General features: G+C 38.4%; 1 protein-coding gene across 3 annotated transcripts; it reads left to right on the top strand.

The window, feature by feature from the left end:
- The first annotated feature begins 56785 nt into the window (after nt 1-56785).
- Shroom4 (shroom family member 4) lies at nt 56786-277775 on the top strand. 3 transcript variants are annotated; one of them, XM_060375749.1, is made up of 9 exons: nt 56786-57045; nt 165756-165907; nt 226545-226679; nt 228890-231401; nt 236428-236489; nt 261954-262760; nt 267400-267580; nt 272508-272777; nt 273712-277775. In XM_060375749.1, exons 1-9 carry the CDS (start codon nt 56929-56931, stop codon nt 273979-273981), a joined length of 4506 nt encoding a protein of 1501 aa, XP_060231732.1. In that variant the 5' UTR covers nt 56786-56928; the 3' UTR covers nt 273982-277775. The 3 variants fall into 3 exon arrangements, with proteins under 3 accessions (XP_060231732.1, XP_060231733.1, XP_060231734.1); XM_060375750.1 differs by lacking the exon at nt 56786-57045 and adding an exon at nt 110629-111081; XM_060375751.1 differs by lacking the exons at nt 56786-57045; nt 165756-165907 and adding an exon at nt 221387-221738.
- The last annotated feature ends 10583 nt before the right edge of the window (nt 277776-288358 follow it).

Genomic DNA, 288358 nt, shown 5'->3' with positions numbered 1-288358 from the left:
TCTGAAAGACTCTATGCAGCAAGATAACAAAATGTATGCTGAGATGCATAGCCAAACATTTTGCAGAGTGCAGGGAATCTTATGAAAGAAGTGGGAGAGAGAAAGACCTGGAGAGGTCAGGAGCTCCACAACGACAGCAACAGATCCAAAGTCTGGGCACAGGGGTCTTTTCTGAGACTGATACTCCAAACAAGGACCATGCATGGAGATAACTTAGAACCCCTGCACAGAAGTAGCCCATGGCAGCTCAATGTCCAAGAGGATTCCCCAATAATAGGAACAGGGAACGTCTCTGACATGAACTCATGGGCTGGCCTTTTGATCACCTACACCTGAGGAGGAAGCAACCTTGCCAGTCCACAGAGGAAGACAAAGAAGCCAGTCCTGATGAGACCTGATAGAATAGGATCAGATGGAAGGGGAGAAAGACCCCACCTATGGTTGGACTAGGGAAGGGGCATAGGAGAAGAAGAAGAAGAGAGACTGAGATTGGGATGGGGGAGGGGGCTACAGCTGGCATACAAAGTGAGTAAACGGTAATTTATAAAAATAAAATTAAAAAAGAAAAACATAAGCTAGAGAATCTCTAAGGACTGGGTAGAAAGGAATGGATTAAAGTATTTTTCAAAGTACTGCCATGTGGCTGAAAGAGTTCCAAATATTTTCTGTTCTAATTCCCAAGGTTCAAATTTCTAAGAGAGGACACGTTTGGCATAGGCTATATTACATGTACAATTATACCCTGCCTAGAGTTAAGCAAAACATCATCATTGAAATACCACCGTGACCGTATCCAATAGGAGATGGACACTTCCCTGGAAAGAAAAAAATCAATATAAGAATCAGACTATTTAGGAATGGATACTAGTTTAACAAAAGCAAACTACATTTAGAAGACTGTGTCCTCCTTTAAATGGCATTTCTCGCTATACGAGTATCCTCTAAGTTCTAGTATTTGCTAAAAAGACTTCCTTTCATTCTTGTGGCTTCTGCCTGGCAGCCTTCACAATGAACTTTGCACCTGCCCTTGAGTAGCTCTTCCTCCTCCCTGACTTTCTCCTGCCCTAGAGGTAATCAGAAGGTTTTTAATCTTGCCTCACTTTCTTCCATTTAGTCTTTCAGCTCTTGACTGCTCTCTCTAACTTCTGTAGCTCCTGCTTATCTTTCTTTGGGTAAAAACCAGAAGATAACAACACAGAAGCACCCTGAAAATGGGGTAATTCCATTTACAAACCTGGACTTTAATCTTTGAATCACTGGTGCTGAGCAAGATTGGAAGTGGCTGAAAAATCACAGCAGTGAATCAAGGGCAAAAAAAGTAGCTCTACACTATAACCAGGCAGTCATTAAGTTGTTTTGTTCTAAAGCTCCATGGGGGGTAGTTTTAAAATGAATTTTCCATGGACTTAGTTACTTATTACAGATGTTTTCTTGTGACCTTGTTGCTTTTTTGAACCAAATGCTTTGCTGTTGTTGTTTTAGGGTAGAATCATGTTATGTTTCAGCTCACAGCATGTGTGGGGGGTATGGTATGTGGATTCTCAAAGAACCACGTGAGTGCAGGGTGAATGCACATGCCTTCAAGCCTCGTGACTCCAGTTTAGACTTCATTTTTGATGTTTATGCAGGTGAACAGTGTCTCAACAGTGAAGTTGGAGATTTTTGCTGACTCATAGAGCCTGTCCCTTACTCTCTCAAGTCCATTTATGGTGATGAGTAGTCATTTTGGCTAAGAGAATTTTTGGGCCAGTGAGATCAGAGATACCTTGTTAGTATTAGTTTAGAAATAGGTACCAAAATCCACCATAAAAACATAGCCACTGAAGCCAGGCATGGTGGTGCACACCTTTAATCCCAGCAATCAAGGAGTCAGAGGCAGGTGGATCTTTGTGAGTTCCATGCCAGCCTGGTCTACAAAGCAAGTCCAGAACAGCCAAGGCTACACAGAGAAACTCTGTCTCAAAAAAAAAAAATAAAATAAAATAAATAAAGCAAGACAAACAACATGGAACAAACAAAAAACAAAAACAAAAATAGCTCACAAATATAGCAACTACATTAGTAATATATCTGCCATACAATTGGGATGTATTGGGAAATACCTAGTTTGACCTCCTCTTGCCCGATTACAGACAGAACAATTCTCTAAAGCTTCTTAGAAGGTTCTATGCCCATAAACATCATTTTATTTTTCAGCACTGGAATTTCATCAGTCTTTGAGTTTTTGGCCTATGGTCTTTTACATGGTTATTAAGGCAAGCAATCTGCCTAAATGTAATGGGATCAAGACAACATTTGTCTCTAGCCATAACTGATATGGTTTTACTCAGACTATGTAAAAGTAAAAGTCCACTAGAAGTACTATGGAACCAATGTTGGGTGACCATGACTATCTTTTCCATCTGGGCACAATAGAGAAAAAAGGGAGGTCAACTAAGATCCTACTTTTTCTCAAATAATGTCTGGTTTTCTCAAATAATCCACACACAAATATTCAGATAATGTCCTAAAGGCTTCAGCTGTACAGTAGGAAAATTATTCACATTTTGTAAAATTCATAATAGATGTAAAGCAGCAGTTTTCTGTTACAACTTTCCCTAGAATTACCCAGTATGTGCTTTTGGAAGATGTGTCCTCCTACAGAAATATTGAAAAGCAAGTAAAAACTGTTAGAAACAACCTTGTTAGAACTTGGGGCAACAGTTGGGAGTTTCATCAACCAAGTAAATGCTTAATTAAGAAAAACACAACTATGTGATGCTAGTAGAGCTTTGTGACATTTCCCTTTTATAACAGTTTGTTGTTGTTGTTGTTGTTGTTTGTTTTGTTTTGTTTTGTTTTTGTCTGCATTCCTAGCATGAAATCATGGTCCCTAATCCCAGAAAGAGAAGAGGAGTTTTTCTTTATAAACTATTGATGAGAGAGTGAAAGACAGAGACAGAGAGACAGAGAGACAGAGACAGACAGACTGACTGACTGAGATGGATATCTTTTAACCTGTTTGGGGAGGGGGGCTACAGTGAAGGCTAGACTGAGGGATACATCTCTTTTTCTCTTAGAACTCCAGCTAGGAAAAAAATGCTGTTATTTGCAAATAGCTGTTAGCCGGTTTGACTACCCACAGATTCCTGGTGTAAAGGACTGTTTTCAAACTTTAAAGCAGATGTATAAGACTAGGAACAAACACAGGAAAGAGGTTCTTTGTAAAATTAAGACAGTCAAAAGAACCATGAACATAAAGGAATTTAGCAGATTACAAGCATACCTGAAACAAATACATAGTCTTACCTCAAGCTCAACCTTAGGCAATCTGAAATAACATCATTGTTTTAAGATGGACAGTCAAAAAATAACAACAACTCTGCTAAAAGGCTAGCTTAATACAAGCTAAGAAATATACTTTTTATTGAATATGCAGCACACCAAATGTGTAGGATGTAGCAAAAGTAGTGCTCAGAGGGAAATTCATAACTGCTGATGGAAAATCTCAAATAAATAATCCAATCCTTTAGAGGAAATAGAACATTGAAGAAAAAGTAAGACAAAAGCTAACAGAAGGAATAAAGAATAGAAAATATAGAGGATAGATTATACAAAAAGAGGGAATCAATGGATCAAAAAGTCAGTTGTTTGAAAGAAATCACCGAAAGTAATACATTTTTAGCTATTCTGTCAGAAAGGATAAAGAGAGAAGACAAATAACTTTTAAAAGTGAATCCAGGAAATTACTGCCAGTTCTAATAAGGGATTATAAAAGACTGTTATGAGCTGAGTATGATAGTTCGTGTGTATAATCCTAGCAGTCTGGTATCTAAGGCAGGAACACTGTGAGTTCTCAGCCATCATGAGCTACAGCAAGACCTGATTTCAAGAAAAGAAAGAAAGAAAGAAAAAAAAGAAAGAAAGGAAAAAAGAAAGAGAAGGAAGGAAGAAACAAAGAGAGATAGAAAGAGTGAGAGAGAAAAAAGAAAGAGGAAAGAGAGAAAGAAAGAAAGAAAAAGAAAAAGAGAAAGAAAGAAAGAAAAAGAAAGTGAGAAAGAGAGAAAAAGAGGAAGAAAGAAAAAGAAAGAAGAAAGAGAAAGAGAGAGAGAAAGAAAGAAAGAGAGAAAGAAAGAAAGAGAATGGAAGAAAGAAAGAAAGAAAGAACAGATACAAAATCATAATGAAATACAAACACTATGAACACAACAGCGATATGTTAGCTCAGAAAAATAAATATTACTCAAATCAACCTAAATTCAGAGAGAAATTGAAAAAATCTCAATACATCTACAAAATCTGAAACCATTGAAATAACTCCCAGAAAATAACAATACAGAACTCATAGCTTAAAAAAATTCTGTCAAAGTCATAGATAATTGAATATCAATCTATCTCAAACTCTTCCACCAAATAAAAGAGATCATTTTACAAACTTATTCTATGAAGTCAACACTATCCTGATATTATAGCTGCACAAGACAATAAAAGAAAATAGACATCTTATGCTCATGGATAGGAAGAATTAATATTGCCTTATTAGAGAGATTCAATGAAAAATCACAATGAAATACCTTTTTATACCTACTTGCATGTTTATAGATAAGAAACAGCATAAAGCACATTGAGATGATGGAGAAAAATTAAAAACCGTCATTCATTGCTGGTGGAAATGCAAACTTACTCAATATTTGTAGAAAATATACTGATGATTTTCCTAAAATCTAAATTCAGAATTACCACATGACCTAGTAATTCTATTATTAAGCACATATCCAAAAGAAATAAAAACACATTTCAAACAGATATTCTATACTAATGTATAGAATGTATAGAATGTAGCATTATTTTTCATAGTCAAAAGGTAGGAGAAATCCTATTGTCAATCAATAGGTGGATGAACAAAATGTATAACGTATAAACAATAGAATAGCATCTAGCTATGATAAAGGGATATATTCTGGTATATGCTATAATACACATGCACATGGAAAACACATGTAAAGTAAATCAGACACAAACAACAAATGGTTTTATATTATTTATATGCAATTGTTGAAAGAGGCAAACTCACAAGGTCAGAACTTATATTAGTAGTCATCCGTGTCTGAGGAAATGAGGTGATGCAGAATTATTGCTTCATGCTACATAGTTTCTGTTTCGTTGATAAGAATGTTTTGGAGATACACAGTGGTAATCATTGCACAACTTCATGACTGTAACAATGATACTGAACTGTATACTTAAAATGGTATTTGGTTTTATTTTATTTATTTATTTATGTATTTATTTATTTATTTATTTTTATCAATACAGGATTTCTCTGTGTAGCCCTGGCTGTCCTGGACTTGCTTTGTAGCCCAGGCTGGTCTCCAACTCACAGATATCCACCTGAGTCTGCCTTCCTCAGTTTTGGGATTAAAGGCATATGCTACCACGCCTGGTTAAAATGGCAAATTTTAAGACAGACAGACAGACACACACACACAGACACACACACACACACAGTCACAATTAAAACAAGGAGAAAAGTGGTGATTTAATTGGATAAGAAAAATAAGATAATGAAAGTTACTTCCCAGTTCCAAAACAAGACCCCAAAGTTGAGAATGCAAGCTTGTCTATTGTGTAGCAGGTCAATGATTGCATTAGGAGGGAGAGATTAAAATGGGACATGTAAATTTTTGGGAGTTGGTATAAGCAGTATAATAATTATAGTCATGCACTCATATATATGTGACTTAAAGATGCATTTTAATATGCACATCTTCTTTTATGCCACTTATATATCAACAAGGTCTTTTTTAATGAAAACTCATTAAAAACCAGTTTAGTTAAAGATTGTGTCAAGATAGGCAATAGCTCTAGTCACTGCTGAGTCATGCATAAATATACACCTACAATTTTAGCACTCAAGGATGGAAGCAAACAGTTTATGAGTCTGAGGCCAAACTGGGCTTTGTAGCTAGCCTATATACTGAGACCATTTCTCAAAAACTAATCTAGTATCTGTCACTGAGCTTATAAACTATTATGTGAGAGACTTTAAATCAAATCAGAGCATAATTATGAGATATATTTTAGCCAGAAAAAATGTAATTTCTTTGAAATATTAATATATTGATGTTGAACCTTTGCTAATATGGGAATAATTAACCCTTTCCTAAGCAAATGACCTTTAGTGATAAATAAATTGACTTGAATTATATATTGGTTAATAAATATGGACAGATAGGAAGGAAGCAGATTCAATACAAAGAACAGTTTATACAAAGGTCCTTTGATATTTTTAAAAAAGCTTAGCATGCGTGAAGTAAGGCTAAGACATAGTCATTGGCAAAGCAGTAATATAAATTTTTAAAAAGATGGGCAGAGTCAGATCATGTACCATTTTACACTCCATTTTATGATTTCAGTCTTTGTCTTTTTGAAAATTTTTATATTTGTTTACTTTACATCCTGAGGGTGCCTCCTCCCTCCCCTTCTCCCAGTACCTCTCCACTTCCTTTCTTTCCTCTTCCCTTTCCCTTTCTCCCCAGAAAAGGGACACTCCCTTCACATTAATCTTCCCCAGCACATCAAGTTACATCAGGATTGAGCATATCTTCATACCCTAAGGCCAAGGAAGGTAGTGCTGACAGGGGGAAGTGATTCAAAAGCAGGCAATAGGGTCTATGTTAGAAACAGTGACACCCCCCCCACACACACTCATCAGGCTCCCTATATGAAGACTAGGTCTCCCATTGCCACATATGTGCAGGGGGCATATGTCCAGATCATCCATGCTCATTAGTTGATGTCTCAGTTTCTTCAAGCCCCCATGGGATTGAGTTAGTTGTCTCTGTTGGTCTTCTTGTGAGGTTTCTGTCCCCTTCATGTCCTTCCATCTTCCACAGAGTGCCTCCCCATGCTTGGCTGCAAGTCCAAGCATCTGTCTCAATCTGCTGCTGACTGGAGCCTCCTAGACGACAGACTTGTTAGGCTCCTGTCTGTAAGCATAGCAGAGTATCATTATTAGTGTCAGAGCTAGCTCTCTACCGTGTGGTGGGTCTCAGGTTGGGCCAATTATTGGTTGGACTTATCCTCAATCTCTGTTCCCTCATTATTCTTACACTTCTTGTAGGCAGGGTAATTTCTGGATAAATGGTTTTGTGGGTGGGTTGTTGTTCTCCTCCTTCCACTAGTTGTGCCTGGGTAGGAGATAGTTACTTCAGTCTTCATGTACCCCCCTGTTAGGAGTCTCAGCTAGAGTCACACCCATATCCTCCCAGGAGCCTACATTGTCACAGGCCTCCAGTTTGAGAAAGACATGCTTCCCCCCCCCCCAGTTTCTCTTCTTTTTTTTTAATTACACTTTATTCATTTTGTATCCCCCATAAGACCCTCCCTCCTCCCCTGCCTATCCCACCATCCCTCCCCTTTCTGCATGCATGCCCCTCCCCAAGTCCACTGATAGGGGAGGTTCTCCTCTCCTTTCTGATCTTAGTCTATCAGTTCTCATCAAAAGTGGCTTCTTTGTCCTCTTCTGTGGCCTGGTAAGGTTGCTCCCCCCTCAGGGGGAGGTGATCAAAGAGCAGGCCAATCAGATTCTGTCAGAGGCAGTCCCTCTTCCCATTACTATGTAACCCACTTGGACAATGAACTTCCATGGGCTACATCTGTGCAGGGGTTCTAGGTTATCTCCATGAATAGTCCTTGGGTGGAGTATGAGTCTCTGGAAGTTCCCTGTGTTCAAATTTTCTTGTTCTGTTGCTCTCCTTGTGGAGACCCTGTCCTTTCCAGCTCTTACTATTTCCCATATCTTACATAAAATTCCATTCACTCTGCCCAACGGTTGGCCATCAGGCTCATCATCTGCTTTGATAGTCTGCAGGGCAGAGGCTTTCAGAGGCCCTCTGTGGTAGGTTCCTAGTTTGTTTCCTGTTTTCTTCTTCTGGCTTTCAGAAGCCCTCTGTAGAAGGTTCCTAGGTTGTTTCCTGTTTTCTTCTTCATCTGGTGTCGATCCTCTTTGTCTTTCAGGATGGGGATTGACCGTATTAGTTAGGGTCCTCTCTCTTACTTAGTTTCTTTAGATGCACAGATTTTAGTGGGTTTGTCCTATGTTGTATGTATATATGAGTGAGTATATATCGTGTGTGTCTTTTTGCTTCTGGGACAACTCACTCAGGATGATCCTTTCCAGGTCCCACCGTTTACCTGCAAATTTCATGATTTCCTTATTTTTCATTGCTGAGTAATATTCCAATGTATAGATGTACCACAATTTCTGCATCCATTCTTCAGTTGAGGGGCATCTGGATTGTTTCCAGCTTCTGGCTATTACAAATAAAGCTGCTACAAACATGGTTGAGCAAATGTCCTTTTTGTGTACTTGAGCTTCTTTTGGATATATGCCTAGGAGTGGCATGGCTGGATCTTGGGGAAGCGCTACTCCTAGTTGTCTGAGAAAGCGCCAGATTGATTTCCAGAGTGGTTGTACAAGTTTACATTCCCACCAGCAGTGGAGGAGGGTTCCCCTTTCTCCACAACCTCTCCAGCATGTGTTGTCACTTGAGTTTTTGATCTTGGCCATTCTAATGGGTGTAAGGTGAAATCTCAGGGTTGTTTTGATTTGCATTTCCCTAATGTCTAATGAGGTTGAGCATTTCTTTAAGTACTTCTCTGCCATTCGATATTCCTCTACAGAGAATTCTCTGTTTAGCTCTTTTCCCCATTTTTGAATTGGATTACTTGGTTTGCTGCTTTTCAGCTTCTTTAGTTCTTTATATATACTGGATATGAGTCCTCTGTCAGATAAAGGGTTGGTGAAGATTCTTTCCCAATCTGTAGGTAGTCGCTTTGTTTTGATGACAGTGTCCTTTGCTTTCCAGGAGCTTTTCAGTTTCATGAGGTCCCATTTATTGATTGTTGCTCTTAGAACCTGTGCTGTTGGTGTTCTGTTCAGGAAGTTTTCTCCTGTACCAATGAGTTCTAGGGTATTCCCCACTTTTTTTCTGGCCGATTTAATGTGTCTGGTTTTATGTTGAAGTCTTTGATCCACTTGGACTTCAGTTTTGTGCAGGGTGATAAGTATGGATCTATTTTTATTTTTCTACATGTAGACATCCAGTTGGACCAGCACCATTTGTTGAAGATGCTATCTTTTTTCCGTTGTATGGTTTTGGCATCTTTGTCAAAGATCAGGTGTCCATAAGTGTGTGGGTTTATTTCTGGGTCCTCTGTTCGGTTCCATTGATCCATCATTCTGTTTCTATGCCAATACCATGCAGTTTTTAAAACTGTTTCTCTATAGTACAACTTAAAATCAGGGATGGAGATACCTCAAGAAGATCTTTTATTGTAGAGGATTGTTTTAGCAATTCTGGGTTTCTTGTTATTCCATATGAAGTTGAGAATTTTTCTTTCCAGGTCTGTAAAGAATTGTGTTGGTAATTTGATGGGAATTGCATTGAATCTGTAGATTGCTTTTGGTAAGATGGCCATTTTTACTATGTTAATCCTGCCAAGCCATGAGCATGGGAGATCTTTTCATCTTCTGATATCTTCTTCTAATTCTTTCTTCAGAGACTTGAAATTTTTTTCATACAGGTCTTTGACTTCTTTGGTTAGGATTACTCCTAACCAAATGTCATTTGTGACTATTGTGAAGGGTGGTGTTTCCCTAATTTCCTTCTCAGGCCTTTTTTCTTTTGTATACAGGAGGGCTACTGCTTTTTTTTTTTTAGTTAATTTTGTATCCGGCCACTTTGCTGAAGGTGTTTATCAGCTGTAGGAGTTCCCTGGTAGAGTTTTGGGGGTCACTCATGTACACTATCATATCATCTGCAAATAGTGATAATTTGACTTTTTCCTTTCCAATCTGTATCCCCTTGATCTCCTTCAACTGTCTTATTGCTCTAGCAAGGACTTCCAGAACTATGTTGAAGAGATATGGAGAGAGTGGGCAGCCTTGTCTTGTCCCTGATTTTAGTGGGATTGCTTTAAGTTTCTCTCTGTTTAGTTTGATGTTGGCTACAGGCTTGCTGTATATTGCCTTTACTATATTTAGATACGTGCCTTGTATCCCTGATCTCTCCAATACTTTAAACATGAATGGATGTTGGATTTTGTCAAATGCTTTTTCAGCATCTAGGGAGATTATCATGTGGTTTTTTTTTTCTTTCAGTTTGTTAATATGGTGGATCACATTGATGGATTTCCTTATATTAAACCACCCCTGCATACCTGGGATGAAGCCTACTTGGTCATGGTGGATGATATCTTTGATGTGTTCTTGTATTCAGTTTGCGAGTATTTTGTTGAGTATTTTTGCATCAAAGTTCATAAGGGAGATTGGCCTGAAATTCTCTTTCTTTGTTGAGTCTTTGTGAGGTTTAGGTATCAAGGTGACTGTGGCTTCATAGAATGAGTTTGGTAATGTTCCTTCTGTTTCTATTTTGTGGAATAGTTTGAAGAGAACTGGAGTTAGCTCTTCTTTGAAGGTCTGGTAGAATTCTGTGCTGAAGCCATCTGGTCCTGGGCTCTTTTTGGTTGGGAGACTTTTGATAACCACTTGTATTTCTTTGGGGGATATAGGACTATTTAATTGATTTACCTGGTCCTGGTTCAGCTTTGTTAAGTGGAATCGATCAAGAAAATTATCCATTTCATTTAGATTTTCAAATTTTGTGGCATATAGAATTTTGAAGTAAGTCCTAATGATTGTTTGGATTTCCTCATTGTCTGTAGTTATGTCCCCCTTTTCATTTCTGATTTTGTTGATTTGGGTGGTGTCTCTCTGCCTTTTAGTTAGCTTGGCTAAGGGTTTGTCGATCTTGTTGATTTTCACAAAGAACCAGTTCTTGGTTTCATTCATTCTTTGAATTGTTTTATTTGTTTCTAATTGATTGATTTCAGCCCTGAGTTCGATTATTTCCAGCCATCTACTCCTTTTTGGTGTGTCTGCTTCTTCTTTTTCTAGGGTTTTTAAGTGAGCCATTAAGTTGCTTGAATGCACTGTCTCAAATTTCTTCTTGAAGGCACTTAGTGCTATGAACTTTCCTCTTAGCACTGCCTTCATTGTGTCCCACAAGTTTGGGTATGTTGTGTCTTCATTTTCATTGAGTTCTAGGAAGATTTTAATTTCTTTCTTTATTTCCTTCCTGACCCAGCTGTCTTTTAGTAGCAAGTTGTTCAGTTTCCATGTATGTGTAGGCTTTTTGCTATTTCTGTTGTTATTGAGGTCCAGCTTCATTCCATGGTGATCAGACAGGATACAAGAGATTATTTCAATCTTCTTGTATTTGTTGAGGCTTGCTTTGTGACCAACTATGTGGTCTATTTTGGAAAAGGTTCCATGAGGTTCTGAGAAGAAGATAAATTCTTCTGTGTTTGGGTGTATGGTTCTGTAAATGTTTGTTAGGTCCATTTGATTCATGACCTCTGTTAGAGATATTGTTTCTTTGTTTAATTTCTGTTTAGTTGACCTGTCCTTTGTTGAGAGTGGGGTGTTGAAGTCTCCCACTATTAGTGTGCGGGGATCTATGTGTGGTTTAATTTTTATGAATGTTTCTTTCAGAAATGTGGGTGCCCTTGTATTTGGGCCATAGATGTTCAGGATTGTGATGTCTTCCTGGTGGAATTTTCCCTTGATGAGTATGAAGTGTCCTTCCCCATCTCTTTTGATTAATTTTGGTTGAAAGTCTATTTTATCAGATATTAGAATGGCTAGTCCTGCATGCTTCTTGGGTCCATTTGCTTGGACAAACCGTCTTGCAGTCCTTTACTCTCAGGTAATGTCTATCTTTGTGACTTAGGTGTGTTTATTGTATGAAACACATTGTTGGGTCTTGTTTACACATCCATTCTGTTAGTCTGTGTCTTTTTATTGGAGAATTAAGTCCATTGATGTTGAGAGAGATTAATGAACAGTGTCTGTTAGATCCTTTGATTTTTAAGATGTTGGCTGTAGTCATAAGGTTGTGTGCTTGGTTGCTTTTTGTTTTACTTTAGTGAGGTTAATTATTTTCTGTGTTTTCTTGAATGTAGCTAGTTTTCTTGGGTTGTATTTTCCCTTCCAGTGTCTTCTGTAATGCTGGATTTGTGTGTAGGTATTGTTGAAATTTGTTTTTGTCATTGAATATCTTGTTTTCTCTGTCTATGAGGACTGAGTGTTTTGCTGGGTATTGTAGCCTGGGCTGACATCTGTGTTCTCTTAGGGTCTGAATGATATCTGCCCAGGCCCTTCTGGCTTTCATAGTCTCTGTTGAAAAGTCAGGTGTGATTCTAATGGGTTTGCCATTATATGTTACTTGGCCTTTTTCTCTTGCAGCTTTTAGTATTTTTTCTTTGTTTTGTATACTTACTGTTTTGCTTATTATGTGGCCGGAGGATTTTCTTTTCTTGTCTAATTTATTGGGTGTTCTATAGGCCTTTTGTATTCTTATTGGCCTTTCCTTTAAGTTGGGGAAATTTTCTTCTATGATTTTGTTGAAAATATTTTCTGGGCCTTGGAGAAGGAAGTCTTCTTTTTCCTCTATTCCTATTATTCTTAGGTTTTGTCTTTTTATGTTGTCTTGGATTTCTTGGATGGTCTGTTTCAGGAATTTTTTGGATTTAACATTTTCTTTTAGAGATACATCGATTTCTTCCATTTCTTCCACACCTGAGATTCTTTCTTCCATTTCTTGTAGCCTATTGGTTATGCTAACCTCTGTAGTTCCTGCTTTCTTCCCTAAGTTCTTTCTCTCCACCATTTCTTCCATTTGTGTTGTTTGTTTTTTTTTTTTTTTTTTTTTTTTTAATTTTTCCAATTCTATCGTCAGGTCTTGAGCTATTTTGTTGGTTTCCTTCCCCTGTCTGACTGTATTTTCATGTTTTTCCGTCAATTCCTTCAGCTGTTTGCTTGAACAATCCACTGTTTCTTTTATTTCATTCAGTGATTTAAGCATTTCCTCTCTAAAGGCCACAGACTGTTTGGCTGCAGCTTCCTCTATTTCTTTTCGTATTTTATTTGTTTCCTTTGTTATCTTCTTCATGAGCATAGATGTTAGGTCATCTCCTTGAATTTCAATTATGCTGGGGTGTCTAGGGCTATTTGCTTCTGGATAACTGGGTTCTGGAGATGCCATGTTACTTTGGCATTTGTTGGTTGAACTTTTACGCTGTCCTCTACCCATTGGGCTATCTTAGTTGTTTGAAGTTAGTTTCTGGTTGTTCCTGGACTCTTGTAGTGGAGGGAATCCCTTTGGCAGGAAGATGTTTTTTCCTGAAGGAAGCCTTCTCAGCTTTTTGGGTATAGTCACTGGATGTCCGGTGTTTTTCAGGAGTTGCTACAGCTCACCTCAGGCATAGAGACCTGGGTGGTAACTGTGGTCCTGATTAGTCAAGAGGGCTCTCCTCTCACCAGGAGAAGTCCTGGAGACAGCTGCCCTCCTTCTGGGTTTCTTGCTGTAAATTTAGTGATCAGCTGCTGTAACCTGTGTGTCCCGTGGTTTGGTCGGTTTTGTTAGGGATAATTGGTTGCCCCTTGGAGCAGTATTTGGGGGTTGATCTCAGGGTTCCCAGTCTCTTTTGCACTGGGGCGCACAGCTCATCTGTACCGGTGAGCTGGGTGTGCGGGAGCTCAGTTCTGATGGCGGCGGGTGCCCACGGTTCGTGAGACCTTCCAGGGAAAGACTGGGTGACCCGTGATCAGACTGGCAACTTTGCTTCCCCGTGGGGTTTTTTTGCAACTGGGACTCCCATTCTCAGGCACCCTTGTGCCCACTGATCAGCCTGGGAAAGTGATCGGGACACGCAGGCTTGGGGCTCCAGCCGGGAGACCCAAAGCCTGCGTTACCCGGGATTTCTTCCGGGTTCTGGCTGTGCGGCCCGAGAGTGGACCCCACTGATTCCCACGCTGTGGGAGCCTCCCCTCACCTGGGAAACATGATTGCTGTAGTTGTAGGGCCCACAGTTCAGTCTCCTGGTCGCTGCACAGAGAGTGCTGTCCCGCTTCTCAGACACAATGCTCTCCGGGCGCCACCATCTTGGCTCCCCCTCCAGTTTCTCTTCTTGTTCCCAGCTCTCTCACCTCCCAACCCTGTTCTCCTCACATCTGATCCCCACTCTTGATTTCTTCCCCACTCCAACTCCTTCCCAGTTCCCTCTCTTCAACTACTTCTGCTGCCTATTCTATTTCCTCTTCTTAGTGACATTTAGGCATCCTCCATTGGGCCCTCCTTGTTACATAGCTTCTTTAGGTCTGTGAGTTGTAGTATGGTCATCTTGTACTAATATCCATTTGTAAGTGAGTACATACCATGTGCGTCTTTGAGTGTCTGGGTTATCTCACTTAGGATGATCTTTTCTAGTTCCATCCATATGCCTGCAAATTTCATGATGTCCTTGTTTTTAATAACTGAGTAATGTTTTATTGAGTAAATGTACCACAATTTCTGTATCCATTCTTCAGTTGAAGGACATCTAGGCTGTTTCCAGTTTCTGACTATTCAAATAAAGCCACTATGGACATAGTTGAGCAAATGTCCTTGTTGTATGGTTGAGCATCTTTTAGATATATGTCCAGAGTGGTATAGCTGGATCTTGAGATAGCACTATTCCTAATTTTCTCAGAAAGTGCCAGATTGATTTCTGCAGTTTGTATACATTTGCACTTTGTCTTAAGACAAGTGCAAAGCCAGTAAAAGTTTTAAAACTGAAGGATAATGTCAAAGGATGTGAACTATAAAAGAATATAGTGGATGCAATATGATGAATGCACTGGAGAATAAGAAGGAATCAAAGGTGCCAATCAGGAGGATCTTACATGACCCACATAAGATAATAGTGGCTTTTTCCACAGAAGAGGCAAAAGAGCTGGCAAGAAACAGCGGGCCTCTTAAAGACTCTACCTAGCAGTGTATCAAAGCAGATACTAAGACTCATAACCAAACCTTCTGCAGAGTGCATGGAATCATAAGAAAGAAAGGGGAATTAATATGAGCTAGAGAGGACAGGAGTTCCACAAGGACCAAATATATCTGGGTACAGGGGTGTTTTATGAGACTGTTTCTCCAACCAAGGACCATGTATGGATATAACCTAGGACCTCTACTCGGATGTAGTCCATACTACATAGCTCAGTATCCAAGTGGGTTTCTCTAGTAAGGAGAACAGGGACTATTTCTGACATGAACTCAGTGGTGAGCTCTTTGATCCCCCTCAAGGGAGGAGCAGGCCTGCTAGCCCACAGAAGAGGACTTTGCCCCTAGTCCTGAAGATACCTGATAAACCAGGGTCAGATGAAAGGGGAGGACGTCCTTCCCATCAGTGAACTTAGAAAGGGGCAGGGAGGAGATGAGGGAGGGAGGGTGGGATTGGGAGAGAATGAGGGAGTGAGATACAGCTGGCATATAAAATTAATTAACTGTAACTAATATTCAAAATAAATAAATAAATAAATAAATAATTGGATTAATTAGACACCCTTTAATGAATTGTATAACAAGATGGATTTAAGTACAAGTTACATTCTTATGAAGCTACAGCTTTCAGACTAAATTGCCCCAATGTCTATGTTGGTTTTATTAGAACATAGCCACTCTAGTTGTTTATGTATTTCTATGGTGTGTGTGTGTGTGTGTGTGTGCAGTTGAAACTGACACATTATATAATCCAGAAAGTCAAACATATTTACTGTCTTCTCAAAGAGAAGTTTGCTGATCCTTGATGTAGTGTTGTATGTTAGATACAAGGCTTGCAAGTCTGAATAGAAGGGTGATCAATGGAAGTAGCAGGAAAAGAAGGCAGAGATGTCACAGAATATAGGAGAAGTAGTAGCCTGGGGAAAGAAGGGTGGTAATATAAAGAGAATAAAAGAAGTGGTCCTACAAAAGTGAAACAGGGCTGCTACAACAGTCAGTTGAAGGTGCCAGACTCAGAGTAAAATCTAGTAGAAATGAAAAGAGATATTCCCTTTTGTGTTTACAGCATTTCCCTGAGTAGCTTACTCAAAGATATTAACATTGTGAATCAAAAAGGGTTATGACTCAACTGGTATCAGAAGTCAAACTATATGTGTATTGAGTTCTTGACAGGTGCTAAGGACTTTGTTTTTCTCAGTTTAGTTTCATGTCAGCTATAGGATTGCTGTATATTGCCTTTACTATGTTCAGATATGTGCATTATATCCCTGATCTGTCCAAGACCTTAAAAATAAACGGATATTGGATTTTGTCAAATAATTTTTCAGCATCTAAGGAGATGATCATGTGGTATTTTTTTCTTTCAGTTTGTTTATATGGTTGATAATATTGATGGATTTCCATATATTGATCAAACCTTGCATATCTGGGATGAAGGCTACTTGGTCATACTGGATGATATCTTTGATGTGTTCTTGCATTTGGTTTGCAAGTATTTTGTTGAATATTTTTGCATCAATGTTCATAATGGAGATTAGCCTGAAATTCTCTTTCTTTGTGGGGACATTGGGAAGTTTAAGTACCAAGGGACTGTAGCTTCATAGAATGAGATTGGTAATGTTTCTTCTGTTTCTATTTTGTGGAATAGTTTGAAGAGTATTCGTGTTAGCTCTACTTTGAAGGTCTGGTAGAATTCTGTGCTGAAACCATCTGGCTCTGAGTTTCTTTGTAGGGGAGACTTTGATGACCACTTCTAAAGCAATCCCACTGAAATCAGGGACAAGGCAAGGCTGTCCACTCTTTCCATATCTATTCAACATAGTTCTTGAAGTCCTAGCTAGAGCAATAAGACAATTAAAAGATATCAAGGGGATTCAAATTGGAAAGGAAGAAGTCAAAGTATCACTATTTGCAGAAGATGTGATAGTATACCTAAGTGATCCCAAAAATTCTACCTGAGAGCTCCTACACTGATAAACACCTTCAGCAAAGTGGCTGGATACAAAATTAACTCAAAAAAAAATCAGTAGTCCTCCTGTATACAAAAGAAAAAAGGCTGAGAAAGAAATTAGGGAAACAACACCCTTCACAATAGCCACAAGGGAAATAAAGTACCTTGGTGTGACCCTAACTGAGAAAGTCAAAGACTTGTATGAAAAATTTTTCCAGTCTCTGAAGAAAGAATTAGCAGACGATATCAGAAGATGGAAAGATCTCCCATGCTCATGGCTTGGCAGGATTAATATAATAAAAACGGCCATCTTACCAAAAGCAATCTACAGATTCAATGCAATTCCCATCAAATTACCAACAGAATTCTTTACAGACCTTGAAAGAAAAATTCTCAACTTCTAATGGAATAATAAGAAATCCAGAATTGTTAAAAACAATCCTCGATAATAAAAGATCTTATGGAGGTATCACCATCCCAGATCTCAAGCTGTACTATAGAGCAAGAATACTAAAATCTGCATGGTACTGACACAGAAACTGACTGGTGGATCTATGGAATCGAATAGAAGACCCAGAAATAAACCCACATACCTTCAGATACTTGATTTTTGACAAAGAAGCCAAGCATACAGTGAAAAAAAGATAGCATCTTCAACAAATGGTGCTGGCCTAACTGGATGTCTGCATGCAGAAAAATGCAAATAGATCCATATTTATCACCCTGCACAAAACTAAAGTCTAAGTGGACCAAAGATCTCAATAAAAAACCAGACATGCTAAATCTGTTAGAAGAAAAACTGGGAAGAGCCTTGAACTCATTGATACAAGAGACAACTTCCTGAAGAGAACACCAACAGCACAGGCTCTAAGAGCAACAATCAATAAATGGGACCTCATGAAACTGAAAAGCTTATGTAAACCAAAGGACACTGTCATCAGAACAAAAAGACTGCCTACAGATTGGGAAAGGATCTTCACCAACTCTCTATCTGACAGAGGGCTAATATCTAGTATATATAAAGAACTAAAGAAGCTGAAAAGCAGCAAACCAAGTAATCCAATTCAAAAATGGGGAACAGAGCTAAACAGAGAATTCTCTGTAGAGGAATATCCAATGGCAGAGAAACACTTAAAGAAATGCTCAACGTCATTAGTCATCAAGGAAAAGCAAATCAAAACCTGAGATTTCACCTAAAGCTTGTTTAAAGCACTTGCTGTGTGTGGTGCTCTTTTACAATAATGCTGAGAGGCAGATACTCCCTTTATAACCCTTGCGTAGTTGAGGAAAATGAGACAGAGAAAGGCTAACCAACTTATTAAGAGGGATAGTGGGAAGTAGTATAGAATTTGAACATAGACAGATAATCTGATTCCATTCATTAATCTGAACATAGATTAAATCAAAGAGATTTTCATCTTGAGTGAGAGGGTGTAATCTGCAGGAAATGAGCCAAATTATCTTTGGATGTTTGATTTAGGAACCACAGGTCCACCTTGTTTAACACCCTAGGGTTTGTCATGGCCAGTATTCATTGCATAGTTTTTAATGGAGATTTTGGGATTAGGATCAATATCAGTGAACATTAGATTTAATATATATATATAATATTGTAATTTAATAATATATATAAGAGATCCCTAGATACCTAGATATCCCTAGATATACCAGCTACTTAGTTCAAGGAATTCCTTGTCTTCCTCACTAAACAAGCTGTTGACATTGGAACACAGCCACCCCACCTATCTGCCCTCAGCCTAGACTGAGGTAAACCCAGCCTAATAGTCATTGCCCCTGACACACCCCTCAGTTTGCAGAACCTCTGAGAGGCTGGCCAGCCAAACAGCAAAAGAAAGGAAAAGAAACTCGAAAACAAAACAAAAACAAGCAAGCAAGCAAGCAAACATACAGACATCTACATGAGACTTGAAATCCCAGCCAGGCATAGTGCACACCTTTATTCTTGGCACTTGGGAGGCAGAGGCAGGCAGATTTCTGTGGGCTCAAGGCCAGCCTGGTCTATAGAGTGAGGACAACCAGTGCTACACAGAGAAACCTTGTCTCAAAAAAAAAAAAAAAAATCCTTGCTGGTCTGTATCCCAGAAGGAAAGATTGAGCCCCTATTCCACCCTGGTTTTAGGATCATTTACCTAGTCACCTTTATGTCATTTTCAGTTAGGCTTCTTCTGTTAGGTTTCCTGAAATTGCTCTGCTTTGCCTCAGGCTCAGTCTGCCTGTATTGCTAAATCTTCCTTCCTGTCCACCTAATGATGATTCCAATCACCAGGATTGCAAATAGTTTGGCTTTGTCCTACATTTGCTTAGGTTGGAGGTTTGGCCTTTTTTAGTAGTCTTTCTGTCACCCTCTCTCTTCCTTTCAGGTCATTTGCTCTTCACATTGACCATGAACAAGAGCAAGGCTACAGAGATTCCTGTTCATTTGAGAGAAGCAAAAAACTGTGCAGTTGGGATCATTGTCATTCCCAGACCTACCTGTTTGCCTTTTTGGAAGCCTTGAAGGGTCTAAGGTTGTCTATTTCAAAGCACAGAGCCTAATTCAATCAGTATAAATTACATATGTAAATTTAAGATTCAGAATATAGGTTCAAATCTCAACCTAGTAAAGTATAACAACAGCCAGAATTTAAAAAATAAAAATTGAGGGATTTAATATTAGGACCCATTGTAGTATGGTATGGCTACCATGAGAATGTAGTATAGGGTGGCCACAGCAAGAAAGATGATCAGCATACTACATGTCCAGCTAGCACATGGGTATCATTACATTGGGCATTGCATTTTGAAATATTTTTCACTGACTGATAAACAGTAGCTTCCCAGTGTCCATTGTCTTCTAAGTGCTTCCTCTATTACTGTAATGATTCCCTGAACCCCAGACCTCTCTACAATTCAGAAAGTAGTGAATTAGTCCCAGGCCCAATTCAGAGTCTGTAGGAACTGCTTCAGTGTTCAGCTTTAATGCCTATTTCTTAAGCATTATTAAATATTATATGTATTGGATAACATTTAAATTATCATTCTGTTTGCTCCTCTATTTCATTCCAGTGGGAACACACTAGATAATTTGATAGCAATAATCAGGAAAATCAATTTGAAAAATCAGCAATAAAATCACACTTCCTGCTCAGTATTTCACAGGAATTAATTCATTTGAGTGTCATTATAACCCTATGAGGTAGAAACATTGCTTCTCTTTATTGTTCAGAAAATGAATTTCAGGGAGTTAAGACTCTCAGTTTCATAGAGAATATAGATTAAATTCATGCTATTCAAATCCGTTTATATGATGTTTGCTGCTTAGAAAATTTAATTTAGACTTGCCACTAATAACTGATTGCCTATGAATCAGGCATTGGAGATGAATGATTTATAAAAATGTCTAATATTTCTTTTGGGGATTATGAAAAATTTCTGAAATTGATTGTGGTTGTGGTTGTCTAACTGTGAATAAACTTACAGCACTGACTTTGTAATATATTGTTTATATTGTTTTTTATTATTAAAAAACTTTAGAGAAGTAGTCAAATCATCTGTTTGTAATGCTGTTCTATTAGCTACATATCTAATTACAGCTGGCAGAAAGATTTCAAGGAATTCAAGAATTCTCTATAGCAGTATTGAGGATGGTTGCTATCTGGTTGGATAAGAATTTTTTCTCAGGACAGAATTGATGTGCATTGTGTTGAAAAATATGGAGTATAAATATTAATATAATTTTAGCTATAGAGATGGTTTAGTGTTTAAGATACTTGAGTACTTGCAGCTCTTCCATGACCTGAGTTCTGTTCCCAGCACTTATTTCATGTGGTTCACAGCCACTTGTAACTCCAGCTCCAGGGATCTGACTTCTTCTTCTAGTTTCCATGGATCTCCACACATGCGACAGATGTTCATACAAACACACAGTCACAAGAGGAAAAACAAAGATATATTAATATACTTTTGTATATATTTGTAAATAGCCCTTCAACTACTCCCTCAACCTGGCTACTCCAGTCTCCTTCAGCAGACCCCTCCAATTCATTCTCATTACCTGGAAACTACAGAGTAATGGCTGATACACATGGTCTCAGTAGGTGATTAAAGTGTTTCCATTTTCTTCCCTGATTAGATATAAGATAATTGTTTGGGAAAGAGAACACATAGCTTGGGTAAGCACTTCACTGCTAAGAAGTTTAATTCAGAAATGCTCGTCTATATCATATATAAATAAATATAGACAGAGTGCTTTGAATGAAAATGACCTCCTTGGGCTCATACAATTGAGTCACCAGTTACTTGGAAAACTAGTTGGAAAGGATTATAGGGTGTGGCCTTGTTGGAGGAAGTATGGCACTGGGAATGGGCTTTGAGGTTTCACAAACCTAGCTCAGCCCCAGTCTCTGTCTCTCTGCCTGCTACCTGTGGATCAAGATGTAAAGCTCTCAGCTACTACTTCAGCACCACGCCTTCTTGTGGGCAGCTATGTTCTCTGGCATGGTGATAATGGTTTAACCACTGAAACTTAAGCAAGCCCAATTAAAAAAATTCAGTGAACAGTTTGGGTTCTAGTTCCTAATATCATGGTTTGGGTGAGACACTTGAATTCTTTGTAACAAGGTGGATTTAGCATTAAAAAGTTTAAATAATATGCTCTAACAGTTTCTGAAAAAGGACCAGAAAGGATTTGCTTAAATTTAACTTGAGGTTTTAAAATTGTTATTGTTTATTTGCTAATTCGAAGTAGATAGCACCTATTATTTGAAATATCAATCACATGTAATGGTAATACATACATTTATAATCACCTAGATAAACTTATACACATAGTCTAATTTAACTGAAGAACAAACATATATTATAACTATTTGTGAGTAAAATACTTGAAACCCAGGGGTTATTTTCAACCTTTGTACATCATCCAGCTATTAACAGTAAGAGGCCAGCTGTGTTATGACCTGAGCTACTCAGTCCTCAGAATCCACATGTGTAATCACATGATAACTAATTTAGTTTATCAGGGCCTACTACTTACTAGTTTTTAAGGAAGGGTGTTCTATATGTACTTGCTATATATCAGGACACATTCACACATATATACACACGCATCTTCATTTAATGTGCCAATCTCTCCCATCTAAATTTTTATATTATACATATTTATTTTATTTTTGAGATTATAATTATAACATTTATGCCTTCCATTTCCTCCCTCAAAACCTTCCTGCTTTCTTTCAAACCTGTCTGCTTTCTTTCAAATTCTTAACCTTTTTTTCATTGACTATTGTTTTATGCATTAATTATTATTAATCAGCAAATATAGTAGGTTTCACTATGGAACTTTCAAATTAGAATTTGATTCTGATCCTCTTCCTTTCTTTCTGTCATCCTTCTCTTCCCTGATCTCCTCCTTACTTTTCCCAATAGCTTTCTTTTAATTTTAATTTGTCACATGTGTCCATTGGCCTCCCCCCTCCCTCAACAACTCTTTGCCATCTCTTGTGGTTTTTTATACTTTAAGAAACTATACCCACGTCTATACACACACACAAATTATATATATATCTTGAAAGATAGGATCTGCCTATGAGAACATGTGGTATTTGTCTTTCTGAGTCTTCATCACATTGATTAGTATAATAATTTTTATTTTGAAGAATTTTCCTACAAATTTCATAACTTTTCTTTGCAACTGAATAAAATTCAATTTTATATATGGACCACAAAAAATTGAAGTTGAAATATAAGCTGCATACTCAAGGTATTATATGACTCTATGATTCCCTAAGTTGGACATAAAAACACATGTGTGGTACTCCATCATAGAATACATGCCTATATCTAATCTCAAGGATACACCAACTGTGCACAATGAAGAACAGAATATAATTTTTAAAAGTTGTGGGATGAGTAAATCATATTCTTCAAGGAATTCCATTATCATAAAAAAACAGAAGTGCTGTAGATGTTATAGATCAAAGGAAAGTAAAGATGAGTGACATCAGAAATCAATACCTGATCCTAAATGTTTTTTTTTTCTGGCAGAAATAAACAGAAAATGCTACAAGTAACAGTTAATGGATATGAGTAGAATATGAAACATTCTAGATCTAAAGGGTCAATTATAAAAATATCAGTATTTACTGGCACTGATAACTATACTGGAGTTGTAAAATAAAATGTGATGTATTAAAAAATAAGAGGTTCAGAGACATGTAAGATACATAATGTTCTCAAATTTCTCACTAAAAATCAATGACTACATATGTGTATATAAATAATAAATTAATAGATTGAGAGATATAGTGAGCAAACAATAAAGCAACTGGAAAAAAACATTAGCAATAGTTAAATGTTAGTAAATTCCGTGTAAGTAATCTTTATACAATTCATATTTTGTAATGTTTTAGTATGTCTGAAATTGTATCCATATAAAAGATTAAAACTACCACAATTTCTGCATCCATTCTTCAGTTGAGGGACATCTGGGTTGTTTTCAGCTTCTGGCTATTGCAAATAAGGCTGCTACAAACATGGTTGAGCCAATGTCCTTGTTGTGTACTTGAGCATCTTTTGGATATATGCCTAGGAGTGGTATAGCTGGGTCTTGAGGAACCAAGGACCATGAATGGTTATAACCTAGAACCTCTGCTCGGATGTAGCACATGGTAGCTCAGTATCCAAGTGGGTACTAGTAAGGGGAACAGGGACTATTTCTGACATGAACTCAATGGCAGGCTCTTTGACCTCCCTCCACCCCGAGGGAGGAGCAGCCCTACTAAGCCACAGAGGAGGACTTTGCATCCAGTCCTAAAGATACCTGATAAACCAGGGTCAGATGGAAGGGAAGGAGTTCTTCCCCTATCAGTGGACTTGGAAAGGGGCAGGGAGGAGATGAAGAAAGGAGGGTGGGATTGGGAGGGAATGAGGGAGCAGGATACAACTGGGATACAAAGTTAATAAGCTATAACTAATATTAAAAAATAAAAATAATTAAAGACATTTAAAAAATGACAAAAAAGAAACAACCACATTAACACTTAAGAGTTTCCAAAATGAAATAAACTTGTCCAGAGATTAAAAAAAAAGATATGGTATAAAAAAAGGATTAAAACTAGAGCTCTTGATGTATCCTCTCCTGCTTATAAGCCCCCTGCTCAGTTTTGTGGTAGCTGCCAGGGTGTCTGAATAGTGAAGAATATCACTTGTGGATTTATATGTATTAGTAAATAAATATTCATGAGAGTTCTTCAAGAACTGATCAGTGAGCATTTACTATATGCCATGCACTGGACTATGTACATGCTGAAATCCAAGCATAAAGCTTCATGATCTCAGAAAATCAGAAGTTGTGCACCAAGTGGAAATTTTACAGATTTCAGGAGACATCAGAGAAGAGATATCTTATTCAGCTACAGGTGAGGATTAGATGAAGCAAAGGAATGTGGAGAGGGCAGAGAACATTTGCCAGTGAAGAACCTTAACATACACCTATGGGATTTAGTCTGGTAAACAATGGTTATATTCCTGACAGAAAAAAATTAAAAGGTAGAGAATTGTTAAGAATACATTCTCACATATAGGTGTGTGTGTATGTGTTTGTGTGTGTGTGTGTGTAACAACAATTAATTGAAAAAGAGGCTATAAATTTGACAGCAATCAAGGAGGGCTATAGGAGAGAGTTTGGAAGGAGGAAAAGGAGGAGGTAATGGTGCAATTATATTATAATTATAATATCATAAAATAACAGATTTTTTTTAAAGAAAGAATCCCTTCTGAACAAGACTTGAGCCTCAAATTGCCCACTTATTAACTCTCTGTCTCTGTTTCTTCCCCTGTCATATGGGGCTGAAAACAATTTCCGTACAAGACATTGTTGATTACTCAGTTACAAATGATGATATGCTTAGGCTAAAATTTAGCATCACTTAGGTGCCCAATAAGCATTATCTTGATCACATCCTTTTGGAGAGACTAAAAGTTTAAATGAGGATTGTTCAGGGCATACGGCTGAGGATACAGACAGTATGGAAGATGATACTAAGTTAATTTGTACTTTATCCCAATAGCATCGCATAGTTTTCATGACATGTTCTTATTTGTGCTTTTTAAAGGCCCCTCTCTGGCCTGGAGATGAAGCAGGATAAGAACTGGAGCCAGGAAGATAGTGAAGAGGTTGTTTATCGGATGCTTTCAGACTGATGAGAGCCTGACACAGGGTAGTAGGGTAGAGTGGTGACTAAGGAGAGAACATTTAAAACATGTAATGGAAGCAAATGTCAAAGGAAAATTCCAGGTGTCTGACTAGAACATCAGCATGGATAAGGGCTATATCCTCAAAGATAGGAACGGATTTGGGAGGTGGCACATAGAGACAGTGAGTTGAGTTTTGGCTATGGTACTTGTCAAGAGCCTGTGGAATATCTCAACAGCGGTGTCTAATAACAGGCAAGATATACAAGTTTGAGATTTGCTCTTACCTAGATTCACAAAGCATATTTTACTATTTTCTACCTTTGAGACCTTCAACCATATGCCCTTTGCTTGATTTCCTCCATTATAGAACAATGGCGATGATTAAAATATTCTATATAATTGAAAAAGAAGCACTCAATAATATACAGTATATAATACAGGTGCCAAATAGTTCTCTTTTTAGAAGAATTGACGCTGATGAGCATTCTTGGGACATTTTCAAAGAGATATCTCTCCTCTAGAGGCATGAAAGAGGTCCAGAATCCATGCACTCAGCTATTTCTGTCCTAACACTATGTTTTTTATGTTTTCCTACCCTTCCAACTCATCTAAACTAAATATAATTGGACAAAAGGCTAAAAAAGACGTGTAAGTGATCTGGAAGAAGTCAGAGATTAAATGAGAGATTATAGAAGCCCATCACAGAGGTAGAATTAAATGGTTCTAAGTGGGGGATTATGTCATCTTCAATGAGATTCAACTAAACTAGAGACAATGGTTAGATGTTGGACTGTTTAGAGGCAACTTTGAACATCATTTTGCAAAGCAATTGGTTCTCATCTACCTTTATGGAGGTAACAACTAAAAGAGCCCACTCAGCAGGCACTTGACTCCTAAGGAGAATAAACTAATTTTTCTCTGTAATTGATTCTACCAGCAGGTTGTGAGATATATGGGAAAGGACTACACAGGCTTTTCAATTTGTTCAGCTTGATAGACATTTAGCCAAGTCTTGCTCTGGCCTGTGTTCTCTACTTACAGATCAATACCCAATAGCAAATGGTTGATGTATGCTCCCACGACTATGGAGCCACCTACTGCCATACTTCCCCTTCCACATGGACTATATCCCCTCAAACCATGAGCCCAAATAATTCCTTCCTCCCTTGTTTCTGTCAAGTGTTTGCAGTTATAAAGGTAGTAGGAATATATACTCTGTGCTGTGGTATTGAACTATATAACTTATATAATTTTATAAAGGCTTACAGTTAAGAGATCATCTCATGTCTTTAAAAAGACTGGAACACTGGTCTTTTGAACAAGGACTTAATCCATTAAGACTCAAGGACTGAATGCATTTTCCATTATTAAATAGCCCTGAGCCTTTAGGAGTCAGAGGTAAAATATTACGATTTAGAGCACAGGTGTTCAACCACTTGGTCTCCAGCTCGTAGTGTTGTTTTGAGAGGTTGTGGATCATTTTGGAGGCTGGAAATTCCTGGAGAAAGAGGAACTTGTGAGGTGGCATTAAGATTTATAGCCTTACTTCACTTACTATCCTCAGTCTACTTCTTGATCTGTGAATATGTGAGCAAGTGAGTGCCACAATCACCAGCCTTATGGAGATGCTAAATGGGGAATATACATATATTCACAAAACAAAATTGTAAAGGAAATCCTTTCTCTTAGTTGTTTTGTTTTGGTTTTTTTTTTTTTTTTTTTTTTTTTTTTTGGTAAATTCTGTAGTCACATCAACAAGAGAAGTAACTGATACAATACAAACAAATAATTTTCTGTGGAAGCAATGAAGACCTCACATTCCTTAGTTTTGAAATAGAAACTTAAATATTCCCAGTATTTACCTACAAGGTTGTTATAGGGATTATATGATATTATATATTAAAAGCACATACCTACAACATTTGTTTTAAATTTTTTTTTACTCTACTTAGGTATAGGTTAGTTGGAAAGTGATTGCTTAAGCATGGTCAAAGCCCTTGGTTCCATCTGCAGGACTACAAAAGTTATTCTGTGCACTGAGGATATAAGAAGAAGTACATAGAAACACTCCTAGTTATAAGGAGTCAACACCGTAATGGGGTAATGTGACAAACAAAAATAAAAATGGATAATATGACTGGCAGGCAGACAGTGCTACAGCAACAAATTAGAGAGAGAGATGGCAAATAGTGATTGTCATAAGGTACAGACATTTCTTTGAAAAAGGAAGTACAAAAAGGATCTTGCTGGCTTATAGTTTTAGATTACAAGGAAGTAAAAACCAGAGGGAGACTCTAGACAGGACACTATGAGAATAGGTCTGTGTGAGGAAAGGTGAGGATTTGGATGACAGGAAATAAAGAGGAAAACATTGGTTGGCCTCTCAGTATATGCTTTTGGGAGCTTCTCTATGAATTTCTACAGTCTATTTGACTCACCCTACTTATTTTTCTGATCTTTTTTTCCCCATGATTTTTGGAAAGTATTTTGTGGGCTGGAGAGATGGCTTAGCAATTATAACACCTGTTGTTCTTGAAGAGGGCCTGAGTTTGATTCCTGTTACTCCAGCTTCCAGGGGAATTGACACCCTCTTTGGATCTCTGTAGGCACCAACACACACACACCACAAAACATTTAAAAATATTTTAAGACAGTGTGTTCTTTTTCTGTACATATTTTCCCTGCCAAGTCACCATCCTTTGCTCCCCTTGACCTTAGTATGACTGTGGTTCTCCTTTACTTATTTAGTGAAACACTTCTTGTGCGTTTCTCAGGCACCAGGTAAGTATCACTCACATTGGCATGAAATGTCTGTATTATCATCAGGTATTTTTTTTTTTCTTTTTGACAAGAAGTCTCAGTGTGTTGGCCCTGATGGCCTCAAAATCCTGGGCTTGAGTGCTCCTGTCTCACCTTCTATAGTAGGTGGCCACCATGCCCAGTAATTTAATAATAATAAAAAACTGCCCAGTGCCACAATTTTGATGTTACAACTATTTTATATTTACCATATTTTTGTACAAGGGCTTGGTATTTATCCTCTCATTTCTTCCTTAGAAGCTGTCTGAGGTAAATGCTAATATTATCCCTATTATGTAGGCAGAAACTAACATGTATGGAATATGTATGTTCTGCACTTAAATACACATTGACTTATAAAGAAAATTCACCCCATATCGCATATTGTGTTAAGCATGTTATATGAATTAACTTATTTAACTTTTCACAGCAACCACAATGTAAATACAATTGTTTTCCCCATTATTCAAATGAAGGAAGTAAGTCTTTGCTTAGACAAATCACATTAGGTCACAGAGTCCTTAGTGACAAAATGAAAGGCAGAAGTACAAGATTATTTTGTCCCTGTGTCATACCATAACTAGACAGGAAAAAGAAGTCCTGATGACAGAGAATTGGGTGACTATGCTTATCTGACGGGATGAGCATGTCTGCCTATTGTGTACCTTTTTAAAATTTAATTTTATTTATGTATTTATTTATTAGAATTTATTCACTCTGTATCCTCACTGCAGCCTCCTACCCCAATTCCTCCCAGTCCCTCCCATCCTCCCTCTTCTCCTCCTATGCCTCTTCCCTAGACCCTGATACAGGAGGACCTCCCCCTCTTCTGACCCTAGCTTATCAGGTCTCATCAAGGCTGGCTGTATTATCTTCTTCTGTGGCCTGGCAAGGCAATGCTGCAGCCCCTGCCCTGGGGGAGGTGATCAGAGAGCCTACCACTGAATTCATGTCAGAGACAGCTCCTTACTAGGGTACTCACTTGGAAACTGAACAGCCAATGGGCTTCCTATGAACAGGGTGTCTAGGTCCTCTCCATGCATGGTCTTGATTGGAGTATCAGTCTCTGCAGGCCCCTATTGTGTGCCTTTTTAACTAACAATAAAATTCTCTCAGTTGTTTAGGGGCTTACTTGCAAGGTGATGAACAAGAAAGTGTTAAGGGGGCTGAAATTTGAAATACCCTCTCCAAATATTTCTCAGTCCTTATAACCCAGCCAAACACATGATACATGTCCTAATTCTGTAAATTATCATTTGACCCACTGTCTTAACACAGGATTCTTTTTAAAAATATTTTTAGAGTCCTTTCCAGGTTGTATCACTCAAGACAACTTTATAATATTTAAAACACCATAACTATCATGCAATTTGTTTTATTCATTTAATATTATAAAGTGAACCCCTTATTGTGTATATTTCATTTTTTATTGGCCATATGTCAAGTTTTTTTAACATTTTAATATTTTCAGTTTTTCATTATTAAAGGTAATAATGTCTTTGTGCTAATAGATTTTTATAGTCCTTCTACTAAAATACTTCTTAGAAATAGAATCCCCAGAAAAAAATTGCATTGTCAAAGGACAAGAATAAAACTGATGGAAGTTATTATAATGATTTCATAGGAATTGGAGCTTTTTGAGTTGCGGTTGTGTTGGTGAACACTAATCATAGGTAAAATTTTTAGTTGCCATTCTTTGTGTTTTAGTTTAGTCTTGATCTTTTTCATTTCTATTAAGTATAAACTCAAAATATCCAGAAGGACTCATATTAAAAAAAAAAAAAACTACCAGTGAAGAATGGGTTACAAAACTGCTTTCTGATATATTTATGTCTTGAGTTTCTGAGCAGGCTGAGATTCAGTCCTTTTCAGGTCCACTTTTCTATAATGGGATGACAGGTGGAAATGTGCTCCATGAAGTCTGAGCTATGATGTGAATGTTAGGTGGTGATTCAGGGAGCATCAGTCAGCACTGAGGACCCAGTGGCATGTGTTTCTAGAAAACAGAAGGTAGAATCTCAATTCATGGATGGACAAAAAGATAAAAAAGATCCTCAACAGCAAGGTATCCACCTTTATAAATAACCTACTATCTTTCTCCCTGTCTTAACTTGTTTTTCTATTGCTGTGAAGAAATGCCATGACAAAAACAACTTATAAAAGGGAGCTTGTAATTGGGGGATTGCTTACAGTTTCACAGGGCCGTTCCATAACCATGATGCGGACACGAAAGGGGGGCATGACAGCAAAAAGGGAGGCATAGTGTTGGAGCAGTAGCTGAGTAAATACATCTGATCCACAAGACTGAGGTAGATAGAGGAGAGCAACTGAGCCTGCTGTGAGCTTTTGAAACCTCAAACTCCATCCCTAGTGACATACCTCCTCCAACAAGACCAACTTGTGGGTAATAACCACTTTGGAGGTCAAAGTACCCTTTCATGGGGTCACATATCAATTATCCTGAATATCAGATATTTACATTATGATTCATAACAGTAAAAAAATTACAGTTATGACATAGCAACAAAAATAATTTTATGGTTGGAGTCACCACAACATGAGGAACTGTATTAAAAGGGAACAGCATTAGGATGGTTGAGAATCAGCCTTAGAGGCTAGTTACTATTGGTCTTAGAGGCTAGTTACTATTGTAGTTTGAATTTCTTTTCTCTGGTACCATTCATAGCATCTTCCAGCACAATGAATGCTCGTCAGTGGGAGTGATGAGAAGTCATTTACTTTGAGAAGTCATTGTAACTTTGAATGTTCATGTTTCTCTTCTCAAATGTAAGCACTCTAGAGATGTCACTGAATGCAGGGATTCTGTTAAATAAATGTGGATGTCTAGAATAATTTGCATCAAAATCAGAATACAGCCCAGCAAATAAGCCATTTAGAAAAGGAGCAACAATTTCATTCAACTAATAAGGATTCATAATTGAAATACACCTTGCGAGAGCTGGAGAGATAGCTTAGAGGGTAAGAGCACTGGCTGTCCTTCCAGAGGTCCTGAATTCAATTCCCAGCAACCACATGGTGCCTCATAACCATCTATAATGAGATCTGGTGCCCTCTTCTAGCTTGCAGTCAGAATACTGTATACATAATAAATAAATAAATAAATAAATAAATAAATAAATAAACAAACAGATAAATAAATAAATCTTGGGGTGTTTAAGAAAAAAAAAAAAAAGAAATACACCTTGCCCAGATAAGAATTCTCCCCCATCTCTACTCTTCTTTTCCTTTTATTGAGAATAGATTTTTTTCTTACATAATATATTCTGATTAGTTTTCCTTCCCTCTACTCCTCTCAGTTCCTCCACACCTCCTCTTTTATCCTGATCCACCTCCTTCCTGTCAACTCATTAGAAAGAAAAAGTAAATAAAAAAAAAAAACAGGCTTCTAAGGGATAACAATAAAATGAACTACAATAAGATAAAGGAAAAACTAACACAGGCTGGAGGTGGCTCAGTTGTTAAGAGCACTGACTGCTCTTCCAGAGTACCAGGGTTCAAATCCTAGCACCCACATCGCAGCTCACAACTGAAACTCCAAGATCTAACACTCTTACATAGACATACATGCAGGAAAAACACCAATGCAAATAAAATAAAGGCAAATAAGAACTTTAAAAAAAAGAAAAAAGAAACTAACATATTGGAATTGGATTAAATAAACAGAAGTAAAAGAGCCCAAGAGAAGACACAAGAAACATACCCACTTTTTCACAAACTTAGGAATTCCATAAAAACAATAAACTGGAAGCCATAATTCATACATAAGGAAATCACAGGATAAAAAGAGAGAACAATTTTTTAAATGTATCTTAAAGGACATAAAATAAAAAGTTAAATATTATAATGTGACAGATAACCTAATGATTGTATCTACATTCAAATGACAAATATGATGTTGCTCTTTGTCAAATAAAAAAATAAAGAAAAACTATTTATTAAAAGAAAATATACTAAGATGAAATTTTTGAAAAAGGAAGAACTCAGACACAACTTTATGAGACAAGGAATCTCCAATGATGGCACTGAGTTCATTTTCTGTTGGCTATCCACTGTTGATCATGTAGCCTACCTTAAAGAATAGTTTGTTTCCCCAGTGAGACTCCCTTGGAGAAAACAAAATTTTCTTTTACAAGTGGTTATCAATTGGAAGTAGCTTCTGGGTTAGGAATGGGGCCCACCTATTCTTTCAGCTCTAGGACCCCAACTGATGCAGACCCATACAGAGCCTGCTCATGCTGCCTCAGTCTCTGTGAATTCATATGAGCTTTGATCATGTTGACTTAGAGAGACTTGTTTTTTCTGGTGTCCTCCATTCACTCTGGCTCTTACACTCTTTATGCCTCCACTTCAGTTCAGAGTTCTCTGAACCTTGAGGGGAGGGATTTGATGGATACACACTGTTTAAGGCTGAGTGCTCCAAAGTCTCTCTCTGTATAATCTCTGGCTGTGTGTCTCTGCATTTGCTCCCATGTGCTACAGAAGGAAACTTCTTTGTTGATGGCCGAGCATGGCACAGATCAATAAGTAGAGTGGAATACCATTAGGAGTCATTTTATTTAGATAGCAGTATTTTTTTTTATCCTATGTCCCTGGGCTATCAATTCTCAGGTTCTTGATCACTGAAGCAATGTTGGGTATGGGTTCTATCTCCTAGAGTAGGGCTCAAGTCAAATCAGATACTGGTTGGTTAATCCCACAAGCTTTGTGCCACTACTGTACTAGCATATATTCCTGGTGGGACACCACTGTAGATAGAGTTTATAGCAGGGTTGGTGTTTACATTTTTCCTTTGATAGCCTGCAAATAATCTTTCTGTACCAAAGATGCTAGTAGGTAGAAATGAAGACTCTATGTAGGCAACAGATCAATTTTTTTCCATGTCCAGTGTGTTGTGTAGGTGTTGTCTTCAGCAATGAGACCCTGCTGTTAACCTATAGTCTTGGCAACAGTATGGATTGCTTTGAGGTTCCCATGGAACCCCTTTAGCTAACAACTTAATTAGATGTAACCCAATTCCAGGACTACAAGCTTCATTTGGTGACAAGAGATGGCCACGTGGGGCCCTGTCTCCTCCATTATTAGGCAATTACATTTAGATCAACTTCATATCTGTATATATTTGAGGAAGATTCTGCTTTACTAGATTTTCATACTACCCATCACATGGTCCTTAATTTTAGCTGTCTCTCCCAGTATCCTCTCCAGAATCCTATTCTTGCCCTCCCCCTTCACTAGATCCTTTACTTGATTGCAGTCCTTCCCTGCCCTCATTCGTCCATTAACTATCTATTGTATTTCTCTTTCTGAAGGAGATCTATCTTTCCCCACCTAGTTCTTTACTCTATAGATAATCTCTTTGGTGCTATGAATTGTAGCTCGGTTATAACTGACTTAAAAGGTAAGATCAACATGATCCACATAAAAGTGAATACATGTATTTCTCTTTCTGGGTCTGGGTTACCCCACCAATGATGACTTTTTTCTACTTCCATCCATTTACCTATGAATTGTATGATTTAACTTTTTTAAATGGCTAGGTAATACTCTATTGTGTAAATGTATCACACGTTCTGTATCCATTCTTTGGTTGAGGGACATTTAGGCAGTTTCTAATTTCTGGCTATTATGAATAAACCAGCAATGAACATGGTTGAGCAAGTGTTTCTGAGGTAGGATGAGGCAATCTTTGGGTATATGCCCATGAGTGTATGGATCTTGAGGTAGATTGATTCTTATCTTCTTGAGGAACTGCCACACTAATTTACATAGTGGCTGTACAAGTTTGCAACTCCAACCAGCATTGGATGAGTTTTTCCCTTACTACACATCCTAGCCAGCCTGCACTGTTACTTATTTTTTGGTCTTGGCAATTCTGATGAGTATAAGATAAAATCGCAAAATAGTTTTGGTTTGCATTTCCTTGATGGCTAAAGATGTTGAACATTTTTCTCAGCCATTTGAAATTCCTCTGGTGATATCAGTACCCCCTTTTTAATTGGGTTATTTGTTTTCTTAATATTTAGTTTTGTATTCTTTCTATATTTTATATATTAGCACTACATAAAATGTGTAATTGGTAAAAATATTTTTTTTCCATTTTGAAGGATGCCACTTTGTCTGAATGATGATGTCATTTGTTGTGTAGAAGCTTCTCAGTTTCATAAGGACCGTTTAGTAATTGTTAATCTTAGTGCCTGTACTGTGTTCTATTCAGAAAGTCTTTTCATGTGCCAATGAGTTCAAGGCTATTCCCTTCTTTCTCTTCTATCATGCTCAGTGTATCTAGATTTATGCTGAGTCTTTGTTATATTTGGAGTTGAGTTTTGTTCAGGGTTTCAGGGTATGGTTCTATTTGAACTCTTCTACAGGTAGCCATCCAGTTTGAGCACTAACATTTGTTGAAGATGATGTCTTTTCTGAGTATCTATTTCAGGCTTCTTTATAAACACACACAACACAGGTAACCATAAGTGTGCAGATTAATGTCTGGATCTTCAATTTGATTTTCCTTATTGAGGGAGTCTGTTTTGTGCCAATACCATGCTGTTTTATTAATGTAGATCTGTAGTACAGTTTGACTTTTGGGACAGTTATCTAGCTTCTTTGCTCAATGTGTTTATCAACTATAGAGGTTTACCGATAGAATTTTTGGTCCCTTACATATACTCATACAATCTGAAAATAAAGGTACTTTTATTTCCTTTCCAATTTGTATCCCCTTGATGTCCTTCATTTGACTTATTGCTCTAGCTAAAACTTCAAGCACTATATTGTATAGGTACAGAGAAAGTAGATAGCCTTGTCTTGTTCTTGATTTTAGTGGAAGTGCTTTGAGCTTCTCTCCATTTAATTTATGGATTGCTATAAATTTCCTTTATTATACTTAGGTATGTCCATTGTATCCCTAATCTCTCCACAGCTTTTATCATGATGGGGTGTTGGGTGTCAAAGGCCTTAATGGGTCTAATAAAACAATCATGCAGTTTTGCCTTTTGTTTATAGGGTGGATTACATTTATTGATTTACATATGTTGAACTATCCTTGCATCTCTGGGATGAATCCTTAATTGATCATGGTCGATGATGGTTTTGATGTGTTCTTGGATTTGGTGTGCAAATATTTTATTGAGAATGTTTGCATCTATGTTCATAAGGTAAATTGGTCTGTAAATCTCCTTTGTTGAGTCTCTATGTGGTTTGGATATCAGGGTAACTGGGACTTCATAAATTGAATTGGGCAATATTCCTTCTGTTTCTGTTTTGTGGAATAATATGAAAAATATCAGCTCTTCATTTTGAGCTAATGCTCTCTGGCCCTGGCGTTTTTTGGTTGGGAAACTTTTAATTAATTAGTGCTCTATTTGACTTGACTAGGGGTTACATATCTGTTTAATTTGCTTATCTGGTCTTGCTTTACCCTAAGTTTGGTAAGTGGTATGTATCAAGACAATTATCCATTTCTTTTTTTTTTCATAATTTTATTTTTCTCATTAGTTACATTTTGTTAATTCTGTATCCCAGCTATATCCCTCATTCCCTCCCCAATCCCACCCTCCCTCCCTCATCTCCTCCCTGCCCCTTTCCAAGTCCACTAATAGGGGAGGACCTCCTCCCCTTTCATATGACTCGCTTTTGTCAAGTATTTTCCGGACTGGCTGCAAAGTCCTCCTCTGTGGCCTAACAGTACTGCTCCTCCCTTGGGAGGTGGAGAGGTCAAAGAGCCAGTCATTGAGTTCATGTTAGAAATAGTCCTTGTTCCCCTTATAATGGGAAACCAATTGATTACTGAGCTATCATGGGTCACATCCAAGCAGAGGTTCTAGGTTTTATCCTCTCATGGACTTTGGTTGAGTGTCCATCTCAGAAAAGACCCTGTGCCCAGATACGTTTGGTTCTTGTGGAGCTCCTATCCTTTCCACTTCAAACTCCCCTTCTTTCATATGATTCCCTGCACTCTGCCGAAGGTTTGGTTGTGAGTCTTAGTATCTATTTTGGAGCACTGCTAGGTAGAGTCTTTCAGATGCTTTCTGCGGTAGACTCCTGTCATACGTTCAATGCATATCCCATTTGTCTTTCTAAATGAGGATAGATCATCATATCCCATGTCTGCTTTCTTGATTATCTTCTTTAGGTGTATAGATTTCATTTTGTTTATCCTATCTTTTAGGTCTATATAAGCGAGTATATTCCATGTTTGTCTTTCTCCTTCTGGGATACTTCACTCAGAATGATCTTTTCTAGATCCCACCATTTGCCTGCAAATTTCATGATTTCCTCCTTTTTGATTGCTGAGTAGTATTCCATTGTGTAGAAGTACCACAATTTCTGTACCCATTCCTCCGTTGATGGACATCTGGGTTGTTTCCAGGTTCTGGCTATTACAAATAAAGCTGCTACAAACATGGTTGAGCAAATGTCCTTATTGTGTACTTGAGCAAATTTTGGGTATATGCCTAACAGTGGTATAGCTGGGTCTTGAGGAAGTGCTATTCCTAATTGTCTGAGAAAGCGCCAGATTGACTTCCAAAGTGGTTGTACCAGATTATATTCCCACCAGCAATGGAGGAGGGTTCCTCTTTCTCCACAACCTCTCCAACATGTGTTGTCATTTGTGTTTTTCATCTTGGCCATTCTGATGGGTGTAAGGTGATCCATTTCTTTTAGATTTCCAATTTTGTGTAGTACATGTTTTTAAAGTATGTCTTTGTGATTCTCTGTATTTCCTCAGTATTTATTATTATGCCCCACCCTCTTTTCAGTTTCTAATGTTAATTTACATATTATATCTCTACCTTTTAGTGATTATATTTAACTGTGTGTCAAACTTACTGATTTTCTCCAAGAACAAACTCTTTGTTTCATTTATTACTTGCATTGGTTTGTTTCTCCTGCATTGATTTCAGTTCAGTGTTTGGTTTCTTGTCCTGTACACCTTGTGTGATTTCCTTTTTTTCTCTAGAACTTTCAGGTGTGCTGTTAAATTAATAGTATGAGTTCTCTTCAATTTTTTAATGTAGGCATATAATACTATGAATTTACCTCTTAGAACTATCTTCATTGTGTCCCATAAGTTTGGATATGTTGTGTGTTCATTTTAATGATAAAAGTCTTCAATTTTTTTTCTTGATCCAGTTTTCACTCAGTAGAGAACTGTTCATTGTCCATGAGTTTGTAAGTTTCCTGTTGTTGATAACTAGTTTTAATTTGGGATGATCAGATAGCATACTAAGCATTATTTCAATTTTTGTATCCTTTGAGACTTGCTTTGTGTCTGAACAAGTGGTCATTTTTGGAAAATGTTCCATGAGGTCCATGAGGTGTGTTGAGTAGAAAAAAAAAAGAATATGAGTGTGTGTGTGTGTGTGTGTGTGTGTGTGTGTGTGTGTGTGTGTGTTTGGTTGAAATGTTCTGTGAATATCTGTTAGGTCCATTTCGTTTATAACACTAATTAGCTTCAGCATTTTTCTGCTTAGTTTTTGTCTGAATGATCTGTGTATTGATGATAGAGGGTTATCGAAGTCTCCCTATCAGTGTGTGAGGGTCAATATGTGATTTAAACTGTAGTAGTGTTTCTTTTGTGAAACTTATTGCCTTTATTTTTGGTGTATAGCTATAATGAATTGCAGTGTCTTCTTGATGGAATTTTCAATTGATGGATGTGTAGTGTCCTTTCTTATCTCCTCTGATTAGTTTTGTTAAAGTCTGTTTTGTCAGATATTAAAATGGCTACACTATCTTGCTTTTTCCATTCTTTTACCTTGAGATGATGTCTTTCCTTGCTGTTGTATGATTCTTGGATGCAGCAGAAGAAAAGCAGTTTCACATCTGTTCTGTTAGTCAGTGTTTTTATTGCGGAACTGAGATTATTAATGTTGAGGGACATCTATAGGCAGTGTTTGTTGATTACTGTTATTTGTTGTTGTTGGTGGTGGTGATGTTGTGCGTGCGTGTGTGTGAGTGTGTGTGTGTGTGTATGTGTGTGTGTGTTTTCCTCTCTTTTGATTTGTTGGTTTGGGAGTTTTTTGTTCCCTGTGGGTTTTTTGAAGGTGGGAGTGGGGGGTTAACTCTGTAGTAAAAACTCTTTAAGTTAGAATTTTTCCTTCTAGTTTCTTTTGTAGGGATGGATTTGTAGATGGATATTGCTTAAGTTTGGTTTTTATCATGAAATGTCTTATTTTCTCCATCTATTATGATTTAAAGGTTTGCTGTGTTCAGTAGTCTGGGTTGGCATCTGTGGTCTCTTAAGAGTTTGTAGAACATATGTCAAGGTACTTCTGGCTCTTGTAATATCTACTGATAAGACAGATATTATTCTAATAGATCTGTCTTTATATGTTCTTTGGTCTTTTCACCTTACATTTTTTTAGTATTCTTTCTTTATTCTGTATATGTAATATTTTGATTATTATGTGTTGAGGTGACTTTCTTTTCTGGTTCAGTCTATCTGATGTTCTGTATGCTTCTTAAACCGTGATAGGCATCTCCTTATTTAGATTAGGAAAATTTTCTTCAGTGATTTTGTTAAAAATATTTCCTGTGCCTTTGATTTATATGGTTTCAGCTTCTCATTCTTCTTCCTCCTCTTCATTCTCCTCCTTTTCTTCCTCCTCCTCAACGTCCTCCTCCTCCTTTTCTATTTCTATTATTCTTAGATTTGGCATTTTAATAATGACCCAGATTTCCTGGATGTTTTAATGTCAGGATTTTTTAAAGTATATTTTAGCATTTTCTTTGGCTGATGTACTAATTTCTTCTATATCTTCGATGACTGAGATTCTGTCTTGCCTCTTTCTTTCTTTTGTATTATGTTGGTGAGACTTGCCTCTTGAGGTTCTTGTTGGAATTCCTAAGTTTTCCATTTCTATATTTCTTCAGTTTGGGTTTTCTTTATTGATTCTATTTCCACTTTCCAGCCTTGAACTGTTTTATTAACTTTCTTCCACTGTTTGTGTTTTCATAGATTTCTGTTATGGATTTATTTATTTCCTATGTAAGGCCTTCAATCGTATTCATAAATAACATTTTAAAGTCCTTGTCTTATGCTTTCGCTATGTGGCAATACTCAGGGCCTACTGTGATAGGGTTGCTGGGCTCTAGTGGAGCCAATTGTCCTGGTTATTATTGTATTTTCCTGGTAGTGTCTTGGCATCTGGGATTGGGAAATTGTAATTCTAGGTGCTGATATCTGGGCATTTTTCGTTGTGTGGGTGTTATTTTTTTCTCTTGGTTTCTGGTGTCTTCTCTGGTTCTTAGGAGAGTATGGTTGCTGTGAGTTGCTTGGTAGGAAATTATTTGGGGATCATAATTAAGTGGGGATTCCTGGTAAAAATTTTTTCCTGGGCATTAGGAGCTATTTAGGAATGAGGAATGGCTAGAATGGTAGGCTGGGGGGTTACATAGGAGGGAGGAAAGCAAGATTTCCACCAGGGTATGCTTAGACCCCTGCGTGGGTAGAAAATGAAATGCAGTCTCTGTAGGTCTTCTACTACAGAGCTGGGGATGACATTAGGGGATTGGTTATGGGAAAGAAGTGGGAGAGGGAGGATTTGAAGCTTTTCTACTTGCTTCTTTGGTAGGATTGGCTGGAGAGTTTCTAGAGAATGCCAGTTAGAGTTGGAGCCTGGAATAACAGGATGAGTGGAGAGGAAGGTTGGAAGAGAAGATCTGTGTGATCCACTGGAGTTAGAGGCAGAGAGGAAGGGCAAGCTGTAGCAGGTTGGGGAGAAATGAAGATCTGTAGTTATCCTCCCAGCTTCTCTGGAAAGAGTGCCCTATGGTTTCCTGGGGAATGCCTCCTTGATTTGGGGGTTGAAATAAAGAAATGAATGGGGAGGAAGTTTGGAGGATGCATTGGATATGGAGGCAAGGGAAATGGAGGATGCAACAGGTGGTCTGCCACAGATTAGAGGAAAGACTGGAGGATTGGGTTTAAAGCAAAGCGGGGAGAAGTGAAGATATAGAGTTAGCCTACCTTCTTTCCTGGCTGGAGAACCCCTGCTGCTTATCTTGAATCTGTACAACAGCTTTACAAGTTGGGTATAATTAAGTCAATTTTACAGATGAAGATATGAAATCCAATGCTGGTAGACAAGTGGAGTTATAATTAATAATGTGATCATTAGCATGAGTGGGAGCCTGGTTGGGAAACTGGGTTTCCTCAGTTAATGGTTATGTGACCTTTGGCAAGTATTTTCACTTCTCTGCCCTTCAGTCTCTTCCACTGGCAAAAGAAAATGATAGGAAAAACTTAGGTTGCCTCATGAATTAAAGGAAGCAACACACTCAATGTTCCTTGAGTAGTGACTGGTACACAGAAAGTATGTAAGAGGAAAGCTTGGATCTCAGTACCAGTCTGCTGGCCTCTAAATAACACCTCCCTCCATTACCTCAAATGGCCCTCTTCATACTAGCATATGATGTTACCACACCCTGTGTAGCCACACAAAGTATTTGCTTGTTCTGTTTCTCATATTGAGACTTGAGTACTGGCAATGGCAAGGTTTAAGAAAATTATCCCTTAACCAGCTCTTGGCTGTGGGAAGAGCACTTTTTGTATTTCTGTATTCATAATTCTTCATCACTGGTTCACTGACAGTATTAGCAATGAAACCCAGGTCCTTTACAATGTTATGAATATACTACATCACAGAGCTATAGGGCATGATCATTTACCAATAAACAAGGTAATATCCTAAGTTCTATATGAAATTATAACCTTCCAGAGCTGTGGTAAGCTCCCCCACCCCACCCTTTTTTTTTTTTCTTCTCATTTTCTCAAAGGCCAGAAATGTTAAGTTTCTTGATTTTGGTCAAGCATAATGGGAAAAGTAACATTTAGGCAGGAAGATGCTAGTATTTAATAATTACAAGAGTTAACATTTATGAATCACTAAGTATTCCAGGCATTAATCTCAGTGTTTTATATCCACCCTTGTTTCAGTCCTTATAACCTCCTCTGAGTTAGGTACTGTTTCCATTTGTTAGAAGAGGAGTGTAGGTACAGTGGTTAAGTAACTAGCTGATAGACATCAATACAGTGACTGCAAGATGCTAGGATTTCATTCCAGGGCCCTAAAGCCTACACATACAATAATGCTATAATATCTCCATTAATAGGAATTGTGTAATTAATAGCTAGAGGCTAATGCTGGTATCCAGCAAAGCCCTGACACATAGAAAGCATTTATTACATGATTGTGGAATGTTGGATGAACTGTTCACCATGTCTATTTACCATGCAACCCAGAAACAATTATATATATAACCAAGTAAATTGATGTCTTATTATTAATTTGTCTAAATATAAAATTAAACTATTTCCCTGGACTTGGCCTTCACTGTGGCACCATATAATTTATTCATCTGTTAAAAATTTACAACAGAGCCATTCATTCATCCTTTATTGATTGAGAACATTTTCTAGAGGCCATATCACCATAGTATTTCTAGCAATAAACAGACATAAGAACTAACAGTGTAGTGGAGAAGACTTTAAACACACACACATATACACACACTATGATGTAGTCTGAGCAGGGAGATCGGCAGGGGTTGGAACATGAGAGGTGATAAAAATATAAATCTGTAGATAGAACTTTTTCTTCCCACCATGTCTTGTTCTGGTAAAACTGTCTTATTCTATCTAAATGGGTATGTTACCTAGTTATGGTGAGTCAAAGAATTCTGTTTCTCTGGCCATTGTATTTGGTTTCGGTGATAACTCATTTTTGGTAATTTCACTGGAACTATTTGAAAAGATAGGTCTATGTTTCCACTGGTGTTGCTAAGTGGTAACATACAAATCGAAAGTTCTTGGTTCTTAGTATCTTTGCAATCAACTTGAGAGAGCTTGTCTGAGAACTGAATTAAACATGAAATTAGAGCTAAGACATGAAAAACTGTTTGTTAATGACAACATTTAGGCACTAAATGATCTAGCTATGCTGAAGGTAGCCCTGCACATTACTATTAGTATCAACAACCCTTTTCTTTTGATATAAACTTGTTTGTGTTATATTTTTGTCCCTTGTAAGCAAAAGAACCCTAATTCATGTAAACAGTTCTCTAGATTTCTGTGTGTGTGTGTGTGCACATGTTTGTTGTTAATTGGAGAAGAACTCCTGGAAATACTGAGGCCTAAGGTAACTATTAAAAATTTGAGCCATCATTACATCTCAGCAGTTAAGAGGTACAACCACTTTGGAAATCAATCTAGCACTTTCTCAGAAAATTAAGAATAGTATTACCTCAAGATCCAACTATACCACTCCTAGGCATATATCCAAAATATGCTCAAGTATACAACAAGGACATTGGCTCAACCCTGTTCACAGCAGCTTTACTCGTAATAGCCAGAATCTGGAAATAATCCAGTTGTCCCTCAACTGAGGAATGGATACAGAAATTGTAGTACATTTGCACAATTGAATACTACTCAGCAATTAAAAACAAGGAAATCATGAAATTTTCTGGCAAATAGTGGGAACTAGAAAAGATCATCTTGAGTGAGGGATCCCAGAACCAGAAAGACATACATGGTATATACTCAGTTATAAGTAGATATTATACATTAAATATAGGATAAACATACTAAAATCTGCACACCTAAAGAAGCTAAGCAAGAAGGAGGACCCTGGGTACGATGCTCAGTCCTCATTCAGAAAGGAAATGGGGCAGATATCAGAAGAGGGAGAAAACAGAGAACAGGACAGGAGTCTGGCACAGAGAGCCTCTGAAAGACTCTACCCAGCAGTGTATCAAAGCAGATGCTGATACTCATAGCCAAACTTTGGGCAGAGTGCAGGGAATCTTATGAAAGAAGGTGGAGATAGAAAGACCTGGAGGGTATTGGAGCTCCACAAGGAGAGCAACAGAACCAAAATATCTGGGTCCAGGGGTGTTTTTCTGACTGATACTCCAACCAAGGACCATTCATGGAGATAACCTAGAACCCCTGGAGGGATGTGGCCCATGGAAGCTCAGTCACCAAATGGGTTTCCTAGTAAGAGGAACAGGGGCTGTCTCTGACATGTAGCTGGCTCTTTGATCACCTCACTCTGAGGGGGTGGGGGCAGCCTTACTAGGCCACAGAGGAAGACAATGCAGCCAGTCCTGATGAGACTTGATAGGCTAGGGTCAGATGGAAGGGGAGGAGGACCTCCCCTATCAGTGGACTGGGGAAGGGGCATGGGAGGAAAAGAGGGAGGGAAGGTAGGATTGCAGGGGATGAGGGAGGGGGTACACCTAGATACAAAGTGAATAAATTGTAATAATTAAAAAAATTTAAAAGTTTCAATTAAAAATACTTATTAGGTTCAATGTGTGGCACCACACATCCACACAAGAATTCAGCTCCAAAGAATTAAACTTCAGACCTTGTTTTTAAATATTATAGCAACTTTTCCTTACATACACTGTCTATAACCCAGCCAAATGTTTACATTTTCCCCTAGTTATTAGTTCGACAGCACTGTGGATCGGTAAATCAGGGCCAATTGAGACATTTCTTTTTTTCTTTTTTTAATTAAATTTTTATGTTTTTCATTAGTTATATTTTATTCACTTCGTATCCCAGCTGTATACCCCTCCTTCATTCCTTCCCAATCCCGCCCTCCCTCCCTCATCTCCTCCCATGTCCCTCTCTAAGTCCACTGATAGGGGAAGTCCTCCTCCCCTACCATCTTATCAGGACTCATCAGGACTGGCTGCAATGTGCTCCTCTGTAGCCTAGCAAGGCTACTACTCCCTCGGGGGGGGGGGTGATCAAAGAGCCAGCCACTGAGTTCATGTCAGAGACAGTCCCTGTTCCCCTTGCTAGGGAAACCCACTTGGATGATGAGCTGTCATGGGCTACATCTGAGCAGGGGTTCTAGGTTATATCCATGAATGGATCTTGGTTGGAGTATCAGTTTCAGAAAAGACCTCTGTGCCCAGATATGTTGGGTCTGTTGCTCTCCTTGTGGAGCTCCTGTCCTCTCCAGATTTTACTAACTCACCCTTCTTTCATATGATTCCCTACACTCTGAGACATTTCTATAAGCAGAAATTTGGTCTGTTTCAATATGTCAGGATCCCTTTCACATTCTGGGTAACTATAAGGGCTCCTTTGAGGTGTCCTCTTTTCTGCCAACTCTGAGTGAGGCAATCTTCATCTATTTCATGATTAAAAAAAAATATCAACATACTATCTAAAAATTTTCTTCTCATACAAATAAAATTGTGTTTGGTCTTCAGGACCAGTGGCATGTATTCATTGATGATGGAGTAGAAATATGTGAAAATCCTATGTTAGATACTGGGTAGCTTAGCTTTTACCCTCAGGGAACATGTAGCCCAGGAGAGGGAACACATACAATAAAAAATGAGCAGGGCCTCAATGAATTAGATATGTAACAATGGAAAATTCAAGTTGATAGTTGCTTCTAGATACCGACAATTTCTTTTCTCACTCTGATTTTGTTCTGACTTGTAGTTCTACCTCCAGCATCACTAATAAAAAAAGGCTTAGAGGTACATGAAAACAGGTTGGTTTTAGGGGGACTGCCCAAGTGCTCACAATTTGGTGTTTCTGTAGTGCCAAGTGTGGTAATGGGAGATTGGCAAAGAATTGGGTATGTCATGGAGAATAAATGTTAGCTATGCAGGAAGGATCCATATAAATAAAAGACTTAGCACTTATTCAATAAATAGAAGGGGACCTTTAGAGCAAGCTCATAGGAAGTGGCATACATTTTGTGCTTGGTTGTAACTTTTTGTTGTTTGTGTGTTTATTTGTTTTCCTGAGACAAGGTTTCTCTATGACTCTCTTTGTAGACCAGGCTGGTCTTGAACTCACAGAGACCACCAGCCTCTGCTGCCCCAAGTGCTGGATTAAAGGCCTGCAAGACCATGCACTTAGTTGTGCTTTATAAATAGGAGCAACTCTGCTATAAAGTAGACAATGGATTCAGAAGCAATGAGGAAGCACTGCAGATGTCAAATAGTACTGTGAACAATGTGCTGAAATGATAGTGGGTGTGGAGAGGAGTGGATGGATTTGAGAATCAATTTCAGACTAGAAATGATTGTGTGATGAGTAGATTGATGTTGTTTAGTTTTCTGAAGTTTATTCTATGTCAGTGAAAAGAAACTGACTAGAAGTGTCCTATATTCTTGAACATCAAGAAACTGTTCTGAGATTCCTAACAATCATTTGAGGATTAAAGGACCTTTTTCTTTAGTAACCTGAGCTGTTAGGTCCTCAGAAGAATGACTATGTATCCTTGGACTTTAAAATAAATCTCATGTATAGGCTTGTTCATGCATCTTTATGGGCTGTATAATATATATGAACACACCTAGGCATGTGATTACATCCTCCAAAGGAAATGTTTGAAAAAATAAAAAAAAAAAAAGAATCCTTTCCAGAAGCCAACCTAATTATTCCTAGACAAAGCAACTGCTTATTTTTTCCTTCTTTGGCTGGGTCATTATGAATTTGAGTTAAGAGAATAATTATTTTGCCAGGCAGTGGTGGCACATGCCTTTAATTCTCAGCATTCAGGAGACAGAGACAAACAGACCTTTCAATGTAAAGCTAGCCTGGTCTACATAATGAATTCTAGGATAGCCAGTGTCACACAGAGAAACCCTGTCTCAAAAAGCCAAAAAAGGATAATTATTTCTTTTCAAGTCAATATTTCATAATAGATTCATTTTTACTTAGAGAAATATAAATAAACCAGGAAGAAAAGCGTATTTCTATGTCTATTTGGATTCCCATTCTTTCCCCACATATGCGCCTACAATTCACATTACCAATATCTATTTTCCCACTTCTTTATTATGATTATAATTTATATATTTACCTGTTTTGAGGCAGGATCTCATTATGTTGTCCTGTCTGGCCTCAAACTCATGGGTCCACATGATCCTTTGCTTCCAAATAGCCAAGCCTGAAGTCATTTATCATCTTACTAATTGTTAGTGTGGATATGCATGCATATGTGGTGTGTATGTGTGTGTATGTGTATGTGTGTGTGTGTGTGCATGTGCGTGTGTGCACAGGAGCACTGTAGCAGCAAATGCCTGTACCCATCAAGGAATCTTTCAGACCTCATAGATACTTCTTTTGGCTGGCAGCTATATACTTTTCCAAAGCTTCACCAAAAACACACTGGGTGCTTAATTTGGTTTAAGTGCTTAATGACTTGTTCTATCTTCTCTACCCCTACCCTATAAGAGGGCAATATGATGGAAATATTTTGAAAAGAAAAGTGCTGCTGTTTTGGTATATGAGTGATTTTTTTTCTTTCTACATCTGAAGGAGTCAACAGAAAAAGTTTAATGTGCACTCAAGTTTTATTTTATGACTGTGCAATGACTCCTTAAAAACAAGATTTGGAAAACAGAACGGATTGGTGAACACAGAACATCAAGCAAGAGGTGGTCTCTGAGCTGAGTACCATGAAGAGCTCACCTTAGAGCCTACATATCAGATCTGAACAGTTCATAGAATTTTCACATCCTTGGTATGAGGAAGGAGTCAGGCACTGGCTAAAACTGCTTTAGAGCAAAGGTGACCATTCATCACAGATCAGCTGAACCAGGACCAAGCGCCTGAATTCCCCAAGTTTTAAACTGAGATGATACTAGTATGCTTAGAACACATACACTCACACAAGAGAGAAAGAGAGACAGAGACAGAGACAGACAGAGAAAGACAGAGACAGACAGATACACACACACAGAGAGAGATAGATAGAGAGAGAGAGAGAGAGAGAGAGAGAGAGAGAGAACAGAAAGACAGAGACTGGATTGCCAGCACAAGAAGACGTGGCTCTGAATCTATACTTTTAAACTCAGTATCAAGCAATTGTTCATGAGATTTTCTTTAATTTTAAATTTTATTCACAATTTACTCATTTTATATCCTGATTGAAGCCTCTCCCTCAACTGTCTCTAGTCCCACCTTCCCTGTTCCTCTATCTCCTTCCCCTAGTCCACTGAAAGGGGGAGTTCTCCACCATTGCCATCTGCCCATAGCTTGTTAAGTCTCATTAGGATTTTCTGTATCCTCTTCCTTGGTGGCCCGGCAAGCCACATCACCAGGCATGAGTGATCAAAGAACAGGCAACCATGTTCATGACAGAAATAGTCCCTGATCTCCTTACTTGGGAATCTACATAAAGACTAAGCTGCCAATCTCCTACATCTGAGCAAGGGGTCAAGGTCCTCTCCATACATGGCCCTCTATTGGTGTATAAGTATTTGCAGAACCCCCTGGGCTCAGATCTTTTAGTTTTGTTGGTCTCCTTGTGGAGCTCCTGTCCCCTCCATGTCCCTCTATCCATATACCCCTGTTCTTCCATAAGACTCCCTGTGCTCTGCCCAAAGATTAGCCATGAGTCTCAGCAACTGCTTTGATCCCCTGTTGGGTGGATCCTTTCAGAGGACCCTCCATAGCAGGCTTCCATGCTGTTTCCCCTGTTCCACTTCTTCTAGAGTTTATCCTGTTTGCCATTCTGAATGAGATTTAAGCATCTTCCCTAGGTTCCTCCTTAGTGTTTACCTTACCTTCTTTGGGTCTATAGATGGCTGTCTTATATTATACAGCTAATATCCGCTTATAAGTGAGTGTATACCATGCCTGTATTTCTGTTTATTGTTTACCTCACTCAGATGATCTTTTCTTGTTCTATCCATTTGCCTGAAAATTTTCTGATTTCCTTGTTTTTAATAGCTGAGTAATATTTCATTGTATAGATGTGGCACAATTTCTGTATCCATTTCTCCATTGAGGGACATCCAGGTTGTTTCCAGATTATGGCTATTACAAGTAACATTGCTATGAACATAGTTGAACAAATGTCCTTATTGAAAGATAGGACATCTTTTGGATATATGCCCAGGAGTGGTATAGCTGGATCTTGAGGTAGCAGTATTCCCAATTTTCTGAGAAAGTGCCATATATATTTCCAAAGTGGTTGTACAAGTTTGTTCTCCCATCAACAATGGAGGAGGGTTCCCCTTTCTTCACATCCTCTCCAGCGTGTGTTGTCACTAGAGTTTAGCCATTCTGATCTGTGTAAGATAGAATCTGTGAGTTGTTTTGATTTGTATTTCCCTGATGACTAAGGATGTTCAGCCTTTCTTTAAGTGTTTCTCTGCCATTTGATATTCCTCTGCTGAGAATTCCCTTCTTACCACTGTACCCCATTTTAAAATTTTATTCACTTTGTATCCCACCTGTAACCTCCTCCCTCATTCCCTGCCAATCTTGCCCTTCCTCCCTCTTATCCTCCCACGGCCCTCCTCCAGTCCACTGATAGGGGAGGTCCTCTTCCACTTCCATCGGACCCTAGCTTATCAGGTCTCATCAGGACTAGCTGCATTGCTTTCCTCTGTGGCCTGGTAAGGCTGCTGCACCTCCCCCCCACCCATCTGCTCAGGGGGAGGTGATCAAAGAGCCAAAACTCAGTTGTCCGTAGGTGTGTGGGTTTGTTTTTGGGTCTTCTATTTGATTCCATTCATCCACCAGTCTGTTTCTATGCAAGTGCCATGCAGCTTTTATTACTGTTGCTTTATAGTACAGCTTGAGAACAGGGTTGGAGATACATCCAAAAGATCTTTTATGGTAGAGTATTGTTTTAGCTATTCTGGGTTTCTTGCTATTCCATATGAAGTTGAGAATTTTTCTTTCAAGGTCTGTAAAAATTGTGTTAGTAATTTGATATGAATTTCATTGAATCTGTAGATTGCTTTTCTTAAGATGGCCATTTTTCACAATGTTAATCCTGCTGAGGCATGAGCATGGGAGATCTTTCCATCTTCTGATATCTTCAGTTTCTTTCTTCAGAGACTCAAAGTTTTTTTTTTTTTTTCATACAAGTCTTTTACTTGCTTTTGTTAGAGTTACACCAAAGTAATTTATTTCTTTTTTGGCTATTGTGAAGGGTGTTGTTTCCCTAATTTCTCTCTCAGACCATTTGTATTTTATATACAGGAGGGCTACTAATTTTTTTGAAGTAATTCTGTATCCAGCCACTTTGCTGAATGTATTTATCAGCTGTAGGGTTTCCCTGGTAGAATTTTTGGGGTCACTCATGCATACTATGATATCATCTGCAGATAGTGATACTTTCACTTCTTTCTTTATGATTTGAATCCCCTTGATCTCCTTTAATTGTCTTATTGTGCTCTAGCAAGGACTTCAAGAGCTATGTTGAAAAGCTATGGAGAGTGGATAGCCTTGACTTGTCCCTAATTTCAGTACGATTGATTTAAGTTTTTCTTCGTTTAGTTTGGTGTTGGCTATAGGCTTGCTGTATATTGCCTTTACTAGGTTTAGGCAAGTGCCTTCAATCCCTGATATTTCTAGTACTTTAAACATGAATGCATGTTGAATTTTCTCAAATGCTTTTTCAGCATCAAAGGAAAAATCCACCAAGAAGACATCACAATTCTTAACATCTATGACCAAATATAAGGGCATCCACCTTTGTAAAAGAAACATTAATAAAATTTAAACCACAAATAGATCCCCACACATTAATAGTGGGAGACTTTACCACTCACTCTCTACAAAGGACTGGTCAATAAAACAGAAATTTAATCAAGAAAAAAAATGGCTTTAACAGAGGTCATTAATAAAATGGACCTAACAGACATCTACAGAAACTTTCACACAAACACAAAAGAATTTAGCTTCTTTTCCACACCTCATGGAACCTTCTCCAAAATAGACTGTACAGTTGATCACAAAACAAGCCTCAGGAGATACAACAACATCAAAGTAATACTCTGTATCCTACCTGACAAACATGGACTAAAGCTGGACCACCACAACAACAGAAATAACAAAAAGCCTATACATACATGTAAACTGAACAACTCATTACTCAATGACAGCTGGGTCAGGGAAGAAATAAAGAAATAAATTAAAGACTTCCTAGAATTCAATGAAAATGAAGGCACAACATATCCAAACTTATGGGATACGATGAAAACAAACAGGGCTAAGAGGAAAGTTCATAGCACTGAGTGCCTTCATAAAGAAATTAAAAACAGCTCATACGTGCAACTCAATGGCTCATCTGAAATCCCTAGGTTAGAGGGGGGAGAAGCAGATACAACGAAGAAGAGTAGAGGATTGGACATATTCAAACTCAGGGCTGAAATCAATAAATTTGAAACAAATAAAACAATTCAAAGAATCAATGAAACAAAGAGCTAGTTCTTCGAGAAAATCAACAAGATAGACAAACCCTTAGTCAAACTAATTAAAAGGCAGAGAGACACTATCCAAATCAGCAAAATTAGAAATGAAAAGGGGGACATAACAACAGACAATGAGAAAATCCAAGCAATCATTAGGTCTTATTTCAAAAGTCTATACACCACAAAATTTCAAAATCTAAATGAAATGGACAATTTTCTTTATCATTTCCACTTACCAAAGCTGAATCAAAACCAGGTAAATAATTTAAATAGTTCTCTATCTCCCAAGGAAATAGAAGCTGTCATCAAAGTCTTTCATCCAAAAAAAAATACAGGGCCAGATGGTTTCAGGGCAGAATTCTACCAGACCTTCTAAGAAGAGATAACACCAATATTCTTCAAACTATTACACAAAATAGAAACAGAAGTACTATTACCAAACTCATTCTATGAAGGCATAGTCATCTTGGTACCTAAACCTCACAAAGACCCAACAAAGAAAGAGAATTTCAGGCCAATCTCCCTTATGAACATTGAGCAAAAATACTTAACAAAATACTCCCAAAGCAAATCTAAGAACATATCAAAGATATAATCCACTATGACCAAGTACGCTTCTTCGCAGTTATGCTGGAGTGGTTCAGTATATGGAAATCCATCAATGTAATCCACCATGTAAACAAACTGAAAGAAAAAAGCATTTGATCATTTCCTTAGATATACCCCATTTTTTGATTGGATTATTTGGTTTATTGGTGGCTCCTGAGATTTTTTATGTATGAAAGAATGGATTGATCTAAAAGGCATATATAAGCAAGAGAAGTACTCTTTATAAAGTTATTCAAAGAAACATAAAGTCCATATTTCTTTAGTAGTTATGTTTTTACAAGGATTTAATTAATTAAAATGGTTTATGGGCTGTAGCATTTTATACAGTAATGTTAAATTAGCTTTAATTAAGAAGTTACAAATCTCAGCCATAAATGGTTCTCTAGCCCTAGGCAAAATTTCCTAGGAATTAGATAAACATTCTTTAGTAGGATAGTAGGATAGTCAACTTAGAGTTGTCCTTTGCTATGCTTCTCCACCCCCAACTGCCTTATACTTTGAGCTAATAAATAATTGAAAAGGAGGAGCTTGCTGTTTTCATAACTTGTATATGAATAATACCTGCAATGTCAGAATATTTTTCTTCCTTCCATAGACAATTATCATTGCCCTAGATCTTTCTACCTGAGAAACTTTCAGAAGAGGCAGAATGAGGTAAACAAAGAAAGATATAAAAGGCACTAAAATCCACATACAATAAATAGTCAAATAGATCTTACCAGTTAGGCTGAAGATGAACATCTTGTGGGCTGGGGTTTTAGTGCTGTGGTAGAATGCTTTGTACAAATAAGTCCTGCCCAAAGGAAACAGTATGAGAGTGAAATGGAGGACATTGATTCTCCTTTCCTCTGAAGAAGAGAAAAATTGCAAAATACAGATAATTAAGGAAATTATTGCAGGAAGCTTCTCCAATCTTTTTGTCTGTCTTTCTTCTTCCTCCTGCCCCCTTTGACTTTACCCAGTGGAGACCAGTCTGTGCTCACATGTTGCCTAGTGCTCTCTCATTGAGGTTCACCTCCAGCTCTATATGTAGGTTTGAGGTAGAAACTATATAGGTCACTGTAGATTCTCAAAAGGTCCTTAGTACAGAAGGAATCTAGAGACTGGTGCTAGGAAGTTTTAAGTAGCTGACAGGACTGCTATCTTAGTCTTCTTCATTCCTCCAAATAAAACTGATGAATAAAGTTTTAATGAAGAAAAGGAGATTTAAATAAATACATATGTAAATGATTTTATAATTTCCTATATGCATACAGCATACAATGCATTTTAAGCCTTTCATTCCCACATCCCCCTAACCCCCTGGGAATCCATTCCCTACTCAGTTTTGTATCTTCTTCAACAACCCATTAAGTCCAAGTTGTGCTGTCCATGTACTCATGGGTGGAGCATAGTCAGCCTGCCAGGGGCCTAAAGAAAACTGACTCTTTCTGCTCCAGCATCCATTACTAATAGCTTCTCAGTTAAGGGAAGAGGTTTGATCTCCTCCCACCCTCCATGCTGGAATCCTGTCAGTCTCAATCTTGAACAGGTCTTGTACAGGTAAAAGGAGATGGAAACATCTAGCCTGGTCTCTTCTAATTGTTCCATTTTAGATACTTTGTTATCCTCCTTGATTTTTAAATATTAGCATAATACTTTAAATATTTTATTGTTTGAAGAGTGGGTGTGGGTGTGCGCGCGCACGCGCGCGCCTGCACTAGTGCACCTGTGAGTGAAGATGCCTATGATGGCTAATGGTATGAGATCTTCCTGGAGGTAGAGTTACAGGTGCTTAGAGTTATAGAGCTGACAGACATGGATAGTGAGAACCAAATTTGGATCCTCTGAAAGACAGGTAAGTATTCTTAGCACTGAGCTTTGTCTCCAACCCCCAGCATAATATTTCTTAGTTATTAGCATAATATAGAATTCTATATAAATACCCAGTTACTTCTTATTTTAATTACTCTGGGTGAGATTATCTATTCTAAGTAGCTTATTTACAAGCTAAATGTGTTATTGCTAGTCACCATTCTTCTGTTGATATATACTTTTCTATTTCTACCCACATATTAGAGTTTCCACTTTTTTTGTACACAGGCAATCTAAAACAGAGTGAATTCATCATCTATGTCATGGTTCTAGTATGTATGCAAGAATACATGATGACTGTTTTCTATTGTTGTATTCTCACCTGATTTATCTCCATCTTCAAGGCTTTGTTTGCATATGTGTGTGTATGTGTGTACATATATACATATATGTGTGTGTATGTGTATATGTATATGTTTAGACTCTGGCCATGGAGTAATCACAGAGTTTATAAATTACAGAGGAATTCAAGAAATCAAGTAGCTCAACCCTTACAATTTTACAGAAGAGAAAGGTGACTTGGTTAATAACCAGCTTAGAATTCAGTTTTTTCATGTCAGGCATGGTGGTACATACTTGTTTTTCTAGTACTAGAGAACTGTGAATTCAAAGCCAGCCTTCCCCTATACAGTGAGACTCTATTAAAAAAAAAAAAAAGTAAAAAGGAAAGAGCAATGTTTTTTTTTCAGCAAAGCAGAAATATGATAGCTCCATTATATGTACAAGATGCCTATTTCTGTATTATTTATTCAAAAAATGAAGTAATTCATCTTTTCCTTTAATGTTGAAATGAGAAGATAAAAAATCAACAGCACTGTGGAGTATGGCTTGGAACAAAAAGATTTTGGTTCAAGGCTAGCTCAGTGCCTTGTTTCATATTAAGGTCAAGAGGACTTTTTTTTTTCCTTTCCAAAGTGTTTTCATATGTATTATTTCATCTTAGACTCTCAATAGGTCTCAGGCAGGAAAGTCAGAGCTTGTTAGCAAAAGTTTATAGACCAAGAAAATAGGACTGCAAAGACTTAGCTCAGTGATTTGTTCAAGGCCACCTCTATAATTAGGGACAAGGCCAGGGCTTAGAAGTATGTCTCCTGCTTACAAATACCTTCAAGTCTTAGACACAAAATCCTGGTAGTCCTTGAGTTAGTGATTATATATCCTGCAAACTGAACTTTACAAATTTCAATATGCTACCTGCTGAGTTTCATTAAGTTACAATCTGAAATGTTACTCCTGAAAATAAAAGAATGCTCATTTTCAAAGGGGGATACAACAAATACATTATAGCTTCAGTTGATATACCATTTTAAAAACCAACAAGTTGAGGCTTGGTATTTTTTCTACTTTTTAAATTTGTTTTTATATTAATTACAGTTTATTTACTTTGTATCTCAGCTGTAGCCCCCTCTCTTATTCCCCCCAATCCCATCCTCCATCCCTCATCTCCTCCCATGCCCCTCTCCAAGCCCACTGATAGGGGAGGTCCTTCCCTCTGATCCTAGCCTATCAGGTCTCATCAGGACTGGCTGCATTGTCCTCCTCTGTGGTCTGGTAAGGCTGTCCCCACCCTCTCAGGGGGAGATGATCAAAGAGCCAGCCACTGAGTTCAAGTCAGAGACAGTCCCTGTTCCCATTAGGAACCCACTTGGATACTGGGCTGCCCTACATTGTGCAGGGGTTCTAGGTTATATCCACGAATGATCCTTGGTTGAAGTATTAGTCTCAGAAAAGACCCCTGGGCCCAGATTTTTTGGTACTGTTGCTCTCCTTGTGGAGCTCCTGTCCTCTTCATGCCTTACTATCTCCCCCTTCTTTCATAGGGTTCCCTGCACTCTGCCCAAAGTTTGGTTATGAGTCTCAGCATCTGCTTTGATACACTGCTGGGTAGAGTCTTTCAGAGACCCTCCATGATAGGCTCCTGTCCTGTTTCCTGTTTTCTCCTTCTTCCAATGTCCATCCTGTTTGTCTTTCTGAGTGAGGATTTATCGTCTTACCCAGGGTCCTCCTTCTTGCTTGGTTTCTTTGAGTGTACAGATTTGTGTAGGTTTATCCTATATTATATGTCTAGTATCCACTTATAAGTGAGTATAAACCATGTGTGTCTCTCTGCTTCTGGGATACCTCACTCAGGATCATCTTTTCTACAACCCACCATTTGCCTGTAAATTTCATTGTTTCCTTGTTTTTAATTGCTGAGTAGTATTCCATTGTGTAAATGTACCACAATTTCTGTATCTATTCCTCAGTTGAGGGACATCTGGGTTGATCCAGGTTCTGGCTATTATGAATAAAGCTGCTATGAACATGGTTGAGCAAATGTCCTTGTTGTGTACTTGAGCATCTTTTGGATATATGCTTTGGGGTGGTATAACTGGATCTTAAGGAAGCACTATTCCTAATTGTCAGAGAAAGCACCAGATTGATTTCCAAAGTGGTTGTACAAGTTTACATTCCCACTATCAATGGAAGAGGGTTCCCCTATCTCCACATCCTCTCCAGCATGTGTTGTCACTTGAATTTTTGCTCTTGAGGTTGGGGGTTTAATTCAGGGATAAGAGTGATTATCTAGCATTCTTAACAAGTCTTAAGTTCAGTACCCAGCACTGTGCTTATGCACGCGCGCGCGCACACACAGACACAGACACAGACACACACACACACACACACACACATACACACACACACACACTTTGTTTTAGCCTGTAGTTAAAAAAAAGAACATTAATCTCAAAAGGGTGGGTGAGGTGATATATCACAATATAGAACATTTGCTTGTCATGAACAAGGTCCTAGGTTCCATCCTTAGTGCCAACATTTTAAAAAAGGAATCAGCAAATTGAGATGGCATTTTCTGATCTCTAGGAACATGATCAAGATGTTTTTCTCAGGTCTGCCTGAATGTTTGACCATGGCTCCTTATGAGGATCATCTGTAAGGATATAAGGCATTACAAACAACCAAATGACCATTGTGAGAAATTTCTTTGGCATGCTGGGGCATAGGGCAGGAAGTAGGATGTTTAAGAAACAGTGAGAAAGTGGGAGCAGGGGGCACACACCTGAACTGTAGAAAGCTTTCCATGGAAGGAAGGGACCAGATAGCGTTTGCCAGTTATAAGGAAGAAATTGCATAGCAATGGGATAGGACACTCAAAAGCAAGAGAAAGTAAGAATGTCTTGTTGAATCAGCATTGACTTGTCAACACTTTCCTTGCTAATGTGAAGCCCTCTAAAAAGTCACTTCCCACTTGGGACTGCAGAAAGAACACCCCCCTGAGAGGGGAGATGAACTGCTTAGTTCAAGGCTGAGAGAACAGCATTAGCTGAAGTAACATTCATCTCCCAGGACTGTTACTGTAGCTGTTCTGCCTATTCTAAAAGCTGGAGAAACAGGCTCAACCAAGAGCAGATGACTGGATATATTTTAGGCCCCGGTGGATAAGCTGACTCTGCCAAAAGGCACATTATTAATCAGCCAGCTTATCAATGGATACTCATTCTTATATGTTTGTTTTTGGCTAGTTATAACTTTATAGATTCCTGGGTCGGTCATCTCCGTGGGGCAAGTACAAGGCAGTGCCAGGAGTCCCAGATGACTGGAACATACATAATCACAGTACTCCCATAGACACCAGCAGGGAGCTAGCTTGTAGCCAAGTCTGGGCAGGGGACATCTTCAGTGTTCCTTTATTTAAACTATGCTTCTAGGCAATGTTCCATAATGACTCCACACAACTCTTGTGTACATGAAGCAGTCTACATGCACAACCACTCTGTGTTTGCTGGTCCAGACTGTATTTTACTTTCCACCCCTTTAGGCAAGGTCCACAGATTAGCAGCCTTGTATCCGCCCACTCCTTCACCCCTTACCACCTCCTTTTGCCTCAGGACCTGTGTCTCAGGACCTTCAGAAGAAAAAGACAGTCTGGGAGACACGAAGGTACTAATCAGAAAGTGCACAGGAGGGCCATGCACACTGACTTTCACCTCGGTTTGCTTGGGCTGAAGGAGGGGTGGCTAGCTCCTCAGTAAAGAGGAGGACCAAAGAGGGGGCCTACTTGAATGAAACAATGTAACAATTGATGTGAGGCCTCCGCCTTGCTCCCACTCCTCGGCGATCCTATAGGCGAAGTCCCAGTGACTACCCCTCCCCATTGCTCTGTTTTCTTGTCCATTAAGCACCATCCCTCCGCCTCTCTTTCCTTCTTTTCTTTTTCCCCCCTTTCTCCTCCCCCCCACCCCCCTCTCTCCCCCTCTCTCCAGCTCTGTGTCATTTCCTCCTAGAGCTCTCTAGCTGCCTGAGCGTCTCCAGCCGGGAGAGTAGGCGGAGCGGGACGGCGCGGCGCTGGAGGACGGAGGTGGCTGAGCTGCTGGGGGCGGAGGCTCCGTAGCCCCCGCGGAAAAGGAGCCCAGCGGCGCCTGCCCAGCCCAGCCGAGGATGGAGAGCCGGCTGGGGTCCTTCCAGTATGTCCCGGTGCAGCTGCAAGGGGGGGCACCCTGGGGCTTCACCCTGAAGGGGGGCTTGGAGCACTGCGAGCCGCTCACGGTGTCGAAGGTAAGGAGCGGTGGCTCGCTCCTCACGGGGTCCAACTTTGAATGGGCTAGCGGGTGCGCTGACTGCGTGGGTGCGGGCCTCAGCTCCACTTTGCAACTTTGGCCGGGCAGAGCCAGAGGGGCTGCAGACACTCGGAGAGGGTCCTGCCTCAGGAGTAGACTGCAGTTAAGTGTGGCTGGAGGATGGGACCCGAGCCACCTGGCTCTGCTGGAGCTTTGCGCGCAGTAACACTCACAGGGCTCTGGGGCAGCCCCGCTCCCCCCACAGCAACGGCGAGGAGGCCACTTACCTCGATGTGGGCTGCAGGAAATGGCGGCTGCTGGGGGTTCTGCTTGCCTTGGAGGCCCCTGGGCCCGACAGGACAGTGAGGGGCTGAGGGCACGAGCGCGCGCCTGGGGAGGGGGGGGTGTGGGTGGGCTCGGCGCTAGCTCTCCAGGCTCTCCTTCAGGCTGTCCTGCCTGAGGCAGGTTCCTGGGCTCGAGTCTGGCGCGGAGCTGGGGGATGAGGCATTGGTGGCTTTTCTCAGCCTCTCTTCCTACAGCAGGGCGCACACACACCCCATTCAGTGCTGGGGCGTTGCTGCAGCCAGTTCCCCTCAGCCTTTCCCTCCCTCCCGAGTTCAGTGTGGAGGGAACTTTTGTGCCATGAAACACAGCTGTGCCGAAGCGGCCACTAGGGTTGGTTTGATTTAAGAGCCTGTGATCAGCTGGAACCAAGTTGCAGCCAGAGGCCAGGGCCTCCAAACCCAGGCATCTCAGAGAGTGAGGGTGGAGGATGGGGACAATTGGAGCTGTTACTGGGAAGAGTGACTTGTAAGACAGCTCACCTTGAAGCACAAGATTGCCAGGTGGAGGGGACTGCATGAACTTTGGCCCTTTGGGGGTTGTTTCTCTTAGAATCTCAGCTAAGGAGCTAGAGCCACTCCAATGCTTGGAGAAAGCAGTTGAGATTGTTGATGACAGTCCTGGCAGGGGTTAGAAAGATGTAGCTTGTTAAGTTAACAAATGTGGCTATAGGGATTCTTTTTTGTTTTTTCCATTATGTTGTTAACGTGGCATCTGGGCTCTGGAAATTACTGCCCCTCTTCCTAATAACCTATGTTGCTTTCTCAATGCATTGGAATGTCTTACTAGCCAACTTGTGCAGGTGTCCTTTAGGTGTTGGGGCAACATGTTGGTCATGTGTGAACCAGTCAACTCCCTGTCTGAGGTGTATTGAGGCAACATTTTGAGGGTATTTGCAGGGACTTGGAGAGAATTTTCAGTCTCTCCAAACCAGGATTTCTAACCAGATTAAGATAGAAGCCTTTTGTGATCTACCCTCACATCTGTCCCACTAACACTCGTCCTTTGGTGTTCTCTGGAGCAAACCACTTTTTATAAAATGAACAATCACCTGGAGGGGACAGGAACTCCACAAGGAGAGCAACAGAAGCAAAATATCTGGGCCCAGGGGTAATTTGTGAGACTGATACTCCAACCAAGGGCCATGCATGGAGATAACCTAGAACTCCTAAAACCCCTGCACAGATGTAGCTCATGGCAGCACAGTCTCCAAGTGGTACCCTAGTAAGGGGAACAGGGACTATCTCTTATATAAACTCAGTGGCTGGCCCTTTGATCACCTCCCCCTGATGGGGAGCAGTCTTCCTAGGCCACAGAGGAAGACAATGCAGCCAGTTCTGATGAGACTTGATAGGCTAGGGTCAGATGAAGGGGAGGAGGAGCTCCCCTATTAGTGGACTGAGGGGGGGGGCATGGGAGGAGAAGAGGGAAAGAGGATGGGATTGGGAGGGGATGAGGGATGGAGCTACAGCTGGTATTCAAAGTGAATAAATTGTAATAAAAATAAATTAAAAGCAAACAAACAAAGAAACCTATCAAACAATCCCTTTGGTAAGGGACTCCTAGCCTTGAAGGATTTCTTCTAATCAAACTCTTCCTCTTTTCCTCTCTTATCTACCAAGGCCACTTTTTGACCGGCAGCACTCAGGAGCAGATCCTTCCTTTCTTTTCCTCCTCAGGCCACCCACAGAATTTCCAGTCTGCCTAGACAACCTGCCCTGGAGAGGTCATTTTTTCAGTTTTGTTCAGGCTGACCCAACCTGCCAGGCACCTCTCAGCTCCTTGCTGTGGTCCTGAATTATTTTGTGAGCCCATAGGAGCGTGGCAGGGGGTGTTACTAAGTATGGGGCAGCCAGCAATTTGTGGTCTGGCTGGGGCATTATTTGAGGATAGATGAAGGTTTTCTTGGCCACACTGTTAAGGAAGTGCCTCCTGTGGAGAGGCAGGGTGCCTTTTAATGATTCCCTTTCTGCTGAATGTACACTTGGCCCCTATTATATGAAGGTTTCTTATTACATGCATGGATATGCAAGAGGCAAAATCAGTTTACTCATTCTTCCCAAACAGCCTGACTCCATAGAGTAAAAGCCAGGTGTAACATCCAGGGTTAGTTGGGACATTACATAAAGGGGACATTTTGTTTTCAGTGTAATGTTTGCCTGTTTCTTCTTCTTTTTTCTTAGCAAAATAATATTTGGAATATTTCTTTAATCCCTTTTCATTTTTCTATTGTAATAGGTTTCATTATATGCTTCAGAACAATACAGCTTTCTCCCCACAAGTTGCTTTTTTGGTCTGTATCCATTGGTGGGGATGGACTAGAAATAGAATTGATTTGGTTAAATAAGAAAAAAAAATCTTTGGATTCTAACCCTTGCTTTGTCATTCTTTGTTCTGGAATCTTGGGAGTATCCCTTCCCTTTCTTGGGCCTGGGAATTCCTCGTTCTAAAATGAATTTGAAGTGGGCAGTCTGAAAAGGACACTGTGATGGCTTGGTAGTGAATCCATCGTCAGAGCCCTGGCATTCTTTTCACCAGAGCTGCCATGTAATGAGTAAGGAAGATAGCTGTTTCATTTGCATTCAGTGTTACTACTGTGCATAGTGTGCTTCCCATCCCTTACTTCATTGTCTTATCACAGCCACACTGAGAGGCAATCAGGGAAGGTTATAGAGAAGCTGATGCGAAAACTGACTCTGTGGTGCATCCAGTCTATCATTCAGTGGATTTAGGTGGGCTCTCAGCCTATTTATTTTCTGTAGTCTAGAGAATAACTTGATTCTTCTGATGGTACAAGTTGTGAGGGAGCACTGACTAATAACTTTCAGGGATATATCTAGTCTTCTTAGCCTCTTACTCCAGTAATGCTTTCAATGCCATGAAAGTCTTCCATGATAATTGTGTTTTAGGTATACCCTAATGAAATCTAGGCTCAAGGAGGTGGAGGAGCTGTTTTAGTAACTGAAGAACTTAGGCTTATGAAAGGCAAAAGAGCCAAGAACCACAGTGCAAAATGGCAGCAAACCTCCTTTTGTGCTGGGGAAATTCAAAAGTAGTTTGGGTTTAGGATGGCATGCTTACCCTCCTTGGGAAAGGTAGAGAGAAAGGAGATGGAGTAATTTGAGTCGTCAATAGAAGAAGGCATGGGATATGCAGGCTTACTTTTCATTTGTCATAGACAAACTTTTAGAGCAGGAAATGACTAGGTTGGGAAATTTTTCAGTGTAACTAGCTATCATGCTTTCCTGGATGTGTACAATTCAGCTGCCTGATTCATGGAGACTTGTATGGTTATGTGTTGATCATCAGGTGGCAAAAATTACAACATATTAAAGCATGTTTTATTGATTATCAAAAGTTTTAGGGGGTAGTTTATGACTTTTCAGTATGTTATGGCAGTACTACGTAAGTCATAATAAATGAAAGAAGATGAACATGAGGAAGTGGGCCCATGATCTTAAAGTTATTAATTTCTTTCACTAGCTTCTCATGCTAGACTAGGGCAGGGGTTGTCTGAATGAAATAGGAATTCTCTTCAAATCAGACGTGTCTGTTTTACTATGTAATGTCCTTGTCTACAGTATAGACAGTCATCATGGAATTGACTCCTTTGCATAAAATGACTCTTTGGAGCCATCAGTGAGCTTTGCAGAGTTCTGCCACTAATGAATCTGTGTCATATAGGACTTCTTAGAGGTCTCAGAGACTCAAGCAGTATCCTTCTTGTGTGTGGGTATGAGGGTATGGAAGAGACAGGATAGAAAAACTGAACTACAGCCTAAGATTCCTCTGTTAATTTCCAGTTCTTGAAAATGTGCACAGAAGTTAAATAAGCACATGGAAAAGAAAGGATGCAAGGAGAGGAGGAGGAAAATTAAGGTGAAAAAGACAGGCCAGAAGATTGTGCTCATCTTACATATTTGCTCTTTTCCTGGCCTGTTTTAGGTAGGTGTCTCAGTTTGGCACAGTGAGGCAAGTGGGAGCTAGTCACTGTTTTCTAACAAAGTAGGGTGGAGTAGAAAAGTAGTGTGCAGGCAAAAGCCTATGGAATGTACACAGATATCCCTCTGTCATTTTACTCCTGTTAGATCTAAGTTACTATTTACAGAGTGACAGTAGGCATACCTGCCTCATCTTCATTATCACAGAGGATGTGAGAGTGAATTTGGTAAACTATTTGCTATTCTTGAAAGTGTAGAAAGGCAGGGCATGCTTTTTAAGTTATTTGTAAGCTCCAGTGCCCTCCCATTCTGAGCTTACTTCTAGATGCATAAAGATGAAGCAGTTGACCCAGAGGATCAGATTGAAATTTTCTTATGACTAGAGGTAAATTTGGCCGTGACTTTCAGTTTTTGTTTGTTGCAGACATTCTATTAGCAATGATATGCCTTTCAAATCTTTTCAGCTTGGTTACAGTTCAGACCTAGTCCCAGCTCCATCCCCATCCCCATCCCAAGGGCCTGGCAGTCAAGCTATCACAGGGTATGGTTTATAGGGGATGAATACAGCCTGATCACTTACATGAAGCCCTTCCTGATCTTTCCCATTAGAATCTAGAAAGACACCTACTGCTTCAGTTCCATGGCTTTTGCCTTCTTTCAGAAAGAACACAGCATATGGGGGCGTGGAATAGGAATCTATGTAAGGATATAAGAGGGAGGTAGAGCAAAAAGATTGTATGGTATGTCTCATAAAGCTTGGCTAACCCTTTGCATACATAAGATTTTAAGATCTGTCATATGTAATTTGCATATATGGGGGTTTAGATCTGTCATATATACTTAGTAGCCTGCTGATAACCACATGCTTGTTCCCTGAAGGAAAAGGGTCCATGCCTGTTGTAAGCTTTTCTCTCTCCAAAACCTCAAACCCAATGCTTTAACTCCAGCTGGAAGACACTTGAGCATTGTTCTTTAAACAGTTAAAATATTTCGCACTTGCTTCTCCCAGAGCACTGCCCAGGAATTTCTTTAAAGAGAGAAAAAAAAAAGGAGACAGTTTCGGACACAGACTACTAGTTATGGGGCAATTATGAGAGAACATGAATGTGTTTATGGTTAGGTTTCTTCCAAAGCGGAGGAAAATGTGCTGAGCCATCTGTGAGAAGTTAATGAAGAACAGCAGAGATAACAGGAAGGTGTGCTCTCAGTACTCACTGCCCACCCCCCATCCCCCCACTCCTGTGCCAAAGGGCATTTTTAACTCAGGGCTGCTGTACTGCTGCTGCTCCTGCTGGAGACCTAGAAACAGAGTCTCAAAGTCCTTGGAAGTCACCTAGTTTAAGATTATTAAGGAACCTGCTGTCTCTGATCATGTTCTCCACTGGTCATAGGGGAGCATGTGTGTCTTTAAGACTGCCTATTTCACTGTTGTCAGAGTTTATTGGTGGGCAGTTTTTACTCTATGTTGAGTTGCAAATGTTCTTCTTTACCTGTCACCCATGGGGCTAAGTTTTGCAATCTCGACCCACACACAACAACGGTGCTTCATCTGTTTTAGAAAAACCTTTCACAGCTGAAAAGAAAACAAAAACAACAACAAAACAAACGAAACGGATGTACTTCCTCAACTTTTTCTTATGGGTTCTGAGATTCAGCCTCCCCCTCTGTACTTTCAAAAATAAAATTTATGTACTTTCTCAACTCTGATGGGTTCTGGAGTTACTCTTCCCACTCTGGATTTACTCCATCTTGTTCATTGTGTGTCTCCTCCCCCTACACACACACACACACACACACACACACACTTTAAATTTCTGGTGCTCAAGTTCAAACCTAGGACATTGTGCATGGTAAACAAGTGCTTTACCACTGAGCTACACCCCTATTCCTTGAGGCTTTCTTAAATTATGGAGCCCACAACAGAATTTAGCCATCTCCTGAAGAGAGTTATCAAAATTAAGCAAGACTTTTTGTGCCAAGAATTGCATCAAAGCCTTTCCCATGGTAAACATGCATTATACCACTAAGGTACATTTACAGACCATTTTTTTAAAAAACATACAGCTTGCAGGGGGAGGGGGACAGGGGGAGGATGGCTTAGCAGTTAAGAGGGCTTTCTGCTCTTGCAGGCAACCTTGGTTTGATTCCCATTATCCACATGACAGCTCAAAAGTATAACAGTTCCAGGGGATCTGTTCCCTTCTTCTGACTTCCGTAGGCTCATATGTGTGCTTTCACACACTCATAACATAAAACAAGTATTTTTAAAAGAAGATCTAGCTGAATATGACAAGGTTTTTCTGGTGGCAATGTTATAAGAAGCCTGTGCATCCCTGTCTATTTGTTGAAGGGAGTACTGTGCTGGTGGTAATCTATACTTGTCCAAGGTCTTTACATAAGCATGGAGGAAAGGTGTATGATGAAATGTGGGTGATGTATGTGTGTACAAGTATGTGTGTTTGTGTATGTGTGGAGGTCAGAGGCAGATGTTGGATGTCTTCCTCTGTTGCTTTCCACTATATATTTTTTTGAGACAGGTTCTCTGAATCCACAATTTTTTCATTGCCTGGATTGCTTGGCCTTTGAGGCTCTGGGACTACCTATCTCTGACCCCACCCCAGTGCTGGTGTTATAGGTATGCACCACCACACCTGGCTTCTATGTGGGTGTTAGGGATCTGAATTTGGCTCCTCATGATTACACAACAAACACTTTACTGAGCCATCTCCCTAGCCATATATAATAAACTTTTGAGTGAAAACGTGGAATTCCCCTGCTCCTAGTCCAGAGCAGCCATGAGAAAGACACTTCAAGGAAGATGAGAGAGAAGGCATAAGGTGTGAACGTTAAATTCTAAACAAAGACATTATTAAGTTAACAGAGGAGGAAGTGCATTTAGTGAATGCTGTCAAAATCAAAACTCTATTTTTTTTTACCTCTCTGAACTTCATTTCTAAAAATAGTAATCACCCCCCAAATTGAAAATACCAATCATATGTAACATATAAGCAGACTCTAACATACATATATACATATATATTTATGTATAGGTAAAGGTTTCTTGCAGTGGTTCCTCCAACTCCGGTTTCTGCGGTCTTGTGTAAAGATTTGGATTAGCCACAGAAGTCACTCCTGCTGGAGGTCTTGCATTCACAGGCTTTTAAAAATCTATCTCCCCACATTTCCCCACTTATCACCTGATCTTGGAAATGCTTTTCTTTACTCCTAAAGTATAGACCAGGGAGAAGATTGAAGCAGGGCTGAATTTTCATTATTGGAGTATAAGGGATCTAAGTTAAAGAGAATTGAAGTCTAGAGAACATGTCCGACAATTAATTCTAGTTAGGGTCATTCAGAACAATTCTAGAGAGGCCTATTTAATCCATACTTTATGATCATGTGGTGTAACATTTGCCTTTAAGAAAAGGTATGGAGAGCTCCAAGATGTTTACATAAAGAAGGTATTTTTAGAAGACAATTCATCTATAAGTTATGGAAAAACACTCTAGATTGTTCTATTACACAGATCTGAGGGACTTTGGAATTTCTGTTGCCATCAGTGCTTAATGTACTCATACCCTCAGTACTTGGACCAGATGTGTGCTATGTTTTCCTAGAAGCTGAATTTAGGTTTACCCAAGAGTTATCTTGCAACTCTGGGCAAGTTGATAATAAGATCACTTTCACTTAGCATCTATAAAGCTGAATATTTTGTTTTCTGCTGCTTCCTAAAGTATTTATTTTTGGCAGACTTTAATTAAGTCATTGGTGAGTAAATTGAAATACAGTTTCTCCTAGCTAACTATTGTGTTCCAAAGGCTGGGATGTGGTAAAATTTGTGTCCTCAAATCCCTTAGCCACCTTCAGTATAAATAGGCGAGTAGAAAGATGGTCATGTGTATTAGCTTTGCAAGAGATGATGTGTTTCTTCCTCACACAACACTGGCATGTTTATTTGGGCAGAGCTGTCCAGCTGGGGCACTGAAGTGGCAATGATCAAGATGACTTGAGCTCTAATTTCTAACCCCTCCCCTTTCACTTTACCTCCACACCCTCCTCTTTCAATGTGAGTCTGTGCCTATGTTCTGGGACAGAGTGAGTGCTTCTTCAGAGAAAGGGACCCGTTTTTCATTCATCTAGGCTGTCTTTATTTTATGCTCAGTCCTTGGTTCTCAGCCTGCACCCACAAGCACTGGTTGTTTAAGGCCTACATTTTGGGTTCTCTCATTCAGGTGCCATTGACTCTTTGTTCATTTGTTCACTGATTGCCCTGCCGTCTATCCAAACTCCTTTTTTCCCCCTTTGGTTACAGTGAGCTCTTCCACTTTGCTATACCAGCTTTGTCTGTCTTGGTGCAGGCATGCTTCTGGTAGGAGATGAGAGAGGCTAATTGAGGCTGATAAGTTTGCAACCATTTCAGTAAATTATAGTAGAAACAGAGGGAAGATTCCTCATACTCCATCTTTCTCTGTCTTACCTGAGTTAAGGACAAGTTTTTTGTCACCTTTTATTACTTATAGGTGCTTAGCAATTTCCTGAGTAATCTTGGCATGTTCTTCCACCTCTTTGTGCCATTCTTTTTATTTATTTATTTTTGAAGGCTTGTTAAAGGGTTTGAGAGTTCTTATTCTGGCTCTGGAAATATGAAGGATGACTGACAACAGGCAGCTCTTATAGAACATTGCTTTTCTCCATACTGCTGCTGCCTATCTTTGCAGAAGTGGCTATTTCCTGGTGTGTTCTCAAAGATGGCATGGTCTGTTAACTTTCCCTCAAGTCTTTTAATGTTACATCTCTAAAGAATGTGGGAGGTAGGATTCATTTGACAAGATCAAGGGTTAATCCCACTGAAGAACAGATTCTTTGAGGTATCTTCTGGCCCTCATTCTATTGCTACCAAACAGATTCCTAGCTGTTTTGTTTTTCTCTTCCTATAAGCCTCTGGCAGGAGAGTTTTGAATGGTTCTCCTATATTTATTGTCTTTCACGGTCTATCAGAAACTCATTTTTCCTTTGAGAAGAGGGGGTTGAAAGTGAGATGAAGTAGAGCTGGAGGTAAAGCTGGTTTGACTAGTTATTCAGGAAAAGGGTTAGATACTCGTGGCTACAGCCTCATCTTTGCTCATGATACTATGACAAGCTAAAGCCTTGTCTTTGTCGGACTGTCTTGCTGTTTTCCATTTTGTTTTCTTTGTAAAAGTCTCCCCCAAAACTTCCACAGGCAAGTAGCTCTTAATGGCATTTCTCTCTAACTGAGAGTATGAGTGATGATGTTTTGACTACTCGGGGGTGAGTGTGTGTCAGACCTGACTCATGTTTTTTGGAGGAACTGATGGTGACTTTGTGGCTTTCTTAAATTAAGTTGTTAATCAAGAAAGGTCAAGACCATCGGCTGAAATATAGATCACGCAAGGATGTGGGTGCTCCAAGATATTTGTAGAGTGTAGGACCTGTAGTTTGGGCTGGATTTCAGCAATCTGTTGAATACAAAGGGTGATTAAAGCCTACACATTGGAGGGATCATAAACACAGAGAACCTGTTGTGTGGCAAATATGCCTTTTTTTTTCTAGGTATTTTGCATGTATTCGCATTTAATATTTATAGTATTCCTTTGAAGTGGATAATGATGACTCAGTTATGCAAATGAAGGTATTGAGACCCAGGAGAAGTTAAGTGACAGACTCTAACTTCTTTGCTAAGTGGGGGAGCTGGCACTGAAACTTAATTTGGGAGGTAAAGGCATAGCTTAGCAGTAAAGAGTTTCACTCCACAGTGCCACCACAGTATTATTTTTATTTTAATTATTTATTTTAATTTTTATTTATTTTTTGCTGTACTAGGGATAGAGATCAGGCCTTTGTATATGCTAGGAAAAGCTCTACCACTGAGCTAAACCTCCAGCATTCAGACTACTGTCTGATTCCAAATCTCAGTTTCTTTTTACAATGCCATGCTTATACATATTAAGGAAAAAGCAAAAATAGAGAGTACTGGGTGGGAGAAAGAAGAGGAATGAGAAATGAAACTTAATGAAGAAACTATTAATGTTGTCAATAATTGCTCCTCAGGGGTTAGGGTCAAAGGAAAATTTGTTTTAAATCTCAAGTCAGAGTAAAGAGATTGTGCTAGTTTCAAAGGACCTGAACATTTTGTGGGTTGGTTTTTTTTTTTCTTTCTTTCTTTTTTATCGTGTGTGTGTGTGTGTGTGTGTGTGTGTGTGTGTGTGTGTCCTGGCAGTGCTAAGGATAGAACCCAGGCTTTCGGCATGCTATGGGATCAGTCTGTCGATCTATAAATGGAGCCATGTTCCAGGCCTGGATTTTTCAAAAATGTTTCACTTCTGAGCTACAACTATGTCTGCAGCCTTCAGAATATCTGAATATGAGTCTTACCTCTGCCCCTCATTTATGAACCTTGAGCAAGTCATTGTGGCTAGGTCTCATAATTCTCAAATGAAAATTATCAAATTTGCATGGTCAATAAAAAGTAGTGAGAAAAGAAGCTAGGGATTTGAAGGAGAGCAGGGAGTGGTATATGGTAAAGTTTAAAAGGAGGAATGTAATTAAATTATAACCTTGAAAGCAAAATAAAATAAACTAGCATGGTTGTTCCAATAGAGATGATTTCCTTTATCCTTTATTTCATATAAGTACCAGGGATATATGTGGTTGAAGAAGGAAATAGAATGTTCCTTAGGTATCTTTATTATGCTAAAATCCATTTCAAAGAATTGTGAACTTAAAAAATAAAATGTTTGAGGTTACCAAAATGTGTGTGAAATGGCAGAGCAGTTTAGTGTGTTGTCTGAAGCTGCCAGAGGTAGAAAGACAAGACATGGTCTCTGTCTCATGTCTAAATAGCTGGAACTTTAAAAGGCTGTGTTAAATTTTGCTTGATTGTCCTAAGAACTCCCAATTAAGACTTCAGTCAATCAATCAATAGATCAGTCGATCAATCAATCAATCAATCTACCAATCTATCCATCAACACAGATTTGTTGAGCATTTTGCAATGGGCCTACCCCTAAACTACAGAATTCAAGAGATGACCACCGTAGGAGACCTGATCTTTGGATTCTCAAAGAGAATCCAAGTTTATTGATGTTTGTTTATGTATTGTTCCCGGGACTTATCTTTTTACTGCATGTCTAAGGGAACAAAAAGCTTTAGATGCCAAGACCAGGGGATACAATCTAATAACATTTGTCCAAGAGTCAATGTTGGGAACCTTGTGGGAAAAGTAGTAATTGAAGCTGGGCTTGTATAATCTTGGGAGGTAGAAGAGTTTGTTCTACTTGGACAACCAATGAATGTCCTAAAGATGCAAGCACAATTAACAGATTTAAAGCAAACAGTCAGTAGAGTACCAGTCACATAACTGCTTACATGTGGGCATTTTAGGGCAGGCCTAAAATGAATAGATAGGAAGAGACCATTTGGAACAGTGTGGTATGTGCTGACTTGCTAGATGTTGTTGGGTGACCAGGAGTTAATGATATTATACACCACTGAAAGAATGTAGCTGAATTTAATGGAAATGGGAGGTGATGCCTCCATTTCAAATGTAAAAGATGGGGATAGGAAAGGAAGCAGTTTGTCTTTTATTTTTGGATCTTATGGTACTGTTTACGCGACAGTCAAGTTAAGTAGCCTAGTAGGCAGGTTCAGACAAAGGGAGAGGGATTTGTTTATATTTGTTTATTTAGGGATCTAGTCAATTAAAATGACAAGTCATTGGTTTAGGAATACTATGGTCAACACACAATTTTCTAATCTATTGATTGTTGTGTAAATTAGTTAATTGCCAGACTATCTTATGCCCTGAAGACATAGGAAACTGGCCTGCTTTGTGATTTAATGAAATCCCTTGCCTTGCCTTGTTAGCTTCTTCAGTTTGCAGGATGCCTCATCAGTGTAAGTGTTGCTAGGTCTTGTAGTTCTTTTTGTACAAATGGAACATTCAAGTGGTGAGAAAATGGGGGAAATTTTCAAAAAAAAAATAGAAGAAACAGTGAAAAGCAAACCTCAGATGGACATGATAAAGTGGATTGAGGTTGGTAAAAACCATCAGTTGACGTTGCCAGTTTTCTGTATATGTAAAACAAAATGTGGTGGCTTTGGTGAGGCAAACCTCAAACCACAGGTGTTTCAAGTTTCTGTTCCATTTTTTATTGTTAGAAGTATTATCTCCTCTGCCTGGCATGGTATTATTAATCTGTGAATATCATTGTTTATGTTTCCAAATGGTAAGTGTTCTTCAATTCGACCTTTAAAAATATTCTTCAGGTTGGAGAGATGGCTCAGAAGTTAAGAACTTTGGCTCCTTTTCCAGAGGACCTGAGTTCAATTCCCAGAAACCACATGCTGGCTCACAACCATCTATGACAAGAAGGTGTCCTCTTCTGGTGTGCAGTCATACATACAGGCAGAATACTTTATAAACAAAGAAACAAACAAATAAATAAATACTAAATTCAGACCTTTTAAAGATGCTAATACTATGGAAATTGGTCTAAATCCACTCCCCGCTTCTTTGTAGATGAAATGACACTGTTTGCTATAAAGTTAATGGGTATGTAGGTTCTTTAAAGTGCTTCTTCTCTCTGACCAGGTAAAATGACTTGTAATTTATATTTGAAATCCATTCTAATATCTAGCTTCTAGGGAGACTCTTTTATGGAAAAGATTGCTTGAGTGCATGGATTTTATAAGAGTTAGTTTGCTGATTGCTCTGCTGTTTGAGCTGGGCAGGAAGGTAACTCTCCTCCCCTGGATGGAAGGCCTTACTATGTACTTTTCGCATTTTCTCCATGCCCTTGGCTTGAGAAATGTGCAGTGTTCTGAAACCTGCTCAGGCCCTGTACATACTGGATCTGCTTAAGGAAGATTTTGGCTCTTAGCCCTTTTCAGCTGCAATAGGGTTTGAGTTACAGACTTTTCCTTTCTAGCCCCTAATAAAAGCCAAAGGCATAAAGGAACAAGGAGAGTTAATTTCCACTGCTAAGGCTCAGTGAGGTGCTTCTATCTTCTTTCCCCTAGGCTGGAGCCCAAATTTAAGGCTGAGCTTGGGTTTAAGCCTGTAAGTGATGGTGATCTGAAACAGTTCCTTGGCAATCAAATTTTGCCCTATGTTGGCTCTTTTCCCCATTCTTTTGCCTTTCTCTCTCTCTTAATTCCATCTTTTTCCTCATGTTCTGTTGGCATCATATAGGAGTCAACTGTTGCTATGATAGAAAAGGAAATGGTACAACATTCTTCCATCTAAACTGTGAGTTTTACAGAAGCTTCTCCCACCGGGCCCTGCCAATTCACTGACCCAACCTCAGTACAAAATTATGAATAGTCTTAATCTGAGTGAAGCATTATTGGTATCACTCCCAACAGAAGAGATGCATGGTAGTGAGATCTGGGATGGTAAGCTCAGATGGGAAAAGGCAGCCTTGAAAGAGGATCTTTAAAACAAAACAAAACAAAACAAAACAAAACAAAACTGTATTTCTTTTAAGATCCTTTTCCGGACTCCCTTTTCCTATCTGAGCTCACCATCCCAGAGTGAGAAGTTTATTCCTGATTTGACTTGATGTGCCAGGGTGGGTTGTTGGTGGTCGGGGGTTCCCCTTTTCGGAGGACAGGGGAAGAGGATAGGGGAAAAGAGTGGAAGGGAGAGACTAGGAGGAAAAGAAGGAGGGGGCTATGATTGGGATGTAAAGTAAATATATAAATTTAAACAAACAAACAAACAAACCAAAAAACAAAACAAAAACTAAAGTGGTCAGAATAGGGCCTCCTTGAGAAACAAGAACAATAGAGTATTTGCCTCCTAAAATGGATTTCCACCCTTTGATCATTCTCATCCCCTTGAAATTATGTGATAGTTTCTTGCTGCTAGTAGAATAGAGGCCCAGGTACCTTTACTGGGTATTACAGACCATTTTCCCTCCAACTCTAGTCTTACTTTATTTCGAGTTTTCCCACTAGATTCCAGGGTTTCAGGCAGAATGGTAGGGATCATCTCTGTTCTTAAGCTCCTCACTGAGAAATTCTGCCCTTTGTCATCCCCATCCTGACATCTCTCCCTGTGGCGGGCTTTACACTGCAATCCTCTTACTTCCTTACTTCTCTGCCTTCATCTATAATGTCTAACCACTCCAAGTAGCAGCTCTCCAGGGCTTCATCCCAGAAGGCTCCTGGTGGAAATGACCACCCTTAGAAACTGTGGTGAACCTCAGATGTACATGTTAGCTACAAATAGAAGAAACATGTGAAAATAATGGTGGTAAGGGAAGTTAGAAAGAACCCCTCTAGTGCAGCCTGAGATGTGAAGAGTGATGGCAGTAATGGAGGATGGGGATGTTTCCAGGCCCCCTGGCTTGCATATGTAAGCTGAGTTCCCTAGACTGGCTTTGGGGAGTGATGATTTTAGCATTCATCAAACTGTTGAGAAGTGTTAATTGGAGGCTTGTAACAGCAGCCATTTGACTTCTTACTCTGTTCAGAGTAGGTATAGATACTTTTGTGCTTGATACAAGTACGTCATTCCTTCAGCTGAAATTTTAACACTTTAAGTGTGTGCGTAGGTGTGTGCATGTGTGCATGTGGCTGTGTGTGTGCGTGTGTGTGTGTGTGTGTGTGTTTTGTCACTTTTGCTTAAACAGGCCCTAACGAGTTCTATTTCACTGGCCTTGGTTGTGAGTCACTGTCTGGTATTTATACATAATGCTTTAAGTGTCTTCGTTATTTGACCATGACATTCCTTTTCTCACTGTTTCACTCAAAGCTGAGAATGCCAAGAAAGGAAAGAAACAGACTTCCTCCTCCTCCTAATGAGGTTTTATGTCATTGGTGCTTGTCTGCATGACAGTCAGGTTATCTTGGGGCACTAAGGGGACAGGTTAAGAGTCAGTGTATAAAATCCACAGGGACAGCACGGTAACACCCTAGAGCACTGTTCGCTACGGACCAGTCAGTCTACTGCTCCAGAGTGTGTTTTACTTACAAGAACTTTCAAAGCTGGACTGTCAAGGGACCCCTGAACGTACATATCCTTATCAGAATCTCTTGTAAGTATGAACGAAGTGTGAATAATTAGAGGAATTTTTAACTAGGAAATGACTTGGTATTTGCATACCTTGGTGGGAGAACTGGATAATATTACCATGTTCCTTACTTTTAAATTTTCTTGGAAGCTTATTTCTAAGGGTGTGAAGATGGTAAACCTCATCTGGGGGCACCTTACTTTTCAAAGGGACAAAGTCTCAGATAGGAAGGACATAAGGACATTGCTGTTAGCATGGTCATTTAGAAGCCAGACAGCCAGTAAATCATTTAAGAAGGAATTAAAGGTTCAAAGGGCAGGAGAGAATTCTTTGGGTGACCTCATAGGTGCTTGAAAAATCAAAGGGCTTTTATGTATTGAAGGCTGGTTTGAAAGGGCAAGGGAATGAAAATGCACAATAGGAAATTGGCATTGCAGTTTTTATATGCTTGGGAGCCTTAACTCTTGGCTGGAGATGATCAAAGTTACTATTAAGTATCTTTTGTATTCTTGAAATTATGCATGCATATTCATTATAATGTCATCACTGCCATAAATTAAGTCATTCTGGTCCAGAGAGGCAAAGTATTGTTCTTCCGATAAAGCAGAGTAGAACTAGAATCTGAACCCACCTTTAACTGACTCCAAATCACATGCTTGTCTTATTGTACCTTAGCATTTTGTTTCAGAGATCCCATTTTTATACTTCATATTATTTTTCTAATCCCACGATTCACTATGCTGTGACTGTGTTGTTTGCATTGTAACACTGGACAAAGTTCATCTCACAGACCAGTTATTTCAAAGCTTTCCTGGGAAGCTCATTTATGACAAAAATTAGACACTCAGGGAAAAAATACAATGTATGAGAGATACCTAGCAATGTCCCTATTCTAATATACAGACATGGAAGCAGAAAGGTTTAATTAACTTGCCAAAATTCATTGAATTAGTAACTGGCTCAGTATTCAAATTTTGTTATTTCTGGTTTTGAGAATTCCTGTTCTTCCCAATGCTCCTGTTCTCCATCCTGTTCTCCCCACCCCCTCCATCTGAGACAGGGTTTCTCTGTGTAGCCCTGGCTGTCCTAGAATTGCTTTGTAGAACAGGCTTGCCTGGAACTCCCAGTGAACCGCCTGCCTCTGCCTCCCTGAGTGCTGGGATTAAAGGCATGCATTACCACGCCCAGCTTCCTGTTGTTTTTCTAAGTGGGAAGGGAGTAGACAAACACTGGGTTTGACACTTTTGTTTCGTACAGATAAATCTATTCTTTGCCGACAAATTAGAAATGAAAGATAGCCTCCTTCCTCCTTCCACTTCCTTCCTAGTCTTCCTACTGGGACAGTTTATGTGTTTAAATTGTTATCTTAGAAGAGTAATAAATGTTCATGATAAAAAATTAAAAATATATAAACAGAAGCATCTTCCTTCATGCCCCTCCCTAAACCGCCTAAATTTTCTTCCCAGAGGCAAATGCTGATGTCAGTTCCTTATGTACTTTGTGTGGGCTCATACACATATGTGTTCTGTGGTTCTATTTTCTTCTTGCCAGTGTCTTCCTTATTCATCTCCAGTGTGACTAACTGATGTCTACTTGAGGGCCATATTTACTGCCATTTCCCCATCTTCATTCTTGTTTTCCCTGCAAATTGCTTGAAGGCTGCTTACTATGAAAAGGCAGATAAAGAAAATTTCTTGCAAGTTTTAATCTCTATAGTTTTATTTCCCCCAGCTGAATTTATTCTTATTGTGACTTTTTACAATATCTCTATATATACCCAGGCAAATGTGAATATATATATATATATAATTTTGGTTCTTACACAAAAGATAGCATATCGAAATAGACTTCTGTGGACCCCCCCCCCCCTTTTTTTTTGCACTTGCATAGCCTGAAGGTCTTTCATTATCAGTATATAGAAAGCTACCTTCATTTAAAAAGCTATTATCTGTAATTGTTTAACCAACCCTTAATTTCTTTTACCATTGGTATTGTTTCCATTATACTATTTTGACTTGATTGTCCCCAAATTCTGCTCCCAGCATGGTTTGTTTCTGTGACACTGAATGGCTTTCTTTCTCCACCCTCTCACTGTTTTCACATTACTCTGTATGAATCAAGAATCAGAGTTTAGCCCTTATATGCCTGTCTCCATCTCTCTGTCATCATGTCCCCACCACCACCACCCCTGCCATGTCCATCCTAAAGTTACCATCAATTAAAATTTGAACTTTTAAAAATCACTCATTTTTTTTATTCAAGAAAGAACAGTGAAGAAATGTCATAACTCCCTAGTCCCTATCTGGTTGGCAACGTTTACTTGAATATTTTTTTTCTTGTAAGCCTTAAAATGTCTAAAACGGATCTTGTTATTGTCTTCTTGCAAAAACTGCCTTAGTCCTTGGCCTCTTCACCTCCCACTCAGTTAGATTGAAATCTTGGAGTCACCACTTACTCATCCCTATATCAGGTTAATTATCACATCCTGTCAGGTCTTTCTTCCTTCAAAATAGCCCTTTCAATTCTTGTTCCTCCCATCCTCCCTCAAGCCCTTGTTACTTTATGTCTGGATTTTTGGACTGCAGGCTGGCTTCCCTGATTCTAGACTCACCCCTTTTAAATGTACCCTGTAAGTCACTTCCTGTATTTGAGAAATTTCATGACCCTTGTCTGTACAACAAGGAAGCTGAATTCAGTGATTGATCTTTGAAGTTCTGTCCTCTAACATTTCCTTCAGAAATCGTTGAAATAGTGTATCTTGGCCTCCTGCTGCTGCCACTCCCAGTGTTGTCCCTTTTTTCTTCAGTGTTTGCTGTGATTTAGATGTTCCTAACAATGCCTCACACACAACCTTTCTCCACATTCTTTGTAGATCAGCTCACATAGAAAAGTCTTAGAGGAAGGCCATCCACATGAAGTAGCACTGTCCCCTGCCCAAGTACCATTTCTAGCACTCTGAAATTGCTTGGCTTTGTTCTTCTTGCATACTCCTACTAATGAGAAGCACTCTATAACAAGCCAGAGCTTTGTACTGTCATGTACCTGTAGTTTTACACATCTTCTACCACAAACTGACACTGATTGATCTGCCTTTACAACACTTGATTATTTTCCACAGTCATTGCTATGTACTGTTAGCCCCAAATTTGACAGCTCATAATTTCCTGAACATGCTGAGTGCTTTGCTCATCATGGGTTCTCACATACGTTTCTTTCTTTTTTGTTGTTGATGTTTTTTAATTAAAGTTTTTATTTTTTTATATTAGTTGGAGTTTATTCACTTTGTATCCCAGCTGTAGCCCTCTCCCTTATTCCCTCCCAATCCCACCCTCCCTCCCACAAGTCCTCCCTACCCCTCTCTAAGTCCACTGATAAGGAAGGTGCTCCTTCCCTTCCATCTGACCTTAGCTTATCAGGTCTCTTCAGGACTGGCTACAATGTCTTCCTCTGTGGCCTAGCAAAGCTGCTCCTCCCTCTGGGAGGAAGGGGGAGGTCAAAGAGCCAACATTGAGTTCATGTAAGAAACAGTCCCTGTTCCCCTTACTAGGGAACCCACTTGGATACTGAGCTGCCATCACATACATTTCTAATCGCACCTGCCTGACTGAATTCAACCTAAGTTGAGGACCATCCTAAACAACACTTCTTGTATTATGTGTACCACCATTTGATTCTTCCTCCTCCTAACTCCTGCAAGCTTTCTCTACTTTTCCTCAGATGCCCACCATCAATTTTTATTCTATTTATTAAAGGATATATATATATATTTATGATGGCAGGGGCAGAACCCAGGGCCTATATACCCAGAGCTAAATGAAGAACAACATAAAATTGAAATGTTTTATTACATTGTTTATCTGCAATCTGATCTTTTCTCTCCCTTGCTATTAACATTTATTACTACACTTTATTGAAAGTGATAAAAATTTTGTTATTTTAAAAGTATAGATGTTTCTTTATTCAATCTACAGACTAGATTTTTTTGTGTGTCTTGGGAAGGGTAGAGACAGACAGAGAGACAGAGATGGGCAGGCAAACAAATATAGAGATGTGTGGAGTAGTGAGGTGGTATCTTTTGGAGAAGTAAAATTTTTGTCTTTTATGTCAAATAAAAAACCCTTTAAAATTCTGTATCCTTCAGCTCTTCTTCCTCTCCTGCTTTTTTATCCCTTGTCTTCCTCATTTCCATGTTTTTCTTCCACACATGAATAATTTCACAGTGACTGTAGCTTCTTGTGTGTATTTTGTAAATGGCTTCTATCTGAAGTTAGCCAGTCTCTTAGGTTGAATGAGATATGTTTATCTAGTATATTAGACAAAAATATGATTTACTACCCAGACAGACAGGCCAATTCAATGGGTAACATATCATTCTCTGAAAGACCATGATACTACTGTTAATTCTCTGTATTTAACAATTTAATTGCATTTCAGAAGTCAAGAAATATTTAAGTAGTTCCAGCTGTAGCATTTCAGTTTACTAAGTATTAACTATAAATCACTAGTGGGCACTTAAAAATGTCTGATGGATTGGCTGGTATTTTATATGAATATGAGTAGTGTACCTAAGGGTTTCTAGTTTGACCCTGCAAAGGAAAATTGTATTCCTGATTTCTCTCCCTGGACCCATGTTTTTGTCAACCCCACCCCACCCTACCCTGTGCAATTTTCACAGGGCCCTGTTTTCTTCTCCCTTTATATATTTCATCAGACTCTTCAAGGGACTGGTTGTGATTATTACTGAACCATATGGGAACCACACAGTTTTGTTTTTCCTCTACTGTCTGGAGTGAAAAAGCTCCAAGATTAATCTTTAACTATTGAAAAGGCTTAGGATCAGATAGCGCTGTCTTAATTTCATCATCCAAGAACACCAAAGCTAGTGACCCTCTTCTTTATTTTCATTCAGCTGACATCTGAATCCATTTCTCCAACAGGTGAGACTAGTTACTGAGGTATAGATTACTATGCGGCTTTTATGACCCAGTATGTTTTTAACTAACAATATTCTGTATTAGAAGGGTCTGGGAGTCCTTTTATGTAGCTGCGTCTTCAAGACTGGATTGTACCTTCTGGGTAAAGTTTGAACACAAAATAAGGACACTGACATTTTTTGGTTTTTACTTTTTAATCTTTAAATTCAGAAAGTATATATATATATATATATATATATATATATATATATATATAGTAATCAGCTTTCATAGGAAATATATGAGAAAATCAAGTTACAGAGAGCAAATATTTATTTTGGTCACAGTTTTAGGAGTTTAATCCATGATTCTTTGGTCTTATTACTTTAGCCCAATGGCAGTACACTATGGAAGTAGCTCTTGGTAGACCAGGCCCATTCATCTGTGTGGAGTCTGAATGCATAAGAAAGAAAAAGATAGGTGAGGGGGAAAGAATGAAGGAGGGAAATAAAAGAGACCAGGGTCCCTCAATCACCTTTTGGCATCCCTTCAATGATAAAAGGAACTCCCACCAGACCCTGCCTCTTAAAGTTTTCACCACCTTCTAATAGCATCAAACCAGGGATTAATTCTTTAGCACATAGGCCTTTGGGGGACATTTAAGATCCAAACCATGGCAATATTCATATGTATTATTAAAATTTTACATTCATCTAACTTTTTATTGCAGTGAGAACACTTAAGATCTATACTATGAGTAAATTTAAATGGAAAATATATAAACAACAGGCATCATGTATAATGGATGTACAGAAAGTTATTCATTTTATATTGCCATGATATTATACTCATGGAACTGAAGCTTTTCATCCTCTCCCTGGCATCCACCAATATAAGCTATTTCTATAACTTTGGATATTTTTAAAAAGATTTATTTATTTATTATGTATATAGTGTTCTGTGTGCATGTGAGCCAGCAGGCCAGAAGAGGGCACCAGATCTCATATAGATGGTTGTATGCTACCATGTAGTTTCTGGGAATTGAACTCAGGACATTTGGAAGAGCAGCCAGTGCTTTTAACCTCTGTGCCATCCCTCCAGCCCCTAACTTTGGCTATTTTAGATACCTTGTGTAAATGCAGTCACATAATATTTTTTCCTCTGTGACTGGATTATTATTTTATTTAGCTTAATGTTTCTTTTATTTACCAGTATCAATTTCTTTCAGAATAATATTCAATTGTGTAGTATATAAAGTTTTTCTTATCTATATATCTATTGATGAACATTTTCATTGTTTTCCACGTTTTGTTTATTGTGAAAAGTGGGAAAGCAAATATCTCTTTCAAAATTTTGGTTTCAGTTCTTCTAAATTAATGCCTGAAAGTTGGATATTTAATCATGGTCTATGATGTACCACCATGCTGTGTTCCATTTTGTATTTTACCTACAATGTACAAGTGTTCTGCCTTTTATACTTTTCATCAATGCTTATTTTCTATTTTTTTAAAACTATGATTAGTTTACATTTTCATATATTTTTATATCTTGTTTAGAGAAATGTCTACTCATATTCTTAGCCCATGCTTTTTTTGTTTGTTTGTTTGTTTGTTTGCTGTTTGTGGCTTTTTTGAGACAGGTTTCTTTGTGTAGCCTTGGCTGTCCTGGATTTGCTTTGTAAACCAAGCTGGCCTCAAACTCACAGAAATCTGCTTGCTTCTGCTTCACCAAGGGCAGGGATTAAAATAATGCACCACCATGCCTGGTTTAGCCATTTTTTTTTTTTATGAGAAAAGATCTTGCTAATTTCTCAGGCTGGCCTGAAACTTTACTATGTCTCCCAGTTTGAGTCATTTCAAATCAAGCTATTTGCTGATAAGGCCCTTATGTATTTTGGATATTACCCTGTAACAGAAAAATTGTTTGCACATATTCTTCCCCATTATGCTCACTGCCCTTTCATACTGTTTCTTTCATACTGTTTCTTTTGTTATGCAGAAGATTTATAGTTTTTCATGCTTCAGTTGACAGCAGAGATTTTCACTTCTCCAATGTGTCTTCTTGCTACCACTGTCAAAAGTAACCTGGTATGTTTCTGGGCTTCTACATTGGTTCATCGCTGTGCACATCTGCTTTTATGAAGCTACCAAAGTATTTTAACTACTGTTGTTTTGTAACATAACTTGAAGCCAAGACACATGATGTTTCTAGCTTCGTTTTCCTTTTTTCATTTATTATTAGCATGTATTCATTATACACAATGATTGTTTCATAGTAACATTTTTATTTAGGCATATCATGTTTTACTTAACCTAACTCCATTGTCATCATTTTCCTATAGATTATATGATTTTGTTTTTATTTATGGCTGAACAAAATTATATTGTATATATGAACCTCATTTTTCAATCCATTTATCAGTTACTAGCCACCTAGCATGATTCTTTAATTTGACTATTATGAATAGTACCATAATGTGTGTGAGGTTTTTTTTTCTCAAGATGATGAAGATGATGATGACAGTGATGATGATGATGATGATGATGATGATGATGATGATGATTTGGTATTCAGGTCCCTAGACTAGCCATTATGAATTTTACATATTTTTTTATTTCTGTAAAATACACTATTAAAAATTTCACAAAAATTGCAATCCCTTGCTTTGTTGATGTGTTGGTTAGTTTTCTTTTTCAACTTGACACAACTTGGGGTCATCTGAGAAGAGAGAACCTTACTTAAGAAAATGGCTCCCTCAGATTGTCCTGTGGGGGCATTTTCTTTATTGAATATTGATGTAAGAGGGCCCAACTCACTTGGGTCATTGTCACTCCTAAGCGGATGGTCCTGGGTTCTATAACAAAGCAGGCTGGCCAAGCCATGAGGAGCAAGCCAGTAAACAGTGTTCCTCCATGGCCTCTGCTTTAGTTCCTGTCTCCAGATTTCTGCCCAGAGTTCCATTGATCATGGATTGTTACTGAGGCTACAGAATGTAAGCTGAAATAAAAGAAACCCTTTCATCCCTAAGTTACTTTTGGTTGTGGTAGTTATCAGTTATAGAAAGCAAACTAGAGTAGGTAGTATAGACATTTCGACAGTATTAAGTCTTTTACACATTAGCATGGAATTCTTTAAGACAGAATGCTTTTATTGTTTACTTATATCTTCTTTTATACACATTTTATAGTCTTTAGGATCTAAATCTCACTTTTATTTATTTTTATTTTGGTTTTTCTTCCTTTTTTAAAAAATTATTTTATTTTATTACACTTTATTCACTTTGTATCCCAGCTGTAGCCCCCTCCCTCATCCCTTCCCAAGCCTACCCTTCTTCCCTTTTCTTCTCCTATGCCCCTCCTCCAGTCCAATGATATGGGAGTTCCTCCTCCCCTTCCATCTGACCCTAGTCTATCAGGTCTCATCAGGACTGGCTTCATTGTCTTCTGTGGGCTGGTAAGGCTGCTTCCCCCTCAGGTGGACATGATCAAAGAGCCATCCCATGAGTTCATGTCAGAGACAGTCCCTGTTCCTATTACTGGGGAACCCTCTTGGATACTGAGCTGCCATGGGCTACATATGTTCAGGGGTTCTAGGTTATCTCCATGTTTGGTTCTTGTTTGGAGTATGAATCTTGGAAAAGACCCCGTGTCCAGATATTTTGGTTCTGTTACTCTCCTTGTGGAACTCCTGTTCCCTCGAGGTCTTTCTGTCTCCCCCTTCTTTCATAAGATTCCCTGCACTCTGCCCAAAGTTTGGCTATGAGTCTCAGCATATGTTTTGATACCCTGCTGTGTTGAGTCTTTCAAAGGCCCTCTGTGATAGGCTCCTATTCTGTTCCCTGTTATCTCTCTCTTTCAATGTCCTCCTTCAGGAAAAATAATTTTCTTTCCTTTTATCTTTCCCTTTTTTATTTTTATTTATTTTAACTTATTTTTATTTTTTGACACAGGGTTTCTCTGTATAGCCTTGAATGTTTTGGACTCACTTTGTAGTCTAGGCTGGCCTTGAACTCACAGAGATCTGCCTGCCTCTGCCTCCAGAGTGCTGGGATTAAAAAAGTGTGCCTCCACTGCCTAGTATAATCTCATTTTCTTATATAGATTTTGTCTTTATATTTTTCTTGACATCAACACAAATTAGATTGACTTACTTTCCTTTTTCTGCATTTCATTGTTAGTATATAGAAAAAGCACTCATTTTGCATGCTGACTTTTATGTATTTGATATTTTTATGAGACAAGGTCTCACTGTGTATTCCAGGCTGGCACTCATTGTATATATCAGGTTGGCCACAAACTGTCCTTCTGTCTCTGCCTCCCAAGCCCTCAGATTATAGGCATGCACCTCCATGTCTAGTCATACATTAGAGTTTCTAACTTTTGTAAATTTACAGATTTCATTTTTTTCTATTTCTCTGTACATTTGTTTAAGTAGTAATCAGAGTTTTCTAAATACAAGATCTCATTTTATCTGCAAGGGGATGATTTTATTTGCTTCATTTAAATTTTCTTTTTGTTGCCTGGTAATGCAATACATGATATCTATTGCTACAGTGACTAGTAGTGGTCGGAACAGACAGCATTGCCTCAGAAGAAAAAATTTCAGTGTTTTCAGCATTGACAATGATGTTAGTTGTGGGCTTACAAGAATTCTATTTTGTCAAAGTAATATCCTTCTAGTACTAGTTTGTTGAAAGATTTACCCAAGAATGTCTATTAAATATTCGATTTCACAGGTATTAATATAATGTAATTTTTATACCTCATTCTATTATTGTGCATCATACTGATTTGTATATTTATGTCATTCTAGTATCTTAGGGATAAATTCCATTTGGTAATGGTGTATCATTTTGTAATGTACTATTGATGATTTTGTTGTGGCTATTTTTGTTGAGAATTTTTACATATGTATTAACTGGGGATATTGCTTCTTGGTTTTTTTTTGTTATTATTTTATATTATCTTTGATTCTGACCTCATGAACTGAATTTGTAATTGTTCCCCCCTCTTCAGTTTTTGGGAAGAGTTTCATGAAGGATTGACATTAATTCTTCTTTAAAAGCATGGTAGAATTTACCAGTAGATCCATTTGGCCCTGGGCTTTTTTGTGCTTTAAGTGTCTGATTATTTCTAAATATTATTATTCTTTCTTCTTCGAGGGCCTAAAGATAAATGGGTAAGAGCACTTGTTGCTTTTCCAGAGGACCTGGCTTTGGATCTCAGTACCTACTTGGCAGCTAACAACCTTTTGTAACTCCAATTTCAGATGGTCTTTTGTCCTCTTCTGGCCTTTATGGTGAATGTACACATATAAAAGCAAACTACCTATGTGCATAACAAAGAAATAATTCTTAAAATAATTTATTCTTTGACGCATTTGTTCAAAGTGTCCTTATTTTCCACATTTATAAAATTTACAGTTATGGTTCTGCTCTTTTTTTTTTCTATTACTCTCCATTAGAATTAAAAGCAACAGGTAGGAAAATGATGAATCTTATAATTTAGATGGTACAAAAGTGCTGTTCAGAGAGTTATTGATTCACATGATATTGCCATGCCTATTTTTTAACATAACATTTTTTAAGTTTTATGTAGCTATGCTAATTTATATTTTTATTGTTTTAATTTTCTTTTTAATTAAATTTTTATGTTAATTACAGTTTATTTGATTTGTATCCCAGCTGTAGCTCCCTCCTTTATTCCCTCCCAATCCCACCCTCATTCCATCATCTCCTCCCATGCCCCTCTGCAAGTCCACTGATAGCAGAGATCCTCCTCCCCTTCCATCTGACCCTAGCCTATCAGGTCTTTTCAGCACTGGCTGCATTTTCCTCCTCTGTGGCCTGGTAAGACTACTCCCCCCTCTGGGGGAAGGGATCAAAGAACCAGCCTTTGAGTCCCTGTCTCTAACATGGTAACCCACATGGAAACTGAGCTGCCATGGGCTACATATTTTCAGGGGTGCTAGGTTGTCTCAATGAATGGTTCTTGTTTAGAGTATCAATCTCAGAAAAGACCCCTGTGCCCAGAATTTTTGGTTCTGTTGCTCTCCTTGTGGAGTTCCTGTCCTCTCCAGGTCTTACTATCTCCCCCTTCTTTTGTAAGATTCCCTGAACTTTGCTCAAAGCTGGCTATGAGTCTCAACATCTGCTTTGATACACTGCTGGATAGAGTCTTTCAGAGGCCCTCTCTGATAGGCTCCTCTCCTGTTTCCTGTTTTCTCCATTTTTCATTGTCCTTCCCATTTGTCTTCTGAGTGAGGATTGATCATCTTACCCAGGGCCATCCTTTTTGCTTAGCTTCTTTAGGTGTACAGGTTTTAGAATGTTTAACCTATATTATATGTCTAATATCCACTTTTAAGTGAGTACATACCATTTGTGTCCTTCTGCTTCTGGGATACCTCACTCAGGATGATCTTTTCTAGACCCTGCCATTTGACAGCAAATTCCATGATTTCCTTGTTTTTAATTGCTGAGTAGTATTCCATTGTGTAAAAGTACCACAATTTCTGTATCCATCCCTCTGTTGAGGGACATCTGGCTTGTTTCCAAGTTCTGGCTTTTATGAATAAAGCTGCTACGACCATTTTTAAGCAAATGTCCTTGTGTACTTGAGCATATTTTAGATATATGCCTAAGAGTGGTATAGCTGGATCTTGAGGAAGTGCTATTTCTAATTGTTTGAGAAAGCACCAGATTGATTTCCAAAGTGGTAGTACAAATTTTCTTTCCCACCAGCAATGGAGGAGTGTTCCCCTATCTCCACATTCTCTCCAGCATGTATTATCACTTGAGTTTTTTAACTTAGCCATTCTGATTGGTATAAGGTGAAATCTCAGTCTCATTTTGATTTGCATTTCCCTGATGACTAAGGATATTGAGCATGTCTTTAAATGTTTCTCTGCAGTTCTGTATTCCTCTATAGAGGATTCTCTGTTTACCTCTGTAACCCATTTTAATTGGGTCACTTGATTTGTTGCTTTTTAAGTTCTTGAGTTCTTTATGTATTCTGGATATGAGCCCTCTGTCAGATATAGGGTTGGTGAAGATCCTTTCCCAGTCTGTAGGCTGTCATTTTGTTCTAATGTCACTGTCCTTTGCTTTACAGAAGCATTTCAGTTTCATAAGGTCCCATTTATTGATTGTTGATCTTAGAGCCTGTGCTGTTGGTGTTCTATTCAGGAAGTTGTCTCCTGTGCCATTGAGTTCTAGGTTCTTTCTCTGTTTTTCTTCCAACTGACTTAGTGTGTCTGGTTTTGTGTTGAAGTCTTTGATCCAATTGGACTTGAGTTTTGTGCAGGGTGATAAATATGGATCTATTTGCATTTTTCTGCATGTAGACATCCAATTAGACCAGCACAATTTGTTGAAGATGCTGTCTTTTTCCATTGCATGGTTTTAGCTTCTTTGTCAAAAGTCAGGTATCTGTATGTGGGTGGGTTTATCTTCTATTCGATTCCATTGATCCACCATTTTGTTTTTCTGTCAGTACCATGCAGGTTTCATTACTATTGCTCTGTAGTACAGCTTGAGATCAGGGATGGAGATACCTCCAGATGATCTATAGTTGTATGGGATCGTTTTTTTCAATTCTGAGCTTTCTGCTTTTCCATATGAAGTTGAGACATTTTCTTTCAAGGTCTATAAAGAATTGTGTTGGCTTCCATGTATGTGGACCTATCTGCATTGCCCACATGGCACACCTGGGTTGGCTACCCAGAGGCTATCTAAGCTGTGGGCTGGCTTTCCCCAGGGTCCGAGGATTGTTCAAGGTTCCTGAATAAACTGCATTGAAAAAAAAAATAAAAATAAATAAATAAAACAGGAAAGAAACACAGAAGAATTGTGAAACAAAAAAAAAAAAAGAATTGTGTTGGTATTTTAATGGAAATTGCATTGAATCTGTAGATTATTTTTGGCAGGATGGCCATTTTCTCTACGTTAATCCCACTGATCCATGAGCACGGGAGATCTTTCCATCTTCTGATATCTTCTTCAATTTCTTTCTTCAGAGACTTAAAGTTTTATTCAAACAGGCCTTTCACTTGCTTGGTTAGAGTTACACCCAAGTACTTTATGTTATTAGTAGTTATTATGAAGGGTGTTGTTTCCCTAATTTCTTTCTCAGCCCTTTTGTCTTTGGTGGACATGAGGGATTCTGATTCTTTTTGAGTTTATTTTGTATCCAGCCACTTTGCTGAGGGTTTTTATCAGCTGAAGGAGTTCTCTGGTTGAATTTTTGGGCTTGCTCATGTATACTATCATGTCATCTGCGAATAGAGATACATTGACTTCTTTCATTCTGATTTGTATCCCCTTGATCTCCTTTAGTTTTCTTATTGCTCTAACTAAGACTTCAAGTACTATGTTGAAGAGATACAGAGAGAGTGGGTAGCTTTGCCTTGTCCCTGATTTCAGTGAGATTGATTTAAGTTTGTGTCCATTTAGTTTGATGTTGGCTATTGGCTTGCTGTATATTGTCTTTACTATGTTTAGGTATGTGCCTCATATCCCTGATTTCTCCAAGACTTTAATCATGGATGGGTGTTAGATTTTTTTCAAATGCTTTTTCAGCATCTAAGGAGATGGTCATGTGGTTTATGGTTCTGCTTTTAATTTTAAATTTTAATACATTATGCTTGAAAACATAATTAGTATGATTTAAACCTTATTTAATTAATAATCACTCTGTATCCTGGAATGTTGTCTATTCTGGGGAGTGTTTTAATGGGCACTTGAGAAGAATATGTCATGTGATGATTTGAGTGGAATGGCTTTACGTCCATTAAGTTTATTTAGTTTGTAGTGTTCAAGCCTACTATTTCTATCTCGAGCATCTATGTGAACATGCTATCCATTACTGAGAATGCATTAGTGAAGCCTCATGCTTCTGCAGTATTGCTATCTGTTTCTCCATTTGTGGTGTTTTTATGCATATATATTTATTAACAGTAAATCACCCCAGTTAATTGACACCCCCCCACCTTGACACCTTCTGACAGTTTGGGGCCTAAAGTCTGTTTTGCTTGGTGTAAGTATAACCATATCAGATCATTTTTTTCGGTCTCATCATTTTTAGCATATATATTTTCTTAAATCCATACAAAATCATTTGTAGATGGCATATATTGGTAGCTGTCCACATATGGGTTTGATGCTCACAGATTCAACCAAGTACATCTTGAAAATATTTACAAAATTTAATCTGTAATAAATATATTTTTTTGGTTTCATTTTGTTATTATTCCTAATCATTAACATTTAAAAAATTCCATGTGCATAACATATCTTTCCAGATTATAAGTAATCTAGAGATGATTTATAGTGAGACTGTACATAGGTTATATGTTAATACAGTGTTTTTCTATTACATTCGTGGGCATTTACAGTTTTGGTGTATATATATATATATGTACATATATGTATATTCATATATATACGTATATATATATGTATATGTAGAGGAGGGGAATGTATTAGAATAAAGTCTCTCTAGACACCAAGGGATTACTATAGGTGAATCTTGCTTTCTTATCTTTTCAGCCATTCTGCATGTTTTGATTGGGAAATAAATGTTTCATATTTAGAGTAATTAATTTAGTAGGATATGATGCAGTATTGCTAATCTTGTTTATTATATTTAGTCCATCTTATAGATTTACTGTTGTATGTGGTTATTAATATTTACTATTGGTCTATCTTCTAGTAAAGCTTGTGCTAATTTTAAACAGCTGTTTAACCAAATCACCACACAGAGACTGGGTTTTTAGTTAACCTAGAACACAATGCTGGGCAATATTTACTCCCTCCTAAACCTCCAAGCCCTCAGTTTCCTAACATTTAGATTTCCCACATTATACTTGCTTTTTGTGAAATCTTAGGTCTGGTTCGTGCTCCACATCCTCCAAGCTCTGTCCTCCAGCTCTGCTCTCCTAACTCTCCTTCTGCCCCCTCTCCTCCCACTCATTTCCTGCCTTCTGGCTCCTCCCCTCTTTCCTGTCCTCTGGCTCCTCCCTGCTCAACATTGTGTCTAGTTGCTTTATTTTGTCCTGATTACACAAGAGTTGAGACAGGATGCAATATCCTGATTGAAACCAGAGAGTTGGGGGTGATGGGGAGAAATCAACATTTGAATGAACAAGGGTAAGGTGTATACATTAAAAAAAAAAAAAAAACTATTATACCAACATTTCCCCTTTAAGTCAAATAAAAAGCTCCTTTTCTTTCACTATAATAATCATTCTGAAATTATGAAAACTATTAGGTAAAATCTACATGTGCAATTTCCAGTCCATGTGTATTTAGCACATGGAGAGGGTATATTAGGAGGAAGTATCTGATTATCCTATCTATCTTGACAAGATTAAAGTTCTATACCTAAATTAACTTTTATCCTTATTGGTATTACCTATATGAAAAGATTTCTTAACTTCTAAACAACTTAAGCTTAAATGTGGTCCTGTAACTACTTGGTCTTCAACTCTATCAGACTTGAGAAGGAATAAAATTAGTTATGAGAGTAAGTAGGAAGTGCATGTTAGCAGCTTCAAAAAAATAAAAAATTGACAGAGACAGTTTGCTGCTGAACAGTCACCCATAACTCTCTATGATGTTGGAGCATCATCTTCAGCCTCCTGGCTCAGAATATTTTGATCGACATACATGAAGCAGGAAATATTTAGGACTTGCTTACCCTGTCTTGGCAGAGTTCGGCAGTCAATTTGTCCTGCATTTAAACTTGCCCATTTTAGGCAGAATTTGTCTGTTGTGAAGTGAGGGTATTTCTGTTACCCGATTGGCTTGTTTGCCACATTTGAAGCCATCTCCATATGGAGGTTCTTCGATGCTCATTATCTTCTTTCAGGTAGGTGGGGTGCTGCCAGGAAATCACTTGTCTCATTGTCAAAGAATCTTTAAAATAGTAAGAACATTTTAAATGCCATATTCTGTAGGTCTCTGAAGTTTTTGAAGACTGCCTATCTTTATGTAATCGATTTGTATACAAAATCATATCTATCTGTTAAACCTAGGATGTATACTCCTGTGATAAATTAGACTAGTGTCTGACATGACTATGAGTTGAATAACTAACAATTAACTTGCATATCTAATATCCTAACCACCTTTTAATAGTAGTTTAAAAGTATTGGAAGTAACCTTGACTTTCTATCAATATACTAAAGCTTATACCAATGTATTAAAAATACTTATTTTTGCATCAATATGCAAAATCCTATACCAGAGTTAAAATTAACTTTATTTGGGAATAACAAATAAAACCTTAAGTTGAGTAGATTCAATAATCTACCTTTTTTTCTATTTCTAGAAAATATCCCTGTATATTCCTTGTATCACTTTGAATAAGACCATTAATAATAAACACCTCCCAATGACAGTAAAATTTTGTAGCCGTAGCAAATAACCAAAAAAATACCCAACCCCCTTTAAGGAAAATTGGAGGCCATTCTCATAGATTTCTTCTAGCTGACATTTTGGACATGTAGAAATCCTGTAGGGGGCCCAAATAAAAAAAAAATGGTTGATTAAGCAAGCAATAACATTTGTGGTCCAATAACATTTGAATATTGAGAAATTTTAGGCTTAATAAAAGCCCTTTTTGGAACAGTCTAAAATGCTGGATCAGTTAAAATTAGTAGCTTTCTTCAAAGTTCTTTTGGGAGCAGTCTTTAATGAGAAACGGCAATTGAATCAGTTGAGGCAGTAACAGCAGGATGCAGGAACATGCAAGATGCTGGAACAGATGTGTCAATGTCTCAGCATGCTGAAGAATGATTCTGTTAGGTTTGATCCAGCATCTCTGTTGTCTAGTTCTTTTGTTCTGCAAACATATAACTTCTCATAAGCATTATACAGTTCTAAAATTATAAATGTATGAGATGTGCAGGATAAAACTAAACTGTAAGCCAATTTTATCTATGCAATTAAAAGATTAGCATAATACATTTTGAGGATATTATATCCAAGAGTTTATTGGCCAAGTATTGATGCAGTTCTGGCTGGAGACATTTTTTTTTATGTCTGTCAGTTTCAGAGGTATTTCCAGGTAAAGGGATTGTCAACTTATGTTACTTGTTCTGTTTGATCTTGATTTCTCTCTTCTTTTGAGGTCTTCTAGTGGTCTTCCACTGTCATTTCAGATTTTTATTAGTTTTGAAGGAACCCATAATTTTTCTTCTCCTGCATGAATATAAGCAAAACCTCTTCCCCAGCGTAACACATTCCCCACTCTCCATTGTGAAGTTAGGGTATCTTTGAAATATATAGGCTGAAATAACTCAGCAGTTTTTTTTCTATAACCCAGTGTCTCTCTGCATCTGTTGTTTGTTGTTCATTAACATTTAAGAAATTTAAGGTCAATAAAGCATTATGTAATCTATCTCTGGGGGTTTTTAATACCCCTCTCTGTTTGTTAAGCATCTCCCTTAAAGTACAATTGGATCTTTCAATGACTGCTTGACCAGTAGGATTGTGAGGTATACCTCTTACATGCTTTATCTTGTAATATGTAAAAAATCCTTCCATTTTATTAGAGACATACACTGTAGCATTATCAATCTTAATTTGTTTAGGTATGCCCATAATTGCCATCACTTCTAATAAATGGGTAATAACTGAATCAGCCTTGTCAGAGCTTAAGGCTGTTGTCCATTGAAACCCTGAATATGTGTCTATAGTATGGTGCACATATTTCAGTTTACCAAACTCTGTAAAATAAATCACGTCCATTTGCCAAATTTCATTTCTTTGGTTACCTTTAGGGTTATATGTATGTTTACTGTCTGCTCACCAGACAGACAGTTAACTCTTGGAATGCAGTCCTTATGCACCAGTTATCTCAGCTTTAGATTAGGGTTTTTGTTGTTGTTGTTTGTTTGGCTTTATTATTATTATTCATTACATTTTATTAACTCTGTATCTCAGCTGTATCCCGCTCCCTTATTCCCTCCCAATCCCACCCTCCCTCCCTCAGCTCCTCCCTGCCCCTTTCCAAGTCCATGGATTGGGGAGGACCTCTTCCCCTTTCGTCTAGCTCTGTTTTATCAGGTAGATTAGGATAGTTTTTATTCTGTCAAATTTGTAGTAATCTAACCTGGTTTCTTTGTTGTTAGTACAACAAATAAGTTGAGAATAACAACTGAAGAAAAAGAAAGATTGTTGCTTCCCAGAGTTGTGAGGCTGTTTTTTTTTTTTTTTAAGGTAGCATGGCATTATAAGAAACAACAACAATAACAAAACCCTGTTTATTCTGTAGAATACAGGAGGATGAGAGGGAAGGGCATCAGGGAAGGAGACACACACAGAGCAACAGGAATCTTCGCCACTAGGTATCTACCTTTTTGACTAAGACCCATCTCTTAAATTTTTTAAAACCTCCATAAATAACACCATCACTATAGGGTAAATCCTTGAACAATGAGCCTGTGATGGAGCATTTCAGATTCAAACCATGACACATAATTTGAAAAAGGGAAGCTTTGACTTCCTCTTCATAAAGCCACCAATCTACCATAGGGGACCCCTAGGCTCATGACCTCTTCTAACTAAATTACCTCACCAAAGCCTCACCTTCAAGTACCGTCAAGATATTAATTTGGGGACTCCAACATACGAATCCGGTATAGGCATTCAAACCATAGCAAGTAAAGAACAAAAATGTGCATTTTTTTAAATTAAAAAAGAAAATAAGCAGATTATACCAGATCATACTTCTGTGGTATGCTTGTTACTATTTTATTCTCACTTAGGAGATGGTCAGTGAAAGGAATTTTGTAGCTTAATTTTGTAATATTGTTAAATATCAGATGCTACTGTAGAAGAAGAAGGAATTTACCAGCTAATCTCAAATAATCTTGGTAGATGGGGATGGTGTGGAGATAGTAGAGAGGCTTGTGTCCATGTATGGGTTCCTTTTGAGAATGTAGTATAGAAAGACAAGAAGCATCCTAGTAGCATTACTATTAAATTGTCCCAGTGTTCTGTAAATACAGGGTCCTAAGTGTCTCTGAATTTGTTTTCTCCCAAGCTACATGTATATTTGGAAAACATTGTTGGACACTTGTCACATGTAAGAATTATATTTCTGAGCTTCCTTTGTGTTTCAGTTTGGCAGACTAAATATTTGAGAGAATTGTTTAATTCTTCTTAGATGTAGAATTGAGATGTGAAGGGTGAATTTTGGGGAATGGGTTAGGGAATCTCAAAATACATCACCTGGTAAAGTTTTCAATTCATGCAAAACAGGGAAGGTACCATATACTGCTTTCATAGCTTGAATCTTAATCTGAACAATTATCAACCCCCCACACTGTGACTGTCATTAAGAGCAAGATTTGCCTTAAACTGGTGGTGATTGGTATTGGTGGCTGGGTTGACTCTCTTAGAACAGGAAGGAAGAACAAAAGATAGCAACATCCAGTGGTGAAGGGTTGGAGGCACATTGAATAAAATACTTCTCTTCTTGTGTTTCAGACTCCTTGATTCCATCACAGAAATATCTATGCCTATATCCTGGCCAGGGGCAGTCTAGATAGATGGGGATCCAAAGTTTCCATTAACCCTCTCTAGCCTGGAGTACTTAAGGAAAAAAATCCCAAGTACTCAAAAGTTACCATTAATTTGCTCTCCACAAACTGCTCACTTTATGTTTAGGTAATTGAATACAATATCTATAATACTATTTTAGTTACCTGTATTAGTGTGTTTATGAGCTCTTCCAAAGCTAAATCTTTAGTTCCAAAATCTAAGCACTCCGAATAATCGAAAATAATTAGCTTTCACATGATTCTGTATTGTCTATAAACCATCAACTATTTTTCCTCTATTACTAAAAGAATTCCATTGCTTCGAAACATTGACAACATAGACTCTAAAGTCTTTCATATTTGAATTCAAGTATACTATATTTTGTCTTCTGTAAAAATAAGGGTAGGATAGGTGGGTAGCTACATGATAAAGTAATTGCTGAGAATGATGTCCTGGGCTCCATCCTCAGCACTGGTAAACAAACAAACAGAAAATAAGGGTATATTCTTTGGTTCGGTGGCTTGCATCTGCAACCTCAGCACTTAGAAGGCTGACACAAGATGATTTCTGAGAGTTTGAGGCTGTCCTGGGATATATAGTGAATTCCACCACAGCCCAGGAAATAATGTGAGACAAAACATTCATCCCCTGAAAAAAGTAAAAGAAAAAGAAAGACTACTCTAAATCTTTCTGAGTGATTTGTGAGAACTCAGTGATATTATTGTATGTTACCTTTTCAGCACACAGTATATCATAAACACAGTTGTGACATGATTATTATTAATGGCCTAAATTTTGAAATATGATTGACAGATTTTTGGAAGAACTTCCTATCTCTTTGTACATTTAACTTACAACAGCTTTTTGAGGTGACTGTAATTAATACCTCCACTTCAGAGATGGAAAAATTGAGGTATGTCCTGATTAAGGTACAGGCCTAAGGTCACACAGTTGAAAAATATTAGGAAGTGATGTTTGATCTCAGACTGGAAGCTTCCAGGTTCCATAGGCCTAATGCCTATGTTGAAATTAAGTCAGTTTATGACATCTCATTTACTTTTTTATGATTTGATTCTTCAGCTGAGACCGAAGAAGAAAATATTTTATATGTTACATTTAGCCACAACTAGATCATGATTATTGCATAATGCCACAGGTACAAGGAAAAAGTCCAGTTGGGACTATTTTGGATACAAGCCAGGTATCTCTCTTAAAGATTATCTTGGTGATTTGATAGTGACAGAAGTTTTACATTTATTAAGAGACATATTCTCAAAAGTGACCTAAACTTCCATAATTTTCCTATTGTCCCCTGTCAGAGATAATCTTTATTTCTGCCCTTTTGGCTCCAATGGATAGAAAAACTATTAAACTAGTTTACTTGGACCTCTGTCTCATTCTCTTTGTAGCTTCAGCTTGACTGTTTACTTCTTCTTCCACTTGGGTATCATGGTTCAGATGTTTCTAAGAAGATGCCTTTATGCTCAAGAGAGCTAAGGCTACTTTTAAACATGGTCATTGAAAGAATTTTTAGTTGCTTAGAACTTAGTGAGTGCCTCATTCATGGTAGTATTTGGCATAGAACAAGCGAAAGATACTCTAAGAGAGTAAATGGACAACATACATGAGAGTCATAAGTACAACCTAGAATGGATAAATCTGCCAGTTGAATACTTTATCAACTTCTGGAACCTGCTAGCAGAGTCGAACGGTTCTTGAGTCGAGAATGAGGATTGAAAGAAAAATTAATAAACCAATAGATAACACTTGGGATCTTTCCTAGAGGGCTCTAGTAGACACTAGTCACCTTACTTTATTTCAATAATCCCTTTTTAAGTTAGAGCAAAAGCACCTCAGCACAATGAATGAAGTCACAGGGAAATCAAAACATCTTTACCTTGCCCACCTGTCTGTGTTATCCTCACACAAAGAAAAACGTGTGAACTTAACAAGACATCCCCCCTGCTGTCTCAAACAAACAGAGACAGACTTAGTAGCTTATCATTGACTCCATTGAAGGCCAAGGTGAGAGCAGTTTTTTCTGGTGAAATCTAAACAACAAAGCAGCTTGGCAGACCAGCGGCTCCCAACAGGTCTCTCTTTTTATGTTTTAAAAATTGACCATAACTGAAGAGCTATGGAGTAGAAGGTTGTCTTAGGTTGTCTCTCTTAAAAGATATATTCTTACCCATAATTGGTATGTGAATTCCATCATTCATGCCCTGTCTTATGTTGAATATTCTGAAGAGAGATCTTAACTATCTTTGACTACCAACCTCCACTAGGGTAGACACTGGGGTTTAATCTTATGCAGATCAACTCAGCTTTAACATTTTAAAAGGCCTTCATGAAGGTTTTAATTGTCACTGGTAGGAGACATGATCCTAATAAGACTTAGCCAAGTCCAAATAACACTCAGTAAAAGTGCCTTAAAAAGATGACCCCTTATCCAAATACCAAGCCTGAGAAACATTCACAGAAACCATAATAAAAGGCTGTCGAACTATTATAACCTATTGTCCATTTGAAAGCTTAGAAACAGTTTTAGTTTACATTGATGCCAAGCAATATTAAAGTTTGAATCTTGTATAAAAACATTAACATTTCCAAACATCAAAGCATAAGGAGAATTTGCATAGGTAGTTAAAGGGCCTCCCAAGAGTTTCAGTGGCAAGAGACCCAAATATAGGTCTCCTGAAAACCAGAATCAGACCAAAGTCCCATAGTCAGTCCTCTTTTTCATTCTTCCTGATTTTGTTGAGAATTGTCCTGATTGTCAGATCAATCAAGTCTAGTCACATTGTATCTATGAGGTTTCTCTGCAAAAGATCTTCTCCCAGGAGCAGAATAAAACAAAGTTGGGTCAGGAGCATAAGCCCAATATAGATTTCCGTTCACCATCAGACAGAATTCACCATGGTCAGCAGCAGGAACTTCTTCCTTCTGGGGAACAACTCCTGCAAATTGAACCAGCCTTTCTGGGATCCACCTGGCTTCTTCTGCATCCGGTGGAAAAACACAAACATGCCCTCTTCCCCATAGTAATACAAGGCTGGGGCACTGCCATATTCCAGTAATCAGATCTTTCCATTTTACTTGGGCATAATTATCTTTGGTATTAGGCTGCCTTAATCAGTCAGCCTTAGAACGACCTTGTATATTCACATTCAAAAAATTAAAAATAAAGAGAGCATGATTAAGATAATTCTGTGGTGTTTGGGGATATAACTCCCCCTTTTTTATTTTCTGCAATTGGTTCCTAAGAGATCCATGGGCATGCTTAACAATTCCTTGGCCTTGAGGATTATATGGGATACCTTTTTTATGACTTACATTGATTTGCACACAAAAACGCTGAAAAACTTGACTAATATATGCAGTACCTTTATCAGTCTTTATAATGGAAGGAATACCAATTGTAGCAAAACACTTTAAGCAATGACTTATAATGTGTTTGGGTGTTGCCATGATAAATCCTGAAAAAGTATCAATTGTTACATGAACATATTTTAGTTTTCTAAATTCTGGGATATGAGTAACATCCATTTGCCACAAATGATTTGGAGTTAATCCTCTAGGATTGACACCATATTGAGGTACATTAAAATGTTCAAGACAAGAAGAACATAATCTTAAAATTTGTCTAGTGGCTTTTCTGGTAATATTAAATTGCTTTCTTAAGCTCTGACTATTTTGATGATATAAGGCATGAGATTATTGAGCCAATTCTTGTTGAGTTAATCTGACTAAGGGTGTGGCTTGATATACTAAATCATTTCCTAAAGTTAGAGGTCCAGAAAGTCCTGAATGAGCTCTAATATGCCTTATATAACAAGGCTGCACATGGCTCTGACTACTTTGTTGTATCTCTCTAAATAGATCTGGTATTTGCTTATTAGCCGTATCAACATATGTTATAGTCTCTAGGACTTGCAAAGACTTAGCAATATAATGGCTATCAGTGTACAAGTTGAAAGAGGAAGAAGACATATTTTTAAAGACTGCATCTATAGCTGGTAATTCTACAACTTGAGCTGAGGCTGGCAATGTTTGCAAAACAAAAGTTTGTCCCTGCAGTACATATACAGCTTTTTCATTTGGAGCTCCATCTGTGAATACTGTTGGAACGTGAGGTAATGGCTTTTGTTTAATTATTTTGGGAAATACAAAAGCATGTTCATTGACAAACTGAAGTAATTTATCTTTTGGATAATGATTGTCAATACATCCTAAATAATGAACAAAAGCTATGGCCCAAGAATTTGCATTTTGAAATAACCAGTCTACTTGTTGTTTGGTAAAAGGCACTCCAATTAAGGAGGGCTCTCTACCAAAATACTTGTAAGATTCTTTGTGAGGCATTTGAACTAAACTAGCCATTGCTTCATAATATGGTTGATAGAATTTGCACAGGAGACACAGGCAAGTGCAACCATAATAATGGTCCTTCTTGCTACAGTACAGCAGTTAGAGTATGAACAGTAGCCAAAATATATGCACCCCACTCTTTTGAATAATCAATATGTTGAACAGGGTTAATAGCTATTTTTATCTTTTACAGAGCATCACGAGCTGCTTTGGTAAGTTTTCTTTTTGACAAAGGTTCAGCCTCTCCTTTTAAGATGTCAAATGTGGTGTCAGCTCTCCTGTAGTTAATTTCAAATGGGGTCTAAGTCAATTAATATCATCTAACAACTTTTGAAAATCATTTAAAGTTTTCAGGTTGTCTTTCCTTAATTGAATTTTTTGAGGCATAATAGTCTGAGGGTATAATTTATATCCCAAATACAAATAAGGTGGCTCTGTCTGCACCTTTTCTGGTGCAACTACTAAACCTTGATCCTTCAAAGCTTGTTGTAAGTGTGCAAAAGCACTTAATAAAATCCCTTCATCTTATGAGCCAATAAAATGTCATCCGTATAATGAATAATATACACAGAAGAATATGCTTGTCTCATTTTAAAAACAGCTTGAGCCATAAATTTTTGACATAAGGTTGGACTATTTGCTATACCTTAAGGTAATACAAGCCATTGATACCTCTTCATAAGTTTTTTTTAAATTTACTGATGGTACACTAAAAGCAAATCTTTTATAGTCTTGAGGAACAAGAGGAATAGTATAAAAACAATCTTTTAAATCTAGTATAATTTTAAAAGTATCTCTAGGTATAGCAGAAGGGGTAGGCAATCCAGGTTGCACGGCTCCCATTAACTCCACGGTCTCATTTAGTTTTCTGGGATCTTGTAAAAGTCTCCATTTTTCTGATTTCTTTTTTATAAAAAAAAATAAGGGAGTTCCAAGGTGAGTTTGATGGAGTAATATGGCCACTAGCAAGCTGTTTCCTGTGCTGTTTGGCAGCTTTAATTCTCTCAAGGGAAAGAGGCCACTGATCTACCCACACAGAAATATCTGCTTTTCGTGTTATTGGATCTGCATGGGCTATAGGTTGTTCAGTGACCTCCTCTAAAAATGACCCAACCCCTTTTTAAAATTTCTTGAGGTAGGCGTTAATGGCTGAGCTATGCCTTGTCCAGATTTTCCCAATTCTGAATTTGGTAAATGTCCTTAATTAAGCATCTGATTGGTAACTACATTACTAGGACTGTAAAGATACACTCCCATGTTACTCATCACATCTTTGCCCGAAAGATTAACAGGAAGGCCAGGAACAATATATGGTTTAAAGGTTCCTCATGTCCTTCCTCATCCTTTCAAGTTAATTCATCACTACTTTGTTTGGGACATTGGCTTTGTCCTATCCCTTGTAAATGTATAATAGAGGATTGTTTAGGCCAATGCCTAGGCCACTGATCAGCAGTTAAGACCAAGATATCACCTCCTGTGTCCAATAGCCCTGTAAATTTTCTTCCATTAATTTGTAACACTAGTTCAGGTCGATTGGGACTGATAGCTTGTACCCAATAAGTACCAGAGGATCCAAAAGCTGCATCTCTTCTCCTCTCCTTCTTCCATTTGTGTCTGAACTTGGGAAAGCAATATTAATTGGGCTATTCTTTGACCTTGTTTTTACAGAAATTCCGTTTGGAGAGTATATCATAATTTTTATTTCTCCTTCATAATTTGCATCAGTTACTACAGGAGCTACTAAAATTCCCTGCATAGTTGTACCAACTAATAATAATCCTATAGTCCCCCTAGGTAATCGACTATAAACTCCTGTAGGTAGGTCCTGCATCCCCATTTCAGGAGTCAATACTGTGTAGGTGGAGGAACTGAGGTCCAGTCTTGCACTACCTGCTGTTGCTCTACAGAGGTCCTGAATGGATTTCCTTGCTGAGGGACCAAGTTCTGTAATGCCTTACAACATTGTTGTGGGACCTAGGGCTGGCCCCTTTTCCAGTTTCCATGCATTAAAGGGTTTCCTGCAGCATCTCTTTTAAACTTACAGTCATTAGCCCAATGCTTTCCTCTTTTACATCTTGGGCATAGACCAGGTTTCTTTTGACTCCTTTCTTACTAGCATTAGGACAATTTTTTCTTTGATGTCCCATTTGCCCACAACCATAACAACTTCCAGACACTCCATTCTTTGGGCCTTTCTGTTGCTGAAATAATGCCTCTTTAACAGTCTTCCCTTGTAGGGAGGCAGTTATAACCACTTCTTCAGTATAAGATGGCCTGATGTCAGAGCATAACCTAATATATTCAGAAGTATTTCCTTTCTTCCTAAAGGGTCTCAAAGGCACTTGGCAAGCACTGTTAGCATTTTCATAGGCCAATTGTTTTACTAAAAACACTCCAGAATCTATATCACCCACCAGTCTGCTTGATGCCTGCATTAATCTTGCTACAAAAACTTCAAATAATTCATCAGGTCCCTGGCAGATTTTAGACAAATCCTCCACCTATCTACCTGTTTGTGGAAGTTTATTCCAGGCCTTTCAGGCAGCAGTACTTTCTTTAGCATAAATGGCCATATCAAAATCCAATTGCTGTCTTGTTTCCCTGTAGAATCCTTCCCCAGCAAGCATGTCATAAGGTGTAGGAACTCGCTGAGCTCGATTGCCAGTGCTCTGCAAATTCTAACTTCCATAATAAATGATCTCTTCCTGATAAACATGGTCTTGCTAATTGTTTCCAGTCCCCTGGGCAAGGGCCTCAGTAGATAAGGACTCCAACAAAGCTTCAGTAAAAGGCACTGTATATGTACTATATAATGCAATACTTACAGGTTAAGAAAGTTGACATATTGAAGATTTTGACCTAATTATATATATATTCTGGAATTATTGTTGAACAATATCATAGAAAAATCAGTTAAAACTTGGCATGCTGCTCCTAGAGGCATGAGGTACCTCTAGGAGCCTCTATAAGAATTCTCTGTGTGAGTCTGAATAAGTATTAATATGATCTATTAATATGACCAGAAATGTTGTTCTTGATGCCTGGCAGAAGATGAGGATAGGTAGCAAAAACAAAAGGTGATCTGGTTCAGAGACTATTATAGAAATTTGGGAAGTAAGAGGGTGAAGGCTTAGAGTGTGATTATGATAGTGGAAATGGGCAATAAGACCTGGCTGGAAGAGAGGTCAGTTACCACAAACCACCAGATATGCAGCACTTACAATTTCCTCAAGAGCTCTGAGGTGAAAGGCACTCTAAAGGTTGAAGTCACTTTCACATCTATCATTTTGTTTCATCAGCACAGGAAATGTGGGAGATTGGTAGATACTTGTTTTACAAATGAAATTATGTAACAGAAACTTAAATTGTGGCTGAGAAAAGCCTAAGTGCATTTGACAAGGTATGGCATAAGAGATTAGAACTGTTCATTTTGACCTTTATAGGTTTTTTAAATCATTAAAATAGTAAAATATTTACATATAAAAGTAACTTATATTTAAGCTTATACTACACAGTCATTTTATCTTTATCCTATCCTCCAATTCTCCTGTTTAATTAATTATGGCTGTTTGTCCTTGTCATTAGAAATTGTTTTAAAACTTAATTTTAAATTACTTTTTAGTAGCCCATCATGTAGGTGCATCATACTTTAATTTACCAGTTCCATGAAATCAGTCATTTATGGGTTTTTCTTTCTTTTTTTTTTTTTTTTGTATTGCTATCAGAATAAAAATGTGGAGGACATCTTTAAGTATATATCCCATCCAAGCACTGGATAATTTACCTGAAGCCTTGGCAAGTCCTTAAAAACACTCATTTACAACTGGCTGATTTAATGTTTCAGTAAAGGATCAGGTCAGCAAAGGGCTTAAGGAGGGTACTCAGGCATTTCTTGCCAGGATTAGCAAGTGAACTCTTACTGGGCCTCCTAGCTCAGGAAGTCATCTCTTGGAACATTCAGCTTCAGTGTACTATTAATCTTCAGTCTCCTTACACTGATTCCTCAGTAAAAGATGTGACTTTTCTTTGGGCTCTCAACTAAGGTGGAGGTAAACTGGGAAGAAACAAAGGAAGAAGAAAAGGAAGATCCCAGTTACTGCATGTGACAGGTTTTTGTTCTTTGGGGAAAGAGAAGAGAAATATGGGAAAATTAAGAGCTTGAACCAAAACACTGGCTTATACAGCTTGAAAGTTTTCAGGAAAAAGTGGCTATATTGCTGCTATAATGAAGAATTTCACTGTCTCTTTTTTGCTAATCAACATTTCTATGGTTATATGAATCTATAGGTAGAGAGAGCTCACATGACATTCTGTCATTAATTTTTCATGAGATCATGGGATTCCCATTTTATCTGTTAATTGAAGATAATAATATAGATTTTATGGAAACATTCGGCTTTGTACAAATAATCTCAGCCACTAAGTGCTTAATGCTGTACCTTACATACAGTTATGTTCAGTAAATGCTATCTATATAGTATTATTATTATGACTATCATTATATATTTAAATAAAAGATTAAGTTGTGCATATATATTTATATATAGTTGAATATATAATATTTAATATGCTGTTATAGAAATATATTTTAATAATATGCCATATGCCATTCAATACATTTATAGAAATATATTAGTGACATTTATAAATGTACAATGTTATATAAGATTTATGTTATAGTATATTTAGTTCTTTTATATTTAGTTATATGTTTATATATGCTATATATGTAAATATACATGTAAATATATGTTATATATTTAATTATATTATATTTAGTTATATGTTAACACACATTATATATCTGTTCCAATCTTTTATTTAAATGCATAATAGTCATAGTTACATATGTAAAATGTAAATACATATGAAAAGATATATTTATTGTAAAATATGTAGAAATGTAATAGCATCCAAAGGTTCAATTCTGACTGGCTCTACCCTTGAAAAGATGCTTTTCTCTGGGACTAGCACACATTACTCCCTTCTGCCTTCCACATCCAGTGTTCTGGGCCTGGTTTCTACACTACTCATACTATTGAGCAGTGTGAATTGAAGAGTACAGGCTTTGAAGCCACAGGAACCTGGGCTCTAGGACAGAAAGTTCTGCTTCCTACACAGGCATCCCTGAGCAATTTCTGGAAGCAACTTCCTTTGTCTTAGTCTCCTTTCTCATCAAATGGCTGTTATGCTTACGTTTCAGAATGATTGGAAGGACAATCAGAGGAGATAAGTTACTCTGTTTCAGTTTGGCCCATTATTGAGAGGAAAATATTCGTTACTTTTCTTTTCTGACTGGCATTTCTGCCTTCCTTTTCTTCTACCACACCCTTCAGTACTTCCCCTACCTGAGCAAGGGACCAGGGTTCTTATATCTCATACTTTGATGATGCCTGGTTCCTAACAATACCTCTTTTGCCTTGATATCTGAGCCAGCTTTTGGTCTTTCAGCATAAGTAAGCAAAACATTCAGAATTGTACTCTCCAGATATTCTATTCCTTCTACCTTCCTTTCACCTTGTCTCCTGAATGTGGCATTTCTTTTTGTTTACTAGCCTCTAGACTTCAACATGACTTTGATAAGAGAGATTTTTTTTGTGACAAAGCTCAATATTTTTCTGAGTTTTGAAGTTATTGTTCCTGAAGGCCAGTCTATTTATTGTTTAACATTCCCTTCAACACCTGCTTTAAAAAAGCAAAAACAAAAACAAAACCTCCCACTTAATCTTCTCTGTTGATTATCAACTTTTTGTGCACTTCTGGGATAGAACCTAGGACTTCATGCATACTAGGCAAGAACTCTTATTACTGAACTACATGCCTAGAACTTTAGCTCAAGGCACCCTGTGGAAGAGGAAACAGAAAGAGAATAAGAACCAGAAGAGATGGAAGACACTGGGAGAACGAAGCCTTCTGAAATAACCTAGTAAACCTCATATGAACTCACAGAGATGGAAGCACCAAAGCACAGGCTTTGCACAGCTCCTCTGTCCTTATAATATGGCTTCCAGTTTAGCGTTTTCATGGCATTCCTGAGTGTACAAACAAGTATGTCTCTGATTCTTGTGCCTTCTCTTGGGTTCTTTTCTTTCTGTTGGTTTCTCTTGTCCAACTTCAATGTGGTAGTTTTTGTTTCATCTTATATTTTATTATTTTTTAAAAATGAATGAATGAATGCAAACCTAGCAAGTAGGGTAAAGGTTAACAACTAAACTGTCACTTGTACTTTAGGAGATGGGAAATTAGTTTTCTATGATAGAGTGACAATGGGTATACCAACCACTCCATGATAGGCTTTATATTCAAGAGTAAGTAGTTGAGCGGCATAAAATGGACTTTACAGTTGTTTTGTATGTTTTTGTTTGGTTGCAGTTTGGATTTTTTGTTTGTTTTCTTTTTTTTAACTTTTAATAATTACACTTTATTCACTTTATATCCCCCCTCTTCCCCTCCCAATCCTACCTCCTCTCCCCCTTCTTTATGCATGCCCCTCCCCAAGTTCATTGATAGGGGAGGTCCCCCTCTCCTTCCTTCTGATCTTGTTTTCTCTTTGTGTGTTGTTTTATTTAGTTTTCTTGGTTTTTTGAGGGAATTTATCATTATATTGTATTATTTGTTTTTTGAGGAAGAACTTAAATTTGGGTGGGTATAAAGTGGGAGAGAACCTGGAAGGACTTAGGAGAAAGGAAGAATATGATCAAAATATATTTAAAAGTTTTTAACTTTTAAAAGTTTTTAACTTTTAAAAGTTTTTAACTTTTAAATAAGAAAAAAGATCTTATACAATTAAAAAAAAACCTCTTTCAAATTTGTTTGGAAATCTTTTTTGGCTACCTGGTAGGCCTACGAAATGGACAGAAACATGAAGGACAACTGTTGTATGAGTTCTTCGGGAGAGATACAACCCAGATAGGATACTAATGACAGATAGAAGGAGTTATTCTACCCAAGCTTAGCTTAGTGAACTGGTAAGTTTCTCCAGGTTCCTTCCAGCACATGGAAGATTCAAAGGCAGCTGCAGCATGGGAGAGCCCACACTAGCATAGGTGACAACTCAAGAAAACTGTAACCTCTGTTCTTCCTGCAGGATTGTTCCACACAGCTTGGCCTCTTAGAGTGTCTCCTCTCCGTCCACAATTATTACTGCTTATCTAACACTGGCCAGGGTCCTTGTGAATCTTCTAAGATTTTTGAACTTTCTGAGGCTTCTAATTTTTTTTTACACCCTGATCTTTTTTTTCTTTTTTTATTAATGACAATTTATTTATTTACTCAATCTTAAGGAAGCCTTCCTTAAGGAAAGAATGTTTCAAGTAGAAAATATCTACACAGTAGTCATAGACCTTGTGGGGAAGTACTTCCATGATCTATTCTGTCCTCCATGGTCTCTGATCTTCTCGTTATTCAGAGCTCTAGTCTTAAGTCCTAGGTGACCTTTTCTGAGATTCAAGTGGAATACAGCATCATTTGGACATGTCAACATGAACATCATTATTTGACAGCATTCTGAGATTGTAAGGAAGTTGAAATGTTTGCTTGCTTCAGTGTGAAGTTTGTACTTAGTGACAGGGAAGCGGTGCTCTAGCACCGTATATCATCTCCAAGAATGTAGTTTCTCTAAGTTCTCAGACTGGGAATTCAAGGAGACAACTGATCTTCGTTTGGACACTGTGCACCTTGAAGGCCTCCATCACCAAAAAGATGTTCTTTTGTACTGTACTTTCTTGCTTGTATTCAGTCTCAAGAGAAGGATAACATTGTTTTGGAATAGGTTAATTTCTTTAAGCTTAGCTTTGATGGTGCCACTTTTATGTTCACTACTTTCTTGGGACAGCCTTCAAGCCCATTACCTATGATCTTTCTTGCTCATTGTGACCAGGCTATTGCTTTATGTAAAATATAATTATTTATAAGAATAGAAATGTCTTTCATGAAGCATGTAAAGAACATAAGCCTTGGTATAATTCAGAAATGACTTTATACAGTGGCTTTGTCACACTGAAGCAGTAGGAACCACAGTTCTCTGAACTGTTACCTGGAAAATAGGTACCTCTGTGATAGGGGTATTTGAATATACTAAGACAATGTCTATCATTTGTTAGATATGTACTACATCATCGTTAACTGACCTACCCTTTAGTTACTAAAATTAACATACAAGGTAACCAAATATGAATTGAAATTACCATCAACCAATCATTGAACTGAAAGATACACCTGTGTACAGAACCTTATACAATAATTTATTAAGTTTGTGGGCTGGGTTAAGGAAAGGGAAAAAGAAAGTACTTATGTAGGTACCTGAGTAATCAAACATTCTTGCCTCTAAGAGGATTGTCAACTTTCCCATAGTAAATAGGGGATGTGTGGAGAATTCTGGCCGCTTTGTTCATTAGATTTGTTCTAGTTTGTTTTCATATTAATTCTTACCTTTAACAGATTTATAGTTGTAAAAACTTGTATTGTATATAAAGCACTGAGCCTTGTGCCTGTCACAGCCAGTAAGGGTGTGCTAAAATATTAACTGCCACTTTTTTTTTGTAGCAGAAATACTAACACACACAGATACATACAGACAGATAAACATCTATGTACATACCTGTATATACATGCACATATATTACATATATTTATTATATATACACACACACTGTGCTTATAACATGCAGGAAGGATTCGTCCATGTATTTTTCTATCACCATGTTTCTAGCTGTGAACCTTTGGTCACCATGAATATTTTACCCTAGAATTTGCTTCCAGGTCAGCTTTACAGGAGAGCAGGTCTGTTATGCTACACCACTGGAGACCAGATTACACCACTGGAGGCAGGGAGGGAGATGGCCTTACTCACCTTTATGCCCCTGCAGTTCCTGGCTTAGTACTAAATACTTAGTGAAAGAATGGATGAACAGAGGAAGAAAAGATATTAATCAAACTATGAGAAATCTTACTATAATGGAATCAAAATATAAGTATACTTAATTAACATCATAGTAAATAGTAGTAATTATTCAATAAGTGTTGGCTATTCTTACTGTTGCCCCAGCATATTTCAGCTCCTTTTCAAAATGAATATAGCTTCATTTTAAAAAAATCTCATTAAAAGCAGTAATGTTTGTTGTTTTGATATTAATTTAGATAATACATAAAAATTTAAAGAAAACTGGCCACCTTTCTATTTCTTATATTCATATTTAGTAGCATGTGTCTATTTTATACTTTACTCCTACATATTATACATATATTAATAACAAAATATTAAATACATTGTTTCATAGTTCATGATTTCACACTTAACAGTATGTTATAGAATAATTTTTGTCTATATTCTATGTAATAATTTCAGGTAGTTCACAGCATCACATTTTATAAATGCTATAATTGGCATTTAATTTGAATCTAATGTTTGGTTAACTATAAACATTGTTAAAAATTGCCATTTGTATACATATATATTTATATCCTTACTGGGTTATTTTACTAGGAGAAAGTTGAAGGCTTAGTTTTTTTCAATTACTATGAAATGCATATAGACAAAAACATGCATACAATTACTGTGTATTTAAAAGGATACACATCTTCACTCCCTCCACCAACCTGCCAAGGTGAAGAAATACTTGTAAACTTAAAGAGAGACAGTTGCTTTTTTTTCCTAGTTTCACAACTGGTCTTTTGAAAAAAATATTTTTTCTTCTGCTCTTGCCATCATTGGTGACTGTCTTCTCTCCTTGATTACAAGTGGTTTGTGACTTGGACCAAAATAAAGCCATGTGATTTCTAATGTTAATCCATAGATGGCTGAGCAGTGAAAGACAGTTACTTTTAAATATGGCTGCTTCCATGCAAATTTTCAAACCTGTTTTCAGGCAAAATCAAATTCTAGAAAAAATAAAGCACAAGCTGTTCAGAGCTTCTTAGATCTGAGCTCTGCTCCATTGTAAGTGGTCACTGCTAGACGGTAGGACCGGACATGGCCTGAAGGACTGGCTACTTCCTCTTTGTGTGTAGTAGTAGGAACAGTGTAGCAGAATGAGACTTTTTTCTGTGTTTTATTGTGAGATAGGGTCTCATGTAACCCAAGTTAACCCTAAACTCACTATATGGCTGAGGACAATCTTGAATGCCTGATCCTAATCCTTCTTGTTCCACATCGAAAGTACTGGGATTGCAGGGTTCCAGCACCTCTCCCAGCTAAGAAAGATGTTTTAAGGGAAGCTTGTAAGATAGCGTCCTGTTCTTTGGCCACACCTTCAGTAAAGATGCTCAAATTTCTAGGGACCCTGGCAATCCTCAGGTCTCTGGAAGATTAACTCACCCATCCATTCTTCTGGCTTCTTTTCCTCCTCCTCTTCCTCTTCCTTGTTTTCCTCTTCCTCCTCCTTCTTTAGCAGCCAGAGTGACTCCTGAGTTTAACTTTTCTATAAGCATAGCCAAAGAAGGGAAATATATGTTGAGAAGTCTTGAATCTGGATCTCCTCATCTAACAGGCTACATTCTCTGACTTCAAAGGCTGGGCACCGTTTCAGGAATGATGCTGTTGGCCTCTGCTGGAAGGTGGGGCCAGGTGTAGGAATGCAAACAGATTGTGAGGCCTGTATGAGGCAAATAGGCAGAATATGTGACCACATAGGGGTGCAGATGCCTGTGTGCTTTGGCAACATTCCACCTTACAAAGGGTACTCCTGGCAGGAATGTTTTCTCTGATTTGTGTCAGTGAGTAGGACTTGTTTAAATGTCTAAGTCTAAATTGGTGATGTTCTCCATAAGCAATAATAAGCATGGAAGTAATTTATTCCAGGACCGTGAGTGTATTACTGTCAAATAACTTGCGTACTATACTGATGGGGCCTGTTGACCCTTAAACGGTTTCCTGAGTTCTCTATGAATCCGTTCTCTCCTGTCCTAGCAGATTACTTGTCACTGTTCAATGGTTAAGTATATGCTGCCTGCCGTGAAAAATAGCTCTGTAGAGATTTTAGACTTATTCTTTCTCCTCTTTACTCAGTTCTCCAGCTCACTGGTCTGTGAAATTTCACCAGGCCTCTACAGTCTATTTCCCTTCTCTTCTGTTTGTAAGTAAACCGATGTGCATACTTTTTCATGTGTTTACCTGCATATCTAGGTACACATTCTTGGCTCCCTAAGGCTATCTGGAAGTCTTTGGCTACAGTATATGGGTATGCATGTGGAAAGGCATATGCGCTTTGTCAGGAAGTTTGAAGTGCAGTAGGGCAGACCTGGGGGCAGAGAGGTGTCAGGCTAGAGGACAGTAATTTTTTAATATAATTTTTTATTTATTATGATTTATTCACTTTGTATCCCAGCTGTAGCCCACATCATCTTCCCTTCCTAATCCTGTCCTCCATCTATCCCTCATCTCCTCCCTGCCCCTTCCCTGGTCCACTGATAGCCCTCCTTCCCTTCCACCAGACCCTAGCCTATCAGGTCTCATCAGGACAATCCTGATGGAGGACAGTAATTAACCGCTCTTTTAGATAGGTTTCCATAAAGCTTTAATTGAATTGTGTCTCTGAAGAACAGGAAGCTCATCCTCCATTGGTGAGGGGGGGCAAAAAAAGAAGATTCTACTGTCTGTGTGAGAAAATGTCTTCATCCCCTCTCTTCTCCTTCAGATAACTACTTCAGTGTCCAGATTCTAAAAGGACTTTCTAGTTAGGAAAAATTGGGGTGTGAGGTGTACAAATGAACTTCAGAAAAACAGTGGTTTAAAAATTTTATAATTAATTTTTTGAAATTATAATTACTTTATTTTCTTCACTTCCCTTCCTTCCCTCCAAACTCTCTCATGTACCCCTTTTCCTCTCTCTTTTTCCTCTCTCAAGTTCATGATCCCTTTAATTGTTACTCTATAGAGAGAGAACACATTCTTTTTTTAATTTTATTTTATTAATTACACTTTATTCACTTTCTATTCCCCCATAAGCCCCTCCCTCCTCCCCTCCCAGTCTCACCCTCCCTCCCCCTTCTTCACACATGCCCCTCCCCAAGTCTACTCATAAGGGAGGTCCTCCTTTCTTTCCTTCTGATCTTAGTCTATCAGATTACATCAGGAGTGGCTGCATTGTCATCTTTTGTGGTAAGGCTGCTCCCCCCTGGAGAACACATTCTTAAATGTGTAAGTATAATCTACACAGTCTGTTTAATGTTACATTGTGCATATGACCTCAGAGCTGACCACTTGATAGCAGATAACTGACTGATGGGCAAAGATTTAAATGGATTCTTATCCTCTTCTCCAACTCTTCTAGACTCTATTCCCTTTGAAAGTACTTTCTTCTTCGATTTTCGTTTCCATCCTTGGCCTACAGAGCAGAGAGACATAATGCCTGGTGAATGAAATATTAAAGCAGGAGGAGACAAGCTTGTTGAGTTTGTTGATGGTCCTGCAGACTCCCAAGTAACACTCCAGGAAGGAAGGATCTGGAAGGGAGGTTTTGTGTCCAGAACTAGTGCTAGACAAGGGGCCTGCCCTCCCCACTCATGGAGTAATTGGCAGAATGGCTAGAACAAGTAAATGATTGTGCCATAATTATTTTATGACCTGAGGGCATGGCAGTTGTATCCCTGCCAGTCTGCTAGCTGCCACCAGGACAGATATGCCTCATAAAAGCCTAAGCAACAAGGCTATATTCTGTGGGCCTGCAAAGCCAGATGACTCAGGCCTATGAACTGAGAGCTAGTGTGTTAACATTTCCTGAAGTGACCTTTTCTATTTTCATTTTATGCAAAAGTAACCTTTATATCTATTACAATTGTTAATCCTTGCTTTGACTTAATTGTAATGATGTTCCCTCTCTCTTTCTCCCTTCTTTCATCTCTTTCCACCTCTGTTACTTCTGTTTTCTTTCTTTCTTCTCTTCCTTCCTTTCCTCCTCCCTCCCATCTCTAGCCCCCCTTTCCTCTTAGTTTTCTTTTCCTCCACTCTCCTTTTTCCCTCTCCCCCTCCCTTATTTTTCCTTTGTTTTGGGAGAACAGACTAGAATTCATTTGGTCCACTGTGTGACAGTATTTGAAAGCATTCCCTTCTGGATCTGCTCAGGAAATGGCTGAGCCAACATCCCCAGGTCTCATTCCCCTGCCCCATTGCTGGTATGATTGCTCTCCAAATATTCTCTTCTAGTTTCTGGAGAGTTCAAGAAACCTAACTTTCTAATGAGAAATCTATCAACCTGCCAACCTAATTCATATAAATGTTTACCAGACTGTTGGTGCCAGACCGCAGCAGATCTGGATTCTGGAAAAGGTTTTGCTGCTAAGGATCTGTGAGTTCTTTCCTTTCCTGCCCATCAACCAGCACTGCATGTTTATTTCAGATGCTCAGCACATGGGAATCAGTACACCAGTTAAAGCTGAGTTGATAGTACAGAAACTGTGTGCTGATCAAAGCACTAAGCAGCCCATGTTTGTAGGTAAAGGAAAAGAGCTCAGGATTCATGAACAGTGCTTTTACATAGAAGAAAGAAATGGATTCACAGAATGATCAAATTAAAGCATTGCTCTTATTTTGCAATTTCTTTCAGAGCTCTTAAGATACTTGTTTCCAAAAGCAAACAGCAATTTCAACACCCAGCCTTTTCTAGGGAGTAGATCTCAGGTGGAGGATCTGTGGGGTTTTTGTTTATTTTTTTGTTTATCTCTTTGCTATCAAGGCCAAGTTTTCACAGCTTAAATTTCTTTCAAATGTTTGATGTTGTTGGTTATACTATTCTCTTTTACATTCCCACCAAGAGTGAAAGGTCTTCCTTCCATTTGTTTCTCATTGCCTTTAATGTTTACACTGACTTCTTTGGTGGGGCTGGTGTCCAGGTCTTTCAAAAATGTATAGCTCTAAGGTGATTGTGGGAGAGTTTATGTCTGTCCTGCTTTGATTTTAGTCTTGAAGCAACTCTAAGATCTAACACTTTGTTTTAAAAATATAAGTTTGAGATTGTGTCCCCAAAGAGAATTTGTAAGATGGTGAAATGTTCATGTATTTGTAAAAGTCAAGCACATTATTTTGAAACAATAATATGTTTAATAAACTAAACAGATATCCATTAAAATGTATTTTAGTTCATAACAGACAAATGAGTATGGGTATAATAAGTGGATTTATTGTGGCTTTTTCTCTTTATTTCTTACATGGACACATCTATTCTCAGTAATACTAATTTATAGAGGCTGATGCTGTCTTTCCTGACTAGATGTGTTTCTGGATGAAAATATTTACATTATGAACAGAAGAATTTTATTAAAGTACTTCATGGTCATGCAAAACAAACACTTTTGCTAAGAACCTACAATTCAAGCAAACCATTTTCAGTAGTGCCTTGCTTATCTTGAAACTGATAACACACCTTGGACCACAGTAATAGTTTAAAAAGAAAAAAAAATGCCTTGGCATTTGGAAATAGCTGCCACAATGCCTGTGGTATAGGAGGAGCGAAGTTTGTGTCCTGACCTCAGAGAAACTCACTGACACTTTTCCTTCCTCCCTTCCTTCCTTTCTGTCTTTCCTTCCTTCCTTCTTTCCCTTCCTTCCTTCCTTCTTTCCCTTCCTTCCTTCCTTCCTTCCTTCCTTCCTTCCTTCCTTCCTTCCTTCCTTCCTTCCTTCTTTCCCTTCCTTCCTTCTTTCCCTTCCTTCCTTCCTTCCTTCCTTCCTTCCTTCCTTTCTTTCTTTCTTTCTTTCTTTCTTTCTTTCTTCTTTCTTTCCTTTCCTCATTCTTTCTCTTCTTTCTTTTATCCCTTCTTCTTATCTATCTTATCCCCTAACCTTTCCTTCCTAATTTCTTTGCAGTCTGCATTTTTGAAGCAAGGCTTGCCTCTGTTGCCCAGGCTGGCCTTGAACTTCTGGACTTATACTATCCTCCCACCTTAGACTCCCAGGTAGGTTGGACTGTAGGTGCCTGCCACTGATCCTATTTTCCTGGAAGCCTATTAGGGAGCCTGTTACTTTTTTAGTTATAGCAGAATCAAATCAAGGAATTAGAATTGGGGGTAGCATATTGGGTAGGTTTGGGGAGGTAGCATATTATAAAAATATGTACAGTCAAAGCTGAGTGAGGACAACTAGTATGGGTATACCACAAAAGCAAAGACAAGCAATTTAGAAGAGGTAAAGAGCTTTCTTTGTTAAGACTCAAGACTGTGATATTAATATTCCTGTCAGATTTTGCTTAGGCATTTTTACTATTACTTGGCATTTTAAGCTATTAAAAATTTGCATTTATAAACCATGGTGTTATGGATAATGTTGCTATAAAAATTGTGTTTGTTTTGTTGAAAGCTATTGCTTTCTGCTATCTTACCAGAAATGTATTAACTAGACCAAAAGGTAAAGCTGTTCTCTTGTTGCTGTTACATGTTGCCACATTATATCTCCAAATGCTATACTGTCTAAAAGTGCCTGCTTGCACAGAACTCTGACACACTGAGTGTTATCATTTTAACATCTTTGATAGTTTGATAGGTTAGGAAGTACAGTGTCCATTTGTTCCTTTTTAATTTCTTTAACAAGGCTTTTCATTTTAAATGCCTATATTTACTGTCTCTTCATTCTGTCATTTTCTTTCATCACTTTTCAAGAAAGTCTGGACATTGATCTTGTTTATTTTTATCCATTCCTTATATTTTGAGCAGTCAAATTTTTAGTGTATATTTGTCACACATTTTTCCAATTTTATTGTTTTCATTTTATGTGTGCTTTATCATCTTTCACTATGGAAAAGTGTTCTCTTTTACATTTATGTATTCAAACACATCCATCCTGTCTGTGACGTTTCTTTCATTTTTCAATATTCAAAAATTTACCACTCCTCGACAGATGGGACAAATATGTGATTCTGTCTTCTCTATTCCCCCAGGGTGTTTTCTTTTCCTTTTTTTTTTTTGTATTTAATTCCTGGGTCCATCTGGAATTTATTTAAGTATATGGTATGAGGTATGGATCTAAAGTACAACCTCCATACTAATATCCAAATGTTTTAGCAATTCAATTTGGCAAATACTGCTTGAACTCTTCCTGTATGCTAAGCATTGTACTAAGTACCATGACAGTCAACCCCCCATTAAATGAAGCGAAGTCCATGCTCTCTAAGTCTCTGCTGTCTCTGTTTCCTGTCTCTGTCTCTTTGTCTGTCTGTCTTTTTTCCCCTTTCTTTCTCCCTTTCTCCCTTCCTCCTTCCCATTTCTCTTTGTGCATGTTTTTCTCATTCTCTCTCTTCCTTTCTATCATTCTCCTAACAGAAACACAGTAGTCACTGTAATAATTTATGTATTTATGTAACTATAATAAAGCACAGAGAAAATTATGATAGGTTTCATTAGGAAGGATAGGAGCAGGAAATGGAGGTATAGCTCATAGGTAGAATGCTTGCTTAGTATGCACGAAGCTACGGGTTTGCTTTCTGGTATACCCCCTAACACACACACACACACACACACACACACACACACGGTACCATACAGAAGCTGTGAGAATATAACAGATTGTGAGATTCTACCCAAATGAAATAAGTAAAAGATTCAAAATAAACATGACATTTATGATGTATTCTGGTGGCAAGATTTCATTCATTCAAACAATCACACAGTAAATATTCTACTGGAACTTGTACTGGGAACTCAAGAGAAAAACACAAAAAAACAAAAAACACAGTCCCTGTCTTCAAGGACCTTTCCAATGAGCCAGACAGAGTGATAATGGTGAGGAAACATAGCAGTGAAAATAGTAGAGACAGAAATGTAAGGACCTCTCACATCTTAAGTGAAATAATGCGTTCAAATGCAGGTTATGAATTTGAATAGTCATTTCTTCAAACAATATATACTAATAACCAATAAGCACATGAATAGCTACTCAGCATCATTACTTATTAAGGAAATTGAGTCAGAAACACTACAATAACATTTTCACATATTTAAAATTGTTATGATGAAAAAACTAAAGCTGAGTATTGTTGACTGGTGGAATATTAAAATTAGAAGTCTTTCACACATTGCTGGTGTAGATATGGAATGGTAAACTTTCTTGGAAGAGAATTGGCACTTCTTCAGAATGTTAAATGCAAAGTTACAATGCTGTGGTTTGACTCTGAAATGTCTTTTGACAAACTTTCAATGTTTGGTTCTTAGCTGGTAATGTTTGCGTGTGTGTGTGTGTGTGTGTGTGTGTGTGTGTGTGTGTGTGTGTGTTAGAGGAAACTTTTGGAGGTCTGAACTAAATACAGAAACTAAGTAATCAGAACTAGCCCAGTACATGGCCTCTTTCTTTCTGTCTGCTTATTGTCTACCGTGAGGTAAGTATCCTCTGTTACATGCTCCAGTCTCTATGATGTTCTTATTTACCGTTGGCCTAGAATCAATGACACCAAAGACAGTGGCCTGTAACATCCAAAACTGAAAGCCACAAGAAATGTCCCCTACTTTAATTTGTTATGGCAGGTATTTTATGAAAGCAACAAAGGGCTAGCTGACACAGAAATTTGGTATGAGCATTGGAGTTCTTGCTAACCTGTGAAAGAAATTTGGGACTCAGATGATCAGAGTGCAAATAGGAGTGGTGACTGTGAGGACTGTGCTCATGAACTTTCAAATGGGAACAATATCATAATTGGGAATTGGAATAAAGTCCTCGTGTTTCACTCTGTGAAAATATCTTGTCTCCATTTTATCCTTGGCTTGAGACTTTGTGTAAGACTCAATTAGGAAAAGATTTGGAAATGCAGTTTGGTAAGAAAAGGAGGTGGTTTAAAGTTGCTAATAGGAAGGTTGTGGTGATAGAAATTAGATCAATTAAATAGGAACCGATTGTTTTGTGTTTAGACAGTAAAAATATGCTTCCAAATGTTGTCGTAAGAATTGTCAAGACTCTACTCCCCTTCTTAGACTAAATAATGCAAGGGTTTTAATTAATATGAAAGACTTCTTTGAGAAAACAACTCCTGGATCTACTGGGTATAAGGGGCCACCTAAGAAAATTGTTAACCGATGGCCAACCATAGAAACACTCAGGAATCACTACAACTGTTATCCAAGTATACATGGCTCTCATCTGTTAGCAGAATTTGATGACATGCATGTGATGTTTTTTTCTTTATCTATCCATCTATTTATCTATCCATCTATCTAGCTATCTGTCTGTCCATCCATCCATCCATCCATCTATCTTTATCTGTCTATCTATCTATCTATCTATCTATCTATCTATCTATCTATCTATCTATCTGTCTGTCTGTCTATCTATGTTTTCCACACAGGGCTTCTCTGTGTAGCCTTGGCTGTCCTGGACTTGCTTTGTAGATCAGACTGGCCTAGAACTCACAGAGATCCACCTGCCTCCCTGTGTGCCTGGATTACAGGCATGTGCCACCACACTCTTCAACTCCCAAAGTTTTAATTTTGGCCTATAATACTTGAGATGCTCTCAGTAAAATGCTTACTTTATGAAATGAGTCAGGGCCATATAGATAGAGCCTTTTTCTAGGAACAGCTGATACAGATGAAAGTCACTTCAGGTGGTTAAATAAGACATCAAGAAACTCAATTGGAGAACTACTGGGAGCAAGTAGAAGCAGCTTTCAACAGGGTAAAGCCTAGACACAAAGGACCCTAGGGCAAAGTGCAGAACAAAGTCCTGATTGAAAGAAGCATAGATACACAGCAATTCAAGTGATCCAAGTTTAGCACTGGAGACCTTGCTGAGATGAAGCCAAAGGACACCCAAAAGTTCTCTTTTTGACATTCCATTGGCACGCACACCGGGTGTTCCGATGACAGTGATAACAGTTCATTTGGGCATTCCAGGGCACCCATTAAGGGCAGGGATTTCCAGGTTCTTTTGTCTCTGAACAGGTAATTGAGCAGAGACACCTGGGTGGCACAGAAGCAGACCCTTTGTTAGGAAAGGATGCACTTTCCATGTAACAAGTAGGGCAGAACGAAAGGAGAGTTTAGTGGCTCATTTGGCACTGTCCTACCAAGAGTAGGGGCTTCCCCCCCTAGTGAGAGATTTGCATAGTACAGGTTTGGCTTATTTGAACAGTGTGGTCTTTTCCACTCTGCTCAGTCATGTATAGATACAATTTATGTGTTGTATAACATCTCCATCTAACATCTCCATGCAGGAGTGTATGCATTTTAATGAGCTAGAGGTTATCTTTGGAAAATCTGGAGTACCTCTGCACCCGCACCAGCACTGCCTGCTAGTTTCCATTGGCCTGGGTTGTTTGTATGCTGCTTTCTTATTTTTCCCTTATTTTCTGTAAAGATATGAACAAGGTCTTTTCTACTTCTCTACTCCTTTCTGCTGCATCAACTCTCCACTGAGAACTGGAGCCCCAGATACCTTTTGGGCAAGCTGAATAATGATGATTCATCATGTATCACAACTTCTGTGCTGTATTGGGATATATTCCCTACCTAAGAGGGACCAGGAACTAGATTATATATTCTGCATATTGATTAGAGAGGAAGGTCTGGATCCCCTGTGGAAGGGATTGGCTGAAATCCCTGTAGCACAAGAAGCATTGTCTGGGACTAGTGCATCCAGTTATCCTCAAATCAGCATTTCTCTTTGAGCATGAGGCATGTTCCATCTTGAACTGATGTTATAATATCTAGGGATATCAGGTCTTGTACTACATCTGTGCTCATAATTTTAACATTCTGAGCTTAGGAGTAAGATTCCTTGGGATGTAAAGGAAACAATCAAACAAACAAATGGATGCTTATATAGAGAGAATGTGGCAAAATAGAAAAGAATATTTCTAACAGGAAATGCAGTGGTAGAGTAGATTTAAAGGATAAGCTTGAATTATGGAGTATAATTGAATGCCAACATGTTAAAAGAAAAATGATGAAGAAACCCAAAACATTAATATTACAGCTATTGATAGACTTATACATAAGGCTTATCTCTGCATTTAGGGAAGTTACGGTACCCTTTTTTTCTTATTTGAAGAGAATTATTAAGTCTCAATAGTTCACAGTTGCAAGGGTCTTTGCCTTCAAACTGCTTTAGAGACTGTGTTGAAGGGGGACGTTTCGTTGTAGAGAATAAATTCTTCACATGCTGTAGGTGAGGCAAGACTTTATCTGAACCAAGAAGGTGTCATTAGTATCTGAATATATTGTTTATATCCCAAAGGATATAAACATTTGACTAAAATCTAATTGTTGGTCTTTTATTTGAAAAGATTAACAAAAGGTCCTGGCTTAGTTCTTCCTTTTAGATAGTTATGAAAAATAACAGTCAGGCCTTTACCAATTTTTGGAGTGTAGACTTTATAGATCCTTTTACCCTTAAAGGCACAACTGACTAAAACACTTAATGTCTTTCCCAGGTAACATGAGTCATAAAGTCCCTTAATCATTTTTCTTTGATCCATTTAGAACAACAGAATTCTGTATTTCCCTTGAATCCACTAGCCATTTTATTACATTTTTATCTTATTAAAATATTTGCATAACTTCTGTAGCTTGTAAGCATCCTAATTACATGGCTCAGAGTAGCTGGAAAAGTAAGGGACAGGTATAGGAATGGCCTGTAATTTTCAGGTAAGGATTTCCAATGTTATGCCTTATTATTAGGGCATGTATAAGGTAATTTGTAATTCTGTGGCTATCAACAGTAACTCCTTTACATTTTTTACATTTGCTACTACAGCATTTATTTAGTAACTGCTCTTGGGTTATTGATTAAGCCAAAGAATGGAACTCTAATATTAGAAAGAAAAAAAGTAACATTTTTACCTGCCATATCAAGAGCTATGGGATGCATCTCAAAGGTTGTCTGCAGTTACTTGAGTGGAGCTTTTACCAGGAAACCAATTGCAGCTTCAGTCTGTAAGGGTAGTCAGCACTGGAGCTGAAACACCTAACTCCCTTCAGCGGGTGAGAGGGCATCTCTTAAAGGAACCTTCCCTTTTTCCAGAGGGGGCAAAATTCTGTAGTTTTTTAGAACCCCATTAAGGCCATTTATTTTCCAGTACACTGGTTTCTCACAGTTGTTGAAAGCATTTCTCCTTTAGAATACTCTTTTCCCTGGAGTTTCTATAAAGTAGCGGGACAAGGGGAGACTTATTGTTCTGCAGGACTAAGGCTACCTACTAGGATTGCGCTTATATCCTCTGGACATTTTAGACTCTCTATTTTATCTCTGTTGTTCATAAACCCCCAAACCAAAATTAAAAAAAGTTAATTTGGATTCTCTGGGGGTCCATTTCCTCCTTTTTGCAATTTCTTTCTAGTATCTGCAGCATATTGACAGATGAGATAAGTATTATCCTAGAAAAAATGAAAAAAAACCCTTTTGATTATCAAATTACTAACATATATGTGTATGTGTGTGTGTGTGTATGTACATATATATATATATATATATATATGCCACTACAATCATCTTCTCCTTCTCCTCTTCATCCATGTCCATCTCCTTCTCCCCCTCCTCTTCTTTACTTCCTGCTCCCCCTCCTCTTCCATCTTCTTCTTCATCTCTGTTCCCAAGAGAAAGCACAAGAATCAGAGACCCACTTGTTTGCCCATTTAGGATTCCCATAAAAACACTAAACTGGAAGCTGTAATGTATACACATAGGAGCTGGTGTAGACCTGTGCAAACTTTGTTCTTGCTGCTTTAGTCTCTGTGAATTCATATGAGCTTTGCTCAGCTGATTCAGAGGGCCTTGTTCTGATGCCCTCCACCCCTTCTGGTTCTTACCGCCCACCAACATAATTTTTTATTGATTATTTGGGAATCTTGTATAAAGCATCCCAATCACATTCACTTCATAGTCCAACCAGGTCCACTCTCCACCATTGTGACATTCTGCCTGCTCCACAAAAGAAGAAGAGGAGGAAGACGAAGAAGAAGATGAAGAAGAAGAAGAAGAAGAAGAAGAAGAAGAAGAAGAAGAAGAAGAAGAAGAAGAAGAAGAAGAAGAAGAAGAAGAAGAAGAAAAAGAAAATACCAAGTCAATTTGTGTTGCCCGTATACTCACTGGATCCTGGTCAGACTCCCAGTGGCCAGCCCCTTAAAGAAACTGAGCCCTATCCACCCCCACCCCTGCCAGAAGCCATCAACTTTGAATAGCTACAGTTCACCCTCCCTATTAAAATTTTTAAGCCTTCTCTTCAATGGCTTCCTGTCTAGACTGTTTCTTTTTGGGGGGTGGCGTCCATGGGAGGTGGAGAGAAGTTGTCACAGAAGCTTTCTATGTCTCTTTCTCAACTGTCAGTCTTCAGTCATAGATACCATTGAAAAAGAAGGTTCCTTGCCCTTTACAGTCAGTGGCAGCTTGGATCATGAATTTCACATGGTTTGTGGCTACCTCACAGTCTTCGGACATACACATGGTCTCTGGCATCAGCATGGACCCCAGACTTTAATCTGGTTTCCAGCAGTAGTAATGACTACTGACATCAGCACGGCCCTTGGCCCTTCGGTGCTATCATGGCACTGGGCAGCAGCACAGACCACAGATATCAACATGGCTTTAGTTGGTAACACAGACCACAGAAATCCACATGGCTTTTGGTGGTAACATGAACCACAAGTATCACCATGGCCTCTAAAAGGAGCACAGACCATGAACATACTCATGGACCCTAGCAGGAGGACAGAACACAGATATACACATGAATCTAGGGCATCAACACAGCCTAGGGCTGTAGCACAGACCATGGACACAAGCATGTCCCTTGGCTGTAGCATGGAATATAGATACTAACATGTCTGCTGGGGGAAGCATGGACAAAGAGGTCTTTCAAGGAGTTCTAATCCAGAAAATGAATCATCCTCTAACTCCAGACATTCTGCTGTTGCTCAGGGACAGAGTATGGCTGGGAAGTGTTTCAGGGGCAGAGGCTGCAAAAGCTTCAGACTGCTGTATACCACCCTTCTGGCCCTAATTGGCAATCACATGGTTCTCCTATCCACCTTAGCCTTCTCCCATATCCATCACTGCATTCACATTTCTAACTCCCTCCTTACCACACACACAATGCTCCATTCCTCCAGCTTTCCTCCCTCTCTATCACATATTTGTTTATCATAGTGGCACTGCAAACTGCAATATGTAATACTGGAGAGATGACAGAGGAGAACCTCGGTTTTTGTTGTTGTTTTCTTTTGTTGGTGGTGTTTTGTTTTTTTTTTTTTTCCTTTTTCTGACCAAACAGCTTTACATGCAAATACTGCAATGAGTCATTAGTCTGGTTCAAGTTTTTTGGTTTCTGAAGCATCATAAATACTGGGCCATCGCTAAGACTTGTTTTATATATCCTGCTGTTGCCCCGAGTCAGGGAGGTGTTGTGGTTAGGCAGGTCATTGGGAGCAGGTTCCAGGAGAGCCCCAGGCCACCACACACATCCCTGCCCTTAATGCAGGTTGGCCATAAACTCACATGGCTCCACCTTTGTGCTTGCACCCTGTGGGCCATCCGGCCATGGTCCTGCTCCATACGCTTTGCACTGTGTCTCCAGTTTTACCATTTTCTACTGTGTACTAGCTTCTACTTTTTATCTCTCCTTCCAATTTCATGAGTCCACTTTTTAAATGTGTCCTCTCATAAGACCTGCCTTTTTCTTTAAGTTGTTCTGGAGATACTACAGTCTCTGTAGACTCATCTCTGGTCCCACAGCTGATGCCATCTTGAATACTGCCTCCCACACCCCCTTTCTGTCTTCTCTTCCATGGGGTTCCATGAACTCTGAGGGGAGGGATTTGTTGGAGACATCTCATTTAGAGCAGTATGTTCCAAGCACTCTCTGTGCCCGTAATGTCTGACTGTGGATCTCTGTATCCATTCTTGTCTGCTGTAGGAGGAAGCTTTTCTGACTATGGCTGAATAAGGCACTGATCCATCAGTATAGCAGAATATTGTTATGAGGGTAGTTATAGAATAAGGAACTAGATGGTACATAGAGATATTGTTAGGAAAGAGAAATAGAATAGAAATTATGGATGGATGGAGGAAGTGGAACAGGAGGACAAAATGGGGAGAGAGAATGAGAGGAGTTTAAGGGAGATAATATGGTGATACATAGCTAAAATTAAGGGGCATATGAGGAGTAATATCGAAACCTAATATAATAGAAACTTCTTGAAATATATACATATGTGAAGGCGATCTAAATAAAATCACCATGTAATGGGAGAGGCAAAGTCCCAACTTGACACCATATGAAACTTCTGTTACCATTATTGGGTTACAGTTGTTGGCCAAAGGGGTGCCCTGGAAATACCCAGACAGTTAAGTCTGTTGCCAAGCATTTCTTTCTTCATAAAATGACCAAATTCCAACTAAAGTACAAGAAGCTGTGTCTGAAACACAAGCAAAACATGTTAGTCCTTGGACACTTTTTGTTTTCCCTTTTACTAAAGGCAAGATTAAAATCTGCCATCTCTTCTTTCATTTGTATTCATCTTCTTTCTTTGGGTTTCCTTTTCACATAAGTAAATTTTAAGATTCCTCATACAATGCTCAGTTGGTGGCGGTAACATCTTCATTTTGAAATGACTATTTTCCTTTTTGTTGTGCCAAAGAAACCAGGGGCAGGGGAACAAAGAACAGGCAATATGTAAATATAGGTCCTATACCTTAATACCATCATTTCAAGCTAAAAATCATCTTTAAAAGTTCATACTCAAGCTGTGCATGATGGCGCACACCTGTAATCCCAGCATTCAGTGAGGCAGAGGCAGGTGGATCTCTGTGAGTTTGAGGCCAGCCTGGTCTACAAAGCAAGTCCAAGAGAGCCAAGACTACACAGAGAAACCCTATCTAGACGCCATCCAAAGTTCATATTCAGAGATATATTATAAATTATGTATGCTAGGAGTAGTAATTTTAGAGCCAGAGTGATAGCTTGTCAGGCACAAGTGGTTACCGTATACGCCTGAACATCCGAGTTCAGACCCTGAAACCCACAATGGTGAGAGAGATTTGACTCCCCAAAGTTGTCCTCTGACCTTTACACAAGTACTATGCCACATGCATACCCACATTCATGTATGCACACACGCATAAAAATGTTAGTATTCAAAGAGTGAAAGAAATGAAAAATGAACCAGCCACAGAATTTGCTGCAGTTATTTTCAGGAACTCTAGGTATATATTGAGTTTTGCCCCATACAGTTTTAGACACAAAATGACACACACACACTTCAGAGCAATTATCATGAGCATTTGACACAATTGTGTTCAATGATGATATATGCTGTAGTATACATAAAGGAGGGACTGTATTTGAGATGTAAAACAGGCCCAGTGGAGGTAAAAAAAAAATCAGAGATAAAGCTTTGTTATGTTTATTTAAGTTATATACCTTTCTCTATTCAAAAGATAAATAGGGGCAGCTATGGCAATGTTAATATTTCAAAGACCTTTGGAGTCTGATGAGAAATAAGGCAAAATTTCTCTTTCCTGACTAAGTTCTCTGGTTTTATCATAGTTAACAGGTTTATTAATATAATTTTTCATTCATACAAAGTGGTTCTCTACTATCAGTCTATGTCCAGGGGCCCCTCTGGGGTTTTATAATTCAGTCCTTTTTCTTTTGATTATCAGGATCAATTTGATTTAATTCTTGAGGATCCAGTGTAGTGAGTGGTCTGAGGAAACAATATTTTCTAAGAGGAAGGGCAATAATTGGAAGCCTTCTTGACTTGAAGATAGATCCCTCTGGCCCAGCTAGAAAGTTCTCTATATACTTCATGGCCTGGGTGTTCCTCAGTTCATTCATGCTAAGAATCTAAGAAGTCCTAATGCATTGTAAGTGGTCTACAATTTTGTCATGGTAACAGGCATCGCTAGTGAACTGGAAGAGAACTCTATTTGCTAACTTTCTCATTAATATAACAAAATACCAGACAAAAGCAACCAAAGGAAGGAATGGTTTATTTTGGCTTGTTTGTGGTTATAGTCTATTGTGGCCTGGAAATCATGGTGCAGCTGGGTATATTGTGCCTGCATTCAGGGAGCAGAGAGATAAGTTCTTGTGCAAAAGAACCCACTTTCTACTTTTTATTAAGTTTGGGACTCCAGCCCATGGGATAGTGCTACCCATGGTTGGAGTGAGTCATTCATTCTTGCTGTGATCAACCTGTCTAGAAGCAGCCACAGAGATCTATCTAGATCTTTGTCCCTATGGTAATTCTAAATCATATCAAGGTGACAGGTGAAGATTATCCAGCACATAGAGGTGACCAGTCAGAGGGTTAGAAGCACAGGTTTGGACCCCTAACACTTTTGTGTTCATTTACCCTCTGCTGAGGCTTGAATGAATCACTACTATTGTCTTTCCAGGGTTGTGTGTGTATAATAATTTCCCTGGACCTGAGATACAGAACTTTGGCAGAGGCATCACTTGAGTTTATTTTTTCACCTTGGTATAAAACAAAATCTCTCTCCTAAGGTGTTCCATAAAGGTCAAAGTGGCTCATTAGCTAGAGGCTTCCCTATATGAACAGCTCATGTCTCCCCAGCTCCCTACCTTATATTGCTGTCTAGGCTAAAAGTGAAAATGGGCAGTCTTTCTTATGGGCCTCATGCTCAAAGGAGTGTCTTACTCTCTGGGAGAATGCATCCATACTGTAAACCTACTTCAGTAAGATCACAGTTTGTTCCTTTTAACTTATAGGGAACTTATTGTTCAGGACAGGTGTTGGTGTGTTGCACAAAGATACGCCATTATGCCACAATATTTGTATTCAAAATGAGTTATTATGCCACAACATTTGTATTCAATATGGAGTCAATCAACTGCTGCTTTATAAGATTGAATCATTCACTTTAAGTAGAGCCTGAAATCTGTTATGTATGAAGTAACCTACACTAGAGAATAGCCTAATCTCACCAATCTCCAATTCTCAAAATTTATATTTTGGTTTTCAGCACTTGAAACTATTTTTTTAATATTTGTTTTATTTATTTGTTTTATGTATATGAGTGCTCCTCTGCATGTACACCTGCATGCCAGAAGAGGGCATGATATTTCCGTATAGATGGTTGTGAACCACCACGTGGTTGCTGGGAATTGAACTCAGGACCTCTGGTAGAGCGGATAGTGCTCTTAACCTCTGAGCCATCTCTCCAGCCCACTTGAAACTATTTTTAAAAATATTTTCTTTTTATCAATGTGAGTAAGGATCATATTGTATAGCCTTGCCTTTCAAAAATAATTCTTTCAAATAAGCAGAACTTGGGTGTCATGCTACATAGGAGGATGAAATAGAAGGGTCTTTTGAACCTAGGAGTTCAGGAACAACACATCTAGCAAGACCCTTTATTGAAAATCAAAAGTGAGAGCTCCCTAAGAATCCAAGTTAGGAGCAAAGCTCAGCACAATAACAATAAAACAACAAAGGCACTTAGTAGTAAACAGGGCCTATCTCCATCTTGGGCTTGTGCTCTCAGAAGGGTTCAAATTCTTAACTTGCAGATGAACACACCATTCCTTCTTACTACTGTTAAATGCTTTGTTATCTCTTTTGTAATTTTTTCTGGGGTGGGGAGGGTTCGAGAGACAGAGATTCTCTGTGTAGCCTTGACTGTCTTGGACTCGCTTTGTAGATCAGGCTGGCCACAAACTCACAGAGATCCAACTCCTTCTGTCTCCCTGAATGCTGGGATTACAGATGTGTGCCAATTGTCTTACAGATAAGCTGTTTGAGAGACAAGATATTAGACCTGTAAAGCTTCATTCCTGGTGGGAGAGTAACTTTCTTAAAAACAGGGGATCATTTTTATTCTGCAAACATTCTCTGAGCCAAAGAAGACACAAACATCTGCAGACTGACTGAGAACTAAAGCAGAAAGCGATTTAAGCTAGGGACTTTAGGGTCACTAAACAATTATCTGCTAATCAATGGAGTCCGTTAATTCACAGGAAATACAAATCCACAATAAACAAACAAACAAACCAAGCAATCAACCAAACAAACAAATACCCAAAAAACAAAACCCACCTCTCCCTGAGAATTAATTTTTTTCTCTCTCTCCTCTACCATTCTCCATTGTGCCATTTCTTCTTCTATAACAGTGGTTTTCAACCTGTGGGTTGTGACCTTTTGGGAGGAATATCAGATATTCTGTATACCAGTCATTTGTATTATGATTCATAACAGTAGCAAAATTACAGTTATGAAGTAGCAACCAAATAATGTTATGGTTTGGGGTCACCACAATATGAGGAGCTGTATTAAAGGTTTGCAGCTTTCGGAAGGTTGAGAACCACTGTGCTAGAACAATCCATTTCTCTGGAATTCCATTTCTTTTCTTTTGTCTGGAGAGTGTCTGACTGTATTTGTTTAGAAGGGTAAATGGGGGCTGGTATGTATATGCACTGTGTATATTATAGGTCAGCTATATAAGGTATGGAGGGTAAAGAAATAATTAACAAAGTTCTTCCTAGTGTTTGTCTTTTTGGAAGAAATAATGGAGCTGGAATTTAGGCCCTGAGTTCACCTTATAATTTCTGTATTAGACTTTTTGTTGTTGTAGGGATGGTTTACCAAAAAGGAGAATGCAAAACTGGCACTCAGTTTCTCTCCTTTGGAAGACAGTAATTTAAATGTATTTTCTCCCATAAAAGGCTTTCCCAATTATCAGTAGTTTTCCTTTATTTATGACTTTAGAAATATGCTTTTAAATGAAGGCCTTTCTTTGGGGAAGGCAGGTTTTCTTTTTGTAATCCTTCCATGTGTAGAGGAAAGGTAAGATGTGAGAGTCCTTGTATTTTAGGAAAACCCTTCTCAGTAAGTGGTACCAATCACCTCCTCAGCCTGCTAGTCATTGCAGTCTGGCAAAAGGGACTAATCTTCTGAAAGTCAAAGAAGGGTGCCATGTTGCTGCTCTAGGCTATTCCCCACCCTCTTCTGGCCACTGTGAGCATCCCATAAGCATTCGGGGAAAACATTTATATCCATAATTTTTTAAAAATAAAGAAGAAAAGGCACATTTCTTAGGAGGAAGTTGTGGGCGGGTGAGATTTACCTTTCTGCTCTGTCAGACAAGGATGTTCTTACAGAACTCATTTCACACAGGACCTAGTCTGCCTAAAAGAATCATGGGAAGCCAGGTGAAAGGAAACCAGGCTTTAAGTTGGAAAGGATATCAGAGCTTGGTGTGGTGAGCAACCTGAGTCAGAAACAGACACAGACACATTTATATCTTGGATTTTTAATAAAGTTTTCAAAAGCTGTGACAAATTTTTTTTTGTTGGCTTTAATTCTCTGTTAACTTTAAATGTTAACAGTAGCCATTGGTAAACACAGGCTTTTATTTTTATTGCAGTCTTAATTGCTAATCTGAACCTTCAGATCTCATACTACTATTCATTATATAATGTCTTGGTGACAGAATGGCCAACAATGGTTTTAAATGGGTTAAAAATATCATAGGGTTCAACTAGGCCTCGCTGAAGGCAAGAGAACTGACAGAGATGCAAGAATCTCCTTAGAGGGTTTGATTAGGTATTAACATAAAAGATGTAAACAACTGTTTTAGCACTGGGCTGCCAAAGTACAGGGCAGGGTCAAAATGCAAAGGGCCTTGCAATCTTGTTGAATCTGAAGGAACTGCTCTTCAAGAGGGCTATAGGAAGCCAAGGGGCTAAGGGAGTTTATCTGTTGATCCATAAAGCATCCCTGAGCTGGGATGGTGTTGAAAAGCTGATGACTGGGTTATGTTTGCCACTGGATATCCGTGCCTCTCTTTTTATACAAACCAGGTGAGGCCATTGCATCATGTATTCATGTGGTATATTTGAAAAACTCATGCCTTGGTTTCTCTGACATTAATTTGGCACTTAGAGATCAAAACTAGGCAAACAGTATCACTGAGCTATGCTTTCAACTCTCTTTTATGTATATATATATTTTTTTGTGTGGGGGGGTATACCCATGTTCTTATGTGTCCATGTGCCCCTGAACTAATTTGGCAAGTTCATAGGTGCTAAAATTTTTTATTTATATTATTTATTTTTTATACTAATAGTATTCATATATTACTTATATTATTTATCAGTCTTAATGCTCTATCTAGTTTGTGCTAGACCAATTATGGTTGGTCATTTGCACAAAAGGCAGAGTTATTTTGCCTAAATATTTTTTTGATTTGTAAAACTGAGTCACGGGAGACAAGGCACAGTCTGGAAAATGATTTTCTGTATAATATGCTGTAACACAGAGCAGGTTATAGCTTGATTTCCACAGTTGGGAACCAAAAACCTGGAACAATGTTTTTTTTACTCTATTTTTACTCAAGATTTAGTGAACACCTGCTCAGAACATCCTGTGCTCTTTTAAGATGTAGGAACAGTACAAAAGAAAGGGCAAGGTAAATTCTATTTGCAGAAATGTGCTCAGCCCTTACATATTTTTAGGGCATCCTGTGTGTTGCAGTGTATTCTTTCCACTTTACAGAGATAAGGAGACTATGACTCGCAGATTTATGTGACTTACGTTACTCAAGGGCAGGAACAGTTCAAACTTTGATAGCCCTTACTCCAGAGCCCATTTTCCACTGACCTAAGCTGCTATTTTAAACCTTACTGTTTAGTTAGAGAAAAAGCCAGAGAAAGTAAAGTATAATGTTAATTATAACTAAGCAACAATTATGTAGTCGAGACAGCATGTATAGGCATGCTTACAAATACTTCTAAGGTAAGACTGTTTTTCCCTGATGGTTTTGGAGACTATTATGTTGAGTTGCAGAAAGAGGAGACAAGAAGTTGTCAACAGCATAGCCTACTGTTGCTAAGGGCAATAGTTAACCTTTCTTTTAACTCATCCTGGACCCAAATCTGACAATGAGCTCCATCTATTCCTAGGTATAAGGTATCATTAGCTCCTTAGCTAACATTCTTTCACCAAATTGGTAGATACCCTTTTGGCAAATTAGAGCTAATTTTGACAAGTGGGTGGGAAAACACTGTTCCTCTGTTGTTCTCCCAGTATGTATAGCTGAGGGCTGAATGTGTGATACTTCTGAAGATTCGATTGTTCTGGTTTTCTTTTATCACTTCACCCTAGGGACAATAATTTCACAGTCATTAAAAGTGGTGGTATAACATAAATCCATCCATATTGTAAACTATGTTTAGCATGACTCCGTGATTTCAATTAGAGCTACAGAATTCAATCATTGCCTCATGAGCCTTAACAAAATCAGCTGACTTGTCAAAATGAACAAACATAGGTATAGTTTCACACTGAATTATAGTCTTGTATTTATATGTCTTTATGAAAATTTGAGTGAGATATTGAAGACAAGTCTTGAAATTTTATGTTTTTTTTTTTTTTCTGAACAGGACAGATTTCTACATTTACATAGATACTGACCTGCTAAAAGATGTATTAATGGCCTGACAATTCTTAATGACTGAAATTTTATAGCAATTTATTTCTGGACTATCTTTAAACCATGGAGTGTTTTTTTTTAATTGTCCTTTTTTTAAGGCATATTTATTTATTATGTATATAGTGTTCTGCCTGCATGTCCGATGCCAGCACACCAGAAGAGGGTACCAGATCTCATTATAGATGGTTATGAGTCATTATGTGGTTGCTGGGAATTGAACTCAGGACCTTTGGAAGAACAGCCAGTGCTCTTAACCTCTGAGCCATCTCTCCAGCCCAAACCGTGGAGTGTTTGAGAGCTTTCCTTAATTACCAAGAGTAATACTATTGTTCTACCATTTTCCAGCCTGAACATATCTTTCAGAATGATAAGGGATGAGTATGATAGATAAGGTTCCTTCCCTTATATCCCTGAAAATAATTGAGGTCAATTAAGATGCACTTTAGAAATAATTCAGAGATGTGATTGCTTTAGAAGGACCAGAGCCATGAGACAGTAGATCTTTAAACTTTCTATAAGTTCCTCCACAACATTTATTTTTCACTGGTGCTTGGGTTGAACCTGTGGCCTTGCACTATACCAATGAACTAAATCTTTAACTCTGGAAGTTTTCTTCTTGAGGAAAACTCTAGAATTCCAGAAATCAGGATATTTGATTGGAATCCCTTAAATACTTCTTTCTGGAAAAAAAAAAAAAAAAAAGACACCAGGCATGCCCGCATACCCTACCTTTTGACAACATGATATGGCATTATAATCTGAAAAGTTTACACATGAGAACTACACAGTTGAATTTCAAAAAAGAATCTCACAATGTTCTAAGGTTTTATTTGGTTTCACCATGGCTATGCAGCCAGTGGGGCATAGGCTTGATGTGTTTGATAGTAGTTGTTGATTATGAGGCCTAGCATGTATAAAATTCTTTTTTGGTTTCTCAGTATTAAGATCTTATGGTGGGAAGATCTGGGTATAGATTGTAGCAAAAATCTCCACACCAAACATTCCATTTCTGGAATTATTTCCAGAAAGAGCTTAGAGTAGTGAGATTCCTATCTATGTGTGTTAATGCAGTGTAGTGCATTTGATGCACTCATAAAGCTTTTCTGTTGTTCATTGCAGGTTATTTTATCTCCGATCACCCTTAATATGCAATCGTGATAGTGGGTCATTAAATTACCAGAATTCCAATGTCCAGAGTGCAGCAAAGTTTGAGTTAGCATTGGAAACTAGTTCAGGAGATTAGTAATTCCAAATTTTTTTTATATATATATACTAAGAATACCAAACATGCCATATGTGCTGTGTAACAAAACCACCTTCCTTATGCAGACCAAGATCATCCTATCTGTGCCCTTATATATGCCCTACCTCTTTCAAGAATGCCCACTATCCCCTTTCTACATGATGAATGCTCAGCTCTTCAAGGTCCAGCTTGTATGACCTTTACTGTTTAACATTTCTGTCATTCATTCCTACTCTTTCTGCACCTATTTTTTTTTTGTACAGTACCTACCTAACTGTACCAGTAAAACCTGTTGTATATATTTTTATTCTGTTATTGCTTATACCAGGAAAAAAAGCCTCTGTGTGTGTTTCTACTAAATCATGACCTTTTAAAACCAGAAGTGGTAAAACTAGAATTTATATCTGTTTTCAACTTCACACAAAACTCAATCAAATTAGAGCCCTATATTTACAGGTATGCCTATTTTTGAGAACTTAAAAAAATTACAAGATCCAAAGGGACTCATCATTAATTTTTGGAAGGTAATTCACATTTTTGTTATATGTTGTCATATAAATACTCACTTTGAATTCATTCACAGGTTTTTCTGGATGACTTGCTGGTGGCCTGTGTTCTTTTGAAGAAGGGGCTTTTATGTAAATGGCGCTCTTAATTCCTCTACAGGGCAATGTGGATTTGCATAAGTGCAATGCAAATCTGGACTCCATTAATGAAAAGGAATACTTTTGGAATTCTCTTTTATGAAGGGTTTTTGGATGTGGTAGGAACTTCCTAAGGTTGGCACTCATATTACAGTGGATAAAAGGTGGTTTCAGAGTCAAATATTAGTTTTTGGTTCTTCTTCTGTCCAATGCTCCCAGATTATATTAGCTTTTTTTTCTTTTTTAAATTATTTTCATTTTTATTAATTACAGTTTATTCACTTTGTATACCCCTGTACCTCCCTCCTCTCCTCCCAATCCCACTCTCTCTTCCTCTTCTCCCCTATGCCCCTCCCCCAGTTCACTGGTAAGGGAGGGTTTCTTTTTCTTCCTTCTGATCTTAGTCTGTTAGGTCTCATCAGGAGTGGCTGCATTGTCTTCTTCTGTGGCCTGGTAAGGCTGCTTCCCCCTCAGGGGGAGGTGATCAAAGAGCAGGCCAATCAGTTTATGTCAGAGACACTCTCTGTCCCCATTACTCTGAATCCACTTGGACACTGAACTGCCATGGGCTACATCTGTGTAGGGTTCCAGGCCATCTCCAGGAGTGGTCCTTGGCTAGAGTATCAATTTCAGAAAAGACCCCTGTGCCCAGACTTTTTGGATCTGTTGCTCTCCTGTGGAGCTCTTGTCCTCTCCAAGACTTACTATTTCCCTCTCCTTTCATAAGATTCCCTGCATTCTGCCCAAAGTTTGGCTATGAATCTCAGCATCTGCCTCGATACCCAGCAGGGTAGAGTCTTTCAGAGACCCTCTGTGGAAGGCTACTGTCCTGTTCCCTGTTTTCTCCCTCCTCTGATGTCCATCCTCTTTGCCTTTCTGAATGGGGATTTAACATCTTAGCCAGAGTCCTCCTTCTTGATTAGCTTCCTTAAGTGTAAAGATTTTGGTATGTTTATCCTATATTATATGTCTAATATCCACTTATGAGTGAGTATATACTGTATGTGTCTTTCTCCTTCTGGGATACCTCACTCAGGATGATCTTTTCCAGTTCCCACCATTTACCTGCAAATTTCATGATTTCCTTGTTTTTTATTGCTGAGTAATATAAAATTTGGCCTATTTAGTATATTAAGATGAAAACCTCCAGTTGGCATGGTGGTGCATGCCTTTAGAATTAGCTGTTCAGGAAACCGGTGTAGGAGGATCACCTGTGTCAACAAGTTCAAGACCAGCCTGGGCAACATATAAGGATCTCCATTTAAAAAGTATAATTCTTGATTGATATTTTCTATTACATGTGACATAGTTTTTATACTTTTTACTTCCTGAACCAAGCTTTTCTTAGGTTTTATGAATTATGTCACTTTGAAATATTTTCTTCTAAATCCAACATCTGGTCATCATTTGCTTTTTTCCTCTAGTATATATGTCATACTTTTTGTTGTTGTTTCTTTATGTCACTTATGATATATTGTCAGAAAGCTTTGCCTACTGGACCCTTCTGAGACTTGTTATTTTGCTTATTCAATGACTAGCTGTATAATTTTAAAGCCAATCCCCACACATAGTGTCAAGTCTTGGGTATGCTCAGAACCACTTTGGGGGACACTGGTATGGTTCTCTATGCTCTTTCCTTGGCCATGTTTAGCTCTTAAATCCCACCAATTGCTGGTTAGTTGTCCTGTTGTTTATAGTTGTATCCTTGGATTTGAAGTCTATTATTTTAATCAGATTGTATTTTTTTCCAAGGAGTAATTTGAGGTCAGTGTCTGATGTTTTTTTTTTCCCTCTGACCCCAGGAAGGTTCCTCCCAGCTCTTGCACCCCACCCCACCTCCTTCTCACTTGTGAAGGAGTGAGGGCAGTCTACTGCCTTGTCTATATCTTTAGATTTTGTTTCTTCCTAGTTCCCTTTGCTATAACCTCCACAGTTTTTAGTGTGTTTCTAGGTTTACTCTTATCTATACTGTCTCAAGTGTAAAGGTGGCACTTTTGGAAAGGGATTAGTAGCAGTGAGGCTTCGTGTTTGCTTGCCTGCTTGTTTGCTTTTCACAATACTTCAGACTGAGTTCAGAGTCCCAGACATGCTATTACAGTAAAGGCCAGCCTGTTTAAACTTTATTTCAAGAAGAGAGGGGCCTCAATATGTTTCTCAGTCTTGCCTTGAGCACACTCTGTATCCCAGGCTAGCTTTGAACCTGTGACACTTTTTGTATCTGTTCCCTGCATAGATGGAATTACAAGCTTGCATAACCAATCCCAGCTGTTATTTATTCCTTGTTATGAGTCAAAAATCTCACTATTTAGCTTAGGCTGGCCTAGAACTTGCATTGAACATTGATCATCCTTCTTCACCTCATGAGTCCTGGAATTATGAGTCCGTAACCACACCCACTAGCAGCTTTTTTTTTTTTTTTTTTTTTTTATGGCCTGCTTCTCTTGCCAGTCAAAAGTATCACAGCCACGACTCTGGTGAGGAAAATGGCATCTATTTCCTTGCATGGCATTCCCACTATAGGAACTGAATGTTAGATTGAGAGGAGTCAGTAGCAAGTGGTCCTTTTGGTTTTGCCTTTCCTGCTGTGATATTCAGAGAACTACTGGGTCTCTTGTATTCTAAGAAAACCATGGTCAATGTTTGGTCTACTTGCATGGGTGGCAGAAGGAAGGCAGGGTACCTCACTTTTTTACCTCAGTTACCTTGAATTTATCCTAAGCATGTGCAGCTATGGGCAAATGAGAATGCTGAATCCCTCTTGTTCCCAGGAAGAAAGCCCCCTATTGGGAGGAAGGGGAGAAACAACATTGCAGTGTGGAGAGCAGATAGGTGAAAGAGGAGGGCAAATCAAGCAGGAGCTCCTTGGGTTTTGGACCCCACACTTGTCTTTGTTGTCCATTTTCGTAGGTTTTCTTTTTTTTTTTTTTTCATTTTTTTCTTTATTAATTACACTTTATTCACTTTGTATTCCCCCCGCCCCCGTGGTTCCCTCCCTCCTCCCATCCCAATCCCTCCCTTCCTCCACCCTCTGCATGCATGCCCCTCCCCAAGTCCACTGATAGGGGAGGACTTCTTTTCCTTTCTTCTGATCCTAGTCAATTAGGTGTCATCAGGAGTGGCTGCTGCATTGTCTTCTTCTGTGGCCTGGTAAGGCTGCTTCTCCCTCAGGGGGAGGTAATTAAAGAGCAGGCCAATCAGTTCATGTCAGAGACAGTCCCTGTTCCTATTACAATGGAACCCACTTGGATACTGAACTGCCATGGGCTACATCTGTGCAGGGGTCTTAGGTTATCTCCATGCATACTTCTTGGTTGGAATAGCAGTCTCAGGAAAGACCCCTGTGCTCAGATTTTTTGGTTCTGTTGCTCTCCTTGTGGAGTTCCTGTCCTCTCCAGATCTTACTGTTTCCCACTTTTTTCCTAAGATTCCCTGCACTCTGCCCAAAGGTTGCCCATAAGTCTCAGCATCTACATTGATAGTCTGCAGGGCAGAGCCTTTCAGAGGTCCTCTGTGTCAAGCTCCTGACTTGTTCCCTCTTTTCTACTTCTTCTAATGTCCGTCCTCTTTGCCTTTCTGGATAGGAATTGAGCATTTTAGCAAGAGTCCTCCCTCTTGATTAGTTTCTTTAGGTGTACAGATTTTAGTAGGTTTATCCTATATTATATGTCTATATGAGTGACATATATGTCTACATACCGTGTGCATCTTTCTGCTTCTGGGATAGCTCACTCAGGATGATCTTTTCCAGATCCCACCATTTACCTGCAAATTTCATGATGTCTTTGTTTTTTTATTGCTGAGCAATATTCCATTGTGTAGATATACCACAATTTGTGCGTCCATTCCTCCACTGAGGTGCAATCATTTTTCATTTGCTTTAAGACCTCTTCTAGAGGCTTTAAATTTTGATTTGTTGTTGTTGTTCAACATTTCTTATTTGTTTCACTAACACATGGCAGGAGCTTCAGAGAATCTCCTGTTGTCATGCCAGTAGTCAGTCTCCAAACAATACAGTTTTTATATATTTTTTCATATTCTTGTGTTTCATTTCTGAAAATTCCAAAGAGGGAAAACACAAACATATTTATGGCTTGAAAAATATCACATTGGGGCTGGAGAAATATTTCAGTCATTAATAGCACTTAATTGTTGCCTGGGTTTTGGTCCTTGGCAACAATTCCAGTTCCAAGGGAACAGTATGCCTTCTTCTGACCTCTGTAGGCACATGGCATGATATACATATGTATGTTGTCTGTCACATACACATAAGTAAAAATAAAATGAATTAAAAATAACCTTATATGTTGTTTTGTTTTCATCTTCATGCCTTTCTATGGAACTTAGTCACCAATGTCATTTTATTATATAATTAAAAATTTTATTAAGACCCTTCCTGTGTGGTGACTGTCCATGAAACATTTCCATATGATCTAGGCCCCAAAATATGATTTATAGTAATCATTTTATGTACTTTTCAAACAAGTTAAGAAATACATATATTGTTATTACCTATTATGTTTTGTTTTCATGATTATTCAGATTGCTGTCTAATGTTATTTTCATTGGGGCTAAAGAATTTCTCAAGAAAAGTATATAAATAATTCTTTTAGTTTTCACTATATGGAAGCATATAACAACATTTTACCTTCAAGATTTCACATAATTTTGCCAAGATTATGATATATTGTTGATGTCATTTTTCATTTAAAATTTTTTATCTCACTAATTTTTGCTTTCCATTACTTTTTTTTTTCAAGAAATCTACTAGTAGTCTTATTGGAATTCTTTTGTGGGGAAGGAGTAATATTTCTCTTGATGCTTTCACTCTTTCATGTTACTTTGTCCTTAACAGTTGACTATGTTGTGTCAAACTCCCATTTGGAGTTTGAGCTCATTAACTTTGAAAATTAGCCTTGCCATCAAAATTAAAATGTTTCAGTCATTGTGCTGTTAATATTTTTTCAGACTCTGTCTCTTTTCTCCTTCTCATATGCTCAGTATTCCTATATTGGTGTACTTTAATGGAATCCCATATTTTTTTGTGGTATGTTCATTTTTCTTCATTTTTCTCTTTTATATTTGTGACTGCCAGTAACATGTACCCATTGATACATTCATCTGTCAACTAAGATCTCAACTCAGCTGAAGAGGCCTTCAAGTGATTATTTCACTTGGGTAGTTACACTTTTCTTTCTTTCTTTTTTTGGGGGGGGCAGGTTTCTCTGTGTAGTTTTGGCTGTCCTGTATCTCTCTTCATAGGACAGGCTGGCTTTAAACTCACAGACCTGTGCCTGCCTCTGCCTTCCAAGTGCTGAAACTAAAAGCATGTGCCACCACTGCCTGTCTATTAGTAGTTGTACTTTTCAACTCCAGAATTCTATATGGTTTTCCTTATAATTTCTGTCTCTGGATTGGTAGTTTTTTGTTGTTGTTTTGTTTTTACTAATTTTTGGTTATAATTTATTTTAAGTCTTTCAATATGCATTGATTTAGTAATTTTAACATTTCTATAACAGCTGCTGGGCCTATCATATGCAAGGCTCTAGTCTGATTACTAGCAGCAGGGAAAATGAAAATATCTATCTATCTGTCTATCTATCTATCTATCTTTTTTATAATTTTTTTGCAAGTCTAATATTTGGGTTCATTCAAAGGCTGTTTTCAATGTCTATGTCTTTTCCTGTCTATGAGCCATGGTTTTCTGTTTCTTTCATTCCATAATTTGAAATAAATCTATACATTTAAAATAATATGTGAACTTTCTTCATTATCAGTGAAGTATATAGCAGTTTTTTAAAAATATGTGTGCAGATGCTAGGATTGAACTCAGGGCTTTGTGTATACTAATCATGTGTTTGCTGTATTACTGAGATTGTATACCAGTTTTTGATAATAGTCAGACTATCCGTAAATATCTATAACTTGCTATTTGTTTAGTCACATGATTTTGTTGTTGTTGTTGTTGATGATGATGATGTCTGGACTAATTCTGTGAAGTCTGAATCTCCTAGAATATGTATAGTCTGATGTCCATACTTAAATCTTTATATGTTTTTAATCTTTTAGCCTAGCTTCACAGAGATCAGTCTTAGGGCCACATGAGCCATTTATCCATCAAACATTCTGCCTACTTCCTATAGCCTGTTAGCCTTTGACTCCTTATTCTCAAACTTGTATATAATTTAAAGTTTCCTTTCATAGTTCAGGGTATTTATTATTTCCCCCCTAAATTTAGCCAGAGTTCTCTTTCCCTCTGAGCTTCTTGGGTTGAATGTGATTTTCTTAAAGGCATAGATTCCTATGAGCAGGTCCTGGTTAAGAATAGCTTACTGTTCAATCACGAACAAGGTTGTGTTTAAGACTCATGATCTGATAAGTCTTTGTAGTTGGAGAATATTTTTCAGTCTGCCCACGTTCTCACTCAGATTGCCCCTAGATAACTACATGTGTACACAGACTTCCAGACTTCCAGATGTTGGTCAGCCCAGGAAGGCTTTGCTTTCTTTAGCTGTGTCTTTGTTAAACTTCTGGTGAGTTTGCCATTTTATTGGTTCCTAATGTTACAGAGTTTCTAGTTCCCTCTTAGTTGCTCACCTAGATCTCTATTGCTTTCGATAAGGGCCTTCTCCATACTGGTTTAAATAAATTCACTTGCTTCAGGCAGAAGTGCTGGAAACTTCCATCTTTATAACTTCCCTCTCCTCCTGAGTAGAACCTATGTATCCATGTACTGGAGCTGAGAGCAATAATAGAGGTCCTGTTGCTTCTAAAATACCAACAATGCTGCTTGAGCAAGTTGCTGGATGATAGGAGGCCCTGATAGTCTCTGTTTGCACCCTCAAACATGAAACTTCTTTTTCTGTAATGGCAGGGTGATATTCTGTTGCTATTGTTTGGTGTTAACATTTTTACTCTTATTTTCTTTCCTACCTGGGTGTCACACAAGTAATTGAGGCTCCATTATATTATTTTAACAAGCTTTAAGTACGATCCTGAGCAGTATTAACGCTAGTCTTACTCCTCTAAGATAATTTGCCTTCCTCCTTGCCTACATCTCTGAGATATCTGCACTTTGTAGCTTTCTTGATCCAGCTTCTTTTTGCTGATGTCTCTGGACTTCATGGCTGAATCTCCTACTGCCTCCTCTAACTTCTCCTCCCCTGGCTGGCAGGAAGTCCAGCCCTGTTCTCTCTCCTGCTCAGTGATTGGCTGTAAGCTGCTTTATTGGCATATCAGGAAACAATTGGGGAGCAGTGTTTATACAACATTGAGGCAGGAGATTCTCAGAACAAGGATTGTAACCAGATACCAAGGGTACAAAAATCAGCATTTGAATTACACAATAACCTTATTTATACAGGTTGGTCTTGCCTGTAGCAAAGCATTCATGAGTGGAAAGGGAAGCAACCATCCTTTTAATAGTAGGATCCTAGAGCAACACTTCTATAACAAAAGCTGCCCCCCCACACTCAGTGAAATTCTAGAGGACAATGGGAGCCTGTCTCCTATCCATATTTGTCTGGAATAAAGCTTTTAAAGCATTCAAAAATAGTTGGCCTATGATCAAGACATGTCTCAAATGCCACTGACCCCTACTACTGTTCTTACTACAGATCAGTAGATCCAGTTGAGCAAACATTTCTTCACTTCTTTGTGTCATTAGGACAATTTCAAGGGCCTTTAAATGCTTGGCTTTTTCATAGTTTCTACTAGCTAAATGTTTGTTTCTCTGGAGAAAGGATTCACAAACTCCCTACGGCTCCATTCTGGAAGTTCTACCAGAAGTGATTTCTGACTTGCAATTCTAACAAATGAATACTACAAATGAAACTAAAAAGGAATGAAACTACAAATATGCATTGAACTTCATAAAACACTAATTTTTTTATACTCTGAAAACCACTATTAAAACCTGGAAAGGTAGCTTAGTTTTATATCAATGATGCAATGAATTGCCATAAACTTATTAGTTTAAAACAATAAAATTATTTTATAATTTTATGGATTAGAAATATGATATGATTTTAGTCCATTTTCTGTTATTAGAATTGAATGCATCAGACTAGATAATATACTGAGAGTGAAAGTTTATTTAGCTCGTGCTTCTGGAATGTGGGAGTCAAGGTGAGAGGAACACAATATAAGATGGAGTCAAACTGACTTCTATAATAGATGTACACTTGATGTAACCCCTAACCTATCAATAGATTCATAATACCAAATCCTTGTGACCTAATCATCTCTAGAAAATCTCACCTAATCCTGTTGTTTAATATTTTATGAAAGGAAATAGTTTTGAACAGTTTTGGTGGACATAAACTGTAGCAGGTCTCACCAGGCCAAAATCAGTGTCAGCGGGGCTGTGTTTTTCTAGGAAACTCTAGAGAATTCATTTCCACTCTCTTTTTCTGTCTCAGAGGTACCAACAGTCCTTGGCTCCTTACTGTTTTCTGATTCCTCTTATGTAGTTAGTTACCTCTCCTAAACATAGCCTGAATAAATTCAGTAGTTTCAAATGATTCTTGTAGTTTAAGGATTTTCCTCAGTTCAGAATCTTTAACATAATCATATTTAAAAAGCGCTTTTTTCCATGGCAAGGAGCATATTCACATGTTTCAGGGATTAAAAATTAGCATTTGACACTAGTTATCCTGCCTATCACAACAATCACTGTGCCATCAGAAAATATTTTCGTAATATCTGTCTAAAAGGAATTTATATTCAGAATATAAATAATTTGGTTTAAAAGTCAATAACAAAAATATTGAAAATAAGCATAGGATTTGAACAGTTATCTCTCCCTATGAAATGAACAAATAGCCAATAAGCATAGGAAAAGATGTTCATCATCATTATTTATTAGGGAAATGGAACTGAGTCAAGATTACACATCATTTTCACCCCAGATAGCAATTATAATAAAATAGACAGATGATACAAATACTGGTGAGGATGAGAAAAGGGATACTATTTTGTCATTTCAGTGGTAGCCACCACTGAAATGAATATAAATAGAATAGAAATTTTATAATACTGGAAAAGAAGTAGGTTAAGAACAAGTCATGTCTCAAATGCCACTGATCTCACTGTTAGCACAGTTCAGTAGATATAGTTGATTAACCATCTCTCTACTTTCTGTATGCCATTAGGACAATTCCAAGAGCTTTTAAATGGTTGGCTTTTTCATAGTTTCTACTAGCTAAACGATTGCTAGAACTGTTATAAATGATGATAGGAATTTAAAATGGAATAGGCTTGGGGAACATGGAAAACATTTTAGCAGTTCCTTTACTTCTTAGCATACATTGACCTATCACATACATATCTTCCTAGATATCATCTAAAAGAAATGAAAACACGTCCATATATAATTGTATACATGAATGTTTTTATCAGTGTTATCCACAGTTTCAAAACATTGAGGTAACCCAAATGTCCATCAAGTAGTAAATAGATGAATAAAATGTGGTATGTCCCATAATATTGGCAACAAAGAGAACTGAAATACTCATATGTTCCATGACATGCAAGAATCTTGGAAACATTAGGGTAAGTAAAACAAACTAGGGTGCGGTAGATAGCACAGTTGGCAATGTGCTTTCTATGTAAACATGAGGACCTGAGTTTGATCCCTAGAACCAAGTAACAACTTTGGATGCTATAGGTGCTTGTGATTCTACTGGGAAGGCAGCCAAGTGGATTCATGAGGCTTGCAGGACAGGCAGCCTCCTACTAGGGGAACTCCAGCGCAGTAAACAAAACATGGTTGACATCACCTGAGAAATTGAATCTGTAGTTGACCTCTAGGCTTTTGTGTAAACACACACACACACACACACACACACACACACACACACACAGAGAGACATGAGAGAGGGGACAGATACACAAATAACCATATTTTATTTGTAGGGCTGGCTATAGGAACGTAGGTTATATATGAGCTAAAATTTTCTTTTTGGATTATAATAATGTTCTACATGAGATTTTGGTGCTCATTATTGTACCAGTCTGCAAATATAGCAACAGCCATTGAATTGCATTTAAAATGAATGAATCTTTATGATATGACAATTACATAGTATATGAATTATATCTCAGTAAAGCTGTTAACTAAAAAAGTGATCAAAGAATCTCAGTTTTTATCTCTATCTCCCTTTGTGTATCTCTCTCTCTGTGTCTCTCTTCTGTATGTTATGTATGTGAATGCATGCCTGCATGGGGTGTGTGTGTGTTTAAGGGACATGATGGGAAGGGAGGGAAAGAAAAAGGTTGCCTTTCCTCACTTTTTCTCTGCAATGGAGATGTCGGGACTGAAATTGCTCATTTGCTCATGTACCTGAATCCAGACTGGACTGGATATATATATATATATATATATATATATATATATATATATATATATATGGTTTTCTCATCTGGTCTCTATTTCAAAAACATATATAGTATAGTATGGAATAGTATAGTATAATGTTCATATATGTAATATGAACAGGAAAGTGGGGTGATTACTTAGGTAGAGGAAGGGATCAGTTTTGCGGGGTACAAGGGTAGGTAATAGAGGCCAGATATCAGTGAAGTACATTGATACACATGAGTGAAAATGTAATGAAACCATTATTTTTGTGAGACAAAATTCTAACAATAAATAAATATGTTACATGTAAAGATATAAGCCTAGGAGGATTTTCTTTTTTTCTTTTATTTTTTTTATGAGCATCCTGTTCTTTAGGAAGGTAGATTTCCCATAAATGTTTTGCAGACTACCCTTATACATGTGACTCATTTGTGTGTTTCCGTTTCCTTGGTTAATGGAGAATGTCCACACCTTGGGGTTACACTAGGCCTATACTGGGTGCATATGACCAGAACAAAATCGGCTCTGCATGCTAGTTACAAATTAGCTGAGGGGATATAGTTGGCCAGAGTAACAAGCAGGTAATTTTGCCTGACTTCTATACACTTGTGCTAGCTGAAACTGTCCCTATCCCCTCTACCCTTCGCAGCTGGTTTTTCTGTTCTTTTGTGAACATTGCTGTGGTCCTTCATGCTGGATCCCCCTACCCTATACACACACCCTCAGGATTTCTGTAAAAACATCTTTTCTGCATTGGTGTAAACTCTTTTCCTTTGCTATTATTTAACTCAGGGACAGAGGAAATAGCTATAGCCCAGAAACATACTTATTAAAAAGAAGAAAGAAAGAGAACCCCCAAACTCCTCCCAAACGTTTCATAAAACAATTCTGTAGGGTTTCTCTGTGAATTACCATGCAATGTGGGGAATGTGAAACATGTGCTAATCAAGGCCCTTTGGAGCCTACCTGATTTCTTTCTGCCTGCCCCAGCCATCTGGGCAAGGCTGGGCCCAGAGGAGCAACAAAGCCTCCAGCTTAGAAAATGGGGACAAATGAGGAGGCCCCAAAGGACCAAACAAAACTTGTTAGTAGTTTGTAAGTCAAAGTAGCATAAACAATGTTTAAGGAAAGGTCGAGGGGAGAGAGGCTGCAGAGCCTGTAGAGCCTGCAGGGCTAGCTTTGAAATTGAATAGGAAGGCTGATTCTTCTGGAAGCAATGTTTTCAAAACTGGGCCTCAGATAGACTGTTGTTATACATTCTTGTCTCCCTGTCCATATATCCCTGCAGTCAGTGTTTCCTTTGCTCCTTGGAGCCATCTGTTCTCACTACCATCATGCTTTTTTCCAACTAGAGGCCTGTCCTAGTTCTTTGCCTTTTTCGAGTCTACTGCATCTCTTACAGTAGAAAGACTACATTGCTTAATGTAGGATGGGAACAGATTTGCAATCTACTCCATCTGTTTTCCCCTCATGTTCTGTCACCTGTCTCTCCCTAAGGGAACCCTTTGAAGGTATTCATCATTTACTTGAATATTCTTTCTTTGAATCTGGTAGTGCTTTACCAAGGAATGAATGTCCTTGCCTCCTTTTTCTCTGTTAGGGTATGCTACACAGTATTTAAAAACTAAGTTTGTGAGCATACTGGCAAGGCGCACCAACAGGAAAAACATACTGTGTCTGTGTTAAAACTGTGTTAAAAATAATGATATACAAGTTTTGCCATCTGTAAAATGAGAATAATAATCCCTATGGGACAAAAGAATTGATATTGTCACTCACTATACCTGGAAAATGGTGTGTACTTGGACAGTGCTGCACACTGTAAAAAAAAATGGAAAAAATATTAATTCACTCATGGTTGGAACTATTAAGAACTTTCTTTCCAAATGACCAAGAGGATGATGTTATTTGCATTATATTTATTTAGTTGGCTTCTTTGCATTTACTTGCTTTGATCACCATCATTTCTAAAGGATGTTCTACAAGTTTCCTATCTTATTAAGAATAAAATTTAGCTGCCTTCTCATTTATGATCCTAAGGTGCTCAGGCATGAGAGGAGACAGATGCTATTATAGCACCTTATTCTTGCCTTTTCTATGATGTAGTCTTACCGCACTTGTTACAAGCCTCAATAAGATTGTTTACCAATCTCTCATATATTGGACTACCTCTGTTCTGCAATCTCATGCCATGATCTATCTGTCTGTCTGTCTGCCTCTTTCTGTCTCTCTCTATCTCTCTGTCTGTCTGTCTCTCTCTCCATGTATGCATGTGTGTTTGTGTGTACATGTACACATTTCCTTTGGGGTTACAGAAATGAAAGTGAGCATAAGCAGGAATTGACTATTCTTATATTGGGATGCACATATATAAACTGGCTTCTCATCTGGACTTTATTTCAGAGAGGTACACAAGATGCCAAAAATGTATCACTTGGAAGAAGAAAAATATTTATTTTGAAAAAATTAGGGCTAAAAGTTGCCTTGTTTCAACTATGTGCGGATGCTGCATTCTGAAAGTATTGAGTAATTACTCTCATGATCATTGAATGGGTGGTTGGTGAATAGATAAAAATACATGTAGCCCCCACACCACACACACACACATACTCACAGACATATATAAATGCTCAACCACAAACACTCATGCACACCCTCACACACACATATACTCACTTACACACACACACACAACACAGAGCTGTATGCACACACACATATTTAGAGCGCATTGTTAATCTGGGAGTCTGAGATATTGGCTTTAATGAGTCAAGCCATCTACAAATAACACTTCGGTAAGTATTACTTTTTGTATCCACCTTTGTCCTAGATGGGAATAAGAAAGGTAGAGGCAAAGAAACTGGAAGTCAGAGACTGGTTATCAGAACACACAGTGGTGGAGAATAAAGCACAAATATGGTAAACATTTAAATGGCAATGGGCTGAGGTTATTGAATTGATGTCAACCAGAAAATTCTTAGTTGGTGATAGTGAGGCCTATTCAAAGCATACGATTATGGAGGCAGTTGTCTATAAGTGAAAGTACTCTCTTATAGCTGTAAACATGGCTTCAGTATTTGAATGGAGTTTTCTTAGTAGGCCTGTTGCCTACTGTACTTATAGCCTGGCAGCTACTAGTTGATTATGTACATTGAAACAAAATTTGTCAGACAAGTATAAACCCCACTCCCTGGATGTATGCATGCATGTGTGAATATGTAAGAATTCTGTAAGATAGAGGATCAGAACCAGAAGAACAACAGGCCTGGGCAACTCTTGAGAACAATGATTATATGTAGAATTGGGAATTTGTGTAAACATCTTTGGGCCCTCATATAGAAACGCACGCTTCTTGCCCCTGTAGTAATTCACGATAGCATCCATCTTCTCTTGTGCACTCAGACTTATTATCTGTCTTCCTTATTGCATGGAACTGATAATCCATCCCATAGAGAATATAGTTGCTAAGGATACTTTTCAATGTACATAATATTTTCATACTCCTTCACAAGATAACTGTCATGCTTATTCAGCTGGCATTGAAGAACTGCTGTATTTCACTGGGATGTACTGATAGGACCATGACTGTTGTAAAAAAAAAATGTACAGTGCTTAGATAATGGCTGCTCTCATGAGTTCCTTAAGCCTTCATCTGACTTCTTCCCTATTCTTGGACCTGCCTTTGGTGTCCATTTCAATAAGGGGCCTGGAGGACATTGATCCATATCTTGACTGGATTCATTCTGTTTGGTTGGTGTTCCTGTTGTACTGGTTTTATTTTGTTTGCTTGTTCAGTATTTTGAATATTACCTCTACATTTATGATTCACCCCATCCACACTAAAATTTTCTGGCTTCATTGCTTAATACTTCTCACAGATATTAGAAATACAGAAATCTTCATACCTAAAAGCTCAGCTCAGAGCCCAGTACACAATGGCCACTTAGTATACGTGTTTTCTTCACCGTGGTGGATATTTGCAAGTGGGATTGTCCTGTTCAGTCCTGCTCATAATCCTGTAAATAACTCCAGGCTTTGGGCCTTTTCAGACCTTTATACAGATGTAGTATGTGTGTTTATAGCTTTAGTGTACTGAGAAGGGAAAGAGCCAGGCTCTTTACATTTTATTATTGAAGAAATAGACATTCCAGGAGTGTCTTGACCACACAATAAGTGTTTAATAGAAATGAGATGTATAGTCACCTCTGTGGAATTTTGCCTTACAGTGCAAGAAAGGCGTTGGGACTTGGAGGTGAAAACTTCCATCCTGATGTAAGCAGTTCAAGACTGCTGCCTCCTACAGAGGAGTCAGCTTGACGTCATCTGAGGTGGAGTGAGGAATACTTGTTGGAAGTGATACGGATGTAAGTGTTCTTGCCTCTCCACCCCTAGCTCCACCAGGAAGGACGGGATTATGGAGTTGATATGAAGAAAATATTAAGGTTCTTCCGATCCGGTCCTCAGCTGTTGCTGTTATGGATTATCATAGCTTTAATAACTGGTGGTTATTAAATAGTAGCTGTTTTTGGACAGGTCTCACTCTGTAGTCCAGGCTGACCTGGAACTTACTATGTAGCCTAGGCTATACTCAAACTTTTGATAATCATCAACCTTCAGAAGGCTAGGATTATAATATAAGCATGAATTACTACCCTTTCCAACTTAACTTCCATTTCAGGATCTTCTCTGACTCCCTTCCTCTGAGATCTGCCTTCTGCACCACAAGAGGGTAGCAAGCCAAACTTTGAGTACTGTAGAGAGTGCCAGACTCAGTAGGGCTATACTGTGAACACAGACCTGTAATCAGACCTACTTGGGAGGCTGAAGAAGGAAGGTCACAACCACATGTACTGCTGGGGCTACAAAGTAAACTCAGGGCCAACCTGAACAACTTAGTGGGAACCTGTTTCAAAATAACAAGTGAAAGCAGGATTGTAGGGTTGAGAAGGCTGGGGATGTAACATAGTTATGTGCTGGCATAGCATACACAGGCCCTTGTTTCAATCTCTTCTCTCTCTCTCTCTCTCTCTCTCTCTCTCTCTCTCTCTCTCTCTCTCTCTTTCTCTCTCTCTCTTTCTCCTCCCTTTCCCTCCTCTCTTCTCACTACTTTTCCCTGTCTCACTGACTCTCTATCTGTGACACACACACACACACACACACACACACACACATTTGTCTTGATTCAGATGATCGTAATGATTGATATAGACAAGTGGGTAAATTATTGCCTGGTTGCATTTGAGCTGAATAGAAAGAAATCTAAGAACTACCAAGTCCATAAAACTATGTAAGTATCAAGACTTTCTCAGGCCTATCTTTATAGATAAGTGAACAATATAGGCTCTTGGGAACAGCTGGGTGACATTCAGAATACCTGCTTTTGTATTAGGTGTTTGGCCTTGGGAGTTAACTGCTCTGAGCAAAATCAGTTCTTGTCAGAAATTGGAGACCTTATTACATGTAACCTGCTTTCCAGCAGGCTGGTGACAGGAATCCTGGGAGATAGTGGAAGGATATTTGATCATCCTATATAAAATGTCACACACATTTGAGGCTTGTTTGTATATTTTACACTTTTGGAGACAGGTCTAACTTTGTTGACCAGACTGGCCTCAAACTTGGAAACCCCCTACATCACTCCTACAAGTAGCCTGGGCATGTGCTACCATAATACCCAGCTTATTTAAAAATTTAAAATGTTATTTTTAATTGGCAGAAAGTATAATTATGGTATACAACAGGGTGTTTTAAAATCTGTTCACATTGTGGAATGACTAATTTGAGCTAATGAAGATATATAGGATCTGAAATACTTAGCATTTTCCTGGTAGGATACATGAAATGTATTCTCTTAGTCTCTTATGTCTTTTCTCCTAGTCATCTGTTGTGAACCTCCAAGGTCTCCTGCAGATCCTAATCAGCAGTCTGTAAACAAGCCTCCCTATTAAACAAGTCTCAAAGGACTGCTGTGTTCTGCTCCTTGCAGGCAGAACAAATTTAACTGAAGTCACCTCATCATTTTCTTAGCATATACTTTAGAAACTGCATAGGTCAATGATAGCTGGTTGGGGCCTCTGTTCCACATTTAGTGATAATCTCATAGATTCTTTTGAAAAGATATATTATAATTTCAGGGGGCTTTTCTATTTACCTGCTCTAGCTACCAAACAAATGACACAGATGCTTATTAGATGTATTAATAAGCTTTAGGCTCAATAGCTGGGCAGATATGATCTGTCCTAACTAGCTATGCTAGTCTGGCTACTTCCCAACCACATACCTCAAATTAAAAATTATTACTGATATTGCCATCCTAACATACAGTAAATTATATCATATTTATAAGCTGGTAAAATACATTTAAAGTGGTAAATAATTCTTACATATAGAGCAACATGCTTGTGTTTTCAAGGGCTATGTTCCTGAGTACTGGGAGTTCTGTATAGTGTATAAGGGTTCCTGTGGTGCTGGAAGGCCAGGTACAATTTGTAGTCCCTGGTTCCTAAAGCAAGCCTCAATTATAGGCTGAGGCCCAATGACAAAGACTTGCCTGCTATCACTGTCTTATAGAGACCCTCTTGCTGTATTCTGTCTCCTTAATTATATTAATCATAGCCAGATTGGATTGAAAGAGTTGGTTGCACTTTTGAGGCAGGTTTTCCTGTGCCACACAGCACATTGTTGTACAGCAGTTTCATAAAGTGATTTTTTGAACAGCTTCTTGGACTGTATGTTTTATTTTTATAAATTTCTGTCTTTTATAAAAGCCTGAGACTGGTACTTACCTGTCTGTCATTGAGTTCCTTCCTGGGCTCCAAAGCTTTTTTGAGGTGGGGTGTGGGTGGGGGAGAAGGGATTACAGCTAACCTTCTTGTTATTCTAAACCTGCCAGAGGATGCACTAAAGCCAGAGGTGATGATTTGCAGAGGAGCATGGGCTTAGCCTAAAACAATGGAATGGTTCACTGGTCTCACACTAGTGAATAAGAGGGTTACATTAGAGAGAAGACTGCATAGAGAATCCTTGCAGAAAATGAACTGAAAAGGAAACCAACAAGGAATGAGTATGGTTTCCCTTTTCATTGACCACCATCCCTGAGCTGGAAATGGTGCTGGAGCTTGGCAAGATAAAGATCAAGCTAAGGCACAAACATTACCGTAGACCACACCTGTAGCATCATTTTTGTCTTAACCTTCACTTAGTAGTTTTTTTTTTCCAAAAGTTTCCTCCATCTTACCTCTTTGCAAGAAGTTTGCAAGCCAATTCTTTATTGAATGTAAGTTTAATAATTTCATTTGAGGCACATGCACTATAATCCAAAGGCTTGACCCAATCTGCAAACCATTTCTGTGAAACTAATGGTATTCAATATTCAAGCTGAGGCTGATACAAAAAGGCATTCTGTGGTTGAAAACCTGTGGAGACCATAGGAGATGAATAAGGGGCACTTTGCTCATAATTCCCTAGTTAACAAAGCACTCTCTCATTAAGTGGTTAGCAATTTACATAGTGCTACAATTGTAACTACTCTATGAGGCCTCATTCTCCCCATTTTTTGAAATAGACAATTTAATAGGTAAATCAGCAGGACCCAGAGAGATGAAGTGACTTGCCCAAGGTCACACTGTTGTGCTATGTGGGGGAGTCAGGATTTGAAGTAGTGTGTAACACACACAGTTTGTGGGATGAATAAATTCATGAAAGCTCTGTTTTACAATTAAGCCAAATGGCCTTTTGCATCTTTTGCATTTATTTCTGACATTTTATAGCGGAAAAATTAAAGTATACATAGTATACATAAATGAGAAGGGATTTTACATTAAATTCTCAAATAACTATGACCTAGATTCTGTTAACATCTTAGTATACTTTCCTGTAAAATATAAAATATTTTAATTCTTTTAGACTTTCATAAAACATAATTTTTTTGTCTTTTTAATTTTTTATATTAATTACAGTTTATTCACTTTGTATCCCAGCTGTAGCCCCCTCCCTTACCCCCTCCCAATCATATCCTCCTTCCGTCATCTGCTCCCTGCCCCTTTCTAAGTGATAGGGGAGGTCCTCCTTTCCTTTCATCTGACCCTAGTTCATCAGGTCTCATCAGGACTGGCTGCAATGTCCTCCTCTGTGGCCTAGCAGGGCTGCTCCTCTCTTGGAGGTGGGGAGGTCAGAGAGCCAGCCACTGAGTTCATGTCAGAGACAGTCCCTGTTCCCCTTACTAGGAATTCCACTTGGATACTGAGCTGCCATGGGCTACATCTGAGCAGGGGTTCTAGGTTATATCCATACATGGTCCTTGGTTGGAGAATCAGTCTCGGAGAAGACCCCTGTGCCCAGATATATTTGGTCCTTGTGGAGCTCCTGTCCTCTCCCTTACTAACTCCCCCTTCTTTCATATGGTTCCCTGCACTCTGCCCAAGGTTTGGTTATGAGTCTCAGCATCTGTTTTGATACACTGCTGGGTAGAGTCTTTCAGAGGTCCTCTATGGTAGGCTCCTGTCCTGTTTCTTGTTTTCTCCTAATTCCAATGTCTATCCCATTTGTCTTTCTAAGTGAGGGTTGGTCATCTTACATCGGCTCCTCCTTCTTGTTTATGTTCTTTAGGTGTACAGATTTTAGTATGTTTATCCTATCTTTATAGGTCTAGTATCCACTTATAAGTGAGTATATACCATGTATGTCTTTCTCCTTCTTGGATATCTCACTCAGGATGATCATAAAACATATTTTGATCATTTATTAGAAGATACTGTCTAGTCCTGGTCCTCTGGTTGTTACAATCTTTCTACCCTCTATTTCAGAATATTTCCTGAGCCTTAAGTGTTGATGTTATATTGTAAATATATTAATTCAGGATGGGTACATCATGGTAAATTGATATTTGCGTTTTGACACATTCTTGTTTTCTGTAATCGTCCTTGTCTTCTGCAAAATGAAGCTTTCTTGATGAGGGGGTGAGAATTACATTAATCAGTAGATATAAGGATATGTATTTACAACACAAGTAGAAATTGTCCTGATTTAGGAAAATGACAATAGTAGGTTTTGTAAGATTCATGACTTCAACCAGCCATGGACAGTTGGCTAAGTTTATAGTGCCAGACATAACTTTTCTTATATTGAGTGGGTGTTAGCACCAATCAGGTGGTTGCTGGTTACCCATGGGATACATGTACCACTATTTCATATTTTGGAATATCTTTCCATGCTGTTCACTGTTGTGGTTTGTAGACTATACAGCTGGGTTAAACTATTAATAGGTTTTCTTTTCCTTGGCAGCTTGCCTAACTCCTTTTAATACTATGAGGGCTAATACTATGAGGAGATATCCAGGTAAAAGTCAGATAAATTCCTCCATCTTCATCAATAGGAACTTAAGACTTACCTTCAAGATCTGGAAAGCAGCTAAAGACACAGCAAAAGCCTATATTATTATGTGGATCTTTTGAATTACCTTAACCAACAACTCAAGAGGAGGTTTCTCATGCTTGGCACTACAGTTTTTGTTAGTCTATGGCTTACTTTCTTTATCATAGATTTACCTGTTGATTTACTCCACTTAGTAGCTCTATTATTTTCTGACACATTTCCAAGTACCTTAAGAACTGGTCACCACAAAAGCTTCAGTGTGTGTATTACTTACTAGTCTTCCTTGTTTAGAACTGGCTTCTTTTGATGCAAAATTTATATATAATGAAATACACAAAGCTTAAGTGTACCAAAGAACAAAGTGTACTTTTGTTGTTTTTGTTTGTTTGTTTTGTTTCGTTTTTAAGGCCTTGGTGGTCCTGGACTTGCTTTATAGACCAGGCTGGCCTGAAACCCACATAGATCTGCTTGCCTCTGCCTCCCTAAGTACTGGAAGTACGGACATATGCTACCACATCTGGCTCAAGATGAGCTTTGATACAGTATGACATGTGTACCCCAAATCTCTATGGATTCATAAAATATTACGGTCACCCCAGAAACTTGCATGTGGTGATTTTTCTTTTTTTTTGAGACAAGATCTAACTGTGTAATCCTGGCTGGCCTGCTGTTTGCTATAAAGACCAGGCTGGCTTCTACTTCTCATTCATTGATTTGAATTAACTGTGCTATGTGACTTTTCTAACAGAACCAGCAGCTTTACCGGCAGCCAGAAGCAGTTGATTAACTACAAGGCTGTGCTCAGATCTTTTTTTTTTTTTTTTTTTTACTAACTGATACTGTAGGGGAGAACCAGGTGGCACTTAATAAGATTTGGTCCTCAGTGCCCTTCATTTTGATAATTAATTCACCCAGAAGCATTTCTTTTTCCTGTTTAAGCAGACATTATGATTGAATTTATCAGTTTAGATCAGGATGAAGCAATAACTGTTTTATTTAAATGGAATTTAATGTTAGTAAGGTTAAGGAGCAGCATTAAGTGGTTGTTCTTTTATAGGTGTATGTTTCAAAGTAAAACATAATGCTGCTGAACAAAAAAAAATTCCCAGCTCAGTATGGTGAGCCTTAGAATGTTGAGCCTCACATGGAGGCTAATGGCTAACCTATTCACTGGATGCTCAAGAGTAGTGTGTGCATGTCTGAGCAGCATTTAGATGAGAATCCTTTCATCGTATTTGAAAAAGGACTGTTAGAGGAAACAAGCTGAGTTATCCCCATAAAACCTAGCCTGTGAATACAGTTTTTTTTTTTCAGTATCCATGAAGGATTGGTTCTAGAAATCCTCCAAACAAATACCAAAAACCGTTGGATGTTTAAGTACCTTATAAATAAAAGCATAATGTTTGCACAAGACCTGCACATTTTCTTCTGGATACTGAGAAGCATTTCTAGTTACCCAGGACACATAGTACACTGGCAATGCTGTGTAAATTGTTCTTATGCTATATTGTTTAGGCAATAGTGGAAGAGAAGACGTTAAGACTCTTCAAAACAGAGACAGTTTTTCATGCTTTGAATTATTTTTAGTCTACAAATGGTTGAATCTGCCAGTGTGGAACCTATAGAGTTTCAAGTCCACCTACAATTTGTAAGAGTCAGATGACTCTATGATTCCAGGGTTGTAAAAGACACAGGCTAGATTGGCAGAGATACTGAAGGCTAATCCCCGTCCTTAGCAAACATGCCTGTGGATGTCATTTTATTGGTAAATGGCATTGTTGCTGATTGTCAATGTAAGCATCCCCAGGAGAATGTCTAATCCAGGGATTTTTCACACTTTAGTGCTCTTCATAATCACCTAGAGGAATTAAAACACACGTTACTGGCTCCATTCCAGAGTTTGTGATTCACTAGGCTTTAGTGTAGGTTTATTTCCATTTCCAACAAGTATCCAGGAGACAGTAAAACTGCTGGTCTAGTGCTGACTCTTTGAGAACAACTGAGTCACTAAGGAAGGAATTAATAAATGAATAAATGAGTGGGATTCCTTATTTCAGTTAACATTTCTTCTCTTCAATAATATCCTACAGAGCTGTTTCTACTTTACCAGGCGAGGCCCTTGGCTTTAGTGAAGTTTTTGAACTGGGGAGGACACACAACAACCCACACAGGAGGAATTTCAGTTTGTTCATGGCTTTTCACAATCCTAACTGATCTTGTTGTTGATAAAGAATCCAGGCCCAAACAACACAGTACAGTTTTATTAACTCTCTCCGAACCCTCAGAAAGAGATAATATATGGCTATGGAGACCATACATCCCACATTTCCCAGGGCACCTCTGATTTCACATACGCTGTCCTTTTGTCCCCATAAATATAATTGTTAGATCATGTCCTCCTTTTGGGCTCAGAAACTATTATTCCCATATGCATGGCCCTGGCAAGTCAAAAGTGAGCCTTTCCTTTTAGATTGTGGGGCCCAGAGTACAGGCTTAGCTCATAGAAATGTCTAAAGAGTTGGGGTTAATTTAAACATTTGGGAGGAGCAGTAAGCTGCTTGTTGCTCTTGTTTTCCCCTTAGGCATGTAAGTGACCCTTCTCAAGATCTTGGAATGTTACAGAGAAGAAAAGTCTGGATACTGGAGGGTCTTGAATTTGGGCTCTCAGCTGCCTTTCATTCTTCCCCTCTACCACTGGAAGAACCACTTCAAAGAATATTCAATAGCCCTCCATCTAGTAGCTATGCACCTCACCTGGCAGAAAGTTCTTCCTTCTTGCTATCATAAGACCTCTTATTATAATTTCAATTTCTTTTCCTTTTTCCCTACCTTGTTTTCAATCAAATTGAGAACAGCTGGTCTTTATCCTCTAAACCCTTTAAATTCTTTATGTGCCTAAAAGTCATATTTAAACCATCCTTCCTGGGTCCAGATTTAACTATCCTTGGAGCTCCTTTATCTTCCCTGCACACATCTCACTTGCCAACTGTTTAATCATCTTTGCCATAGGAAAGTGACTCAGGCAATCTGGGCGAGAAATGCAGCAAAGCCTAAAGCTTTACAGCTTGTGCTAATAGGCATGTGAAATGTTTAGTGGAAACTATTTTCAAGCACACAATTGTGAGCAATTTAAGGTGGACCGTACATGGAACCCATTTCCTCTCGTGGCTTCCCCAACAGGGCCTCTCCTTAGCAGCTGAAATGAGTTAGCAGCAATCAGTGCAGAGTAGGAATCCTGTGGTTTCTGCCCTTTCCTCCTGCTGGTACCATGGCATATAGTCTCTTTAAATGAGCCTTCTCCTTAATAGAGCCAGTTAGTGGGACTTTGGAATTGGTTAGACAAAGGAGCTAGGCCTCACCTTTGTCAAATAATAGGAAGTTACTGATGCTGAAGCTCCACTGGAAGTTTGAAAAGCAACTGAGGAGGACTGAGGTTGGTGGTGAACAATCAGGGCAGGAATTGGTGCATCTCATGATGTAAATTATGTTTTTGCAAGTTTACTGGGGGATTTGGGGTGGAGCCTTTGTGTACTTGGCCTTTCCCCACTGTCCTAACCCAGACAAAGTGATGGCAACAATCTGTGGCAGAATCCCAGTCTAAAGCCAGTGCAGTTTCTAAGACAGAGGATGACAATTTGTTGCACAATGGGATTTTTTTTTTGGTTAGGCAGCTTGCTTGCCTATGGTGGGATGTGTTCCTAGGCTGTGATGAACTTCTGGAGGCCTGCTGTTGTAGGTAATGCTGCAGTGGGAATCCAGGGTTCTTGGCCGTTGTGATAATTTTGATCTAGCTGATGGAACTACTGGAGAAAGGGCAAGAGTCAATTGATACTGCTTCTCATATTCTCTCTGCTTAAAATGTCTTCTCTTTATAACTGCTGGCCAAAGAATTTGTTTCTGCAAAACTGCGGAGGCCTTTAAAATGTCGCGGTGTGCAGATGGAGGAGGAGCAAGTGGAGGAGGAAGAGGAGATGAGTGCCAGAGAACTCTTTGGTGTTTGTGAGAGAGGCATTGAAGGCTTCATCAAAGGCACATCCAGACAGGAACAGAAAAAGTCTTGGTGAGGGGTAGGGAGGGCAGTTTGATTGAAGTATTAGCTAACTTGGCTTTGGGCCAAGGCAAATTGCCAGAGAACCATTAAACTCTGTGTAATTCCATATAATTCAGAGCAGCCACAGGTAATTTGGATCAGACCTGACAAAACTTCACTATCACTTATTGTCCATTAGTGTTGAATGCACACTACAGATATTCAGGTACTTTAAGTTAGTTATATCATGGTAGTCATATTTTCTAGGTCCCAAACCAGGAAACAAAGATCGATAAAGAATTATTTTCTGACCTGTGAATTTGTTTATATGAAAATCTTATAAAGGCATAAACATGAAAATCACTAAGGTCTAAAATTCTAAATCTGCTGATCAAAGGGCCTTTAAATAGAAGTTATTATCATATGAAGCCAGATTGGGGCAAAGTCTCCTTCAAACATTGGAGAACCTCCTAGATACTACTTTCAGGAGTCTGAAGGAACTGGATAATCATTGACTCAAGTTAAAATCTGGCTTGTACTCATGGTCTGTGTTTGCTCTTAATGTTTTTTAGAAATACTAGACTGAAAATCTATTGTAATAACTGTATACAGGCAAGTAGAATACACATTATTTTGAATTTCCAAATTCTAGGAGTAGTTAAGTCTCTCAGTGTTTATGGTTACTTTGTAAAGGCTTTATAGATGTTTTACGTTCATGTCCAAAGGCTTGGAATGTTAAAAACTAAGGAGAATCATATCTTAGCATAAAATATTATTGCAGTGCACCTAAGTTTCCATAAAGCCTTCGTTCCTTACATTAAATTAGAAATCTAACATTTACTCTTTGGGCAATTCATGACAAACAAGGAATGTTTAGCTCAAGAGTAATTATCCTGGAATATTCTGAGCTAATAATAATTCTCTCTCTCTCTCTCTCTCTCTCTCTCTCTCTCTCTCTCTCTCTGTGTGTGTGTGTGTGTCCGTCCGTCTGTCTGTCTGTCTGTCCTTTTAGCAAAAATTCTTTGGGTTGCTAGATAAGAATGACAAACAGTAACATATCCATGAAAAACAAAGTTTTGTCACAACTTCATCAAAGGAAATATCTTAGACTTATACTCTAACCTGATCAAGACATGTAATATCCCTCAACCTTAGTTAGATGATCAGCAAAGTAACAATAGAGTTATATTGCAGAACCAGGAAAATAAATTTGATGATATCCTGCAATCTCTTCTAATTTCAATGAATATTGAGTAACTGCAAAGTGCTCTGTAGACATTTTTTTTTTGTCTTTAGATACAAGCAATGAATATAAGACAATGAATATAAGATGGGGAAAATGGAGAAGGTCAAGGAAGGCCTCTCTGACAAGCCATGACTTGATACTTAGGTGATGAAAGGAATTACATAGAGATATAGACAAAGAATGATTTCAGTCTGGACAACAGGAAATGCAAAGTTCCTAAGTCTTTATATCTTTACTTCCCTGTAGAACAAATCATTGGGAATGATGTGTGTGTGTGTGTGTGTGTGTGTGTGTATGAGCATGTGCATATGTGTGAGTGTGTTTATGCACGCGCATTGGAACTTTATGAAAGAATTGCAGTAAAATGTGCATAGTCAGATCACATTGAGCTTCTGATATTCTGAGATTTATATTATAAGAATCATTTTTTAGTCTGTCGGATTTAATTAGTGAATATGAATACCAGATATTACTGGTAAGTTTTAAGTTTATCCACAGGAGGCCCAGGAAGAGGGACTGACACAGAACCAAAAAGCTAGGAGGACACCAGGTACAGAAGGGAATCTCAAATGCCTTAGCAGGGGAGTAAGAGAGAAGTGGAGGTGGAGGGTGGTTCAGGAGGGTTTAAATGACATTTCTTTAGGTCGAGAACATAACAAAAACAAAATAAAACCACCAAAATGCTCTTGCCTGTGTAGAACAACATCAGTGCCAAGGTATGTGGAGCCTGCTGTCAGATGGGCTCCACCATTATTGATAAGGTTCTACTTCTGAGTTTATGTTTAGAGAAACACAAATAAGCAGGGACAGCAACAACAATAATAATTTAAAAATATGCTTCCTAATTTTATCTGAACTTAACCCAAAAAAGCAACCCCAAAAGCAGAAAGAATTGCTTCTGCATTGCTGGTTCCCCAGATCTGGACATCAAATGCCCATCATTTTCTCCTCTTTCCACACCCCACCCCAAAGCTAAGCCTGGCCTTACAAAGGGAAAATGATATCTGCTGTAAGAATAACCCATGCTATACTTATCTCATCAAGCAGGAAAGAGATGGTGTGTCATTTCTCAGTCACTATGTGAACAGGAAACTCAGAACTAACAATATGATGGCTTACTTGCTCCTAGATTTGCAGCCCTCTGTGAAAGCGACAGCAAGTGTGACAGTTTAATTTAAAGATAGATGTGTGCTGAGGCAAATAAAGAATATTATTGTCATTGTGTTCATAGTGTGCACAGATGCCCTGCTGTCTTTCTGTGAGAGCCTTTTACTTTGGTAGCCTGGCAGAGGATGTAAGGAGGTTAAATGATTCTTTTCTTCTTCATTCCCCACTGGCCAAAGGGATACATGTAGACCAGAGGTTCAAATTGCTGCTGAGAAAAGGGAACCTGGACAGGAACAAACAATGTTTTGGGCATGGAATACAGATGCCTAGCTCTAGAAAGCAGAAAACAAGCTCTATTCCACTCCTTCCACATCTGGTGGAGCAACTCAGGTACCTAGTAAAATGATTATGTCATTCCCTGTTTGCAGAGCAGGCCATTGGTTTTCATGAACAGCCTTTAGTTTCTTCTCCTACGATTAATGTGTTAGTTCTTTTTCAGTCAGAAATGACTAATGCTGGATTTGTACACTCTTTAGAAACTCTATTCAGATTTGTTGCATAATAGGTTATGAATAATGTCTTCAGAGAACTAACATTGAGTTATTCAATGAACTTGGCTTGACAATGGTTCACATTCCAAATAGTTAATCATATTCTTTTGGATAGGGAGGTCGTTTCTATTTCATTGCATTCAGCAAGCTCTTTTAAAAGCAGGCTTTGTTCCAATTGATTAATAATAGTTTTGATTTTAGCAATAGGTTGATGATACAGAAATAAAGATTATATTAATCCAAGAAATATTACTGCCATTGCTCTTTAATGATCTGTTAGGCTTTAACATACATTCTTGTTTTAATTTTGTAATTATGTACAGTTTATAAAGGCCAATGAGCTGATATATCAATATAGGTTTTTTTATTTTTTTGTTGGTGGTGGCAGTTTTGTTGTTTTGTTTTACGTTTTATGATCCTGGGGCTGGTACTCAGAGCATGACATTTGTTACACAATTACTTTCCCATTGAGGTATATACCTAGTCCACAGCATTTCTATGCTCAATTCTGTGTAAAATATTGCTGGTCCTTTCAGTTTTTCTCTTATCTCTAGGTTTGCACATAGTGCTATATTCATGTTGGTAGACATTTAGAATTTTTGGTTTACCCCACATAGTTTTAGCCTTACATGAGAGGAGTTGATCATGAGCATGTATTGTGAACTCTAATTAATGCTAACAACTTCTTCCAGATGACAAGAGGTCAAATTTTAGTATCTTGGCATATCCTTCTATTAAGTTTTTTCTGTCCTGGTTCCCCTGTGCCCCTTCTCTACCACCTCAACTTTGTAAGTTTCTTTGGTCATCCGTACTACTGTTAGTTCCATTGATAATGACTGTCCAAGAATCATGGGTAATCTGATGAGATGGTAGTATTGATGCCTGAGAAGACTTAGTTTCCTGTGTGACTTGGACTGATAAGGTTAAACTTCTAAGGATGGTTGTTAGTTTTCCTGGACCACAAGAAAAGGATATATATGGTATAGACAAGACTTGCAGCAAACAAGGGCTCTAACCATCAGTAGGAACTGATCCTGTGTTTAGAATATGCCAAGACAGAAAGTGACAGAATCTGTAAAACAAAACAAAACCTTTGACCTTAACCAGTTGGCAGGTAAAGAAAATGAAGTGTTGGTCCTTGGATTATTATTTTTTTCCTGCTGAAAGTGTCAACCCTGAGGCTTAAGTATGGATGAAAACTGTCTAAAAACAGAGAGAATTATGTAATGTGTCAGTTCATATATGAAAGCCCTATTATAGAAGCTGATCATTTATAAGAAATGCTTTTTTCTTGCAGAAATATAAGCCGTTTGCTCTAGAAATCTTTAAGTGTAAAATATTTTCATACAGTAAAACACACAAGTCTCAGTCAATATTAAGAAATGTTTATCTTCTATAATCAACAGTTAGATGAATATGTATAGCATTTCATGCATCGGCAAATTATTCACATGCCTTCACAATTATAGTTAACTAATTTTCAAAGTTATCAACATTGCTTGGTTTTTATTTTTTATTTTTTAGTTTTAATTATATATGTGCATATGTGTCTTTGTGTGAGTGTGTGTATATGTGTGTGAATACAGCTATCTGGGGAGGCCAAAGGCAATTGATCCCGTGGTATTGCTATTATGGGCAGTTGTGACAGACCTAAAGTGGGTGCTGGGAACCAAACTTGGATTTTTTCTAACAGTAATAAACACTCTTAATCACTGATCCAACTCTCCAGCCCCCATTGATTAGCTTTTACCGTTCCATGTCATATGGAATCATATAATTTTCACTTAATACAATATAATGTTCCTCACATCCATGCTTTTTATTGCTATATAGTATGCTATTTGTGTAAATATATGTACTGATGGACATCTAGGTTGTTCCCAATTTCCCTTTGTTGTGAATAAACGACTTTCTATTAACATGTGCTTTTTTCCCCTTGGGTATCTCTAGGTATGTACTGGATGTGCATGTTCCAAGAGTGCTTGTATAGTTGTGGACTTCTGTTAGCAATATTAAGAATTCAAATTTCTTTTTATTCTTTCTAGTAAGTAGTATTTTTAGTCTATTAAATTGTTTTGCCACTTTAGATGACATATGGTGATTTTTTTCCTTCTTTTTATTTTTTTGAGGCTGTGACAATTTTATTGAGAGCAATCAGACTTTTTAATCTCATTATGAGAAACAGAATATAATGACAACTACCAGGATCAATACAGTTGTAGTTGCCAGGATACAATGAAGTTTGCAAGCTATACTGTGTACACCAGACTGAGTCCAAGACCAATTTTACTATCAAACTTCCATATTTCTTTGACTTCCAAAAGAGCATACAAAGAAACACAAAGAAGCTTGAACAATTCACTGTCTGAGGGAATGCATCAGTCTCTCAGGAACTGGAAGGCACATTGTGTCCCAGGAGCTGTGGACTCTAACCTGAAAGAATCAATGACACATGCCTTTCAAGGCAGCTAGGTCAAGCTAACTCCATGGTTCCTTGTAGGAGGCCTCTTGGCCTCATTTACTGTGACTATGAATTTCTCTGCCAATCTCTAAGGCAAGAAATTGGGATGTTATGTTGGTTCTCATTTAATACTCATTATTATATATTTAAAAAACTGACACAATACAGTAATGACTTTTAATCTATTGTTTTTTTGTCAACTTGATACAAACTAAAGTCATCTGGAAAAAAGGGAACCTTAACTGAAGAATTCCGCCAACAGGTTTTCTCTGTGCTTATTTGTAGAGCATTTTCTTGGTTAATGATTCATAGGGGAGGGTTAAGGACACCCTGGGCAGTGCCACTCCTGAAAGATGGTCTGGAGATGGTATAAGAAAGCACGCTAAGCAATCCATTAAACCACATTCCTCCATAGTCTCTGAGTTACTGACTTGCCTTCCCCTGATGATATCGTGATGTACAAGTATAGAACACTTTTGTTCTTCTTTTTTGTCATATTGCTTATCCAAGAAACAGAAAGCAAACTAATAGAATAAAAAAAATGAATGTCATGCAAACCTCATTTTTTATTTAGCATTCTTTCAAACATGTTTTAGGTTTCTGTGCAGATAGTATACATTTTGGTTAATTTGTATGTAAAAGTTTTACACAGTTTTATATATATTGTGTCCTTTAGAATTTCTTTAATATATTCATTCTAAAAGTTACATTTCTTTATTTATCTTTTTGTATGTGTGCCTGTGTGTTTGTATGTGCCTGTATATGCATATGAGCATGTTCCTATGGAGGTCAGAGAATGACTTAAGGGAGCTGGTTCTGTTCTTCAACCATGCTAGTTTAGGGGATAGACCTTAGTCTTGGTAACAAGCACCTTTACTTGCTGAGCAGAATCACTGATCCTTAAAATTTTATTTTTTGTTTTTTTTCTTGTATTAAATAGCATATTTATAATACCCTTCTTGTAGTAGACTTTTTATTTTTATATTATTGTTATTTTACAATTTATTCACTTTGTATCCCAGTTGCAGCCCCCTCTCTCATCTCCTACCAGTCCCACCCTCCCTTCTTCTTTCTCCCCTATCCCTTTCCCCTAGTTCAGTGATAGGGGAAGTCCTTGTCTCCTACTGTCTGACCCTAGCCTATCAGGTCCCAGAAGGATTGCTTGGATCCTCTACATCTGTGAGCTGGCTAGGTCACCCCACCAAGGAGAAGTGATCAAGGAGAAGATAACCGAGTTCATGTCTGAGACTGTCTCTTCTCCCTTACTAGGGAACCTGCATGTACACTGAACTGTCTATAGGCTACATCTGAGCAGGTACTCTATTACTCTCTATGCATGGTCTTTGGTTGATGCATCAGTTTCTGAAGGCTTCCCTAGGCCCAGCTTTTTTGGCTCTCTTGGTTTCCTTGTAGACTTTCTGTCATCTTCAGGCCTTTCTGTCTCCTCCTTCAAAAAGACTCCCTGTGTTCTGTCCAAGGTTTGGCTATGAGTCTCAGCATCACCTTCAATATCCTAATGGGTAGATTCTTTCAGAGGCCCCCTGTGGAAGATTCCTGTCCTGTTCCCTGTCTTTTCCTACTTCCAATGTCTATCCTGTTTGCCTTTCTGAATGAAGATTAAGCCTCTTCCCTAGGGTCCTCCTTCTTGTATAGCTTCATTAAGACTATAGGTTTTAGATTGTTTCTCCTATATTATATAGATAATATCCACTTATAAGTGAGTATATACCCTGTGTGTCTTTCTGCTTTTGGGTTACCTCACTCAGGTTGATCTTTTCTAGTTCCATCCATTTGCCTGCAAATTTCATAATTTCCTTGTTTTTAATAGCTGAGTAGTATTCCATTGTGTAAATGTAGTACTACAATTTCTGTATCCTTTCCTCGGTTGAGGATATCTTGGTTGTTTCCAGATTCTGGCTATTGTGAGTAAAGCTCCTATGAACATGGTTGAGCAGATGTCCTTGTTGTATGATTAAGCATCTTTTGGATATATGCCTAGGTGTGGTATAGCTGGATCTTGATGTAGCACTATTCCCACATTTCTGAGAAAGCGCCAGAATGATTTCCAAAGTGGTTGTCCAAGTTTACATTCCCACAGCAATGAAGGAGGGTTCCCCTTTCTCCACATCCTCTCCAGCATGTGTTGTCACTTGAGTTTTTTATCTTAGCCTTTCTGATGGGTGGAAGGTCGTTTTGATTTGCATTTCCCTGATGAGTAAGGATGTTGAACATTTCTTTAAGTGTTATTCTGCCATTCGATATTCCTCTATTGGACATTTTCTGTTTAGCCCTGTACTCCATTTTTAATTGGATTACTTAATTTGTTGGTGTTTAAATTCTTAAGTTTTTTATATAATTTGGATATTAGCCCTCTGTCAGATATAAGGTTGGTGAAGATCCTTTCGCAGTCTGTAGGCTGTTGTTTTGTTCTGCTTATAGTGTCCTTTGCTTTACAAAAGCTTTTCAATTTCATGAGGTCCCGTTTATTGATTGTTGATCTTAGAGCCTATGCTGTTGGTGTTCTGTTCAGGAAGATGTATCCCAGGCCTGTGAGGTCAAGGCTCTTCCCTACTTTTTTTCTAACAGGTTTAGTTTGTCTGGTTTTATGTTGAAGTCTTTGATCCACTTGGGCTTCAGTTTTGTGCAGGATGATGAATAAGAATCTATTTACATTTTCTACATGTAGACATCCAGGTAGATCAGCACCATTTGTTGAAGATGCTATATTTTTTCCATTGTATGCTATTTTGGCTCCTTCATCAAATATCAAGAGTCCATAGTATGTTAGTTTATTTCTGGGTGTTCTATTCAATTCCATTGATCAACCAGTCCAGAGTATTCCATTTTTGTTTGTTTGTTTAATTTTAGACAGAGTTGCTCTGTGTAGCCTTGATTGTCCTGTAATCACTTTGAAGACTAAGCTGACCTCAAACTCACAAAGATCCACCTGCCTCAGCCTCCCAGAGTCCTGGGATTACAGGTGGGCACCACCATGTTGAGCTTCCAGAGTAATTTTTAAAAGACTGCATTTTGTCTTTTCATGGCCTCCTTGATTTCTTGGATATTTTGTGTTTGGGGCTTTTCTGATTTTACTTTTCCTTTAAGAGAAGTATCAATTTCTGCGAGTGTATCTTCAGCTCCAGAGATTCTCTCTTCCATCTCTTGTATTCTGTTGGTGATGCTTACGTTTGTGGTTCCTGATCTTTTCTTTAAGTTCTCCAGCTCAAGGGTTTTCCCCGTTGTGTTTTCTTTATTGATTCTAATTCTATTTTCATGTATTGCACCATTTCCTTCATCTGTTTGAATGTGGAGTCCTGTCTTTCCATGATGGCTCTATTTTTTTTTTTTTTTTTGGTTTCCTCTTTATGTGCCTCTATTTATATGACTATATTTTCCTGTATTTCTTTGAGAGTTTTGTTTGTTTCCTGTTTATGTGCCTCTAATAACTCAATAAGCATAGATTTGAAATCATTTTCCTGTGTTTCTGATGAATTCACATATCCATTGTTTTGAGGGTTGCTGGTGAAGCCATGATGTCCTGATTTTTGTTGGATGTGTTCTTATGCTGGCCTCTAGCCATTTGATGGTCTATGCTATTTGTTCCTAGAGTCTATACTGCAGACTGAGTCTGTCTGTCTCTGGAGTCTGGAGTATTCTTCAGGATGATGAGAGAGGTCCACCAGTTTGAGAGTAGGTGATGGTGTTTCAGATGCAGCTAATGGAGGAAGGTTGAAGGCACAAGTGTGGAAGCACAGGAGTGTGTGTGGCAGTGTGCCTGCCTAGAAGGATGAAGTGTACAAGAAGAGCACAAGCGCAGTTTGTGGAGCAGGTGCTATTCATAGGTTCAGTATGTGTGAGCAGGGACCCTGAATGGCTCAGTAGCCCACAGGCCTGTCTCAGTATTGTTGTCCAAGCATTCAGATCTGTCTGGGCTGCACCATCTTGGTTCCAGTAATTGTTTGCCTGGACTCCACTGAGAGACCCACAGAACAGGGGTGTCAATGTTGAGAAAGTTGTCCCAGAGACGCCTATGTTACCCACAGGGAGAGTGTGGGTAGGAGGGACCAGATGTCTGGCTGTTGGCTTAGAGGGACTCATGATCTGGGGCTCTGTATGCACTCTCTCACAGAAGCACTCACTTGCAGGTGTGTGTGGAAAATGCAAACAGCCGACGAACTCACTTGCAGGGGTATGTGGTAAGCACAGAGGGCCCACAGTTTTCTACTCTCAGATTTGTATCCCCTGTTTGGCCCTTATAGTAAAGAATCCCCATACCTGAGGTTATGCACTCCCTGTGGGAGCCAGAAAAAGTGCAGCTGAAAGTGCAGGGGATCAATAGTTCACTACTCTAAGACCCCAGGAGATGTCCACTGGAGGAGGAGGCCTGGATCCAATCTGTCCCAGCTCATGGGTTGTCCCCTCTAGCTCAGGAAGCCTCAAAGTAGATCTCTGGCTTCAGCCGCCCATCCACTCACAAGTTTCAGAGTTTTGGATCCTCTGCCCTTCAGAAACAGTGTGCACTGGTCACCGCAATCTTGGAGTCTGGAAACATGCCTAAGTCCTGATGTTTCTCTTAAAGACAAAAGCTAGGGCCATCTAGGTTTGTTTTGTTTTTGTTTTTAAGTCCAGTGAGCCTGTCTTTGTCTCTTTGTTAATAAGTTGAGATCATTTATAATTAAAGCTATTACTGAGAGGTATTTACTCATTCCTATTATTTTGATGTTTACATTTCCATTTGTCTGGATTATTGTTTTTCTTTTCTTTTCTGTCTCATGAATTAGAATTAAGGGGCTTTCTGATTTATTGTGTTAAATGTGGTGGATTCCTACCTAGCTTTTTCTCTCTTTAATTTCATTATGAAACTAATTCTTTCCTATGATTTTTTTGAATAAGACATTCTTCTTCCCCTGTGTTTAGTATTTCTTTTGGTATTTTTTTTGCAATGTTACCTTGGTTGTTATGAACAGCATGGCTTGTGATTGTCTTGAAGTTTCCTTATTTTCCATCACTTTTGCACGATAAGTTTGCTGGATGTAGCGAATTTAGTTGTTACTGGCTTTCCGTAGTTGGAATATGCTATCTCATGCTTTTGTAGCTTCAAACATTACTGACAAGAGGTCTGATGTTATCCTGATATTTCTCATTTTGTTGGAGAGTAAAACTTCCCCCTCGTATAGCTTTTAATATTGTCTATTTGCCTTCTAAATTTTAAGCTATTTAATTTTGTTTTTAATTTAATTTTTTAATTTATTTTTGAGCACTGTACTTACTTAAGTTTCATCCCTCTCTTCCCAGTCCTCCCACATTTTCCCATTCCTTCTCAAATTATTGACATCTTTAAAAATTATTATTGTTACGTATATAGACATATATTGTCCATATCTATCATCTATGTATCTATGTATCTATCTATGTATCTTTCTATCCATTCATCATGAAGTAATTGCGAGTCTATTTAGTTTCTGGCTGACTGCTAAATTTGGATAACTTATCAAGAAGCTCATTCCTTGAGAACACCGATTCTTCCATTTCGGGACTCATTGGTTCTCTATAGCTTGTGAATTTTTCCTCATCTGAGTTGGCATGTCCATTTGTTGTGTATTTGACTTCATTGTAGGGGCATGAGGATGTGTATGTGTGTGTATATGTGAATTGGCTATCCTATGATTTCTCAGAGGTTAAAAAATATTGGGTTACAACATTATATATAATAACTCTGTTATTTACCCAGAATTTCAATTTATTTAATGGGATTTTTTAAATCCCAAATTAATATTTATTTCTTTGAACTGAAAGGATTCTACGTGAGAGTTCACAAAAGCTGACCAACTTAGAACAATATTCTGACTTTTGTGGTGTGGGCACAGGTTCAGTGATTAAAGACTGAGGAAAGATTAGTATAATCATAGTCACCTTAAATGCCAGTCCTTAGTGATCTCATTTAGAACCTTCCTTCCCCTAAGAATTATATTAATCATTCTTACTTCCCATATTCCCCAGAACACTTAATATGGGTAGGCTGGATTTAACCTGATCATCTCAGTGGGCATATAATCTTTAAACAATAATTCCCTTCTAGGCTAGGAACTGAGAGCTTTTTTTCCCCCTTGTGTACCTCTACGACTTAGTGTGTTTATTGTCTTTGCCTACTAAAATACATTAAGTACTTGGTGAATGAATTTATGATGGATGAGATGTCCCCATTACTCTAGATGGAATTAATAACCAAACAGATGGAATTCACTTTTATTGTGAGCAGAATATTATATATCAAATGTGCTATAAACCTAGGTCTTCAGAGCTACTCTGCTTTACTTTTACCTATCCTCGTAGCTCTTGCTTCTATTTTTGTTTTTAGTGTGCCTTACCCTTAAAACATTTCTGCCAAGATGATCCTGTTCACAAGGAATGTTTAGGTTGTGGTGGGTTAGTAAACACATTCCTAGCTGTTGCTAAATCCCATTGGCATATTTTAGGAATGTGTTGAAAAGATGAATATAATGTACTTTATACTTACTTCATGTTTAGAATTGGAGATTCTGATTACAGAATATTAAGCTGGAAGTCACCATCAAGGTTTTCAGCATCAACCCCCTTGTTATAATAATCAGAACTCATGTTGAGTTAAGAACTCTGAGGTCTCAAACAGGTGATCTAACAATCATGTAAGATGGGTGTTGTTATCTATAGTCTGCGTATAAGGCAATTTAATTCTAAAGTGGTGGGTAACTTCAGGACCTCAAAGCTAGAAAGCATTCGAGCCAAAGTTAAAATACAAGTTTGTCAGACTTCAAATCCTGTCCAAAGGTAGGAAAGATTTGTCACTTTTGATGGAGTTTTCCTGGGTCTAATTTGTATGTACAAAGCTATGGGACTACTTTAGCAACACTATGGATTTCCTTCTTAGCATCACTCCTTTTTTTTTTGGAAATACTATCTTCCCATATGAACTATTCATTCTTTTAGGGAGGAATTGCCTTATTTCTGTGTTGCCTCCGTTCTCAAGAGCATGTACAAGTTCTGCCTTCAGTAACCAATGGCCTGTGATCCACTCCTCAGCTCTTCTTAAAGCTGAATGGAACTGTTTCCCAAACCTACTTGTGGCTACAAGGTTAGAAGAAGTCAGGAAGTAAACTTATGGGGCAGAAATCCCCTTACCATCTGCTTTCTGTTTTGTTCTCTGCAACAGATTGAAGATGGAGGCAAAGCAGCCTTGTCTCAGAAGATGCGAACTGGTGATGAGCTGGTGAATATCAACGGCACTCCATTATATGGCTCCCGCCAAGAGGCCCTCATCCTTATTAAAGGCTCCTTCAGGATCCTCAAGCTGATTGTCAGGAGGTAAGGTATAGGTGCAGAGGCCACTGAAAAGTACCTGATGATAATAAAGCCTCAATAAAGTAGCATCACTATCCCATCAAGAAGAGATATATCATGTGAAGAGAAGTGTGCAGACAACTAAAGAAGAGTGGACAAAGGGCCTTCAGTTGTTATTTTGACACTGCCATATACTCATTGTACTCCTTTATATAAAGGCTTCTTCAGGACCCATTTGCTATTCTGGAACTCGGTGTCTCAAAACTGGCAAGGCTCTGTGTAACACAGGGGATTTTCTATCTCCTCTGTCATAACAAAGACATCAACTATCATATATCAACGGAGATTTAATGAAACCCTACTGCCAGCCATGGTAGGCTGTCTGGAGGCTATGGCAAACTCCAAGACAGAAATGTTACCCATGAGAAATGTACAGTGTAGCAGGTGAAAGAAGTATGTCAAGGAACCAATAATTTTTTTTTCTGTGAAAAACATTTTTATTATTTTTTTACTATTATTATTATCATTATTATTATTATCATTATTTATTCACTTTGTATCCCAGCTGTGCCTCTCTCCCTTGTCTCCTCCCAATCCCACTCTTCCTCCCTCTTCTTCCCCAGTCCATTGATAGGGGAGGTCCTCCTCCCCTTCTATCTGACCCTAGCCTATCAGGTCTCATCAGGACTGGCTGCATTGTCTTCCTTTGTGGCCTGGCACGGCTGCATCCTCCCCCAGCGGGAGGTGATCAGAGAGCCTACCACTGAGTGTAGCCAAAAATTGCATTTTTAAAGAAGCAATTAAAAAGTTTCACGGAATTGTTCATGTTTGTTACATGGATTGTTCAGACAGAAACTGCTAATTAAAGAGAAAAAAGAGATCATGTTAGATAAGAGCCACAGGGTTAGATTCAAGAGAGGAATTAAAATTGGAGCAAAAAGTTGGATAAAATTAAAAAAATAAACCATCCGCCATAGACAGATTCTGGCTAAATGGAGCTATAGCAGCAAAAGCGAGGGCAGAGACACCATTGCCTATAGTCATCCCAGTGCTGCTGCCAAAGTGTCTGCCTATTCATGTGAACTCTTTTCAATTTTTAGATCTTTTTTTAGCTTTTGAGCTTATAAAGCCACAACATAATTTCACCCTTCTTTTTCTTCCCTTTAAACTCTCTTCCCCTGTACTCTTTCAAATTCATGGCCTTTTTTTTTTTCTTTGTTACTAAGCACCAGAGAAAGTCTTCCCCAGGGAAGAGCACACCAATACCAATTGGTTATCCAGTACCAAATGGTCAACCCTGAAAACATACAAGTAATTTGATATGGACTTAACATGTTGTATTTATGTACTTAAGAACACACACACATACTTTTTTATTGTGGTGCTCAGGATAGATATATCAGGGCCTCCTGATGCTAGGAAGGTGCTCTCATATTTGAACTCCATTCCAAGATCATTTCTTTCATTTTTCTGCTGCATCTCTACTTTGAGCTGCTAGAGCTCAGGCTTTTTCTTTTCATTGGTTGGTTTCCTTTATCTTATCTACATGCCAATGTTTCTACATCATTGCTATTATTAAAGAATGATTAATATAATACATCATATCATATGATATAAACTATAATATGTTATTATTAGAGGAAAAATGTAAATTATCTTCCACTATATTTCTCCCTCTGGCTACTGCTGTTTTCCTCCTTTTGTTTATAGTCTCAAAAGCAAAATCTTTCCTTATGGCATATACTTTTCTATCTTTTATTAAGTTTAGGATCCCTATGGTCTGAACTTGGCATCTCTAATTCAGATGTAATAACTGTCAAATTCACAAAATGTTGCCTTATTATCAAATCCAGTAGATTATCTTCAGTCTTCATCATACATGATTTATAAAAGACATTTGGTAATTGGTCCACATTATGACATAACAAAGACATCAACTATCATATATCAATGGAGATTTATATATAAATCACAGTCTTATATAAAACTGTGACTTTCTGCATATTCTGTTTATTTCTTTGTGCTCTACATTTTTGTCCATGTTTTAACCAGAACTTCTTTATTACTTTGCCATTACTTTAATCATGCCCACTGTGTTTTCTGTAGTCCCACCTTTTCTTGCTTCATCATAATATGGAAATTATAATATGGAAAAATCTCACTGGCTTCTCGTGTTTCAATTTGTATCTGTATGTGGGCGATTCTGTCTCTTCTGTCCCAGATCATATAATCAATTTCCTCTTGGACATTTATATTTAGATACACTGATAGCATTTTAAGTACAGTACACTGTTCTAACCCTAACCCATCTCCTTATTGTCCACCAAAGCTTCCTTTCTTGATGACACTCCAGAAACCAAACCAGAAGGAGAGCTATTATCATTTCGTCCATTGATCCCATGTAACATTCAAACATTTATCCAAACAATCTTATTTTATTTTATTAATTACACTTTATTCACTTTGTATCCCCCATAAGCCTCTCCCTCCTCCCCTCCCCACTCTCCCTCCCCCTTCTTCACACATGCCTCTCCCCAAGTCCACTGATAGGGGAGGTCCTCCTCTCCTTTCTTCTGATCTTAGTCTATCAGATCACATCTGAAGTGGTGGCTTTGTCATCCTCTGTGGCCTGGTAAGGCTGCTCCCCGCCTCAGGGGGAGGTGATCAAAGAGCAGGCCAATCAGACTATGTCAGAGGCAGTCCCTCTTCCCATTACTATGTAACCCACTTGGACACTGAACTGCCATGGGCTACATCTGCTCAGGGGTTCTGGGTTATCTCTATGCCTGGTACTTGGTTGGAGTATGAGTCTCTGGGAAGACCCCTGTGTTCAAATTTTCTGGTTCTGTTGCTCTCCTTATGGAGTTCCTGTCCTCTTCAGCTCTTACTATTTCCCACTTCTTACATAAGATCCCATGCACTCTGCCCAACAGTTGGCCATAAGTTTCAGCATCTGCTTTGATAGTCTGCAGGACAGAGCCTTTCAGAGGCCCTCTGTAGCAGGTTCCTAGGTTGTTTCCTGTTTCCTTCTTCTTCTGATATCCATCCTCTTTGCCGTTCGGGATAGGGATTGAGTGCTTTAGTCAGGGTTCTCTCTCTTTATTAGTTTCTTTAGATATGCAGATTTTACTAGGTTTATCCTATATTATATGTCTATATGAGTGAGTATTTACCGTTTGTGTCTTTTTGCTTCTGGGACAGCTCACTCAGGATGATCCTTTCCAGGTCTCACCATTTACCTGCAAATTTTATGATTTTGTTATTTTTCATTGCTGAGTAATATTCCATTGTGTAGATGTACCACAATTTCTGCATCCATTCTTCAGTTGAGGGGCCTCTGGGCTGTTTCCAGCTTCTGGCTATTACAAATAAAGCTGCTACAAACATGTTTGAGCAGATGTCCTTATTGTGTACTTGCGCCTCTTTTGGATATATGCCCAGGAGTGATATGGCTGGATCTTGAGGAAGCGCTATTCCTAGTTGTCTGAGAAAGCGCCAGATTGATTTCCAGAGTGGTTGTACAAGTTTACATTACCACCAGCAGTGGAGGAGGGTTCTCCTTTCTCCACAGCCTCTCCAGCATATGTCGTCACTTGAGTTTTTCATCTTGGCTGTTCTGATGGGTGTAAGGTTAAATCTCAGGGTGATTTTGATTTGCATTTCCCTAATGGCTAACACACTTATGAATACCTGATCTTTGACAAAGATGCCAAAACTGTACAATGGAAAAAAGATAGCATCTTTAACAAATGGTGCTAGTCTAACTGGATGTCTACATGTAGAAAATGCAAATAGATCCATACTTATCACCCTGCCCAAAACTAAAGTCCAAGTGGATCAAAGACCTCAACATAAAACTAGACACATTAAATCGGTTAGAGGAAAAAGTGGGGAATACCCTAGAACTGATTGGTACAGGAGACAACTTCCTGAACAGAACACCAACAGCACAGGCTCTAAGAGCAACAATCAATAAATGGGACCTCATAAAACTGAAAAGCTTCTGTAAAGCAAGGGACACTGTCATTAGAACAAAACGACTGCCTACAGATTGGGAAAGAATCTTCACCACCCCTTTATCTGACAGAGGACTAATATCCAGTATATATAAAGAACTAATGATGCTAAAAAGCAGCAAACCAAGTAATCCAATTAAAAAATGGGGAACATAGCTAAACAGAGCTATTCTGTAGAGGAATATCGAATGGCAGAGAAACACTTAAAGAAATGCTCAATGTCGTTAGCCAAACAATCGTTTTAAAAGAGACAGGGTAAGTGTTTTGGGTTACAGGGCAGATTATATAGCATCCCATTGTTTTTTGATGTTTTTGTTTGTTTGTTTGTTTTTGTTTGTTTGTTTGCATGATCTTCTGATATCCAGTATTATGTCATATCTTTTCAGTTATAGACATCACAGTTAGTAGTGCCTTGAACTATATAATTACTATGCTATCACTGATTCTAGCTAGTATGAAGGGTTGCTTTTCTTATGCTAAGGATGGCCTTCAAGGCCTGTGAGTTTGCTAGCCAAGTCTTTTTCACTTTGGATTGGGTATGATTTATGTTTTTGGTAAAACTTTATGGAGGGAGCACTTGATAAGAGTTGTTGTTAGTATTGATAGCTTCCTGGTTGTTACTCCTTTGTTCTATAACATGGAAATTTTGATTCCTTGAATAGTATTGTTATTGTGATGATTAAATAACACAATTTATACAAAATGCCTTTTACATATTTCTTTTTCCTTTCAAGTTCTAATCAGACCTGAACTTTATCAGCTTCGAAAATCAAGGTGGTTTGGCCATAGATACATAATTCCTTAACAGGGAATTTCAGTCCATTCCCTTCTCTGATGTATAAAAGAAGCATAACTGAAGTGGCCAAACACTGTTAGATGGTAAATGCATTAGAAATGCAATGTGCATTATAGCCTAGACTACAGAGTATGATTTGCTGGGAAACCAATTAGGGGTGGCTCCCAGTACCTACCTTTTCTACCTTTTCAGCACCCCTACTTCAGCCCTTGCTGCTTGAGGCATTCAATGCATAAATTATGAAGTGATGCTGCCCTCTTGTGGAAAACCTAACCTTCCCTTAGGATCTTTTGTGGGCAGGGTATAGGACGTTAGTTCCTTCCTGTTTAGTCCCGGTTTTCCATCCAGTTTATGAAAGAGGCCTCTGTTTTTCATAAATTAGCACATAAAAGAAGTGTGATATGCTTATAGGTTATAAGTATTCATCCTGTTGTCTTAGACATAAGTAAAAGGACTTTTGTTTAAGTAAATCACAGACAAAGCTCTAAGGCTGGGCTTTAGGTCTTGGTTTAAATCTTTGATGATGAGCCTTCAAAGAGACTTTTAGAAAATGGTTTATTCTAAAACTCCAATACAGATATAGATAGATAGATAGATAGATAGATAGATAGATAGATAGATGATATAGAGATATAGAAATAGTGTTTGTTTGTATGTGTGTGCACATGCACATGTGTATGTGCATATGCATCTATGTGTGCACTCTTTTGAGGCTCAAGCCCAGGGCATGCTAGGCAAGGTAGGCATGCTTACCTCTGAGCCATATCCCTAGCCCTGTATTGCTTTTTATATATCAGTGAACTCACTGAGAAATCAAGGTGTCATTGATGTGCTTCCTCTTGGTTTACTTGCCTCCAATTCAAGCAATTTCAAGCCTTGATATATCTAATTTGCTTTAAGCCTTGCTTGTTTTGTCTTAATTAAATCACTCATATTTTCTCACCTGTACTATTTTGAGAGCCTTCCCACTGGCTTCTCAGCATTCAGTTTTGTCTCTTTCCAATCAATCCATGCTCCAAAAATGGCATCTTAGCAGGTCAAATTTCTACTTGAAACAAACAGAAAATAAGAACCACAAAGCCATGCCATTCTCAAGAGATTTATTTTATATAGATAGAATATTAAAGTACATTAAAGGCATCATATTCCATAATCCATTTTGAATATCCTGTTACTTATTTAAGAGTATTATGCATTGTATATTGATCATATTCATTTCCCTCCCTATCAATTCCCAGATCCAACCCGAAATTTCATACCTACCAAGCATTATACGTTCATGGATTATTTTTAAAAAACAAATTATTGATACAATTAGTGCTGTTTATATACTTGGAACTGTGTGGTCATCTACTGAGCCAGTTTTGATCTATCAGGACCATACCCTTAAAGAAATGAACTTGCCCTCTCCTAGCAGCTGTTGATTACCACCAGCTCCTTGGATAGGGTTGGCACTTTGTGACTAAGTGACCATTTTTACCTAATCATGATCTTCAAATATATGATGAAAAACATGTTAGCAGTATAAAAGAGCAATTATGAAAATGTCTGTATTGAAGACATTGATATAACTTAAGTATGAAACAAAATGCAAATACTTGGAAGAGTTGAAAAACATGTCATTCATTCATTAATAAAATTTATAAATATTTATAAATAGTAATTTATTATTTTAAGTATTTATGAATCCTATTTTCTTAGATATTAGGATAGCTGTTCCAGCTGGTTTTCTGGGTCTGTTTGCATGAAAAAAAAATTTCCAACCCTTTACTCTGGGGTAGTGACTGTCATTGTTGCAAAGGTGAATTTACTGGATGCAGCAGAAAGCTGGATCCTGTTTCTGCAACGATTCTATTGGTCTGTGACTTTTTATTGAAGAGTTGAGTCCATTGATGTTTATATATAATAGTGACCAAAGAATGTTAGTTCCTTTTATTGTGGCGTTGGTGGTGGTACTGTGTTTGTGTGCTTGTTTTTGTTTGGTTGGTTGGTTGATTTGGTTTTTGGTTTATTTTTGTTGTTGTTGTTGTGAGGTTAACTATATCCTGTGTTATCTTGGATGTAGTTGATTTCATTAGATTGGAGTTTCTCTTCTAGTATCTTCAGTAGGGGTGGGTAGCTGTGTAAATATTGTTTAAGTCTAGTTTTGTCATGGAATGTTTTTTTTCCTCCATCTCTGTTGACTGAAATCTTTGCTGGATATAGTATCTGGTTTGACATCTGTATTCTCTTAGAGTCTGCATTTACATTTGTCTAGGCCTTCTAGCTTTCATAGTTTCTGATGAGACATCCGGTGTGATTTTGATAGTTCTACTTTTGTATGTTACTTGGCCTTTTTCTCTGGATGCTCTTAATATTTTTTCTTTGTTCTGTGTTGATCTAGTATTTTGACTATTATGTGACATGAGTAGTTTATTTTCTGGTCTAGTATATTTGGTTTTCTGTAGGCCACTTGTATGCTTAAGGACATCTTTTTCTTTAAGTTGGGGAAATTTCTTCTATGACACAAGGCACATACCTAAACAAAGTAAAGGCAATATACAGCAAGCCTATGGCCAACATCAAACTAAATGGCGAGAAAATCAATCCCACTGAAATCAGGGGAAATGCAAGGCTGCCACTCTCTTCTTATTTCCTTCACATAGTACTTGAAGTTCCAGCTAGAGCAATAAGACAACTAAAGGAGATCAAGGGGATACAAATCAGAAAGGAAGAAGTCAAACTATCACTGTTCTCAGATAATGTAATAGTATACCTGAGTGACCCCCAAAATTCTACTAGAGAACTCCTTCAGTTGATAAAACCTTAAGCAAAGTCCCTGGACACAAAATTAACTCAAAAAAAAATCAGTAGCCCTCCTGTATACTAAAGACAAACAGGCTGAGAAAGATATTAGAGAAACAGCACCCTTCACAATAGTGACAAATAACATAAAGTATCTTGGTGTGACTCTAACCAAGCAAGTAAAAGACCTGCATGAAAAAAACTTCAAGTCTCTGAAGAAAGAAATTGAAGAAGATATCAGAAGATGGAAAGATCTCCCATGCTCATAGATCAGTAGGATTAGCATACTAAAAATGGCCATATTACCAAAAGTAGTCTACAGATTCAATGCAACTCCCATCAAAATACCAATACAATTCTGTACAGACCATGAAAGAATAATTCTCAATTTCATATGGAAAAACAAAAAACCCAGGTTTGATAAAACAATCCTGTACAATAACAGATCTTCTGGAGGTATCTCCATCCCTGATCTCAAGCTGTACTATAGAGCAACAGTAATAAAAACTGCATGGTGCTGGCATAAAAACAGAATAGTGGATCAATGGAATTGAATAGAAGACCCAAAAATAAACCCAGACACCTACTGATACTTGATTTCTGACAAAAAAGCCAAATCAATACGATAAAAAAAAAAAGATAGCATCTTCAACAAATGGTGCTGGCCTTAATGGATGTCTACATGTAGAAAAATGTAAATAGATCCATATTTATCACCCTGCATAAAACTAAAGTCCAAATAGATCAAAGACCTCAACATAAAACCAGACACATTAAACCTGTTAGAAGAAAAAGTGGGGAAGAACGTAGAACTCATTGGCACAGGAGACAACTTCCTAAACACAACACTAACAGCACAGGCTCTAAGAGCAGCAATCAATAAATGGGACCTCATGAAACTAAAAAGCTTCTGTAAAGTAAAGGACAGTGTCATTAGAACAAAATGACAGCCTACAGACTGGGAAAGGATCTTCACCAACCCTATAGCTAACAGAGGACTAATATCTAGAATATATAAATAACTAAACAAGTTAAAAAGCAACAAATCAAGTAATCCAATTAAAAAATGGAGTACAGAGCTAAACAGAGAAATCTCAACAGAGGAATATCAAATGGCAGAGAAACACTTAAAGAAATGTTAAGCGTCCTTAGTCATTCAAAGCAAATCAAAACAACCCTGGGATTTCACCTTACCCCCATCAGAATGGTAAGATCAAAAACTTACGTGGCAACACATGCTGGAGAGGATGTGGAGAACGGGGAACCCTCCTCCATTGCTTTGGGAATGTATACTTGTACAACCACTTTGGAAATCATTCTGGTGCTTTCTCAGAAAAGTGGGAATAGTGCTACCTCAAAATCCAGCTATAACACACCTAGGCATATATCCAAAAGATCCTTAATTATACAACAAGGACGTCTGCTCAACCATGTTCATAGGAGCTTTACTTACAATAGCCAGAATCTGGAAACAACCTAGATGTCCCTCAATGGAGGAATGGATACAGGAATTGCAGTACATTTATACAATGGAATACTACTTACCTGTTAAAAACAAGGAAATCATGAAATTTGCAGGCAAATGGTGGGATGTAGAAAAGATGATCTTGAGTGAGGTAACCCAGAAACAGAAAGAGACACATGGTATATACTCACTCATAAGTGGTTATTAGACATATAATATTGGATAAACATACTAAAATGTATTGTCCTAAATCTAAACAACAAGGAAGACCCTAGGGAAGATGCTCAATCCTCATTCAGAAAGGCAAATGTGATAGACATTGGAAGTAGAAAAAGACAGGGAACAGGACAGGAGCCTACCATAGATGGTTTCTGAAAGACTCTACTGATCGAGTTATGGAAACATATGATGAGACTCATAGCCAAACTTTGGGCATGTTCATGGAATTTTATGAAAGAAAGGGGAAGATAGAAATACCTGTAGGGGATAGGAGCTCCAAAAAGAGACCAACAGAGCCAAAAACCTGGGCACTGGGGTCCCTGAAAAGAATGATACCCCAACCAAGGGCAGTGCATGAAGATCAAAAACCTTTGCTCAGATGTAGCCCATAGACTCAGTCTCCAGGTGGGTTTCCTAGTAAGGAGAGCAGGGGATTTCTCTGGCATAAACTCAGTGGCAGGCTCTCTTTTCTCCTTCCCCTTAGCTGTGCAGCCTTGGCAGGCTACAGAGGAAAAAAGTGCAACCAGTCCTGATGAGTTCTGATAGGTTAATGTCAAGTAGAAGGGGAGGAGGCCGTCCTGTACCAGTGGACTAAGGGAGGGATATAGGGGGAGAAGAGGGAGGGAGGGTGCGATTGAGAGGAGCCAAAGGAGGGGACCAAAGGCAAGATACAAATTGAATAAATTGTAATAAATGATAGTAATAATAATAATAATAATAATAAATTCATGAATCATTAAAACATGATTACATGTTATGATACAAAGAAAATATGTGCAAATTCTTAGCAGTAGAAGTGACATTGGTTTTGTTTCTGATGATAATGTAGAAACTTTACAGATTTAAACAATAGAACACACTTACATGCAAATATCAGATCAAAGAAAAATAGCAAATGAATAAAAATAAGAAAGGTGAGAATACAACTTGCCAAAACTTTGAGATTAATATTCAGAGTAAATTTGTAACAGATATTTTATTAAAAATGAAGAATCAAATTGCATATCTAAGAATCCAATATAATATTGATGCCAAGGGCTTGATTTTAGGGATTAGGAAGATGAATTAAATAGGTAAGCCTCCACAAAATTTAATCAAATAAAAAAGATGAATCATAAATAAAATTTAAATGATAAGTGATAAATAACATCGGTTCTAGAATAGTTTCTGGAATTAACTCTAAATTATAATAAGTATATGTTAGGAAATCTTGAAATCACAGAGCAACTTAAGATATCTACTTCACTTTTAAATGCCAAAATTATTGAGAACCTCTATAATAAAACAGCCTAACAACAGAAACACTGAAAACAACAATAATAATCAAGCAGAAACTTCCAGGTTCACATGCTTTCAATCAGTGAGTGCCTTCAAAGTTTTCAAAATAGTCTAGACCCTACGACAACGTTATAAATCTGAAAATGTTGCAAAATTATTCAGGTTGTTTTCAAAGCCAACACCACTTTGATACTATAACCCAAACAGGATCCTCTATTTATTAGTTTAGATGCAAAGTTCATAAATGCAAGCTTGTGAAATATAATTTAGAAATATTTAATGATACCAGTTCATGTGGCAAAAGATAGCTTTTGAAGAAAGGTAAAATCTTGACTCATACAGGCTTAGAAATGAACATATGCTGGAATTTAAGTCTAATGAGCTCACTGTATGGTGTTAGAATCAGTTTATAGGAGAAGTCAAAGAAGAACAAATTTAATTTAAAAGTAACACTAGACCACAATAACCAGTTAGAAGCTGTACAAAGAAAGAGCTCCTACTCACAGTATCAGCTAAACACATACTTGGCAGTGCCCTTAAGAAGAAATATGCACAACACATAAAGAACATATATGAATGGGATTTAAAACCTGAATGTCCACTGAAAATGTACACAGATAATTTTCATTATGTGAATAGCCCAAAGATTTGTATAAAGTGATTTTTAAATAGCTGATGATTCAGCTCAGTGGTAGAGCACTTGCATGGCATATGTCAAGCCCTGGGTCCAGGTTTCCATTCTCAGTACCACAATGCAAAACAAAGCAAAGCTCAGTGGTACAGTGCCTACTTAGCACAAGGCCTCTGGTTTGGTGCCCAGTAGGGGAAAAAAAGGTGTATTAAAATAAAATTTGGTAGTGGAAGAAAGAAAAATAATGGATAAAAACACATATTTTTTTGGTTGGCTTTTAAAAAATTGTTTTGTTTTGCCAAGTGGTGGCATATGCTAGTAATCCCAGTACATGTGGTTGTGGTGGTTGGGAGGTGGAAACAAGAGGCTCAGAAATTCAAGGGTAGCCTTAGATACATAACGAGGTCAAGAACAGCCTACACAGCATGAGACTCTGTCTCAAAAACAAAACAAAACAAAACAAAAAACAAGAAATAATTTAATGAAAAAATATTTTCACTTGCCCTGGCTTAGTTCCTCCTCTACTCTATTGTGATATCCTTTAACATTTGAAACTCAAAGCAGCCTTTTTCATTCTCTTTTCCTTATGCATGTTATCAATCAACCTCCATGTTTCTATTTTGTATTTTATACTTTTGCACCTGATTCATGATCATCTTTTCTCTCACAATTCAAGATGCCATACTGAGAAATTTCACTGTTCTTTTAGATGGCCGCACATTTTATGGTCTTGGACAGTCAATGTTTTTTTCTATTTTCTTTTTATTTTATTAATTACACTTTATTCACCTTGTATCCCTCCATAAGCCCCTCTCTCCTCCCCTACCGGTCCCACCCTCCTTCCCCCTTCTTCATGCATGCCCCTCCCCTAGTCCACTGATAGGGGAGGTCCTCCTCTCCTTCCTTCTGATCTTAGTCTATCAGATCACATCAGGAGTGGCTGCATTGTCATCTTCTGTGGCCTGGTAAGGCTGCTTCCCCCTTAGGGGGAGATGATCAAAGAACAGGCCAATCAGATTATGTTGGACAGTCAATTTTAAGGATAAAAAGCCCTTCTGGATTAACAATTTACACTCCTGATTGTACAATGGACATTGCTAACCTCTCTCATTTTCTGAATCCAAGTCTTGAATTCATAATTGCCCTGCCTCAGCCTCAAGTCCCTGGAGTTACAAGACTGCAGTGCCATATTTAGCTGTGGCAAGCATTTAAGTCAGCAATTATTTATTGGATGCCAGATTTTTGCTTGAGTCTGCAAATTCAATCATGAAGGGCATAGTTATAGTCCATGCAATCATTGGCCCCTTGACGCAGTCTTTCTTGTACAGGGTTCCTAAGTCACTGAACACAGAATATTTGTCACTGTTATTTCAGTTTTTCTAAGGAAGGTGTATAGATCCATTAGAGAGAAATTAATTATACGATAGATGTTTTGGATCAGGTATTCATTAGTGAGCATCATGTAGGAAATAGTTATAAATACATTTTATTGGATGCCATATTAAGTCTACTGAATCAAAATTTACGAGTAATGGGAGCTATTCCAGTTATATATTTAAATAACACTTCTAAATGAAAAGCTAACAGTTTGATAAGCACTACCTTGAGGCATCAGGGCTCAATTCCCCAGAATCAGTAGAGAAAAACTAAATTCAACTCTGTAGTAATGACCTTTTCTCTATCAGCTTCTGCATACACCATTATCTTCATCCTGTTCTACATTATGAAGTCTTCAATTTCATTCTCTCCTATTCTATTTACCACCTTCTAGCCACCATGGCTCATAGTTTGCTAACTCTACTCATTTAATCTGAGATATGCCATTCATTCTTTGTTTCAACTTCCGTTACCTCATTGCTTCCACTACCAGGTCAGTGCTAATGAGTGTATTTCTACTTCTAATCTCCCTTAAAATTCAGAATCATATATTCAGAATACCAATAAAAATCAACACGGGAAAATCCAACAGGACATTTAAATGCAGTATGTATAACTCGGAACTCGTTCTGCAGCCCTTACCATTCCTTACCAGTAGTAGTTGATAACACCATCATCCACTCAATGAGATGATCCATCCAAGTGAGAAACCCAACAGTCATTCTTGACTCATTGCTCTCTGTCACTGAGAGCTCTGGTTGCCCTTTAGCTAGTTCCAGAGTCTTTACTCTTCTTTCCACTTTCTCTGTGACTACCCTAGTCTAGTCCCTTCTTATCTCTTCTCTGAACTATTTCATTATGTTCTCAGTTGTCTCAGATCTGTCTGCCAAAGTGTTAGTACAAAGATGAATCCAGAATATAGATCCAATTATACCTATCCCCTACTGAAAACTTCTCAGTGACCTTCCTTGCTCAGAAGGCAGTAAGAAGAGTTAGCTATTATCCCCATCTCTGCTCACACTTGAACTTTGTCTAGTGTATCTTGGTGATTATTTATTCTGGAGCAGTGAATTTTCCAAGAATATCATGCTGATTATCAACTCTATGATTCTTCATTTCCTACTTATCAGAACTGACCATTTCCATTTCTTTCTCTAGAGTCCTTTACATTAGGCCTTGGGTGACCATTTGTAAAAAAATTTATTTGACTCCATCAGTTGATTCAAGGAGCTCTTCTCTAGCTCTTGTAGCATTCTACTCACTATCACAATGTACCGAAAAAAATCTGCTAAAGGTTATCCCAGGGTTTGGCAAGCTAATCTAGCCTACCACCTATTCAATATGGCTTGACAACTGAGTATTATGTATTTGTATTTTTGTTATTTTTATTCTCTGACTATTTCATTCATGCATATGATGTATCTTGATCATAATTAAACCTAACTTTTTCTTCCAACTGCCTTCCCAAGACCCCACCATCATGTATCTCTCCCAACTGCATATTTCCTTCCTTCCTTCATTTAACCCAGAATACAGTTAGTGCTTTCCGTATGCACACGGGTATGAGATCATATACTAGGGCATGAGCAACCTACCTACCAGTGGCTATACTTCCAATCCCTTAATGAAAAATGACTATGCATCTCCTTGGCTATCAACTGCCAATAGGTCTTTTTAGCTTGGGGTCCTCTAGAACTCCTCTCCTTTCCATTACTTGAATTTTCTTCTTCTTCTTTTTTGATTTTAATTTTTATTAGTTACACTTTATTCACTTTGTATTCCCCCATAAACCCCTCCCTCTTCCCCTCCCAGTCACACCCTCTCTCCCCCTTCTCCACATATGCCCCTCCCCAAGTCCACTGATAGGAGAGGTCTTCCTCTCCTTCCTTCTGAACCTAGTCTATCAGGTCTCATCAGGAGTGGCTGCAATGTCTTCCTCTGTGGCCTGGTAAGGCTGCTCCTCGGTCAGGGGGAGGTGAACAAAGAGAAGACCAATCAATTCATGTCAGAGATAGTCCCAGTTCCTATTACTACTTGAATTTTTAACTGGCTTGCTCTTGTAGAGATCTTGTACAGGTAACCACAGCAGCTATGAGTTCATCTGTGCAACAGCCGTATTATATCAGAGGCCAGCATTTCACAACTTATCTCCTCATGCTCTGGCTCTTAAATTCTTTCTGTCCTATCTTTTGCAATGTTTCCTAGTCTTTAGGGGCAGAGACATCATTGATATAGGTATCCTGTCTATGATTGAGCATATACAGATTCTTTTTCTCAGCATTTTCAACAATAATGATACCTTAAGTATGATCCATAGTATAAGAAACTTCTCTGACCAAGATTAGAAGCCGAAGAAATCTGTGGCCATTAAATATAAACATTAAAAATGCGGTTTTGACTGTTTAGAAAAACATGTCATGTCTAAGGGCCTATGACTTCCGTAGACATGGGTTTTCACTATACATTACCAGGTATGAATTCCCTCCTATGGAGCAGGCCAAAATCTAATCATGAGAATCATTAGTTTAGTCCACCACCACCAAACAAGTCTTGCCACTATGATGTACATAATACTATTGTGATAATCTTAGGGCTTATAATAAACATTATATAGCCCAATACTCATTTTTTTATTTACTACAACAGACACCACTGCACCCATCTTGTCTGGTAGGTCAGTATTGTAGCATACAGGGTCTATATAAAATAATGTCTTTTCTCTCATAGCAGCCTGCAAAACACCTTCCATAACTATAAAAGCTAGCCATCAGAAAGAGTTTCTTTGTCATTTAATGCTGATTTTCTGTCCTGCAACAGAAGTATATGATGCCTTCAGCAGTATGGTGCTACTATCTAGTTATAGAGGTTAAACTAGAGCTAATGGTTATACCCTGCACTGTTTGGGATGCCTCTGGGGCCTCCTTGACCAATAAATCATAAGCAAGTATAGCCCATATGGTTAAGAAATTTTCTTACCGCTAGACTACAAGAACGATGAAGGGTGAGGATATTCTTTATCCATGTCATTATCATGTAGTGTTATTCATAGTTACTTCACTATATCAGGCTAAGGAAAAAAATTCCCGAGTCTTTCCTACGTCACTATAACAGGATGTAGAAAAAATTTTCCTCAATCTACTTTGGTTTATAAAACTTACATATAAAATGGACGTGTATATCACACCCCTGTTCCAAAGATTCAGGAACCAGTGTGGAATAGGGGCACAAAGAATGTAAGCCAGAAGTCAAATTGGATATGACCAGAACACAACAGTATCTTCTGGATATGATAGGACCACTGCACTCGTGAGCTCATATAAGCTATGTCTGCTTGTACAACTGCTATACAGGATCAAGCCGGTCAACATTCCAATATGGAGTGGGCAGGAGCTAATGAGCCCCACCTCTAGTTGAGGAGCTATTGGCAGTTGATATCTTCTGGGGACTGGAGAGTAAGTTTTCTTTAAGGGTGTGGCCCTGCATACATGGAGCATGATAATAACTCATAAGAATATGAGCAGCACAAAATTAGACTCAATGGGTTATAGAAAAAGGATGATAAGAGTTTAGGAAGAGCCAAGGACCACTCTGAAGATGGCCTGGAACCCCTGCACAGAGGTATGCCATGGCATTTCAGTGTCCAAGTGAGTTCCATAGTAATGGGGACAGGGACTTTCTCTGACAGGAACTTATTGGCCTGCTCTTTGATCATCTCTCCCTGAATGGGGAGCAGTCTTACCAGGCCACAGAAGAAGATAATGCAGCCAGTCCTGATGAGACCTGATAGACTAGGATCAGAGGGAAGGAGAGGAGGACCTTCCTTATCAGTGAAATGGGGGAAGGACACAAGTGGGAAGAAAGAGAAGGGGGTAGGATTGGGAAGGGAGGAGGGAGGGAGCTACAGGGGGGAATACAATGTGAATAAACTGTAATTAATAAAAACAAAAATAATTAAAAAAGATTTGGAAAAAAGTTTAGAAAGGAATGGTGAGATGGAGGATGGATATGGGAGTAGTGGGGAGGAGTGGAAGTAACAGGATCAAAGCAAGATTGTATGCACATAAGAAATCTTTAAAGAATGAATGAAAATATTGCATTTTAGAAAATGAATAAAAATATTTTATTTATTTATACTTTTATAAATATTTGGAACCTGGTCCTTTCCAAAATAAATTTACTTGTCTCTGTTATAAATCATTCTCAGAAAAATACTTTGAGACTCCATATAATGCTTTAAAAAAAAACTAAAGGGTTTTGTGCATGGCAGGCATTTAATACCACTAAGCTACAGACTAATTTCCATATTTTGCCTTTGCTATGTTGTTCCTCAACCTAAATTTTTTCTATCCTTCTTTGCTAAACCAAAGACTTGCCATACACCTGCGTGAAGCTGCAACCAAAGGATCTGTGTCGTTAGAACGATCTGCCATCATTATTTTTCTGTAATTCTACTGTACTACACTCCTACAATGAGGGATGACTTTCCTGCCACCACACAACTCAAAATGATGAAGCAGGACTCAAAACCACAATTTCTGTCTACTCATCTGTTTCCTTCTAATGTTTCAGGAGTTTTTCACATTTGCTACCTCCTCTAGGGAGCATTCTTGCACTTGAAAGAAGCAACCCCTTTCTGTACTTAAGTAAGCTTGAAATCCTATATTTTACCTTAGTCTTCCTCGGCCAACTCTTCTTTTATGAAATGGTCTACTTCCAAGACCTCTTCTGGATACAAAAGACTGCCAGATCATTTTCCCCTCTTTACTTCTTCCTGAGCTCCAGATTTCTACTTCAAGATGTGGGTTACCTCTGACCTGATATCTCACTCCCCAGGCCCCTGTTGATGGCATTCTTCCCATCTCTATAAGTCAAACTCACAACTATAGACTCTCTTCAATTTCTTTTTCTCCCCCAGGCCCTTTCTGAGCTCCTTCTGAAGTGATTCTATTATCCATGTCATCCATCTTCTTTGCCTTTTTCCTACTACTGCCTGGACTCATTACCTCTTATCTGGATGCCCTCCAACCCATTCTTTGCACTTCTGCCAAATTAATCTTCCTAAAGTACATCTCAGTATTTATTTAAATTAGCAATAATTGTTCTTCAGGTAAACCTCATGAGTTATGAGGTCTCTGTTGTACCAGCCTGGGTCATGTAATTCCCTTTTTCAAATATACTCCAATTGTCTTCAAAAATAAATAGAAGTACTCTGCCCGAACATTTATGACTCCCTACAGCCAGGTCTACATGACTTTTTTTCTATCTTAGCTTCCTGAATTCCAGAAGGATACAGCTTTTCTTTTGCACATTCTTTTACCTGTGCTGTGGCTTTTATTGTCCCCTTCTTGGGAAAACTTCATTAATTCCTATTCAACCTTCAGGTATTGTCAGCCTGTCATCTTTGGTGAGCCTCCCCCATTTCTTTTCCTAATTTTACAAACCTGCATGGGCTCCTTCTATATTAAAATAAAATATATTCACCTTTCAGTGTATTTAAAAACTGATTAAATTTCACCTCCAAACCCTGATAAAATCCATACATCTGTGTGCCTCTATAAATATAAATAATTCATAGTAAAGCCAGTTTTCTCCTCTCTGATCATTTTTATCTACTGAAAATTTCTCCCATTTTTTTCTTATTGGCCTATTACAACAACGTCTTAGAAGATCACCTAATTTTCAGTCTTCTCATTTTCTTTACCTCCTGAATTTAGTCTCTGTGCTACAACCAGAGTCATCTTTTCAAATGCAAATACAGTTATGAACCCATTACTTGTCAAAACCACTCAAGGTTGACCATCATGATCAGGATAAAATCCAAACTCCTTCACTTGGTTGAGTAGGCCTCCTAAGATGTAATTCTCTGTATCCCCACCATCGCTGAAAAGTCTTGCACTCTACTTAGAGCCACTTTCAACTGCTTGTACTTCTCCCACTCTAACATCATTTCTCTTACCTCTTTGCCTTTTCGCATCCTGCCCCTTCTATTCAAAATAATGACTATTCCCTCTTTTGCTTTGCTTCACTTACTCTTACTCAACACTTTAGAACTGACCCAAGCTTTCCCTAGCAAGTGCAGCTATGAAATGTATTGTTTTCTCACATAGACAAAACCTCTGGTTTCCTATATCAAGGATTGTGACAGCATGCTTGCTTGTCTGTTTTCCCATGTAAGTTTTGGGCAGTATCTATATGATGGTCATTCTTGTATCTTCAACATGGCCATCCTAGTGCCTAGCAGGTCACATGTTGAGCACATACTGTAACACATCAAGAAAAATAAAGGTCCCTATTGTGAAAAGTAGAAGCCAAGAATATCACAAGGGTTGGGTTCCTAGGTAACTGAAAATTGAAGTTGTAGATTCAGTAAAAGAAAGACATATGAATCAAAGATAAGTCCAGAATTCCTTAACAGGCTGGATGGAATTATAAGACATTAATTTCAAACACAGTTAAACTTGAATTTTCTGAGTAGTGAGCATTTAACTTGAGTGTGTGTGTGTGTGTGTGTGTGTGTGTGTGTGTGTGTGTCTGTGTGTGTCTGACTGTCTGTGTGTGTGTTGGTTTTTTTGAAGACAGAGTTTCTCTGTGTAGCAACAGTTGTCCTGGAACCATCTCTGTAGACCAGGGTGACCTTGAATTCAACAGAGAACTGCCTCCCTCTGCTTCCCAAGTGCTAGGATTAAAGGTATGTGCCACCACTGCCTGGCTTATATTTGTAATGTAAAAAGGAATGAAAATAATTTAATTTTGAAGATGTAGGGTTTGAACCATCCAAGAAATCCAAGTTGAAATTATAATAGACACTTATAACTATGATTCTAGGAAGGAAAGAAGTTTGTGCCCAGCAATTATATGGGAAGTTATTAGACTAGATGGTAATTGAAGCTACTGAGGTGGATGGGATTTTCCAGAAACAGAAATAAAAAAAAATGGAAGAAGACTAGACATTTAATTCTAGGTGACATAGATTTATTAGTTAAGCATAGGGAGAAGATCCCTTCATTAATTAATATGAAGATAATTATTAGACCCATATTGTCTATGCCAAGTACTATTGTGGGAATTGAGGATACAGCACTGAACAAACCAATCTTTCCTCACATGGATCTTATTTTCTAATGGAGATGCATAAACAATTATCACAGGCAAGCAAATATACACTAACAGTGATAGGTACTGTGAAGGAAAATGAAGACATGTAAGAGCACAGAAATAGGTGAGCTAGAAATATGCTAGAGGCAATAGGGATAGAACAGACTTTAACTAGGCAATGGATGGTCCCTCTGCAGGTGTGTGTGTATGTGTGTGTGTGTGTGTGTGTGTGTGCATGCTCATACATGTACATGGAGGCCATAGGCTAAAATTGGATGTCTTCCTCTTTGTTCTTCTTATTATTTTGAGATAGAGTCTCTCACTAACCTTAGAAATCCCCCCGTTTCCACTTGCACACTAAGATTATAGACGCATGCCACCACAGCTGACTTTTACATTGTACCTAGTGATCTGAATTTAGATCCTCATGCTTGCATGTTAGGCACTTTCCCAACTGACATGGTGATGGGGAAAAAAAAGAGACTCCTTTATTTGTTGCTTCTAGTTTTTTTTTTTTGTTTTTTTTTTTTTTTCCTAATGGGATACCATTAGCCAGGAGTGAGGGGAGGCAAATATTGCAGTCAAATTTGATGAATACTGAAGATTATACTATTGAGTTGCACAATTTAGAGGCTATTAGTAGTAGCTTAGTGGTATAATACTTCCCTAATAGCCACAAAACTCCCAATTCCATACCTAGAACCCCCTCCAAAAAGGAAAAAAAAAAAAGGATTGAGGATCAGGAATTATACATTTAGACAATTTTTATAGTATAGGGGGTGTTAGGCATGGGACATGATCAGTGAACACTGAATCACTGAGCTACTACATCCCAGCTCAACAATTCTTCTAGAAGTAGAAAGAGGCTGCTGAGAGGAATCTACTTCTCTCATCTATTAGACTGTGAAGTTCCTGAGGAAGAGTGACCTACCAAAGTCATATAGTCTTTCTATAGTAACTTGTCCAAGTTATTACACTACTGGTTTCTAACCAATGTTGAACATTAAAGTGAAAAAATAAATTCACGAATTTTGTTCCCTCATAGAATCAAAAGAATCTCTAAAAGATGTCCTATGAGAAAACTGCTCTGCCTCCTTCAGTACAGATGTTTGGGGAAAAAAAAGTCTCTAATGATATAACTCTGTACCATGAAAGAACAAACAATGGAAGTGACAAAAGATACTTTAAATATATCTGGGGTTTCTAGTACCTGCCTTTTCCCTAGAAAAGATAGACATCTGGGAAGCCTAACCCAAATACTGCAAGGAATTAGCTGTTTTGTTTTGTTTGTTTGTTTGTTTTGCAGAAAGGAGGAAATACTGATACCCAGAAGCTGTATTGAGTTACAGTTTCCTCTCAGAGTACCTTAATAGTCATAGTGGAGAGGAGAGGGGACTGTGGATAATAGGCTTATTACTCTTTTTGAATGGTATAAATTCAGCAACAAATAGGAATTGCGTGGAATGAGATCAGGGTAGGTCAGATCATAGCTAGATGAAGTCAAGACAAAGGTTGTTTAAGCTAACTATCAGAGAAACTGAATCTTGACAGCAGAGAGACTGTTTTGTGGGCTAAACTTTGGAAAGAAATACTGGAACTCTGCCCGTGAGTCATTTTAATTATTAACAATTAGACAGGACAATGTCATTGAAAATAATGTAGCATAATACAAGGAGTGGTTTTGTTCTGTTCCCAGAAGGGTTGACTGGATGTGACCTAATAGCTTTTTCCTACACTAATTTGGCTGATTGTGTCAGAAAAAAAAAAAGGCAGGTTGATCATTTTGTTTGTTTTCCTTCTGTAGAATGACTCACGCTTGACCACAGGCTTACATAGGAAGAATTCCCATTGATAGGACAATAACAGAATGTAAAATAGGAATCCAGTAGATCAAAAGGGAGAATTCCCCAAAACTTGAAAAATTAGAGAAAAGTAAAGCACTGAAAAGTTCGAACTTTGAGTTATTTACCATCCATTTCCATGGCTCCAATGTCCAGATGACAGCATTTGATGATTGAATGCAGAAATAAAAAGTTCATGAATTAATGAATTGTACCGTAGGAGAAAATACCTAGGAATACCAATATAAAATGGCAATGAACTGATAGGTTAGACATGTTATCTGAGTCACCTTCTGATTACATTTTCAATTATTTCTTCTGAGGATGAAGTTAAAGAATTCAGGTAATATGCTTGGAATCCAGCATCTTAAGATATATTAGCTCTTTCACCTCTATTTTTTCTAACTCATCTCCCCATATAAGTAAAAGTTTCTATTTGCTTTATCATAATGGTAAGAGAAACAATACTGCTTTCTTCATAAAAATCACAGGTATTGATATTAAAAACAGCTTAGGTTAACATTAACCAGTATATGTAATCAATCTTAATCTAAAAAAAATCTTCTTTTGAGATTATAATGTAATTACATCGTTTTCCCTCCAAATCCTCCCAATACCCCTCCTTGCTCTCTTTCAAATCTATGGCCTTTTATTTTTTTAATAAACTGTTGTTACATGCATATACATATATGTATATATGTATATTAACACTATTAGGAGTGATGCTCTTACATCTTGTTTTTAACAGGTTGGCAAAAATCTAAATTAAGTAAAATGACAATGGTTCCTGGTAGCATATCTTTATTTTTAGAATTTGTTCAATATCCCATATACCGGAGTCTGCCTCTCTTAGTGGTTAACTGTCCCTCACACCATATTGGCTACAACTGATAAGCTAGCTCTTCCCATAGCCTTGTCTGTTAGTGGTAACCAGTGGGAAAGTCCAAATTTACATGCTTGACTGCCTTGCTCTCAAATTTCCTCCTCATGTTATTTTTGTCCTCCCCCAATGTACAGCATTTCCCCCCCCAAAAAAAAAAAGAGCTTTATTAAGGAAGTGACAGTACTAAGTATAAAAATTTAGATTTTTCTCTCTTTCCTTTAACAAGAGATGTTTCCACTAGTCGTCTACTATAGAGGATCCTCTGAAAGGATTCACCCAAGAGCGGATCAAAACAGATGCTGAGACTCAGGGCTAAACTTTGGGCAGAGCGCAGGAGTATTATGGAGGAAGAAAGGGGTGGGAATAAAGGGACATGCAGGGAACAGGAGCCCCACAAGGAGACCAGAAAAACAAAAAGTTCTGAGCCCAGGGGTTTCTGCAGAGACTGGTGCACCAATGGAAAACCATGTATGGAGAAGATGTAGACACCCTGCTCAGATGTGGCTGATTGGCAGCTCAGTCTCCACGTGGATCTCTAAGGAGGGGGAGCCGGGGCTGCCTCTATCATGAACTCAGTAGACTGTTCTCTGATCACTCACCCCTTATGATGCAGCCTTACCAGGCCACAGAGGAAGAGAATCCAGGCAGTCCTGATGAGACTTACCAAGCTATGGGCAGATGGCAATAGTGGAGAACTCCCCCTTTCAGTGGACTAGGGGGAGGGGATGAGTGGAAGAGGGAAGGAGGGTGAGGCTGGGGGAATTGAGGGGGGGGCTTCAATCTGGATATACAATGAATAAATTGTGAAGAAAAAAAATAATTAAAAGAAGAGATGGTTCCAGGCTTTTTCTCTTTTGCAAGTCTTTTCTTCCTTCCACCTTGGAGCTTTCAAAGATATAGTTAGGAGGCACCACTTTAGTTTAGATACAATAACCAGACTTAATTAATTTCCCAGACCAGCTCAGTTCTTTTAACAACAGTTTCTGACACATTTTTTTTTTCCTCTGAAATGTTTCATTTTCCCAGAGGCTCTTATCCCTTGCACAGAATACAATGTTAAAAAAAAAAAAAATCAAAGTCCTAATGAGACCTGATAGGCTAGGGTCAGATGGAAGGGGAGGAGGACCTCCCCTATCAGTGGACAGTGGAAAGGGCATGAGAGGAAATGAGGGAGGGGACATGGTGGAGGATACAAAGCGAATAAATTGTAATAAATAGAAAATCATATTAAAAAACAGTCAGTCTTTATCAGAGAAGTAAATGGAAATATCACAACTATAAAGATGGGTGCAGATAATTTGGTGAGCAATCATGAAAGTGCTATAAAATTATCAATGGTTAGAAAAGCCATTCAAATGAAAGCTTTGTAAATGAATCAAGATTATTCAACCTAACAAGACCATATTTTTGATCCTTAGACAAGAAAGACATTTGCTCAAATGGTTTAACAAACACAAAGCAGAAAACCTAGAAAATGTATTAGCTTGGGATTTTTTGCTTTGTGCTTGTTATGCTTCCTTTTAAGAAACTCTCTCATTACAGTCTAGGCTCACCTTAAACTCACAATCTTCTTTTTCTCTCTTGTTATCTGAATGCTAGCACTACAGAGTTGCACCACCCTGCTCAATTTGTTTTTTTATATATTTGTTCTGTAAGACAGGAAGACGTTATTTATGAGCTCCTTTTAAGTACTGAAAATAATCTCTAGAAAAAAATATGTCCCTTTAGAATGCCAGGAATTGATTCCTATGGCTTCCTCTCTCCACCCATTTTTCCTTGTCAACTCTAAGACCTCCAACCAGTCACTATATTCTTGACAAATCTTTTCCTTGAAATCCATACCAGAAACACAATTAGTGATATATACAAGAGAATTTTTGTCTTCCTTTTCTGTTAAAGACCAGAAGAAATAGCAACATTTGTAGCAGCAGAGATTTTTGCCAGATCATCTATGAGACTTTTAAGTCACTTTCTGTAGTCAGTGATAATGCATTAAGGAAAGCTATGTAATTTTCTTTACTGACTTCAGCAAATTATTTCCTCTCTGGGGAAGTTTTACTGAGACAGAGGCTAAGGCAGTTGGCAGCAATGGCAGAGAAATGAATTAACTACAGCCTTTTCATCTCTTCTTATTTAAGCCAGAGTTCTGTAAATGTTGATGCATTGATGAAACTACTTTTGTGAAGACTAACTGGCAAGCAGTCAGAAAAGAACTTTGGACTTTTCTCTATCAGTTTATCAAATGTTCTGTTAGAGAGAAAAAGTGGGGGTGGAGAGAAACAGGTAGGTAGGCAGACAGACAGGTATAGAGAGGAGATGCTATATTATGTTTTTGTCCTTTGATTGTAAAACATAATTTGCTAGCATAGTTTCAGCCACCTGAATATTAGTGCATCTTGTATTCACATCCCTAGCTCCAAACTCTTTTCTGAATATCAACAATATATTTCCAGTTTTCTTAACATATTTTTACATAGAAACTTCAGATACAGTGTATCCTGATATGTCCTTTCTTTCATGTTCTTGATCCAATCCAGTGGTCTTTTTCCTTAAAGTAGGATGTCATGAAGCATTTCAGTTTCTCCTTACTCTTAGCTACTTGTTTAATCTTTATCACAGCAATGACAAACCCTATTAATATGTTTATTTCTGCTAGCCTCTTTCAACATCTTAACCATGCACCCAGAGCTGTGTCCTCTCAGGACTATGCCTTTGTAGATGCCATTCTCTCTACTTACAATGTTCTCTCACCCCTCCTTTGACAAGTAAAATCCCTACTGCTCTGCCCTTTATGACCAGCCATCATTTGCACAGGACACAAAATGATTCTCCTCTGTGTTCTTATTGCATAGCTACCAGTTTGGACATCCTTCTGCCCTGCTAAATTGTGAGCTTCTTGAAGGCAGGGACTGCACTTTCATCATCTTTGAAATCCCAGCACCTAACACATTTCTGAAATAATGAATTTGTGATTTAAAATTCAAGTCTTGATAGATTCCTTTAAGGAATCTTGATATTCGGTTTCAAATGTAATGCAGGTAAATGGTGGGACCTGGAAAGGATCATCCTGAGTGAGCTGTCGAAGAAGCAGAAAGACACATATGGTATATATTCACTCATGTAGACATATAACATAGGATAAACCTACTAAAATCTGTACATCTAAAGAAACTAATCAAGAGAGAGGACCCTGACTAAAATGCTCAATCCCCATCCCGAAAGGCAAAGAGGAAGGACATCAGAAGAAGAAAACAGGAAACAACCTAGGAACCTGCCACAGAGAGCCTCTGAAAGGCTCTGCCCTGCAGACTATCAAAGCAGGCGCTGAGACTTATGGCCAACTGTTGGGCAGAGTGCATGGAATCTTATATAAGAAGTGGGAAATAGAAAGATCTGAGGAGGACAGGAACTCCACAAGGAGAGGAACAGAACCAGAAAATTTGAACACAGGGTGTCGGGAGCCGTGACTCAGCAGCCTGCTTTGTTATTTAAATCTCGGCGGAGAGATGGTTTTTAGCAGGCCTTTACTAATGGCAGAGGAGAACTTGCAAGTCCATCTCCTTTTGTTTGTGACAACAGGTGGGATAGCTTGTGAGGGTTACACCTCTTCCTCTGGCTCCTTGTGCAAATTAACCTATTGTTCTGAGATGTTTGACTGACAAAAAGGAACTACTCAAACAATAAAGTGGTCAGAAGACTGGAGGCAGAGGATGAGGCAGTGCTTGAGACTTGCTGTTTGCTGCAGCAGTCTGCCTTTTGCAAAAGCTGAGTCTAGACCTTTAAAAAGTTTCCTGTGTGCTGTGTGTTTATTTTATTAATTTTAATCCTCACACCCAACTCAAAAACCGTTCGACTCTGCCCGGCTGGCCCCGGCAACAGGGGTCTTCCCCAGAGACTCATACTCCAACCAAGGAGTATTCATGGAGATAACCTAGAACCCCTGCACAGATATAACCCATGGCAGTTCAGTGTCCAAGTGGGTTACATAGTAATGGGAAGAGGGACTGCCTCTGACATAGTCTGATTGGCCTGCTCTTTGATCACCTCCCCCTGAGGGTGGAGCAGCCTTACCAGGCCACAGAGGATGATGGGATAGACTAAGATCAGAAGGAAGGAGAGGAGGACCTCCCTATCAGTGGACTTGGTGAGGGGCATGCGTGAAGAAAGGGGAGGGAGGATGGGATTGGGAGGGGAGGAGAGAGGGTATTATGGGGGGATACAAAGTGAATAAAGTGTAATTAATAAAATAAAATTTAAAAAAGTTTATAGTTTTATACCTCATAAAATCTCTGACCCATTTTGAATGTGTGTGTTACACGTGCTTAATATGAATCTTGAGATTTGTTTCTAGTTCTATAGTGATATAATTGTTACAGCGCCATCTCTTGAAATGGCTACCTTTCCTCCATTGGATTACTTTATTTTGTTTTAACATTATTATTATTATTATTATTATTATTATTATTATTATTATTATGTGTATGCCTGCATGCACGTACGCACACACTATACCTATGCAGTTGTCTGTGGAGGCCAAAAGAGGGTTACCCTGGAGCTGTAGTTGTATAGGCAGTTGGGAGTGTTTGGTAATATTACTGGAAACTGAACTTGGGTCCTCTGGAAAAGTAGCAAGAGACATCTTTCCAGCCCCTATTAACCTGATCTTGCAACTTTCACTCAGAATTAAGTTTGATATATCTAGGGTGTTTCTATTGTTATATTGTGGTGTTTTTGTTGGTTTCATCAATACCAGTCAGCCTTAATTACTGAAATATGATTATTAAAATCTGGTGGACTCTTCAAAACTACTGATGAAATTTTAGTATAAATTTCATTAAATATGTACAGAAATTTGAGGAGAATTGCATCTTTTACTACACTGAAACTCCTAATCCAGGAGCACAGTGTCTCTCCATTTACGTGGACCTGTGTTGACCTTTTTCATCAATAGTCTGTCGGTTTCAGCATGGACATTCTATACATTTTTGTTAGATTTATACCTAAGCACTTCACTTTGGGCACCAAAACAAATTTTAAAATTGTTTCTACATATCTGATGTTAGTGCTCAAAATAAGATTACTTTTTAAATGGTGAGTCTGTATACTTCAACCTGCTGAATTTATTAGTCCTCTGAGTTTCCTTTATTTATTTTAGGTCCCTTGAGATTTTAAAGTATTTTCAAGAATTGTGGATTGAACAGCTATTCTTCCCTTGTTTCTGATCTTTTTTTTTTTTTTTTTTGGCATGAATTTTTAAATTAAATTTTTATTTTGTTATATTAATTATAGTTTATTCACTTTATATCCCAGCTGTAGCCCCCTTCCTCATTCCCTCCCAATCTAACCCTCTCTCCCACATCTCCTCCCATGCCCCTCTCCCAGTGCAGTGATAAGGGAGGTCCTCCTCCCCTTCCATATGACCCTAACCTATCAGGTCTCATCAGGACTGGCTGCGTTGTCCTCCTCTGTGGCCTGGTAAGGCTGCTCCTCCCTTGGTGAAGGTGATCAAAGAGCCAGCCACTGAGTTCATGTCAGAGACAGTCCCTGTTCCCTTTACGAGGGAACCCACTTGGACACTGAGCTACCATGGGCTATATCTGCAGCCAGCCTTTTATTAAGTCTGATGTTAATGGCAGAGTTTATATACATGTTCCTTAACATATAATACAACTCCATCTTTTATTTGTACATTGCTATTTTTAATTATTTCATTTATTTTGAGATTATAATATAATTATATCATTTCCCCTTCCCTTTCCCTCCTCTAAACCCTCCTGGCTCTCTTTCAACTTCACGGTCCTTCCCGCCTATTAATTGTTGTTTCACACATATATCTATATCTCTGTATATATACATATATATTTATAAATATGTAAGTACAGCCTGATCAGTCTGTATAATATTACTTATCGTTAGCATACAAAGTAGCATGTTTTCTTAAGGATTTTTGTCTATACTTGGCTTGGATTAGGACTTCCCTCTCTCCCACATCTCTTTTACGACCCCCCCAACTTGTACCTGTCTATTCCCTGTCATCCTGTTCCCATATTCATGTTACATGCATTATATTAACTTCCCCACTCTTCTTCCTGAAGGCCTCCCTTCTTCCTTGCTCATGAGCCCCTTAAATTTTTGTATTATTACGTGACTGCTGAAGGTTGTTGTAAATGGATGTTGAATTGTATCAAATGCATTTTAGTTCATGAATACAATAGTTTTCTTTAGTCTATTGATACAGCATAGGATACTGATGGGTTTTTAAACATTTAGCTAGTTTTGCATCATAGGAATATGTTTTTCCTGAACAAGTATAATTATCTTTGTACATTAAAAAACACTATTCCATAATATTTTTATAAGGACTTTCACATTATTTATTTTTCATGAAGTCTAGGTTGTTTTTTTTTTTTTGTACGTTTTCTGTCTCGTTTTCACATATAGGTAATTCTCACTTCATAAAATGAATTAAGAAGAGTTCTTTTCCTAAGCACTGTATAATTATGGATTGATCTGTTTCTTCTTTGTGTTCTATTTCTCTTAATGTACTTATTTAAGACTGGCAACCTACGAAAATAAACTGTTCTTCTGGAATATGGAATAATGGAGAACTTGAATTATATTAGCAACCAAAAGCATTAAAATGTAGAAATAACTCTTGATTTTTACAAAAATGTTAACAATTACTATTTCAAGTGCTGACTTCTTAGGGAGCTTATTTAACTTATTCAACTATCTTAACAACATTTTGTTGTTTTCAAGACAAGAGTTTCTCTGTGTAGCCCTGGCTGTCTTGGAGACAAGGCTGTCCTCAAACTCACAAGAGATGTGCCTGTGTCTGACTCTCGAGTACTGGGATTACAATTGTGGACCACCATCACCCAGCTTAACACCAATTTAAAATGTAAAACAAAACAAAACTTCTATGTAGTTACATTTTTTGAAAAAATTTTTTTTGGTGAACTGATACTATTGTTCTGCTTCCTGGGAATCATAACTGGTCATCATTAATATTTTAATTATTTTCATATAGATTGTTAGTGGCCAATGTGTGTGTGTAGTAAATATATACCATTTATTAATTTGTTGATGTCGTTTTACAGTGTTGTATAGGGTATAATGTATACATTATCATGTTGTTTCTTCCTGAAACCCAGGATTTTGTGGTCATTTCTTTTCTGTTTAGAGTACTTCTTTTAACCATTATTTTAGAATCAGTCTTCCAGTAATTAACTGTTAACATTCCCTTTTTTACAGTGAAATCTTTTTTTAAAATTTAATTATTTTATTTTTATTAATTACAGTTTATTCACTTTGTATCCCCCCCTGTACCTCCTTCTCTCATCCCCTCACAATCCCACCCTCTCTCTTCCCCACCCATGTCCCTCTCCCAGTCCACTGAAAAGGGAGGTCCTCCTCCCCTTCCTCTGACCCTAGTCTATCAAGTCTCATCAGGAATGGCTGCATTGTCTTCTTCTGTGGCCTGGTAAGGTTGCTCCCCCCTCAGGGGGAGGTGATCAAAGAGCAGGCCAATCAGTTTGTGTCAGAGACAGTCCCTGTCCCCATTACATGGAGGCTACTTGGATACTGAACTGCCATAGTCTACCTCTGTGCAGGGGTTCCAGGCCATCTCCATGAGTGGAATGTCAATTTCAGAAAAGACCCCTATGTCCAGACTTTTAGGATCTGTAGCTGTCCTTTTGGAGCACTTGTCCTCTCCAGGTCTTACTATTTCCCACTTCTTTCATAAGATTCCCTGTACTCTGCCCAAGTATCTGTACACCTAAGGAAGCTAATCAGGAAGGAGGACTCTGGTTAAGATGCTCAATCCCCATTCAGAAAGGCAAAGAGGATGGACATCGAAGGAGGGAGTAAACAGGGAATAGGACAGGAACCTACCATAGAGGGCCTCTGAAAGACTGTTAGCATTCTTAATCTAATAATGTCATTTGTCAAATACATAAAGTTTCAGCTATTAGTGTATGTGAGTGTGTGTGTGTGGCCATTATTCCACCCCCCCTCCAAGGACAGTTTTTTCAGCCCTGCCCTCCTTTTCTCTCCTTCCAGTAGACTGATAATATAAATGTCAGCTCTTTAATGACAATCCCAAAGATTCCTAAGGCTGTATTCCTTTTGTAGGCAATTTTCTTTCTGTTGTTCATACTGGGTAACTCCTAATGCTATGTTAAAGTTTCTTTGATTCCTTTTTTTGCCTCTGAAACTGCTTCTGAGAATATGTAGGGATTTTTAATTTGTTTTGAAGTTCTACAATTCCTACTTGATGGTTCTTTATGTATTTTTGTCAAGACATGCCATCTCTTAGGTGAGGCTTTCTTACTTGTCATTCATTTCCTGCATATCTGTAATTACTCACTGAAGCATCTTTATGATGGATGCCTTTGCTATACACTTTTAGCATGTCTTACTTTTAGTATTGGTATCTATTATCTTTTTTGTTGTTGTTGGTGGTGATGGTGGTGTTCAATTTAATTATCTTCCTTGTTTGAAGCAGCATGGTGAACGATTTTTCATTGAAATGCACACTTCGGAAGCTTCTATTAGAGGCTATGATTATATTTCCCCTTTCTGTTTTAGCTGATTTCTTCTGACAACACCCTTTCAGAGCATAGGGCCCATTGCTACATAATAGGCAGAAGTCAAGGCTCTCCATTTGACTTCTATTAACACGCAAGGAAGGAGATTCTTTGTTTCTGCCAGACTGCTATTCAGACTTCCCTTGATGCTTTCCATGTGCCTTCCTCTGATATCACCTCAGCAGGGAGAAGGACAGGCTCTTTACTCTTGACATATTGAGACAGATAATCCCACTTTCTGGAGTTCTCTAGATACTGCTGGCTTGTTGCCACCTAATGTGCACACAAGTCCTGATTCTTTGTGGAGCCTATACTGCCAATTCCTGAGTAGTGGGTGGGATGAGGATTAGATTACATTGTTAAAGGGTAACTACCATGGAAATCTAGGCTCCTCATTCAGCCTTTGTTCATGAGTGAGAACAGAACCACAGTTTTCCTGTTGTGTGTAGCCAGAGAAGAGTAGATATTTTCTAGAAGTTCTACGTCTTGCTAGAATTTTCCTCTTTTAGGTAATGGGATTGAACATTGGTTAGGGGTAATGTTGTCTCTGCCCACTATGGACTCCACAGAGCAAAAAGAAAACCCAGGAAATTTGACATCATGCCACATCCTAGCACTCAGACTTTCCTAAGTGCTCTATCTGCTTTCTTTAATGAAAATAATTTTCATTACATTAAGACCCTTCAAATTACATTTCTTGGTTTGGTTTTTCAGGTGTGATTTAAATTTTTACAATCAGCTTGATAATGAGCTTTTTATTTAAAATACTATTCTTTTTTGGAGTCTTTTGTTCCCTAAGGCAGGTGTTTCTCTCTATAACCTTGGCTGTCCTAGTCTCACTTTGTAGATCAGGCCAGCCTCGAGCTCACAGTGGGAGTCTTGATATATGTTAGTGCCATCCCTTTATGAATTGTATGTATTGTTTCTATGTATCTTTTATAAATTCAGAAGTTAAATGAAAAAAAATTATTAAGAAATTATATCTTCCAATCAGGGAGTCTGTATGGGTCTGACTTTGGTCAGTTCTGTAGCTTGGTTTTTCTTGTGGGACACATAACCATGGGAACAGGGGCTGTCTCTTTTGCCTGCTTTTGGGACCTTTAACCCCTACTAGGTTGCCAGCCATAAGAGAGGAGGTGCCTATTCTTATTGCAATTTGATATGCCATGTTTAGTTGATATCTCTGGGAAGCTTGCCCTTTTCTGAAGGGAAAGGAGGGATTGGAGGAGGGACTATAAGAGGAAGAGGGAGAGAACTGTGGTTGGTTAGGATATGATATATGAGAAAGATAAATTAAAAGGCAAAAAATGTCTTCACTAAAATAGCTAAATAAACCAACCTTTGAACATGAAAGGTTTTTTTTCACTATATGGAAGAAATATATAACCCATAAAGACTTTGAGTATGCCTTCTTATAATTTTACAGTCACTTTAAACCTAAACTTAGGTCCTGATGAGCTTCCCAACACTGGATCTTAGAGCAAGTGTCAGGATCCTTTTGGGGAATTTTACTGGCTTTTTGGACTTGAGGCCAGTTTCTATTTTGAGTGAAAGCTCCAATTTAGCAAGAGTGCATTGATTGCTTTCCAGCTAATCAAAGGGAAAGCATTAGTTGGCTGTTCTGACATCTCTGTGCAGCTAAAAATGATTGTGTCTCTGGCTCCTAATGCAGCAATATATTCTTAACATATTCTTTCCTTCTTTTTCCTGTGATGAGGATGCAGAATAATTTTCAATTTTCTTAAGTATAAAGTTAATGAATATCTTTGAATGGTCTTTCAGAAGTTGCATAAGGTAAGTTGCTTTTTTTAACCCTCTAGGGAAAAAAAACAGAAAAATCAACCTCTCTTTCCATTATCTCAGTCATAAGAATGGTTCATTTACATATAGCAGAGGTTCTTTATATGTGATTGTCCCTCTGTGCTTCAAGAGACTTCCTAAAATCCCTGTGACTGTTGGAGAGACACTTTGAAAACATTTACAGACTAGTTTTGATGAAAGCATAGTATAGGATATTAAGAAATTTTCATTTGTAATCTCTCTGTCTCTTCCTCTTCCTCCAGTTCTCTGTCTCCCCTCCCCCATCCTACCTGTTCTAGTTAGGTGGTTTGCCATTGCTGTGATGAAACACCATGACTGAAAGCAAGTTGGGGAGGAAAGGGTTTATTGGGCTTACACTTCAGCATCATAGTCCATCACTGTCAAGAGGAAGTCAGGACAGGAACTTAAGGAGGGCTGGACCCTGGAGGCAGCAGAGAATGCAGAAGCCTTGGAGGGGTGCTGCTTACTGGAATGTTCCCCATGGCTTGCTCAGCCTGTTTTCTTATAGAACCCAGGACACCAGTCCAGGCATGGCACTACCCACAATGGGCTGGGCCCTCTTCCATCAATCACTAATTAAGAAACTGTGGTACAGGCTTGTCTACAGCCTGCCTTTATGGAAGCATTTTCTCAGTTGAGGCTCCCTCTTCTCTGGTGACTCTACTTTGTGTCAAGTTAACATAAGACTAACTAGCACATTGTCCCCACTCCTCTCATTTCCTGTGAATATGCAATTCTTTATTACCTTGTCTTTTCTGGAAGTGTTGAAGGTTAAATAAAGGAAATTTTAAGGTTGAGTAGGAGAAAATATTCATGAAGCAATGGGGAGAATGAATGATCTTTTAGATATGATTCAGAAGGGCAATTATAATGAATCTTCTAGAGCAGGAAGAATTACAAGCTTCTTTTGTGCCACAGTAAACATCCATCACAAAAATTTGTGTGTCATATAAAAACTGACACTGGTCATTAGTTTGTCATGGGTGAAGTAAGAAAGTAGCTTTGTATTACCTGTTTGTTATATCCCAAGGATTTCTTTACCAGAAACATTGTAAGATCATAGAACACAATAATGAAGCTTCACCAGGGCTTCGAATGAATCTCACTTGTTTAAGGCCATGTAGCTAATAACCATTAGAGCTGAGATTCAAATCTAATACCTGTGTGTATACCCATCTCTTCCCCACTATATAGATATTGCTGACTTTCTAGTTACCAAGATTACCATAATTTTGTATCTCATTGAAATACTGTTGTTATTAGTCCAGAACCAACAGTTGGTTTAAAAGTGTTAACGGTTTTGTCCTTAAACATTTGGATATAGAATGAAAAGTTTTCCCAAGGAACTTTCCTATGCAATTTTAAAGAGGATTAGCCAGAACTCGGATCACATTAGATTTAATAGACTCTGTAACTGTTAGCTCTGTCCCTGTAGTCCCTACTTGCTATGGATCAGTTACATTTCAAGTTGTTGGTAGCTCTCAAGTGTATCATGTTGTTTAATTGTCATACCTGTCTTTTGAGGGATAAGGTGAATAACCCGCTGCTTTACAGATGAGATTAGTTCCAAAGGAATGAATGAGGTGACATGTCCACTCCCTTACAGACAAATGTGCCTGGCTTTATATCTAGTATGGTTCTTCAGAGAACCTACTTCTGTCTCAGTAATATTTTTTAAAACTTCAAATATTTAGCAGAGTTCTTCAGAAATCCTTGTATCAATTTACAAATTCTTAGACTATGCATGCATGCTCACTTGATTCACCCTGGGAAGGTTATCCTCAGCAGTAAGCTTGTATGAGCCCAGAGTGAAAGTGTAAATGAGTCTGAGATAATAATTGATTCCTTGCATATTGCTCAGGCTTTAGCATTGCCTTGATCTGGAGTGCCCTTCAGTCTCTGCAGAATAATGAACTGAGTTAATTGGCTTTTGGATAGGGTTAGAGTTAAGGTTCTAGGAAAGGGACCACTTAACAACTGAACCAGTATGATTGCTGCTGCTTACATTATGAGGCATCTGTTGGGTAAAGGCATTTTTTTTCTAAGCAGAGGCTAAATCAGCCTCAGCTAGTAGCAAAATGTTATTACTTATATTCTGTACTCCTGTTTTCTCTATGGGATGTGCTCTGTTTAATAATGTGTACATTAGGAGATACGAAAACATGTTTTTTAATCTGGTATTTTTCTCCCAGTAGATTTAGATTGCCTCCAAAAAATGTGTTTGTGCACATGTGTATATTTTAGCCCAACTATCACTGGAAAAAAATTGATATCTCATCTTTTTGGGGTTATTACTTTGGTGGAACAAAATTTCCCTTAAGTAGTGACATAACTAATACGTATCATAAAATATTAATTTTCATTACATGTGCATGTTTTCATTTCAGGTACTTTGAATAGGAAAATGTATGCCAATAGACTGGTTTGCAGAGTCTCTAAATAATAAATCGTAAATACCAATAAAGGAAGACATCTAAATTGTGCATATTTGAGAGTGAGTTACATGTCAATTAACCTTATGTACTTTTGTCGTAATTCTTCCTATCATCATTTTCTATGGATGTCAAAGAATGCATTTTGGAACACAAGATTCAAGATTTATAATTACGAATGTTGATACAGTACTCTAAGGCATCTCATCTCCCTTTGTTTATTCCAGATGCTAAAAGATACATTTTCTTCTTATTCATAGTAGCTGTAATTATACATTAAAGATGGAGATGTGTTCATTCCTTACCTGTGTTCTTAATTTGAGTTTTTATGTTAAATATATAAAATAATGTTCATAATTCAAGTAATAAAAATGGAGATCCTGTTTTTAAAAGTAAAAATGAGTGAAAGGAATCTGTGTTTTGTGAACTAGACTTGGGTTTTAAATGTGGTCAATAGGCAGTGAGTGGAAACAGAAATATTGTGGAAGTCTTTAAACATCACATGGTTTTTCTTTGTAGCAGTTAGAAGCAATGCTTCTCACCTGACAGGTTTCTGCTAAGCAATAAATTGTTACTTCATGAAAAAGTGCTAGATCAGTATCTGATACTGAGCATATATACCATGAATATATATACCATATTTCATTTGTGACTAAAGTCAAAGTGAATTAATTCATAAAAGATCTAATTATTAATTTCTCAACACATGATTTCCATTTATAAGTCATTTGAGCAAATATTCTTGTTATATGGTTGAGCATCTTTCAGATATATGCCCAGGAATGGTATAGCTGGATCTTGGGGTAGTACTTTTCCTAATTTTCTGAGAAAGCATTGTTAGGGCACTCTCTATATACTCAAAACTCTTATGTAAAAATGAGTCCCTCCCTGCAAGAAACCAGAGCCTCAGGCAGGGTTCCTCCACTAATGACACCTTGTCCAATGGGTTGGGGCAAAGGGCTGCTGGCTATAGACTGGGAAAGGATCTTCACCATCCCTATATTTGACAGAGATCTAATATTCAGAATATATAAAAAAGTTAACAACAAACCAAGTAATCCAATTAAAAATAGGGTGCAGAGCTAAATAGAGAAATCTCAATAGAGGAATAACAAATGGCAGACAAACACTTTTAAATGTTCAAGGTCCCTAGTCATCACAGAAATACAAATCAAAATGACACTGAGATTTCCCCTTACACCCATCAGAATGGCTAAGATCAAAAACTCAAGTGGCAACACATGCTGGAGAGGATGTAGAGAAAGGGAACCCTCTTTCATTGTTGGTGAGGTGAGGATGGAAACTTGTAGAACCACTTTGGAAATCAATCTGGCACTCTCTTAGACAATTAGGAATAGTGCTACCTCAAGATCCAGCTATACCACTCCTAAGCATGTATCCAAAAGATGCTCAAGTATACAACAAGGACATTTGCTCAACCATGTTCATAGCAGCATTATTCATAACAGCCAAAATCTGGAAATAACCCAGATGTCCCTCAGTTGAGGAATGGATACAGAAATCGTGGTACATTTACACAATGGAATACTACTCAGCAATTAAACACAAGGAAATCATGAAATTTTCAGGTAAATGGTGGGAACTAGAAAAGCTCATGCTGAGTGAGGTAACCCAGAAGCAGAAAGAGACACACATGGTATATACTTACTTATAAATGGATATTAGCCATATAATATAGGATAAACATGGTAAAATCTTTAGTTTTAAAGAAGCTAAACTATAAGGAGGACCCTAGGGAAGATGTTTAATCCTCATTCAGAAGGGCAAACAGGAAAGATATCTGAAGTGGGAGAAGACAGAAAACAGGACAGGAGCCTACCACAGAGGGCCTCCTCTGAAAGAATCTACCCAGCAGAGTATCGAAGCAGATGCTGAGGCTCAGGCAAACTTTGGTAGAGTGCAGGGAATCTTTTGGAAGAAGGGGGAGACAGAAAGATTTGGAAGGGACAGGAGTTCCACAAGCAGACCAGCAGAGTCAAAAAAATATGGGCCCCAGGGGACCTGCAGAGACTGATGAATCAACCAAGGGCCATACATACAGAGGACATCGATCCCTATTCTAATGTAGCCTATGAGCTGCTCAGTCTCCATGGGGATTCCCTAGTAAGAGAGCAGGGACATTCTGTGGCATGAACTCAGTTGTCTGCTCTTTGATCACCTCCTTCTGGTGAGGTGACCTTGCCAGGCCACAACAGAGGAGGATCTAGACAGTCCTGATAAGACATAATATTGCTAGGGTCAAATAGTAGGGGAGGAGGACCCCCGTATCAGTGGACTAGAGGAGGATGGACATAGTGGGGGAAGAGGGTGGGAGGGTGAGACTGGGAGGTGATAAGAGAGGGGGTTACAACTGGGATACAAAGTGAGTTAAATTTACTTAATAATAATGATAATAATAATTTTAAAAATAAATCTTTTTGAGTACTTAGTATTTATTTTATTCAGTGTGGTAGGGGACAGGGGGGAACAGTATGTCCTAGCCCTATATTCTGTCTAAAAGAGATAAAATATATATAGCTGAGATGAATATGGAAGTAAGAGAGGGTGATGGGACTGAATAATCTAAACAAATTGTATGCAAGTGTCAGCTTATCTTTTAATGGACTTGAAAATGGACTTGAACTCTGCTCATCCAGAGTTCAGTTTCCAGCTTTTATAATGGGTGGCTCATAGCAAACTTTGTATTCCAGTTCAGGAGCTCAGTACCTCTTGACCTCCTCAGACAGCCAGACACTAGTGTTCATGAGTATGTCTGCCAAGAAAAACAGGAAAAAATCATACAATAAATAATAGCAAACAACTAAACTAGCTGAACCAAGAATTTAATGATACTTAGATGAATAATATGTGTATTTAGTAGTTTCAAAAATTAGAGGGAAGAAAACAGCACTACGTTTGCAGAAAAAGACAGGGATGTTGTCTTGAAGGCTTTTGTAAATCTGTAAAGATAGGATGGAGAGTAATCTGAGTTGAGGAATTTTAAAGAGGTCAAGATCATGTAAAATTAGGGAGAAGTGACATATAAATTTGAATGGTCTATAAGAGACTCACAGAAGGTAGCTTTTCTTAATTGGCAGTGTAAAGCCACTCTGGGATAGTTGAGTTGGTGAGTAAGAATGAAATGTACACATTTAGAATATTGGAATGAGTTTGATTAAGTACAGGCTGCTAGTGTAACGTGATTGCTTATACAGAGAAAGGAATAGTGACAATTGCAATGTGGAGGATGAATGATAAGGGCAGATGCCTTACTCCACCACCTAGTGACTAATTCAGTGTGCTGAAGAAAAACAGCAATAAATAGTAAACTGAGAGTTTTAGTCAGATTGTTAAGGGTTTAAAACAAACAAACAAACAAACACCCTGAAAACATGATTTAGGAAGCTATAAAGTTGGTATCTACTTTTGTCTGGTTTTAAATCTTACTTTGAGGTGAGTGGTGTACAAATGTATGTGTATATATATATATATATATGTATGTGTGTACACACATATATACACACACACAATACATATGGTAGCATATAATATATATGTATGTATGTGTATGTATGTATATATGGATGATGAATTGACGGGGAGATCCAACTTGAAACTGAGAAATAAATGCAAGTGTTGTAGTATTTAGGTGAGAAACTAGAACTAAAGATTTTTCTCCACCCACATATTGCTATTGCTAAGATAATCTGAATTCCACTTAAATGTATACAGATGGTCCTTTCATTCTTAAAACACTATCTGCCCTTAAAATTTCATATTCTTCAAACTGCTAATGTCCTTTCCTTCACAATGAAACCTCTTTAACTTTCAAAAGGTGTTCTTTGATTCATTGTCTCTATTTTCTCACTTCACATTTTCTCATTATCCCTGATCACACTCTTAAACCACAACATTCTCCTCTGTATTGTTAGTTCCTAGATGAATGTGTGTCTACTAGATTGAGAAAAATACCAAGGATTATCTTGCTTTGTCTCCCAGTTACTATGCATATTAGAACTGCAATCAAGTCACCTATCAATTGGATGATATTCAGCAAGTTACTTAGTCACAGTTTTTAATCTATTAAATGAGGATGATCTACCTTATAGAATTATACAATAAATGACGTACTGCAATAAACTGTATAGAAACAGCACTTCATTCATAAGTATTAGTTTCTTTGTTGCAACAATAAATACTTTTGAACACTTCTTTCTGGAAATTTCTTTCATTTAATTATCATAAGAATCCTTTCCCCTTGTTTCCCTGCTGTTTACCTTGAACCCCCTTTCCCTTTAGTTTGTCTCTAAGCCACTATGTGCCCCAAAGTAATGACCTGAAGCTTAAGTGTACCCCTGATTCCACCAGAGAGGTCTATGAAATACATTTTCACTCTCTTCTCTCCAGAATTTTTCATAGAGACCCAATACATTTTTTTGGTAATGGTTATGTTGCTGTTCTGTAAAGGAAACCTTAAAACTGTTAGGGTTTCATCACAGATCCAGTCTTAATGTACAAACTTATATGACTCATGACTCAGTCATTCTGATTTTTAACCTCATGTTGTCTTCAAGACACATCACAATCAAGCATGCCTTGCTTGATTCTTAAGAATGTATATGAGATTTCTGTTTATTGCTCATTTACATAAAATGGTGTAGTATTTCCATGTAAACTATACATAGCTTACCAAACACTTTAAACCATCTTTGGATTGATTGTATATGGTATCCAATGTGGTGTGAATTGCACATGAATAGTGGTTTGCAATATTGTTCAGAGAATCATGTCAAAGGAAAACAAAACTTTTTGGTGTGATTATAACGTTGTTCTGAATGTTTTTGATCTGTAATTGGCTGAACCCACAAGTGAAACAGTCCAGAGTGAAAAAAGAATAATAATGGAGAACAGGACTAGTCTTGTTGAAATATATCTTAAAACTCTTAATTAAAGTACCTTGGTACTGATATGTAAACAAACAGACCAATAGGCCATAATTAAGTCTGGAAATTGATACAGAAACATCATTTAGCAGAGTCATCTTTCTGTGAAACATCATTTAGCAGAGTCATCTTTCTTTATCCACAGGCTCCATACTTGTAGATTCGACCAATCACAGATCAAAAACATTCAGAACAAGATTATGTTTAAAACAGTTTTTTTTTCCTTTAACATGATTCTCTGAACAATATTGTCAAATACAACAGTTTATGTGCAATTCACACCACATTAGATACCATATACAACTTAGAGATGATTTAAAGTATCTGGTAAGCTATGCATAGGTTACATGGAAATACTACACCATTTTATGTAAAAGACTTGAATAGCTGTGGATTTTGGAATCCTGGAGCTAATCTTTCAAAAATACTGAGGGACAAGTGTATATGGCTTTTAGTATACGAGTTTATTTTGTAGTATTAAAGACATTTTAAAGCAAAACTTGGGAGTCTTATATTGTACTATGTGATATTAAAATTTAAAGTACCAAATGTATAAGTAAATGTCAAATATATATATATATATTTCATATACATGATTAATATATGAAAAGATTTTCTATTTTTCCAAAATATATATGGCAAGGGTTTGGTTTTCATGAACTCTTGAAAATAAAACTGAATAAAAAAATTATAGAGGAAAAAGCAATAGAAGAGGCAGTTCAGATCAAAAGAAATTTGGTTTATAAGTATAAAGGAACAGATATTCCACCATACTCATATTTTTGAGACAAGATCTCACACTGCAGTGTAGGCTTACCTGGAACTCATTACAAGTAAAGAAATATCGATTACTTTAAGGGACAAGATAGAACTTTCATGTATCTGACTGGCAAAGATCTGCATATTTAATATATAGTTTTGGCAAGAATGCCAGGAAACCGACATCCTAATACCTTATTATTCAAACTGTGGGCCATAAACCAACAATATCTGCATCAAAAAAGAACTCGTTAGAAAAGTAACTTCACTTAAGACCTACTTGAACAGAATCTACATTTTAAAGAGATCACTTGATAATTCCCTTGAGAGTTTAAAGGGCAATTCCAAAGGAAGTATTCTTAACTACCAGAGCCATCTTTTTAGCTTCTCTTCTTTTATTATTATTTTTAGATTAGAACACAAAATATTGCTATTGGACTTCATGATGGGCTTTTCATATATATGTGCCAGTGAGCTTTGTTTTAATTGGGAGCAAGGAGGTTATCACTCTGGCCATGAATTAACAATCCTCCCTCCATAGCTTTCCAAGTTTCTGGGACTAGAGACTAGAGTATGTGCCACTATACCCACCTGAAGTTATGTTTTTAATCTTGTATCATATTACTGCCTGGGTAAATACATTTTTAAAGGAATATGGGAGACACTTATTTTATTAAATGTATCTTTTTACAATTTGGATTACTTGCCTTCTGTAAGTATTGATTTTTTTAAAAAATCAGGATATTTTACAAACCAACCAATCTAAAACCACAGTTCCTTTTAGCTGATGCTGGTAACAGGTTGAATACCAAGAAGTCTGATACTCATTCTGGGTCCTCTTTTACTTTACTTCTCACACCTAGGGTTAGGTGTATTATTTTAACCTCTTTCTTTCATTATAATAAATATGTATGGATTATTGATAAAGGAAATAAATTTATTTTTATAGTTCTCAAGGCTGGCATGTCTTGTGTTAAAAGGCTGCCTTAGGTGAAGGTCTTACTGGTAGTATTCTGTGAAATATTGATCATTACATGACAAAATAGAGTAATCCTTGTCATTTAGATCACTGTTTTTATAAATAGACTGATGAAATCACTATGGCCCTACATTTCCTGTATCTAATCCTAACTTCCTCTGAAAAGCCCTACATCCAAATACCAACGGAGGATTAAGTACCAAACTTAGATTAAAAATATTTTTTTAAAAAAATATTTTATTTTATTTGCATATGGGGGGAGGGTGGATCCCACAGTGTCCAGAAGAGGATATCAGATGCTCTGGAGCTAAGAGTTACAGGTAGTTGCAAGCCATCCAATGCAGATGCTGGAAACAGAACCTTGGTCTTCAGTTGTGAATAGCTTCTTGGTTAGGGATGGGACTTTATGCCTACTTCTGGGATTTTGTTTAGCATGAATTTGTGCTGGTCTTGTGCATGCTGTCACATTAAATCTTCTGTAGACTTACAAATTTTTCACTGAAGAATCTGAGAAGTTTATAGAAGGATCACATGTTATAGGCAGAGGCTGGGGTCACAGCAGAAGTGAATGATACTATCTGGCTGGGATGCTCATAACTTGTATACCGTAAGGGTGAAGTCATGTTGGGGATGGGGTTCCTAACTAGGGATGATGTATAGGATGCTCAGTCCTCGAGTGATGGTCAAAGATCTTAAGGGAAATTATAAGAATGTATGAAGATGCTACAAGAAAAGCTATGATTGTGTGCAATTAACATATTAATAAAATAATATAGAAAAGAGACTTAAAAATCATGTACAAAATGACTTATTTCATTATGATAGTTTTTCATATACATATATATATATAATTCTAATTTGCTCATATCAATGTTCCTGTTACCACGTCTTGTCCTATTAGTCCCTATCCTTTTTACAATAGACCCTCTTCCTACTTCCATTATATTATAAATGGGATTTTTTTCCCCTTTGATTTCCTTCTCAAGATGTTTGTTGTTGACATGTAGAAAATCTACTAGTTTTGTATGAAGGCTTTCATTCTGCTACTGTGCTGAAATTATTTATTAGATCTTAGATGCTTCTTACAAATTCTTTAAGGTCTTACAAGTATAGTACAATTTTAATTGCAAACAGGTAACATTTGACTTCTTTCTTATTTATAACCCATCAGTTTCCCAGTTTCCTTCTCTTGCCTGTTTTACTGTAACTAAGATTTCAACCATCAATATTGAATAAGAGTGGAGAACATGGATACACCCCACCCCTCCTCCTCCTCCTCCCTCTCCTCCTCCTCCTTTTGTTCTTTTTTTCCTTATTCTTCTTCCTTTAGAAAAGAATGTAAGAATGTCATTAGAGACATTTTATTATTTATTTGTTTTATTATTTACTAGAGACATTATTAGAGACCTTTTATATCTTGAATAATAATTTCATTCCTTATTTGTTATCATTTTTGTTTATATGTGTTATATTATCCTTATATCATTGAATACAACCAGCTTAGGCCATTATATGTACTGTTTTTAGTCTCATTTAGATTTCATCTGTTTTATTGAGAATTTTTTGTGTCTGTTCATAAGGGAATGTGGTCTATAGTTTTTTATTGTTATGTTCTTTTTAAAAATTTATTTATTACAGTTTATTCACTTTGTATCCCAACTGTATACCCCTCCCTCATCCCATCCTAATCCCACTCTCCTTCCTTCTTCTTCAACCATGACCCTTCCCCAGTCCACTGATAGTGGTGGACCTCCTCACCTTCCATCTGATCCTAGTCTATTAGGTCTCATTAGAAATGGCTGCATTGTCTTCCTCTGTTGTTATGTTCTTATATCGCATGATATTGCTGGCTTCATAGAACAGTTTGATGCTGTTCCTTCATTTTCTGTTTTGTTGAACAACACTAAATGTTTTATAATATTTCTTAAATGTTTTATAATATTTGAAGAAGAGCAAGGGGTTGTGCACTGTCTAGATGGAAAAAGGAAATGGTGCAATTATAAAATTAAAAAAAATTATTTTCAGAAATATAAAATGTCAACAGTATGTTTGTGCAGTCCTTAGAATTTTTGTTGTTAGTTGAGAATCCTATAAGAAAAAAGGCTTTTTTTTCCAGATAGGGTTTCACTATGTATTCCTGGTTGCCTGAAGCTTAAGCAATTCCTGGCAAGCATAATATGTACCACCAGAGTAGACTAAGTTAGATCATAAATGTTCTTATCACATACACATACACAATCTGTATCATGTAATAAATATATTAATTGTCATAATTTAAACATCAATTTTATATATTCAAATCATCATGAATATCATAAATGTTTAAACTATGTATTTGTCAACTGAAATTTATAAAGCTGCAAAAAGAAGGAAAATCACAGAATTGAAAAGCTTAATAAATTATAAATTTAGAAATCCTTGATTCTTCAAAAATTCTCAGGGATTTACACAGAATATTGTTCAACCAGGTGAGGCCTCCCAGGGAAAACCTGTGTATGGAAATTGCTTGTCAGCCCTTATGTTCCTCTGACAAAAAAAGTTGTGACCAAGAAATTGCTTTTGTAATTCTGAAAAGTTCTTCATTAAAGAGAAGTCCATTTCTAACCCTAGGGGCTAAGTTCCTTTCAGACAGCTGTTGTCTATTATTTATTTAGCACTGACAGCAGAAGGGAAACTCTTATCCTTCCTTAGAGGGCACATCTGTCTAAGTAGCAGGAGCCAGTGGCCATCAATAGTACTTTGCAAAGCAATTTGAGTATCTGTTCTAAAATGTATGGTCAAGTAGAGGGTCTAAAGCTTGAACATGCATACATGTGCCAGAATTACATTGAAAGCTGGCAGAGACACAGAGGAGTGCCTTCTTCCTGGTTTCTAATTCGTAAGTTCTGAAGTGGAACCTCCAAAATTTATTTCTCATACAGTTCTAGGAGATGCTAAGGCAGGAGTTTTAGGAAAACCTCTTAAAATCTCTGTTTGTGGAAAAAATACAGAAACTTGTCTAAAAGACATGTTTGAGTCTTACATAATTAACTTTAAGTCTTTAAAGACGTTTCTTCTTTTCTAAAGTAGTATTTATGAGGTCATTGTGAGGTTTTTAATGGAAGGTTTATGAAAGATCCTTATGGACCACATATGCCATATACAAGTGTTAGCTGCTGGACAGATACACATGTAGTGCTTGATGAAGACTTCATGTATATGTTCTTCAGCCCCTGGAGCATGGCCCTGATACTGACCTCAATGTAATTTCCTTTTATTATTCTGTTTCTTTGCCTCCCCTAAAATGTTCTCCTTATTCTTCCAGCCACTTCTCAATGCGAGTGCTGTGAGTAAAAACTTGTCAGAGGATGTAGCTGAGAAATAGGGCCAGTGCTTTGTAAGTATGAAGCCCTAGGTTCAATTTCCAAAACCCTTCTAAAATAAAATGAAAGTGTCACATATACACATACATATGTTGTAATTAGCTACGCGAAGTAATCCAAGCAACAAAAAGTGTTAGAAAAGTCATTTTGCTATGCTGATATTCTGAGGACAAAATCCAGATGTCTGAAATAGTTTAATAGTCACAAGTACAACTGCAAAACCTTAACAGGAATTTATCAGACAAGTGTATCAGACAAGTATATCACACTGTTGCCTGGCTAAGTTACATGTTCCTGTAGAACCCTGTCATTTTTCCTCATGAATCTCTGGTTATTTATAAAGCAAAGTATGTCATCTAGAAGATTGATAATATGAAAGTGAAAGAAAATGATTAATCCCACTGCACAGAGATAAATACCCACTATTAAAAGATTAGCACATTTGTATCCAATGTTTACATTTTCATAAACTCATATAAACATGTATGCATTCATGTTTAATTGCAATGGTATTATAGTCAGGGTTTTATACTATTTTTCATTTGTGAGTAATATACATTTTTCTAGGGCTGTTAACTACTCTTTAAATTTTATTGTGTTGTGTGTGTGATCTATGTCTGTATGGGTTCTTATGTTTGTGAGTGTGTGCTCACACACACATGTACATCCATGAAAAACAAAGGTTTATGTTGGGCATCTTCCTTAATCACTTCCGTCTTATATTTTTGAAATTTCAGTCTTCATTGAACTTGAGCTCACCAGTTTGACTAGATTAGCAGACTGATGGTGAGCTCTTGGGATTGTCTAGTCTCTGTCTCCCTGAACTAGGATCACAGATGCAAACTACCATGCTGACTTTTAATGTGGGAGAACCATAAAGTCATACCTGGTTTTTGAAGTGGATATCTTTTTTTACTTTTAATTTTTTATATTACCATTCATTCATTTTGTATCGCAGCTGTAGACCCTCCCTCATTCCCTCCCAATCCCACCTTCCCTCCCTCATCTCTTCCTATGCCCCTCTCCAAGTTCACTGATAGGAGAGATCCTCTTCCATGTCCATCTGACCCTAGCCTATCAGGCCTCATCAGAACTGCCTGCATTGTCCTCCTCTGTGGCCTAGCAAGGCTGCTCCCCGCTTGGAGGGGTGATCAAAGTGCCAGCCACTGAGTTCATGTCAGAGATAGTCCCTGTTCCCCTTTACTAGGGAAACCACTTGTATACTGAGTTGCCATGGGCTACATCTGTCCAGGGGTTTTAGGTTTATCTCCATGCGTGGTCCTTGGTTGGAGTATCAGTCTCAGAAAAGACCCCTGTGCCCTAATTTTTTTTTTTGGCTCTGTTGGTCTCCTTGTGGAATCTCCTGTCCCTTCCAGGTCTTTCTATCTCCCCCTTCATTCATAAGATTCCCTGCACTCTTCCCAAAGTTTGGTTATGAGCCTCAGCATCTGCTTTGTTTCACTGTTAGGTAGTCTTTCAGAGGCCCTCTGTGGTAGGCTCTTGTCCTGTTTCCTGTTTTCTCCCTCTTGCCATGTCCATCCCTTTTGCCTTTCTGATCGAGGACTGATCATCTTATTCAGGGTCCTCCTTCTTGCTTATATTCTTTAGGTGTACAGATTTTAGCATCCTATATTATTTGTCTAATATCCACTTATTTTTATTTATTTATTTTTAATATTTATTAATTATACTTTATTCATTTTGTTTCCCCCCATAAGCCCCTCCCTCCTCCCCTCCCGATCCCACCCTCTCTCCCCTTTCTGCATGCGTGCCACTCCCCAAGTCCACTGATAGGGGAGGTCCTCCTCTCCTTTCTGATCTTAGTCTATCAGTTCTCATCAAAAGTGGCTGCATTGTCATCTTCTGTGGCCTGGTAAGGCTGCTCCCCCCTCAGGGGGAGGTTATCAAAGAGCAGGCCAATCAGATTATGTCAGAGGCAGTCCCTCTTCACATTACTATGTAACCCAATTGGACTCTGAACTGCCATGGGCTACATCTGTGCAGGGGTTCTAGGATATCTCCATGAATAGTCCTTGGTTGGAGTATGAATCTCTGGGAAGTTCCCTGTGTTCAAATTTTCTTGTTCTGTTGCTCTCCTTGTGGAGTTCCTGTCCTCTCCAGCTCTTACTATTTCCCACTTCTTACATAAAATTCCATTCACTCTTCCCAACAGTTGGCCATCAGGCTTAGCATCTGCTTTGATAATCTGCATGGCAGAGGCTTTCAGAGGCCCTCTGTGGTAGGTTCCTAGTTTGTTTCCTGTTTTCTTCTTCTGGCTTTCAGAAGCCCTCTGTAGAAGGTTCCTAGGTTGTTTCCTGTTTTCTTCTTCTGCTGATGTCCATCCTCTTTGCCTTTCAGGATGGGGATTGACCCTTTTAGTTAGGGTCCTCTCTCTTGCTTAGTTTCTTTAGATGCACAGATTTTAGTGGGTTTGTCCTATTTTGTATGTCTATATGAGTGAGTATATACCGTGTGTGTCTTTTTGCTTCTTGGACAACTCACTCAGGATGATCCTTTCCAGGTCCCACCATTTATGTGCAAATTTCACTATTTCCTTATTTTTCATTGCTGAGTAATATTCCATTGTATAGATGTACCACAATTTCTGCATCCATTCTTCAGTTGAGGGGCATCTGGGTTGTTTCCAGCTTCTGGCTATTACAAATAAAGCTGTTACAAACATGGTTGAGCAAATGTCCTTTTTGTGTACTTGAGCCTCTTTTGGATATACGCCTAGGAGTGGTATGGCTGGATCTTGGGGAAGCGCTACTCCTAGTTGTCTGAGAAAGTGCCAGATTGATTTCCAGAGTGGTTGTACCAGTTTACATTCCCACCAGCAGTGGAGGAGGGTTCCCCTTTCTCCACAACCTCTCCAGCATGTATTGTCACTTGAGTTTTTCATCTCGGCCATTCTGATCGGTGTAAGGTGAAATCTCAGGGTTGTTTTGATTTGCATTTCCCTAATGTCTAATGAGGTTGAGCATTTCTTTAAGTGCTTCTCTGCCATTCGATATTCCTCTACAGAGAATTCTCTGTTAGCTCTGTTCCCCATTTTTTAAGTGGATTACTTGGTATTTATTTATTTTAATCACAGGTCATTCACTTCTATCCCAGCCGTAGGCCCCTTCCTCTTTCCCTCCCAATCCCTCCCTCCCTTGTCTCCTCCATGCCCCCTTTAGAATTCACTGATAGGGGAGGTCCTCCTCCCCTTCCATCTGACCCCAGCTTATCAGGTATCTTCAGGACTGGCTGCAATGTCCTTATCTGTGGCCTAGCAAGGCTGCTTCTCCCTCGGGGTGTGGGGAAGCTCAATGAGCCAGTCATTGAGTTCATGTCAGAAATAATTCTTGTCCCCCTTACTAGGGAACCCACTTGGATACTGAGCTACCATGGGGTACATCCGATCAGGGGTTCTAGGTTATATCTATACATGGTCCTTGGTTGGAGAAACAGTCTCATAGAAGACCCCTGGTCCTTGGGGGCTCCTGTCTCCTCTAAGTCATACTAACTCCCCCTTCTTTCATATGATTCCCTGCTAATATCCACTTATAAATGAATATATGCCATGTGTGTCTTTCTGCTTCTGGGATACCTCACTCAGGATCTTTTCTAGATCCCACCATTTGCCTATAAATTTCATGATTACCTCGTTTTTAATTGCTGAATTGTATATCCATTTTGTAAAAGTACCACAATTTCTGTTTCTGTTCTTCCGTTGAGGGACATCTGGGTTGTTTCCAGATTCTGGGTATTATCACAGTTGAGCAAATGTCCTTGTTGTATACTTGAGCCTCTTTTGGATATATGCCTAGGAGTGGTATAGCTGGATCTTGAGGAAGCACTATTCCTAATTTTCTGAGAAAGTGTCAGATTGATTTCCGAAGTGGTTATACAAGTTTACATTCCCACCAGCAATGGAGGAGGGCTCCCCTTTCTCTACATCCTCTTTAGCATATATTGTCACTTGAATTTTTGATCTTAGCCATTCTGGTGGGTGTAAGGTGAAACCTTCACGTTTGTGCACTAAGCCCTTTATTGACTGAGCTACCTTCCTAGCTCCAAACACAGTTTCTAAAGATAACTGTTATTGTTTCCTGTAGATATATAATACTTTACTTGCCTTCCATGTTACATGGCTAGGACATTTCTAATTTTACCATATAAATAACCATGTAGATGATGATAGTTCATGCCTATAAATTAATATGTTCATCTCCAATTGCTTTCTTAGTATAGAATCATAAAAGACAAAAGATTGAATCAAAGGCTAGGAACAGTTATTAGAGAAAATAGTTCATATAATATAAAATCTATTGTTTCAAGTATGTCGTTCAGTACTTTGTGATATAGTTCCAAGATGAAAGACTGTAAGAACTAATTTCAAAAAAATATGGAGCATTTAATAAATTTGCATTCCATCTTTTTGTAAGGGCCATACTAATCAGTATTGTTATTTCAGTTTATGTGAACCAAACTACAGAAGAAAGTTTCCTCATAACATAGTGAAATTCCCTATAATAAATAATGTGTATGTGTTTCTATTCTCCCTGAGAAATATATAAGAATGTCGTCTACCACACAAACTTCCTCTGACTTTTTTAAATTGGCAAGGATTCATTATACATACTGTTCTGTTTCATGTTGACAATTTCTTTCAAATATATCATATACTATGATTATATTCACTTTCCTTGATTCCTTTGTTTATTCTTATCAGTCCTTTTTTCCCTCCTGCTCATGTTCTTCCTTTTCTCAATCTTCCTTCTGCTTTTATTATATATGTTTATCTATAATATGGTTATTTTACTATATATAAATATGTAAATATGTGATCCAAAATGATAGAAAGAGGATATTTGTCTTTCTGCATTGGCCTTATTTCATTTAATATGGTAATCTCCAGTTGCATCCATTTGTAGTAAGTAACAAAAGGTTTTTTTTTTTTCATTATAGATGAATTATATGTCACATTGTATTTATCCATTCATCTGTTGATGCACACCTAGGCTGATTTTATATCTTGGATATTATAAATAGTGCTGCAGTGAACATGGATATGGAAGTATCTCTGTGATGCATTGTCTTAGAGTCCTTTAGTTACGTAATCAGAAGTGATGTAGCTGGTTAGTATGGTAGGCTATTTTTACTTTATTGAGGAACCTCCATACTGATTTACATAGTACCTGGCCCAGCTTATATTCTCACTAGCAGTATATAAGGGTTCACCCACACACTATTCTGGCTGGGGGCTGACACTTATTTTTAAAATTATGCCAATATCACCAAAAATTGTGTTTTGTTGCTTTGTCTTTCTTCTTTTCCTCCTTCCTAAGGTATAGCTGTTCTGTGGAGAACTACCTTCAACTCTCTTTCCTTTATATGCAGTCTTCATTGACAGTCCTATCCACTACAATAGCCTGAGCTATGGGCATAATGACCACGTATCTATATCCTGTCCATATCATACTGTGTTGCTTGTTAGGCATGTCTGACTATAATATTTTCTAGATTAGTAATGTCATCATTTTACAGGTGATGTATAGCCATCTCCTTCCCCTTTTCCATAATTTTTCAGTCATTTAATCCTGCTGATTCTCATATATGTCCGCTCTGCTTCAGGACTATTGTTATTGTTCTACTTAGGCCATTCATCATATCTGTTACACTAGCCTACCCTCTTCTGTAAGCTTGCAGCAATTATCTACATAAGTTATCTTATGAATGGATATGAGAACAACTTTTCTGAGTATTGCTTGTGTATTTCTTTCATGCTTTGGAATTTCCAAGGCCTGTTTCTTGCCTATGGGATTATGTAAAGCCAGTGTTTTCATCTGATGCTCAAGGAATTCTAATGACATAAACTTCTCTCAGCATCATTTTAGTCCCCCAAACTTGTAAAAACTCTTCCAGTCCATCTTTGTAATTAATTCCTTCCAACTATTTTATACAAAGAAGTACTCCATGATATCAAGATTACACTGTGAAAGTGGAATGATAGAAGCAAAAGGTGAAATATAGCTTCATCTGACTGGGTCTCTCAAACTTCACTAAAATACAGCACATATTTGGATACAAAGCATCTCTCAAGAAATACAGCAAAAAATGAAACAATTCTTTTTATCTAATCTTACCAGAGTAGAATAAGCCTAGATATAAAATAACAATAGAAACCACATAAAATACATCTTGTCATGAGATTGAACAACACCCGTCTGACTAATGAATGGCTAACTGAAGAACTACCAACGAAATTTAAATTTTCCTAGAGTTGAATGAAACTGTAATTGCAAAACAAGAAAATGTAAATAAAACACCTAAATCTATGAGATAAAATGAAGATAGTCATAAGAAGAAAATTTATATGGGAAAACGCAATGGGGATGTATTATATAAGAGAATAATAATAAAAATCTGAGAGAACCCAAATAAACAGTTTCATGAAGATGGCTAAATAGTATTGTACATATATAATAGGGTAGTCACACATATGAGTTTACAGGAACACAAGACCTGTGCAAGATGAAACCAAAGAAAATTCCAGCATTGATGTATGAGGAGGTCAGAAACTTCCACCTCTAGGTGAAGATCTATTTGAAAATGATGGCTGATGGGAGAGAATAAATCCTTATGCACCTATGGGTAGCACCAAGTGGGATCAGTGAGTTTACAAAAAAAAAAAAAAAAAAAAAAAAAGAGCACATGCAATGGAGAGGGAATAATGGAATAGTGGGTTAGAAAGGGAGGAATTGGAGGAAAAGGAATGGGGTGTATATGATCATGAGGTTATATACATGAATGATATTTTCAAACAACAAAAATAATCTAAAAAAATTAAATGCCCCCAACTGTCTCTCTCACTTTCCCCATTTGATTGGGTCTTTGAAAAAGTAAGATATCTGAATCACCCGGCTACAAATGTTCCCCAGCCAGCTGTCAAGTAGGGAAAGGCCTTTAGAGCTCTGTGTCCCTCCATCACAACCAAGCCTTCCTACTTCTCTGTCAGATAAACAAGCCATGTATTGTTCTGAATTGCACTGAGCCCCCCCTCCCCATCTGTAGGCTTCTCTTCCTGCCTAGTGGGCCAGGATGTGCTTGGGTTTCTTCGTGTGTACAAGGTGGAATGTACTATTTGTGGGGTGACTAAAAGAGCCACAGAAAGTAAACAGAGCTAATCAAGGACACCCTTTTGTGCTTCTCCTTATCCAAACACTTTGAAAAGAGGAAAGAGTCCACGATGCATTACAGCCCAGACCACAATCCCAAATAATAGGGGTCACATTTTCTTCTTGCCCTGGGTGGGATAGAGCCATGGTTCTGCTTTTGATTGTCCTCTCCTATCCACTGTCTTTAAATGGGTTTACTGAACCAAGAACAAAGACAGGAGGTGCTGTAAAAATATATTGGAACCACAGCCGACAAGGGTAGCCAGAGATTAGCGCCTTCCAGATTGTTTCCCTCCCCTCCCCCATCAAAACAGTCTTTAGAAGGACTCTTTGGGGAGACAACTTCTGAATGATCTGCCACTTGTCACTGCATGTATCTACCATCCTCCTACCCTAGGCCAAGTTCTTGTCTTCTGGGTTCCTAAAATAGAAGTGCCTCACTCAGAAAGGCAAACGGCACTGACATCAGAAGAGGGAGAAAACAAGGAACGGTACAAGAGCTTCTGAAAACAGGAAAAGGACAGAAGGCCTCTGAAAGACTCTACCCAGCAGGGTATCAAAGCAGATGCTGAGACTCATAGCCGAACTTTGGGCAGAGTGCAGGGAATCTTATGAAAGAAGGGGGAGACAGAAAGACCTGGAGAAAAGGAGCTCCACAGGGAGAGCAACAGAACCAAAAAATCTGGGCACAGGGGTCTTTTCTGAGACTGATATTCCAACCAAGGACCATGCATGGAGATAACCTAGGACCCCTGCACAGATGTAGCCCATGGCAGCTCAGTCTCCAAGTGGGTTTCCTATTAAGGGGAACTGGGACTGTCTCTGACATGAACTCAGTGGCTGGCTCTTTGATCACCACCCCCCAGCAGGGTGCAGCCTTACCAGGCCACAGAGGGAGACTATGCAGTCAATTCTGATGAGACTTGATAGGCTAGAGTCAGATGGAAAGGGAGGAGGATCTCCCCTATCAGTGGACTGGGGGAGGGGCATGGGTGGAGAAGAGTGAGGGAAGGTGGGATTGGAAGGGGATAAGGGAGGGGGCACAATTGGGATACAAAGTGAATAAACTGTAATTAATTAAAAAAATAAAAATAAAATAAAAAAGATGTTCCTTGTCCCAAGCACGGGAGATTATATCCTATTATCTGGCACTGTACTCCACTAAGCAACCTTTATCAGTCACCATATTTTCTAACCTCTGGAAAATTGCAAACTTACTTTCCCTTGCCCAAGGATTTCTCTACCTATTTGTCCACCTGCCAATCACTCACCTGGGGACTATCTAACTTTCTACTCTCAGTGCCTCCCTACCTTAGCCAATGCCAAGAACATAACTTTTCCCTCTATTCATTGTTACCCCAGCCCCAACTGTCCTAACACAGAGTGTGGCTGTTGTCAAAATAACGTTTTTCATTTTCCTCGGACCTAGAACTTAACAAACATCATCAGATAAACACTTGTGTGGGCCAGGTTGCTGAATAAAAAGAGAAAGCTGTTTGGTAACCAGAAGACAAGGAAAAATTGGGCACCCAAGCCTGAGTAGTAAAGTACAGATAAATTGTTTTTTTTTCTTCTTCTTCTTGTAATTGTTTTTGGAACAGGGATTACTTGCCAGCATATTGATACTTATGTGGTTATCACAGAAGCAGGATCACTCTGGAGCTCTTTAGAATGCCATAACCTGTCCCTGTTCTAAACCACTAAATCACCCTATGACCCATATACCCAGTGAAGTTTGGCAATGTTGATTGAGAGTACTAGGTCTAGCTTTTAGTCTTCTCTTAACTGGACCTTTCTTATCCATCCCTGATTGGATTGAAGAAACCTATTTTCTTGGTACTAAAAGCACCATATGCATTGTTTTTTTTGGTTAAGCTTAATATTAATAACATATACCATTTTCAAGTACCCATTTCCATGCCTATTGTACTTTATAGAAGAAGAATTTAAAATTCTGTGACATTCACTAAACCAAGAAAAACTGTTTGAAGTGAAGTCAAGGTTCCTAGTCAGATCCATATTCCCCATAAACTTAGCCCTGTAATAGTACTTTTATAAATTGATAAACTTATGTGAGGTACAGAGGAATGCAAGAGGAAGGGACTAATTTCCCCAGAGAGGAAAGGCTCTAGCATACTTTTTGTCTTGAGGGAGCTTGCATAAGCCCTCAAGGGGATCATAAATTACTGGAATTGAAGCCAGAGGCCAAGGGAAATTGGAGTAGGGATCAAGTTAATTATTATGGGAAAGCCCTAGCTTGACATCCCTTAAGAAAACATTAAATTCTAATACCTGGGCCTCTGGGCTTAGGATATAACAAATTTGTTCTAGAATGCTCTGGGTTCTGGCCAGCACATTGGTCAGTAGAATATCATTATGAACATCAGGTTTGAATCTGTGACCACTGCAGTATTTTATGCCGTAAATGTAATGGTCGCTCATGGCAACTAAGTTCATGATTTATTTTTCAGAGAAGAAATAGAAGCCCACAGAAGGTATGGTTATCAGAGTTCAAAGTAAATTGATGGAAGACCAGTGGATTCTCCCAAGTGTCCCTTTTCTAACATCAATAATAAGCTCCTTTTCTGAAACTGGAGTGTTTATTGTGAAGTTAAATTTTCTTTGGATAGGAACAGAATCTCAGCTGTATCTTCAAAGTAAAAGCCTGGAGTGTTTGTAAACTTTTCTGTCTCAGAAGGACCTTTACCTTTAAAAATGTCTAAGTCAGTGGTCCCCAGCTATAAAAATAAGCTATAGTGCTATTTCTCTGAACCTGGAGGCTGTTAAGCCTGCCTGAGTTCTCCTTCCCTGGGGCCTTGAGGACCTGCGGAGATGGCTGGGTGGGGTCAACTCAGTACAGGAAATGCAGGAATTCTTTTAAGTGTATGTGTCTGTGGTGTTTTTCTCTCTCACTTACGTGTATTTTTAAAAATTCTTTTTAGACACTCGCTTTATCTTTCCCAAACATCATTTCCTTGCTCCTTTCCTGAGTTCTAGCAGTAGCCAGGGGCCCAGCTTCCTTATTGGCCTCTGAGCTGTGGAGGGGATGGGCCAGGGCACAGAGGAGGTAGGAGTTAGGAACTGCTGGAACTGCCTTTCCTCCTTCTCTTTGCCACCAGAGCTCTGGCTGGTTCGTGGAGCAGCGTCTTTACTCTTAACCAGTCCTCGACACTGGACATTCCCTAAGGCTGTGACCACAGAAAATCTCAAGAAGGCTGATGGCTGTGCCTTGTAAGCTTCCTGAACTCCTTCAGTGACATTTAGGATCTTGGGCTGCTGGCCTCACCCAACAGAAGGTCTTAAGTAGAGGGCTGATGGTCCCCACCTGAGAGAAGACACTGGCGTGGTTGACGGTGAAAGTGTGGAGCTGGATACTCCAATCTCTCATAAGCCATCTCTCTTTTCAGAGCAACTTCCGTGGTAGGTACAGCCACAGTTTCCAGCTTTTTTCTCTTGCTGCTGTCTTGCTTCAGTGCTGTGGTTTTATCCCTAATACAGACATTTGAGGTTAGTGAGTTATAGAATTTGTTAAGTGACAGTGCCTAACGCAGCTTTAGGGAAAAGAATAGGGGTTCTAGTTATCCATATATTTGGTTTGGGCTGCATAATTGATGCTTGAGCTTCTCACACAGCTTATCTCTCATCCTTCTCCTTCTCCACTGGAGGGGATGGTTTTAAATTCAGAAACAGCAACATCTTCTTTTTTTCTTATTGTGTCTTGAGGTATGGTTTTGCCAAGCCTTTACATATATGAACATTCTGACAAAGAGACCTTTGGGTAGGAGGGGCCATATGATATTCTAGAAAAAGCTTGAAGATCTGAATTATTTGTTCCTTCAAATTTATTGTTTATGTACCACGGATTGCTTGTGGAAGTCAGAAGAGGCTCTCCCCTTCTACTTTATGTAGGTTCTGTGGATTCAACTTAAGTTATTTATCATAAATGTTTTATCTACCAGACTGCCTAGCTAGTCTGAGATCTGAGTTTTGATCATAATTTGAACCATAAATATGCTTACTAGCTATGTGTTTCTGACAAATAATTTAAGCTTTCTGCCTCTCTCTTTCTTCATTGATAATGGGAGGGTAATAATAGTTCTTGCCCATGATGTTGAAGTGAAGATTAAATCAGCTCATGCTTATGAAATACTTAGTAACTGATATAGCTTCAGTGTTCAGTAGAGGCCCCTGTTGTATTTTTGTTGTTGTTGTTTCTAAGTTTACAGAATGTCTGTATCAGGTACTGTGCTAATTTATTCCACCATGGAACCACATTATTTAGACCAGACCATAATTCATGAGAAATAGCCATCATCCCCATTTTACATATAAAGAATATGTAACTCAAGCTTCAGTGGTAGGGTACAATACTAACCTAGCATACATGGCGCTAGGTTCCAGCCTAGCCTCTTTGCCACAAGTAAATGTTGGCACCTCAGAAAATGCCTTGGCCAAGGTTACACAGCCAGGATTTGAATACAAGTGTGGGCTGATTCACATGTGACAATAGGACAATTCACATGTGACAATAGGACAGGTATAATGCTTTAACAGTGTTTCTTCTCTTTCTTAAACTGGAGTTAAATGGATCTAACTCCAATTCTCTCTACTGAGATTTCTTTCCTCTGAGTCTTTCTTTCTTTCTTTCTTTCTTTCTTTCTTTCTTTCTTTCTTTCTTTCTTTCTTTCTTTCTTTCTTTTCTAGTTGTCTCTGCAGCCCTCAGTACATTCCTCAGTCTCCCTTGGGATTATTTTCTACTACTGGAGAAACTCTAGAAAGTAAGGGGTCTTTATAAGCTACTGTTTTAAATGTGGCCATGGGAGTATTACAGCAGAACATTGATAAGAGTTTCTCAAACATACTTGGTTACAAGTACCCTTGAGAAATAAAAAGGACAAGTTGAGCCAATAACTAATAGCCAATATTATACTATACACTATTTACTGACCACTTGGCAAAATACTAGACTTTTTACTGGATGCCTTGAGAATACTTCTTTTAAAACTCATATTAACTTAGGAAGGTGAGAATAACTGTTTCTAATTTCCATAATAACATAGCCAGGTAAGAACCATTTCTCAAGAAAATGGTAACTCAGATAATTTGACTCTTATAGAGTCATACCTGTAAAATTCTCGTGCTTTTCTTCTCATTTCCTACTGGTTTACTATGGTTGGTAGGACAAAGCTAATGTATATAAAATGCTGATAAGCAATATAAAATAGCATGTTTTGATGGGCTAAATTATGAGGGCTAGATTACTTAAGATAGATACCCTGGAGGAGATGACATTAGCAGTATACATTTATTTACTTTAATTTGTATAATATTTACAACCTCATGTCCATAAAGATGTATAAGTTAATGATTATTGGCAATATCTTCATTTTACTGCGATGGAAATGATAGGTCTGAGAAGTTGACACTTACCGACAGCAACAGAAGCTAGTAAGTGAGATGGGATTTAAATCAGAACACTCCAATCACTTGGATAAATTCTACTAGAAAATGAATAAAGGAGAGTTGGAAAAGAACAGAGCTAGCTAGAGAGTGTAATTAGAACAGGGGGATCCAGCTATGATACGGTGTAGCTTATAGATACTTTGCTTTGAAAGTCTGATCTAATTTACATTTGCAGTAGGACATGGTAAGAAACTGGGAGTCAATGAAGATTCTTGAGTAGAGAGTGCCATCCAACTCAGTTGTTATTTAACTGGGTAGGATATGAAAGCCATGATGAAATAAAACAATAATTTACTCTTTGGCCAGTGGACATAGTACTTTGTTTTATATTGATGTTTTTTTTTTCTTTTTTTTAATTACAGTTTATTCACTTTGTATCCCAACTGTAGCCCCCTCCCTCATCCCTTCCAAATCCCACCCTCCCTCACTCTTCTCCACCCATGCCCCTCCCCCAGCTCACTGATAGGGGAGGTCCTCCTCCCCTTCCATCTGATCCTAGTCTATCAGGTCTCATCAGGAGTGGCTGCATTGTTCTCCTCTGTGGTCTAGTAAGGCTGCCCTCACCCCCTCAGGGGGAGATGATCAAAGAGCCAGACACTGATTTCAGTGGACATAGTACTTTGAACACAATGTTGAGGGCAGGAGCAGTGGATTCTGGAAGGGGAGTTCTAACTCTATAAGGATAACAAAATGGAGGAGAAAGAAGGAGAATGGGGATATATATATGGAGAGGATAGATAAGTCAAAGATACACATAAAAAGAAGACTTAAGATAATAGCATGTTAAACAGTTAGGGAGATCCATGCTTTCTACTTCACATTGTAGACTCAGAAGAACCTCAGAAATCCTGGATATGGAAGAAGGACCCAAAATAGCATAGGTTCCCTATTTCATACCTGTCTAACTGCTCAGAAGCATCAGACATAGTAGATGTCTACAGACCCAACAGTACACATTTCTCCACCTGGGAGATGCTTAATAAGTACTTGTTGACCACATGACTTCTTGATTAGAGTAGCAGCAGGGGACTTCCAACCGCACAGCTTTGGGTGTGATATCCCAACCAAGCATAGAGCAAGTGCCCTCTGGGACTTTCAGCCCCCTTGCTGTGTATTCCGTGTTCTATCACAGAACCATGTGATTTTAAGTATGGGACCTCACCACAGATTTTAGCCACTACTGCTGATCTATGGCTCTAACATTTAACAAGTATCTTTCTCTGCCCTTCTTTCCATATCTCTCTCTTTGTCTGAGTCTGGCCTGTTCCCACTCAGTCTTATGCCCCCAGCCAGGCCTGTTCTTTAGGACTACCATGTTAGTCTCTGTCCTTGTGCTACTCTGAATCTTCAGAATTTTTGCATTTCCAGAGAGATTGTAATCCTCCCTCTTGACTCTGGCTCCTGAGCTCATGGGAAATAGAGAATTCATTTGTCCCACTGGATAGCAAGCTTTCTGATAACAGGAGTCCTTGGGGGTCCATGAATAAATCAGTAACTAATCAATCTTCTAGATATCTCACCATTATCTACTTACTTAGTATGTGTTTGTTCCATGGTGTCATTTGTCTGCTTAGCATCCATCATTTATTTCTGTACACCAACCCATCTATAAATCTTCCCTTCTAACATTTGTTTGTTCTTCTGTCATCGCTATTTCTCAATTTTTTTCTCCCTCCCTCTTTTTCTTTCTCTTTCTGTCTCTTGCATCTGCCTGGCACTTCTGTACCCTCTCCCAATCCTTATATTCTCCCCTCATTTATATGACTTCCTTTCGTGTTTCTATTCTCCCTCCCATCAATCATTTCTTTATGTCCTAGTTCTACCATGTCTGAGGTTATCTTTCCCACTGTATGGGTGGCATCCAATCATAGAAAGCATGCCAGTTGACATATGGATGGGTCTTGTATAAGAAAGTCAATGTAAGAGTTGAAGCTGTAGGCTTTCGCACCAGACCAAACCTCTGATTATTTTCAGAACTTTGGCCTTAAACCTATTTTCAGTTATTTGCCCCTGGCATGCTAAACAGCCAGTCTCCTCTGTCATCCTAGCCTCTGCCACATTCTCCTTTTCCCCCTCACAAGAGTTTGGACTCTTTGCCATGACTTTGCCTACAATTTGAACTATCTGACTTCTATGGGTCTGTGCCCATCTTAACCTTTACTCTCTAGGGGGATTTATGATAGTTTATTTCCATTAGTTCTGTTTCCTTCATGAATCAACAAGCTTTCAAGGGTTTAGACTGTGTTTGACTTATGTCTGTACCCCTAGAACTACGTGTGTTTTAGAAGACATATAGTAAACACAAGAATAAATACTTAGAACGAATAATGAAAGTTTAAATATTTCATACTCCAATACTGACTTGTTCAAGCATCTTAACCACTTAGCTTCTTTTGCTGAGAAAAATTCGAAGATTGGTCATATTGATATTTTTCCCTCAAAGACAAGTGCAGGTAGGTTTGCAGCAGCTCTTGTGTAGTCCACAAATATTGACTGGCCACTTACTGTGTTCTTGACATTAATGTACAGACTTGTCTATGTCTATGAACAAAACACTTTTATTGAAGCAGGCATTTTATGTCTCTATGAACGAACCATCCATGGATGAAGGAAATTTGAGCAGTAGAGCTGAGGGGACACTTAATATATCCATACTAGCTCCTTGTATGATAATCTAGCTCATTGAATGGAAAGAAGAGGTAGGGACAGAAGTTGCTTGGGAAGTGATTTCAGAACTGACTTCCTGACTCTTTCTTGCTGTAGGAGAAACACCCCTGTCAGTAGGCCGCACTCATGGCATGTAGCCAAGCTGTTGGAAGGGTGCCCTGAAGCGGCCACCACCATGAATTTCCCTTCTGAAGCTTTCAGCTTATCCTGGCATTCCGGTTGCAACACAAGGTGAGTCTAGGACTCTCTCCTCAAGGCGGGCTTGAGGATGGACATCTTGGCCACTCTCTTCCTTTAATCTTGTCCCTGCTGGATATTTTAGAGCTGGCTACATATAACAGAAAAGGGCATGGCTATCTAGAGTCCCTGGCTAACATGCTAGTACCATGACTTTGAGTCTGCATCTTTATTTCTTTATAGTGTTTCCTTGAAGTAGTTCATTTGGATCACAAAGATCTGCCCTGATTCTTATCCTATTTCACTAGTTATTCTTTCTTGGATTTTTTTCTTGATTCCTGTGGGAGGCAGTCTTCTCTATCTCGAGTCACTCACTAGGAACTTCCTATATTGTTCATTGGCTCTTTCACAGAACAGAAATCTCCAAAGCAGGGACCTGCCCAAGTCACAGGGTCCAGCTCAATGCAAAGAGCTTGGTATTGACCATTTTTATTGAAACAACTACTCAAGGGACAAACAACTTGTCTGTTTGTTGTTGTTGTTTTTTTCCCCCACAGTCGCAGAGACAGCCAAAGTGTAGTCCTCAGCTGCATTTTCCCTTCAGTAATCAGATCTTCCCTCCAAGAATGGGTTTTTGTTGTGGGGGCTCAAAGAAGCTAAAACTTAAGGGGTGAGTTTTCTCTAATCCAATAATTTTATTTGGTATTAGAAGCCTGGAGGCATGGCCCAGGCAGTTTTGTTCTAGAATATATAAAAACATATTCCATATTTGGCTCCTGTCCCGGGTGTGTGCACATGTATATCCCAGCAGATAGTGGGGTGAATAGTAGGTGCCCTTACCAATAATAAATGAATGTATTTTTAGCTCAGAGACAAGTGAACAGAATAGTTAAGACCATGCAATGAGCAAGAATAAGGGGGAACTGGTCTAGATGTCTCATGAGATGCTGTTACAGCTCAGCTGTGCCTTTCTTTCTGAGCTATGGCCTTTCTGAGAGCAACCTGAGGTTCTGGGCAAAGAGAGTTAATGGCAATTCTTGGCTCAGTCTGACTGTGTGTGTGGGAAATGGTATTTAACATTTGAAATTATGTCTTATCCTTGGTCTTCTCAGTGTGAGTTTGGTGTTGGGAGATGAGGGAGATATGGATGAGCAATATCCACTCTTATCATTCCTGGTAGTAGAAAGGACACTGATAACAACAGCACCAACTGAGAGTAGCTACTGTCATGTAATGATGCCTTGGCTCTTAGTGTGTGTGATTTCACCTACAGCTGCACTCTGGCAGAGATATTACTATTTTTCTCCATTTGAAGGTGTTATCAGAAAAGAACTAAGACTTTGTGTTGAGAGAAACCTGGATTTCAATTGAGCTACAGCTTCTTTAGCAGCTTTCTGAAATAGTTTGGTTTACTCCGTGAGTTAGAAAGTGAAAATTATCTCATTTGGGCTTCAAATGGAAGGTTGGAAAGAGCTTCAGTGTATAGTCAGAATTTCTATTATCAAGAAAAATGGTAGTTTCTGGGGATGTAGCCCAGCAACAGAGCCTTTCCCTAGCATGTTCCAGTCCTTTAGTCCTACCACCAGCCCTACAAATAAAGTGATGTGGAATTTCCAGAAAAAAAAAAAAAAAAAAAAAAAAAAAAAACAAAAACCTTTAAACTCCAATTTTGACTGTGCCCCTAGTCAGTTTGTAAAAACTGTCTTTTTAAAACACTTCCCGTTGTATAGCTTGTTTTATTGACACCAGAGATTTTCAAAAGTGGGCGTGGCCAAGTGGCCTGGGTTGTGGCAAGCCCTCAGTGTGACTGTGATGCACACTCAGGTTGAGAATCACGGGTTTATGAAATGGTCTTACTGAGGTGGAATCCACCCTATGGGGCTCCTCTCTAGAGCTGGTGTTCTGTACTATCTCTCCTGGCAGAGAAACCATACCCTGACTCAACAAGGACCACTCCAATGCAACTTCAGACTTGATATTACCAGTGCTGTAGTACATGATTCCCATGGCATTTCCCCAATTCCTTGGGATGTTTGTTCATTCTTCTCTATACAAAATCCGGTTTCTTATTTTGTCATGTTCCTGTGGCATCCCTGTGTCAGTCTCCATATTTAATTTCCCTTTCTTTCCCTTTTGCCTTATTATCCTTTTATCTATAACATGGGTGGCTCTGACTTGACCTGTCCTTTTCCATAGTAGACTGGCCAAAGTAGGAATGGTGTCTGATTGGTGGCTAACTAACGCATGTACCCTGTGTCTTACAGTGACGTGAGTGTACAGTGGTGCTCCCTCTCCCGGCATTGCAGCACTGAGAAAAGCAGCTCTATTGGCAGCATGGAAAGCCTGGAACAGCCAGGCCAAGCTACCTACGAGGGCCAGCTTTTACCCATTGACCAGAACATGTACCCCAGCCAGCGTGACTCAGCCTACAGCTCTTTCTCAGCCAGTTCAAATGCCTCTGACTGTGCCCTTTCCCTTAAGCCAGAAGAACCACCCTCCATAGACTGTGTCATGCCAGGCCCAGGGCCAACTAAAGTCACTGTTGGCCAACCTAATGTATCTGAGACCTCAGGAAGTAGCCACAGTACTAGTGAGGACCATGTGACCTCCAGTTCCCATGCATCATCCTTCCCAGAAGAAGGCCACCACTCAGGACCTGCCACGCCAGTCCGGGGTCCACCAGATCCTCCAGTGAGGCGGGACAGCCTTCAGGCCTCTAGAGCCCAACTTCTCAATGGAGAACAGTGCTGTGCATCTGAACCTGTGGACTCCTTACAACAGAAGGAAAAGCCAAGCTTAGACACAGTGCTGTCCCCAAGGAACCCTAACCAGTTCTGCTGTTTTAGTGAGCAAGACCATGTAACAGGCGAGGACCACCAGAACTGTGAGCTTAGCAAGCCTTCTGAATCCAGCCAGGCTGACTTTGAGCATCTACTGATAGAGGGCTCCCCCAAAGCTCTTAATTCCCCAAAAGGTTCTGGCACAGAGTTCAGCCTGCTGAAGGAGGCTGCAGCAGATTTAGCTAACACATTGTCCTTTGGTGCCATTCCACACCTCCGAGGAAGCACAGAACATCGCCATAGTGCTCCTGCACAGCTGCTGGCATCCCACCTGCAACAGGTGCACCTTGATTTCAGAGGCAGCAAGGGGATAGAGATGCCAACTGGTCAGGATGGACACCAGTGGACTGTGTCCCCTTTGCACAACAACCCTAAGGGAAACAAAAGTTCAGGTCTCCCCAAGGGAAGCACCCAGGACCAGCCCAGCAAAGAAAGGAAGACCAGGACCACAGATGATAAGCTGATGGGTTCTGTACACCAGAACCAAAATGGCTCCCCACTTGGAGAGATTGATGGACATTCATCTGAACAAACTTTCCTAGACCCAAACCGAACAAGCAGAGCTAGCAGTGACTTGGCTAGCCAGCCGCCCTCTGCCATTTGTTCGCCTATTCAACAAACCAGAGATTTCTTTTCAACCCCTAAGGTAGCAGAAGAAATGGGAGAAGGTGACAATGAGCCCAAGGAGTGTGGTCGATTGGGTGGCAGAAGAAGTGGAGGTCCCCGGGGGCGCTCCATTCAAAACAGGAGGAAGAATGAAAGGTTTGCTACCAACCTACGTAATGAAATTCAGTGGAGGAAAGCCCAGCTCCAGAAAAGTAAGGGCCCATTGTCACAATTGTGTGACACTAAGGAACCAGTGCAAGAGACACAAGAGCCTCCAGAGAGTCCTCCACCCTCTGTTTCTAACTTGTCTCTTCTGTCTTCATATAAAAATGTCCCTAGCCCCAGAGAGAAGCTCTTCAACAAAAGCATGCTTCTTAGGGCTAAATCTTCAGAATGCCTCAACCAAGCATCAGAGAGCTCCAAAGCTAGGGTAGGATTAGAGGGAAGAATAAGCCCTGGCCAGAGGTCTGGCCAGTCTTCTTTGGCCCTGAACACTTGCTGGAAGGCATCTGACTCATCCTCCCTAGACACTGAGAAAGCAAATCCTCACCATGGGGTCTGTAGAGGTCGCTGGAGATGGTCTCCAGAACATAACCCTCAGCCACATGTGGCGCTATCCACAGAAGGTCCTTCCAGCCCAGATGATAACAAAGAACTGAAGACATCTACTGCTCAGGCTGGGGAGGAGGAAGCCATCCTCTTGCCGTTTGCAGACCGAAGAAAGTTCTTTGAAGAGAGCAGCAAATCTTTATCTACATCGCATTTGCCAGGGTTAGCCACTCATAACAACAAGACTTTTACCCAGAGACCAAAACCTATAGACCAAAACTTCCAGTCAGTGAGCTATAGAGAAATAAGACGCCATCCTCTGGACCAATCATATCATTCCACGGAACAGCCATGCCACGCTTCAGACCAATCATATCATTCCACAGAACAGCCATGCCACGTTGCAGACCAATCATATCATTCCTTGTCACCACGCCAGTCAGAAACTCCCACTTACCCAGAATGTTTTGCCGCCAAAGGCCTAGAAAATTCCCTGTGCTGTAAGTCACTGCACTATGGAGATTTTGATTACCACAGGACCTGTTCTTGTTCCTGCAATGTTCAGGGAACTGTAATGCATGATCCTCACATGTATTATTCTGGAGAAATCTGCCCTGCCTTGCTAAAGAGAAATTTGTTGCCAAACTGCCTCAACTATAGGTGCCACCACCACCAGTGCATCCGGCATACGGCTTGCCATCATAACCCTCAACATGGTACCCTTGAGGACAGCAACTTGGCACCTGGCAATGCTTGGAAATCCAGGAAGGCTGCGATACAGGTGAGGACTTGGTTCTAGGGTAAGTGAACTTCATTATTCTAAGTATAATTACGATTACTTACAATGATGTAGCTCCTTTTGTACACTCGCCACCAAGATTTAAGTATGCCTGTGCAACTTTAGAGGTTGGAGGAAGTAACTTTTGCTTTTTAAAATTAACAAAACTGGAATTTGTTCTTACTGTAAAATTAGTATGAGTGACCTTAAGCAAACCATGAATCCAATTATAATTTGAAGTTACACTATTTTTAAAAGGAAAACTTATGCCCACCTTATAAAACATCTAGTAGTAATAAAATCAAAAAGTAAAATCCATACATGAGATAAAACATGTCTTGTTAAGCCTGGCTTATTTTGTTTAACAGAATTTTTTTTTCCTGCATGACATTTTTCTGCAAATGCCATGATTATACTTTTCTTTTGACTGACTAATATTGCACTATGTATAGTAACCAGAGAACTCTAAGTCCTACCATAGATTTACTTCCATACTCATGATTATTGTTACAATACCTACAGTAGCCGAGGGACAGAACTGCCATAGATGTCCATCCACAGCTAAAGAGATAACATGGCTCTCCTGTTGGAAAAAAAAAAAGGTGGAGAACAGTGTTTGCCAATATGTATTCACACAAAAGTTGAGGGGAACAAGGCATGGAAGCACATTAAGCAGTTAGATATGGATTAGATTTACATGAAGATATTCATCCACAGGAACAAATTTGTACATGTCATAGGAAGCACATATTACCTAAAATATTATAAGCAAATGATACACTTTAACATGAATTCTGAAGTATTCTTGAAGTATACTGATGAATACACTTTAACATGTCTCACCTATGCATCTTACATATATTTTGGTTTACATATGCCTAAGATCCCAATAGGCTTCAAAGCTATGGTAAACAATATTGTTTTCTGAATATAAATTAAAATAATTTATTACTTCTACATATAAATACATTTGAACTTTGTATATTGGTTTTATATCCTATGACCTTGCTGAATTCACTGATGAATTCTAATAGCTCTCTGGTGGGTTACAGAAGATTTTGCACATAGGTAGTCAATTCATCTTAGAATACAAGGGATTCTATATCTTTCTTCATGTTCTGTATGCTTCTTCCTGGAGAAAGGAGCCTAACAACTTTGCCTGAGATCCCCAGTACAATGTTCAGAATGAATGCTGACGGCAACATTGTTGCTCTGTTTTCAGTTCTTCTCTATGAAGTTTGGGCTACAGTCTTGCAGTAATTGTTCTTTAGTCACCCTCTATTAGGTTGAAAAATGCTCTTTTAGTCTTATCTCCAGAGAGGCCTTAAAAGAACAAGAATGGATTTTGTATTCTTTCAAATGTTTCTAATTGCATCAATTGAGATGCCATACAGTTTTAATTTTTGTCTAAATTTATAATGTGAGCTACATTGATTGGATTTTGAATAAGTATCCATGTAGCATTTCCAGGATAAACCCTACTTGGTCATAACTAACTTTTTATGCTGCTATATCTGATTTATTAACATTTTGCTAAGGCCCTTTGAATCTATATTCATTAAAGATTTTTTGTCTATATTACGAAATGCTTGATATTTTTCTAACTATGTAATGGTAGCTAAATGAGGTAGGAAACATTCCCTTCTCTTCTATTCTCATGAAGAATCTGCATAGCATTGCTGTTATTTCTTTCTTAAGTATGTGGTAAATTTATCACTGAAATCAGTTGGGCCTGAATTTTCTTTGTGAGAATGTTTGAAACTGCAGATTAATTTCCCCAATAGTAACAGACTTACTGAGGTTATGTGTTTCTACTTGGGTGAGGTTTTGGTAGCTTGTAGCTTTTGAGGAATTGCTCTACGTCATTTAAGCTTCAACATTTATGCAAACAAAGTTGTTGGAACCTACTTTGTAGTGCACCTAAGAATTCAAGATGTACTGGTTGATGAATAGAGGAGTAAACAGGTACATGATAAGGTGAATACAGGAAAAAAAATGTTAATTGTAGCACCTAGGTAGGATACATGTAAACTGCTTTTATCTTATTGGTATGTTTGAAAATATTCACAGTGCAGGAAAAAAGAGAGAGAGAAAAGGAAATACAGATAATGGTCTGAAAGGCATTGAAGCTGAAACTAGACTAAATGGGTTTAAATTCCTTCCCCAGAATTTATAGTGCCTAATCTTCCCCATCTAAAAGATGAAGGTAATAACAGCACCTGCTTCATAAGTTGGATTAAATGGCAAACATGTGCAAAGCCTTTAGTGCAGTGACTACCAGACAGTAATCATCTTATAAGTAAGCTATTTTAAGATGAAGGGAAACTTGGTTTAGCTTGAGAAATCTTGGCTGAAAGAAGTACTCATATGTAAGTAATAGGGAGAAGAGGCTGAAGGTGAAGGAAAGGATGGCTACACGGTGCTCGTAGGACTAGCACCTCTAAAGTTCAACTGACAGGTAGCACAGCAAGCAGCTGGCTGTAGCAATATAGGCAAGCTACCCCTGTGCCTTACCTTTCCTTTTGTACTTGGAGGAAGGGACACATTGAGTTCCTAATGTCTGTTAGACTAGCTAAGCATATTTCTTTAGAAATTAAGTTTTCAAGTATGTGTGTAGGAATGTGGCATTTCTACCCTTGTTACCTGAATTCTGTATTCCTGACCCCTGGCATGGGTTCAAATATTCCATCTCTGGTAATTAAAGTAGTTGCTGTGGTGTGAGCCTGCTCTTTCTTCCACGGAGACAAAGAAGGTTGGGGAGATAACTAGCTCTGGCTCAGTGATAGCCAGAGAAGTAAAATCAGCATATACCCACATCACATGTATTTTATGCCACTTAGGTTCACATCCATAGCCAGATAATTTCACTTAATACTTACCCGAGAAAGCTAAGGAAACAAAGTCTCAGAGATCAAACATCTCACAAGGTGCAGAGCCAGGATTTGAACATGAAGATAACATATATGGCTGTCTACTGGATTCTGGGTACTTCAAATGCATTGAGTCTTCTAGCAATCAATAAATAGGTACTCTAGTCTTGCATATGCTACCATATAGCGAATACCATGTATTTGTGGTATAATATATACAAACATGAATATATATATATATATATACATGTAGTATCAATGTATACATACACATACCTACGCATAACATATGTGTGTTATTATAACATGTATATATATAACATCATATATATTATAGCATGCATAGCATATGTGAGTATGTATAATATACCATATAGCTAACTTAAAGGGGACTGTAGGCCATCCACTTAGTGAAGGGCAGATGAGGAAGCCAAAGCTCTGCTTCTAGCTACAGAGACTATGTTCTGGAATATATACGACCTGCCTTCCCATAAGTAGATTTCAAAGCCTAGGCTCCCTTCCTATTTAACAAACAGGGTGACTTCTCATCTTATCACTTTAACCAAAGCAACAAGTTCTACCATAGTCCTCAACTGCTACCTGTTGTGATTATTGCTCCCTTGGTTCAAAGAGCACAGACCAGTTATAGGAAAATAAGTGGCTCAAGCAAAAGAGTAAAGTAATACTGAGAATGAGGGAAGGTCAGGGAGAATAGATGGAGGGCTTCATCTCTTTTACCCACTGTTATTTTCTAAGCACTTTCACAAGACTAAACAGAACATGGACAGGAAATCCTGGCACTTGCTGTGGCTGAACAAGTTATAGTGCTTTGTGGGTAGCAATATCTCATGAAACGTGTCAAGGCAAACAGGACCTAAAATATACATTGTTAGAATTGCTCAGATGTCCCCGAGACTGATCTCTGGGTTTTTGAAAGCTGGAGTTGGGAAATAAACCTCACCTTCTTCATACTAACATTTAGAATGAAGTTTCTTAGATTCAGACAGGGTCTGTCTTGTTCAGGCTGGTCTCGTGCACTCAAGTGATCTTCCTGCCACAGATTCCCAAGTGCTTTGACTACAGAAGCCTTCTCTATACCATCCATTGTGCCAGGAATTCACTGCACTTCTCACTTGAGCCTCACTAGCAATCTTTATGTACCAAAAAGCAAACTCGGGTTTGAAGTGGCAACAGAATGTCTCTCATATAGCACAGATAATAAATGTCTTAGCCAGTATAACTTACCAAAGACCTATATTCATTCTGCTTTACTGAGTGTTTGTCCCTGAAAGAGAGGCCCAGCTGGGGCTAAGGCAATAAACCTTGGAAAGGTTTAATAAGTCTAATAGCAGTATTAGAGCAAAATGAATTTAGGAGATCAGTGTGGCTTAGGAAAATGCCTTCTCTTGGGTTAAGCTCTTGAGTTGCCAGGTGTAGAGTGCTAAATTGCAAAAACAGAAAGAACCTGAAAAGCAAACATGCATCCAGGTTCAGGCTGTAGGGAACCTACCATGTGTGGCTGAGTGATTCAGGAATATCTACACTTCTATAATGTGTGAACAAGGGCACTTAATACTTGATCTCCTAGAGAAGAGCTCATGGCAGCCCCTGTCTGAAAATGAACTCAAAGGAGTAAGAGCAATTGCAGGATGAGGGTAGCTAACATCTTGGTTCTAACTTTGCCCACCCTGGGAGAGGGTTTCTGCAGCAGGATCTCCTGCTTCAAAACTTCCTTCAGATCAGTGCTTCCAAGAAGTTTTCTGTATTGGAAAAAACAGGAGAGATGAACAGGATCATCCAGTAAGACAAACAAAAAGACCTCTATCCCTCAGTGCAAGCAAGAGGTAGAGCAAAGAGCAAACATGCTAAACCAGTTTTTGGCAGGGTTTGGGAGGGGAGGGGAGCAAGAGGAAAATGCAGTGTTCTTAGCCTACAGTGTTGTGTCCCTGAGTCCCTGAGTACTTTCTGTATATCTGCATGAGTGCAGTAGCTCATCAGGCTTCCCAAAAGAAAGGCAGCCTTCCAAGTGTACATTTTTGAAGCCTGTCTGAGTGAGTTTATGCTACCAGCCAAGTAGGCTGGCCAGGCTGCTATTTTTGAAACTACCTGGATAACTGGCTGTTCCAAGTTCCCTAACTTATCATAATTTTCTTTTGCAGGAATTTCCTGTGGACAAGTGGAAGCCAATAACAGGAAACAGGAAAATTAGTTGTTCAGGGAGGTAAGTGACTGCTCAGGGATTTGGGGGTAACTTTGTGCCTCTGAGGCGTCTTTAGCAATTGTGGTGGCTTTTGATTTGCTTGAGTTTCTTTGACAAAACTGGTATGCTGTTCCCACCAAGTATTTGTTGCTATACATATAATCTAATGTATTTCCTACGCCACCATCTGAATATAGACCCAATAGATTGTGAGAGCATTCTGGAATACGTAGAACTCAGTAGTGTTGGAAAGCTATGTTTTGGGCAGCCCTGTCTAGATATGCCTGATGCCACAGAGAAAAAGACTCCTGGAACAAGAGAGAAGATACACAGGGCTTGTGGCCCTATCTTCCCAGTAGCCACAAGCAGTTGGAATGAACAGAAAGGGGGGACTATTCACTTGGTCCACCACTGCTGAAGGTATCTGTTTCTTGGGTTCTGCCACTACACACTTTTTTAGTAGGACCTATTGAGAACTTGAGGGCTGTAAAATCCGTTTATAGCACACTTTTAGTAGGACTGATTGAGGACCTGACGGCTGTAAAAACAGCTTATGCTGGCGATAAGTCCTGGAGAAGGCACATGTGGCTTGGAATAAAGAGCTGCTTTGCATCTAACTCCTATAATTGTGGGTCCTGTTACCCAGTACTCATATTCCTTAGAGATTAGGTGCCTTAAGTAGTGGCTCTAGGTAAATCAGATAGTGGATAGTCACCTTCTTCTGGATTGTTGCCTGTCTGGTCAGATCTCTCTCTCCCTCTCCCTCTCTCTTTCCCCCTCCCCCTCTCCCTCTCTCTTTCCCTCTTTCTCTCTCTCTCTCTCTCTCTCTCTCTCTCTCTCTCTCTCTCTCTCTCTCTCTCTCTCCTGCACAACATCTTGGTATGCCTTTTCAACCAGTTTTTCTCAGGCCAAATATTAAAAGAGGGTTCTTCATGATTCTGGGTCCAGTTTCCATCTCTGAAATAGCGGAGGAGACAAAAACAAAAGCTCCAAGCTGTGCCTCTGGTTTTCCAGGTGAAGGCACTAAGACACATGAAGAGAATTTTGGTCTACTGGCCCTTAAATAGTCCAAAATTCTTTCAGGTGATCTACATTATGCTCCATTATTTTTAATTAAAATATAATTACATCATTTCTCCCTTTCCTTTCTTCCCTCCAACTCTCCCATGTCCTCTCCCTCCACCCTTTCCACGCTTCCTCTTATCCTTTCTCACAGGTATAAGCTCTTTTTTATTATTATTATTTTGACAGTACACATATGCATAGGTGTATGAATGCAACCTGCTGAGTCTATCCAGTATTGCTTGCATGTATGATTTTAGGCATGTCCACTTGGTATTGGATAACTAATCAGGGGTTCCTCCACCCTCCACGAGGGACCACTAATCACGAGCTTCTTTGATGAGGGATAAGAGCTGTGGTTCGCTATGATGGTAACCAACAGCTGTCTCACTAGATTTAAGGCCCACTAAACAAGAGGAAAATCATACGTCATACCAGAAACTTAGCCAACTACCCAGGGCTACTGAGGTTGTTGGTCTTAGAGGAAACTTACTACTTAGAGAAAAGTAAAAACTACCTCTGTTCTTGCTACACAATGGAATACTACTCATCTAGTAAAAGCAAGGAAATCATGAAATTTGCAGGCAAATGGATGGAAGTAGAAAAGATCATCCTGAGTGAGATATCCCAGAAACAGAAAGACAGGTAGGTATACACTCACTTATTAGTGGATGTTAGCCATACAATAAAGGATATCTATCTGCAGACCTAAAGAAGCTAAACAACAAGGAAGAAGCTAGGGAGGATGCTTAAATCTCATTCAGAATGGCAAACAAGATAGACACCAGAAGCAGTGGAAGAGAGGAAACAGGATGGGAGCCTATGATAGAGGGTCCTCTGAAATGATTTACCCAACAGGGTATGGATGCAGATGCTGAGACTCAAGGGGCAGAGGGCAGGGAGTCTCATGGAAGAAGAAAGGGGTGGGAATAGAGGGACATGGAGTGGACAGGAGCCCCACAAGGAGACCACAAAGCTAAAAGATTTGAACCCAGGGGGTCCTGCAGAGACTGGTGCACCATGGAGAACCATGCATGGGGAGGACCTAGACCCCCTGCTCTGATGCGGACAATTGGCAACTCAGTCTCCATGTGGATCTCTGAGGAGGGGGAGCAGGGGCTGCCTTTATCATGAACTCACTTGACTGCTCTTTGATCACTTGCTCCTGATGAAACAGCCTTGCCAGGCCATGGAGGAAGAGGGTCCAGGCAGCCCAGCTGAGACTTAACAGGCTGTAGGCAGATGGCAATAGTGGAGAACTCCCCCTTTCAGTGGACTAGGAGAAGGAGGTGAGGGGAAGAGGAGGGAGGGTTGGGGGAGTTGAGGGAGGGTGCTTCAGTTGGGATATATAATAAACAAATTGTGAAGAAAAAATGAAAATAAAAATTAAAAATAACTACTACTTAGAGGAAAATCCACTTTGTTCAAATGGCATAATTCCTAACTATATTCTAAATGCTTGCCCCCTGATTTGACAGTATACTTGGGAATTATTTTGCCTTGTCTTTGATTCCAAAGTCTAGGAAGTGTACTCATTTTTCCCTGTAATGGGAAAGGGGATTATGTCCAATATTAATCATCTATGACTATCAGTCACTGGAATGGATCATTCTATATTCACAATTGTAGTTACTCTTTACATTAGTTCTTTTGCTGGTGATTTTACAAATGAGGTCCAGAGAAATTATATAACTTACCTGAGGTCACATATAACAAATGTTAGTGCTAGGTTTCAGATAGTCTGACCCCCAAATTCCAAACCCTCCCCCTTCATTTCACCTGCTTCCTTTGGGATCCATAAAGGGCAGCCTGCAAATAGATTCCTCAACATAGTGTTTCAGGAGTCCAGTTCTTAGGTAGATATTCTACAGGATTCTATGGCTGGTCTTGATCACCATTCCTTTACCACAAGGTCTGGACTGGCTTATGCTATGTCCTGAGGGACGTTATTTTAATCTAGTGACACTGTCAACTTTCATATATTATTAGATTGATACTCTTAAAAGAAGACATGATACCTTCAGTATAGCCTTATTCTATGTGCTTAATACAGAGATGTCTTTCAAGCAGTACTTAACATTTGTAGGCCAAAAGAAGAAATGGAACTTATTCACCACTACATGGATGAAAAGACACAAAAACAATAACACTAATATTTCTGTGGGTTTTTTTTCTTTCTTTTTATTTTCTTCAACACTAGTCTTGTTCATATTAGGCAAATGTCCTCACCATAAAGCAACACCCCAAGGCAGTAAATACTTCAGTTATATACTGTAGGTATCACTGAATGCATTTTATAAGTACTTATTTATCACTGTGAAATTGTAGAGTAGATACAATCAATGTAGGTAGAGTTTCTTCTGCATTTATTGCAGGGAAGCAATTGAAGCACATACAAACACATTCATTTGCCTAAAGCTTTTCAGCTGCTAAGCTAATTCTCCTCAAACAGTCTCGTTTCAGAAACAGTGTTATACACCTTACCAGTCTCCAAAATGTTTCTCCTACACACTTGTCAGCTTTATAAAAAAAAATGTATCATGTGTACTGCCTTTTGCTTAGCAAGGTGGGAGATACTAGTGAAAGAGGAGCAAGAAGTAGCAAGTTGTCTCACAAAGTTCAACAACAGTAATAGCACATTATTGCTTAAAGACCAACCTATTTGCTATGGTTTGAGTTGCACAACTTATGGCAGAACTTCCTAACAATTCCAGCAGGAAGGTATTGGATCTCAGGGTTGAGTGTGCAACAGAAACAGCTGGAGAGCTTGTTGAAAAATGAGAGCCAGTTGGACTCCCAGAAAATTAATTTCATTGTGTGAAATAGGGCTCAAAATCAGCATTGCTAACTGACTCCTTGGGTGATGCTGCCACATGCAGTCCAGACACATACATTGAGAACTTCTAACTGAAATAAAGGCTTTAAGGTTCAGAGAGATGTGTGCACTCAAGCTCTCAAGGTTGATAAGGGGTCAGTTCGGCTTTTAAACAAGCTTTGCCATACAATAGTTTCCAAAAGGATGCAGAGCTTAAACAAGAAACAGCAGGACCCAGTACATGAGAAGTATGTATTTATTGTATATTGTTTCAGTTCATGAGAGGATAAGAAAGCTGAAGGCTGAAAGTAGTAGGAGAGGAGACTAAACAAGGTGTCTTGTATGACTCAATTGTACTACTAAGACTATGTTCTTGGAGTTATACTGTTGAATTAAATCCACGTTCATGTGCATCTTCCTCCATCCCCTTCCCCTCACTGACTCCTCCTTCTCATATCTTTCTTATCTCTATCACTATTTTTATGTCTTCTTGTTTGCAAGATATGATAAGAGCAATAACATCAAAGATTTGTGAGACTTAAATGACTAAATACAGAGGAAACTCTTTCAAACAAGACTTAACACTCTTAAGTGTTCATTGTGATGCTGAGAAGGGGACGGCATGGAGCGTACTCAGCAGGAAGAGTAGATAAATATGACTAATGAGGCTTTAGACCTAGATGGGTGGGCCTGGAGAACTAGATATGATGACAAGCATGAGAGCAAATCTGGTTCATTCATCACCAGTGAGTACTAACTTCTAATCAGACAGCAACTCGAAGCTCTGATGTGCTGTGCATGGTGTGCAGTCTACATACAGCAGTGACGAACAGGATATTTGAAAAGTTAGAAGGGGTTTTTGAGCATTTTTCCATAAAGAAATGAAAAATATTTGAGGAGAGGGAGAGATGTTTACCCGCTTTAATGTAATAATTATATTGAATTAATAATGTCATTGTATACATGTATCAAGCAATATATGTTACCCCACTAATATGTACAACTTTAGAATTGTATGTATCAATTAAAAATACATTCAAAGAGGGTAGGAAAGAAGAGAATGGAACTTTAAAATGACTAAAATTTCTTATACAAATATATGAAACTTTCAAGTAAAAATGAATTCAAATTAAAAATTATTGACAGTTGGGAAAATGACTTGATAATATGGCATTTTAGGCAACCTGGCAGCATTTGAAAACCATGTGAATTGGAGGGTATCCAAGTGGAGCAGTCATCCAGAATGAAAATGTGTGTTAGGGACTAGGGAGATGGATATAGAGGTGCAGTTGAAATATAGAACAAAAGATACAGAAATGTGTGCAATGCTTGGGGGGAAAATAACTGTTTATTATAGATACAGTACTACAGAAAATTAAACACAAGAAAAAGTCGCCTTGTTTATACTACCTTAATGCTCCAGTTTTCTGTTGGCTTTTTTCTATAGGTGTGGAGATTATCTCTGGCATGGTTATAATAACTATGCAAATGAGCTTTTTTATCCTGATATATATACTAAGCACTATTTGATAAATAATTTTCATTCAGTCTTCCTCAGTATTTATAATTTTAATGGCTATAGAATATTTCATCAGCTTATTGTATATTAAATTGATTAATGACTCCTATATTGCTGAATAATCAGATTGTTTTCAAGGTCTTGTTATTATAAAATAATTATCTAGAACAGCTTGAATAGCTATAATTTTTTTCTCATTTTGAATTATCTCATTGAAACAATTATCTGAAACCATTAAAGAATCTACTCTCTGCAATTTGGATTACTAGTTCACAGTATGTGAAAATTCTTACAGCCCTTCACAGATTTTCTTGACTTTCCTTAGGAGGCATTTTACATTACTATCTACAATATACTCAGACATTCTTTACACCAAATTTTGCCGTCATTGATTTTTTTTTCTTTTTCTAGCACAGCAGTTATACCTGCTACCATCTTCATTTGCTGATCTTGATCATTCTAGTTTGAACATTTTTTTTCATGTGTTCAGATGAGATTATTTGCTTACAACTACAAGTCACAGAGAAAACTAGTTCTAGAGCTTTGGAACAGAGGAGATAATTAAAGTTAGACTGAGTCCTGGTGATCTGAGAAGTTACTGACATAAATGGGACAGTCTAGAAAGGGAGAAAATTCAGAGGAGAAGATGGTAGCCTAGAACAATGAATGAGGTCTATAAGCAGATTCTTTACAGGATGCTTATAGTATCCAGCCAGGGGAAGATGAGCAGGAGGACAAGACAGAGAAGGATGAAGTGACTAAAGTGGTGAAAGGAACAATCTGTCAATGTTCTGTCATCATGACGACAGCATTAATGGCTTTGACAGTTTGCAATCCTAAGTGTCCCTTCAGGAAAACAAATTTAGGAAAGTATACAAGCAAAGATGGCATGATTGTTTGTATAGGAGTTCTACAAAGAAGAAATGAAAACAGCAGGCAACTATGTAAACGAGTCTGGAAGCTCATCAAAAACTTACAAACCTAATTATCATTTGGCCCAGCTATAACTGGTTATATGCCTGAAGGACTCCAAGTCAGCATACTGCAGATATGTTTTCATGCCCATGCTATTGCTGCACTAGTCAAAAGACCCAAGGTAGGGAATCTCACACACACACACACACACACACACACACACACACACACACACAGAGAGAGAGAGAGAGAGAGAGAGAGAGAGAGAGAGAGAGAGAGAGAGAGATTGGGAATAAGGTTAATGCCATTTGTAGAAAAGTAGATGGAGGGAATAGTGTTAAATGAAGTAAGTCAGATTCAGAAATACAAATTAATAATGCTTACTCATGTATGTTCATGTTGAACATACATATATGTTCATATATATATGGAATTAAAGTAGGATACTGTATAGAGGAACCTACATTTAGTAATATATAAATAGATGTGAAAATAGCTGTACTTGACATATGAGGGAGACCAGTGGTGAAGGAGTAGAAAGGATATAGTAATAGAAGGTAGTTCTAAGAAAACTAAAATTATATACATATAAGAAAAGCCACAATGAAATGTATTATCCTATATGCTAACTTTAAAAATGAGTAAATACAACAAAGGATTTTTTTTTTCAGATAAGAAGGTCTAGAAAATGTCCAGTGAAGAAATGACATTTTTAAGAAAAAAATTCTGATGTAGTTTTCCCCATATTTTTTCTTAGTACCACACACATACACTTTCACATTTATTATGTCATTTTTGTCACAACTGGAATGATGGGTGTAGGTGGGAAAATCAAAAGTATAATCTTTAAGCTACACTATCTGCCTAGAAGCAGATAATTCAGGGTACTACTCAGAGTAGTTCCAGTCTTAGTTGCCTCTCTCTGTTGTTTTCTGCTTTGCATGCAGAGAGAATGCACACTCATTTTGATATTAGCAGGAGAGGAAAATTGTAAGTAGAGCTAGTGGGAGGAAAAGTTACATAATGTAGGGTATTTAAAAGCCAACAAACATTCTTTTCTGGATTAACTCTCTTGGATTTCTGTACTTGTGATTGCCTACCGTGACCCTTTTCTTTTTCCCCTTTTGCGTGTAACTTCAGAATATATATTATATGCACAGCCATGGTTAACCCCCAACAACATTGCACACTTCATTTTTCCTAATTCACTCTTGAGGAGTCTAATACCAAGACAGAAACTAAAACTAAGGAAAGAGATCATTATACTATTAATGACAAGACAAAGGTTTGATAGCCAATGTTTATTGGGTGCTTACTATTTTTCAGACCCCGTTTAAATAAATGTGTTGTTTATCACTTGTAACGATCTTGTATGATTATTAGTATTCATGGCACAGTTTCGCCAGTGAGAAAACTGACTCACAAGAAGATTAAAGTCACTGTCCCTAGGTCAGAGAGGCATCTCATTACAGAGTCCATTACTTCTAAGTTTATATTATATTTGACAAAATCAGAGCTCTGTACAGTTGTTTAGACTCTGCTGAGTGCTCTCTTCCTTTTCTCTGCTCTATTCTACCTTGACTCCAGTGTAAGGGATCCAGGATCCAAGAAACACTTCCTATTTTTCTTTTTTTTATTAATTACACTTTATTCACTTTGTATCCCCCCAGCCCCTTCTTCGCCTCCCGATCCCACCCCTCCCTTCCCTTCCTGCATGCATGCCACTCCCCAAGTCCACTGATAGGGGAGGTCCTCCTCTCCTTTCTGATCTTAGTCTATCAGTTCTCATCAAAAGTGGCTGCATTGTCCTCTACTGTGGCCTGGTACGGTTGCTCCCCCCTCAGGGGGAGGTGATCAAAGAGCAGGCCAATCAGATTATGTCAGAGTCAGTCCCTCTTCCCATTACTATGGAACCCACTTGGACACTAAACTGCCATGGGCTACATCTGTGCAGGGGTTCTAGGTTATCTCCATGAATAGTCCTTGGTTGGAGTATGAGTCTCTGGGGAAGACCCCTGTGTTCAAATTTCTGGTTCTGTTGCTCTCCTTGTGGAGTTCCTGTCCTCTCAAGATTTTAGTATTTCCCACTTCTTACATAAGATTCCATGCACACTGCCCAACAGTTGGCCATAAATCTCAGCGTCTGCTTTGATAGTCTGCAGGGCAGAGCCTTTAAGAGGCCCTCCATGGCGGGTTTCTCGCTTGTTTCCTGTTTTCTTCTTCTGATGTCCTTCCTCTTTGCCTTTTGGGATGGGGATTGAATATTTTAGTCAAGGTCCTCTCTTGATTAGTTTCTTTATATGTACAGATTTTAGTGGGTTTATCCTATATTACATGTCTATATGAGTGAGTATATACCATGTGTGTCTTTCTGCTTCTGGGACAGCTCACTCAGGATGATCCTTTCTAGGTCCCACCATTTACCTGCAAAATTGATGATTTCCTTATTTTTCATCGCTGAGTAATATTCCATTGTGTAGATGTACCACAATTTCTGCATCCATTCTTCAGTTGAGGGGCATCTGGGCTGTTTCCAGCTTGTGGCTATTACAAATAAAGCTGCTACAAACATGGTTGAGCAAGTGTCCTTATTGTGTACTTGAACCTCTTTTGGATATAAGCCTAGGAGTGGTATGGCTGGATCTTGAGGAAGCGCTATTCCTAGTTGTCTGAGAAAGCCCAGGTTGATTTCCAGAATGGTTGTACAAGTTTACATTCCCACCAGCAGTGGAGGAGGGTTCCCCTTTCTCCACAGCCTCTCCAGCATGTGTTGTCACTGGAGTTTTTGATCTTGGCCATTCTGATAGGTGTAAGGTGAAATCTCAGGGTCGTTTTGATTTGCATTTCCCTGATGGCTAATGACATTGAACATTTCTTTAAGTGTTTCTCTGCCATTCTATATTCCTCTACAGAGAATTGTCTGTTTAGCTCTGTTCCCCATTTTTTAATTGGATTACTTGGTTTGCTGCTTTTCAGCTTCTTTAGTTCTTTGTATATACTAGATATTAGCCATCTGTCAGAAAAAGGGTTGGTGAAGATTCTTTCCCAATCTGTAGACAGTCGTTTTGTTTTGATGATTGTGTCCTTTGCTTTACAGAAGCTTTTCAGTTTCATGAGGTTCCATTTATTGATTGTTGCTCTTAGAGCCTGTGCTGTTGGTGTTCTGTTCAGGAAGTTGTCTCCTGTGCCAATGAGTTCTAGGTATTTCCCACTTTTTCTTCTAATCGATTTAATGTGTCTGGTTTTCTGTTGAGGCCTTTGATCCACTTGGACTTCAGTTTTGTGCAGGGTGATAAGTATGGATCTGTTTGCATTTTTCTATATGTAGACATCCAGTTAGACCAGCACCATTTGTTGAAGATGCTATCTTTTTTCCATTGTACGGTTTTGGCATCTTTGTCAAAGATCAGGTATCCATAAGTGTGTGGGTTTATTTCTGGGTCTTCTGTTTTGTTCCATTGATCAACCATTCTGTTTCTATGCCAGTACTGTTTTTATTACTGTTTTTATTACTGTTGTTCTATAGTACAACTTAAGATCAGGGATGGAGATACCTCCAGAAGATCTTTTATTGTAGCAGATTGTTTTAGCAATTCTGGGTTTTTTGTTATTCCATCTGAGTAGAAGAAAATGGACAGTTGAATTGATTGTGAAGGCTCCCAATTGAATTAACAATTATCTGATATCAATTGAACCCAATTGATAATTGCGTTGCATATGAGGTAGAGCATTTTCAGGAATTCCTTGCGGGTAAGATTGCAACTCTTAGAAGCATGTAGGACTTATTACAAATGTGGCAGAGTAAACATTTTAAGTGTTAAAACATGGGTGATAAATGCAACAGTGGGTACATAAGAGGTAAGGAAATGTATAACGTTCTAATGAGAGATATAAAAACAAATAAATACATATCTGTAATTTAATTCCACTTGCAAAGACTATATAAGGTGATGATACAAGTCTCCCAATGTAATATACATATTTAATGTACTACAACTAGAATTGTCATGGCTACTTTATAGAACTTGTAAAATCCATAGTGAAATGAATCTGGAAAAAGATATTAGCAATAATGATAGAAGACTAGCCATCTCAGATTTAAGAGATAGCGGACTTGTATTTTTGGACTTAAAGCCCTATCTTTAAAGTGACAATTATCAATTACATGAAAATTGACTTAAAAGGTCAACAAGGTTTTATAAAGGATTCTATGAACAAATGAGCTAATTTGAAAATATGGAACATACTGGATGCAACCTAAAACTGGTTTTTAAAATAATTTCTTTAAGATATTTGAGGAATTTAAGGTATCTGCATGAAGGAAAGTTGACTTCCATATCATATACCTTACTTAGATCCATATCACATACTAGCTAGAAGGTAAAACCAGTGGAATAACATATTTATTCCAGCTGAGGATTCAAGGTAACTCTGTATCTGTTAAAGTGAAGATGTCATTGGAGGCAAGATTGATAGGTTGAAATATAAAAATGTTAGAAAAAAATTTTGTATAAGAAAATGTTATAAAAAGCTAAGCTGCAGAATAAGGGCAATGCCTGGGAACCACATTATTGATAACAGTTGCCTGTCCAAAATCCATAACGAATAGATAAAGATAAGAGGTCAGTTTGAAGATTAAGCTTCCTAAGTGAACAAAGAAAATAAGCAGACATTTTCTCAAGGAAAGAAGGGTTATAAAACCATTCTGTAGAAAACTATCACCTCTAAATCTATTAAGGAAATATAAATAAAAAATCAGTTTCAAGGTATTATAGCCTTTTTATTAAACTATCAACAATTTGCAGAAATAATGGGTGAAATTACAAAAATCCTACCTAGGCAAGGCATGTGTAAACAGTATTTTTTTTTCTTTCTAGAAGCAGTACATATTGGTTCAGTTATCCTAGAGGACAACTGGGAAGTATGTGAAAAGAATACATTACTTGTCATGCTCTGGCCCAATATATCCCTGAGGAAATAACACAAAAGATAAAAATAATTTCTCAAAAAATATCTGTATTCTACTTACAGTCGTTGAAAAAGCTTAGCATTGTATTATGGCGTAAATGATAGACTAGACTAGAACAGCCACTAAAAATGACATATGCACAAATACTGAGTTTTTCACAGAAATGGGGATCATGTAATTATGTTAACCCCAGGAAGGTAAACACTAAACTATGTGTTGAATTTGAAAGAAAATTCAGTAAATAATCTGATCAAATGTAACTAGCTCAACTTAAAAGCACATAGTGTTCTTTGGGTATGTGTCAAAATGTTGGAATTAATAATAGTAAAGAATATCTGAAAAAGTAGCAGACCATGCCCGTTCAATTTAGTTCTGGGAAGTTTGAGATCAAAGGCTTTGGAAAAGTCTATGTATCAGTGACAGATGAGTTCTCACCAGATATTTTTGACTGCATTGCTGGCTACAATTTGGTTATCTAGAATTCTTCATCAGTCAGCACTTCTGCTTATTTAAATCTACAAGAACTTTGTCATCTAAAGGGATACCCAATCAAACCTTCATGGACCTCCATGTGTGTCAACACTACAATGACATAGTATTCTGATTTATACACATAAATTTACTGTCTGGTTCATTCTCATCATTCTCTTAAGATAATATTTTTTGTTTTCATTTTTAATTCAATTTAATATCTTCATTATTTATTTTAATAATTCTGTTTCTTTTCCTTCAATCAGTTTCCTATTTGAAGGGGCAAAAAGCACATGTTCTGTTTACAGCTGTATGTGTGGTATCTTGACAGGAAGTTGGGAGTCATTTTGGCAGGTGGTAGGCAACTAAACTTTACTCATGACAACTCCATCAAAGCAGGATTTTCTTATCTCTTTAAACAGCAGTTTTGTTTCACTTCTTGGGGCCTGAAAGAAGGCCTAGAGTAATTCCTGGCACTTGGCAATTGTTATTATCAATTGGAAGTTTCTGTGAGGTTAGGTACAGGGAGAGATGACAACAGCAAACTCTCTGGGTCTTTTCTTCTTCATTGCCTCCTTGTGTCTTATTTCCTGGATCTTGCAAATGTTTCCTCCAGTAATAAGCCGGGGGTAGCTGTTTCTCTTGGAGCAGTCTTATCTCTTGGCTCTGTAGGGAAGGGAAAAGCAAGAGCGATTGGCCCTGTGTGTTCTCGCTACTATGATCCTAGAATGACAAGCTCTTGTGATAAGTTTAAAAATATAATTTCCAAACAAGAGAACTTCAAAAGACTGGAGGAAGAGGCTGGAGGAAAATTTTCCGTCCCTGACAGTACTGCTCTTCATTTTCAATTCATATTTGTCAGAAGAAAAGGCAACCTATGCCAAGAATAAAAGAGAACATCCTAAGCTTGGCGTCTAATTTGCTTTTGTTTTCTAGATATAGCCATATAACCTCCTTACTGGTGTCAACAAAGCCTTTTCTTCATTTTCCTGCTTCCTCCCTTTTCTTCAGTGAGGATCTAGCCTTCATAGACACCTGGAAACAAATTTAGTGCTCTACCCTAACAGTTTTTGCTTCAGTGGGATGGAGCACGAGAGTAGGATAAGACACACTCGAATTTGGGCATCCTTTCTTGCTTTCTAAGAAAAGAATTTGTTCTTTGTAGCCTCAGCATCCCCAGCTACAAACTGGATAGTGCTGCCTGTTTCATTGGTTACTGGGGAAATTAATGAAAATACATACGGCCTAAAACAGTGTCCAGTGTATATGGAGAAACAAGAACTATAGCTTTTGCCCATCCATGAAAAATCCCTGCTTTCCAAGCAGAAAATCCTTTGTTGGTCCCAAAGCAGCTTTACAGAATTCTGCACAAGTTATAAGGCCTGTTCCATTTCGAAATGAAAATCTCTACAGATGAGTGTTCTTGAGTTGTGCCTGATGTAATTCAGTGGAAGCCTATTGGATCACCGTGCTGCAGCTGTGCTACAAATCCTGGTCTTTGATACTCATCAAATTTACCATTCTATAACTTTCTTTAGCCATAGGAAAGGTGGTAGAGGAGAGCAGAAAGTATTCTGAGGAAAAACTTTGATATGAATTCTGGCAGACTTTGAAAAGCTAGTTGCATAAATCAAAAAGGGCATAGCTTTGAACAAGATATATGACACATCTTAGTCTCAGTAAAATACTTAACTTACAAAACCTTCCTGAGGATTAACTACATAAAATGGTGTAGAAATGCTTTGGGACACATAGAAATATTATCAGCAGTTGACCATATGATCTTTATTAGAGTGAATTCTTTGACGTGGGCCACAGCAGGTAACTGGGTAAAGTGCGCAGTACAATCCTGCCATTGCTGCACTCTTCAGCTCTGCTCCTTGCTTATATCAAGGAAGTTAGACAGTGTAGCCTGCTAGTTAGTGTTTAACCTTGTTCAATAGTCAAGAAACCAGGGCTAGGCTCCCAGCTTAGCCAAATGGCTACAAAGCCAGGAGGTCCTAATTTGCTAAAGAATTTAACTGTAGACTCATTCACCCATTCTTTATCCTGTAAAAAGGAGACAGTAATAAAAAGCAAGTTAGCCCCTTGTGTGTTCACCACACTTCAGTTAAAGACCACACATTCAAGTATACTTGAGCTGCGCACAATGAATTACTACTTTAAAAAAATGACACAAAATTGAGTGGATATGGGATGTCAATCTGGAAAGAATTGGGGAAGAGGGAATGAATGTGATCAAAATCCATTGTATACAACTTTTAAAGATCTAATATAATTTTAGTATATGTTAATTGGAATAGAATTGCATCACTTTCTCCCTTTCCTCCTACACTCCCTTCCAGATACCATCCATAAACTCCTCCCTTGCCTCTACCTTCAAGTTGATAGCTTCTTTTATTCTTATATTACATAGATGCACAAATGTAAATACAACCTACTGAGTCCATTTTTGTTGTTTGTATGTACATGGTTTCACGGCTTGCTTCTCTGCATTGGACAACAAATAAGGGGGCTCATCCATGGCAGAGGATAATTCTCCTCCCAGCAGTCTCTTTGTCTAGGAATGGGGCCCATGAAAATTCTCCCCTCCACTATTAACATCGATATTCCCATTGCTCTGGTCTTGTTTATGTGTACATGTCCAGGAGAAACTGTTTCACAGGAGACTCCCTGGCATTCTGGCTGGGGTGTTCCTGGAGTCATAGATGCAGGAGCTAGGAAATAGATGTAGCCATTGGGGCTAGGCTCCCATGATCTATTGATCTCCACAAAATATCTAGTTGTGGACTTTTGTCATGGTCTCCATTTGCCATAAAGAATGACTGTACTGATGAGAAGTCATTACTATATTTATCTGTGTAGGTATAAGGATAGGATTTAGTTAGAATGTAGTAAGAGATTATGCTGATCTAGCAAAGTGGTGGTAATAGATTATTTCTAAGCTTGTAACCTCACTAGCCCCAGAAAGCTGGCTAGTTTACCATTACCAGGCATAATTTCTCTTCTGTGGGTCATAAGTCCAACTGGACAGCTATTGGTTGCCATAGATATGTGAGTACCACTTCTTATACCATTATGTGTATCTTGCCATGCTAGTCATTGCTGTGGGGGAATCATTTTGCAATCCCACCAACAGTGAATGAGAGTTCCTCTTTCCCTCCAATATTTGTTGTGAGTTGTTTTGTTGATCTTTGTCATTCTGACTGGGCAAGGTGAATTATCAACACTGTTTTTATTTGGATTTTCCTAATTGCTAGGGATGTGCTGAGCATTTTTTGAGAGATTTCTTGACCATTTTTTCTTCTTTTGAGAATTCTCTGTTCGGGTCCTAGGCTCATTTTTTAAAATTTTTTATTTAACTTTTATTAATTACACTTTATTCATTTTGTATCCCCCCATAAGCCCCTCCCTCCTCCCCTCCCGATCCCACCCTCCCTCCTCCTTCTTCACGCATGCCCCTCCCCAAGTCCACTGATAGGGGAGGTCCTCCTCTCCTTCCTTCTGATCTTAGTCTATCAGTTCTCATCAGAAGTGGCTGCATTGTCATCTTCTGTGGCCTGGTAAGGCTGCTCCCCCCTCAGGGGGAGGTGATCAAAGTGCAGGCCAATCAGATTATGTCAGAGGCAGTCCCTCTTCCCATTACTATGTAACCCACTTGGACACTGAACTGCCATGGGCTACATCTGTGCACGGGTTCTAGGTTATCTCCATGAATAGTCCTTGTTGGAGTATGAGTCTCTGGGAAGTTCCCTGTGTTCAAATTTTCTTGTTCTGTTGCTCTCCTTGTGGAGTTCCTGTCCTCTCCAGCTCTTACTATTTCCCACTTCTTACCTAAAATTCCATTCACTCTTCCCAACAGTTGGCCATCAGGCTCAGCATCTGCTTTGATAGTCTGCAGGGCAGAGGCTTTCAGAGGCCCTCTGTGGCAGGTTCCTAGGTTTTTTTCCTGTTTTCTTCTTCTGGCTTTCAGAAGCCCTCTGTAGCAGGTTGCTAGGTTGTTTCCTGTTTTCTTCTGCTGCTGATGTCCATCCTCTTTGCCTTTCAGGATGGGGATTGAACATTTTAGTTAGGGTCCTCTCTTTTGCTTAATTTCTTTAGATGTACAGATTTTAGTGGGTTTATCCTATGTTGTATGTTTATATGAGTGAGTATATACCGTGTGTGTCTTTTTGCTTCTGGGACAACTCACTCAGGATGATCCTAGGCTCACTTTTTAAATGGGTCATTTTTTTTAACTCTTTGGTGTTTTGTTTTGTTTTTTAGTTTTTTTTATATATTTGGATATTATTAATCTTCTGCCAGATGTATAGATGACAAGATTCTCTCCTATTTTGTTGGCTTCCAGTTTACTTGGTTGATTGTTTCCTTAGTGTCTGTACAGTCAGGTTTGAAAGGGATTACCAAGTGTAGCTACAGTAGAAAGATGACTTGATTTTCTAAAAACACATTCCTTTCCACCCCAATGAATGAGAAGGGACCCACAAAAGTAGCAAGATGATTATTAATATTTCACCAACTCCAAGGCATTGTGTATCAAGTATTGGAAAGTGGACCTTTATTTTTGCTCACAGTTGCGATGATTCCCATCAGTGACCTACCGGTTCCATTGATTTGGGCCTGTGGTGAGACAATACATGATGGCTAGAGAACACAATGGAGAAGGCCTGATCACCTGATGTTTAGGTGTAAAACTAAAGAGGAGAAGAATCCTAGGCAATTATCTCTGAGGGAACATGCCCAAGGACCTAAGACTTCCTACTAATCCCCGCTTCTAAATAATTCTACCAGTTCCTAATAGCACTAAGTTTTATCGCCAAGCCTATAACATGTGAATATTTGAGGCCATTTCAGATCCATACCACAGCAAGTAGTATGGTGGTTTGAATAGGAATGGCCCCTGTAGACTCATGTATGTATCATTATTAGTCCTAATAGTGTGTGCCACTATTAAGAGGTATGGCCTTGTTGGAGTTGGTCTGGCTTCATTGGAGGAATTGTGTCACTATGAGGGCAGGCTTTGAGGTCTCAGAAGCTCAGGCCAGGCTTAGTGTCTCAGTCTCTTCATTTTGCCTGTGGATCAAGATGTAGAACTCTGAGCTCTTTCTCCAGCACCATGTCTGCCTATACACTACCATGTTTCCCACCATAATGATAATGGACTAAACCTCTGAACTGTAAGCCAGCCCCAATTAAATGTTTTCCTTTATGAGAGTTGCCTTGGTGATATCTCTTCACAGCAATAAAACCTTAACTTGGGCAAGAAGGAAGTAGCATCTTGTGGAAGCACCTTATTTTTTGAGATGTGTTGCTAAAATAGGCCTTCACTAGAATTGAGTGTTAATCCATAACAGAAGTGCTACAGCTACATCATCAAAAGTAATCAAGAAGTGATCCTTGAGCATCATAACAGACATCAGACCAGTAATAAAGTTAAAAATCATTATGTGGTTGGTAACATTAATAATTTATATTAGCCTACACCACCCCAAAGAAACATGGTATTTAGCATATTTGCTATACAAACACAGCCATATGCTAAATACAACCTCTCCCTCATACTCTCCCACATATATACACAGACACCTCAGTTAGATTCTACAGAAGTTAGAAGCTACTCTCTGATTTACCTATTATTATTCATTTTGCTTAGTTGCTTTTCCCTTGGGTAGTACAGTAGATGTAATTTTCATTTTACCATAGCCATAAAGAAATTTCCAAGTATCTGCTGTGCACTAGACACCATGCTGAATAGTGGTGATAGTGAACATGATGTAGCTGTCATGTTCACAATGATTATATTTAAAGAGCAGGCAGCTAAGCAGTACTGTATTAAGTTTGATGAGTTCTAAGACTGTCCACTTGCCGTATTCTTAAAGGGTGGAGAATCAAAACAGACTTCCTCAGGAAAGTGCTAATTAAATATGAATTTGACAAGTCACAGAAAGGAATGAGATATAAAGGTAACAGAATACATATGAGCAAGGACTATAGGAAGTGTAGAAGTGGACCATTATAAAGCAAAGCAAGGGGTTTGTGTTTTCTGAATACGTCAGGCTCCAGGCACGGAAGGGTATAGCATTAGTTTTATGCTTTGTGTTAACCTTGAATCTTATTGTTTTGCATTTCTGTTTACTTTATATATATATATATATATATATATATATATATATTGTACATAGTTATAATTTTCATAAAGAAATTTGTCCAAGTGTGTCATATACGTACTCACACATATTACATGCTCATGAAGGACCTTACTAAGATCCATCAGTACAGCTCTGTCTTAGTCAGTGTTCTGTTGAAGAACCACATGACCACAGAAAACATTTAATTGGGGCTGGCTTACAGTTTCAAAGGTATAGTCCATTATCATCATGGCAGGAAGCATGATGGCATGCAGGCAGACATGGTCCTGGAGAAGAAGCTGAAAGTTCTACATCTTTTTATTTATTTTTTTTTACAATTTATTCACTTTATATCCTAATTGTAACCCCTTCCTCATCTTCTCCCTATCCCACCTTCCTTCTCTCTTCTCTCCCATCCCCTTCTTCTAGTCTGCTAAAAGGGGGAGTCCTCCTCCCCTACTATCTGACCTTAGCCTATCAAGTCTCATCAGGATTTCCTGCATCCTCTTCCTCTGTGGGCTGCCAAGGTCACCCCAGCTGGGGGAAGTGATCAAAGTACATCTTGTTTCTCAGGCAGCAAAAGTAAATGCCACAGTGTGACTTGAGCATCTGAGACCTCAAAGCCTGCCCCTGCACTGACACACTTAATGCAACAAGGCTACACCTACTCCAACAAGACCATACCTCCTAATAGGCTGCTCCCTATGGGTTTGTGGGGGGCAATTTCATTCAAACCAAAACACAAAAATCTATAGAACTATCACAAAAATTAAAAAAGCAAGATACAGAATCAAGTGTACAAAAAACACACACCAGTTTTGTTGGTATTTGGTGAGGAGTTTTTGGTTTACTACGATGTCTTTTTACATTTAAAATTATATAAACATATTGTACATTATATATATATGACTATCTTAATTGTTCCAAGTCTGTATGCAAATTAGACATCTTTCCTAGCTTAGCTTATCATAAACTAACTTCAATTGTGTTTGAACTTACTTTACCAGTCTAGCATTCTATTGCTTGTTTATTTATAGACAGAGTCTCCCTGTGTAACTAAGGTTGGCCTTGAATTTGTCAAAATCCACCTGCCTCAACCTTTTTTCCCAAGTGTTGGAATTACAGGTATGTGCTACCACTTCCAGCCAGTATTGTGTGTTTTATGCCATGAATCCATCTTTGTATTTGCGGAACCACCTTATTTACTGTAACTTTAGAGCATATATCCTAATGGGTAAGGCCCCTCCTCCCTCATAACTCTTTGCTACTGTTTATGGTAATCACCACAGTTTTATTTTCCCATAGAATATTTAGAATTATGTTCCAAAATTTTTATTTGCTAGCAATTTTACTACATTCATATTAAGTTTCTATATTAATTTACGTAGACTTGATGTCTTTACAGTGTTGAATCATCCTTGCTAGGAAAGTGTATCTTTTTGTTTATGTACATATTGTTTATGTCCCTCAATAGAGTTTTTAAAGTTTTCTGCATATAGATCCTGTATTTCTTGTTTAGCTTTATTCCTAGGTATTTTATATTTTTAATTGCTGTGCCAAGTATGATCTTATATTCCATTTTATTTTCTAATTATTTAACACATGAAAGCTGTTGATTTCTACATATTCATTTTATACCCTGACATCCTATTGAATTTTCTTACTGTTATTAGTACATTTTCACTTACGAATTTTCAGATAAATAATACCATCTCTATATAATATCATCTTCCACTGTTAGTGTGTTCATATGTCAAATCACATATATAGCATTTTCAGAACAGTTTTAAATACCAGTTGGGAAAGAGTGCAGTTTCCCTTGTTCCCAATATTCATGAGAATGTCCCTACTGTTTTGCTGGGCTAGGAGTATAGCTCAGTGATAAAATACTTGCTTAACATGGGTGAATCCCTGGGTATAATGACAATGCTAATTTTATAGAACTGGCCACATTTGCTTACTAGTTGCTTTTTAAGCCTAGAAAGGTTTGATAATTGCAACCAAAATAATTTTTAGGATGAGGGAAGCTGTTTTATAAGATTTATCCTTTGATTTATTAATATTGCCAGTATATGAATAGATTTTCTAATACTGAACAAGATTTTAATTTCTAAGATGAACATACATGTTTACGGTGTATTTTTTAAAATCCTCCTGGATTCTCTTCACTAATATTTTGAGCCAGTATATGAAGAGATTTTCTAATAATGAACAAGATTTTAATTTCTAAGATGAACATGCATGTTACGGTATATTTTTAACATCCTCCTGGATTCTCTTCACTAATACTTTGAGCTTTTTGTACATACATTCTTAGATGAGACTGGTCTCTGTTGGAATTAAGTCTATTCTATCTTCTCTAGATTTCAGAGTCTAGAAAGTGAGCATTATATTAATGTTCTATGTACCTTTAAAGTTGGTATAACAACACAAAACTGTGTGATTGTTTACCTTTTAGTTAAATATATCGATTTTTTTCTGTGATAACTAATGAACATACTCTATTTTCCAATTAGTCCAATTAGTATTGACAGTTAATAGTTTCTTAGGAAACTGCCCTATGTTTTCAAAATTGGTTTGTTTGTTTTTTTACTTTCTTTTTTCTTTTTTAATATTAGTTACAGTTTATTAAATGTGTATTCCTGCTGTATGCTGCTCCCTCATTCCCTTCCAATCCCACTCTCCCTTCCTCATCTCCTTCCTGCCCCTTCCCAAGTCCACTGATAGGGGAAGAACTCCTCCCCTTCCATCTGACCCTGGTTTATCAGGTACCTTAGGACTGGCTGCAAAGTCCTCCTCTGTGGCTTGGCAGGGCTGCTCCTCCCTCGGTGGGCAGGGGGACGGGAGGTCAAAGAGCCCGCCATTGAGTTCATGTCAGAAATAGTCCCTGTTCCCCTTAATGGGGTACCCACTTGGATACTGAGCTGCCATGGGCTACATCCAAGCAGAGGTTCTAGGTTATATCCATACATGGGTCTTGGTTGGAGAGACAGTCTCAGTAAAGACCTCTGTGTCCAGATATATTTGGTTACTGTTTTCATTTATTCTGTATCTGTAGTTATTTCTCTATTTGTCACATATTGTGTTTGTATATTTTACAAATTGAATTCTGTAATTTATTTTTAAAATTTGTTTATTTATTCATTTACATCGTGATTGCAAGCCCCATCTCTTCTCCTCCCAGTCTCCCTCTTTACATACCCCTCCCCAACATCCTCCCCTCTCTTTCTCCTCAGAGAAGGAAGAGGTCCCCTTTGGGTACCAACCTGCCCTGGCACATTAAATCACTGTAAGACTAAGAGCTTCCTCTCCTATTGAGGCCAGACAAGGCAGCCCAGTTAGGGGAATGGGATCCAAAGGTAGGCATCAGAGTCTAAGAGGCCCCCAATTCAAGTTGTTGGGGGACCTACATGAAGATCAAGTTGAGTATCTACTGCACATCTGAGGCCTAAGACCAATCCATACGTGCTCTTTGGTTGGTGGCTCAGTCTCTGTGAGCCCCCATGGGCCCAGGTTAGTTGACTCTGAGGTCTTCTTGTGGAGTCCTTGACCCTTCTAGCTCCTTCAATTGTTTCCCCAACCCTTCCATAGGACTCCCCAAACATTAGGACTCTGCCTAATGTTTGGCTGTGGGTCTTTGTACGTATTTCCATCAGCTGTAGTAGCTATAACTTGTTTTTTTATTCATAACTTAAAACTGGAAAGTATAAGAAATTTTTATTAAGTTTGTGAGCAATGTAGTATTGTGTTTGGGAGTAGACTATTTGATTAGTTAATGATTTATAATTTTACTATTTTATTTTTTTCCTTTTTAAAAATTAATTTATTTTATTTTTGAAATTATAATATAATCATATTTTCTCCCTTCCTTTTCCTTCCTTCAAGCCCTTCCATAACCCCTGTATTTTTAGCTTTCATTATCAGTTATATCATTTAGTTTCAAATATCTTCATTTCTGGTATTAGTTTTAATATCTTTCTGCTTTGTTTAGATCAATTTTTAGATTCTCTTTTTAAGAATTTGTTGACTGAATACTTAATTTCTTTATTTTTCTTTGCCTATTATATTTTTTCCTTTTTTTTGAAAATAGATTATTTTCTCACAAAATAGATCCTTATTGCAGTTCTTCTCCCTTAACTTCTCCCAGTTTTCCCCACCTCCCTTTCTTCTAGATCTACTCCCTTTCTTTTTCTCATTAGAACAGAATTCTAAGGGATAACAATAAAATAAATATAATAAAATAAAATATAAGACAAAACAAAAACTATCACATAGAATTGAACAAGACAAACCAACAGAAGGAAAAAGCCCAAGAAAGGGCACGAGACTCAGAGACCCACTAGTTCACACACTCAATAGTCCAATAAAAATAATAAGCAGGAAGCTATAGCATGTATGCAGAGGACCTGGAGCAGACCTGTGCAGACCCTGTGCTTGTTGCTTCAGTCTCTGTGAGTTCATGTGCACCTTGCTCAGTTGAATTAGAGGGCTTTGTTTCCTTGGTGTCCTCTATCCCTTCTGGATCTTTACAGTCTTTCTGTCTCCTCTTCTGAGGAAATTCTCTGAACTCTGAGGGGAGGAATTTGATAGAAACACCCATTTAGGGCTGAGTCTTCCAAGGTCATCTTTTAATGGAAGTGTTGAGAGCTGTAAATGTTCCTTGAACTATCACTTTAGTGAAACATATCCTCTAGCTTCTGATGTTTTCTAGATATTCTAAGTTACAGATTTTTTTCTTTGTCACAACTGGAAAACTTCTATTTGTTTTCAATATGCTGTACATTTTCATCTTAATCATGACTGGAATTAATTTCAAGTACATCCAGTATTACTTACTGAATTGTGATTAAAGAATATTATCTGGGGTTGGAGAGATGGCTCAAGTATACAAAGACGTTTGCTCAACCATGTTCGTAGCAGCTTTATTCATAATAGCCAGAATCTGGAAACAACATAGATGTCCCTCAACAGAGGAATATATGCAGAAATTATTGCATACATTTATTATGTACATATTATTGTGTACATTTACACAATGGAATACTACTCAGCAATTAAAAACAAGGAAATCATCAATCATGCAGGCAAATGGAAGGAACTAGAAAATATCATTCTGAATGAGGTATCCCAAAAGCAGAAAGACCCACATGGTATATACTCACTTATAAGTGGGTATTAGAATATAATATAGAATAAACATACTAAAATATGTACACCTAAAGAAGCTAAGCAAGAAGGAGGACCCTGGGTAAAATGATCAATCAATCCTCACTCAGAAAGGCAAATGGGACAGACGTTGGAAGAGGGCAAAAAACAGGGAACAGGACAGAGCCTACCATAGAGGGCCTCTGAAAGACTCTACCCAGCAAGGTTTCAAAGCAGATGCTGAAACTCATAGCCAAACTTTGGGCAGACTGAAGAGAATCTTATGAAAGAAGGGGGATATAGTGGGACCTGGAGAGGACAGGAGCTCCACAAGGAGAGCTACAGAACCAAAATATCTGGGCACAGGGATCATTTCTGAGACTGATTCTCCAACCAAGGACCATTCATGGATATAACCTAGAACCCCTGCACAGATGTAGCCCATGGCAGCTCAGTATCCAGGTGGATTCCCTAGTAATGGGAAGAGGGACTGTCTTTGACATGAACTCAGTGGATAGTTCTTTGATCACCACCCCCTAAAGTGGAAACAGCCTTACCAGGCAACAGAGGAGGACAATGCAATCAGTCCTGATGAGACCTGATAGGTTAGTGTCAGATGGAAGAGGAGGAGGACCTCCCCTATCAGTGGACTTGGGGAGGGGCATGGAAGGAGGTGGAGTAAGGGAGGGTGGGATTGGGAAGAGATGAGAAAGGGGGCTACAGCTGGGATAGAAAGTGAATAAACTATAATTAATAAAAAATAAATTAATTTTAAAAACCCTCAAAACCAAGAAAACAAAATAAAACTTCCTTACTTCAAAAAAAAAAAAAAAAAACCTCTATCCAAATACAAGCACACACAAACAAAACCCTGTGGAGTCCATTATATCTTGGTCTACTGCCCTGTCACATGAGCCCTGCCCTAGAGTGGTTGATATACACCATGTCACTTTATTGGGGGGAAAAACCTGATTTTGCCTTTCCTAGCAGTTGTGAAAGTTCAGTTGTTAACCTTTATCATAATGGCTAGGTTTACACTCATTCATTCATTCATTTTTTTAATACTACAAAATAAAATACAATAAGATGAAACAAACTCTCACATAAAAGTTGGACAGGGCAAACCAACAGAAGGAAGGGAGCTGAAGAGAAGGGATTAAAATCCGAGACACACTAATTTGCACACTCAGGAATACCATATAAACCCTAAACTGAAAGGTATAATATACACACAGAGGACCTGGTTCAGACTTGTGCTTGCTGCCTCTATCTCTTTGAGTTCATGTGAACTTTGCTCAGTTGATTAATCCTTATTTACCCCATCCTCAAATTTTCTGTATCAGAGTACTCCTTAATACAATATTCTGCCCACTTTGGAAAGTTAGTTTTCAGAAATGTTTATAATTTATGGATTCTTTTTGTATTTTCAGGTTGTAGTGTATCTGAAGTATATATATATATATATATATATATATATATATATATATATATACTTTTTTTAAACAAAAGTGACAGAATAGAATATTTAGTATTGTCATTGCACATGTAAGCACAGGGAAGCTATATGTAGTTCATTTATAATGTATTGTTTTTTATCAAATTGGCAATAGGGAAATGGAGATGAGGAGTGACGCAAAAGAAAAATTCATGAAATTTACATAGTAAAGTATTAAAACGTGTTGACTCTGGATAGTAAGTGGGACTGTCAGCTATGGAATCCATTATGGGATATCCATTATGGAAATCACTATACATTTCTAAACACTAGAAACTTTTCATGGCTAAAAATAGATAAAATCAACAAATAAAGCAAGACAACAGTATTATAAACCTTAGACTATTGCCTATCCAATCTGAGTGCTATAAACAGACTGAGGTACTGTGTGTATATTTAGACTTCATAACTAAACAGTTCAAGTTCAAATCCTAGCTCTATCACATAACTTTCATAACCCTGAACAATTTACTTACCCTAACTATGTCTCACTTTCCCAAACTATAAAATCCAACTGTAAAAGATACCTCCTAGCAAAGAAATTTAAACATGGAAAGCATTGAAAGTATACACTAGTGCAGTGTTTCACAACATGTGGGTTGTGACTCCTTTGGGAGTCACATATCAGATGCCCTGCATATCAAATACTTACATAATGATTCGTAACAGTAACAATGAGAATAATTTTATTGTTTGGGGTGGTGGTCACCACAACATGAAGAACTGTATTAAAGGGTTGCAGCATTAAGAAGGTTGAGAACCACTGCACTAGTGTTTAGTACTTAGTTGATGCACAAAAAGTGCTTCCTGCCATCATTATTATGTTCTTATTACTATATCTATTATACTCACTACATATATTAGAATTTTATGGTCATTTCAAATTTATAGAAATTGTGTCCCCCGAAATACAGTACCCATCAACCACATGCTTGTCTCGGTCAATGCTTATCTGCTGTTTTGCAGGGAAATGGCTCATTCTCAGGCCAGTTTGTCACGGTCTACTCCCTTCCATCCTTGCCTTGAGAACCCACCACTGGACTTGTCAAACCACCGAGCAGTCTCTTCTCTTGACCTCCTTGGAGACTTCAAAAACAAACCAGAGGAATCTGCAGCTTATGAGGATGGGAGCTCCCTTTCCTCCATGCCCTGCCCACTGAGGAGCCGAGCCTTCTCAGAGAGTCACATTAGCTTAGAGTCTCAAAACACCCGGGCCTGGGGGAAGCATCAGAGGGAACCATTTCCTAAAGGCAATGAGACTCAGCCAGATCATCTCGGAGCCCGGAAAAAGGCTTTTCCTCCTCCTCGCCCTCCTCCTCCCAACTGGGAAAAATATAGGCTCTTCCGTGCAGCACAGCAGCAACAGCAGCAGCAGCAACAACAACAGCAGCAGCAGCAACAACAACAGCAACAACAACAACAGCGATGTGAAGAGGAAGTAGAGAAGGAGAAGAAACAAGAGCTGGAGGAGGAAGGGGATAAAGAGGAGGACCTACCACCCCAATATTTTTGTTCAGAAACCACTGGTTCCTGTGCTCCTCATCCAAAAAAAGTCCTGGAGCCACAGTCCCTGAAGGTGGGCCACCGGGAGGCCTCCAGGCAGAGTTCACAGAGCCTCCCAGAGCAAGAGACCTTTGCTCTGCCTCCCAGTGATTTTGTGCCTCCAGTAAGGGGCCACATTGGAGCCCAGCCTGAGAGAGCTCAACCTCCTTACCATTATGGTGCTCATGGATTATGGAAGACAACTGAGCAAGAAGCTACTGTGACTCCAAAGTAAGTGTTTCAGAAAGATATTGGGTCCCAGAAAAGGCAGCCAGCACTATGAATTGAATTTCACCTTTCCCACTTGCCAACTATCTGATATTGACTCATATTCTTCTTATCTGAAAAACAGGCATGATGTTGTACCTGATGTACCTGGTTCTCACTATTAAGATATTACACGAATAAGATGTAAATAGATGCTTGCTGCATAGTAGGAGCTCAGGAAATGGAGTTTAAAGGTTTTATCCACATCATTTAAGATTTATTTAAGAAAATATGATATGCTGGGTACAGTGGCACATGCCTGTAATCCCAGCACTCAGAGGCAGAGGCAGGAAACCACTGTGATTTCAAGGCCAGCTTGGTCTACAAGGTGAGTCCAGGACTGCCAAGGCTACACAGAGAAACCTTGTCTTGAAAAAAGAAAATATGATATTGTTTCTCAGGGTATGTTTAAGGTATACACAAATATCTGGCTCCTGAAAGCATAAACCATTCTTAGCTTGTCCTAGGCCTTTCCAGAAACATGGCTCCTGTCTGTTCTACCAAAGTAGCCTGGGCTTCTGAATTCTTCGCCCAACCCCAGAAGAAAGGTATTGCTGGAGCTAGGCACTTACTCTGTGATAATTCCTTATAACAGCTAAGGGCACTCTTTGTCTCTCCCCCTTTTTCCACCCTCTTGTTCCCCTGCTTTGCATTTGCTTTGCCAGACAGTAGGCAAGAGTTGACAAGGTGAGCTGCTTGGGCTGAGAGATCAAAAGAGGATTGTAGACTGCAACTGATTGTTATATGAATGTTCATCTGTGCATCCCTGCTGTGTGTCTGTCTTTTTGCTCCCACACAGAAATATCTCCATTGCTCCGTGCTTGGGCTCTTAGCTCTCTCTGCCTGCCCTCTTTCAGAGCTCCACTGGGGATGAGCAGACAGGTGTCCCCTAATTGCTTTCTTTAAATCTTTTTATAACAGGATCTTGCCTAAGAGGAGTTGCCATTAGAAGTACCTTGTTTGTGTGACTTTTATGGACAGGCTAATCTTGTTACTTGGTTATCTGGAGCTGATTGAGCAGTTCTCTGAGGTGCCATAAAGAAGCATTTATAAATTGCAGCAACTATGCTCTGTGAGAAGCCCTTAGCAGACCACATGTGGCTGCTTCTCAAGCTGTCTTATTGCAACTGGAAAATAGGATGCAAAAATTAACTGTGCTGTGGTTGTATATCACAGCTGAGAGATTGAAAGGTTCCCTGGCAGATAGTAGGCACTGAACTAATATTTCAAAGACAAAATAGATAATCAAATAAGTTTTCAATTAAGTATTTTCTATGTGCCAGACACTGCCTGGTGTTTAATGTGCGTGATTTAAGTTATTCTCCCCAATATTCCTGTTGTCCATTATTATCTCCATCTGACAAATGAGGTAGCTGAAGTTGAGCAAAATAAGGGACTAATTAATTAAGTGTTTGCATCAAAGACTCAAATCCAGATCTATCTGCCACTAAATCCAGACTGTTGCAGCTGGCATGGCCTCCTCCTCCTCCCTCTTCTGCAGCCTCTCTCAAACAGGTCTTGTTCTTCTAGTGGCTGGGGCTTTATAACTTTGTTTTCTGTTATAGAGTAATATGTACCATAAGTAGCAGTTCCAGGCTATAGACTTTCCTCCTTTATGAACTTTTATTATCCTGACCTGGGTAAATGAAAAAGAAATCACTATACTAGACATCTTCTAACCTGCTCCAGGGATCTGTTTGTAGCAAATTATAGGATGCAAGGGAGTACATTCATTTATACACAACCTTGTCTTTTAGCTGCAAAAAAATCAATTCAAGATGTTTCCTCAAATGATAAAGATTTAAGGAAGAACATCATTTCCATCGTGGCTGTAGTTTCTTCATCTGTTTACTATGTGCTGAGCATGATTAAAAACTATGTACAAATAATTCCTGACATGTGATGCATTCTATCTTAGGGTTTACAATATGCAAAAGCAACATACACTCAGTAGAGATGACACTTTAAGGTGAGGGGTTGACCTTTTCCTAAGCTATCAAGAGGCTGTACAGTACCTTTCATCATGCTGGAAGGCAGCAGTGTCAGTCAGCCCTGTAATCATGAAATAAACTACTGACACTATACAATGAGCTGTGCTGCTGAGTTGTGAGATTTGGAAAGATATACGTAGTATAAATAGTTTTAGTTTAGGATGGGTTTACTGGGCCATTGATTTAGGCTCTCCTGACAAACCTTAGAAAGAGTTAAAGGTACCCTCCACCTTTCAAATGAGAAAAGTAAAGATAAGGGAAGGAATGTACCTCTCTCACAAGATCACAGGTAACCAGAACCCAGGTAGTCCAGCTTATTGCCTACAGCATCATTTTGGTATCTCAGGTCCTAAAAAAGATTCTCTTCAGACCCTAGGAAAGTACAAGATAGTGTTGGGGCCAGTAGACATGTAAGTTTTTCAGTGTGAAATACAAATAAAGAGCTCCAAATTTCAGCCATGCTAAACTACATGCTTACATTTTAGTTACAGATTTAGTAACATATATTGAAGAAAGTCATGGAAATGATCAAATATTGCTGTGGTCTAATAACTAGTAGCAGAATAGATCTAGTTTCCTATGCAGACTCTAAGCATATCTGTCATTGTTCAGTAGAAGGTTCTGATCTTGCATTTAATATTTACTTTCAAATTCAGATTAGTTTCTTACAGATTTCTTGTAATCCCTGTTCATGGCAGTAATGAGGAAAAGGACCCTAGAGCACAGTGCTTATATGATCGACTATAATGTGATGCAGGACCATAGCAGCTGAGGAACTGACTTCCCATGTAGCACGGGTCTTCTGATCATTATACTTTCTAACTCAGAACATTGATGTGTACCAAAAAAAATGTTATAAATAGAAGCACTCAAAGTTCATTTATTTGTATTAACTCCATAATATTATCTCTCCTCTGGTATCAAAGACATAGTACAGCTAGAAAGTTCCTTACCAGTAAATAAGGCTTTGTAGAGTATCAAGTTGTTCACTTGTCACTGTCGCATAACAGATAAAATCACAGATGTGGAGTCAGGTTGCCATTAGCATGCAATTTACTGGCTGGTAACCTGGGGAATATAACTTTAACCTCTTGGTTCTTCATATTACTGTAAAGTGCTTATGATGATCATTCAGTTGTGCATGTCCATATGTGCACATGTCATGTCTTAGAACAGTTTAGCAAGCACTGTATATATATTAGTATTACAGTTCTAATTTTGAAAGCCTATGTGTAAAATAAGTATCAATAGAATGAGGAATATTGGCATACTCAGGTTGCCTTTGTGTGATGAATTAAGATACAGCATATATGAATCAGTAAATAGCTGTGGAGACCGTTAAGCCATTATATTTGACCTTTATCTAAGAGCTACAAACAGCTGCAAAAATGACTAATGAGTTTCTTCTATTTTCCCTTTTAAATAGCTAGAGGTTATAAAGGGCTGGTGACACGGACAGATGGATGGTGGGAGTAGCTGCTAGGCAGAGGAAATATATAAACACACATAAACACTATACATTCAAACATACATGTATACATATACACACACATACATACATACACAAAAACACACCCTGGGAGGAACTGTTCTCCACTCCCACCCCCGTTACTGAAATCTGACCTTACAGCTTTCATTTTCCTTATTTCTACCAGTCTAAACCTAAGCCAGGGTGGAGCCAGAGCTACTTCTTTCCTGAGGAAAAAGTCTCACTCACTGGGACTCTGAGAAGCAACATTCTGTCCCCACAGGCTTCAGCGAACACAAGGCAACAGGGAACAGGGTCTGCTGCTACACTTGTCAAGCCCCTGGGTATCACTGGTTTCATCCTCCCCATTGCACTGTGCAACCATGCAGGAGACGGAGGCCACTGAGAATATGCTACAAGTAGAGAGGCACTGTCCATTCTCAGCCAAAGGGCTGCCCTATAAGAGGCAGTGTCAGAAGGGCTTATGAGAGATGTGTTGGGCTGTGACAAGTCCTTGGCAGGGATGCTAATCCCAGCATTCAAAATGGTGACTGTGGCTGAGGTCCCAGGTGACCTCTTCACTATGGGATAGCTACAGCAGAGGTGCCATTTCAAGAAGGAGTAGCATCGGGATAAAAGAAAGGAGTATGAGTAAAGTCATGGGGTACTTTTGTAAACATGCAGATCATATAGAGCTGGGCTGAGTGGGGTCTGTACTTAGGTAGAGGAGAGGTCATCAGACTTAGAAGAACACTTATTTTTTCTCTTACCCAGCCCCTCCCTGAAGGTCATGAACTAAGAAGAATCATTTATCATCAGAAGCATACAATTTTGAGGTCTTGTTAGTTCTTCTATATTTGAGTAGGGTATTAATGACCAAGCCAAATGATAAAGCAGTCCTGTAAACTACTAAGGTCAGGGACATAGAAGGGCATGGAAATAGATGTCTGTGTTCTTAAAGTTTGCCTTGGCTTTTAGATAACCTTCCTATTGCCTGTTTATGTTTAAATGAGGCCTTCTAGTCCATTTTATTATAACTAGGGAAAGTCATGTTGTCTGTTATAGGTAGAGAAAACTAAGGAAAGAGAAGCATAAGTGGTCTCTCAACAAAAGTGCTCAAAGTGGTTACCTTTTGTTTCCACAGACAAGAGTTTCTGCACTTCTCACCTCCTCCGGGGGGGCCAGGAATCCCTACCTCTTACTCAGCATATTATAATATCTCTGTGGCCAAGGCAGAACTGCTGAATAAGTTAAAAGAGCAGCCTGAGATGGCAGAGGCAGGCCTGGGAGAGGAGGGAGTTGACTATGAACTGGCTCAAAAAAAGGTAAGGTTTTGGTATATCCCAGAAATTTTTAGCATTTAGCTAAGTGTGTGAACGACAGCCAGCCCTTCCACAGGCTTGAGCTTGTCTTTTATTCCTGAGTCTCTCCTTGGTCTATTCTCTAATCAATAGCAGTGGCAATAATTATTCTCTCTAATCCTTAGAACTATCTCATTGTAGGTCTCTCTCTCTCTCTCTCTCTCTCTCTCTGTGTGTGTGTGTGTGTGTGTGTGTGTGTGTATTACACTGGGGACTGAACCCAGGTAGGAGTGTGTATGTTTGTGTTTGTTTTTGTCTCACTGGAAATTGAACCCAGGACCTTATATGTGCAAAGCTGGTGCTTGGCTGTTGATCTCAATGCTCAACCTGAAAGAGTCTCAATCTCTCTCTCTGTGTGTGTGTGTCTCTCTCTCTCTCATCTGTCTCTCCCTGTCTCCATCTTTGTCTCTCTTTCTTGCCCTCCCTCTTTCCTGTAGTGCTAGGGCTGAACACCGAGCCTTGCACTTTCCAGGCCAGTGTTTTAGCACTGACTTAAGCTTTAGCCCTGTAAGTTAAGTGTTACTACTGCCCTGACTTTTTTTTTATCCAGCTAAAGGCACTACCTTTTGCAAGGGTTACAGACTAAATTATAGGTCCTGGACTCAAAGGCAGGACTGGATTTCTAACTGTGCCATACTGTCCTTTTGAATTAAGCAATCTAACTCACTGCCTAAGGCACATCAGAGCTCTGGCCAATGGTCGTGCCATTAATTTGTATTCTCTGTAAGTTTCTGGGAGAGAGAACAGACTGACTAAGGAGAAATTATAGGCTGGAAGACTATTATTTATTTACAATGACGTTCAATTAGCTCTTGAAAATACAAAATAGGTAAATGGGGATGTTGTTTTTGTTGTTCTAAGCCTCCCTTTTCTTCCTCTAAGTATCAGTAGCCTAGTTTTTTAATCAAGTTCCTGGAATCATTTTACCCTCACCCTTTGAACTTACCTATTTTATTTCATAAGCAAATAGAGTTGTCATGGCAACCTCAAAGGCCCAATTTACCATTTTGTGGACATGTGAACCCAATGTAAATTGTTCTTCTGCCCATATTTCTCTTTCAGGACTTGACCTGTAGGAAAACATGTGGACATTTTCAGAAGCCCTCCTTCCAATTTCCCATATGAAGCAAAATGTCAGGGAAATAATTGGACCATGGAAGTGTCAAATTTTATTGATCTAGATGCTCTTCCTTGGAGTCTATGTTTCTTGAACATGACAGAGCTGGCCTTGCTTATTGAAAGCCTGGCCTTTCCAGGGACAAACATAATGAAAGTCTAGCCAGGGGAAGAGAGATGACTGGAAATGGCAAAGCACAGAATAACAGAAAGTGATTTGTAATGACTTCAGATGGGATAGGGCTATTTTGTGTGTAAGGAAGAAAGAGGGGGGAAGGTCATCAATTTGCAGTGTTCCAGGAAAACAGCTCTGGCTGAGCCTGTGATAAATCCACAGCTTCATACAGTACACTTTCCCCAGGCTAAAGATTCAGGATATAGAGCCCAGGTACTGAAAAGCAAGCTGCTCCCTCCGTTTCAATTCTTTCCTCTGTCTTCAGAAGTTATCATCTTGGGTGAGTAAGTGACAATCCAAGAGTGTCACTGTTTGACACTGACATTGACTTTTATATGAAAGAGTGGAAGGTGAAAAAATAATTGAGAATGTTTTGAAACCTACTTATGTTTTGCCACTCACATGACTGGATTCCCAGTTCTCAGAGGATTTTGTCATTTTCTCTACACTTCCAAGCACAATCATGATGATTTCCTGACTTCTCCTGACAGTGGGCTTTGAAACCTCTTTGGTCACCATCAACATTTCCAAATTAACTACTAGAAAGGAACACTCCAAACCTAAGAATCTCAGAACACCTAAACTAGAATAATAAGTCAGACACTGAATGAAGCTTACTTCCTGTGTACAAGATACTAGCCTATGCATATATTAGTTTGTTTAATTCTCATAAGCACTCTAATATGGGCACTGTTGTTATCCTGTCTCTTTATACCTGTAGAAAAGTCTAGGCACATAGAGGTTGAGCAATTTGTTGAGCATTTAGGCCACTACTCTGTGACATACCTGACATACAAATTCAGATAGTCTGTTGCTAGAGTCCATGATCTTAACCACATGTAATACTGACTACAAAAGCTATAGGCAAGAAAGAATAGCAGTGTGACATTCAGAACCTCTTAGCTAAACAAGATGGTCTCACGTTCTCTCCCCCAGCTCCTCAACTACTTGCTCCTACTCTCTCTTGCTTGCTAACTCACTCTCATTTGATCTGGTAAATATGTGTAACTGGATGGGTATGTGTGCACACATATGTGTGTGTATGTGGAGGCTGAGTGTCAACACTAGTTACCTTCTTCAGTTGCTTCTTGCCTTATTCTTCTTTAGAAAGTTGCTCTCACTAAATGTGGAGCTCAGTGATTGGCTAGACTAGATCATCAATGAACTCTGGGGATTCTCCTGTCTAGATAATGACCTATATTGGGTTACAGACACATTCTGCTGTGCCTGGCTTCTGTAAGAAGCCTCCTCATGCCTAAGTCCCCGTACTTGCATGCAAGCACTTTAACACTGACCTAGCACTCACTACAAACCTTAGACATGTATCCATGAATTCCTTATAGTAATAGTAATAGCAATATTTATGATAATGATAGCACAAATAAATGTGCATTGATCACTTACCATCTCAGGAACAACAATAAATATTGTGCTTCTGTGTCACAGCAACCCTGGACAAGGGTAGGCTGTAAACTTCTTTATACCTGAAGTTTTTGAGTTTATAGAAGATGGTAGTGGTATCCACGGGTTTATATGACTCCAAAATTCACTGTACCCCATTACTTTCCTATAAATGCAGTTGCCCAACTGGTTATTGCTATAAATTGGAGGACATAAGCTACAGTGTTTAATCTTGATTGTCAAGATGCTTAAATTGAAAGGTGCCTAGAGACTGCCAAGCATGTCTCTGGGAGTGCTGTGAGGCATTTCCACAGAGGATTAACTAAAAGTAAAGGAATGCCCAGAATGTGGACGGCACCATTCTATAGACTGGGGGTCCAGATGTTATGGGGGGGCAGAGTAGGAAAACCTATAACACAGCCTCTCACTCTCTGTGCTCCTGGCTGCCATTATGAACTTCTGAGACTATACACCAAAGTAAATGTTTCTTCTATTATTCCCTTAAGTTGTTTTGCTTGGACATTTCACCACACACACATACAAAACAAACAAACAAAAAACAACAACAAAAAACTAAAACATAGGCAATAATTCCCTTGAGAAACTTATGACAAACAGTGAGGGTATTAGACTCACACACATGAAATAGAATTATAACAAATTCAAATTACACTGTGTCTCAGTCAGGGTTCTTTCTCTGTGAAGAGACACCATGACCATGGAAACTCTTATAAAGGGAAGCATTTAATTGGGGATGACTTACAGTGTCAGAGGTTTAGTCCATTATCCTCATGATGGGAAGCATGGTGCAGGCAGCAAGAAGGGAGAGACGCTCAGCCTGGCTTGAGCTTTTGAAACCTCAAAACCTATCCCCCAATGACACATTTCCTTCAGTAAGCCCACACCAACTCCAACAAGGCCTTACCTCTTAATTGTTCTCAAGTAATGCCACTCCCTAATGACTAAGCATTCAAATATATGAGTCTGTGGGGGCTGTTCCTATTCAACCCACCATATCTTATAAAGTTCTAATTCTAGAAGTCTTGATATTTTTGTTTTATTTAGTCTGTGGTTTTCTGTTTGCTTGTTTGCAGTTCTAGGCATGGAAATCAGTACCTTATGTATTCTGGAGAAACACTATTACTGAGCTAAACCTCTAGGAGTAAAATACTTTAAAGTTCCAAAAATAAAGAGACTGAGAAAAAACTTCCTATAAGAAGGGTGGGTGCAGAGGTGTACTTGAAGAGAAAACAGGAATAAAATAGCCTAAGTATAGAGAAACTAAACAAGTGAAACTGCAGAATCAATTCAGGAAATCAAGAGTGAGGATTGGGAATACAGCAGAGTAGAGAGCTAAACCTGGATGGTTCTCAAGAGTGGAGGTAATGGGTCATATTGACCAATAGTTATAACAGTCACTTATCTTTTATTGAACACTTTTTGTGCTATGTCTCTTTAATTATGATTTTATCATTTCCAGTCAATGTAATGGACACAACCGTTACCCACAATCATTGTACAAAGAGAGAAAATGAAGCTCAATTAAGTCAAGTCATCCAAGGTCCTGCAAGATAGAAATTGGCAGGGCTAAAATCAACCCAATCATTGTGACTGCAGAATTTTCATTCTCATCCAAAGGCTTCAAAAGTGATTTAAGGGGACAAGGACCTAGCCCAGTGTCATGAGGACCAAAAGAAAGCATGTAAAGTGATTAGAAGATAGATGATGACGTTTCTTTCTAATGTAGAGTCTTGGAAGCTCTCTAGTTCATATCTGTTATAGTTTCAGTTGCATTTTACAAATGTCACTTGGTCCGTGGGTAATACTTATGTAATGCCAACAACTTTGATGGTGATGTGGTGATTCCTGTCAAACAGGGAGGGAAGGTACATACTCAAAAAAAAAAAAAAAAAAACTGGAATTATCGCTTGCTCAGGTTTCACCCCCAACCTATCTTTTCCTTTTTTCCCTCCTGTCCTTCCTCTCCTTATCCCTTCTTTCATCCCCCTTCCCTTTTTGCCTCCTTCCCTACCATTTTTAGTCTGTTCCTTTACACAAAGTTTCAGTATGTAGGCCAGGTTGTAATCCTCTTGCTTCCACTTTCCGAGTGCTAGGAATACAGGCAAGTGCTCTGCTAATCCCAGATCAGTTTCTCTTGGTATCCATGTTCACCCTTTGTCTTCTGTTTAACTCTCTTAGATTCAGCTCATTGAAAGCATTAGTCGAAAACTTTCTGTCCTGCGGGAGGCCCAGCGCGGGCTACTGGATGACATCAATGCCAATTCTGCCCTCAGAGAAGAGGTAGAGGCCAACTTGAAAGCTGTCTGCAAATCGAATGAGTTTGAAAAGTATAATTTGTTTATTGGGGACCTGGACAAAGTGGTCAACCTGTTGCTGTCACTCTCTGGTCGGTTGGCCCGGGTAGAGAATGCTCTCAACAGCATCGATTCAGAAGCCAACCAGGAAAAGGTACAGATGGGGTCCTTGAGGGTGAAAATGGAAGAAATGCCTCTTAAACTTTTAAAAGAGACAGAAAAAAACATTATTTAAAGTGTAACCACTGGCCTTTAAGTCCTGTGAAATTTTAGTTCCGCCTATTAGCTGTGTGACTATAGGCAACTTACTTAGCCTTACTCTGTCTCAGTTACTTCATTTACAAAATGAAATAAGCATACAAATCTGTTTCATGTGTTTTCTGTGAGGACTGATACAATCCAAGTTAATTGAATAAAATAGGGTCCCAAACAGAGTAAATATGGAATTAGTGCTAGCTGCTAATGGTGGTGGTGGTGATAGTAGTGATAAGGGTGGGGTGGTAGCAGAAGCAGTAACAGCAGCAGCAACAGGGAAAGCAAGCAGCAGTAAATTTGCTTCTGATCCCCTTAGAACTGCAAAGAGGTCCTTAATGTTAGAGATTATTTCATTCTGTGATTCTATCTGAATTAAACTCCATTACCTTTCCCTATACAAGTGGCTTTGAATCCACCGTGAGAGTTCCATACACATGCATATGCACAAATGCACACCCTCCATGCATGTCCACTCACACAGAGATACCCTATAGAAAACATCACTATAGTGATGTTTGTTAAGCAAACGGAAGGGACATAGAATGCTTTGCCAGTGGCATCATCTATGTCAAGCCAAGTCCATGGTTTCAAGACAGCCTTAGAGATGGAAAGAGGTAATTGCACACCCACTGTCCAAAATTGCTGTCATGCTTGTCTTCCTCTGGCTACAAGATAGGGGTGCTTGTACATGAAGGCAAACTTCAGAGTAGGAAATCTAAGGCTGATTAATTAGCAGATTGCATAGCTGCTTTGTATCTGCTTCCTTGGTGAAAGACTGCTGCACAGATGCCTGGTGATTGGGATAGACTTTAATTGGTCCTCTGCTTCCCCAGTTGGTGCTGATAGGGAAGAAGCAGCAGCTGACGAGCCAGCTGGCAGATGCCAAGGAGCTGAAGGAGCACGTGGACCGCAGGGAGAAACTGGTGTTCAGCATGGTCTCCCGCTACCTGCCCCAGGACCAGCTCCAAGATTACCAGCACTTTGTGAAGATGAAATCTGCTCTCATCATTGAACAGAGAGAGCTGGAGGAAAAGATCAAGCTTGGGGAAGAGCAGCTTAGATGCCTCAAAGAGAGCCTGCACTTGGGGCCCAGCAATTTCTAATTCTACTAGGAGTGTGCCACTGAACTCTGCTCATCCACAATACAAAGTGCCTTCAATCTTCAGTAGCAGTTTGGTAGCCAAGTATATAGAAATTACAGATGGTTCCAGCTGTCTGCCTTGGCCAGCCATCAAGGAGAGCCTGAGAAGGCTTCAAGCTTCTACCTTATAGAGCCACAGCAAGGTGTGGCCATACTACCATGCTCTTTCCCAGTGAGTGGGAATGAAAAAGTGCCTTCATCTCTGTACTAAGACACCAAAGACTTCACAAACTCTCCCTCACCACACTACCCTCTGAAGGTTCAGAGCCAAACTGCCCATGCAGTTTTTCCTCTTCCCTGAAGCTAGTGAGCTAGCTAGCCATTTTCCACACAGATTTGCTTGACTTGACTACATTCACCTCACACCAGTTTCAGGGCTTCACCCAAACTTCACAGCACAAGGCACAGAAGGGGATGCTGTATATAAGGGGAGCAAAAGTGAGGTATGTCCACGTATCCTTCCTCCCCTCCAGTAATAGCCAGACTTAAGCAAAGTGGTTCCATGTCTACCCTCTCCAATAGCTAGTTGATAGCATTCTTACTGTGGCCTTCACCCCATCTTCACTTGATGGGCCTGCTACTTTATACTGTATGTTGCTCTGATGTCACTAGTAGTTGCATGCCAGGGCTTTGCTCTCTGAGCCTCTAATATCTGTATTGCAGCTGACTTCTGGATATAGCTTCATTATTGGGAAAGGGGGTTTTGTTATATTTTAAATGGTCTTTGATTTTATTTATTCTTATGGTTTCTTTTTCATTTTTAACTAATGAGGCAAGAAAAAAATAAGTTAGAGAGGGGGAAGTTAGTCAGAAGGAAAACATAAGCCTGGGTTCACCCTGGCTAAGTAAGCATGGGCCAGGGCATTGAATCCTTCCTACCGTTTATTTCTTAGCTTCAAGAATCTAAGAAATTTCTCCTCTTGAACTCATAGCCTCCCTACCATAGCTTGACTATGTGCTTCTGTGAGGTGTGGGTGACACTAACCTTATCATTCTTGAGTAGAATTCAGTGTTTTCTAACTGCTATTTGAAACCAGAATACTCTCCTAAAACTGAAAAACAGAGGCTACATGAATGAATGAGGGTGAGTGTGTAAGGCCCTCTCCTAACAATTGTTAGAAAACAACAGTGGCTAGCTCAAGGAACCAAAGCTATGAGTATTTTTAGCCAGGGTCAGGCCTTAGAACAAATTATGATCCATCCAAGATCTAGACATAGAGTATCCCTCCTTATCTATCTTCGGGCCTATATACTAAAGTATCTTCTCTGGCGGACTCCTGAAATCTTGGATAGTACCAAAGCCTGTATATATCACAATTGTTAATATCATCACTGAAGGGAATAATAAGCAACTAAAGAGAGATCGCCTATATAGCATGGATACACTGGATAAATAGATGATTGATGATCCATGTGGGATGGAGCAGAATTTCATCACACTACTCAGAATGGCACATAATTTAAATTTTAACAGTTGTTTGACTCTATAATATAATGGTTTAATGTTGTCAGACCATGGTTGATCATGAGAACTGAAACTATGGAAAGTAAAAGAGGTAAGAGAGATTAAGGTACAATGAACTAAAGTTGTTGCTTTTACCAAGACCTGACATTGATAGCCAGCTTCTATCCTGGAAAAGCATTCAGGGGGCAATAGCAAGATGGGATTTCGTTCCAAATCATCCTTTTATCTAGCTCAATCTTCTGTTTCTTACTAACTGGGTACATTTCTTGATGTTATCCCCTTATAATACCATAGAAGCCCCCCAAAACCAAACTCCAGCATCACTACCTGTTACCATGGAGTTCCTCAGGATCCTAGGAGGTTCATTGCAGCTGCAGTGTTACCTCATTAAACCAAAGAATTTGCCAAGGAACGTCATGGCTGCTGAAAATGCTGGTCACTAGCTTCCATTCTCTTCATGCTGTATTTGACAACTGTGGGAGAATCTTGGTTAGCAGGGTATTCTAAATGGGCAGTAACCTTTCCTGTGGGTCACTGGGTATGCTTTTTAGTATTGCTGCCTCTATAATAAGCACTGTTAGTATATCAATCCTGCCATTCTCCCCTCAAGTAGAAGATTACAAGTTATTATAAACATTGCCCTTAAGCTATACTGAGCAGTGAAGCTCTGTAGCTGCTATGCTTTGCTATGCTGTGTAGTGCTATGCTATGGTGTGCTGTGAAGTACTGTGCAGTGCTATGCTGTGTTATGCTGTTCTGTGCTACCCTATAAGGACAGCTGATAACTTACCCAAAGGAAATTTGAGAGAGGTGAGGAAATGCTTTGAATAAAAGCCACACTGGCCTTACCTTCTTTTAATAATGGGCCCTAGGACAATCAATAAGGAAGTTGAAATGTCTTGTACTAGGATGAGAGTTATATGTTCTATCATTCTAAAATGTGTTTGACTCTAGTAGAGCAAGGAGAAGTCACTTTACTAGATATCATGGCCATAGGCTGGGTATTTTTAGCCTTTGATAGATTTATTGTACCTTAAGTAGATGATACCAAAATACTGTTAACTGTGGTTTGTGTTTGTTTGTTGTTTTGCTATTGTTGGAGGTGGAACCTAAGGCCTTATGTGTAGTGGGCAAGTGCTGTATCACTGAGCTAAAACCCCAGCCTTAATTCTCATTTTTGTCATTCATTCCACCTCAAAATAGTTTGTACAGTTGGATTGAGAATACAGGGCTGACTTTCCAAAGTATCTGAAAGATAACTTCAAAACTATACTGAGTATCAAAGCTCAGTATGCTAAACTAACAAAAGTATTTGAAAAATAACTTCAAAACTATACTGAGTAACAAAGCTCAGTATGTTAAACTAACACTGGCATGCCCTACTCCTGCTGTGGCATTTCCACAGAGAGGAGCATCGCTGCAAAGTACTTGTCATGGGGTATCTCTCTCTGGTCTTGGTTTCTGGGACCTAGGCCTCTGAGAAAACATAGCAGTGTGAAAGTAGGTTAAAATATTGACATTCACCCACCAAAGGTTACTGATCTTCCACTCTTTCCCTTCAAATATTTACATAAATCTCTTTGAAGAATAGGAAAGTAAGGTGGTGGATACAAGAGAGTTGATGTAAGATTACTACTGCCCCAGGGATAATTGACTGTCATCAAATCCCATGATTGAAGACTTAGCTAATATACAGAAGTAAATACCCAAATGGAATCTAAGAGAATGGGACAGATATGCTGAAATTAAAGCCCTGAAAATGGAGAAATTGGATGCCTAGGAAAGAGGGTAGAAATGTAAAAATCCCCTTTCAAGACTGAATTCATATTTCTGTTTGCCACTTAACCTCTTGTGCCAAGAAAGCTGCCTCAGGGATACCAGAACCATATCCTCAACTCTAGGCTCCCTGAAGGTGCTGATTTTCTTGTAGTAAGCCTCAAATGGAAGTTGGGTGTACTTCTGGCTACTTTTACCTATGTGGAACTTGGCAGCTCCTTCTCTTTGCCAGAGGAGCTGTGTATGCCAATAATAATTCTGTGGCAGGATATCGTATTATTTGAAGATTAAATCCTGAAAAAGGGGGTGGGCATGGGTGTTGTATATAGATAAAGAATCAGTATTTGCTGTACAATTTGGGGGAATTGTCTATTCCATGTAATGCTATTATGTTTCTGAATCTTACTGTTTCTGCATTTGTGTCCTCCACCATTCCCCTCTTGGCTGACATTGATATGCCAGCTATATTGTCATCAAGGGTAATACTTCAATAAAAGGTGCTAAGGACAAAAGAAGTTGTCTCTTATGTTTTCCTTATGAAATGGAAATCCTCTAATAGTCTGATGAAAAATAGTAGGAATGTGGTTACTTATCTGTTACTGTTTCCTACACAGCTATATGACCAGAGCCTTATACATATTCTTAAACTTGTAGTCTGACACCTTAGGGATGATGTTAATAATGCTCTATTTATTATCACCAGTAAAAGAACAGAGCATACCATACCCTTTTAGGGAAATATCTTTTAGACATCTATTTTTATTACTACTACTGAAGAATAAAAATAATCACCAATGTTACCAAGTAGTGAATCCTTTAATCTACAATAAAAACTGGCCTGGAAAAACAATCCAACCATTGCAATAGTGGCACAAATGCCATAGTCTTCACTCCTTTACCCTGCTCTCCCATCTTATCTGTAGAATTAGAGTAATGATGTAGTGTAGGTATTATAACTTGAAATAAATTGTATTTTGAAAGATAAATAAAAGCTCCTAGGTATATACTGAGGCATTGTTAGAAGGGGAGAATTCAGGTGTTTAATATTAAAGTTTGGAAGCACTAATAGTCACAAACATAACCAAGTAGAGTAACTATTTTATAGTCTTGAGTCTATGCTTATCTTAAATATAGTCTATCTTTTCTCATATTGGTTACAGTTGTTCAAATCAATTAATCAAGGTTTCCAAATGCAAGGTTGATATATATCTTAGCACATTTGGGGGCTGCTGTAACAATATACCTGAGACTGGGTAATTTATAGTAAATAAAAATGCACTGGCTCATAGTTCTAGAGGCTGAAAAGTCCAGCATCAAGGGTCCAGCACCTGTTGAGAGCCATCATGACAGAAAGAGGTGAAAGAAAAAAGAGATGAAATTCAGAGTTTAAGTCCTTTTATAATCAGTAGCAATCTAGTCTTGAGGGTGGAGGCTTTCATTACTATTGTACAGTAAGGATTAAGGTTTCCAAGTATGCTTTTTGGAGGAGAAATATCCAAACTATAGCAATATACAAAAATCAAAGGAGCAATCTGAAAAAGAAATAAAATAATTCCTGACTCTTGCTATTACAAAGATATGTTTGAGATGATGGCTACATCAGTTACTTCATCTGATCTATATATTTTTAATATATAGAAATGTCACGCTATATGTACAATATGTGAGAAATATGTACAATTATTGTGAGTACATTCTAAATACAAAAAGAGTAGGTGGGTTAAAGGGGGAAATAATTTGATTTACTGTAACATAGAAAAGCATTAAATACTTAGAAATATATGTATAACAATGAAGACTTTTCCATTAAAACAGTAAAATATTGATAAAAGAAATTAGGGAAGCTCTAAACAGAAAAGTACCTCATATTTATAATTTATAAGACATAATATCACTAACATGATTATATACCTCAAACTGACTTACACAGCCAATCTAATTCTTATGAAAATTCATACTGATTTATTTGCCTAAATAAAAGTATCATCCTAAAATTTATACAGAATTACACAGGACACATAATAATCAAAACTAGCCTTAAAGAAAATAAAATATAGGACTTAGACTTCCAAATTTCAAATTTTATTACAAATAAACAGTTAAAGAGATCATTCTTTACAAGCACATATATACACATATGAATGAATGGAAATAAAGAAGATTAAGAAATAAACCCTCAAAATTATGCTAATTTTCAACAAGAGCACCAAAGTGAAAAAAGGAACGGCAGAGGATGTGTCTCAGTAGGCAATGGGCTTGCAAACATGGGGACCTGAGTTCAGATCCTCATCATCACTGTAAAACCAAGGTTTGATATAACATGTCTATATCCCCAATTCTAGGAGTAGTTGAAGACATGAAAATCTCTGAAGGTCACTGGCTAGCTAGCCTGACCCTATCCACATCAGTGAGCTTCAGGTCCACTAAAAAGATTCTGCTTCAAAAAGCAAGGTGCCAGGCAATAGAAGAAATACCATCATGAGTTGACCTCTGACCTATTCAGGCCCTTACATAAATGTTCATATACATGCTAAAGACACATATATAAAACTGAGACAGTTATTTTTCTATAAATAGTGTTGGTATACTGGATATCTAGAGACTTTGGACAAAAGACACTGCTCCAAAAAAATTGTTATGTCTTTATCTACTTGAATTTCAATAGCATAATATCACAACACTGAGTAAAGTGAACAACAATTATTGTTTTCTTATAGTTCTGGAGCACAGAAAGTCCATGGCCAGCACTAATTGAACATAGTGGGTTATCAAGAAAAGGAGGAGAAGGGATGAAGTTGGGAAAGGATGTGTTGGGGAGACAGAGATGCAAGAAGCGTTGGAGGGGCAATGGGAAATATGATCACATTTCATTTGTTTACATGTATGAAATATTCAGAGATTTAAAAAAATTAAAGGATAAAGGTACCAACAGATTCAGTGTTGGTAAAGGACCATGTCCTATTGTGCAGATGGACACTTGTTTCCTCATACAATAGGGAGAAAGAAGTCTCTTGGTTTTTTTTTTTTTTTTTTTTTTTTTTTTTTTTTTTCTGTTTCTTATGAGGGCACAAATCCAATTGAGGGTTAAATTCTTGTGCTCTTATCTCCACATAACTGTTTCTCAAGGGCCCCTTCTCTAAATGCTCTCACCTTGCAGATCTTAAAAATTTCAAGATGCCACAAACAGTCTGTAGAAATATAAATGCTGTAAGCACAGGGATAGGTGGTGAACTTTACTATTTGTAAGGATATATAAACAGACATCACAATGGGCTAATCTTTTACATTTGCCAGGGTGACTACAATAAAATGAATAATAAAAACTAAGCAATAGCAAGAAATTGGAGTATTCATACATTGCTAATAGGGATCTAAATTTATAGAGACATTAGAAAAAAGCCTGATAGTTTCTCAAAATGGTAAACCATGTTTCTTTATGACTTAGTAATTCCACTCCTCTGTGTACACCTAAGAGCATTGAAAACAGGTGTTAAAACAAAACCATGTACATGAATATTCAAATCAGCATTACTTAGAGCAATAGGTGAAATACTTATCCATGTTATGGAATATTACTCAGCTCTAAAAACTGATAAAGTATTGATAAATACTGTAAGAAGGAGGGAATATCAACATATTTTATACTAGGTGAAAGTGAACCAAAAGCAAAGGCCTAAAGACAAAGGAGACGAGGAATTACTGATAAGAAGCATGGCACTTCTTTGGATGATAATGAGAACATTCCAAAATTAGAACATCATCATGATTGTAAGACTCTTCCAATGTACTATGAAGCTATTGAATTATTTGCTTTAACTTTATTTGTCTCAGGTATGTGGATTGTTTCTGGATTTTTTTCAATAGAAAATATTCCTTGTTTCAATCAGTCTCATTCCCATTAAAAAAAAAAAAAAAGCCTGATTATCATGATGCCAAGGACAGAGTTCATTCCTGGATATATGGCAGGACTTCTGCAAATCATGATTTTCTTCACTCACTCTGTTCAGCACACCAGATAAAGATTTCCTTGGACTTGCAGATAAAATATTTCCAGGCTGAGGAGTTTCCCACAAGAAGGAAAATTTCTGATAAGCATAACATTACCATTATCAACATTCTCCATCCAAAAATAAATTATAGGCCAGCTGTAAGATGACTGAATATAGACTGAACAAAAATGCCTCTTTCTGAGTAGAAAAGAAATGACTACCTAATTTGCAAGCTGTCTACTTGGGTTCCAATTTGAGGAACATTGTGGGAAAGCCTATACTCTACAAACCCATCTTCTGATGTGGAGTCCCTTACTCCATGTTATATATTTTCACACAGCATTTCTCTATTCAAACATTCGTTTAAAAATTTTTTCATTCAATCTTTAAAACTTTTTTAATTTTTATTTTTTAATATTAATCACAGTTTATGTACTTTATATCCCAGCCGTAGCCCTTCCCTCATTCCCTCCCAATCCCACCCTCCCTCCCTCATCTCCTCCTTGTCCCTTTCCAAGTACACTGCTAGGGGAGGTCCTTCTCCCTTCCATCTGAACCTAGATTATCAGGTATCTTCAGGACTGGCTACAATGTCCTCCTCTGTGGCCTAGCAAGGCTGTTCCTCCCTCGGGGGGGCGGGAGGGCGGTAAAGGAGCTAAGTCATTGAATTCATGTCAGAAATAGTTCCTGTTCCCCTTACTAGGTAAATCCACTTGGACACTGAGCTACCATGGGCTACATCCGAGCAGGGGTTCTAGGTTATATCCATGGTTGGGGAAACAGTGTCATAGAGGACCCGCATGCCCTGCTATACTACTCCTAGGCATATATCCAAAAGATGCTCAAGTACACAACAAGGACATTTGCTCAACCATGTTAGTAGCAGCTTTATTTGTTATAGCCAGAACCTGGAAAAAAACCAGATGTCCCTCAACAGAGGAATGGATATAGAAATTGTGGTACTTTTACACAATGGAATACTACTCAGCAATTAAAAACGAGGAAATCATGAACTTTGCAGGCAAATGGTGGGATCTAGAAACGATCATCCTGAGTGAGGTATCCCAAAATCAGAAAGACACACATAATATATACTCACTTATATAGTCCCATAAGATAGGATAAATATACTAAAATATATGCACCTAAAGAAGATAAACAAGAAAAAGGACCCAGGGTAAGATGATCAATCCTCTCTTAGAAAGACAAATGGGATGGACATGGGAAGTAGAGAAAACAAGAAACAGGACAGGAACCTACCACAGAGGGCCTCTGAAAGATTCTACCTAGCAGCTTATGGAAGCAGATGCTGAGACTCATAACCAAACCTTCAGTAGAGTGCAGGGATTCATATGATAAAAGGGGGAGTTAGTATGACCGGGAGAGGACAGGAGATCCACAAGGACAAAATCTTTAAAACTTAACTGTGATTTTTAATTTTTTAATTAAAATAGAAGTTAAAATTATATGTTTTGCTATTTGTAAATTATATGAAGAGAAATATGTAGTATAATTTATTCATCTATATAAAAGTGGAAAAGCTAGCAGTCCTTATTCTTGTGAAGCCTCTGTCCTAATGAAATTGATAAAGCAATCAACCAATTATTGCATAGTACGTTATATATACACAATGTTACACGATCACTTTTTATTTTGTTTCAGCAACACAAAACCAATTATTGATTTTCACAGCTGTAAACAATTCACTAAGTCCATGAATCAAATCTCCTTGCTATTAAATTAACTAGAATATTTTACAATAATTTCAGCAGAGATTAGTGGTACAGTGAACATGAGAATATAGTACTTTTCTTCAAAATAACAAGTTAATTTTCTTGGGTTATGAAGTCAGAAATAAAATCACTGGCTCACCTCATGTTACTTCTCGTTCTCAAAGAACTTTCTTACTCTTTTCTAATTTACTGCTGATATAATTTTTCTCCTCAGCACCCATGTGTTAGGCTTCTCTTTTCTGTACCCACTCAGAAACATTTTTTCTTATCTTTGTTTTTGGTAACAACTATTTGTATAATATGAATGAGCCTGAAGGGCATCATCTTAAGTAAAATAAGTGAAACATGAGATGAAAATGCTGCATATGCAGACTCTAAACGAGTTTAACATATAGAAACCAAATAGAATGATGATTTCTAGGGGTGGGGACATGAGAAGGATGCTAATGGTGCAACATTACAGTCAATGAGGGTAGGATGTGAGTCTACTGGTCTAATACACAGCAGGAATACTATGGTTAGCAGCAATGCTTCATTGCATACTGGAAAGTTACTAAGAACATAAATTTCAGGTGTCCTTCCCATGAAATAAAAAAAGATAACGTAGAAGAAAAGGGGTATTTTACTAGTTTGACTGTTGTTAGCCTCTTTACTGTATATACATATATCAAAATACCATGTTGTTCTTAAATATATACAAGCCTTTGTAGAGATATTCACTTTTTCACCAAATAAAAATCATAATGTGAATGTTTAAATGCCTATCAAAGGAATGTAAGTTCATATTGAAGAACATAATTTATACAACAAAGTTAAGTTCCATTACTAGAAAAAAATCTAACTTACATCACATGGGAATCTTGCCTTGCTGTGGGTTGTTCAATCATGCCCAAAGGCTAAATAAACACAAGGCTCTGGTCAAAATACCTCTCCTTCTGGACAGTATAAGATGACATGCTGTCTGTGTGTGCCACCTCTGGTGGCCCTCCATCCTGGGGTAGCTCACTGTCCATAACTATGTAAAAAGAGCAGCATGTCTTTGATTCCTCGTTTCCTTCCACCAGCTATTATTTCCTATCTTAAAGAAATAAATTAGTGGAATTCACCACTTCCTGTACTGAGTTGGTTGTATTTTTGCTGAGGAAATAATTTGGGTAAAGGCCATGAATGAAGAATCTTCCTGACTTTAAAATGCCTTGGGTTAAATGTGAATAAATCAAAGCACTTAAAGACTGTACAATTTCTTCCCTGATTTCTTTCATTTATCAGTTTGGTAAATGTGAAATAGCAAACTAAACTCATTAGTAGAGAGAACGAATGACAACTTCTAATTGAGAACAATCTGTATTTGAGCCAATCTTAAAAGGGTATTTTTCCAAAGACTTATAAATGACTATATATTTAAAGACTCTTTACAAATATAGAACCATTACTTATCTTCTAGCAAAGTAGTTAAGAGTAAATAGATGTGGATGGAGAAAACAGAGATTATGAATAAATTAGATAATGCTATCTATTTTGGACAGGATTTGGTCATGCTCCCACATGCTGGTAGCTATTTAGCAAACAAGTTTGTCATAAAAATCAAGCAATTAATAAACAAAATCTTTTATAAGTAAATGCATATTTCACAAGGTGTAACCTGGCATGAAAGCGATCTCAGTGTCTTCTGGAGCTTCCTGGAGTAGCACTCAGAACTCTTAAACCTAACATCATCACTGCCACATTATGCAACTGATGTTCCTCTCATTTCAGTTAAAGAGGTCCTGGGGTGGACCTTACAGAGGTAACGCCCTCTTGAGAATAAAATGCACACAACACCATGCTCGAATCTGGCACTCAAGCAGCCCACCGACCTAACCTATTCTCAACCTAGACCCCTCCCCTAGTCCACTGATAGGGGAGCTCCTCCTCCCCTACTAGCTGACCCTAGTCTATCAGTTCTCATCAGGACGGGCTGCATCACCTTCCTCTGTGTGCTGGCCAGGCTGCCCCCCTTTCCCCAGAGAGAGGTGTTCAGAGATCCTGCCACTGAGTTCATGTCAGAGGCAGCCCCTGCTCCCTTTACTAAGGAACCCATTTAGAAACTGAGCAGCCTATAGGCTTCCTCCGAGCAGGAGTCTCAGTCCTCTTCATGCATGTTTCTTGGCTGGAACATCAATCTCTTTAGGCCCCCATCAGAGCAGATTTTTTTTTTCCCTGTTGCTCTCCTTGTGGAGCTCCTGACACCTCCAAGTCCTTCTGTCTCCCCCTTCTTCCATAAGATTCCTTGCACTCTGCCCAAAGTTTGGCCATGAGTCTCAGCATCTGCTTCAATACCTGCTGGGTAAATTCTTTCAGAGGCCCTCTGTGGAAGGCTCCTGTCCTGTTCTCTGTCTTCTCCTGCTTCCGATGTCTATACTGTTTGCCCTTCTGAATGAGGATTAACCATCTTCTCTAGCGTCCTCCCTGTTGTTTAGCTCTATATTAAGGAATACAGAGTTTACTATGTTTGTCCTATATTACATGTCTAATATCCACTTATAAGTGAGTATATGCCATGTGTGTCTTTCTATTTCTGGGTTACCTCACTCAGGACGATCTTTTCCAGGTCCCATCATTTGCCTGTAAATTTCATGATTTCGTTGATTTTAATTGCTGAGTAGTATTCCATTGTGTAAATATAACACAATTTCTGTATCCATTCCTCAGTTGAGGGACATCTGAGTTGTTTCCAGATTCTGGCTATTAGTAATAAAGTTATTATGAACATAGATGAGCAAATGTCCTTGTTGAATGGTGGAGCATCTTTAGGATATACGCCCAAGAGTGGTATAGCAGGATCTTGAGGTAGCACTATTCCTAACTATATCCAGTAGAGTGATAATATCCAGAATATATGAAGAACTCAAGAAGTTAAACACATCGAAGAAGATATCAGAAGATGGAAAGATCTCCCGTGCTCATGGACTGGCAGGATTAACATAGTGAAAACAGCTATTCTGCCAAAAGCAATCTACAGATTAAATGCAATTCCCATCAAAATACCAACACAAATCTTCATAGACCTTGAGAGAAAAATTCTCAACATCATATGGAGAAACAAAAAGCACAGAATTTCCAAAATGATCCTGTACAACAACAGATCCTGTGCAGGCATCTCCATCCCCAATCTCAAGCTGTACTACAGAGCAATAGTAATAAAAATTGCATGGTACTGGCATAGAAAGAGAATAGTGGATCAATGGAACCGAACACAAAACCCAAAAATAAACCGACACACCTATGAATATTTAATTTTTGACAAGCCAGAAGGATTCAATGGGGAAAAGATAGCATCTTCAACAAATGGTGCTGGTCCAACTGGATGTCTACATGCAGAAAAATGAAAATATATTCATACTTATCACCCTGTACAAAACTAAAGTCCAAGTGGTTCAAAGATCTCATCATAAAACTAGATATACTAAATCAGTTAGAAGAATAAGTGGGAAGACATTGGAACTCATTGGCACAGGAGACAACTTCCTGAACAGAACACCAACAGCACAGGCTCTAACATCAACAATCAATAAATGGGACCTCATGAAGCTGAAAAGCTTCTGTAAAGCAAAGGACACCGTCATCAAAACAAAACGACTGCGTACAGATTGGGAAAGCATCTTCACCAACCCTTTATCTGACAGAGGGCTAATATCCAGTATACATAAAGAACTAAACAAGCTGAAAAGCAGCAAACCAAGTAATCCACTTAAAAAATGGGGAACAGAGCTAAACAGAATTCTTGACAAAGGAATATCGAATGGTAGAGAAACACTTAAAGAAATCCTCAACCTCATTAGCCATAAGGGAAATGCAAATCAGAACGACCGTGAGATTTCACCTTACACTCATCAGAACGGCCAAGAAAAAAAAAAACTCAAGTGACAACACATGATGCAGAGGTTGTGGAGAAAGGGGAACCCTCCTTCATTGCTGGTGGGAATGTAAACTGGTACAACCACTTTGGAAGTCAATCTGGAGCTTTCTCAGACAATGAGGAATAATGCTTCCTCAAGACCCAGTTATACAACTGCTAGGTATATACCCAAAACTTGCTCAAGTACACAACAAGGACATTTGCTCAACCATGTTTATAGCAGCTTTATTTGTAATAGCCAGAACCTGGAAGACAACCCAGATGTCCCTCAGTGGAGGAATGGATACAGAAATTGTGGTATTTTTACACAATGGACTACTACTCGGCAATCAAAAATGAGGAAATCATGAAATTTGCAGGCAAATGGTGGGATCTAGAAAAGATCATTCTGAGTGAAATATCCCAGAAGGAGAAAGACAAACATGGTATATACTCACTTATATAGACCTACAAGATATGATAAACATAATGAAGTCTATACACCTAAAGAAGATAAACAAGGAAACTGACACGAGGTAAGATGATCAATCCTCACTTAGAAAGACAAGTGAGATGTGCATAGGACGTATGACAGGAGTCTACCGCAGAAGGCATCTGAAAGACCCTACCAAGCAGCGTTTCAAAACAGATACTAAGACTCATAACCAAACCTTCGGCAGAAGGGGAGTTAGTATGATGGGGAAAGGATAGGAGCCCCACAAAGACCAAATATAACTGGGCACAAGGTTATTTTCTGAAACTGTTTCTCCAACCAATGACCATGTATGGATATAACCTAGAACCTTTACTCAGATAAAGCTCATGGTATCTCAATAACCAATTGGTTTCCCTAGTAAGGGGAGCAGGGATTATTTCTGACAGGAACTCAATGGCAGGCTCTTTGACTCCCCACCCCCCAAGAAAGGAGCAGTCCTGCTAGGCCACAGAGGAGGACTTTGCAGCCGGTCCTGAAGATACCTGATAAAACAGGGCCAGACGAAAGGGGAGGAGGTCCTCCCCAATCCATGGACTTGGAAAGGGGCAGGGAGAAGCTGAGGGAGGGAGGGTAGAACTGGGAGGGAATAAGGGAGTGGGATACAGCTGGGATACAGTTAATAAAATGTAACTAATAATAACAAACAATAAAAAATCTGAAAAAAAAAACAATAAATAAATAAATAAATAAATGGAACCTCATGAAACTGAAAAGCTTCTGTAAAGCAAAGGACACAGTCATCACAACAAAACCAACCCTATATCTGACAGAAGGTTAATATCCAGTATATATAAAGAACTAAAGAAGTTTGCAGCAAATCAAGCAATCCAATTAAAAAATGGGGAACAGAGCTAAACAGAGAATTCTCAATAGAGGAATACAGAATGGCAGGGAAACACTTAAAGAAATGCTCAATGTCCTTAGGCATTAGAAAGATGCAAATCAAATCAACCCTGAGATTTCACCTTACACTCATCAGAATGGCCAAGAAAAAACTGTGCAG

The sequence above is a fragment of the Meriones unguiculatus genome, chromosome X (genome assembly GCF_030254825.1).
Source record: "Meriones unguiculatus strain TT.TT164.6M chromosome X, Bangor_MerUng_6.1, whole genome shotgun sequence".
NCBI lineage: Eukaryota > Metazoa > Chordata > Mammalia > Rodentia > Muridae > Meriones > Meriones unguiculatus.
The sequence above is the reverse complement of the archived record's forward strand: the minus strand, read 5'-3'. Positions and strand labels throughout refer to the sequence as shown.

Coding starts and splice junctions, on each gene's coding strand:
- Shroom4 (XM_060375749.1), top strand. CDS start 56,929: ATGGAGAGCCGGCTGGGGTCCTTCCAGTATGTCCCGGTGCAGCTGCAA. Junction 57,046..165,755: donor AGCCGCTCACGGTGTCGAAG/GTAAGGAGCGGT, acceptor TCTCTGCAACAG/ATTGAAGATGGAGGCAAAGC. Junction 165,908..226,544: donor CTCAAGCTGATTGTCAGGAG/GTAAGGTATAGG, acceptor TTCTTGCTGTAG/GAGAAACACCCCTGTCAGTA.